The 226,511-nt window shown below is 47.7% G+C and overlaps 5 protein-coding genes, 1 non-coding gene and 1 pseudogene across 9 annotated transcripts; 5 read left to right on the top strand and 2 right to left on the bottom strand.

The window, feature by feature from the left end:
• Window positions 1–23,085: 23,085 nt before the first annotated feature.
• On the bottom strand, window positions 23,086–40,685 carry LOC149367176 (DNA excision repair protein ERCC-8-like). Its single transcript, XM_089554473.1, has 6 exons — window positions 40,071–40,685; window positions 37,617–37,718; window positions 33,075–33,268; window positions 27,967–28,115; window positions 24,374–24,567; window positions 23,086–23,378 (listed from the first exon to the last, which is right to left on the bottom strand). Exons 1-6 carry the CDS (start codon window positions 40,235–40,237, stop codon window positions 23,102–23,104), a joined length of 1,083 nt encoding a protein of 360 aa, XP_089410599.1. The 5' UTR covers window positions 40,238–40,685; the 3' UTR covers window positions 23,086–23,101.
• Window positions 40,686–40,766: 81 nt separating this feature from the next.
• On the top strand, window positions 40,767–120,097 carry LOC149367175 (ubiquitin-protein ligase E3C). Of its 3 annotated transcripts, none has more exons than XM_089554463.1 (21): window positions 40,767–41,336; window positions 46,256–46,309; window positions 49,591–49,665; window positions 52,650–52,763; window positions 56,430–56,536; window positions 58,283–58,529; window positions 59,499–59,642; window positions 65,039–65,227; window positions 68,560–68,906; window positions 76,629–76,780; window positions 77,717–77,880; window positions 83,677–83,784; window positions 88,390–88,462; window positions 90,780–90,839; window positions 91,530–91,624; window positions 94,047–94,254; window positions 103,926–104,110; window positions 106,540–106,725; window positions 107,348–107,506; window positions 115,670–115,927; window positions 119,603–120,097. In XM_089554463.1, exons 1-21 carry the CDS (start codon window positions 41,271–41,273, stop codon window positions 119,771–119,773), a joined length of 3,162 nt encoding a protein of 1,053 aa, XP_089410589.1. In that variant the 5' UTR covers window positions 40,767–41,270; the 3' UTR covers window positions 119,774–120,097. The 3 variants fall into 3 exon arrangements, with proteins under 3 accessions (XP_089410589.1, XP_089410582.1, XP_089410593.1); XM_089554456.1 differs by having other exon boundaries at window positions 77,714–77,880; XM_089554467.1 differs by lacking the exon at window positions 90,780–90,839 and having other exon boundaries at window positions 77,714–77,880.
• A 5,740-nt stretch (window positions 120,098–125,837) lies between these two features.
• On the bottom strand, window positions 125,838–136,593 carry LOC149367174 (pre-piRNA 3'-exonuclease trimmer-like). 2 transcript variants are annotated; one of them, XM_089554444.1, is made up of 3 exons: window positions 135,204–136,591; window positions 130,833–131,027; window positions 125,838–126,348 (listed from the first exon to the last, which is right to left on the bottom strand). In XM_089554444.1, exons 1-3 carry the CDS (start codon window positions 136,125–136,127, stop codon window positions 125,893–125,895), a joined length of 1,575 nt encoding a protein of 524 aa, XP_089410570.1. In that variant the 5' UTR covers window positions 136,128–136,591; the 3' UTR covers window positions 125,838–125,892. The 2 variants fall into 2 exon arrangements, with proteins under 2 accessions (XP_089410570.1, XP_089410575.1); XM_089554449.1 differs by lacking the exon at window positions 130,833–131,027 and having other exon boundaries at window positions 135,204–136,593.
• A 460-nt stretch (window positions 136,594–137,053) lies between these two features.
• LOC149367173 (PP2C-like domain-containing protein CG9801) lies at window positions 137,054–169,843 on the top strand. Its single transcript, XM_089554434.1, has 8 exons — window positions 137,054–137,558; window positions 151,685–151,912; window positions 153,744–153,832; window positions 155,307–155,444; window positions 158,346–158,527; window positions 161,455–161,656; window positions 164,821–165,125; window positions 166,754–169,843. Exons 1-8 carry the CDS (start codon window positions 137,419–137,421, stop codon window positions 167,177–167,179), a joined length of 1,710 nt encoding a protein of 569 aa, XP_089410560.1. The 5' UTR covers window positions 137,054–137,418; the 3' UTR covers window positions 167,180–169,843.
• An 11,288-nt stretch (window positions 169,844–181,131) lies between these two features.
• Window positions 181,132–195,514, top strand: LOC149367172 (uncharacterized; annotated as a pseudogene).
• A 7,898-nt stretch (window positions 195,515–203,412) lies between these two features.
• On the top strand, window positions 203,413–205,560 carry LOC149367171 (uncharacterized; the record flags this gene model as incomplete). The annotated part of the gene is made up of 1 exon (XM_089572968.1): window positions 203,413–205,560. A coding segment is annotated over one exon (2,148 nt), but the record flags the coding sequence as incomplete, so codon positions are not given.
• A 14,563-nt stretch (window positions 205,561–220,123) lies between these two features.
• Window positions 220,124–220,195, top strand: TRNAH-GUG (transfer RNA histidin (anticodon GUG)). Its single transcript has one exon. It is a non-coding gene; the product is annotated as a tRNA-His (tRNA).
• The last annotated feature ends 6,316 nt before the right edge of the window (window positions 220,196–226,511 follow it).

Below are 226,511 nucleotides of genomic sequence, written 5' to 3'. Positions count from 1 at the left end.
TACACTGCAGCAGAGAATACAGCATTGTGAATAACGCAAGCGCTACAGACACAAAGGGGGAACACAGCGCTCACTCGCAATTGAAGGGTTTATTAAGAAGCTTCAGTATATTCACACACACACTCCTAACCCGGAGCACAGACGTGTCACGCAATGCGCAGTGAACTGTTACCATGCATACGTTATCCGTGATTCTAAAACATCTCTCTTCCGGAAAGGCTGACTAATGGATCGCTAACACTAGAAGCCCCGTAGCTTGGTAAGGAAAACGCTTAAACTATCTCCCGTGGAGATAGTGGGAACGACAAAAGTGAGACGACATAACAGGCTTACCACTCCAGAGTCCAGACTATACTCGGCCGCCATTGCGCCGCCAGTGCCAATCAGCTTTCGTTGACTTAATGCACTGAGCCGGAAAATTTAGGTAGAGAATATGTAGGTCAAGTTGCTTTAAGCCTCGGTCATCCGCCTTACAGGTTGGACATGGCATTAGTGTACAAGAAAACAATGTTTAGAGGAGTATTATTCAATAGCCTGCAAATATGAAGCGACATCTACTTTCAAGGTACATTAGTCTACGTTTTGGCCAGACTGAACCGGAAGATTACTGAACCGCATTGACCTGAGATATATGGATACAGCTCATTCGCGCGATTTACTTCCAGTGCATGCGGCACAGCCCTAGCAGTGGTCTTGCATGCACATCTGCTCACTTCTGAGCCCGTTCGGATGCCGTTGCAAAGGCGAGCTGAAGGAATGGGGTGGACAGCACACGGGAGGACACTGGGTAGTCCTCCCAACCCTGGCTCGACAACCACCTCGGCTCGGCTTCGCAAAGTGGTGGGTTCGACAACTGCTGCCGGCCTCTTCCACACCGGTCTTGTCAAATGGGTACAATCCGTACAAGCCATAGACCGGCCTTATGCTCGGCTTCCCACAGCTGGAGAATGCGCTTTCAAATCCCGTCACTGTGGGCTTGAACAGGCACTCCGAAAAAGGACCACAACGGGCTTTACCGCAAAAACAGGATATCGGAACCTCGATCGCGGTTAGTTTTTCAACCGAGTGTGTGTGATGTGAACAAAGGCCCTTCTCCTAGCATTTCACCCCAGAGGAGCCGAGCATCAGGACGAGGGCAATCTTGTGCCCATTGAAATTCGATGGGTACCCACAGCCGCTGGGCGTCCAACGAAGTACAGTCTTCGTCAAAAGTAACCAGGCTGCATGGTTTGCTTCTAGCTTGTATAGTGGAGCCCTTGTAACTTTCCTAAAGATCAAAAGTTGTTTTAAGGTAAGAAGACCCCCAGTCCTTACCTTTGACTACCATTTCAACTTCAGTAAAGCTGTAAGGGCTCCACTGTATAAGCTAGAAGCAAACCATGCACCCTGGTTACTTTTGACGAAGACTGACCCTCCTGAACACGAGGGGGATGCTCTTCCACAAGGCCATTGCTTCGGTGGTCTTGTGGTAGAGCACGGGTAGAGCAACAATGGGCTTTACCGCACCCCAATGCGCGCCCCATTCTTTCAGCTTATAGTTCCAACTCATTGCTGACGTTAATTAGTCAAGGCAAGGTTTCCGTAGCGCAAATCTTGGAACCTCCAGCGCCTCCACTTACCTGCATGGCGTACATGAATCCGAGGCCCCCGTAGGCCATGGCGTCCGTGCCTTCGTCGGCGTAGTACGGCGCGGCGAGCGCTGCCACCGCGACGGAAATCACGTTCGTCACGGGGCTGTACGTAGACAGGTGGGCGGACTGCACGCGAAACAACCGCAGGCTCGCCTGGTACTCTTCACTGCCGAGTGACTTCTGCAGCTGCTCGCGACTCATGCGCCAATGGCCGAAGAAGCTCTGCTCCATTTCGTAGTCGCGTCCGTACAGGATTTCCAGGCTCCGGCTTGTCATGTACTCTTCCGGAGGCCATATCACCGTGCTGGTGTTCTGGAGCTGCTTGGCAACAGCACGGACCGCTTTGGTGCCCAGTGTGGACCAGGAGCCGACCTCTGTTAGCGCCGTCTTGTACAAAGTGCTCAAGAGGGCCAAAACGGCGAGCCTCTGCACGTGGGGGATTAGGCTGTCGTCGGCGCCTGAGAAAAGAACCGTGTACACGGGGGCAGCGTTTATACTGCAAGCGATCGGGTAGAAGAACTCGGCCTGCGCGTGTTTCATGAAAAGGTCTCGCACTGAGCTGCTAGTGATAGGGGCGAGAAGCTGGATGAACCACCACGCCGTATGGAAGGTCACCTCCTGGGCCGAGTAAGAAGCGAAGAGGACACGCATGGCATCCAGCAGGTTGCCTTTGGTGGCGTAAAATGTGTCCTCTTCATTCAGAGGTGGTTTGGCGTTGAAGGCGGATTGCAGTGCATCGACCCAGTCCCGAGCTCGGAGTTGTGGTACCAGAGGTGCTAACTGACGAATCAGCAGAAAACGAGGCCTCGGGTGTGTGGCGTTGAAAAAGAGCGAGAGGTTTCCGACGATGGAGCGCTGGATGTCAATGCTAGCCTTTGCGAATTCAACAAATGCCGGCAACGCGGCTCTTTCTCCAAAGATTCCGGATAAGACCCATTCGACGACTGAGGTATAGAAGCCTTTATACTTATTAATTGCGCGATGAATTATGTCCGTAATCAATGGCATGCCCGATGGGCTTACGGATACTGATCGCCGGTGGGCGGTGCCATGCCATGGCTCAATGAAGTCAACATTGAACCACAATGGCGTGGCCCACAGGACGGACAGGTTCACCAGAGTCCGCAACGGTACAGAGTAATCGTCTGTCTCTCCAAGCCGAGCATCGTTGGGGTCAAGCAGCCAGGGGAACAGCTCCTTCCTCATGAATTCGACGAGGCTTTTCGAGTCGTCCATGTCTGCAGCGGGGCCTTCCCGGCGAAGGCAGGCGTCCATCATCACCCTCACTCTTTTCGTTAGGGGCCGATGAGGGTCCTCGCGAAGCTGTGATCGTTCCAGCAGCCAGTACGCCAAGCGAAAAAGTGGCGCGGACACACTAGGCCGGGGGTCGTCGTGCAGCCATCCGGAGCACACAAACTGGCCGAAATCTTCGCAGGCTTCTGGTGTCTTCTCTCGTTTCAGGCCCAGCGCCTGTGCGTGATCCAAGCAAGCCCTTGTGGTGCAAACCGTGGGTACAACGCGGCGACTGGGCGTTGTCGACGCAAGGTAGAAGACCACCGCGACAAAGATGGTGACGGCGAAGAGCAGAAATGCGATAGCTGCCGTCTTCTTCACGGGGTCAAGTTTTCGTTCAGTTAATCGGCGCGGCGATGGTGAAAACGGAGACCCGACGCTCATCTGCGAAAGAACAACATTCTGTAAATGAACTTCGTCCAGCTAGTAGTGGAGACATCTCAAGATCCCATGACCTTCCTAACAACGGATGACATCAGTCTACAATTTTTATGAACTGGGAAAAGACAAATCTAAGTGGGTTGAGTAATCACTGGAAGTTGATCTCGACAGCCGTCAAAATTTGTTCATTTGGCTTTGGTATGAGTGATCATGGTGTTGATTACAACAGCAGCAATGACAGGTCGGCGTAAAACAGAGCATGCTATCATAATGCGGCTAATTTCTGATTGTAAAGCCTATACGAAGAAGGCTCATGTGTTATCGAGAAAAAATTAACTTTTACGCAAATCAAAGCAAGAAGCAAGAAGCAAAAGAAGTTTGCGTAAACAGGCGTCATGTTTAGCCAGTTTTTCATTCTAGCGGTAACTTTCTTAGTTGGCTACGGAAATTTAAAAAGTTACTTTCATATTCATCTTCGGAATTCAAAGTTTCCGTTAAGCATGCCACTTTCCGGTATTGTAGCATAGCTGCTAGCTGCATCGCTCTTCTGTTACAGTGGTTTTCGAACCGTTGTAGAATATTGCTGGCAGTTTTCAGTTGCTACCTACTACAGCATCAATGCTGTTGAGATCAACGCATTGAGCCTAGGGGTTAACCCAGGAGCATTTTAATCACGAATCCAAGCAGAGCTGCTAACATTTCAAAATGTGATTTTAGCATCTCTCCGGATCAACAGTACCACTGAACCTGCCCAAACGGTACCACACAACGCAAAACAGAGCATGCGGTCATAATGCGGCAAATTTCTGATTGTAAAGCCTATAAGAATAAGACTCGTGTCTTATCGGGAAAAATTAACCTTACCCGAAAGAAAGCAAGGAATCAGAGAAACTAACCTTAAGCTTACAACACTCCCTCGATAGAGCTCACAACTAGCAGTGAGTTTACTGCTTTCCTTGACAGTTGTTCTTGACCTCGACAAGGGTGCAGACAGGATATAGTTTACACAAAATATCGACATCACAATTAAGTTACGTCACGATGACAAAACCTTGTCACGCACTTAAATCGGCCACATGACATGTTTGAATCGGTTAAGCAGGCTCATGCAAGCCATTAATTGTCGAAGAACTATGTGATCCAATAAGTTACTTAGTGTGACAATTCTGCCCTTAGCCATGCAGAATCCCAGTTACAGCATCCCCAGCAGCACAGCCAATAGGCCCAATATTGAAAATGTATTGGCAAAAGCGGCTCCTACAAAGGACCAAAGTGAAACCACCTATTTTCAATATTGGGCCAATTACCTATGCTGCTTTTGATTACGCAACAAGACCCCTTCACGCATATCATTATGGGCCCCATGACTCCGCCACTCCTGACCCTTTACAGAGATTACGCAAAATCGCACGTCATTACGTGAACGATCCTTGTCTGGATTGCCTGAGCAGTGCAGTTCCTTGCACGGTTCGCAAGACAGAGTTACTGGGGGCTCTGTGTTCTGTCGAACTGCACCCCGACAAAGCTGAGCGTCTAACAACAATCTGACACTGTACAGCGAGCATTTTCCTGAAGGCATACCCGCCGCGGTGGCTCAGTGGTAAGGCGCTCGTCTCCCGAGCCGGAGTACCCGGGTTCGAACCCGACCGCGGCGGCCGCGTTTCGATGGAGGCAAAACGCAAGAGGCGCCAGTGTGCTGTGCGACGTCAGTGCACGTTAAAGATCCCCAGGTGGTCGAAATTTCCGGAGCCCTCCACTACAGCACCTCTTTCTCTCTTTCTTCTTTCACTCCTACCTTCCTCCCTTCCCTTACGGCGCGGTTCAGTTGTCCGCCGAGATATGAGAGACAGATACTGCGCCATTTCCTTTCTTCAAAAACCAATTTACCAATTTTACCAAGACACCACATACCATTTCCTCGAGTCCTTTGAGGGCTTCCACCTCTTCAGCAGACCTCCGCCTGGTCAGCGACTTGGGGGATCCTATTTGAAAGAGAAGACGACGGAACACGTAAACTCCTTAAACAAATTTTACATTCTTCCTCGCTCGAGGGCAGCTGTCATTATCCACTACAATCGCTTGCAGGACACCTAAGTTACTCTTGTGCGAACCCTTTGGTGTCTCTGAGTGACAAGCGCCACCGGAGCACCACGGTTAATTTTTATTAATCCTGCACCACCTACGCATCTTGAACAGGACTAGGCCTAGTGAGCCTGCGTTGGCTGCGCTTCTGGACGTCGATCTTCCGCCTCGCCGTAGCGCTGTTCCGCGTCCCACCGACTACGCGCGCACCGGTCAACGCCTTGATAGGTTTCATCCCGCTATATTTAAGGCCGCTCCAAGTCACTTCGAACGCTTTTGCCCCAGTTTCTTCAAATCAGCGAACACAGATGCCAACGATAGAAGTGGAGAAAACGCGGTGTCGGACGCCAAAAAAAAATTACCGAAGAGACTTTGGAAATTCTAAAGTGTGCTTGGCGAAAGCCTTGTGGTCAACCCACTGCCGCTTCCCCGAACCGCTTGGCGCGGAATTACTGGGCCGCTTCGGAGCCGTGCCTCTCTCACTCGACTGCAACGAGACGTCTGGCGAAGGAGCGGCGGTGCCGCTGCTACCGCCGACGCGCGCGCGCTTGTTCTACCACTACTGTGTGACGTCACGGTTGCTATGCACAGCTACGCCTCCCACCGGCGGGCTGGTTGCTAAGAAGGGGAGGAGGTTGCGCCGCTGCGCGGATTAGAGGCCACAGTTGGCACGATTCCAGAAGCGTGACACCTCTGCTGACAACCGTCTGTCGACAACGATGAAGCATTGAAGCCTTTCGCCTTAAAATAAAAAAAAGCCAACAAGGCTTCCCTCACCCAATAGTGAGTAGACCTCGCCTTACACTGCTCCTTAGATCCCTGCAAAAGTTCACGGCTACACATTCGCCAGAGGTTGCTGTGTCCATAAGCAGCACGGCTCCGAAGCCAGAATTAGCAAGCCAACGTGCTACTATAGAACAACGTCATCCCGATAACAATGTATGATGTGGAACACCACTTTAGTCTCATTCGCAAAATCCAGTCACTTTGTTAGAGACAGCAGACGAGTTTTCTCTTTAGCAGCATAGACAGAATCGTAACGTCAACATCCCACGCGCGGTTGTTCGCGTGGAAACAGAAAACAGAGACGAGACAGTCATAAATAATATCGGAGAGTGGTGCGCAGCAGTTAAGAAGGATGCCAGAAAGGTAACCAAAGTGCTAGACGGGGAAAAAGCCCCCGAGATAGCGGACAGCCGACTCCTACACATGTGGGAAGCCAAACAAGGCATGGAGCGCCGACTAAAGAAACAGGGCAGGAACAACCGCAATCTCAAAAGAAGATTGGCGCGGCATAATAAAGAAATAGAGGATTACGCGTTTAAACTGTGCCAACAAAATTGGAATAGCAAATGCAACGAAATGGAGAGGAGCATGAATCTCCCCCAGACGTGGAACATTCTTAGGCATCTCATAGACCCCAAAAAATCCAAGACCCAAGCAAAAGTTACAATGACCAAAGTTAGACACGCGTGTGGGGAATACGATGACGAAGGCTTCATGCGTAAACTAGCTGGAACCTACATAGGAGATACAAATAAAAGCCGGCTTCCCGATTATGAAGGAGCCCCGAACGAGGCCCTGGACGCGCCCATTACGGTAGCCGAGGTAAGGGCTGAAGTAGTCAGACTCAAAACCAGATCGGCTCCTGGACCAGACGGGATTACGAACACAATGTTAAGGAACCTCGACGACAACTCCATAAAGGCCCTCACAGGTTACATGCAGGAGTGCTGGGAGAAGGGCGAGATTCCCCCGCAATGGAAAACGGCCACCGTGGTCCTAATACCTAAGCCTGGGAAGCAGCCGCAGATAGGGAACCTCCGACCTATATCTCTCACATCGTGCGTAGGAAAACTAATGGAGCATGTCGTCCAAACCAGAATATCGAATTACATGGAAAAGAATAGGAAGTGGCCAGATGAGATGTATGGATTCCGACCACATCTCAGCACACAAGATGTCATGCTGCGATTAAAACATGATATCATTGACTCCAGAACCAAGGATGCAAAGGTTATCCTAGGTCTCGATCTCAAAAAGGCATTTGATAACGTCAAACATGAGGCAATATTGAAAGGACTCAGCCACGCCGGAGCAGGCCACAAAACCTATCGCTATATAAGTGACTTCCTCACAGATAGAACTGCGAGCATAAGCTTCCAGGAGATTAAATCCGGGGAAATAAAGCTGGGAAGCAAGGGAACCCCTCAAGGGTCGGTGCTATCACCCATTCTCTTTAACATGGCCATGAGAGAACTCCCGGGCGAACTTGAGAAAATTGGCAACCCAAACTTAGAATATAGCCTGTATGCGGACGACATTAATCTATGGATCAACCGAGGAACCCTACAGGCAGCTGCCAATATAATTTCGATGTATGCAGAAGAAAGGGGCTTAGAATGCTCGCCCGAAAAATCTGAAATATTCATATATAACGATAAGCCTCTGAGGAACAAACCACCCTCGGAAATTCAGATTTCTGTAGGAGGAAAGGAGGTGCCCAAAGTGGACACAATCAGAATCCTAGGCCTTTATATGCAATCAAATGGAAAAAACATGACAACCATCAAAAAGCTTGAGAGCCACGTGATGCAGACCCTCAATCTCATCAAACGTGTCTCGAGCAAAAGAGGCGGTCTTAAAGAAAAAACCTACTTAGGCTCATACAAGCTTTCATAATAAGTAGAGTCAGCTACGCTACGCCGTACCTAAATCTCAAAGCAGCAGAGAGGAACAAGATCGACGCTCTCATAAGGAAGTGCGTCAAGAAAGCTCTAGGCCTGCCCATGTGCACATCCTCGGAAAAACTCCTATCACTGGGCATACTTAACACGCTTACAGAGCTCGCAGAAGCAGTCCATACATCACAGCTAGAGAGACTCAGCATAACACATGCCGGAAGAGCCACACTAGCCAAAGTCGGACTCAAAACAGATAGGGGAGCTAGACAGAGGGAGGATATCGACATGGAGATTAGGAGCAATCTCAGGATTCCCCCCTTACCCAAGAACATGCACCCAGAAATAAACAAGGAAAGAAGACAAAAACGGGCACAGGTGTTAGACCGCATCTACGGTGACAAGCCTGATGAGGAGGTCGCCTACGTAGACGCAGCGGGTGATATAACATAGTCAGTACACGACCGTCGCAGTAGTGAACGGAGCGGGTAGCCTCATTACAGCCGCAACCGTCTTAGGGACAAACACTGAGACGGCGGAGGAGGTCGCAATAGCACTAGCTTGTGTCGGTTCCAAAGCTAAATACGTCATAAGCGACAGCAAAGCTGCAGTCCAAAATTTTAGTAGAGGGAGAGTCTCTCCCCTCGCTGCCAAAATTTTAAGACAAGCGACATTGAATAGAACAATCAATATAATCTGGACCCCCGCGCACGAATCTGTCCGTGGCAACGAGGCGGCCCACGAGGTGGCTCGAGATCTCTACCACCGAGCTGCACACGACGGTCCACCGCTCGTAGATCACGGGAGAGAAGGGCGACTAATTTCCTGTCAGGAAGTTACAGAATATTATAGACAACATCGCAGGTACTTTCCCCCGCCTAGCATAACACTCAACAATCAACAGGCGGTGGCGTGGAGGCGTCTACAAACAGATGTCTACCCACACCCAATTCTATGCAAACATATAATTCCTGAAATAGAAGACGATAAGTGCAAGAAGTGCGGAGCGAGAGGGTCCCTCGACCACATAATATGGGAGTGTAGCCAATCCCCAGGCAGGGCAAAGAACATTAATAGTAGAGACGCCTGGGAGACCTTGCTCCGGAGCTCGGACCCTGAGCTCCAGCTCACCGCCGTCCGACTGGCTGAAGAGGCCGCCGGGATACAAGAGATCCTGGCCAGCATCTGACGCGACTACCCCATGCGGCCGGATCTCTCCTGATCCTCCTCCCTCAACTGAGGGTATGGGACAGGGGAGGTCTGGGTGAGGTAGTCTCATTCTGTTGGACAATAAATGTTTTTTCACTCACTCACTCACTCGCGTGCACGCACGTGACGACTCCGATACCATTATAAGCTGGCTCCGATGTGAGCAGGCTAAAACAGTGCGCGTCCAGAAACCGGCAAAACCCGCCGAGCACTGCTCATTTTCATTACTACCACACTTCCGCGTGTGGTAAAGTACTATGCGGAAATGGTGGAAGTGGCCCCGCATAAACCCGCCACGGTGGCTCAGTGGTTAGAGCGCTCGGCTCCTTATCCAGAGTTCCCGGGTTCGAACCAGGCCGCGGCAGCCAGTCTTCGATGCAGGCGAAATACAACGGCGCTCGTGCGCTGTGCGATGTCCGAAGCATTCCGGACATTATTCCGGAAGCCTCCACTACAGAAAATTTTTCCCTCTATCTTCATTTACTCTCACCTTCCTGCCTTGCTTAACGGCGCATTTGAGGTGTAGACCGAGAATTGAAATACTTGCTGCGTTGTTTCCTATCCTCGGAAACTTTTCTAACCGTAATAGTGAAAAAGTTCAATATTCAATATTAGCTAACCAGCCTTCTAGCGAGCACGTCTTAGCTGTATTCTGAAACATTATACTGTTCACAATGCTATGTTTAGAAAAGCGTCTTCAACTCAGAAAGCCTATCTTTAAAACAATATAACAATTTTACGTAAAACATCCTGTATGGTGGTTGCACAGCGACCATTGTTTTGCACAGCAAAATGACAAAATACTAATCAGGTAGGGTGTCAGGCAGGGTGCAAAGATCTTTCCAGTATGCGTGTTTACAGGAGATATTCACATAACCGGATTGGGAAGAGCTGTGGATATAAGTTAATCGAGAATATCTTAGTAATCCCTAAGAAAACCAACGCCATCAAAGGTGAATTTCACAAAGCATTGTTCAGTTGCATCGGACGACGCAGAGCAGCATGCAGGAGAAGGCAGCGGACATCTGAATTTTCGGCGATAATGACGTCGCAACGAGTTTCCTCGCACTTCACACAACGCAGTGAGAAGAAGCCTGAACATCTTCGCGGATTTAATCGACGATTACGCCAAAATTTCAAATGCTAGTACAAAAACACTCTGTATGCTTACCTAGGAGCTCCGTAGATGCAAATTCTTAAATAACCACGAATTCTCAGAAAACCATTTCAGCTTTAAGGGGAAGCGCATCAGGGTAAAGTGAGTCATGTGGGCGGATGAGATTAGGATGCTGCGGACCTGAGGTGGCCATAGCTGGCAGAAGACAAGGTTAACTGGGGGGATATGGGAGAGGCATTTGTCCTGCAGCGGACATAGGCTGATGATGATGGTGATGATATATCGTGCCACACCATACACAACAGACAGCACTCACTGAAGCGGCCTTGACTCGTTGGCGACCGTGCGCTGGACATCGAAAGATCCCGGAAAGATGCGGCGTTCTGGTCCGGCACCGGCGACGCGCAGACCACGGCCTCTGGCGACGACACAGCCGCAGGGGAGGCGGCCATATTGGAAATGATCTGAGACGGGACGTCGGTGTGGTCCTCCTTGTTCGGACTCGCGCATGGCGACGTGGACGCTACGTCACTGGTGGGTGGCCTGTGGAGGATGAAGGAAAGAGCAGGGGTCATCCGATCGAACACTAATCTGCTCCTGAATTTTGCGAGATTTCCTCTGCTTCCTTCGGCAGTTTTCTGCAGGGCTATCTGTTGGTACGCTGACGGGATGATTTATAAATCATCAACTACTAACCAAGAACTCCTTGGTACCAGCCATAGTTACCGTTCTCGATGAAGAATTTGCCCTGTAGCACGAATGGAAAAGATCAAAACAGATATGGCCAGAAATTCCGAAGGAACCGAAGCGCGAGGACCTTGTGGCTCTTTAACGACACACTTACGTGATCTCTAATATTTCTCTCACGTTACCTTGAGTCTCACTCCAGGCACTTTGTGCTCACTATGACGAGCAATGTACAACGTCTTTAAGTGACTATTACCACTCGTTTGGCGTCTCGTTTGGAGACTCGTTTGGCGTCTGCAATAAACCATATGGAGCTTTTGGGAGCTAAAACCTAACATGCCTGATCATACAATAGGATGTCACACAACTGCATAAGTGGTGGGATGCGATAGCGTAGAGGTTTAATTCCCATATATGCAGAAGGTCACCCTCTACGCAGTGCTGCAGCGGTTAAGCGATGCGCCACTGCATGGCGATGGCAGGTGTTCCCAGCGGTGCGCCTTGTAGGGCGCAGGTTACTCTTCCCAAGCTAGCAATCATTAATTTAACTGCGATTTCAACGGTGGGCAATTTGCTCAGTATTCGGTGGAGAGGTCGTGGTGACGTCGGAAAGTCACGTTACCTACAAAGCCAACCTGCCTCCTAGGTTGCTCTCTGGGGAACGCCTGCCAGAGCCATGCCCGTGATTTTTCACCCACAATTTCGACGCCGACAACGTCGACACCGGATTTTCTGGATAACGGGGCCTTTAATGCTATCGCATTATTCATGGGCAGCCCTTAAACATGCTACGTACTTTATCGGGGTTGGTGTGAAGGTAAAGGGGTTTCTAATAGGAATTCTTTATTGGTCAGATAAGCAATGTGGTGTTCGGGCCGGGCGACATGGACATTTAATTAATTCACCCGGCACACTGTAAGGGCACGCTCACGCGCCGCCGTCCGATCGAATGTCGAGCCATGGGATCAGTCATTAAAGAGTACCTGCGCGATGAGCAAAGCATTCACACCTGTGCGGACACCGAATATCGCGAAACCGATCCAACCTCCCTTAACCTGATGACGGACAAATGTTAACGCGTCAGCGTGAAACGTCCCGTTCTCCAGAAAACGCGGTGTCGGCGTTGTCGTCATCGTGAGCGAAAAATTATGGTCATGGCTCTGGTATGTGGTCCAAACGGTTTGCCTACGTGATGGCCTGGAGGCGTCATCACAAACTCTCCACCGAATAGTGAGCAAATTTCTCACCGTGGAAGTGACAGTTAAATTAATGATTGGTCGCTCGGAAAGAGCAACCTCGGCCACAAAAGACCCGCCGCTGGCAGCACCTGCCATCGCAGGGCAGTTTCGCATCGCTTAACCGCTTGACCACTGCGCCAGGAGTGGTCTGTGGACTTCCAGAGATCTAGGAATGTTAAGCAAAGAATAAACTCTGCATATATCTGCATATAACCTATTACGCTATCGCGTCATACCATTCAGGAGGAGCTTAAGTGTCCGCTCCAATTTTTTTTTTTGTCTTAAAATGGCACCAAAATGGTCATTTAGTACTCGGGCAGCCATCTCTTGAGAAGCCAAGGAATGCTTTGGAATAGGAGCCTTACTGCCTCCTTCCAGGTTAATGCGCTGCCAGAAAACATGCCGTCAGCTTATGACGAGCCCGGCTCGTCCAAGCTGCCGCCAGGGGCTAAGCAGGTGTAAACACTGGGAGGTTCGCCGCTCTGAGGATCAGAAGGCGCGTTCCTGCGCCGAATTCGCTACACCTATTCGCAGCTTTGCAGATGGTGTAGGATGACATTTTTAGGGTTGCTTAGGGTTAACTCGAGAGCGGGTACTCTCAAGGCAAAGAGGAACAGCAGCCGCCGTCATAGTCACTGCCCCCCCTCTTCCCCCGACTGAGGACCCCTGTGGGAGTTTGTTCTCTCTCGGGGCATATGGAAGCAGGGAGCCCCTTCGCCTACGAAACGATAGGATCCCTTCCCCGAAATGTGTCATATTTACCCTCGAAGCGTGGCTGGTGATGTCGCGACAGGACTGGACAACGTCGTGCTTTGGCCTTGGTCCGGTGGCCGGTCCGTGGCCTTCGACGACTTGCGGCCAACGCGAAGGGAACGGCTTCGGGTGCCGATCGAAGACATGGCGCCTGAGGGAGCTCGTTCGATGGCGTGCGGCCGGCTCTCAGGGAGACCTTCTTCTGCCTTTTCTATCGCGCGCAGTCCAATCCACGCGCAGGAATGACCACCTTCTTCCTTTTTTCTTAACAGCTCCATCTGCACGGGGGACTTCCGAAGTAGGCTGCGTGAGCGCTGGCATCCCAGTTTGTCGCTGCTGTGAAAATTCCTGCTTCAGAAATTCAACCTCTCGGGAGATGGTTGAAGCATGTTATAGAATACTTTTTGAGTACGGTTAGTTCATGGTGGGCGTTAATAAGCAGCAAAATAAAAAGAAAAAATGGCGGTCGCCATTCATCGGATCCACGGATGGAGGTTGTTCGGATAGCTATAAAGAGTTATCGCCCATATATGGGGACTTGGTCATTCTCTACTTTACGTTCATAGACTCCTAGGAGTCCTCATACTACTCCTGGCGCAGTAGTGCAGGGGTAAGCAATGCAGCTCTCCCATGCACCGGCAGGGGCTGCCATCGACGGGGCTCTTGAGACCCCGGTTGAGCTTCCCAAGCAAGTGTTCGCGACAAATCATCAACTGAACCGCCACCTGCAGCGGTGGGCAGTTTGCCCACAACCCGATGGGCAGTGGCAGGTGGGCAGCCTGCCACAAAGCAGGCTTCAGACAGAGAAACAAATAAACGAACACACAACGGCTGAATGGGGGGAATGGCCACTCAAGTGCAAGTGCAATACCACACGGAAGACGGCATAGGCATGAGCACGGTTCTCTATTACGGAGACCCAAGTTTCACCGCAATGCCCCCCCCCCCCCCCTCTTCCCCCGACTGAGGACCCCTGCGGTAAAGCGCAACGGAGGAGGAAAAACTTTATTAAGCATCGTGTGCTTGTCTTCCCGAGTGGAGCCTTCGGTCCAAGGCTCCATTTGCCGCGACGTCAGTAGTCATAAAACATTTATTTCAATATCCAAAATATTCTTTAGAAGTATTTTTTACTTTCACGTGTAACGTCGGCAGAAGAAGGCAGTAGATGAGCTGCTGAGGCATCAAAAAATGTAAAGGCGCGCTTTCGAAGGAATTCCCATTCGATCTAAACCACAGAAAATGTAGGACAAATTTAATTGTGTTATGTTAATAGCAAAAAAAAACCTGGAAAAAGTGCCTCCCCGGCAAGGAAACAATTCTTGGAACGCCAGGTCACGGGTCCTCCGCCGCCAGTACCATCAAAATCCTGCATGGCCATAACACTGCACTATAAACAATGACGGGACAGGTCCGACAGAGTAAAGGTATGGGGCAGACTTGGCGCCTCCCTTAGACAATTGGGCGAAGTTATTGGGGGGGGGGGGGGGGGCACCACAGCCGCCTTCCTAGAGGTCCATAACCTCGGACCTCTACGCGGAAGCGGCCCATTTTTTTTTTTCAAGTGCGGCCATCGACAGGCAACGTGTCCTGTACTTACGGGAACAAGTCCTCGCCCGATGCAGCGGAATCCCTCCCCAGGGCCCCAGTTGCAGAGCTGTCCTCCAGGAGCACCGAGGCCGAGGCTCAACTACACCTCCTGAGGGCTACGCCGGGCAATCCCAGGAGCTTCGCAGCCGCTTTGCGAGGAGCTCCCGGTGATCTCCCACCAGTTGGCGCGGCTCCCGGTGCCCAGGATTCCACCCCAGGCCCCCGTACCTCTCCTCTCCGCCGGCCGAACTACCCCATCAGATATATTTTAACGTCTGTTGGGGTGACCGATAACGTGAGCCGCGAGGTCGCGACAATGTTAAAGTCGGACATCGACCCCTTGTCCGAGGGCATCGGAGCCCTCACCCTCCGACTCAACCGTCGCGCTGTTGGTTGCCTTCATGGGCCCCGAAGGCCTCGACTGGCTCGGAGCTGCCATCGCCCGTATCAAGGCCACCCAGGCTTCTATTAATGTCCGGCCAGACACGACAAATGCACAACCCACTTTTCCGCCTGCCCGAGGTCGACCAGGTCATCCGTCCCGAGGACCTCGTGGCCGCTCTCAACAGCAGGAGTCCCGCACCGCAGCTTGGCACTGCAACATGCAAGTTCAGGCTGTCATTTAATCAGAGGTCGGGACGGCGAGTCCATGCACTGGAAGTCGATTTTTCTGCCTTCTCCCGACTTCGCGAAGCTCGCTGCGTTACCGCAGGCTGGGAGTCTGTTGAGGTCCACGAGGATATCCATGTTCCCCTCTGCGTCGCCTGTGAATTATATGGTCATTGCCTACCCACATGCCCACAAGAGAGAGAGAAAAACTTTATTTCAACAGGAATTTGGGGGACGCCCCAGGGTCCACGCACGACCCCACTGCACTCAAGTGTTTATGTTCCTAAGGTCCATAACACTGACAACACGGGCGGTGGCGATGGTCTGCACGGCCGGGTCCTCCGAGCGCAGCAGGGTCTCCCAGTCCTCCCAGGTCTTGAGGTTCTCTAGGTCCCGCGGGGGAGGGTCCGTCGGGCGGAGGGAAATGATGTGGAGGGAAGATGCAAAGGGTTCTGGGCATAGATATGCCCACAAGCGGCGGATCCCTCCAGAGCGTGCTGTACTCGTTGCGCGGGGCCACACCCTCTCGCGCAGAGCATCCGCCCTATTCAAGACCAGAAGCCTGCCAGTTGGTTCTCCGATGTTGCCGGCGCGAATCTTCGTTCGGTGATACATTAGAAATTGGCGTTACCTGTTTCCTTGACCGCCTCCAGGAAGAGTTCAGGCCACAAGCGCCATGTTGTGAACGCCTCGAAACCAAATCCTTGGTGGTCGCCTCATGAGCTTGCACTCGAGCGCTGCCGTGTCTACGCCTCTCGACGTCGTTTTCAACGTTGCCACTACCTTTACCACTACCCTGTCATGCGCCCCATCTACCGCACCTCTTATCAGGCGTCTCTCGCCAGTTACCGCCGCAGGGTCACTGCATGAGGCGAAGGACTGCGTATTACATCAGGTCTGACGAGACACGACCAGCAAAAATATTTTCGGCGCTCCGTTCCAGCGCACTTTCGGAAAGCTCCATCGAGAACTTTGTTCCTTCCATATCAAGTGGATGTCAAATTACAGACTACTTCCGTGCGCGAGTCTGCGGAACTCTTGCTGCGAACGCAGGTCGCAGACGCAGACGATGATTCCTCGACCGACACCTCGCCACCCGCTCCACGTGACGCATCTTAGTTGCCGCCCTTACATATTGAAGGCGATTTTTGCCCGCCAGAAAAGACGTAAATCTAAAGAACAACACAGGACAAGGGCTGGACAAACAACTAAAATTTTTATTCAGCACATAACACTCAATAACAGCCACGCATGCACCAATTGCCAGGACAGATAATCTAAAAGTCATTCAAAAAATCGAATTCCTTACATGTGAGCGCCTGAGAGAGAGAATAAACTTTTGTTGTTTAAATGGAGACCGGAGCGGATTGTCGGTGGGGTCCGCAGTCCAGGATTCCAGTATCTTCCTCCGACATACGCTTTGGCAATAGCGACCCTGATCTGGCGATAGCATCTAGCGCCGCGTTGGGCGTCTTTAGGTGGGTTTAGCTGTACATGTCCATGTAATGTGCGGGAATGTAAAAATATCACCACATCGGGGACATATATGTATCAGCGTATAATGTTGGGTAAATTTATGCGGTATAGATTGAGGTGATTGGGGAAATTGAGTCTTGGATGCGCCCTGGATGGTAGGACTATAGGAGTCCGGCGGGGAAAGTTGCTTATGTGGCGGGGGGTATACAGACGTAGACTTAGGCGGATGGTTTATAGACGGGTGGAAAAATGGGCTGAGGGGGTAGAGGGGATGGGGAACTGATCTACAAGCATCGCCATGTTTCGATATCTGGAAGGCCTCAAAGATTTCACGTGCCTTTCGTATTTTTCCGTGCAATGGAAACCTCTCTTGCACCAACATTTTTTCGGTGCTTGCGCAATTATTCAATCACACAGTCACCCTTCTGTCCTATGTAAAGTTTCCCACAGGTCAGCGGAATCTTGAATGGGACAGGCCCACCACTCAGCCTTGCTGCCCTTACATTTCTTCCACCCCTCGCGGTTCGCGCACTTCTATAGTTGCTGGCCTCTGGCGTGCTGTTACCCAGACAACACCAAACGTCCTGAGGACGTCCTCAAATGGTCAAAACGTCCTAATCCCGAACAGGACATTCTGAGTACTTTTTGAGTGCATCACGGCAAAATGTCCTCATGAGGATGTCCTCAGTTTGCAGTTCGCGGAACGACTCCAGGACGAAAATTTCTCAAATGTCCTACAAACGTCCTATCGCAGGACAATATTGTGGCATTGAACTGAGATGGAACCAGCTTTATCTCTCGCACTCGGCGTTCATTTCGTAAAAACTTCAGGTTTATTAAAAGATACTTGTGTACAATAGAGATGTAATGTAGGAAACCATTCTGACTGAAAATATTGTGTGCCTTCAGAAGATATCTTAAGTTATTTTGGTTTGCAAACCTGGTCACATGTACTGCATGCTCCTGATGGGGTTGGAGTGTGCAAATTTTTGGGCAATTTGTTGGATTGGCTATTCCACTGAGGCGACAGAGTTCAACTTCTGGGAGAGTTATATAGTCATTGCTGTAGGAAAATATTGCATGTATAATAACCTGTAACTGCCAACAAATATGGTGAACGAACCAGTTACTTCTTCAGTATGCAAAACTTTTGAAAAATTTGTTTGCTAAAATACAAGAAAAAAAAGCACAAAGAAAGCAGTTTCAAAACCCCTGTGCACACTGCCTACAATAATAAAGAAAACAATGACCCACATTTCCTGGGCTACATCATCGTCTGATGTCCTGAAAACAGACTGAGAAAGTCCTCCAGAGGAAATCTGAGAATGTCCTGAGGACATACTGAGGCCGGACAACAGGACTAAATGAGGACCTTTTGAGGATTAGAAGAGGACGTCCTCAGGACAACACAATGTCCTCAAAAATTAATCCTCAGGACGTCCTGAGGATGTACTTGTGTTGTCTGGGTACCCTCAGTTATTCCTTTTCCTCTCGTTCCTACTTATCGCCCCATTGTTGCGAACTCCGGCATTGGCAAAATATTAGAGCATATCCTCCACCGTCGCTTGTATTATACTTTCTGCACGCCGGGGTCGCCTCCATGCTAACCAGTTCGTATTTACACATGCCCGCAGTGTTGTGCAAGCGCTCGTCTCCCTCCGCGCGGCTTTGGAATATTTTCGAGCGACCCGCACACCGGCCTGTTGTCCTCATATCGTTAGATTTTCAGGGTGCCTTCGACAGCATCTGGCACCAGCTTTTCCTTCACTTGTTCCTTCGCCGTTAATTCACTCCCTGTTAACCTCCACTACCTGACGCGCCGCCGCGGTGGCTCAGTGGCTATGGTGCTCGGCTGCTGGCCCGAAAGACGCGGGTTCGATCCCGGCCGCGGCGGTCGCATTTCGAAGGAGGAGAAATTCTAGAGGCCCGTGTACTGAGCGATGTCAGTGCACGTTAAAGAACCCCAGGTGGCCGAAATTTCCGGAGCCCTCCACTACGGCGTCTCTCATAGCCTTAGTCGCTTTGGGACGTTAAACCCCATTAACTAACCAACCAACTACCTGACGCACCTAGCTTCCTTTCTGACCACTCGGTTATTTACCACCCGTTCGGGCGAGGCCGCCTCGGTGAATCCTGCATGCGGTAGCCCTCAGGGGTTCCCCGGGCATCTCACCCCTCGTGTGTATTATTGTCATTACAGGACTCGATTGCCCAATGCCACTGGCGCCGTTGTTCAAGCATACATAAACATCACCATAGGGCATTCAGCACGCATAAGGCGCGAACTTGCGCCACCGTGTGCCGAGGTCCTCGCGCGAGTGGGTTTCCGACTCGACTGTCAATATCTTCCGTGATCAAACGTTCTCTATGTTGTTTCGCACGGCGTGGGCGTCATAAGGAAGCGCAACCCCACCGTACGTTTCTTAGGCCGCTCTCTCGTTATTGTAATGGTTGTATTTGGCCGCCAGCTTTCGTTCATCGCCCATGCCTCCTTTTTTTTGTGATATAAAGTTGAGATTCTTACAACACATCTTTTCTCCCTCTGATGTCATTGTTCTGTGTCCTCTACTTCTCTCTACATGGTCTATTTTCAAGTTATCCAACCTTCCCTCACTTCCTCTGCACCTGCATGGTGGTCACCTAATGCTGACTCACAACTTCAGGAGGTAGTCACCGCGCAGCGCATACCTCTTCTCGCGTTGACCGGTGCAATTCCCCGCGTACAGCTGCCCACTTCTACTTCGGGCTCTCTGCGTGGTACCATCTACTTACCCAGTCAGAACCACGTTACTTCGGCGCTCACATGTATACCTTCCTTAATTTTGATATTTTACCTCACTTTGACCCACGATCACACCACCCATCTATGGCTTACGCCTTCTCCTTCCTCAGATTTCCCGATCGCAACTTCTCTCCTCGGTCTTCTCTCTTGGCCGGCGCCGCCTTTTCACTGAAAGGTAGTTAACGACGAGTCGATCGTTTTTGCCTGCCCGTGGCTTCCAGCGCATTTTACACCGAAATCACAACCTTCCATGAGGCAATTTTGTTTCGCCCAGTGTACCCCCCCATCTCCTCTTCCTCTGCATATTTATACCGACTTCACCCGTATCTTCCAAAATCATCGTAGGTTGTGTTATCACCTCCCCAAAATCACATCTGTACATTCTATCTCTCCTTCATTCTTTAGATCCTGCATTCACTCACGACATCTATTAGATGCTTCCTTGCCTCAATTTCCCTTCACCATCCCCTTTGCCTCTACCACATCAAAGCACATTGTGAAGAGAAGGGGATGGCAGAAAGTAAGTGGGCACACAATATTGGGTAGTTTGCAGGTATAAGGTGGCCACAGCTGGCATAGAACAGGGTTAACTGAAGAGATATGGGAGAGGCCTTTGCCTTGCAATGGGTGTAGTCTGGCTGAAAATGATGCTTACAGGTCAACAGCCCCATTTACGAACGGTCGTTAATGTAAGAAAAAAAGGTCGGCATACACACAGCATACGCACTTCATGTTTTTTTTTCTTCTTGAACACATATATTCTGATAGTGCTATTGGTTTTGCATGTTTACTCACCTCTCTTGTAATACGAAAAAGTGTCCACGGGTGGCTGTGCTAATATTTTGTTGGTGTTATTTATTTTTTGCGATCATGTAGTTTTCACCTTGAAGTTCTATTTCTTCTGTCGCATTTGCTTCTTTTGTAATAAGTGTTCACTTTGACCTTCAAATGCAGGGGGTCCAAGGCTCTGTCAAGCTGTCAATGAATAGCTTTTACTCCGGGCTCCCTGTCATCATGTACTGCATGATGGTCGAATAAAGATTATTATTCATATGCGGTATCCATTGTCATCCGCTAGAGAAAAAGTAGCCTAGCACAATGAATTTGAACCACAGTCTGAAGTTTTTTTATAGGCATGTTACAACATACCTACACCTGGTTTTTCAGACCTGCTTAATTATTCAGACTTTTTTGCGGCGCCACGACATGGCCCATAGAGCCAATATATAAGAGCACCTGAAATTTCGGATGCACTGCAACTGACTGCTTGATTTTCCGGACCTCGTTCGCACTAGCCGCCAATACCCAACTCGCCATATAATATGTACAGTGGAACCTCATTAAGTCAAACTGCTGGAGAGATCGAAAACTTGATCAAACAAAACGAAATTCAAGCTTAAAGGGAGCCCCTTAAATTGCGATGATGAAAATCTGCACAAGATGGTGCATTGCGCCCGTGTGGTTTCTAATTCGTACTGTTTTTGAACGTCTTCTGCTGCACGAACTTGAACAGTAGTCAGAGTTAACTGAACTCATCTATGCTGAGTCTTTCATCCTGAATACGGGAAGAGGCAGCAGCGAAGCACGTGGGAGGCGTACAACTTCACGGAGACAGTGAGCGCGGAAGGATATGGTGGTACATTTCAATAAGAGGCAGAGTACCTGTGGCAAAAAGCACTGTAACTCTGACTTTCTATCGTAAAACCGTAAACAACTGGTGTTTCGATGACAGGCAAGACGCCTCTCAGTATACGCAAGCCACCGCTGAGTGCATATCGCCGGATACGATGGCGATTTCGGCTCTAGTCGCTAGGCCTAATGACGAAGGCAATGCAACGCTGACGAAGCACTTGCTTCGGCTATTTCTCGGTTCTTATTGTTTCGCTATCTTCTAGTTCTCGTTCTGGGCCCATCGTATTGCAGGCGCAGCACAGTTCCCACAGTAACGTGTTCGCTTTCCCGTCCATGTTGTCCCAACCTGTGCGTTCATCGGCGACATGCCAAAGGCAGCACAGCCAGGCCGAGCTCGTGAAAGCGGTCGCCACCCGTCATCCATGCACGACACGCGGCAAAATTTATTCATGAGGAGCTTCAGAATGTGTGCAATAAAACTGACCCCTTCCTTCAGCACATTGGCAATAAGTATGTGATTTTTTCGGTGAAATCTGATTTTCTGGACTGCCCGATTTTTAGAAAATCGGTCTTCGACTTTTAAGATGAAACATATTCCACATTTGGTAGTGGTGAACTTTTATTTGTGACTCAGCTTTTTTGGTTGTGTCAGATGCTGGAAATGGTGATGATCAAGCGACACAATTTGAAATTCAAAATGTCTTGTCACTAAGCTCAAAGCCAGCAACTTTGAAGCTGTTCCTGTATTCAAGCTTGCTCAGGCAGCACTGCCATTACAAGCTTTTAAGACTGGGCAAGGTTGTGGTTCACTGAAACGGTCAGCATGGCCCAAGCAGGCAAGGAGAAAAGAAATACGCAATAATTGCACTTCCAACTCCATATCGTAGTCTGCTTTTGCTATGATTACCTGTTCCTGTCTCCACAATCAGTGTGACTGCATTCGCATGACATTTACCCCCTGTGCTGACATTCAAGATCCGTGTCTGACAAAGAATTGCAGCGATCAGAACCCCAATATTGCGATCCTGACACCTTGTCAGCCATGCAGCTGTCGGCAACTTGTTCAGGGTGCACGCACTATACAAGCATGCATCCCCTGAACTACCATATAACTGCAAATCCATAGTGCATTTGGTCATTTGTTTGGAAAAACCACAAATAATGAGCACACCTAATTCAATGCAAATGATACAACTGCAGCAATGGCGCACAGTAGATGTATAACTGTCCTGTACGATGGCAAAACTGACCTCAACCAGTTGCTAACTAGCACTGCTAGTGCCAGCTTGTTGACGAGATCTGCCACCTGACGACTTAGAAACAACTCACCTTTTTAGCAGTGCAGATAATCACAACACAGCACAGTTGAAGTTAGGATAAACTTCAACCACAGAGAGAAACAGAGGGGGTCTCTTAACACTGCGACTAGGGGGACACACATTAGCGAGAACTATTAAAGAATAACAGCATATAAAAATAAGAGGGAAGCAGAGACTGACACAACACCATGCTTAGGGTGTCTGCCTCTGCGTCTATCCAATTTCCGTACGGTGTTTTCCTTTAATGATTACCCACTACCAACTCACCCAACTAGCCACTCTCAATCAGTGAGAGGGCTAGTAAGTAGGTAGCACAGATGCCACTTTGCAGCAATGCATCCTTTTTGCAAAATATGTAGTAAAAGCCAGAATTGCTTGCTTCAAGGTATGTGAGGTAGTGCAAAATGGGACAAGGGACAGACGTACATAACACAGGCGCTGTACGTCTTTCTCTATCCCTTGTCCCATTTTGCGCTACCTCACATACCATGAATCACAGTTACCGACTCGCCCAAGTTTCTACCTTTGTGAGCTTGCTTTAAGCCTTCCGCAGCATCACACTCCATAAATATGTCTCACATTTAAAAAAAGAAAAAAACCCAAGTTCCTCCACTTTCAGAAATGCTAATCTTCGTCACTCCACGAGTCTGGCATGCCATCCTGATGGTCGTCCAAGGCGCGCTCCCGGTCCCCGCACGATGTCCACCACAAGATTGTGCGGTCGTTTGCACCACTGAACGCTTCCAGGGTTTCGCTGCAGATGAGCACACAGTTTGCCTGGCCAAAGTGGGCCCCGCTCAGTGCCCGCAGCGGCTGCTTCTTGGTCAGGTCCATGACGAGCAGACAGTGGCCCGAAGGCAGCAGCGCCACCTCCTGGGTGGCGGACATCTGCGTGGGTGACCTGAAAGCAGCAGTGAGGACCCTCTTCAGGTGCCTGCATACCGCTACGAGGTTTTGTTTCTGTTGTGCTTGCTTATTTCAATACATTTTGCTTCTTCATACCCATACTTGCTTCTCAGAGTGAGTTACCTAATCTTTTCCTCCCGTGATGTTATTAGTAGCTTGTTAAAAAATGAACACTACAATGGATATCCAATCTGGTCATGCTGAGGACTATGCTTGGCAATGTAAGGCGCGGACACAAGTAAACGGAGCACGCAACTGTCTTCGAATATTTTTCACGCATCACCTAATTGAAATTTCCAGCAGTGGTGCGCACATGCTGGCAGCAGAGGTTGGTGGGCTTTCTTGTAGACAAAGAACGCTTCTTCACTACCAATGGAGAAGGCATGATTGCACTTCGAACGCAATAGCGTGCTCCGTTTACTTATGGGCACGCCTGTACATGGGTTTTGAAGGTTGGCTTAGCATGAGACAAACAAGGACAAGAGAGGAACACAGGACGAGCGCTCGTCCTGTGTTCCTCTCTTGTCCTTGTATGATGTCGCAAAAATTGAAATGAAGGCTGGGATCTACAGAAAGGCACATGAAATTGAAAGTAAATTTCGGAGAAAAATTTTACATTTTAAGCCTTCTTCGCATAAAGCCTATATATCGGGTCAGGGTGACCCACTGAATGGGTGGGTCTGTTTACTGCATCATCATCATCAGCCTGACTACTCCCACTGCAGAGCAAAGGCCTCTCCCATGTCTCTCCAATTAACCCTGTCCTTCGCCAGTTGCGGCCACCGTATCTTCGCGAACTTCTTAATCTCATCCGCCCACCTAACTTTCGGCCGCCCCCTGCTACACTTGCCTTCTCTTGGTATCCACTCCGTTACCCTTAAGGACCAGCGGTTATCTTGCCTTTGCATTACGCGCCCCTGTTTACTGCATAGAAAGTGCAAAAGGTGCTTCAGGGCACAAAAAACCACATGAGCCCCCCCCCCAACTCACTTGCAACAGGCGAGTCCGTTGTGAGCTCTGCTCATGGTTCGACGTGCCACATCCCACAGTTTGGCTTGGCCGTCTTTGCCCATGGAGAGAAGCTGCATACCATCGGGCAAGAAAGTCAGGGCAGTGGCGCCACCTTTGTGCCCTTGGAGGGTGGCGAGGGCGCCACGTGCACACCGAACGTCCCACAGCTTCACCTGCACACTCGGCGAAAACCATCCACACGTGTCAATGAGTCCTTGTTGTGGCACCACTTTAAGGGGGGATGAGGGTCTTAAAAACTTGTGTTTTATTTGTCGTCATAACTTATTGAAGCTTGGCATGCAGGTGTATCATAGAATGTTGATTTCAAATATGCATTCAGATTTCAAATATCTCAGCTGGAAGAAAATTTATCGCAAAATAACATCCCAATTAGGCCATTTCTTGTGGGCCTTTATGGTAGTTTATCAGTTAAAGAAAGATTTTTTAAGAATATGCAGGCATTTCCAAAGGTCCACCGTACATCCTAAAGCTTTCTTTTTCCTTTAAACATGATATATTAGCAATTAGGCAAAGTGTGGGTTAATTACTACCGCATTGTTTTCTCTTTCCAACTTTGTTATTTAATTGTAATGAACAAAATGACTTTATAGACATTTTGTTAGCTTTAGGATGTGCTTTGGGCCTTTGTAAATGTCTGCTTACTCTTAAAAATGTTTCTTTAACTGATAAATTACTATAAAGGCCCGTAGGAAATGACCTGATTAGGATATTTTATTTGCCATATAGTATTTCTTTCCAGCTAAGATATTTGAAATCTAAATGCATATTCGAAATCAGCATTCAATGATATATGTAGGTACTAAGTTTCAGAAAGGTATGTTAACAAATTAAAAAAATGTTTTAAAGACCCTCATCCCACCTTAAGCCTAAAAGACTGCGATCGGGACAACATGAAAGGAATGTTCTGAGAAATTCTGGAGGCAGATAACTCCAGCTTCACGATCTCATGATACTTTCAAAGTAAATGGAATATGTGAGCGTGATGATGCTTTGGTGTCCACGGCTTTCAATGACTACTTCAAATCGGTGTTTACGCAGGATGACAGCTCTCTTCCCTGCTATTCCGTGAATTTGCCTTCAATTCCTGATGTTGTGATTTCCGTCGCAGGTGTTCTCAATTTATTATTGAAGCTTGATGTAAAAAAATCTCCCGGACCAGATGACATTCCCAACGCATTCCTGAAGCGTTATGCAGAATGGTGTGCCAAGTACTTATGCATCTTATTTAACAAATCACTAAATGAAGGATCATTACCGGATGACTGGAGAACGGCAAGAATCAAGCCAATTCACAAAACTGGAGACAAAGCATCTATTCAGAATTACCGTCCGATATCGTTAACATCTACAGCATGCAAGGTTTTGGAACACATCATTCATAAACATATAGCAGATTTTCTTGAACAAAACAATTTTCTAACTAATGCATAGCATGGCTTCAGACGAGGATTTTCCACTGCCACTCAGCTAGTACAAACTATACATGATTTTGCGCAGGCAATAAATGAAGGAAAGCAGACTGACGCTATATTTATGGACTTTAAAAAAGCATTTGATAAAGTTTCGCATAACAAGCTTCTTCACAAATTAGGTAATGTACTAAAAAATGACAAATTACTCGCATGGATTACAGCCTACTTAAGAAACCGTCGTCAGTTTGTAGTAGTAAATAAATCCCCTTCCCCTCCAGTTCCTGTTGATTCCGGCGTTCCCCAAGGATCTGTTCTTGGGCCACTCCTCTTCTTGATTTTTATTAATGACATTGTCGATAACATCTCAGTTTCTTTTAGATTGTATGCTGACGATTGTGTGTTATATGAAAAGATTACTACTACTGAAGACCAAGTATGGTTAAATAACGATTTCACTAAGATAATAACATGGTGTGACCAATGGCAAATGTGCGTTAATTATGATAAAACAGTGTTCATGCGTATAACCCAGAAAAAGAAGCCTCTTTTGTTTAACTATACTGCTAAAAACAAAGTTCTCTCTCAAGTGAATACTTACAAATACCTAGGTCTGCGGATCTGCAATAACCTCTCCTGGACAGAGCACGTTGAAAACGTTACAGCTAATGCCCTAAGCAAACTATTTTTCCTCCGACGTGCTCTGAAGCTCGGCCCCCCCAGTGTACGTTCACTTTCGTATAACACTATTATTCGCCCTATGTTAGAATATGCCGTCATAATCTGGGATCCTTTCACTAAATCTAACATTGCTAAATTAGACAGAGTCCGAAAGAAAGCAGCACGGTTTATTTACAATTCATATAACCACTCATCTATCACTGCACTTCTTAATCAAAGTGGTTTGCTTCCAGTCTCTCACAGAAATCGCATCTGTCGTCTAAAATTTTTATTTCAGTTAATCAAAGTTCAGTACAATATTGACACATCCAATATTATATCGTTCTCCTCAGGGTACAACACAAGGCAACGCCATGATTTTGCAGTAACACCATTAAACACACGAATTAACACCTTTAAGTACTCCTTTTTCCCCAGAACGATTACAGACTGGAATAATGTAACTAATGATGCAGTAACCCAAACTTCACTAAAAAGGTTTGAAAGCCACCTTTAACTTTTTTATAATGTCCTACCGCTACATTTCTTTGTTTCGTTTGTACTTTTTGAAATTGTGTTCTTGATCTTAAATTGTTGATCAATTGTTCTTGTATTGTTTGCTTGTTCCTGAGGTCGTTTTTGTTGTTTCCAGAATTTATGTATTGTGTGCCCACCCTGCGAAGGTCTTGTAAAAGATCGCAGTATCAATAAATAAAAAAAAAAATTACATTTGTGCAAATTAAAAACAGATCAACATGCACGTATTTCTTTATTTATTCAAATACTCATGGGCTTTTTGCACAGCAGAAAAAAAGTACTAAATCATGTGCCATACGATAACGATGCTAGACGTCCAGTGTACTGCTCCATAACCATCATCCCCATCATTAGCCTGACTATGCCCACTGCAGGGCAAAGGCCTCTCCCATGTCTCTCCTCTTAACCCTGTCATTTGCCAGTTGTGGCCACCGTATCCCCGCAAACTTCTTAATCTCGTCCGCCCACCTAACTTTCTGCCGTCCCCTGCTACGCTTGCCTTCTCTTGGAATTCACTATGTTACCCTTAAGGACCAGCGGTTATCCTGCCTTCGCATTACATGCCCTGCCCAAGCCCATTTCTTCCTCTTTACTTCAACTAGGATGTCATTAACCTGCGTTTGTTCCCTCACCCACTCTGTCCACTTCCCATCTCTTAACGTTACACCTATCATTTTCCTTTCCATAGCTCGCTGCGTTGTCTTTAACTTGAGCTGAACCCTCTTTGTTAGCCTCCACGTTTCTGCCCCATAGGTAAGTACTCGTAAGATACTGCAAGTGTGCTGCTCCACGTAAGCCTAAATGAGCAGAACGATGTACGAAGAAACAAGTAACACAAGAAAACAGTTTCCCTGTGCTGCGCATCCCGTTTTCTCACACCCTCCGGGCGCAGCAACAACCTGCGGCAAACCAACTGCCTCGGAGGAATTGTCGCATCGGACTCACCGTGCCGTCTCGGGATCCGGAGGCCAACAGCCCGGGCGTGTGGGGATTCCACCGCACTGTGAGGACGCTGCCCATGTGTCCCCTCAGCTGCTGGCACGCGCTGCCAGTGCGGATGTCGGACAGCACCACCCAGGGTTTGCGGGATGCCACTGCAGATCCAGGAGACAGACACGGTGCCTTCACAATGCAGGACACTCAAGCACTGAGGTGAAGTCTTGCCTGCGCTTCAAGCTTAACCACGTGGCCACGGGAGACGCACATGTATACCCTCGACAGGCACTCCTCCTGTGTACAGTTGTCAGCAAAAGTTTACGGGATGCGGGTGTGTGCGGGGAAAAAATAAAATTTCTGGTTCTGAGGAAAGGAAAATTAGCTGAGGTTTAGCTATGGTTAAACCGGGCAAGTTGCGTAAACAAGCAGCAACTGTTTTGCCCGAGGCGAACGCATGTTTATTCCCCGTTTCCCTCCCGCTTCCTCTCTCCCCATTCCGACACATGCATCGAGAGCGCGCTACTAGGCGCGCGGCAGTGACGGTCCTGCCGCCTGGTGGAGCGCGGCTGAAACGGTTGCTATGGCAACGGCGCTCCATCTGTTTGACCTCGGCCACCGCTGGGAGCTACGCGATGACTCGAAACCTGGCGCAGTGTTGCTTACACAATAAAAATTAAAGTCATGCAAGCCAACTCCCTTGTATACTTGCAAGTATAAGGGGTCTAGCATACTCTGCCTGTTGGTATCTACAGTGCTAGAATAAATTTTTGTTGCGAAAGCAACACTACGCCCGCCGTTTCGCCTCTTCTGCGCGGCCACACTTTCGCCGCGGCGGCAACTCCACAGATGACCTTGAGCCATCGCCTAGCAACCGCAGCAGCTGCCGCCGCCAAGCTTCACCAGATGGCGCCGCCGTCGCCCGCATCACCAGCCTAAACACGCCAGCCACAAGCGAATGCTAAGCGTAGCCAGGCAGCCGTTGCTTTCGCAACACAACCAGGATTAACCAGAGCTAAACTACTGCCATTTTTGTTCCCTGAGAGCACGCATCCTGTAAACTCTTGCTGCTGTACAGAGTGCCTCACTGCGAGGTGTACATGAGCACAGCGTTAAATCAAGTGCACAGCCTCAGCATTATACCAGCAGTAAGGGGAACCTGAACTTCTACCAGTGCAGAAATGAATGGATTATATTGCCCAGTTGCAAAAAACAAAGACAATAAATAGAAAAAGGACGACCAAGAGCAAAGTGGATGCAATTTGTCTCCTCACTGCAGCCTTGGCTGGACTGTGTACAGTGTGCCCTGTGATCACCGCTATGACATTACAGGCCAAAAAAAAAGAAAAGAAAAGTCCACTGCTCTACAGGGAATTCCCCCAACTGCATCATTTGTGAGCCACAGCGGTAACACTGAAGGCTAGATGAAGTCGTGGTAATACACTCTCGCTAAGAGCCTGAATGTTTCACGCATTGCAGAGCAGACAACAGCGCCCCATCCAAAAAGTCTTCAGGCCATGTAGTGAAACACAAAAACACTCCTCTGCTTTTAAGAACTTTCAGTCTTTAAGGATGCTGCTCTACTATGTATGGCTAAAAAGGCAACCGTGCAGCCTAAACACTTTGGACAAGAGTGTATACCCCAGTGGACATTAAACTCCCATGGACGTACTGCGGACGTTCGGGACATCCGCAGGACATCCGAAGGAGTTCCAGAGCTCATTACAGTCAAGTGAGCTCACCCCCCCAGCAAATTGAAGACAGGTAACCCTTTCATTCCTAACAATTTTCTATCATAACCAAGATGATGCACATCAGACATGTTTGTAACTTGTAAAGTGTCAGTCCCTGTGGTTCTATAGTGCTACAGTGCCAAACGGGCTATGCGCTCATTCCAGCAACAGTGGCGGAGTCCCGCAGGCTGCTTCTGAACTAGCAAGCTGATCAGTTTCTGTGGCACAGGCAACTACTGTCGACTCGAGCGTGAAGGTACTATCCCGCTCAACAGGACTTGCAACACATTCGAAGTGAGCCAAAGCAGCCAATTTGCATAACTAATCAGTGCACTTTGCTCCTTACATAGAGAGCTAAATGCATCAATTTTTAGCACCATGCTTCGTGACCTGAGCTCCTGCCACACCTCACGAGTTCCGCTTCACATTCAGTGCAATAGTACACATGAGAAATCAGAATACTTTTTCTATTCCATGATTCCATGCGAATCAACGAACTTTCAAAAACGCAAACACGTTATCCTTTCCACTAAGAAAAAAGTGCAAAAAGCAGAGGCCAAGTAGGCCAAAGCAGTTGATGGAGCAGCCCCATGACCCAAGTGTTTCTTCGCATTTGCAGAGAAGCTCAGAAGCTGCAAGTGACCTATGAAGGGTGCCATAATGGGGGCTCCGAAACAGTTGCAACCACTTGGGGTTATTTAATATGCATTGTGAAATCGTTAAATTCAGTTGTTAAATTTAGTCTTCACGGTCAGCGCTGCTAGAATGCAGGCAACACAAGCCCTCCGACACTCCCTCAATGGTAATAAGATTATCAGCCATTAATCCTGCAACCAAAGAACACAGCATAAAAGAGTGATCGACCGTACACTTCTCTTCACAATGACTAGGTTCTACAGAATCAGACTGAGCATGTAAGCATGGCCCCGCCACGGTGGCTCAGTGGTTACGGCGCTCGGCTGCTGACCCAAAAGATGTGGGTTCGATCCCGGCCGCGGCGGCCGAATTTCAATGAAGGCGAAGTTCTACAGGCCCGTGTACTGTGCGATATCAGTGAATGTTAAAGAACCCCAGGTGGTCAAAATTTCCAGAGCCCTTCACTACAGCGTCTCTCATAGCCTGAGTTGCTTTGGGACGTTAAACCCGAATAAAGCAATAAATCAATGTAAGCATCAAGTACACCTACTGACCCATTGTGACAGGGAGCCTTCTTGGATAAAGCGCAATATGTTTCAATTACAACCTATGGGCTATGAGGGAGCCACACTAAAACGGTGGCCACTACTTTCGTTGCTTGCCTGCAGCAAGCTTCTTTTATGTCTTCTGTTGCTGCCAAAGAAAGCTTGCCAACCTCTAGTTTTGGCACGGACTGTGCCATCTTTGTTGAGGTTCCTCCCCTTCTGCTTTTCGTGTGATACATATTACTCAACGACTTTGCTCTCAAGACAGCCCATCTTGCAACACATTTTCTGGACATCCCACTAGTCCCCTTCTTACACTGCAGTTTCAAAGCTTTGCCACAGGAGGCAGATTCATCACCACCATCATCATCAGCCTGACTAAGACCACTGCACGGCAAAGGCCTCTCCCATGTCTCTCCTATTGACCCTGTCCTTTGCCAGTTGCGACCACCGTATACCCGCAAACTTCTTAATCTCATCCGCCCACCGAACTTTCTACTGCCCCCTGCTATGCTTGCCTTCCCGTGAAATCCACTCCGTTACCCTCAAGGGCTATTCGTTATCTTGCCTTCGCATTACATGCCCTGCCCGAGCCCACTCCTTCCTCTTGATTTCGACTAGGATGTCATTAGCCCGCGTTCCCTCGCCCACTCCACCCGCTTCCGGTCTCTTAACGTTACCCCTATCATTTTCCTTTCCATAGCTCGCTGCGTTGTCCTTAAAACTTAAGCTGAACCCTCTTTGTTAGCCTCCACGTTTCTGCCCTCTAGGTGACTGCCTGTAAGATGCAGCTGTTGTATACTTTTCTCTTGAGGGATATTGGTGGCAGATTAGAACAAGCTGAATGGTGGAACCACTGTCGGTCAGTAGCAGAAGCACTGCAAACATTGTGATTGGGCCAAGCGGTGCCTAAGACTGAGACGGATCCTAGGTCACCAGTGAAGAGCCCTCTCAAAGCTCAGTTTCAAAGGAAACGAAAATTCCACGGAGTTTTGGTCGCTGCTTCAGGTATGCGCAGAGAGGCTTGGGAATGCTTGAAAAGCAATGTACCTGGGATGAACCTGACGCAACCCTTCTGCGCACTCCTGCCATGGGTGAGACCCTAGATGGTCTCAATCAATCCAGAGCTGCCCCCTATGGCGTCACTCATACCCCACCCACATGCAGCCTAGGGATGCACGCACACTGTCATCTTCTGGGGTTTACCTTAACACGAGTGGATTTCGTGCCCATCTGAGGAACTCTTCAAGCGGCCAACAGTTGACAACCGATGGGGTGTTTGGTTTTGACATAAGACACCCCAGAGGAGCCGAGCGCCGGCAGGTCAGGGGAAAGCTTGAGCAAAATGGTGGTTTGAGCTAGTTGGTACACCTTCAAAATTTCACCAGCGCTGCGACTAGGAACAAGAACAGAGAAGGAATACAAGGACAAGCGCTACTAACAACTAACTACTACTAACAGTGGGAAAGCTACTAACAGCTACTAACAGCGCTACTAACAGTGGGAAAGCTTATGCTACCCACTGGAAAATCTGCAGCTACCCAGGGGATCGAACCCCGCAACTCATGTATGTGAGGAGGTTGCCCAAACCGCTACTCTCCCACTGCAGTAGGAGGCACATTTCGCTCACGTCTGATGTTTTCAGGGGCAGCGGGTCCAGCTGCTGGGCACTGACAAACATGTCAGCCACATGGTGCGTACGAATTACAAATGTGTGCGGTTGCAAATGAGACGGCTCACACTTGGGCACGGGGCAGAAACGTGGAGGCTAACAAAGAGGGTTCAGCTTAAGTTAAGGACAACGCAGCGAGCTATGGAAAGAAAAATGGTAGGTGTAACGCTAAGAGATCAGAAGCGGGCGGAGTGGGTGAGGGAACAAACGCGGGTTAATTACATCCTAGTTGAAATCAAGAGGAAGAAACGGGCTTGGGCAGTGCATGTAATGCGAAGGCAAGATAACCGCTGGTCCTGAAGGGTAACGGAGTGGCTTCCAAGAGAAAGCAAGAGTAGCAGGGGGCGGCGGAAAGTTAGGTGGGCAGATAAGATTAAGAAGTTTGCAGGAATACGGTGGCCGCAACTGGCGAAGGACAGGGTTAATTGGAGAGACATGGGAGAGGCCTTTGCCCTGCAGTGGGTGTAGTCAGGCTGATGATGATGATGATGACACTTGGGTTCATGCTCAGCAAGGACTACGAGTTGGGCTCACCAGCGAGCAGGTCGGGTTGCGCTGCTTCTACATGGTGACAGAAGATAAGCTCGCCGACGGACACCGAGTCGGCCTGCCGCAATGCATTGGTGTCCCAAATCATCAGCTTCCCGTCCATGCCCGAAGATGTGAAGAGCCCCGTGTCACAGGGGTACCAATGGACTGATGAGACCGAGAAGACGTGGGCCTCGTTCCTGCAAGGGTCAGTTTAATATGTGAACATGGTAAGTACCCCAGCTGCACAGCTAATCGGCCCAATATTTGGAAATGTATTGGCAATGGCCCGTTCTATAAAGGACCAGAGTAAAGCCATCCACTTTCAATACTGGGCCAATTATCTGTGCTGTTTGGGTAGGGATGCACCGAGAATTAGTGCAGCAGTGTAGGGTTGAAAATAGCCACATCAGAGCATGCACAGTACACACACAGTCATCAATACATCAAAAAAAGGTAGGAAAAAGGTATCACAGTCAAGATATCTATATAGCCTGACTTTTCAGCTCTAATACTAGACCACGAAAAGCGTAGCCAGTTTTCCCAAACTAACTACTGCGACATCAATGTTTACTTTTGTTTTTGCTCCAAATCCTTGAAGGGTCCCCGCAACAGTTTTCGCTGAGGCTAAGAAAACCCAAAATACTGATTGATACTGAATAGCCCATCATCCGCTCGCAAAATTTTTCAGTCTAGTTTACATAGCACCAGAGATATTTTCGATTAAAAACAGCCCTCCACACCGTCCTGCTCAGTTCATACATCAGAGGAAGCCAGAAAAAGAACAGAATACTAGCCGGGACCCCACTTTATACATGAAAGCCACACCCTGAAAACTCAGCTTGGTTGTTTACTCTTTTTTTTTTGTAATGAGAAAGCATCAGGAGGTCCAAGAAGGTGAAAAATATCCAGCAGCGGCATCACTGTCATTGCGAAGCCTCCATCCGCTGGGTGGTGTTTAAGAGAATTTCCCTCCCTCCACCTGCCACCTATAAACCATCGCCCTCTCCCCCTGCCCCGCTAGCCCTCTCTAATTGTAGGGGAGAGGAGGGTGATGAGGATCGAAGAATGACTCAGCAAAAACAAAAAAAGATTAAAAAGGCTTACACAGCAGCAGGCCTATGTGCCAAACATACAGGCTCCTGAAGAACTATCAGTGCAAAAATTAGGCTTGTGGGAGCTATTCCCTCTCGCATTGCTCAGGAAGAGCCACTTGGGCCTCACAAGCCCCAGTGATGGTTGTGTACGAAACAGCCACCTACTACTGCAATGGCACATTGCTTAAATCGCTGTGCCACTTCACCTGCAGTGTTATGAGGTTTGCAGTGATCTAACAATTGAATCAGACCCAGAATAGATCGACGAGTGAAAAAAGAATGCTATTGCATTTCCTCTGCATCACTCCAATCGATCGCCCCTTATTTATTTTTTATTTTTGTTCACCGAAAGCTCCACTTCTTGTGTAAAAACCTTGGAGGTCATGTTAAGGTGCAGATATGACCTTGAAGTGGCCTCAATTAATAAAAAAAACAGAAGAAAATTGCGGTGTAGATGGGAATAGAACCCGGGCCTCCGGCATGCGAGACGGGGACACTCCCACTCCGCCACAACTGTTCGACTCTTGGAAATGAATGAAGGCGTGTCTAGTGAATGCACAGATGTCTAAGAAACGTATCTTTGGGATGTGTACTGAGGCATGCATGAATAATTTAATTATGAGCAAGTAAATTACAAATTTCTCAATTAAACGAGTAGAGAAGTACATTTCCGGCGAACTGGTATCAGCAAAGAGGGCTGATACCAGTCATGATGGGCCTTTCGCCAACAGCTAGTCTGCATTACTGGTACGTCACCAGTCTCTAAAATTGGCTCAGTTTTCCAGGCCACCCAGCAGCATCTCAGCACTCCTTCATTACATTACAAAACTGAACATTATGTTATGATCGTTTCATTATAACCATCTACCACTGAAATGAAACATGTATGCACAAATGATCAATCCAGTAACAAGCAAATGAGACAGCGTTCCTGATGGCTCGTTCAATAGTGAAACGTCAATACAAGAACCACATAACGAAAAAACTTGGCATTAGCATTCACTAAAAGAAACAAGGACACAAAATTTTGGTTGTGGGCGCGTGCATGCACACATTTTTTTAAATGTCCACGAGACACTAGTAAACACAAACCACTACATGGAATTCTCTGCATCATAACTGAATAACCGAATTCCTTCCCTCCTGCTCTTTCAGTTGGATTCCAAAAGCCAACATAGTGGCTATGACATCTTATATCATTCAGTGCAGGTAACGTGAGACATAAAAAAATTTGCAACAAATCATTGAATTGAACCTCAATGTCTAACCACAGTTTGGCTGTTGAAACCAAAACAAGAGAAGTGAATTAACACAATTACAAATTATTTACCTAAAGTAAGAGAATTCGAAATGCCTGTCTATGTACAGTCAGGGACAAAAGTCTCCGGACCACGTGTTCCTCTAACGAAGCCGATAGCTCTGCTATTAGTCGGCGGCTGGAGACCACACTTGTGGAGGTAAAAGTTAAATTTTTGTTCTTTCATCTCCACAAGTGTGGTCTCCAGCCGCTGTCTGATAGTAGAGCTATAAGCTTCGTTTGAGGAACATGTGGTCCGGAGACTTTTGTCCCCAACTGTACACTAATGTCACATGCACCCCAAAAAATAAGAAAACAAAAATTTAGTGTCAATGCTCTTTTAAAGCGCTGGATGCAGCAAATATTTCCTGTGCGTTCTTTCACTGGAATAATGTGCTCGACATTGCAAAACACAGATCGTGATGAGGAATTTGACTACGCCTAGGAAAAATTACACAGGGCACTTAAGACTACTTACGTGCTCTGAATGCAAAAGCACTCTGAAGGCCTTTCACTTAAAGGCCTTCACCCTAAAGGCCTCTGCCTTCCCTTAAAAGCCTCACCCTAGTGGTCACTAAAAAAAGGCCTTCACCCTAAAGGCCTCTGCCTTCCCTTAAAAGCCTTTACCCTAATAGCAATTAAACTAAAGGCCTTTGTCATTAATGACCCTCACAATCATTTAGAAACGAGCTTATCATTCCATTAATGCACTATCTAATGAGTACTAGCAACATCACCAGGTTACCGGACGCCACTTTTACTAAACAATGCCAGTTTTCATGCCCGATGAGCCATACAATCCTTTCATGTTAACAACTGATAACTGAATTTCTTCTCCTGTGCAGTCTCAGTATCGCTTTCAGCAGTCAAGCAGTGGTTGCAATAATACAAGTAGGTGTGAGATCATGTGACCCATGCAAAAACAGCAATGTATGTATCGCTGCTTTGCCGTTTCAAACTGCTCACACTCTGATTCTAGCCTGTAGCAGGAGCCACAATGACAGCGAAAGAGCAAAAAGCGACTATGTTGATGATTTTGTACACCACACACAATCTCAAGCCTACTTGTGACTTCGCAGCCCCCATATCACTGCTCAAGCCAAAACCGAAACTGCAAGGCAGAAGAAATTCAATATAACTTACCGTATTTTCAGGTATATAAGAAGGGCTTTTTTTTTAAATCTTGCTGGTGCGTGCTGTACAAGGGTGCGTCTTACACAGGACTTTTTCTGTTTTTTTTTTTTTTGCGAGTTCAGAAATTACTGAGGTTCATGGTCATCCTTTTTTTTTTACCGAAAAAATACCACTACTAATAACGTGGTTGTAACACAGTTAATACTTCAATACGGGGACCACCGTGAGCAACTTTTTTAGGTGAACTTTATCATGAAACAGCGGGGATGAGGAATTCTGGGATCATAAACACGCGGCCGTTTCAGAGGCCCCAAGCAAAAGTGATGTGAAATGCCAAAAGATGGTGACAATCGCGTTTCTCGCCATTGCCAAGACAAGCTGGCGTTTTTTTTAGTCACCCTTTGCAACTTTGTTGGCTCCGTGTACGTAGCGCAAACAGAATGTTTCAGACGCATTGCCTCCAGAAATGGGCGAGCTTTTTGATAGCGCATCCGAAGATGAAGACTTCGAAAGTTTTAAGTTAATATAAAATGTTGTTATGGACATATGGGAGAGTTCTTTCGTGTTTTTTTTTCTTTTCTTTTTTTTTTGCTAAAACATGGGTGGGCATGGCGTGAGTGTTGCCTTTTTCGATCACTTAGCGGTGCTTAAGAACTCACAGGTACGGTGCATTTTGCAATGGTCGCACAAGCATGTTTAATTAAGCCTCACTAGCCTAACTGGGTAAATTGGGGTGCGTCTTATATACCAACTTTTTCAATGACAGCCTGCATATATGGCGGGTGCGTCTTATACAAGGGTGCGTCTTATACACCGGAAAATACGGTACTCATCGGGTAAGGCTAATTCCACGTACTGTTCAGTGATGTCTCGCGCACCATTCAAGATAAAAAGAACACACGATGGAAAAATTACGCATGTCTACACCATTAAGATGAATGCAGCAGATAAAATGTCTGCCCTGCTGAACAACGGACAAGAGGTATGCCACGCTGCCAATGAAGTGTGAGAGGTGCTCACTTGGTGAGCTTGCAGACGGCCTTGCACTTGCGCTTCACCTTGCCGAAGTCAGAGTGCAGGTCATGGATGCAGAGGCCACCATCGGCACCCCCTGAAAGCAGGCTGTGCACGAGAGCACAGAAAGAGAGGTGGGCAACTTCAAGGATGCTCAGCACAGCACCTCATGTCAGCAACACATGGAAAAATTACGGAGGGAACTTAGGACTACTTTCCTTCAAGAGAAAAGTATAAAACAGTTGTATCTTACCGATACTCACCTATGGGGAAGAAACGTGGAGGCTAACAAAGAGGGTTCAGCTTAAGTTAAGAACAACGCAGCGAGCTATGGAAAGGAAAATGATAGGTGTAACCTTAAGAGATCGGAAGCAGGCGGAGTGGGTGAGGGAACAAATGCGGGTTAATGACATCCTTGTTGAAATCAAGAGGAAGAAGTGGGCTTGGGCAGGGCATGTAATACGTGGATTCCAAGAGAAAGCAAGCGTAGCAGGGGGCGGCAGAAAGTTAGTTGGGCAGATGAGATTAAGAAGTTTGCGGGGATACGGTGGCCGCGACTGGCAAAGGACAGGGTTAATTGGAGAGACATGGGAGAGACCTTTGCCCTGCAGTGGGTGCAGCCAGGCTGATGATGATGACATGCTGTGAATGCAAAAGCATGCATGTGGGATGTTCGGCTTCGGTGATGGCGTACTACTCTATTGCACTGGCCAGCGAAGCTAACCTGTTCGGGCCACCCAAATGGAAGTTGACAAAGACGATGATACCCAAACCCAGCGCAACAGACTGCCAGTTTAGCGCGTGGGGAGTTGTGCTACGGTGACGGTGTAGCTCTCAAATCAAGTGGGCAGCGAAGCTGGTCTGTTCACGCTGGCCTGGGTTCAAAACCCACTTTGGAATAAATTTTATTGTTGCGAAAGTAACACTACTGGAGCCCAGCTCGACTCGCCGCGTATGCTCGTGGCGGTGCGGCTACCAAACGACCCTGGGTCGCCGTTGCCTAGCAACCACTTCAGCTGCGCTCCAACAGATGGCGCCACGTCACTGCCGCCTGTCGCCTACACACCCAGAGGGCACCACCCGCGCACAGGCGCTGGGTTTCACAGCTCATGACGGCGTCGTGCTGGCCAGGGAGCCGGCACGAGCTAAACCAAATGCTTAACCACAGGCTAACATCACAAGCGTATTGGCAAAAACGGCCCGTACGATCTTGTGCCGTTGCCTAGCAACCCGAGTTACTACCCGAGCTTACAAGAGTTGCTCGGGTAAGCTCAGGTAGTAACTCGGGTAACTTCAGACGAGCGTCGTGCCATCTGCACGAGAGGCTGCTCGGGAAGAGCAGCATGGGTCGCAAAATCCCGACAGGTGGGTGGGATAGAAACAGCCACCTGCCAGTGCGGTTGCGCATCGCTTAACCGCTGCACCCCTGCGTTGGTAGTGGTATATGAGGACTCGCCGCCATCTATGAATCCTAAGTAGGAATTACCAATTCAGCATACATGGGCATTAACCAAATAAAGATACCATGCCACACCCCTAAGGCGGAGTTTAATTGCCCCCTCCAATTGAAGAATGAACACCTGCTTTCGCAGGTCTGCTCGGTTTAACTACGTTAAGCCCCCTATCAATTTTTTCAGTCACTGTCAACGACACTAACGCTGGATTTTCTGCAACACCTGCTACTTTACCCTACTGCGTTAAAATGTAACATAAACATAAGAACTCAAAACAGAAGTTTCTGAAGAAGAAATCCAGTCAGGGTCCAATATGCACTTTTATACAGCAGCCTTCCGGCCAGTGAAGTATACTCAAGGGTGCTAATTCTCGGTCTCCTTTAAAGAAAAACTTTTCCACTTCAACTGTCTTTCGCATTTCCTTTGACGCAGACAGCACACAAAAAACTTGGCGACAAAAAACATAGACATGAATGGCTAAGTCAAGCGACAGGCCTGGGCAAGTAAGTATATCTTAGAATAAGGAATCACAGTGCAACACGTAGGATGGGATGGGAAGTATTGCACTGTGATTTCTACTTCTGTAAATGGCTGCAAGGGTGAAAGCACTACCGTTCTTGATGTGAAGGAGCTATACATAGCTTGCACTGCTGGTTCATGCCAACAATTATTGCGGTTTGCTGCTTGAAAATTCTTCACGTGGTTGAGATTTTGGCGGCCATTGATGTCAACAGCATGTGCCAAGCTGTACTTGAATTGATGCTGCATGCTCGCGGCACCTCCGTGGAACTTGACAGAACTAGTGCAACCAAATCGAAGAGACCAAACAGCACACAGCGCTCAGGTCCTAGTCTATCCGCGCTCCTTCGTCAATATGTGCGACCAACTAGCCCAAGAACCAGCTTTGTTGAACCCTGATGCGAGCTTAATAACTAAGGGCTGGTTTCAGGTGTTTCAAGCAGCGATGCAACTGTCACAGCATCAAGAAAAGTAGAAAAATGCATACTATCGCCCATCGACGGGATCCAGCGAAAGGCAGTTCACACCGGAGCCGTGGAAAGGCTCAAGGTCCTGGTGACGACTCAGCTGAATATTCTGAAGTCGCCGAAGCCTTTCAGACGCCGTAAAGGCGGTCCGCGACACGAACCCACACTCGACGCGATGGTCAAACATCGTGGCAACAGCCGCGGAGTCCCACGAAACAACAGATGATCAGTCGGCTTCTCTAGAGGGTTCCAAGCGACTTGGCACAATTTGGCGCCATTTGTCCACAGGAATCCATTGCAGGCATCTGCGTTCACGATAACTCAAACAAAAGATCACGTCGACACCCAGCACAGTATTAGTTGTTCGTCGGCAGACTTTCGTCGAAACGAAACCATGCGTCCACCGGCGTCGAAGTTGAAGCCATTCTACACTGCCTTCATGAGTGATCACAACGACAGGGATTTTTGGGCAATCGTCGTACACGCAGAGTACTCCGCTACGGCACTTCAAATCTTGTGGCGTTGGTAGAAAACACGGGAGACATCTGAAACAAGCGCCTTTACAGATACATGCAACTGCACAACAACGGCATAATGCTCCGAGATGATGCGTACTTGGCGTGTGCCTGTTGCGACTTGTCCTGACTTCAACCATTAGGCGTGCTTGACTTGGCTTGGCTGAAAGGTTGTCTTGGCAGTTTAGTGACTTGCAGGCTTGCGGGCATGCTTGTTTGCGGCAAACCGTTCAGCCCGCCGTTTGCTTTTTTCGATTGAGCGCTCGCGAGCTCGAGCTTGAGCTCGTGTACGGCGTAGTGTTTCATCCTAATCGCGTTCCAAGCGGCAGCATTTTGGCTGGGGAGTTTTTGCTAGAGGGTCGGGCACACCGCTTAGAAGAGAAACTCGGGAACAGCGCCAGTCACTGTGTTGTAGCGAACGCCGACGTCGGAGTGATCATCGACCAAACCTTGGAGGTGCACAGCGCGACACTTTTGCTTTGCCACAATGTCATAGCTAACAAGCTTGCGTGCGCTTTCGAGTCTTAAGCGGCTTTCACCCACGAGTCTGTTTTTAAGCTCAGTGTGAATGCGCCGTCAACAACAAGAGCCGTCACAATGAGAGGTCGCTAATGCGCTAGCTGCGTGCTGGTCGATTGCCCGCTTCGTGTGATGACAACCCACATCTGACGCGCCCCGTTCTCCGCCTGATCTGAGCGGCTCAAGATGTACAGCTTCGAGGGAGAATACAAGAAAAGGCCGCAGCAGTCCTTCGGAGGTGCGAGCAAGAAGGTGAGTAAAACCGCGCGCTCGAGACGGAGACCACTATCGGAGTACGAGTTTACAGCCATCCTAATGCAAGCTTACGACTCGTCGCATGTGTGTAGTGCTTTCGAGACGCGGCTGTTCTAGACAGCCAGTTTTATCTCTGCCTATAGGTTTTTCGCGCGACAGACTGTTCATTGGCGAACTGTTGATCGGTTGCAACACGCGCGCCAACATAGACACTGAGCGCCTAACCAGAGCTTACTGTTTCATTTGAAATCTCGCGACCTTTCCGGTGTGGACACTTTACTACATTACCTTGTGCGGGGAGAAGGAATTTCCGTAATGTTTTTTTACTGCGAGTCTTTCTTTAATGATGCCCCTATCACTGCTTAGCTGGTTGCTTTCGACTACCTACAAGTTGAGAGCAGCCTTCAGGGAAGACCTGTAAAGGTACCGCATACGCATTCACCGAATCGGCATGTGCCGATTTGGTGAATGCGTTCAGTTTTGCGCCGTCTACATAGAGCTTAGCTTTGTACGAATACGAATAGGCGATGCCAATATCTTCGTGGACGTAGATATCGAATTAGCAAGAGCGGATGTATTCTGTTTTAGGAGTGGTTTTAATGGACCGTTGAGCTTTCTTGAACTGTGGGCTGTAATGCTGAAGGCATGCTTGTCAGCAGTAAGATGAAGGGTTGCTATGTCACAGCCTTGTTTATGAGAATAAAATGGCTATCTTGATATAGCCACAGAGCTGCCGATGTAGTGCAGAAAAAAAAAAAACATTCTAGATTTCAGCACCATAACTGCGCTTGCAATAATAACATGCCCTAAGGAATAAATGCATACGAAGCATGCTCGAAAAATTCTATAGTAGGATACAACTTAAAAAAACAGCAGTTGCTAACACTGGGCCGCGGTTCGCGGCGTCTTGTATTACTTCGCTGCCCAATCGCAACTGTAAACAAAATCAGCTTTTTAATGTTTGACTATATCAGACAGTCCATGTATAAGAATTCTAGAGCTCATAATTTTTTTGTTGTGATAAAACTTCTTGTTTACGTAACAAAAAACGTTTAAGCAGCGGACTATGTTTTTGTCGTGGAGGAATACTGTGCGCGGAGGCTGAATGTGGGCGGAGCTTCACTGCAGACTTAAGTTGTATCCGACTATAGCTTTTCAATGTTGCCAAGTCGGAGCTCTTTGTTTGTGGGGAACTGTCAAGTTCGTGTACCAGTGAGAACGCTCCCTACCTGTTTGATATGTTTGAAGTAAAGCTCAGTTTTCAAATATATGTGCGAAGGTAATGTTAGTTGAAACCTCCCCGTCCATAGCAGAGATTTTGTGCCAGTGATCGCATGCTTTGTCAAACATACCAACAATGCTAACAGCACATTGGCCTACAGCTTTGCGACGAAAGTCCAGTGTGAATGGCATCATAAGTCTGGAGCAAGAAAATGACAGGTAGAGCTTACTTAACTTTCCGTAGCATGCTTACTTAACTTTGCTTTAGCTCTAGTGTCCTTTCCTTTTTTTTGTTTTTGTCAGAGGAGCTGCGCAAAATGCACTGCATGTTGTGCATTGGAGCAGTGCACCTCATGCATTGTGCAATGAATGCCGGTGTCCTTGGCAAAGTAGTCTGAGAAAGCGTTGTGGTCATCATGTCTCCACTCTTGTGACAGTTTATTTATTTATTTATTTATTTATTTATTTATTTATTTATACAGATACCTCACAGGTTCCACACTTGGAACATTGTGTGAGGGGAGGGGTTACAATATTAGCAGACAAAAGATGGTACAAAGTGGAAAGAACAAAAGTAAACAATATTAAATACATTGGACTGCAAACAATTATTACACCATACTTGAAGAAAACCGTTATATATTGACACAGAGGAAAAAAACAGCAAACAAATAGCGGCACTGCATGGATTTGACTACACATACGAACACAATTTATGTACAATATCATGGATGCATGAAGGTGGTCAATTCGTTTTTGAACATTAATGGGTCACGTATGGTAGCAATGCAATCCGGAAGGCCATTCCAACACTTGATAGCACGTGGCAAAGCAGAAGAATTAAACGCGAGTGTTCGGCCGAATAGACGTTGGAAGCTAAGATTATTATGTAGGCGACGTGAAGTGCGCATTGGGCGTGTCAGTGGCAGTGTGGACGCGTGACGACTGTATATCAGTTTCTGTAGTAAGCAAAGAAGTGCGATATCCCTACGTGTCTGTAAACTTGTTAGCGATAAAGATAACTTGATGCTTGTTACGCTGGAATGACGGCTGTAGTCGTGAAAAATAAAACGCGCTGCACGGTTCTGAATTGCTTCGAGGGAATGAATTAAATAAGCCTGATGTGGTGACCAGATAGCTGATGCATATTCTAGTTGGGGACGGACAAATGTTAAGTATGCTAGCTTGCGGGTAGAAACAGGTGCGCTATGAAGATTTCTCTTCAGGTAGCCGAGCGTGCGCGATGCTTTGGCAGTTATGTATTGAATATGCTCCGCCCAAGAAAGATTAGAAGTCAGATGAACGCCAAGGTATTTATAGGAAGACGTGCGGGATAGCGTGACACTGTTAAGGGTTCACCACAGTAGTCCCTGTCCTCCATAACACAGGGGGCAAAGTACTACAAAACTGAATGCGTCTCGACTAGTCTCAACAAAACGCAATTAACTGCCATCACACTGCCAACAGGACAGTGCATGATGCCATCATTGCTGTGCAGCTGTTGTAGAGCTTTGCCAAGCCTTGTACACTGATAAGAAAGTGAATTCTTGTGAGGGCTCTTCTGGATATTAAATTGGTCTTAAATATTTGGGCTTTTTCTAATATTTTAAATGCATAGGAGCCTGAGCTTCTGAACGAAATACAAATACTGAATTGTAGTCCATTGCTGGGTGAGTTGGTCATTCATCGTGAAGAAAGAAATTGCTCAAAAAGACACGGAGGAGGCAGTTTGCATGTCCTGCTCATTGTGATGTCTGTATTTTTTCGCTTAGTTTATTTCTTACTGGAATGCAATATTCGATTCAAAATCCATATTCAAAATTTAGGATATTCTCAGACTTCTTTTTTCCGGTTCATTAACTGCACAACCATACCTGGCTTTTATGTTTGACCGAGTAGAAGTGTGCAACTTTTTTTACATTTGAGACTCTTTTTGACAGCAAAACAGGACCAAGTTGTCACTGCACAGAACTTTTATGCTGCTCTCTGTCCCATTTGCGTCTTGTTGTTTTGAGCATGCATACATGCAAAGATTATGATGATCGAAACTGTGATCCCTTACTGATGCTTCGTGCAGCGTAGTGTTGAAAAACCTGTGCGACAGGTTCGCAAGTAAGGACCGTATGTCTTCCAGGTTCACATGCTTTTCAGAGCTGGCGAATCTGTGTCGTCTGGTTTTGTTTTCTCTAATGGGGTAGAGTGCACAATTTGGAAATCAGTGCATTGTTTGTTGCATTGAATGGCACAGCATCCCAAGTCCCAGGTGACACTGATATGTTGGTATTGATTCGTTTTGACCAAATAGTAATATTGTTCCTAATGACCTTTTTCTAACAGTTTTGAAATGTTTCAAACAAATGTTAATGTGTCGCTAACTTTTGTTGAAAGAGTAAAGTAGCTCTGCAGCACTCGCTCAGCCAAATCCGTGAGACCTCACTTTTAGTGAAGAATCTGCAAGAAGCAGTGAAGGCAACAACAGAGCACTATTATAAAGGACAAGCAATGCATGCAACTCATGTGCTCACTTTTGAAATGATGCTGTAGGTCCAAGTTTCTATTACCAGCCATGGAAGGTGCCCCATCAGTGCTAGTGGTGAATAGGTAATATGTAAAGTTTTCTTCACAGCCAAAAAGGTTTAACTGCAAATTTCTCTTAGTTGAGCGTCATTACTGTCGAAAAACAATGTAAACAGCTCTTGAACTTCTAATATCTTTAGTTGGTCTGTTATTGTGCATTAACTTTTAGAATACACCTTTAACATTATATGGTTAGTTTGAGCGTGAAACTAATGTTTAGCACATAATAAGCATCATGTTTCAAATATAACATTACCAGAATTGATACAATGTTTGCGTAACATATTTCTAATTTTCTGTGTTGCCTGGATTACTTGAACACAGGCATCCGATCTCCAGTCCCTTCTATACATGCTTATTCCTTTTAGAATGCACCCTTAACATTTTAGAATGCATCTTTAGCATTATATGGTTAGTTTGAGCATGAAACTAATGTTTAGCATATAATAAGCATCATGTTTCAAATATAACATTACCAGAATTGATACAATGTTTGCGTAACATATTTCTAATTTTCTGTGTTGCCTGGGTTACTTGAACACAGGCATCCGATCTCCAGTCCCTTCTATACATGCTTATTCCTTTTAGAATGCACCCTTAACATTTTAGAATGCATCTTTAGCATTATATGGTTAGTTTGAGCATGAAACTAATGTTTAGCATATAATAAGCATCATGTTTCAAATATAACATTACCAGAATTGATACAATGTTTGCGTAACATATTTCTAATTTTCTGTGTTGCCTGGGTTACTTGAACACAGGCATCCGATCTCCAGTCCCTTCTATACATGCTTATTCCTTTTAGAATGCACCCTTAACATTTTAGAATGCATCTTTAGCATTATATGGTTAGTTTGAGCATGAAACTAATGTTTAGCATATAATAAGCATCATGTTTCAAATATAACATTACCAGAATTGATACAATGTTTGCGTAACATATTTCTAATTTTCTGTGTTGCCTGGGTTACTTGAACACAGGCATCCAATCTCCAGTCCTTTCTGGACATGCTCATTCCTCAAACTTATCGTCATAAGAATGTAATATATCCGCTTTATGCCTCGAGGGAGTAATGAGTGCTTTAAAAAATGCTGCCTTGTTTGTATGCTTACAGATTGGCCGAGATGACTTGCTGCGGAAAAGTGCCCTTCGCAGGCAGAATCGCGAGGTAAGGATGGCTCCTAGGCACTATTCCTGCCGCCTTTGATTATTGCACTCCACCGCGGATAACTCAAACTGGTCGCGAATAGTTCAATGTACCAATAATTTGCATGGCTAAGCTAGCAGGTGTCCGCAAGGCTTTGCACCCAGAACGTGCTCTTCTGCAAGGGTGCGCACCGTGCAAGGCTGGCGAAAGGCAATCGCGGGAACGCTGCTAGGAGAAGCGACACTCACAGGGACACCATTCTGCTGAATGGGAGTTCGATGAACGCGTACACACTTTTGCATGGTATTTGCCAGAGGTTGTGCAGGCTCTTCGATAGAGACAATTATTCGATGCATGCGAGTTCGATATATCCGGACTGATGGTATAAGATTCACCCATCTTTGATGTGTGTTCTGGGAGTGGCTCGAATTGTAGCCATCACCTTTTACATCGAACCTTGGTCATTGTGGGGCTTATGTTTTCAATATGCAGGTACAGTAGAATCTCGATGATACAATCACGGTTGATACGAATTTCAGCATGGTATGAGTTTTTTTGAGGTACCCTGGCCAGAGTGCATTGTGTGCAATGGGCAGAAATTTGGATGCTGCAAACAATCCTGCGACCCACTGCGGATGATACGAACGCGCGAGCCGTGACCGCATCCATGAGCACCAAGTACTTGCTGCCCATTGAGCGGCGACACTGGGCCCGAGCATCACCGCGATCGCCAGTTGCACGATGCGCATCGCGAGTTGTACATGGCTGACGCCGCGAGCAGTGAATGGCGACGCAGAACCAGCACACGCTGACGTCGCGAGTTTGTGGTGGCGCACAGCCGTAAGCAAACCTTGCAAGCTGTAAGCGGGTGTGCGTAAATTATGCATTCGAAATTTGTTCCTTTTGGATAGGAGTGACCCAGTGAGATTCGTATGATCAAAATTATGCTGTAGTGCATTAAAGTAGTAGTGCTTTTTTTTCTGTTTTAGTTGGCAAGCATGTCTGAAACCTGACACTTTGTCCCTTTTTTTAGTTCTGCTTTGACTTCATTCTTCTCATTTTTTTTTTTTACTCTCCACTTCTCATACTACCATGGATGCATGCAGTGTGCTTCTCCCGGCCTACCAACTTTCTATTTGCTGTGCTTTGTTTGAGTTTCCAAAGACCCATTTTCCTGGCCTTACTGTATTGAAGGCAAAACGAAATCAGTGAACTATTACAGGCTATCAAAGTTTCCCTGGCTGTGCATTTCCTATGAAACACAAAACAGGTGCAGAGCAGTAACTGAGCTGCTAGGAACAAAAACTAGTTGCTTTTCTAATCCGAAAATGTTGGAGATCACTGCGGCACCCGCATTGCAGAAATGCGTAAGCATTACGTCAAACTTCATGAAGACACACCGTATGACGTAACGCCTTATGACGTCACACCAAGACATCGATGTAACACTTCCACACTTTTCATGTGAACTGAGACTCGTGACCGGAAGCCGAGACTCTAAAACTGGAAGTCGATCACTTATCGATACCACAATTAGTTGTTTTAATTGATCAGTTGCCCATCTGAGTTTTCAAACTTCGTGCCACGCTTCGTTTTCAAATTTGGTTCCATGCATTGGCTCCGCCCACACTTCCGGTCACGTGGTGCCACACTTCCGGCGTTTTTAAATTTGATGCCACTTTTTCTCCGGCCTTGCCCACTTTTTGGACATTTTAGGCTCTAATTAATGAACTAATTAACCTATCTTAACCCCCCCGATTTCCCGTAAGATTTTTTGATGCTCTATCCGATGGTACCATTCTTCTTCGCATAAACCCATTCGTTCTGACGTAATCGTGCGGACAAGCTTGTGATGACACGAAACCACAAACGTAGCCATACAATGCTGACGCATTAATAAGACATTCAGATCAAATCAAATGAAATTTATTTCAACATTACAAAGTACATTGCAATGTTGCGGGTGCAGGCAAAAAGCCCTCGGGAGGCTTGACAAGACCTACACCCTACTAACAAACACTTGCGTACAAAAGCCATGGTGGGTGCAGCTGTTGCGATGAGCTCTAGCCTGCGACTTTGTGGTAGTCCCGACTGACACCACTCGGTGTGCTAGTTATGGCTTTTAAGGCTGCAGGAGCTTATGGCTATTTGCAGCTGTTGATTGCAGTGGTAGTTCTGCATATTAATGATTTTAACCCTCCAACGAACACTTTCTTTTTTTCGAAAATTTTCCAGTAGGTCCTCTAGTACCCATGCTGCCACCTGTCGGCAAATGAAAAAGATGCTTTGAACTTGCCTGAAACCGGGCATAGAGTGTCAGAAAACACGTGACAAGCTAGACTCGTCAAGAGCCAGAAATGACACTCGGCATATGATGAGCCTGTCTCGTCTCAGTCCACTATACTCGCGGCCAACTTTTTTTTTTGGCAATGCAGTAGAGACTAGGCAGGAAAAGGAAAGAGATAGCTTTTTGTAGCCGTGCTGTGGTGTTGGTCTGTTCATTGCTCGACTAAAAAGGCAGAGGGGTGGAGGGGGAATCTATGCACCTGAAAAATGAACAATACCCCAGGGGTGCACAAACCTTCTCCTTCCCTTTCCTGCCTAGCATCTACTGCATTGCCAAAAAAAGTTGTCCACGAGTATAGGGAATTAGGGGCGTATGTTTTTTTCAAGGCCAGCAGATTCTTTTTAAAGTTCTAAAACAGAGGCATACACGTTTAGATTTTAGTTGTCGAAATGCGATGTTGATGTGAAGTGGGCAGTTAAAGAGTGTCTAATCAAGAGACCAGCTATGGCATGCAAACTGCTTAGCAAAAGTGCTTGATATTGCCCTTTCTTAAAAGTGATTCAGATGAACAGGAAGTTCTCTTTCCATTAGTTCTGGAGTTAATCTCCTTGTTGGTGCAAACTTTTTGGCTCAGATTGCAGCTACTCTGTGTCACGGGGTTGCTGCCGTTTTGTTCTTGGCATTCCCACAGTTTTCATTCTTTCGGTCTTACACGAGCATTTGCAATGTTACTTCTTAACGGGCATATTTGAGTGTTTATTGCCCCTTACGTTAGCTGCAGTAGGCACAGTATAAAAAAATAAAAGGCCACATCTTGTACTAACCATGATTTGCAAGTGTAGGTTAGGACATCTGAACATCTATTCTGGATGTCTCTGCTTTGTTCATGCTACCCACTTCTTTTTGAAAGGCTTGCAATGCTTAGATTGTTAAAGACAGTAATTGGGAAAGTGGCGATTACGGGTGGATGGAGAGTCGATGCTGAGAGTGATACCGTGATTCTGCCTCATTGCAGGAGTGCCGGCGTCAAGAGGAGGCTGGCCTCAAGATCAAGGCCTGTGCTCGAGGCTTCCTCAGTCGCAAGCGTCTGGTACGGTTGAGAAATTCGTTTTGCATTTGCTGTCAAAGTGTCATCAGCAGTGCTTTAATCATTGGCCATGCACTTCTACCTTGTGCTTGGTATCTAACTGGATTGTAAAACAGTGCACTCAAATCTGAACTAATCCCTGGCTTCAGCTTCTCTGAGGGTCTGATTCTCGTGTTGTTTTGTGCTGCACCCTGTGAGATTGACACGTAATGCTGTAAAACAGTTCTTAAGTGTACTCATCCAGGCATTGCTGAAAATGCTTGTATGGGCAGAGCCAAAATGCCTCCAATGCAATTACTGTTGCGCTCATTATGAGCTGCAACATGGGAACTGTGGCCGGAGGTCAGTTCTTGAAGCATTTCCAGCCTTTTGTGCACTTAGCTGTTGAGTTAAATAACATAGTACACTCAACGCTTGTGCATCTTCGGTCCTCTGTTTAAGGATATATTATTTTACTGTAATGCGGCACCTTGAGCAGGTTCACTTCGGACGGGTTGCAAGTCATATTGAGCGTGACAGTAAACATCACACTATGTGCAAGGATTTACATCAGATCATGGTTGCACGTCCTCTTTGCTGTCATACGTGCTCGTCGACAGCTTTTCTTGGCTACAGGGGTGGACTATCTGTAATTGTGTCATTCCGCCAAATAGTTCGCCAAATAGCCTCCTAGCGCATTGCTCTCTGCACGGCAGTTCACTCTGCCGCTGGTCTAGCTGATGCCCTCTATGGAAGGTTCTTGTAACTAGATGTACCTAGCAAATTCGTCGCAATGAATAAAACTGCTTTTTCCTCAACTTTCTAATGTTTAAAGTAGGGAGTTGTGTTACAAATATGCCTAAAATAATTATTATTTACAATATACTTTTTTTTTTTACCAAAAACTAATAACTGCAAGTGAAGGCTATATTCCGCTGTGTGGGACGATAGGGCATGTTTCTACTTTGTTGTGTCCGCTACATTGCCAGAAATGTTTTCATAGGCTGTAGTTAGCATACCAGGAAAGAGGATAGCTACGGTTTATTCATTAAGAGTAGAGAGATTTAAATGACTAACAGTTTGACATGAAAGGAAAATTGGTTTTGAGCAAAGGAAATGGCGCAGTTACTGTCTCACATACGGTATCTCGGTGGGCACCCGAACCAGGCCGTAAGGGAACAGATAAAGGTGGGAGTGAAAGAAGAAAGAGAGGAAGAGGTGCAGTAGTGGAGATCTCCGGAATAATTTCGACCACCTGGGGATCTTTAACGTGCACTGTTATCGCACAGCACATGGAAGGCTTTTTGGATTTCGCCTCCATGTGTTCTAGTAATTTGCTACCTGCACCACACAATGCAAGCAGAGGAACTTTCTAGGAGCTTTCTCCCCAGTAATTCTTTGGGAAGTCATGAAAGCAGGAGTAGCCCCAGTAAACATATTCCTATCCATGCCCCACCACATTGTACACTGGATAAAACGGCTCAAAACTTTACTTGTCTGATCTTTGATTGCAACTTGCTATGGCAGTGCGTGTCCCACGTGCAGAAATCATTAGGTACTGCTAGCAAGATCGGCAATGTAAAATGCAGGACTTTTGTTGCCTGGTAATGCTTCCTGTTGCACCTGCTAGCTAGCTTGCCAGGTGCATTCATCAGTGAGACAAAAAAACAGTCATCCTTGATTTCTAAAGAAAACTTACCATGCCACCAGTTGTAAAATTCATGCCATGAAGGCTGTCACATCACATAACTTTTCTGCCCTAGAACAAGTGATTTTCAAACAGCATGTGCAGCTTGGCACTTGCTCTTGAATGAAGAGGCCAGTTGGAAACGCCCACTTTAGTTGCGCATGGCAATGTAGGCTTGCACCAAGTGCCTTCATCGCTACCTTTTGTTCTTTTTAGCTGCCTCATGATGGCTTCAGAAGTGCTTTCGCATATACTGTTGTGAGACATTCCAGCGGCTAAAAAGACAGGGACGAAGGTAGAGGAGACAGGAGGAACGCCTCGTCTACCTTCGTCCCTGTCTTTTTAGCCGCTGGAATGTCTCACAACAGTACTACCAACCAACTAGCCCCGCTTTCTATGCTTAACCCTTTGAAGGTTTTTGCCGTATATGTACGGCGGCGGTTTTCTGTCCCGCATGGTCTTTGCCGTATGGGTACGGTTTCGATCTTCCGTTTGAAATTTTGCGCCAAAAGAACAACGCGTGCTCACTGGGGGGTGCTGCCACCTCTTAGGACTTACAAGAAGTGTTTGAATTTTGTGCTGCCTTCTTACGGAGATAAGCAGAACTTATGTCTAGCTTTAGCGCGGCAGCACCGACTGCGGCAACACCCCTTCTGTAGTTTTGGTTTCGCCGCGTGATCGCAACGGAGTCGCGCGAAATTTGAGTTTTCTTTTTGTCAGCACTATCTTGCAGGGGCTGCCGAAGTTGATTTCTATCTTTATTGGCGCTGCTCTTAGCTTGCTTATCACCGTTGCTCGCGAGGAATTCTCGCCCTCTGTGGCAACGCGCCTACGCGGTTTCGATTCCGCCGCGGGATCGCAACGGAGTCGCGCGGAACGTGTTTTCTCTTTGTGGGCACTGTTTTGCAGAGGCGGCGAAAGTTGATTTCTATCTTTATTGGTGCTGCTCTTAGCTTGCTTATCACCGTTGCTATTCTATTCTATTGAACATTTTCCAGTTCTGAGTGATGCTGTCACCAAAGTACTGTTCCTAATTTTTTTTTACTATTTATTCTCGATTATATACATTTTGTAGATTCAAGATCCGCAATAGAGTAATTTGACCACCTGGGAAAGTTTTCTTCAAAATAATTCGACCCTCAAAGGGTTAATGACATACTTTCACATGTGCATTTCACTGTGAGTGGCTCTCATTGTGACCATGCCTTGATAAGACTGTGGAAGCCGTTGTGACATTGACCTAGTATGTCTGCACCAATGACTTAGGCTTTTGTAGCAAAGGGAGAAGTGGGCATTGACTCACAGCATTTCCTCTTGGCAGGCCCGTGAACTGCGACAGGAGTTCGACATTGTCTCGAGGGTGTCTGGCAACCTGGGTCCACTCCTGCGCTCCCTACCCCTCTTCTACGATGCCAATCAAGATATGGAGCGCCTGGTGAGTGACTGAAGCTGTGTTTAGAGCCGCCGCGATGGCTCTGTGGTTACGGCGCTCGGCTGCTGACCCGAAAGACGCGGGCTCGATCCCGGCCACGGTGGCTGAATTTCGATGGAGGCGAAACTCTAGAGGCACGTGTACTGTGCGATGTCAGTGCACGTTAAAGAACCCCAGGTGGTCGAAATTTCCGGAGCCCTCCACTACGGCGCACCTCATAGCCTGAGTCGCTTTGGGACGTTAAACGCCCATAAACCAAACGAACCAAATCAATCAACCAAGTCAGTCAGTCAAACACTCTAGCCGCCGCGGTGGCTCAGTGGTTACGGCGCTCGGCTGCTGACCCAAAGGACGCGGGTCCTATCCCGACCGCGGCGGTCGAATTTCGATGCAGGCGAAATTCTAGAGGCCCGTGTGCTGTGCGATGTCAGTGCACGTTAAAGAGCCCCAGGTAGTCGAAATTTCCGGAGGCCTCCACTACGGCGCACCTCATAGCCTGAGTCGCTTTGGGACGTTAAACGCCCATAAACCAAACGAACCAAATCAATCAACCAAGTCAGCCAGTCAGTCAGTCAAACAATCGAGCCGCCACGGTGGCTCAGTGGTTACGGCGCTCGGCTGCTGACCCGTAAGACGCGGGTTCGATCTCGGCCGTGGCGGTCAAATTTCGATGGAGGCGAAACTCTAGAGGCCCGTGTACTGTGCGATGTCAGTGCAGGTTAAAGAACCCCAGGTGGTCGAAATTTCCGGGGCCCTCCACTACGGCGTCTCTCATAGCCTGAGTCGCTTTGGGAGGTTAAACCAATCTAAACCAAATACAGTAGACTCCCCTTAAGACGAACTCGCTTAAGATGAACTCTTGGTTAAGATGAACAGTGGTGGTCATTTGTTTGGTTTCCCATAGAGTCAATGCAAAAAAAATCTGCTTAAGATGTACACTGCACACGTGCTAATTGGTTGAGATGAACTTTCACGACCAGCCGTGCCCAAGCCATACAGCTTTACTCGACCATTCGAGCAGTATTTCAGCGGAAGGAAAGAAAAAAAAGCTAAAAAATTGAAAGCTTTTTTGCACCGCCGACGATCCATGCGACGCGGGGAGGCACAGAGACCTAACCACGTCTCCGTTGAAAGGGGGATTCTGTGAAAGCAGAACTGTCACTGCTCCTCCCCTGTGAGGGCACTGAAGGATATCTTGGAAGGTTAAGTGATATGTCTACGCTTGTAGCAAGCAGACGATTTTCTCGACAGTTAAGGCCTGTTGGTTTGTCATGATGGAAGCATACAGGGCACTAAGGGATGAGGAAGCAGGAAGGGAAGACACATGGGACACACACCGATTTCATGAACAGTTCAGAAATTGCCACCATGAGAAAAAAAGACAAACTAAACAGCGAATTGAACATTTCTAGCTTCAGGGCACAAGGCATAGCACGTTCAGGAATAGCACAGAAACGTTTGAAGTTTACGTTCAGATCTGTCATTAGTGAGCTAACGATGGTCAATGGGCACCATAGGAAAAAGAGTTAACGACCCATGTTGTGTAATCCCTATGGTATGGTATGAGAGTGTAGTCCACGGTAGCCAAAGAAGAGGTGGATTAATGAGTTTAAAAATTATGCGGCTGCAGTTAAAGGGGCTCTGAAAGGGGGCTCTAAATAAGTTGCGGTATGCCTGTGATGTTAAAGGATGCTGCTTCACGAGTGTCCTCCAGTAAGAATTTTTTTAACGCATTGTGTAGAAGCTGAGTTTTTCGTAGTCAAAACTTGAATTTCAGCGTCTTTGCGTCTTCTCCTCTCTTTTCGTCCCTTCTGGCACGCTGAAAAGTCAGCGTTCCTCCACTGGCCCCACCCCCGGGGGCGGAGCTTCCTGACAGTTTAGAGCTAGGTGGCTTATTGGCCGCGGCCATGGTAGCTGCCTGACGTCAGAAAGAATCTAACCAATAGCCAGCTCTGAACTGGTATACACAGGAGCGGTGTGGCGTAGGAGGGTGCGAGCATGAAAAAGTTGCCGAAAAGGGCTCGCCAACTTTGACGAGTGATTGTGGGTTCTCTGCTGCATGTAGAAGTGCATTATTCGGCTCGGGTGTTCATGTCAACACAGTGCAGAGAAGAGGGCTTAGTCGGGCTGGTTGGGTCATGTTGATGGAAACGACTGAACAGCACTAATTGACAAGACGGAAGAGTGGACGATGGACACATGTGTCAGGCACGTGGTTTTCTCTTCCGTCCTGTCGGTTAGCGCTGTGCAGTTGTTTCCATCAACGCTGTAGATATTGACTGAGTTGATGTGCTCCCCTCAAGAGGTGTTTCGGAGCCCCTTTAAAGTGCATGACAGCCGAGGTGATGATACACATTAGTGGCGGACTTCCCTTCTCTGTCTTCATGCAAAAAACAAAAGCAGTATTGATGCTCATGCAGAACTGCGATAGAGACTCCTCAGCATATCCCAGCATACAAGATCCTGGCGCGTGCATGTTCACTGTAACCAAATTTTCAGCCCACGGTGTCAATCTCTCTAAGATTTGATGTGGTAGCCCTAATGTACAGCTTCCGTCAAAATTATGCGACCTTAGTGGTTTCCTTCTAAGATGTTTATTGGGGCTCTCTAGCACATCTAGCAGTCCAAAGGTGGGGAGAATTGAGGAATCGAAGCCTTTCCTCTTTCGAGAGGTTGCGGTCGCTGAGGATGCATAACGAGGTATGCAGCAGGCCTCCCAAGCAAACCCTTTGGGCCGAATACTTTTGATGGGGGGGGGTATACTGTCAGCAGCAAAAGTTTGCGGGATCTCCAGCGCGTGGCGGAGCAATGCAAAACTGCATTCCAGTGCCATTTGCCGCCTCCAAGCATGTTGTCGAGGCTCACTGAAATTGCATTTTAAGCACGCTTTGCGCATGCCTATCCTTTCTTAACTTTCAAGCATGCCTTGGCGCTTTCTTCCCCGTGACGCACTTATCAGACTGACAGAAGCCATTGAGGCGCTGTCTGACATTTGCAGCCAGTCCTACTGAGGCTCGCACGAGGGATCGGAGCACTGTTCACCATCGCAGCAGCCGAAACAGACGCGCAACTATGGTGACACGGCGATTCATTGCCTGCAGCGAGTGGCAGAAGCGGATCCCAACAAAGAACGCGATGAGACATGCCTGATAACAAAGAAAGGACAGGCATGCACAAATAATGGTTAACGAGGCAGTGCTGTAAGCCTCAACATTGAGCGCAATCACGGCAGATGGTGCTGGAATGCAGTTCTGCGTTTCTCCGCCACAGGCCACGGGAGATTCCGCAAACTTTTGCTGCTGAGAGTACATTGCGATGGTCGCGCAGTCTTTGTTTGCCTCAGCAGCACAGGTAATTGGCCCAATATTGGAAATGCATTGGGAAAGGGCGGCCTACAAAGTACTAGAGTGGAACCATCCACTTGCAATACTGGGCCCATTACCTGAATCAGCCCAGTGTTGCAAATGGATGGTTCCACTCTGGTCCCTTGTAGGAGCGGCCTTTGCCAATACGTTTCCAATATTGGGCCAATTACCTGTGCTGCTCGGGATTAAGTGTGTGTTTGTTATAAATAAGGCCATTAAAAGTGGGCTCGACTGTATACGTGCAGCTGCAATGGGATTTGAAAGACTAATCTTGGTACTCTTTTTTTTTTTTTTCCTCTTTTAGGTCTGGCTGAGCCGCCAGGTTTTGCTGCGCAAGGACGAAGTGGCGAGCCAGGCGGATGATGCCGTGTGGCGGCTGCGCATACGCCGACTCCTGTCGCTCGACGTCAGGTGAGTCTCAATTGCTCATTCAACAGCTGCGTCGCACCTGATCCTGTTTCTGGAGTGGCAACTTGAAGGATTTTTAACTCTGTTTCTATGATAGGCAGGACGTTGATTTTGCCCTTACTGCATTTCAGGATGACAGGAAAAAGTAATGCCGTGCAATTAAGCAGGTTCCTTGCAGTGAAATTTTTTTAAAGCTCCTGAGATTCTTAAAGAACTCGGGGTTGTATTCCCATCTATAATCTTTAAGTTTTTAGTGCACGCCCTCTGTCCCCTTGACATAGTGGTCGATGGACACTTGAAAAACTCATTTCATTGCCGCTCTTTTTCCTTTTTTCCCCTTTGTTCCTCTCCACAAGTGTAGGGTAGCCTACTGGGCATCACCTGGTTAACCTCCCTGCCTTTCCGTCCATTTCTCTCTCTCTCTCTCTCTTGAAAGCTGTCTCCAAAAAATTTTATAACATACTGCTCAAGTGCATAAAGACTTGTTTTACATAAAATTAAATGACGTGTTTAAAATCGGCACACAAAAATACATGTTCCCTGAAGATTGTGCAGTTGTGCAGTGAAGATTGTGAAAGCAGGGTCCTGCTTAAGGTATTTTTATTTTGCAATATTTTGAGGTAAAGAATATGAGAGCACCTTCATATCTCTATAGCTCTAGAGCGCTCTTTTCAGATTTCCCCACATACTCACTTTTTCACTTGCCCTCTTCTCTCCATTCTACCACTTAAGCGCGCGGCTTCCTCCTGCTTTCACAGCACTCACCCCCCTGCTTACGCATTCCTATGCTCTCGCCATACCATCCTACTCCTGCGGTAACCGTCCTCAACCTCCTTCCAGTGTAACTACTGTAACTACTGTTCGTTTAGTTCTTGTGGCAACTGCCCTCCACCTGTGCCTTGCGCTGATGCTCTCTACCTTCCGCCTTCCACAGTAGCCACCCTCTGGCTAAGCTTTCCTATGCCCTTGGCATACCCTACTCCTTATGCGGTAGTCATCCTCCGGGGAAAGAGGAGGATGTGGCAAGGGTGGAGGAATCACTTGCGGTAGTCATCCTCCGGTTGACTACCGCAAGCGATTCCTCCACCCTTGCCACATCCTCCTCTTTCCCCGGTAACCACCTTCCGAACGGTTCCCGTGGTAACCACTCTGGTGGTAACCACCCACCAGTTGTGCATTGCTCACATCATACCCTTCTCCTTCGACCATCCACAGTAACCACCCTTTGAATGGCTCTCATGGCAATGCAACCGTCGGTTACGTCGACAACTACAAATTACTACTACTACTACTACTACTACTACTACTACTACTAGTACTACTACGACGACACAAAACCCACGAATAGGCACTTAACAACTACCACTGTAACGGCCGTGCGCTTTCTCATTGTGATTTCGATGGAGGCGGAATTCTAAAGGCCCGTGTACTGTGCGATGTCAGTCCAGGTTAAAGGACCCCAGGTGGTCGAAATTTCCGGAGCCCTTCACTACGGCATCCCTCATAGCCTGAGTTGCTTTGGGATGTTAAACCCCAATAAACCAGTACTAGTAGTAGTAGTAGTAGTAGTAGTGCTAACCATGGTGCCTTCGATGAAGGTGAAATTCCAGAGGCCCGTGTGCTGTGCAACCCCAGGTGGTCGAAGTTATCCGTAGCCCTTCACTAAGGCGTCCCCCATAGCCTGAGTTGCTTGAGGACGTTAAACCCCAATAAACCAAACCAAACCATCCTCAAAAACACAAACTGCAGTTCACTCCTGCGGCCGGGCTTCTCTGCGGGTCCTGCCCTACGTCTCCTGGAGGTGCTGGGGTCGGCCGAGGTGTACCGCAGCTGCCCCTGGGGCTCTGAGGGGGAGGAGCGCACGTTCCTGGTCCGGTCATGGCTGCAGCAGCTGTGGCTGCACCTGGCTCGCCACTGCGACCTGTTTGCGCAGCTGCGCAGGCTGATGGGGCCACGCGTCCCCGACCCGGGGCCCAGGGACGACGACATACCACAGGCGAGTGGCGGCGCACTTTACATATTCACTCCTGACAATTTATGCCACGCAGCTGTCATCTACTGGAATATATAAATTACATGTGAACAAACGTAGGTTAATTATGTCCTAGTTGAAATCAAGAGGAAGAAGTGGGCTTGGGCAGGGCATGTGTAATGCGAAGGCAATGATGACCGCTGGTCCTCAAGGGTAACGCAGTGGATTCCAAGAGACGGCAAGCGTAGCAGGGGGCGGCAGAAAGTTTGGTGGGCGGACGAGATTTAAGAAGTTTCCGGGACACGATTGGCGCAGCTGGCAAAGGGCAGGGTTAATAATTGAAGAGACATGGGAGAGGCCTTTACCCTTGCAGTGGGCGTAGTCAGGCTGATGATGATGATGATGATGATGAAGAAGCTGCAGAGGACAAGAAAATATAGCGGAGGGACGAAGGCTAAAGCTGCGGAGCTACCCGTTCAAATGCATAGCATGTGGTACTGCTTGCCCACTGTTTGCAGCATGGTTTTGTTTTTGTGCCTTTGGTCGTTCTTACTCACGTTGCAGCGGCGGTGGAACTGCACCAACATCTGCAACGAAATTCACGCTGCAGTGATCATGTGTGGTTTTGGCCGGGGTAGTGCGTTTGATGCGACCGAATGCTGTGGTTGCCGTCAAGCATCGATGGAGTCTAGAGAGTCCCTGTTTGACCAGCAGCTGTCGTCGTGCCATTTGTGCTGTAAGATGCAGTAGCATAAACGTTTGTGATTTGTGCCGTTTGCACCAGATGGCGCCACCCATCCACATGCTATGTCAACTTCCTGTCATCGAATATGCAGTTCTCCTTGTCTAGCGTAGAGACGCTGCAGAGCGTTGTGGGAAGGCTTTCTCCTCATCGCACTTTTGGTCACCAAAGTGCCCCCCTCGAAGTTTTGATTCAGGAGGTGCTTGTGAGCAGGTCTTGTGTGGGGGCCACGACCGGTCTCTCTCGCGCAGGTGGTGACTCCTCAGGCACAGGCCATGGTCGACCTGCTCCTGCAGGCGCTAAGCAAGGACGTGGCGGATGGCACAGAGTGCGGAGACTATCAGTGCGAGATCATCTCCTGCCTCCTGAAAGGACTGCTTGGCGACTATCCCCAGGTAGGAGCTGTACTGCGGTCATTCTTGATCCAGTGTGTAGGGGAGTTTCTTAACATTACGCCGTAGGTCTGTTCGATTTGGCTGCACTCACTGGAGCGTTTCCGTAAAGTTCTGCGCTGGTTCCGCGAACGTGCAGCGTCAGTTTAGGCAGTTCAAGTGTACTGGCTGCTTGCAAAACGAATGACAGGATTGGTTGTCTGGTAGCCTTGACGTCTCCACTGAATTGCAGCCAGCGGTGTGCCACCCACATCGGCGATTGCCATCATTTCGAATTGCATGGAGAATTTTTAAACAGCAAATTGTGATCAGGTGTTGCCATAAATCAGCCCCAGGAAGTGGTCTTCCTGAAAGAAGTAATTGCATGTATTGCGCGCATGATTTGGGAATGTGCGCTGAAGTGCTGCTCGCGGGGCTCGACTTGGTTACTGTGACTCCATGGACAGCTATGAACCACCTCCCTTCTCGAAAAGAACTGCGGTCGCTTCATAAGATTGCGGCCATATCATCCCCAACCTACTCGTGGATGCCATCATCTTACTGCACTTCACATGAAAGAGTGCAAGCCAGCCGACAACTTGTGCTGCACAAGGAGGGCACTTTTGCAAAACAAATGCTGAAGTGCTGCAGTCCTTGCAACTGGTGCAGCGGGTGCAGCTGAATTGAACAAATCTTGTATTGTCACACGGCACTAACGGCAGTCCGACAGCTGCGAGGCGCTGAGAGCGTTGATAAATTGATAAACACCATAAAATAATTGATAAACAATTGATAAACACCATAAAATAAATTAATTAAATATCCCTTGTCCCCCTTGGTTTCTGTTGCTGTTGGCTTCTCTCATATTTATAACGAGCCCCTCATTCCCCTTTCCTTGTTTGCTTAGTTGCTTAGCGAGGGCCTCGGTTCTGGCAGCCTTGACGCCTTACGAAGCATAACAGGGTTCTCACACAGCTTCCACCCTCGCCGTTCGATGACGTTCTACGTCACACCTGCGGTAACTCAGGACGTGCTACGTCCGCCGCTTATGAACGTGGGTGGCGCTGATGAACACTCTCAAGGTTGGGTGATTTGTAAACATAAATACCCCCGAAAGCAGAAGGTTTGACAGCCGTTGCCGTAGCTCAGCGGTAGAGCACCGGACGCGTAATTCGGAGGTCGTGGGTTCGGATCCCACCGGCGGCATGTGGTTGTTTTTTCTTCTGCTTTTCTAATCAATTAGCTTTAAGCGATACCATATTCAGTAATATTAGAAATTGATAAACACCATCAAATAAATTAATTAAATATCCCTTGTGCCCCTTGGTTTCTGTTGCTGTTGGCTTCTCTCACTTTATTGAGCTGACTTGCGTCCACTAAGAAGAACTCTGCAGCGGCAACAGCAACAGGTGGGCTCAGTGGTGCTCTCAGCTGTGCTCAATGTAAAGCTGACTAAAATGTTTAGACGTTAGGCACATAAAGCACCTGCTTATATAATCTCAAGCAACATAGAGCCAGTTGCATGTGGCATCTGTGATGTACGGGCAACAAGTACAGAGTCGATCACACTTGTCTAGACTGCCGCCGCGGTGGCTCAGTGGTTATGGTGCTCAACTGCTGACCCAAAAGACGCGGGTTCGATCCCGGCTCCGGTGGCTGAATTTCTTTGGAGGAGAAATTGTAGAGGCCCGTGTACTGTGCGATGTCAGTGCACGTTAAAGAACCCCAGGTGGTCGAAATTTCCGGAGCCCTCCACTACGGCGTCTCTCATAGCCTGAGTCGCTTTGGGACGTTAAACCCCAATAAATGAAACCAAACCAAACACTTGTCTAGAGCGCCCGAGCGTTGTGCCGGGGAGCAAATGAACTGAAATCTTATCGCAGCTGCTTTGCTGGGGGTAAGGCGCTGGTGCCTGTGTGGTGCACATGTCTATTAGGCTTCTCCCCGGCGCAGGTATTATCCGTGAAAGTCAACGCCTTCTTTAGAATTTCGCATCATTTCCACCGAACGGCACCGCTCGAGCGCTGTAGACAAGTGTGATCGACTGTACTTGGCGCCTTAGTGTGCGGTCACGGCTTGGACGTTCATGTCATCCGCAGTGAGACAGGGGGTTCGTAAAATCTGAATTTCTGCCTACTGCACGCGGCGCAATCTGGCCAGGACATTTTACGAATCCGTATCATCCTGAGATTCGTATAAACCGGTATCTTGTCATTTAAATTATATTGGATGAACATTTTTTGTGGCCCCATAATGGTGGTGACAATATGTGGGGTCCTTTGTTTTTGGGTAGAACCCGATTTTACCATATTCTTGCACTCCACAAACATTATTTAATTGGGTTAAACCCGATTTCTATCCGAAAGTGTGCCTTGCAGAAAACATGCTTGACAGGCCTTCATTGCAGACAGGCCTGGTTCCCAGGCAGAACTTCCACTTTTCATGGAAATGAACACAGGCTGCCTCCCTCTTAATCTGCACGAAATCCGGAATGTCGAAACAGTACAGTGTTTTTCATCTACCCATTATGGGTCACCACACACATTGATTGCTCTGAAAGTCAGATGCAAAGCGCAATCATCTACGGCCGATTCCCACGGGTCGTTCCTGCTATCCAGAAGGGCTATTTGTTGTTGATGCCGAATGCATGCCCATATTTGGACATAGCATATGCAAACACAGCCCTTTTGATTAAAAAAATATATGAATACAGTCGCCGACCTATTTTTCGTACTCGGCGGGACCCGAAAATTGGTCCGAATAATCGAGCAGTCTGAAAAATCCCTGAACTTAAAAAAAATTAACTTTTCTGTGAAAAACTGGCTTTCAGAATCGCGAAAATCGCCACTCCCCATGTTCAGCCTACAGGCGATAATATTAGCCTCTATCTGAGTCACAGCCGTGCTTTCGTCATGTCCGCACCCTATCACATCATGATGCCAGATAGTGCAACGCGGCCGCGGTCAGGCCACGAATGAATGCACTCGCTGTGCGAAGCAAGAACAGTCAGTTTGCATGGGGCAGTGATGCTCGCTAAGACCGAGAGGTAACCCATGGGTAACCCAGGGAAGACACGAGCGGAAGCGAGCGCCTCCAAATGCAGTCCCCTCCCCTTCCCCCCGTCTACCGTGTTTGCTGCCCCGCACCGTGGGGGGCGTCGTCCAAGCCATGGCAGACGCTGCAGCTGTCCCACTGTCCCGTTTCTATGCAATCGCGTACTCTTTGTAGACCATCTCGATGGCAACGGACAGCATCCCAGTATCTTGAATGACAACAATGGAGAACAAATAGCCAAGCCTATCCAAGCCAGTCAGATTCGTTTTAAATCCAAGATGGCGCCTTTTACAGTGGCGGGGAACGGGTTGGTTACGACAGCGATGCTTGCTCGCGTCTATATCAGGCCGAAAAAGCAAACTTCTGGTTGAAAAACGATCTCTACAATATTGTTGGCATCTGTTTTAGTCCGAAATATCGGTTGTGAAAATGTACACGTTCCTATGAGGTGCACAATGGTTCCTCAGCGAACTCCGAAATATTGCTCAAGTCCGAATTATTGGAGTCCGAAAAATCGGTCGGCTATTGTAAATGTGAGTGCAGCAGCAACATTTGCCGATCGCGATTTCTGTGAGTGGGCAGCATTCGATTTTCAAGGTGGGCCTTTTTCTCTGCTTTTTATTGCGTTCCTTTTTTTTTTTTCGTGGATATCACCCCGCAAAAAAACTGAATTTTGGGGTAATTTGTGAAAGAGCCTGATTTCTTCTCGAACATAAACTCTGAATATGAAACCCAATTTTTCCCCTCTGATTTTCACAAAAATAAAATACAAAAAACAAAGAGTTCTAAATATATGCAGCAGCCCACCAAAACAGGGAGGAAGAGGCGGTAGGGTTGCTCGATTGCGTTTTTATTGCGAAAGAAAGGCAGACTTTGTGAGAGCCATGAGATTGTGGCAAGTTTTTGATGTAAAAATTGCGCAAAAGGAACACGAGGGACGGAAAGGGAACGATTGCAGACAAGCGCTTGTGTCTGTGTCATTTCCTTTTCGTCCCTCGTGTTCCTTTGTTACACATCATGAGCGTTATCCAACTTGCCCAACTTTCAGCTTTGGTTATGTCAGGTGCCCTCCATGGTGGTGTGGCATCTTTCTTGTTCTTGAAGTAAACAGCGCAGCAACAGGGACAAGAGAGAAGCAGATGACAGGACAGGCGCTGTTACTAGCAACTGAAGGTTTATTGCAAGGAACACAAAAAACATACTCTCCTAACAACCAGGAGAACGCATGATCTACCCCAACAACACGGATAAGATGTCAAAATCAGTCATGATGGTCAAGATACGACATTTCACAGTCATGAACGAGGACGGGTGGGGTGCTTAAGCACGTGTCGTGGTTTTTGTGAATATGAAATGCTTTGCTGATTTCCCTAGTTAATCTATCCTTGTGACTGTACAAGACCTTAGTGTCGTTAAAAAGTGGAATGCCGTAAAAATCCGCGTATAATATGAACCCGAATATACTAATATGAGGTGAAGTTTTAGAGAGGTGAAATGGGAAAAAAAAATTTTACCCGCCTCTAATATGAGTGACGAAAGATTAGAGAAGACATTTATTCAGATCGCAACTCTGAGATGGCCGTCCATGATCCATTTACACGGCGTGGCTGGCGAAGCCCGCTTCAGCCACCCGGTTGGCGTCGCTGCAGGCTCACCTGAGCGCATCTACTCTGCGTAGCACCACTTGACAGTGTCCTTGAATCCTTGAACGGTTTGTTTACACAAACATCAAGGGGCCGCGAAAGCTTCGTTGTGTTCTGCTGCACGCGAAAAGGGCTTTTTTCTGTCATTGCCATCCACGAATGCTTCCTTTGACGACACCAAACTGCCTCCCGGCTGCACTTTCGCCAATGTTCTCCGCAGCTAAAGTCACTTTTCGCTTGAAAGCAGCCGAGTACTGTTTTCGACACCCTGACATCGTGCTCCCCAAAAAAAATATCTACTTTACGAAGCGTGCCTTACATGCGAGCATGTGCCTGGCACACCGCGACCCCCCGGTGCACCCAACGGATTAACAAAGAAGCAACGTCGTGACGTCGTGACGTCGTTTGTCGAGAGTAACGAAGCCAAGCCGTAGCCACGCCCGCAATAACGAAACCAAAACTTCGAGCAACTTCGAGCAACTTCGAAAATTTTTGTTCGGATCCGCAAATAGTGCGTGGTGGAAATTTAGGACGCTAATTATGGAAAAAAAAATCTCGTATTATACGCGGGTTTTTACGGTACATGGTCCGGCAGCAGGCGCGGAGGTGTTATGACGACATTCTTCTTCTCTCTTGTCCCTGTTGCTGCACTGTTTTCTTCAAGAATGTGCCAACTCGCTCAACTCGCCGTTTTACTGATCTTCCTTGTGGTGGTGCGTCCAGGTGGTGCGGGTTGTGTTGCCGGCGCTGGCCAGCCGGTGGCCATTCCCGGGCGAACCCCTGCTCAGGGCAGTGCTCCAGCTGGAGCCCTCGCCCTGGCTCTTCCAGGCCCTGGTGCGGCTCTCGTCACCCGGCGAGCAGCTCTTCACCACTGCCGTGGCGCACCTCTCTTCCTGCCTGGTGCCCAAAGCAGTGAGCCTCCTTCCTCTTCTTGTCGTCACTCCTTGCTTCATCATCATCATCATTAGCCTGACTAGGCCCACTGCCTTTCCATGTCTCTCCAATTAACCCTGTCCTTTGCCAGTTGCGGCCCACATCCCTGCAAACTTCTTGATCCCATTAGCTCACCTAATTTTCTGCCGCCCCCTGCTACGTTTGCCTTCTCTTGGAATCCACTCCGTTACCCTTAAGGACCAGCGGTTATCTTGCCTTCGCATTGCATGCCCTGCCCAAGCCCACTTCTTCCTCTTGATTTCAACTAGGATGTCATTAACCGGCGTTTGTTCCCTCACCCACTCTATCCTTTTCCTGTCTCTTGATGTTGCACCTATCATTTTTCTTTCCATAGCTCGCTGCGTTGTCCTTAACTTAAGCTGAACCCTCTTTGTTAGATCCACGTTTCTGCCCCACAGGTGAGTACCGGTAAGATACAGCTGTTGTATACTTTTCTCTTGAGGGATATTGGTAAACTGCCATTCATGATCTGAGAGAACCTGCCATATGTGCTCCACCCCATTCTTATTGTAGTTATTTCCCTCTCGTGATCCGGATTGTGCCAGAGTAGATGTTTATTCAGTGTATCGCAGCACTGTGTGTCTGATGTTTTCACTGAACAGTTTATTGCATGTGTCCTGCTAACCAGAGTGACAAGTGAGTCATCATCATCATCAGCCTGACTACGCCCACTGCAGGGCACAGGCCTCTCCTATGTCTCTCCCATTAACCCTGTCCTTTGCCAGTTGCGGCCACCACATCCCTGCAAACTTCTTGATCCCATTAGCCCACCTAACTTTCTGCTGCCCCTGCTATACTTGCCTTCTCTTGAAATCCACTCTGTTGCCCTTAAGGCCCGACTCCAATCCCACTTCCAAGGCATCGCGCCACGCGCTGAGCACTGCGCCGCGTCAAGCGTCGAGAGAGGTACACATCTCCATTCTCCGGGAACTGGCTCGCGTCGCTCGCGTCTGAGTTGATGTTGCTAGAAGCAGTTCGACTGCCAAGAGTGGTGAGAGGTAGTAATTTGCGTAATTAAATGATTTTAAAACGTGTGGAATGTATTTGGTACACAAATAAATTAAGCACGCCTTTTCACTGTGATGCTGTATCTCAGAACTAGCAAAACCCGCAGCGCCATCGACACTCGTTCACTCTGTGCTTGCGTGCGGCACGCGCGCACCAAATGTCTGGCAGGAACGGAGCGGAGCGGCGATGCTCGCGCTGCTCACGTGTGGCGCCGCGCAGATGCGCAGACTGGTTCTGGCTGATGTGCAGGACGCCTGGCGCGTGTTGATGCGCAGCGCAAGTGTGTTTGGAGTTCAGGCTTTAAAGGGGCCCAGAAACACAATCTTTGTTGACTGTTTTGCCTGTTGATCGCATACAGTGAGTAACAATGGTGCTATTAGCGTCGGTAATACCGCATATATTCCGTTTTTTAATATTTTAATGTCCTTCCAAAAACAACTTCATGGCTCTGATGGTGTCTCCACACAGTGGCGCGTTTTTAACAGCGGATATGACATCACCTGGCGCGAGCTTGATGATCGGACAAACAGTAAATACAGTCGAACCCGGATATATCGAATTCGAAGGGGATCGGAAAATAGTTCGATATAGCGAAAATTCGATATACAGATATAGGCTAAAACTGCACTCCCGATCATAACAAATTGTGGCTTACCGTTTGGAACAGCCGCGAATCACATAGTATGGGCACGCAATGTGAAAGCGCTTTATTTCGCGGAAAAAAAATCACTAATTTTGGGCTGCTTTTTCCCCTGGGAAACGAAGTTCAAAACACTGGCCTCGATCTTCTCGAGACTGTCCAGGTGCGAGAGCACAGTGCCTTCCATTTCGCCGCGACAGCGCCGAATCAGGCTAACGCTGACGGCAGTTCAGTGGCTGCGCACGGACGCGTTTCTCCGACAACACAGTTGCCCTCGTCGTCGCTGGAGTCGGCGTCTTGAACGCCAGTTACCGCTTGAAGTTCGCTGTCAGCGTTAAAGTCCCACTTCGGACGGAACGGCGTCGAGAAAATTGGACAAGTCGCGAAACGTGTCGTCCAAGCACTCATCGTCATCTAAATCTTCCGGACATTCATCTCCGGCCACTTCAAGGCCTGCTTCACGTCGCGCGTTGAAACACAGGCACACACACACAAAAAAAAAAAAACACGCGAGGCGCAGATGGAGCGATAAGAGCGAAGCCTATGCGAGCGGCAGTCAACGAGGCTGCGAAGGAACGACGGAGGGAAAAGAAAGAGCAGGGAGAAAGATCGGCGCTCTGGGCTTCGTTTTTTTTTTTTTTTTTTTTTTTTCTGAGCTCTCTCTTTTCCCCAGACCCACGAAGTGCCCACGAGCGACCGTTTTCTCTCTCTCTCTTTCCCCAAGAAGCGTGGCTTAGAACCGTCGGCGTGCGTCTCCATGCCGCGCTCTCTCTTCGCTGAGCTCCAATGACCTTGACGGAGCACATGCCGGCGGTACAGGAGGAGCGGGAAAGCTCGCGCCGGTGGGGCTCAAAAACGGGGAACAAAAAAAAAAAAAAAGGGCCCTGCGCCTGCTGACTGACTGCGGAAATGTTCTCCGCTGAGGCGGCTGAGGACCGGACAGGAATGTCTTTGGGGAAAGCGCGCCTTCCAGGGGCGCGGCGCGGCGTTCGATATATCCAATGTCCGGCGAAAATGGAATTCGATATACAACGCAACTGTCCTATACTTTTACATAGTATTTTCAAGGGGGTAATCTGTGTGTTCGATATAGCCAATAATTCGAAATATGCGGGTTCGATATATCCGGGTTCGACTGTATACTGCAAATTGTGTGAATAAATAGAGACACATTTTGTCACCTGTCTGCGATTTATATTAGATCAACAAAAACAACTTGTTTGTCTAAGATAAAAGCCCTGCAAAGCAAGTAAAATAAAAATACACCACCAGGGGCGCTCTGGCATGGAAGCAACGCTGCCAGTCTCGTCAAGAACGAGTTACAGAGAGCAGGCAATCATGGAGTACAAACTTCCGCGACGTGCTCTGGCTGGCTGTTTTGATTGGTTGCGCCAGGTGCCGTCATTGGGAGAGCGAAATAGGAGTGGGAAGCCCCGCCAAAATCGAGTTGAGGGCAGCGATTTGTTTGCTTGTATTTTGAAATTTCTTCACTGAATAACTCCCGTTCCTGTGCATCGATTCCTGTAATTCTTTTTAAGTCAGCATCTGTGTGACATAAAGAACCCACCTGAAGTATAGCCGGTATCCCCCCAAGCAGTGTTTCGCAGCCCCTTTAATCCCCATCTCTTTATTCCGAAACCAGGAAAGCTCAAGCCAGGAGAGGCTGGATGCGGATGAGCCCAGCTCGGCGGATGGTGAGACGTGGAGCGATGGTGGTGGCTCTCCGTCGACGTCGCTGGCCGACGAGGCGCTCGAAGATGCGCTGGAGCAGCTCAATTCGACCGACAGTGTCAACGCCCTCCTCGACGCGGCCACGGCCGACAGCGAGAGGAACCTCCCCGCGCTGTGTCAGCTGGGCTGGGCCCTTGTGCGGCGGCGACCCCTGGCCCTGCACCACTTTCCGATCCTGTACAAGCTGGCGTTCCGACCGCGGTTTCTGCGCCAGCTCTGGGAGAGGCTCAGCAGCCTCCGTGCAGCGTCGCTGTTTATGTGAGTGGTGCTAGTGCTGCAGTGTGACGCACTGTGAAGAAAATGTGCGATATTTAAATATTTAGATGCCACAAATTTTTTTTATTGCTAGTTAATAGAGATTAAAAGTCGCCACTCGCATTGTCATTTAATCACTGTTATTCATTAATTGAGTCATCATTTTCTTGTTCCATGCCAACAAAGGCACCCCCCCCCACAATTACAGTAATTACAGTAATTACAGTGACACCAAGGAATACAATAAGGGTGAAATTGTCTTCCTGCCTATCATAGAACTTAAGTTATAGAGTTTTGAAGTTGTCGCTTCAGAAATGAGAAGGAAAGTGTGTACTCCCGTGTGTGAAGTTGCAGCTTCAGTACCCTATTACTCAAGTTCTATGAGAGCCAGGATGGTAATTTTACTCTTATTGTATTCCTTGGTGTCAAGAGAACCCAATGGCATACATTTCAGAGATTTTCCTGCAGCAAATTTTCTTCAAAACTCTCCGCAAAATACTTGCATAAAAAGTGCATAAGTGCTCAAGGAATTGTTTTACATGAAATTAAATGACATATCTAGAATCAGCGCAAAAAAATACATGTGCCCTGAAAATTTCATAACTGTGACTAAATTAATAAAATTCTTTTCAAGACCAGTGTCCCCCCTTAAGCCTTGATATACTAGCGAAAAGCTGCAGTTGTGCTTTGTTTGACGTCATGGCTGTCACAGTTTGCGCACAATGCACTGGGAGCACCAGGATAACGGCGGAGGCAAGCGCGTTATATAGCCCTCCTTCCGCATGCGTAGTAACTGTGGTAAACGCGCGGCTGCAACTAAAGGGCAGACAGTGGCGAGGAGGCGAGCGCGCAGTTGTAGCGGCGGTGTGGAGGCGGCGCACATGCGCAGTAGCACGCGGCCGCGCCGAAAGGTCAGGCAGCGGTTGCGGCAGCGGCCGCTCCGACCACCTGCGCCTCTTCTGTGATGTCACTTGGTTCACCACACGCACAGCTGCGGCTAATTCTGATCACTGAGCATACGCCAGACCCGGTGTTGACTATCCTAGTGAAGCTTTTCGCTTCATAACTTGAGAGACTGCTGCTGTCACATGCAGAAGCAGGCTTTCTCTATTTTATGCTACGGCCTCCCATGTGTCACACTTCGTGGAGGGCTAACACTTGGTTGGTATGTGGTTGCCTTTTCGTTAGCTCTGTTCATGACTATCTGGTGCTCTCTTGTAAGTCTTATACCCCTGTCAAGCGGGCAAGTTAAGTGCACTTACGGGGAGTGCGCTTTGGCATCCCGAGTGACACTTTGGCAGTGATGGGAATGCTGCGCCAATTGCGCCAATCTGCGCCATTTCGATAAAGCTGCTACATGCTGCTCCAAAAAGGGGCCTTTTTGCAAAATTGCGCCAAAGCTGCGCCAAAACGAGCCGTCGCCAACGTCAGGTACTGCCCTGTGAGGGAACTATGCTTGCGACTGTTGTCCGCCATTGAAGTCTGAGAGTAGCCGGTAAAATCCAATACGATCCAGTTCTCAGTCTTCGTCTAGAGTGCTCCGCATGGTGCTCCGTCTGGGAGAGTGTGACTGAGTGAGGGTGTCGTGAACGCGTCACGCTTTCCACCGCGTCCGAGCTCCGAGCGTTTCCGGTGGGCCGGCACCGGAGGCGAGTAGTTGGTGGAGTGGGCCGTGGCTAGGCCTTGGCGCGTCGGTGCGCGCTCTTGCACTTTCCCGCCGCTCGTTCGCCTCGACTGCGTGGTTTCAGCGGTTTCAGCGGCGTTGTGGCGGCGTCACGATGGCGCTCTCGAAACTGAAAGGTAAGCTTTTTCTCGTTTTTTGCGCCTTTTAGTTTATTCAAATGAGTCTTTCTGGACATAAGAGCTGATGAGTCAGTGTGGCGGGGTTCAAATTTAGAAACTGAACATGACTTAACAGTAGCAAATTGAGCGAATGGCGGTGGATGCATGTTTCAGGACCGTGGTAGTTTGAGCCTGCAAGAGAGGGTGCTGTTAATTCCCGGTTTGTTTACTTTTTATGAAAGAGTACTTGTAGTTTTGTGGCGTTCGTCTTACGCTAGTATCAGCTTCGAAAGCCCTGGAGCACGTGGCGTGCTGGGCAGCCGTGTAACGTCGCTCAGTAATTTCATATTGCCATCCGCAGTTCTACGAATTCCGTGGTTGAAATAAAGCTACAGTGACGTCCGGGCTGCCCATAACAACCTTGCGGCACGAAATGCATAAAACTCGCCGGCGACCGGGCCATTCACGCGCTCCTTTATTCACTCGGCATGCGAGGTCGCTTGGTAGTTTCGGATTGTCCGGCTGCGGAGCCTACGGAATGCGTTTTCCTGACATCACTTGGCTGATTGAAAGACGTCCTTAAAGCGGTGCCTTTGCAGCTTGAGCTGAAAGTGTTATATGGATATGAGCACTGAACTCATGCTAAGGAGTTTTATGTAGCGGCTTCTGAAATAAAGTGTATACCGCGGACGTATATGACGCCGTACATTTCTCACGGAGTTGGTGGGCCTTCTGGCCTTCGTGCTCGTGTTGCTGCCGTAATTAAAAAAACTTCCGAGGCGAAAATGAAAGAAAGTTCCACGGAATGCGGTATTTTGCGGCCTTCCGGCTATACGATGAAGCAACAAGCGTCTTCTGGCGCGCCCGCTACGTTCGTACGATTTTGGCGCTGCGCTGACGGCCCTGTCTGTTGTCGAAGCTTGGCAGGCTTCGCGAATTTACGGCGGAAGCTTTCAAAAAGTAAGGGGAAACAAGGTCGTTTTTCAGGGCAGCAATTAACGGGCGGGTAAGGGATACGTGGGAGAAAGCCTCCACCCTTCCTCGGCGGTCGAGGACTGCATGATAGCGCGATCGCGCGCTCAAAGCAGGTGCGCTCTTTGTCGGCGAAAGTGGTACTGCTTTTATAATTACACGTGTCCGGTTTTTAGAATGGAGCTTGCTCTGCCAAACATCTAGACAGAAGCCTTCAATACTTTGCAATTAGTGAGCTGCAAATTTTTGGCACTTTGCTTATTCTGGATTTATCACAAACTGCTCTTTTGTTTTTACGTGTTCAAATTAACGTTTATCCAAATTAACGTTTATTCATCAAATTAGTGCAGGAAAGATTGCCGGTATGTGCAGCTCAGGTGCTCTGAAAGCCCTGAAAAAGCTACTTTTGCAGCTATTAGTGCAACAGCTACAACCTAAGGACGCTGCAGTGAAGGGCTCTGGAAATTTCGACCACCTAGGTATCTTTAACGTGCACTGACATCGCACGGCCCTCTGGAATTTTGCCTCCATTGAAATTTTGTTAAAGTTAATTTTTAATATTCAGTTCTGTATCGAGGAACGTGTTTCTATAACTTGTACTGCCACGTTTGAATGAAGTGTATAATTGTTAACCATGACTGTTGTGGGAAAAGAACCGTAGTGTTTCCTGGGTCTTTATTTTTTTTTTAGAATATGTTTAAGCACTCTACAATTATTCTCTAATTTACAGGATCATATTGCTTGCATAACAGCTTTTTATTTCATCAAACTAACATTATTATTTATCGTTTGCAGGACGCAACAGCAAATTTAACTCTGGCATATTGAAAGATGTCGACTGCAATGGAGATTGCTTCGAGGTGTGGTGCAGACCAGGAAAAAGGGAAGAAAATGCTTATTGCATTATTTGTAACCAGACAATCAACTGCTCACAGCATGGTGTCACAGCAGTGAAACGGCATTCACAGAGTAAAAAGCACTTGGAGCTGACCAGCAAGCTTCGGGGCCCTGACGGGAGGCTGAAGAGGCCAGCTGCTGTTCAAGCATCGTTGGATTTTTCATCGACAGGCACGATGACCCATGCAGACCGTGTCACAGCTAGCGAAGCACTTTTTGTTTTGGCATTGACGATAAAAGGTCTCCCATACTCATGGGCGGATACGGCTACACCCCTTCATCGCTTGATGTTTCCCGACTCAAAGGTGGCTAAAGACTTCTCCTGTAGTAGGAAAAAAGTGTCTTACGTTGTGTCAGATGGGCTTGGGCCTTATTTCAAGGGACTTGTGCATGAGGAACTGAATCGTCCTGGTGTGTTTTACAGTATCAGTGTAGATGAAACACCACTGCCAGAACAGCGGTGCCAGCAGTTTGATGTTCTCGTGCGCTACTTTTCTGGTGCTGAAAAAGGAGTAGTGGTCGAGCACCTGCAGTCGTTTCGTTTGGGGAGGGCAACGGCTGATATCCTTTTGAAATGTGTAAATGAAGCCACTGAAAATATTCCTCGAGCAGGGTTTTTTTCATTTTTCAGTGATGGTCCAAATGTAATGAAGTGTTTAAAGAAAAAATTGACCCAGGAAAACGGCCCCTTAATGGAAATCGGAGAGTGCTCGCTGCACAAGGTGCACAACGCGTTTTCATGTGCTCTTGATTCATTTGGTAGTGAAGTTGAAACTGTAGTCAGTGACGTGTATTACTTTTTCAAGACATCTTCGGTGCAAAGTGCCCAGCTCCAAGAAAAACAAGAGGCTCTTGGATTGCCTGAAACTGTGTTTTTGCGTCATGTCAACTGTCGCTGGTTGTCTCTTGTACCAGCCGTGGAAAGACTAGTCGAGCAGTTTTCTGCCCTAAAGAGCATCCTAGACTCCCAGAAACCAGTGCGTGCTGCAGGCAGCATGAGGGCGAGACTAAACAGAAACCTGAATGACAAAAGTTTCTACGCAAAGGCTCTGTTTGTGAAGAATGCAGGTGACCTAGTTGTGGGATTTCTGACGCTGTTTCAAAAGAGTGAACCTTTGCTGCATGTTCTTTATGATGAAATGGTGATGATGTTGAAGAAAATTTTGGGCAGATTTCTGAGGCCTCAGGTGTTCATGTTGAAACAGGGACATGAGCTCGCTTCCATTGATGTCGAAAGTTCGCAGAATTGGAAGGAAAGCATAGTAGTTGGGGCAGATACTGAGGAAGCTATGAAATCTTGGTCTGCTTCAGAGAAAGCTGAATTTCGACTAGGAGCTAGGTCATTTTACATAGCGTGCTCAAAGTACCTTCTGACAAGGCTTCCTCTTCAGAATTTGACACTTCAGCACCTCAGGTGCTTGCACCCAAACACCCACTCCCAGGAGTCTTCAGCAGAATCGTTCAGATATCTTGCAAAATGTGCGCCTCAAGTGATACAACCTAGCCAAGTTTCATCTCTCCTTGATGAGGTGACACTCTTAAGCTCTGAAGCGCTGAATGTGGGCACTGATGGGCCACTTGACAAATACTGGCATAATATATTTATCATCAAGGGCGCTCAAGGTGAGAGAAAATATCCGCTTTTGACTAAGCTTGTCAAGGCCCTTCTTTCGCTTCCGCATGGGAACGCTGATGTTGAGCGAGGCTTCAGCCAGAATACAAGGGTTTTGAATGAGAGGTCGAACCTTTGTCTGGCAAGCATGAATGGTATTCGCCAGATTATGTCATTTGCCAGAAGGTACAACAGTGACCCATGCCAGCTTTCAATTTGTCCAAATGTCATTAGGGCCGTTCGAGGCGCATCGAAACGGTATGCAGAGCGCATTGCCTGCGAACAAGAGAAGTCGAAAAGGCCACGTGCAGGTGCGGATCCAGTGCTAGCAAGTGCCAGCTTGTCTAAAGCACAAGCGAAACAGAAGGTAGATGAAGCGCAGCACATGTTCAGAAATGCTGAATTGCTGATTCAGCGGGGCATGAAGCTGAAGAACTTCAGTGACATTGCGAGTGGCCAGGCAATATTGAGCCAAGCTAGGGAAAAAATGAATGATAGTGTCTCTCATCTGGCTGCCTTTAATAAGGGCTCAAAGAAAGGAACATAGGCCTGTCCATCTGATATCAGTATTTTTAAAGCACATGCCTAATTCCCTTTCATTTCTCTTGATTCTTGTGCGAAGGGTTGTCATACATGCTTACTGCAATCCAAGATGGTCAGTTCCTTTTTTTCTCGAAAGCAGGTTTAGTTCAGTGGCTGCTCCTGTTTACACTCATAATTTATTTTAATATTTTGAGTACTTCGGTCTCAGTTCTTTGTTGCTGGTGAAGACAATGTTTCTTTGTCTTGCGGTACAATTACCATGGTAATGATTACCAGTGCTAGTCAATATACACTTTGTGTGTTTCTGTATTGCATTGCATTGATGTATGCTGTTACAAATAAACTATAAATTTGTCTTCTAAGCTTTTTTTTTCGGAAATGCCGGCTCTTGCTACAAAACAAGTGACGCTTGCTACAAAGCGAATATTTTCCTGCTACAAGGCCTGCTACAAAATGGTTTTGGCCATTCCCATCACTGCTTTGGGCTACGCGGTGCTAAACGGGAAAGCAAAGTGCACTGATAGTAAAAAAATAATTGCTACAGAAAATGAGCGGAATTTCTGAACAGGCCGATGGAAAAGAAAAAAGACTAATAATATTTGATTGCTTAACGTGATAGTGCAAATAAAGCGAGGCTCAACAGTTTTTAACGATGAAAAAAAAATGAATATAGCTGAAAAGCCAAGACCAGCCAAGACTATCCAGAATTTCGACAAGAAACAAGATGGCGGCGGGCAGCGATGTTGCATCTGATCACGTTTACTTGTTTTGTTGCTTCGCTTGTAGCTATAACCAACGAACTTTTTTTCTGAAAAGAGTTTTATAGCACGTAAAATAAAGTTGTAAGTACTTTTTATGCATTATAAATTTTGTACCATTGGAACCGCTGGCGTCGAGGCTACGCACTCGGCCAGCAAAGTGTGGTCTGTGAACGCACTCCTGGCGGAGTGCACTTTCCCGCGAGTGACACTCCACTTGCGTCGTTTAGATGCGGCAAAGTGTACTTACAGCAAAGTACACTCTCCGTAAGTGCACTTAACTTGCCCGCTTGACAGGGGTATTAGTTCAAGCTGGTGCACTTTGTAGGGGAGGGCTCTGCGTTACTTTGAAACTGTCTGGGCTTCCTATTGTGCAGCAGACTCATGGAGCATAAGTTTTTGCACTTTTTCTCCATTGATGCATGGCAATTGCAGCCAGGTCAAACAAACCTACAGTGTAGTGTAAGGCAGCGGAACAGGGGTAACCACTCAACTACCCTCGTGAGTACTTCAGAGATCTCAGTGTGAAACTTCCCCTTTAGCATTCATTCCCTAATCTGCGCGCATTCCAACTGCCAGGCACCATGGTCATCACACAAAACAGGGCACATGCACTGTGGGCTTGGTTGGTAGCGGTTAGCAGCTTTGTGATGCTATTTTAACTGAGAAACAAGTCACGAAAACTTCTCTGACTCGGTCATGCCAGCTGCTGTGCAATGCATTGATTGCATCTGCAGGGTCTGGTCGTAAGCGTCATCATTGTCAACTTTACACCATCTTGCAAATGTAAATGTGGTATTTATGTACTCTTCTTCCAGGCCCATAGGTGAAATGGCATCCAGACATTGGTCCTTTCAGACAGAGGGAGAAAGTGTCATTGGCTTGAGGCATAGTGGGCAATATGTGGTGGCATTACTTTGTTTCATGCCCACGTGATTGACCTACGATGGGCGTTGCCGTGAGCTTTGCTGTTTCAAGTATTTGTCTGGCGTGCCGCTGGCAAAGCACTCAACTTGCAGCATTCGCAGCTCAGACTCATTCCGTAGCGAATCCTTCAGAGCAACAAGCGCTGACTGTGTGCGTCAGGCTTTAAGCTGACAGTTTTTGAAGCATACTCAGAATGGCTGCCTGGCATTTATAAGATGCCCCTCTTTCTTGCAGCCCCAGCGGGACGCCAGTACTGCAGCTCCTGTCGTCTGGGATCTGTCCTCCGGACGGCCGGGCCGAGCTCTTCTCGAGCGAGGTGAACCTCTTCTGCAGCCTGATGACCCACCTGCTGCTCACGCTGCATGACGTGGAGTTCTACGAGTCACGTGAGTCCTCACTTGCAACGTTGAGGAAGGGAAGTCTTTGTTGCGCGGAAAAGGGCAGAAGGGTCAGCAGGAGTATCAATGCCTGGCCTGCTGCTTGCTCCTCACTTGGAGAAAGAGGTTTTTCACACTTCGGCAGTGATCCAGCAACTAAAGCACCAACATGCATGGCTCCGTCACTGACTACCTTTGTTCACCTGTTCCACCTGTCCGTTTCCCACTCAATCCTACAACTAGCGCCCTCCTGTGTCTGTTCTCATAACTACAAGATACGCTATACCGCGTTTCCTACATCAGGTACAACACTGAAAAGTACTGAGGAAGTCCGCATGAAAAAGTAGAGAGAGGTGTGTTACTCCATGCTTGTTTGGCGGCTGATTCACTGACTACCCTTGTTTGGCGGCTGATTCACTGACTACCCTTGTTCACCTGTTCCACCTGTCCTTCTCCCACTCAATCCTACAGCTAGCGCCCTCCTGTGTCTGTTCTCGTAACTACAAGATGCACTATACTCCGTTTCCTACATCTAGTGCAACACAGAAAGTTACGGAGGAAATCTGCATGAAAAAGTAGATAGAGGAGCGTTACTCCTTGCTTGTTTTGTAGCCGAGTGGTCTAAAGGCACGAGAAAGCGACAGCGTGTCTTGTCAGCAGTAAGAGCACATTTAATCAAGCTCACGACAAATCTGTCATGTAATGAGCCTGCAGGCAAAGCATTCACTACTTTCCGCTCACAACGAACGCACTACTTTTTGATCGTGGGTGTAGGCAGCACGAACAAGAGAGCTAGCTTTGACAGCGTTGCATCTGATGGAGCATAGTGCCCTCCTGTGGCACTGCCTACTAACAACCAGGGTTTCTTTTAGACACCTTCGCGTTTCGACGTGTTGAAGGTTGCACAGCACGAGGACACCTTTTGCTTCTCGACGCTTGCAGCAGCAGGGGAGCCGATGCCCTTCTCGCTGAGCGAGATGGTGTCGATGATCGGCCAGTTGCGTGAGCTCTGCCTGGGGCTCCTGGAGCTCTGCTTTCCTGACACCCGGACGGGACTCAACCAGCAGCAGCTGCAGTACATCAAGAAGCTCTGGAGGCCCATGTTCGAGGTGGGTGAGGAGCTTGGGTGTTTGTTTCTCGACTCGTGTTACCACTAGAGGTCATCACTAAGCGAATATTACATGGGTTGGCGGATATCTTCTGATTAAAGGTATCCTGTGTCCTGTGTCTTTCTTACTCTGGTTCCTCGTCTTTTGCACTAGCCGCCACGGTGGCTCAGTGGTTATGGTGCTCGACTGCTGACCCGAAAGACGCGGGTTCGATCCCGGCCGCGGTGGCCGAATTTCGATGGAGGTGAAATTCTAGAGGCCCGTGTACTGTGCGATGTCAGTGCACGTTGAAGAACCCCAGGTGGTCAAAACTTCCGGAGCCCTTCACTACGGCGTCTCTTATAGCCTCACTCGCTTTGGAACGTTAAACCCCATAAACCAAACCAATCGTCTTTTGCACTGTGAGTCAGCATGAAAGGTATCCACCCACCCATGTAATACTCCCATAGCGATGACCTCTAGGGGTGGGTGGGTACCCTCTGATTAAAGCCACCGCGGTGGCTCTGTAGTTGTGGTGCTTAGCTGCTGACCAGAAAGACGCGGGTTCGATCCCAGCCGCGGCGGTCGCATTTCGATGTAGGCTCAATCCTGGAGGCCCGTGTACTGTGCGATGTCAGTGCACGTTAAAGGGCAACTGAAGCGGTTTTAGAATTCCATGAGTTTAAGGTTGCTGAATGTGCGAAATGAGCAGGTAAAGCCTGCGAAATTGTTTTGCTCTAGCATTGGAAATGGTGGCGTAATCGCCGAATAAAGTCGTCGTCGGCGTTCAGGCTTCTCTGAAGTGCAGCAGAGGCCCCGATAATGACGTCACGTATGACGGTACTACGTTTCCAGCGAAGAAAGGGTTATTTCATGGAAGAAAACCGACGCCATCGAAGGTGAAGCTTACAATGCATTGTTTGGCGCCTTCTGACGACGCACAGCAGCACGCACGCGTAAGCAGCGGGCATCTGAAGTTTCGGCGATAATGACGTCACTGCCGAGTTTCCTCGCACTCCTCCAGCGTAGTGAGGAGAAGCCTGAACATCGTCGCGGTTTTAATCGACGATTATGCCACCATTTTAAATGCTAGTGCAAAAATACTTTGCATGGTTTATCTAGAAGCTTGATAGATTCGAATTCTTGAATAATTTTGAATTCTCAAAAAACTGTTTCAGCTGCCCTTTAAAGAACCCCAGGTGGTCGAAATTTCCGGAGCCCCCCACTACGGCGTCCCTCATAGCCTGAGTCGCTTTGGGACGTTAGACACCCGTAAACCAACCCGCTGATTGAAAAGACATCGAACGTGTCGGACATTTCAGTTGTTGACCAATTTTTTGGACTTGGGGACCACGGAAACATCTGAAAAATCAGGCAGTCTGAAAAAATCAAAGTTCAGTGAAAAAAAAAAACTTTTACTTCACCTTCTGGTTGCCTGTATGCTGCAGGAAGAGGGTCAGTAGTGGTGTGCTGATTCTGAAGCTTCTTCGCAAGTGTAGATCTCACGCAGGGTCTTGTACGCAGATGACTGGTGGCGACCACTTTCATGAGCTTGGCATTCGTTGCCCGTACTGCCGTTGGCACGTCGCTGATGAACACATGAGCGAAGATTAAATCCAGATGTGAATGCAAACCCACTGCTGTGGGAACTACGGTGTGGCCGCCATGCTGAGAGTGTGAACCGAAATGGCTAAGCTGGCAGTTAACATCACAAAGAACTGGAAAACAACTGAAGCTAACGCTTCATCGGCGTTGACCTTCACAGTTACTATTAGGCCTAACGGCTACAGTCAAAAATCTTGGCACATTGGAACTAGCATTACGTTATTGTATTCACCCTGTGGTGGCGTGCATATACAGTCGCCGACCGATTTTTCGGACTCGGCGGGACCCGAAAAATGGTCCAAATGATCGAACAGTCCGAAAAATCCGTGAACTTAGAAAAACAAACTTTTCTGCGAAAAACCGGCTTTCAAAATCGCGAAAATCGCCACTCCCCATGTTCCACCGACAAGTGATAATATTAGCCTCTATCTGAGTCGTAGCCATGCTTTCGTCATGTCCGCACCCTATCGCATCATGATATCAGACAGTGCGACGCGTCGGCCGCAGTCATGCCGTGAATTTGCACTCGCTGCATGAAGCAAGAACAGTCAGTTTCCGTGGGGAATGACGCTTGCATAGACCGAGAGGTAACCCATGGGTAACCCACAGGAAGACGCGAGTGGAATAGAGCACCTCCAAATGCAGTCCCCTCTACCCCCCTCTACCACGTTTGCTACCCCGCATCGCGGGGTGCGTCGTCCAAGCCGCGGCGGACGCTGCAGCTGTCCCTCTGTACCATTTTCAACGTGATCGCGCGCTCTTTGTAGGCCATCTCGATGGCAATGGAGAGCATCTCATTATCTCAAATAGCAACGACAGAGAACAAATAGCCAACTTCATGATGTAAAAAATAGCGCCCAGATAACACAAGGGACGGAAAGTAAACGACGCAGACAAGCGCTAACTCGCAACTGAGGTTTATTGCTGACGCGCGCAATATAAGGTAGTCACTTTAAAAAAACCCATAAAACAAAAACAACCACACACAGTCCCTCCTCGAAAGACCAAGTCAGAGGAAAAAATTGAAATTTGAAGCATCAGGCGCCACTCATCGCTGTGGAAGATCAGTTAAAAAACCGTTATCAAAAAAGGAATTCAATGCAACGCTGAGGCCAAAAAATCGATTTCACAGTCTGCCAAGTTAACAGAGGGCTCACTGATACACGGATTCTGACATTTCCTAATATGGTATGCCTCCATTATCTTGGTCTTTCGAGGAAGGACTGTGTGTGGTTGTTTTTGTTTTATGGGTTTTTTTTTAAGTGACTACCTTATATTGCGCGCGTCAGCAATAAACCTCAGTTGCGAGTTAGCGCTTGTCTGCGTCGTTTACTTTCCGTCCCTTGTGTTCCCTGGGCGCTATTTTTTACATCATGAACGTTATCCAACTTGCCCAACTTTCCGCTTTGCTTAACAAATAGCCAAGCCTATCCATGCCAGTCCGATTGCACCCGCCGATTCCATTTAAAATCCAAGATGGTGCCTTTCACTGTGGCGGGGAACGGTTTGGTAGTGACAGCAATGCCCGCTCGTGCATACATTATTCTGAAAGAATGAACTTTCAGTTGAAAAACGATCTCCACAGTATTGTTCGCGTCTATTTTAGTCCGAAAATTCGAACTTTTAGACTCCACAAAGTCCGAAATATTGGTCACGAAAATGTACAAATTAATACGAGGTGCATGACAGAAGTCTGAAATATCGCGCAAGTCCGAATTATTGGAGTCCGAAAAATCGGTCAGCTACCTACACACGACAATGGTATGATTGCAATCATGTGTGCATGATGTGCCAACCTGCAAAGAATATTTGCCCCACCATTAAAAAGGCTCCTTCCTAGCTTTAATTCAGCTTTCCAGCTTTTATTCCACCAGGTTTTCGATGCTCCCTAAAGATTGAATTTATGGGACTCCACTGTACACATTTATGGTAATTTAGCAATTAGCGGCAGTGCTATATTGCAGTATATTGCAATCAATTGCGGTGCGTTCAAGATTTCAGTCGCTATTACACATGGCTATATGGGCCTTTGTGGTGCTGCAAAAAAGTCAGAATAGTCAAGCATGTCCAAAAAATTGTGCAGCCAAGCGCTACATAGTCGCTCAGCACAACACACACAAGCAGCATCAGCTCAGCTCAACAGCGTCACAAGGTCAAACGGAACTTAACTGCGTGGTGGTATGGCCCAAGCTATGGTAGTACTATGACCACGTGATCATATGAATATGACCACTTGGTATGTGACATTTCATTTGAGACAGTGGGCACCACATCAACAATGACCTTCAATGCGTCAGAAGGTCAAACCGAACTTAGCTGCGTGGTGGCATGGCCCAAGCTATGGTAGTACAGTCGAACCCGGATATATCGAATTTGAAGGGGATCGGAAAATAGTTCGATATAGCGAAAATTCGATATACAGATATAGGCTAAAACTGCACTCCCGATCATAACAAATTGTGGCGTACCATTTGGAACAGCCGCGAATCACATAGTATGGGCCCGCGATGTGAAAGCGCTTTATTATTTCGCGGAAAAAAAAATCACTAATTTTGGGCTGCTTTTTCCTCTGGGAAACGAAGTTCAAAACACTGGTCTCGATCTTCTCGAGACTGTCCAGGTGCGAGAGCCCAGTGCCTTCCATTTCGCCGCAACAGTGCCGAATCAGGCTGAACGCTGACGCCAGTTCAGTGGCTGTGCACGGACGTGTTTCTTCGACAACACAGTTGACCTCGTCGTCACTGGAATCGGCATCCTGAACTCCAGCTATTCAGGCCACAATGTCCTCATCAGTGAGGTCGGCTACCGCTTGAACTTCGCTGTCAGTCACTTTGGACGGAACGGCGCCGGGAAAATTGGACAAGTCACGAAACGCGTCGTCCAAGCACTCATCGTCATCTAAATCTTCCGGACATTCATCTCCGGCCACTTCAAGGCCTGCCTTGCCAAAACAGTTGGCTACTGTGGCCTACTTCACGTCGCGCGTTGAAACACAGACACACACAAGAAAAACACGCGAGGCGCAGATGGAGCGGTCCGAGCGAAGCCTATGCGAGCGGCAGTCAGTGCGGCTGCGAAGGAACGACAGAGGGAAAAGAAAGACCAGGGAGAAAGATCAGCGCTCTGGGCTTCGCTTTTTTTTTTCTGAGCTCTCTCTTCTCCCCAGACCCACGAGCGACCGTTTTCTCTCTCTTCCTTTCTCCACGTCGCCGCGCGTCTCCATGCTGCGCACTCCCTTCGCTGAGCTCCAATGACCTTGACGAAGCACACGCCAGCGGTACAGGAGGAGCGGGAAAGCTCGCGCCTGTGGGGTGCAAAAACGGGGAGCTAAAAAAAGAAAAGGCCCTGCACCTGCTGACTGACTGCGGAAATGTTCTCCGCTGAGGCGGCTGAGGACCGGACAGGAAGTCTTTGGGAAAAGCGCACCTTCCAGGGGCGCAGCGCGGCGTTCGATATATCCAATGTCCGGCGAAAATGGAATTCGATATACAACGCAACTGTCCTATACTTTTACATAGTATTTTCAAGGGGGTAATCTGTGTGTTCGATATAGCCAATAATTCGAAATATGCGGGTTCGATATATCCGGGTTCGACTGTATAACCACTTGATCATATGACTATGACCATTGGGTACCTGACTTTGACGTTGACATTTGATTTGAGAGAGTGGCCACCACATCGACAATGACCTACAATGTCTCACAAGGTCAAACCGAACTTAACTACATGGTGGTATGGCCCAAGCTATGGTAGTATGACCACATGATCATACGACCATGACCACTGGGTACCTGACCTTGACGTTGACATTTGATTCGAGACAGTGGGCACCACATCGACCATGACCTGCAATGCCTCACAAGGTCAAACCGAACTTAACTGCACGATATGACAGTATGACCATGTGATCATATAACTATGAATGTTGGGTGCCTGACCTTGACCTTGACCTTTGATTTGAGACAGTGGAGACCATACTTAACAGAGCTCTCACTCGTGTAACTAGGTTCAAGCCCCATTGAACCCCAACCATTTTTTTTTTCAGTTAAATTTACACAGAGTAGAAGCAAGGACAACACACATTTGGCTGCTGGTAGGATTCGAACTCCTGACCTCTGCATGTAAGAGAGAAATGGCGTAGTTTTCTTTTTGTGTGCGCGTGTGCTTTTCTCATTGCATTTTTTTTTTTCGTTTCCCTCCATGACTGCAGTGCGTGGTGTCCCTGCTGCGGCACCTCTATTCCCGAGACTCGAGGCGTCCGTTCTGCCCCGAGGGCCACTGGGTCTCTCCCCGCACTGCCCACATCAGTCCAGACAGGGTGAGAGTGTTGTGCACTGCTCTGTTAGAATAACACCCTTGCTGTGCCTTTTTCTGCTACATGTGCACCTATTAGTCCAGACTGGGTGAAAGTACCGTATTTACTCGCATAATAGGCGCACTTTTTTTCCAGAAAATCCGGCTCAAAGTTCGGGGTGCGCCTATTACGCGGGGTAAAATTTCCGGAAATTTTCCGACTCTCAAAATTGAACACACCGCGTAAACGCACTCGTGTACGGGCCGCACCCCATTTTCCTGAAGAAATATTAAAAAGAAAGATCCGTGTAAGGGCCGCACCGAAACTTTCCACGACCCACGCGGGAATAGCCTTTGGAATGCACGCGCCGAGGCCTCTGCGATCGGCTCCGTCTGCGCGCAATGGGCGCTTGATCATGGAGGCCACACACGCGCACAGGAGCTTCCAGACGCCACCCACGGAGGGCGCCCGAGGTAGAGCTTATCATCATCATCAACGTTTTCCTCCGCTGCGAGCTTTCGCTATCCATATCGCCATCAGCATCTCCTGCTCGTTTTTTTTTTGTTTTTTTGTTGCTGTCAAGTGCCGGGATGTGTGGTAGCGCGATAGTTCATCGTGGTTTAGGGCTTTGCCGCGGAGCGTTGCTGTTTTAGCTCGACGGCCAAGCATCTTAATAGCTACACGGCTGGGAGTTTGCTCTCGAACACGGCTAGCTTGCGGCAGGTCGGAAAATACGACGTGGCCGAGAAGTGGGGCAGTTGCGACTGCGGCGTCCCTAAATTTTCGTACGCATCTCCAAGCGCCGAGGTTTTCGCAGGCCTAAGTCGGGAACGTTTCCGGCTGGAGATGAAGCTTTCCAAACAGATGTTTAAAGTGAGCATCCCTGAAAACTGCGTGCGGCTGTTCTACGCGGTGTCGTTGTACGTGCTGTGGGTCCGCAGCAGCACTAGTGAGGACTTTTGTTAAAATAAAGATTGGGGAGCGGGGGGTGGCGAGGTGTCGGCTTGCAATCGTGTAAATACAGTATTGATCACAGTGCCAAGTTCGGGGTGCGCCTTTTATGCGCGGAAATAAAAAAAAATCTGATTTTTCGCGCCCAAACTAGGGGTGCGCCTATTATGCGAGTACGCCTATTATACGAGTAAATACGGTATTGTGAAATTTTTAGCGCGAAAAGCATGGACAGAAAGAGTAGACGACACTAGCGCCGTTTAACAACTGGAAGTTCATTCGAAAACACGTAGAATTATAAAGGAAGAAGGTGCGATAAAATCGTTGGTCAAAAACCAAAAGAAGAAAACTAAGCACGACAATCACCGCCAGCCCCTGCTATGAGGGCGCAAAGCACTTGTCCAGATATGCTACCTCTTTCTCCCGTATAGCAACAGACGGTTTGGCCACGCATGTGTTTTGAGCCTTGGCATACAGTATCGCCAAGGCTCAAAACATGTGCGTGGCCAAACCGTCTGTTGCTATACGAGAGAAAGAGGTAGCATATCTGGATACAGCGCTCGTGTCGTCTACTCTTTCTGTCTGTGTTTTTCGCGCTAAAAATTTTCCAAGATGTATGTCAACCAACTCGCCCAGTTTGCAGTACTGTTGAAAGTATTGTGTGCTGCTCTGTTTAAATAACACCCTTGCCGTGCCTTTTCCTGCTATGTTGCACCCTTGCCCCTGTGAAGCACTGTTTCTGCAGGGAATCAGTCGCTGCTTTACAGCTGGGCTTCAACAATTTAAACTGGAGGGGTTACCACATATTCGACATATGTGGTCTTGGAATTAAGGGGGGGGGGCCAGTGGTCTTAAAATCATTTTTCTTGTTTATGGACTATTAGTTAAGGGGGGAAGCTTGTCTTAAAAGAAAAGTTATTGTTAATGAAATCACAATAATCGAACCTTCAAGCAACGTATTTTTGCGTGCCGATTCCAAATGTGTAATTTAACGTTATGTAAAACAAGTCCTTGTGGACTTATATAACATGGTATGTAACTTTTTGCCAAGAGTTTTCAATAAATTTTGCTGCAGGAAACTTGCTAGGACGCATGCCATTGCTTGTCTTGACATCAAACTATCCAATAAGGGCAAAACTATTATCCTACCTATCGTAGAAGTTGAGTTACAGGGTTTTGAATTTGCCGTTTCACAAACGGGAAGAAACTGATGATTTCAGAATACTATAACTCACCTTCTATAACAGGCAGGATGATAATTTTACCCTTAGTGCATAGCTTGATGTCAAGAGAAACCAATGGCATGCAATCTAGCAAGTTCCCTGCAGTAGCATTCCTTTCAAACTCTCGGCAAAAGTTACTTAACATACTGCATAAGTGCACAAGGACTTGTTGTACATAAAATTCAATTACATATTTGAAATCAGCATGCAAAAATGCATGTTCCCTGATGATCTCGTAGTTGTGACTTCTTTAATCAAAATTTATTTCTAAGACCCTCTTCCTCCCTTAAAATCCACTTGTATGTAGTTTTTCAAACTGATTTCAAATATATACCATATTATACTTGGGTAATGAACCCACTCGCATAATGAATGCACCCACCCCGCACTTTTGTCGGTGAAAATGAACTTTTTTTTTAAGTGTTATTAGCTTTCGGTACCGTGTACCTCAGTTTTTGCTCCATCCGCAGCGCAGACCTTGGCAGCGCACCAAGATGTGTACACCAATAACTTCATGTCATGTTTATGTTATCTTTTTATCTGATCTTTTGCAGAGCCAGCTATCACAAAATCGTTGCCATCTATGTCTGGCAGTACTTTGACGAAAGAATTGTTTCTTTGCACAAAACCGTTTTATTTTGAATGTTAACGAAAGCAGTTAGTTGAAAATGCAGCGGATGAATGTGTGCATTACTGTGTAATGTTATTGTGTGCAGTGTTACCATGTATAGTATTACTATGTGTATTATCTAGGGGTGTGCGAATAGTGGTTTTTTGATTCGAAGCGAATTCGAAGTGAATAGCGATTTTCTTCTAATAATTTCGAAGCGAATAGTTCGAATAGTACTTCTGGCACTAAAAAAAAGGCTGAGTGACAGTAGGCATTTCCAAAACCATTTATTTTCCCAACACACGATGCCATTACACACTGTGCTGAGGCTTTATTTAAAACCACACTTCAAAATTTTAACACCTAGAGTGAAGAACAATTTTTACTGGCAATTTATACTGGAAGAACAATTTTTACATTCCCAGACTTGCATTCCCTCGAGCAAGAATGGAAACGGCTGTACAAAACTCGCGCCGCAAGCGAAACGTCATTCGCACCGCTCGCGCGTCCTGGCAAAATTGTCCCCGGTACTAGTACCTCCCCACCGAGCAGCACTCAGCATCGCGCTTCCATCAAGAATGCTCTCAGCCTCCAACGTATCGGAGTGCCCGAGTTGCGGCGACGGAGTTCGGCACACCACCGAAGATGGCTCAATGCCCTGATTACGGCGGCGTTCCGTTCCCATCAACGCGCAAGCAGTCAATAGCAAGAAAAGACGCCAGTCGTAGATGCCGAGCGTTAACGGCAGTAATCCTCCACGGGTGCACAATAAGCTTAGCGTTATCACACGCTAAAGGCGCCCTTCCCATTGACCTAAGTATACACTTCGGCGACATCCGAGTCCCCGCGCTGCCGCTGAATTTTTCGCGCCTCCGCCGGTAATATGATGGCTTGCTTGAAAGCTGCCGAGAACGGTCGCTCATGTTCCGTACGCATGATTCGTCACCTGACTGGGTGAAGCGATAGCGCGGTAGGGCTGCGTGTTTATCTTCGCATCCGTCCTATCTGGTAATCTTTTCCGCAACTCTAACGGAAAAAAAAATCGAGAGGCGGTGGAGCGAGCGCGGCTTCGGTGCTTATCTAGAGAGGCGGTGGAGCGGGCGCGGCTTCGGTGCTTATCTGATTTTTCAGCCAGCGTCCGCCGCGGCGGACGCGGTTGTTGCGTTGTGTGACGCGCGTCTTTTTTCGTTTTTCTTTCTTTCCTCTTATCTTTTAACTCTCCTCTATCTGCACGTGGCAGCGGTGGTGGCTCGTCTTGAGCCAGTTGGCAGGCCCGTGCACTTTCCTTTTCATCCTTCGCTCAGTCGCAACAACGACAACAACAGTAAACTGAGGTTTCTTGTTTTGAAGCTTAGACGACTGATGGCTGTGCTCTTCCTTCTTTGCGTCTGCCTCGACACAGTGGCAGCGACGCGGCTTATGGCAGCCTTAGGCGGAGGCTCGGAGACGGCCAGAACGCAGGATCTTCTGCAAGAGCGTGTTGCCCTCACCTTTATTTCGTTTGTAGCTGGGTTGCACCTCGACCTGGTTGTGATTCGTGTATTGACTGACCCCCGGGCGTTGAAAGCGCGATAAAAAAAAAGCCATCTATGCGGCAATACTCGGAACTTAAACCACATAAAGCAAGCGGGCAAGCGCCCCAGAAACACTATTCACGCGAGGCGAATACTTCGAAATTTCGAATACCGAGAATTCGGTTCGAAGCGAATATCGAATACCGTGCTATTCGATCGAATATTCGAAATTATTGAATATTCGCACACCCCTAGACTATTATCACTTTGTGTAGCATTACAGCCCAGCCTAGCTGCCCTGTCGTAACACTGTGCAATTATTCTTGCACAGGTGGTGAACTGGAACCTGGAGGTTCCTCGGCTCCCAACCTGTGGCGCTGCTGCACTGACTAGGAAACAGCTTGGTAGGTCACTTGGTGTTGATTCTATTTCAACGGAGCAAAACGAAGGCAAGGTGTACTGTATTTACTCGCATTATGAACGCACTTTTCATCCCTAAAACTCTTAAAATTTTGCAGGTGCATTCCATACACAAGGTGAAATATTGGCAAAAAATTTGAAGCACTAAAAACAGGACAAAACTAGGCTGGTCGAATAAATTCTTCATCCGGTACGACACGACGAAAAAGCAACAGCAGTCAGCTGCCTAGGGCAGCTTCTCCACTATGCAGTTACGCGTTGGGGCGAAGCATCCTATACGGCAACGATGCATGAATCTGGGAGCGGGCCGGGCTTGAGGACATGCGACACAAAGAGCCGGTGCGCAGCTGTAACTAGCTACCAGTGTGTGCCTTCTCCGCAGTAGTGTGTAAGTGGGATGAGGCAAATCATCCACAAGCGATGGCAATCCACTAATGAGTGAGCTCAGCCTGAAGGGCAAGTGTGCATTTAGATGCCAGAGTGGCTTTCCCGCAATGCATAATTGCTATGAGGCGAAGCATTCGCAAAAAAAAAAAAAACTGCGACAGTGTATAACAACAAAGATGACCTGCCTGCTTTCTTCCTTCCCAACACTGGACCAAATAGGTTGTGAGGTTTCTTTCGTGCTGAGGACAACGCAGATGTGGGTAGAAGCTTGCAGCTACTTGTAGAGCTCTTCACTCATTGAGATTCTACTGAACATCATGTTTGCCTATGTGTTTGCCTTACTTCAGGAACCAGAAATAAAAATATGGATGGGATGTCATGTTGGTCAGCCTACATGATCTCCAAGCTGCCAACATATCAACATGAGATTATGATCAGTGGAACACCATATCACATATCAGAGTTGGAATGGCGCTTTGAGAAACCTGTTACTGTAGACAGCTTAGCTGCATGCTAAGGGTGACAGTGCTTCATTTCTTGGAGCTTGCAAGAGAAGACATGGGACGTGTAAGTGTCTTCGTTTTGTCGTATGAAAAAGTCTGGCTGGCGTCGTTCTATCGTACTTTGGCGACAGGTAAGATGACAACTGACTGAAATGCTGCCAAGAATGGTAGCGGCCATTCGGGAGGCATGGCTCACTTCATGGCTGAGCCGTGTAGTGACTGGAAAGAGTTTTGTTTCAGGCAAGGTTGCTCGATCTCAATTTGGGCGTAGTCAGGGTACGTGGTAGAGGGCGATGTCAGCACCGATCTTAAGGGGGAAGAGAGTCTTGGAAATAAATTTTTATTAATGAAGTCACAACAATGAAATCTTCAGGGAATATGCATTGTTGTGTGCTGATTCCAAATATGTGATTTAATTTTATGTACAACAAGTCCTTGTGCAGTCATGCTATATGCTAGGTAACTTTTGTCGAGAGTTTGAAAGAAATTCTACTGCAGGGAACTTGTTAGACTGCATGCCATTGGTTTCTCTTGACATCAAGCTATGCAGTAAGGGTAAAATTATCATCCCGCCTGTTATAGAAGGTGCGTTATAGGATTTTGAAATCATCAGTTTCTTCCAATTTGTGAAGTGGCAAATTCAAAACCCAGTAACTTAACTTGTGTGATAGGCAGGATAATAATTTTGCCCTTATTGCATAGTTCAATGTCAAGACAAGCCAATGGCATGTGTCCTATCAAGTTTCCTATCCCGGCCGCAGCGGCCGAATTTCGATAAAGGCGAAATTCTAGAGGCCGTGTGCTGTGCGATGTCAGTGCACGTTAAAGAACCCCAGGTGGTCGAAATTTCCGGAGCCCTCCACTACGGCGTCTCTCTTAGCCTTATTCGCTTTGGGATGTCAAAACCCCAATAAACCAAACAGCAAAATTTATTGAAAGCTGTCGGCAAAAAGTTGCATAACGTATCATATAAGTGTACAAGGACTTCTTTCACATAAAATTAAATCACATTTTTGCGATCAGCATGCAAAAATACATGTTTCCTGAAGATTCCATAATTATGACTTTATGAACAAAAATTTTTTTTCTAAGACCAGCTTCCCCCCTTAATGTGTGTGTCGTCAGCTCAGTGCCGGGCTGTATGCCTGTCGCCGTGTATTCCTTATGTCAGAACCCTTTCACCGCACTCTCTTGGAGAAAGGGGCCACGTGACGCCTTCTGTTTAATGGCAGTGGTGTACTCTGTGTTTAATTCTTGTTACGATTCCGCGCTGTTGTGAACGTTGTAGCTTCCACAAATGTCTTGCTGCCTTTTTACACGGGAAACGAATAGGCACCGTTTGCGAATAACAGTTGGCTGTTAATTTAAGCGTTAATCACGAGACGTGTGGTTTTGTATGACCCTGCTGCAGATCCCATGGCAAGGTCTACCACCAACAACTGTCGCAGTAGAATGTTTTTTACATTTCCAGGTATGACTCACACGAGGGTTTCACTTCTAGAGCGCGAAATAAAAGTTGCTACAGGCAGTTTCCATTACCAATTTAGTTCCTAGTGTTAGTTTAGTTCGGCTGGGGCCGCTGGTGAAGTTAGCGGACTGACAAAATGGCGTCTTAGTTTCCATTACCAATTTAGTTCCCAGTGCTCGTTTAGTTCGGCTGGGACTGCTAGTGAAGCTAGCAGACACAAAATGGCGCAGAAAATGAAAGACTAAGTGTCTTTCTTCTGCTGCTCAGCTACAGTTTTGTGTTCCAGCCAGCCACTCTGCATTTTGTGTGTTTTAAGCTGTACAAGATATTGATGAGGTCCCTGTGATGATGTCTAGCACTGTTGTCAAACGTTGATCGATCTCAATGTCGGTACCGGTGCTCCCATTTGTTGGTAAATGTGCAGTGTGGAAAAGTTGCCAACTTGACGAAGACTTCTGAAAAGTCTGTTACGCTCTGAACACTAGTACGCCTATATGGGAGTAAAAGAGTGTAAGCTGCCCTCTAGAGCACCCTTTTTATAAAAAGGAGTTCGTTAGAGGACAGATTACACCCTTTTAACTCCCTTCTGTTCAGAGTGTAGGTTCTGCATAAATGCAGTTCACATGAAGAGCACTTGAAACTGTCTGTGTAACCAGGGGCATTATATGCTCTGGCGGTGGCTTTTTCTTTCAGAGGAAAATGGGCCTCCGTTGTCGACCATTGAGCTTCGCAGCGCAGCCATCCTCCAGGAGATGCCCTTCACGGTGCCCTTTCCGACACGCGTTAGGGTGAGTGGTGAAGCGCTTTCTCTCTTCCTTGCGATGCGTCTGGGAAACACAGCGTTGTTTTGACCACACTGATGCTCGGATTTTCTTTCCTGCCTAAAGTTGTAAAAAAAAAAATAGGCAAAGAGCAAAGGAAAAGCTGAAGGCCTGAAGCCTGATGGAGAGCTTGCCCTCCGTGCAGCGTATCAGCAAGCATGATCATGCATAGTCATTGATACATGCAAGGTGTTCTCGGGGGAAGACCTTAAGTACGGTATGTACCCGCGTAATGAACACACTTTTCTTTTTCCAAAAAAGTTTACATCACTTTGGTGGAAGGGTTCAATGTGTGGGGAAAAAAAAGTTTCATCGCATTTTTTGGGGGGAGAGTTGAAATTTCATGCCATACGGCCGCCCACCCGCCTGTCCGTCAGTCCATCATCAACAAAAGCACGCAGTCAGACGCGTTCGTGTCGCCGACATTTAGCATCGTTCACTTCAAGGTGAACGATGCTTGCTGGTGCTTGCTGTATTACGACGTGATCTGACAATTTTGTGATAGCCAGAGGCACCAGCCAATTGCGGTGAGATGAAGCGAACATGCTGTACACTGGCCGTGAAGGTCAGATGCGCATTTTTTTATGCAGGTTAAAAAAATTTGGGTCAGTTATGTCTAATTCGAATGTTGAAGCCTTAGCTATGATGACAGGTTAGCCATTTTTGCTCCAGATCTCAGGCTGGCCAAGTCACTTGCGGGTCTGAAGGTCCTGCTTCCTTCATAGCGTATCAATGTTGAGGATGGTTTATAGCGTTCTGGTTTAAACCGCTGCGCTCCTCTGCGATGCTCAAGCACTCGCCGGCTTTCTAAGCGTACAGTGGTAGAAAAAAGCTCTCATCTCAAAAGCTCTCTCAAAAAGCCACTCAGAAAAAAGCTCTCATCAAACGATAACCACGCTGTGATGTTGTCGGCACGCAGCATCTTGGTAAAATGCTAATTATTAAAAAAAAAAAGTAAAAAAAAGTGCTGAATCTCGTGCAGGCACAAGTAAAACACACATTGGTCTGTGCACGATCCATTTGTTGTAGAAGTGTGAGTGCAACCTTAGTTAAATACACAAGCATGCAAATATAGAAATGTATACCAATCACTTGAAAGACTGTGATGTCACCCTTTATTACTCGGATGAAGTAAAAGTAAGAGAAGGTCTTTGGTACTGAATATTGTTCTTCATAAATAGGGACTTAAAAAATGAGTTGTTGATGAATAGAGATGGCCTGCAAAGGGTTGTTGATGAATAGATGGCCAGATATGGCCTCGGATTGCTACATTTGTTTAGACGACAACATTGTAGAGCTATGTTTCGATGAAGCCATTGTACGCAAATTACAGGCTCTCCCTTCCCGCTAGAAATCTCCCGCTGGCCATCGTGAAAGCCGCCACGTTGTCTCAGTGGTTATGGTGCTTGGCTACTGACCCCGAAAGACGCGGGTTCGATCCCGGCTGCGGCAGACGAATTTTGGAGGCGAAATTCGAGGCCCGTGTACTGTGCGATGTCAGTGCACGTCAAAGAACCCCAGGTGGTGGGAAATTTCCGGAGCCCTTCACTGCGGCGTCCCTCATAGCCTGAGTCGCTTTGGGACGTTAAACCGTAAACCAAGCCATAAACCAAAACCAGCCACCGTGCATGATTCAACCGTGATTAGTTTTATTCTGTCCCTAAAGCAGATTGTTGGTAGCAAGGGTCTCGGCATGGAGAACATGACTGCTCTGAAGAGCCTGGAAAGCGCAATGGTAGGGTCCGCTTTAAAGAAATAGACATGCATGACACAGTTTTTGACAAGCAGATTTTGAGGAAGACACTCCGCTTTTGGCAGACTTAGTATTTTTGGCTTTCGTGCAGGGAGGCCACTTACTACGAACATCAGACAAAGTGAACACAATCCACGTGACTGTCAGGTTTACATGCTCGACTGATTAGGGAAAGTTATTTTTCACTCTAAGGGTCACTGGTGGGTGTGGTGTTATGAGTCTGGAAGTGGGTTGTGTGGATTGCTGAACAACCATCATTATCATGAGTCATTATCATTATATCATCACTGTATTAACCATCATGAGTGTGTTTTAGCTGACGTTAAGGAGAGGAAGTGAAAAGAAGTGAAGGTGTCATTATTATTATATCATTATATTAACCATCATGAGTGTGTTTTAGCTAACACTAAGGAGAGGAAGTGAAATTGGGCAGAGCGTGCAACGTACAGAAGTGACTTTTCATGGCCGACTAGAGTAATGACAGGTGCTGCCCAGGGGTGGAGATCAACGTTCAGGGATGGTGTAGAACCTCGCACTGTGGTGAGCTAAGTGAATTCGTTTGTCCTTCGTTCTCCAGTGGCCGTGACTGATGAGTTGTCGATGGTGCTGACGAGTTGTCCTTCCTCCCTCTCCCAGGTGCTGCAGAGCCTGATTGCGCGGGACAAGTCGGAGAACAACCGGGAGCAGTCGCACTTCATGCTGGGGCCCCAGATCGAGCTGGTGGCGAGGCGGGACTACATCTACGAGGATGCCTTTGAGAAGCTGTCGGGGGAGCCCAACCTGAAGCTGCGGCTGCGGGTGCAGCTCGTCAATGTGGCCGGCCTGGAGGAGGCCGGTGTCGATGGTGAGGGGGATGCGGTGGCTTTGGAAGAGAGAAGAGGGTGTGCGAATTGTGGTTTCTTGGTTCAGAGTGAATTCGAAGCGAATAGTGATTTTCTTCGAATAATTTTGAAGGGAATCTGAACTCGTCTTTTTTTTACTGCAGGAACTTGATCTGCACGTTCCAGGCATTCTTAGAAACATCGATTTATTGCTCTGTGTGGCCGATTTCCCTAATTAAATCGAATTAACGTTCGGCTCCCGCCTTTATTTTTTGAATTCTCCCCGTACGGCGGGCAGAGTCGACCAACGCGTGGAGTGCCTTTCACCCAGTCCTGTGGCGGCTTGCCGCTCTGCCATCGGCAGAGTAATACGTAGCAATCCGTAGAAGCAAATAGTCATAGTGCGTATTTTTATTTCGGCGGGCTTATTTTGCAGCTATATTATCTGCGAATGAAACTATTTATTCACAGAAACCTAAAAAACAAAATGAAGCGAAAGCAAAGCCTCCATGGAGCTTGCTGAAAGGCACTCCACAGGTTGGTCGACTCCGCCCACCGTACGGGGAGAATTAAAAAAAAAAGGCGGGAGCCGGACGTTAATTTGATTTAATTAGGAAAATCGGCCACACAGGGCAATAAATTGGAGTTTCTAAGAATCCTGGGAACGTGTAGATCGAGTTCCCGCGGCAAAAAGACGAGTTCAGATTCCTATTCAGTGCACCTTTAATACTTTTGGAGTGAGCACACAATCAACAATGCTAATCACATGCTAGGTTACTTACGTCGCAGTCTTTTCAACGTTCCTTCTTCTGTGAATTTTTTGCTATATAAAACACTAATTCGTTCCAAACTGGAGTATGCATCATCAGTCTGGGACCCTCCTTATGACAGTCATATTACTGCTCTTGAGATGGTTCAGAATAACTCTGCGCGTTTCATCCTCACTAATTACAACCGCACTGCAAGCATAACTACTATGAAGTCTAGTCTTTTTCTTCCATCGCTGTCTCGTATTGCGTTATTTCACAAGTTGTACCATCATCCTGTACTGTGCGATTGCCTTATCCCACAGCCATTTTATGTATCCCATCGTACTGACCATAATCATAAAGTCGGTTTAGTTTCTTCTAACACCAAATATTTTTCCCAGTCATTTTTGCTGCTCCCCGCAGGGAGGCGTCTGCAGCATGCAGACGTTGGTGAGTGGCGACACCACGGGGTTAACCCGAGCATCCGCAGGGACATCCCCGCAGGGGGATGATGGTGAACAATGCGTCACCACGGACCCAAGCATCCGCGCTTAGCCGTGCGTGGCATCGCCGTGTCCGGGGAAAAGGGGATCCTGGTGGTTGAGCCGATGCCGAGCGTTTGGACCCTTAAGGCCCCTCGGCGGAGGCAACACACCACTTTGGCCCCAGCTTCCTGTAGACGGCACCTCCGGCCTGACCCGACCGGGGGAAATCGGCAGTCGCCTTTTCCTATCCTCCCCTCTATCTTTCACTTTCCTATCCCTTTCTTACAACTCTCCTGTCTCCTCCTCTCTTCTTCGTTTTTTCCTCTTTTTCCTGGCGGCGAGGGTTAACCGTGTGTGACCAACTACCCTGAGTTGAGTCATATTAGGTTATAGTTAAGGTGTACAGCTGGCGTGGGCAGGACTTGCTTTCAAGTTCCTGTCGCGTCCCCCTGTTGGGCTCCATGGTGGGTGGCTGGCACCATGACCGAAAAACCTCAATTTTTTATGGCTCCCCCCCTTTCAGAACTTGATCGCTCTCTCAAGAGAGGGCGGACCGAAGCAGACGACTTTTTTCAAAAAAGAAAAGTATCATTTCCAAAATTTCACGTCATCCATAGCAAAGCAGAAGAAACGCAAGCAAGGATAATATCCCCATTCCAAGTCTCAAAACGCTTGACAGATGCCTTAGGCCTTGGCTACAAGGTGTCAAAAATGACCAGTGGCGACTTACTTCTTGAACTGCGCGACAGCACACAACACTCAAAAGTTGCAACAATTGTATCCATTGGGGACATCCCTGTCTCTGTGACCCCACATCGGTCTCTGAATACTGTACGAGGCGTCATCTCTGAAATAGATTTTGTCCACCTTTCTGAAAAGGAAATGCTCGAAGGACTTACTGACCAAGAAGTTACAGATGTCCACCGGATCAAGATCCGGAAGGATGGCAAAGAAGTGGACACCAAACACCTGATCCTGACATTCAACATGAGCACATTACCCGAATCCATTGAAGTAGGCTACCTGAAAATAAATGTAAGACCGTATATTCCCAACCCACGCAGATGTTTCAACTGCCAGAGATTTGGCCACGGCTCACAGAGTTGTCGCGGCCGCAAAACTTGCGCAAAATGCTCTTCGAAGGACCACCAATCCGAAGAATGTGTTGCTAACCCACGGTGTGCAAACTGTGAAGGCGACCATGCTGCCTACTCCAGGGCTTGTCCGTCCTGGAAGAAAGAGAAAGAAATCATTACTCTCAAGACTACGCAAAACATTTCTTTCAAAGAAGCAAGAAGGCAATACTCTCAAACAAACAAATTCTCCTTCACTGCAAAAACAAACTTCGCCGATGTGGTGCGTGGGCGCGGCGCACCACACCAGGCTTCGGCACCTGTCCAGATCACACGTAGCGAGCCTGGGGCGGGGCCATCCGCGCCGTCTGGTGGAGTAGCTCACGCTACTCCGCCTACCCCAAAGGAGGGGACGCAGACCCCCGGGTCGGCGGGCCCAAAGACCTCTTCCCACAGGTCGAGGTCTAACTCAAAAATCAATGTGCCTCCTGCACGGTCGTCCAGTGCCTCTACAGAGGCGATGGACACGACCCCGGGCAGCCCCTCGCCGTCCACGTCGGATGGTCGGCGGAGCTCCCTGGATCGGTCAAAAAAAGACAGGCCCCGAGTCACAGGGCCATAAACAACTTGATCTAGCTTTTCAATCAGTACAAACACAAAACTAAGATGGCTTTCATAATACAATGGAACTGTAGAGGAATGTTGAGGAACTACAGTGATATAACTCATATTCTAGGGTCAGTGATGCCTCTAGCCCTATGTCTCCAGGAGACCAATCTTGGTCCACAACATTCAAATATCTTAAAACATTATACAACTTTTAGGCGTGATCGCGAACATGCAAATAGACTCTCGGGAGGCGTCGCAATCATCATCCAAAGCGGCGTCCCGGCTCAAGAAATCAAACTGAAAACAAAACTTGAGGCGGTTGCGGTTAGCGTCATCAGCTACAAAACCATTACAATATGTTCTGTATATCTTCCCCCACACATCACATTAACATGCCAAGATCTAGAAAGCCTGATCGATGAACTGCCGGAGCCATTTCTGGTAGTTGGCGATTTTAACGCTCACTCTCCGTTTTGGGGAAGCGAACGCTGTGACTCTAGAGGCCAAACAATCGAAGATTTTATACTTTCGAATATGTCTGTCTTTTAAATACGGGAAAAGCCACATATTGCTGTCCAAGCTCAGCAAAAATGAGCTCTCTCGATTTAGCTTTCGCATCACCATTACTTTTTAACGATTTTAAATGGGATGTTTTAAATGACTCCATGGGCAGCGATCACTTACCTACCGTCATCAGGCTCTCATCGTCCACTCCAATCATCCCCACAAGGCCACGGCGCTGGAAAATTCAGCTCGCCGACTGGTCACTTTTTACAAAAAGTGCCACTCTGGAAAAGGAATTTTGTGACGACCTTAGCACAGATGAAATTAATGAGAAGTTTACTGAATGCATAATATCGGCTGCAACACTCGCTATACCACAAACAACAGGACTTGCACAAAAGAAACATAAAGCGTGGTGGACAAAAGAATGCACATTAGCAAAAAAACAACAAAACAAAGCCTGGAGCGCTCTGCGTCGATATCCCACTGCAGAGAACTTACTTACCTTTAAGAAGGCAAAAGCCAGAGCTCGGTATGTGCGAAGAAGTGCAGAGAAAACCTCTTGGCAGAAATATGTCTCCTCAATAAATAGTTCAATAACATCAAAGAAAATGTGGGAAAAAGTTCGTAAATTTACTGGTGGCCATACCCCTTTCACACTTCCTCTCTTGACAGCACCCGGGACACAAACATCTTTAGAAGAACAGGCCAACATACTGGGCGAGCATTTTGCTGAGATCTCAAGCTCATCCAACTACACAAACACATTTCAGAAACACAAATCAATAGCTGAAAAACAAAAATTTCCATCTGGAGCAGGTGTACATGAGGATTATAACCAGCCTCTCACACTACAAGAATTAAATAAAGTATTATCTTCTGGAAAAAAGACAGCACCAGGACCAGACAACGTGCATTACGCTATGCTTGCACATCTCTCCGAGGCTGCTGTAGAGGCACTGTTAAAATTCTTTAATAAAATCTGGATAACTGGAAATATACCTGACGAGTGGAAAAAAGCAGTCATAATACCTTTTCTCAAACCCGGAAAACCACCAACAAGTCCTAGCAGTTACAGACCAATAGCCCTCACCAGCTGCATTGCTAAATCTTTCGAAAGTGTAATAAACATTAGACTAACCTTCGTACTTGAATCTCGGCAACTACTAGATAAACACCAATGTGGGTTTAAGAAAACATGCTCCACCACAGATCATCTTGTCCGCCTAGAAAACACCATCCGGGAGGCGTTCATCCACAAGCAGCACTGTATTGGGGTCTTCTTCGACTTGGAGAAGGCCTACGATACTACGTGGAAGTTCGGCATCCTCCGTGACCTAGCAGAGCTAGGTATCCGCGGCAGGATGTTGAACTGCTTGAACGACTTCCTGGCTAACCGCACATTCCGAGTCCGCCTAGGAGCAACTCTCTCCATGACTTTCACCCAAGAGAACGGCGTACCCCAGGGGTGCATTCTAAGCACGACACTCTTCATAGTAAAAATGAATTCCTTAGCTAAAGTAATACCCAAGTCCATAATGTATTCAGTTTACGTAGATGACCTACAAATAGCATGCACGTCCTCTAGCATATCAACCTGTGAGAGACAAATACAAATCACACTAAATAAACTAGGTGCTTGGGCAGACAGAAATGGGTTTAAATTTTCTCCTCAAAAAACAGTAGCTGTTCTTTTTTCATTGCGACGAGGCCTACAGGTCGATCATAATCTATACCTGAATCACACTCTGCTACCAATTAAACAAGAACACAAATTTTTAGGCCTAACTTTCGACAAGAAACTCACATTTCTACCACACATTAACAACCTTAAAAAGAAAGCTTCTCAAGCCCTCAATATCTTAAAAGTTCTCTCACGGAAGCGGTGGGGGTCCGATAGAGCAAGCCTTTTACAAATATATCGCTCTCTGGTTCGCTCCAAGCTGGACTACGGGTGCATAGTATATGGTTCGGCAAGAGCATCCTACTTAAAAAGATTAGACCCCATTCATAACCTTGGTCTGCGCCTATCATCTGGAGCATACAGAACATCACCAGTAGTTAGCCTTTACGTTGAAACTAATGAAGCCGCTCTTGAGGATCGAAGAATTGCCCTTACATGCTCATATGTCTTAAAAATCCGTTCTCTTCCGAAACCTCTCTGCCATCCAATTGTCACTAAGTGCCCATCTAAAAGATTATTCATCAACAAACCACACTCTATCAGACCATTACTACTGCGCTTTGAAGATAAATGCGAAGAGCTAACAGTGCTAGATGCCCTACCAAATATTGCACAAAGGAATGAATGTTTGCCACCATGGTACAGCCTGCCTTCAGTATGTGACTTCACAATGACACATTTAGATAAAAAGCAAACGCCACATGAGTACATATTACAGGAATTCTTTGCACTACAAGAAAAGTATGACACCTACATTGAATTTTATACCGATGGCTCAAAAACAGAAAGTCACGTTGGAAGTGCAGTAATCCAGGGAAAAAATAAACAGATAATACGACTACCAGAATGCGCATCGGTTTTTACTGCTGAGTGTTATGCCATCTTTGTAGCTGTGGAAAAAATAGTAAGAGAGAATATCAAAAATAGCATCATTTACACCGATTCCCTGAGTATGCTTAAAGCACTGCACTCCAGAAATGCAGCTGAACCTATAATAGGAAACATCATACATAGCATAGTTAAAATCACAAAACAAAAGCATAACATTAAATTCTGCTGGGTTCCTAGCCATGTTGGAATTTTAGGTAATGAGAAAGCAGATGTATGCGCTGCACAAGCCCGGAATAGCCAAATAAAGCAAGTGAACATACCGCACAGGGATTGTTTAAAATTTATATACAGTAAACTCAAAAAAAAGTGGCAGGCAGCATGGGAAGAGCACGCAAACAACAAATTACATTCTGTTAAGCCCATTTTAGGGGAATGGCAATCATGTAGGCATCAAGAACGTTTTACCGAAGTTATTTTATGTCGGCTCCGCATTGGACACACCCACCTCACGCACAACTTTCTGCTAACCAAACAAAACACACCTCTCTGTGAAATGTGTGGTGCTGAACTCACAGTGAACCACATTTTAATTTCATGTGTCAAACTAGAAGAACTAAGAAAGAAATATTTTACAACATTTTATAGGGAAAGACTTCCATTACACCCCATGCTACTTTTAGGCGATCGTGCACTGGTTGACATCTCATGTATTTTTAGGTTTCTCGAGGAAGCCAGCGTTTTAAACAAACTCTAAGTATAAAAAGCTTCACCTTTAACAAAACCTCCAACCTTGTGTTTGGCGCATCATAGCCTCAGTTGCTTTTGCGCCATTAAAATCAATATAACTAACTAACATTTTTGCTGCGTACCTCTCGTGACTGAAATCACCTTCCCGTAGATAATGCCGACATCAGTAATTACGAGATGTTCCGCGAAGCTATAGCTAGCATTGTATACTCAGGTGTTATTTAAATTTGTCTCTCTGCTGTATTTTTCTAATCTTATTCTTGTGTTTTTTGCCACACCCCTCTGTAATGTCTCTGGCCCTAAATAGTACTTCTGGCACTAAAAAGAGACTGAATGACAGTAGGCATTTCCAAAACCATTTATTTTTCCAACACACGAAGCTGTTACATATCGCACTGAGGATTTATTTAAAACCGCACTTCAAAATTTTAAGAGAGCACCTAAAGTGAGTGAGGAACGATTTCTACCTGCTTGGTAATAAAAAATTTAACACATAAAATTACCACCTGCTTTCTAATAAGAAATTAGATAAAATACGAAAAATTAGAGTATAACAGAACGGTGCCATTAGCATCCTAATGGCGACATGAAAGTTGCTTGGTAACTTCACGTGAAGCAACGAAATCACTCCTAGGTGTGGCATGCGTGGGAAAAAGGCTGTGAGTTGTACTCAGTTCTGCTCAAAGTGCCTTAATTAAAGAGTTAACTACAAAATAGTTTTCAAACTGTGTGTATTGGCGTAAAGTTGAGAACAATTAGGTCAGGCTTTCCGTGTGCTGTTTACTCCTAGGAATTAACCAGGCCGTCTGCTTTCAGTTTCTTTGTAAGCGGTGGATGGAAGGCATTGAACGAATATTAGGCCTTCATAGAACGATTCTTTTCTTCCGGCTGATTGATTCCAGTCACAGCCATAGCATGGGGCAGTAACGAAGTGCACAAACAATCGGAATGAAAGGCAAATTAAAGTAAATTATTGTAATGTGGGGTGAACTCAGCGTTATTTGCAACATTTGGTGCCTCTTATTTAAATAGGCCATTCTAGTCCAGGCAGACCATCTTCTTTGTCAGTATAACCTTGGTACCTGCGGGAAAGCTTTTTGTTTCCATGTGTACCGTATTTACTCGCATAATAGGCGCACTTTTTTTCCAGAAAATCTGGCTCAAAGTTCGGGGTGCGCCTATTACGCGGGGTAAAATTTCCGGAAATTTTTCGACTCGCAAAATTGCGCACACCGCGTAAACGCACTCGTGCACGCGCCGCACCCCGTTTTCACGAAGAAAATGTAAAAAAAAAAAAAGGTCCATGTAAGGGCCGCACCGAAACTTTCGGAATGCACGCGCCGAGGCCTCCGCGATCGGCTCCGGCTGCGCGCAACGGGCGCTTGATCGCGGAGGCCACACACGCGCACAGGAGCTTCCAGACGCCGCCCAAGGCCAAGCTCATCATCATCATCATCGTTTTCCTCCGCCGCGAGCTTTCGCTATCTATATCGCCATCAGCATCTCCAGCTCGTTTTTTTTTTTTTTTTGCTGTCAAGTGCCGGGATTTGCGGTAGCGCGATAGTTATCGTGGGTTATGGCTTTGCCGCGGAGCGTTGATGTTTTAGCTCGACGGGCAAGCACCTTAACAGCTACACGGCTGGGAGTTTGCTCTCGAACGCGGCAAGCGTGCGACAGGTCGGAAAATACGACGTGGCCGAGAAGTGCGGCAGTTGCGACTGCGGCGTCCTAAATTTTCGTACGCGACTCCAAGCGCCGAGGTTTTCGCGGGCCTAAGTCGGGAACGTTTCCGGCTGGAGATGAAGCTTTCCAAACAGACGTTTAAAGTGAGCATCCCTGAAAACTGTGTGCGGCTGTTCTACGCGATGTCGTTGTACGCGCTGTGGGTCCGCAGCAGCTGCAACGGCAGCAGCACTAGTAGGGACTAGTAGTCAGTGCAGCAAAAACTTCGTTAAAATAAAGATTGGGAAACGGGGGGTGGCGAGGCGTCGGCTTGCAATCGTGTAAATACAGTATTGATCACAGTGCCAAGTTCGGGGTGCGCCTATTATGCGCGGAAATAAAAAAATCTGATTTTTCGCGCCCTAACTAGGGGTGCGCCTATTATGCGAGTGCGCCTATTACGCGAGTAAATACGGTATTGTGGGCTTCAAGAAAATCACGCAGTGAGACTTAGTGCCTCTTCTATTTTGTGAACATGCAAATATATCCACGAAACAGCGCTCCTAAGGAATATTGTGCAGTGAAACTACAACATCTGATTGTGCCGGCAAAGCAATCGCAGTGAAGAAAACGACATGGTTCGGTGCACATCGATCCTTTCTGGACTAATGTGTCATGCCGCAGCAGTAGTGTGTTGTTGATTTCGTGAAAATCGCTAGTGAATGATATGAATGTGGCAGCCACGATCGCACCTGCAATCGTTAAGCACTGCAATCACTCACTGGTGTTGCGAAGCCATTAAATAATTCTGTCAGCCGTGAATAGATTTCTGTGAATGCTTTTGCGTTGCTCCAGCGTGCAGATTTGGTTCCTTTTTGATGATGTTAATAACGGGTGACTCAAATATTTTCTGCAACCCTGTGAGATTTGTATCAAGATTCTACTCTAACTGAGACCTTGTAAGCTGTGTCGAGTAATGCAGTGGACATACAAAAAGCCAACAGAAGCTGCATAGTTATAGGTAATTGTAAGAGAAAGTTGGGATCTTTTATTTATTTATAGATACTGCGATCTTGTACAGATCATAGCAGGGTGGGACAAAACAAAATACAAGCATATAAACACACAATTTTTCTTTGGAATCAGTATTCTGTTCACAAAAGTCCAAAAAATTGAAAAATGTTGTTCCCCCCCTCCCTCATCCTCCTACAGAATAATAATTAGCGCCAGAATGGGTTATTCTGCAATGGTGTGGAGCTATGCTGTGCCTGAGCTACACTAGTTGGAAGCGTGTTATTTTTCCAAAAACCTAGGAACTGGATTCAGCAAGTCTGTCCGCTTTCTCTGCAGGAGGCGGCTTGCTGCGCGAGTTTCTCTCGGAGTTCATGAAGACGGCCTTCGACCCGAACCGAGGCCTGTTCCGGTGCACCCACGACCGGCGCCTCTACCCGAACCCGGCTGCAAGCCAGCTGCCGGACTATGCTGATGGACGGGCGGTGCGCCACTACGCGTTTGTTGGTCGTCTGCTTGCCAAGGTTGGTGCCACAAATGCCGCCATCTTCTCGCTCAAAGGCCAAGAAGCACCGGTAATTGGCCCGATATTGGAAATGGATGGCTTCACTGGTCTATTGTATGGCCAGTCTTTCCCAATATATATCCAATATTGGTCCTTTGTGGGACCAGTCTTTGCCAATATATATTCAATACTGGTCCTTTGTGGGACCAGTCTTTGCCAATATATATCCAGTACTGGTCCTTTGTGGGACCAGTCTTTGCCAATATATATTCAATACTGGTCCTTTGTGGGACCAGTCATTGCCAATATATATCCAGTACTGGTTCTTTGTGGGACCAGTCTTTGCCAATATATATTCAATACTTGTCTTTTGTGGGACCAGTCTTTGCCAATATATATCCAGTACTGGTCCTTTGTGGGACCAGTCTTTGCCAATATATATCCAGTACTGGTCCTTTGTGGGACCAGTCTTTGCCAATATATATTCAATACTTGTCCTTTGTGGGACCAGTCTTTGCCAATATATATCCAGTACTGGTCCTTTGTGGGACCAGTCTTTGCCAATATATATTCAATACTTGTCCTTTGTGGGACCAGTCATTGCCAATATATATCCAGTACTGGTCCTTTGTGGGACCAACAGTCTTTGCCAATATATATCCAATACTGGTCCTTTGTGGGACCAGTCTTTGCCAATATATATCCAGTACTGGTTCTTTGTGGGATATTTGCCAATACATATCCAATATTGGGCCGATTACCTGTGCTGCTTAGGCCGGGGGGGGGGGTCTGAAAATGAGTCAGTGCTTTGTAATCATCACTTTGCTTCTCTAAGGCCTTTCCAACAAAGAATCTCGTTTCACGGAAGGAGCTCAAAGGGCTGAAAAGTCTTCGAATTTTTAGCATAGCTGACGTTGCGTCAGATGTCGGTAGTAGGGAGTTTCTAAGTGCAGGCAATTTTTACACCGCTCGCTGTTAACGTGAAGCTTCCTAGCCAAGACGTGTTGGTTGTCGTTACCAAAAAGTGACTGGACATAGCGCAGGTGAAGAAAAGATGAAAGCGCAGAGGGAAAAAATCTCAGCTGGTGTATCGCAGCTTCTTGCCAAAGACATTGGGCAGATAAAGAAAGAAATAAAGATTATGTTGCCCAGCCCGCACCGCCTCTAGCCAACCCAGCAGCAGAAGTCACCGGCCCAATATTGGAAATACTCCGGCCCTATATAGGACTGGCCTTTTCCAATGTGTTTCCAGTATTGGGCCAATTAGCTGTGCTGCTGGGGGCAAAGACAGCGGGAGAGTGGAAGTGACTGAGTAACAGCCTTTCTTTGTTTTCTGGTTTCATGCTTTATTTTGCAAAGGCACCTCTTCGACACACTTTCCTATTTGTCATATTGCATAAAACGGCTCCAAAGGAAAGTGCAGCGTATGCTCTGCTGAAAGCCACATTTAGTTTAAAGCTGCTATGGTGGCTCAGTGGTTATGGCGCTCGGCTGCTGATCCGAAAGACGTGGGTTCGATCCCGGCCGCTGCTATCGCACTTCGATGGAGACGAAATTCTAGAGGCCCGTGTGCTGTGCGATGTCAGTGCACATTAAAGAACCCCAGGTGGTCGAAATTATCGAAAGCCCTTCACTGTGGCATCCCTCATAGCCTCAGTTGCTTCGGAACATTTAAAAAAAAAGCCATGTTTCACTGCTGTCAGCCAGGTGGGTACAAATATGTACCGGTGTTTTGTGGGTAGTTTAGGAGAGATGTCATCATGCCATGTATCTCGCACGGCTAGGAGCTTCAAACTTCACTGCATGCTTGAAGATAATGGTAGCCATGATAAGGCACTTGGAGCTCCCAAAATGCCTTGTGATTTTCATTCCAGAGCACACAGCTGCGCACTAAAGCGGACCTCTGTCTCTAAGTCTTGCATCACCATATTTCTTGGTGGGTTTTTCTTCATGGTTTGTCACTTTAGATGTCTTGCTTTATGAACAGTTTATGGCTTACAGTGCAAGCAGTGCCCACCAATTGCAAATTGTTTTCGGTGTCCCATTGAGCTTTGGTCACAAGAGGTGGATAGATTTGGTTTATTGGTTTATTGGGGTTTAACGTCCCAAAGCGACACAGGCTATGAGAGACGCCGTAGTGAAGGGCTCCGGAAATTTCGACCACCTGGGGTTCCTTAACATGCACTGACATCGCACAGTACACGGGCCTCTAGAATTCCGCCTCCAGCGAAATGCGACTGTCGCGGCCGGGATCAAACCCGCGTCTTTCGGGTCAGCAGCCGAGCACCATAACCACTGAGCCACCGCGGCGGGGTACAGGAGGTGGATAGACGACGGCTTTCACTTTTTTCTAATGCAAGTTGTGGCATGACAGCTGCCTTCTCACGGTACTTGTCCACCTGTGGCAAACTGTCTTTATTTTAAGCTAATTTCATTTCTGGCTTGCAGGCTCTCTACGAGGGGATGCTGGTGGAGTTGCCAATGGCGCACTTCTTCCTGGCCAAGTGGGTGGCGCCCGGGCGTGGTGACCTCGACCTGCACCACCTGGCGTCGCTCGAGCCGCTCGTCTACCAGAACCTCTTCTTCCTCAAGAACTACCAGGGGGACGTGGCCGACCTGGGACTGGACTTCACCGTAAGCAGGGCTGCTGCGTGAATCGCTTGGAACGGAGAACGGATGCAGTTAGACCCAGATGTAATGAACCTACATCGTTGCCTTCAGCCAATGCATGTTGGTAGCGGGACACTTAAGCGGTATTTACATGGGGGACATCAACACGGATGGATGTGGATAGATAGGTGGGCGACATCACCGACCCACCAAAGTCTGCCCCTAATCCTGGATTCACTATTCACAAGGGCAGTAGAGTTGCCTTGCCGCAGTGCAATCAGGTGTAACGTTCAGAGATCGGAAGTGGGCGGAGTGGTCGAGGGAACAAACGCGTGTTAATGCCGTCCTAGTCAAAATGAAGAGGAAGAAATGGGCTTGGGCAGGGCATGTGATGCAACCGCTGGTCCTTAAGGGTAACGGAGTGGATTCCTAGAGAAGATAAGCGTAGCAGGGAGCGGCAGGAAGTTAGGTGGGCGGATGAGATTAAGTTTGCGGGAATACGGTGGCCGCAGCTGGCGAAGGACGGGGTTAATTAGAGAGACATTGGGAGAGGCCTTTGCCCTTGCATTGGGAGTAGTCACACTGATGATGATGATGGCATCCGGCAGCTACTCGGGCGTTGAAACCCGGGATGCCCTTGTTGCAGGTGGTGACCAGCCAGCTGGGCAACAGCACCGTGGAGGAGCTGAAGCCCAACGGGGCCTCCATCTCGGTGACGGTTGAGAACCGCATTGAGTACACGCACTTGCTGGCCGACCACCTGCTCAACGCCCAGCTGCGGCAACAATGCCTCGCCTTCCGACAGGTGAGCAAAGGGTCTCCACCTTACCGAGTGCACAGCATGTTACTGTGTTTACTTTTTTCTCGAGGGAAGCATTAACCCTTTGAAGGTTTTTGCCGTACATGTACGGCGGCGGTTTTCTGTCCCGCAAGGTCTTTGCCGTACGGGTACGGTTTCGATCTTCCGTTTGAAATTTTGCGCCAAAATAACAATGCGTGCTCACTGAGGCGTGCTGCCACCTCTTAGGACTTACAAGAAGTGTTTGAATTTTGTGCTGCCTTCTTACGGAGATAAGCAGAACTTATGTCTAGCTTTAGCGCGGCAGCACAGACTGCAGCAACACCCCTTTTGTAGTTTTGGTTTCGCCACGTGATCGCAACGGAGTCGCGCGAAATTTGAGTTTTCTTTTTGTCAGCACTATCTTGCAGGGGCTGCCGAAGTTGATTTCTATATTTATTGGCGCTGCTCTTAGCTTGCTTATCACCGTTGCTCGCGAGGTATTCTCGCTCTCTGCGGCAAAGCGCCTACGCGGTTTTGATTCCGCCGCGGGATCGCAACGAAGTCGCGCGAAACGTGTTTTCTCTTTTTGGGCACTCTCTTGCAGAGGCGGCGGAAGTTGATTTCTATCTTTATTGGTGCTGCTCTTAGCCTGTTTATCACAATCGCTCGTGAAATTCTATTGAATATTTTCCAGTTGTGAGTGATGCTGTCACCAAAGTACTGTTCCTAATTTTTTTTTACTATTTATTCTCGATTATATACATTTTGTAGATTCAAGATCCGCAATAAAGTAATTTGACCTCCTGGGAAAGTTTTCTTCAAAATAATTCGACCCTCAAAGGGTTAAAGGTGCAGTGAAGAGGAATCTGAACTTGTCTTTTTACTGCGGTAACTCGATCTACACGTTCTGAGCATTCTTAGAACCTTAGAATTATTGCCCTGTGTGGCCGATTTTCGTAATTTAAATCGGATGAAACGTCCCGGCTCCCGCCTTTTTGTTTTAACTCACCGCAGACGGTAAGAGGGGTCAACTATCTCGTGGAGTGCCTTTCAGGCAGTCGCGTGGCGGCTTTGCTTTCGCTTTTATTTTGCTTTTTAGGTTTCCGTGAATAAGTAGATCTAGTCAGAGACCACACAGCTGCAAATTAGGCTCACGGAAATAAAAATACGTGCACACTCTTTGCTTTCGCCAATCACTGCGTATCACTCCGCTGATGGCAGAGTGGCAAGCCGCCACGGGACTGGCTGAAATTTTGGTTGACTCATCCTACAGTCTGCGGTGAGTTCAAACAAAGGCAGGAGCCTGGATGTTTAATCCGGTATAATATAGGGAAATCGGCACACAGGGCAATAATTTGAACTTTCTAAGAACGCTCAGAACGTGTGGATCGAGTTCCAGTGGTAAAAAAACGAGTTCAGATGCCTCTTCACTGCACCTTTAATGGCAACAAGAAGCTATGCAAGAGCAAGGGTTATCCTTCAGGAACATTCCCAGCGTCTTTTTTCTTTTTTTTCTATGTGCAAGAAGGTGACAGCATTGTTGAGAAAATCGCAAGCAGAGTTCCCCGCTTCCTCCTTCGTGCAGTGCGAGTGGTGTGGTGCTGTTTGTGTGATGCGTAAACCTCCGTGCTGGTGGCAAGTCGTAAAAAATTAACGAAAATGAAACTGCTTGCCCTGGAAGCGAGACAGATGGCGCCACTATACTGCTTATCATTCATGTCTTGACACTGGTGGGTGGCCTCACTGGAAACAGTGTGACTTGCCGTTGTGAAGTCATGCAAGCCAACTGTGTTTCCTGGTACCACTTGCTGCTTTCTTGGTGCCATTTCATCGGTGTACTTGCCTGGCAGAGAAATCACTAGACAGTTATAGCTGTGCATCCGCAAGGGCTTAGCGTACGCAAGGAGCTAGCGGGGACCGTAGTCCGCATGCGCAGAACGCAAGCGCGAGCCCTGCGTCTTGCATACGTACGCAAGCCAGCGGACTTTGCGTTGCGTGGTTAGTGTTGGCAACATGGCGGCGCCCTGCACGCCCGCTTCAGACCAGATACTGCATCACCGCTGCATTTTTCGACACGCTAGCTCGCTCTACACGGTTGTATTCACTTTTATTTTGCTCATTCTCACCCCTCCGTAATGATATAGGTGACAAATAGTCATTGCTCTTTAGATACATTCAAGAATTTCTTGATGTTAAGCCTAACTATCTATAGCGTACACTATTGTCATAGCAACGACCCCCGGTAAAGTTCTTCTCCAACTTCGCACTAGAATTTATGTTTTCATTAATTCAATTGCTTTACATTTAAAAAAAAGAAAGCCTTCGAATGCAAACACCATTGCCATTAATACAAGAGGAAAAAGTTTCTTCAGCACACAGTTCAGGAGCTGTGACTTGCTGTCGCTGGATGGCGCCACAGTATGTTATGCTTCCAGGGCGCTACGCTAGCCACTCCCAACCAAAACTGTCGTCGCCAGGACAGGTGGCAGTGCGCGTAAGGTGTGCCCGTAGCGTACGCACAACTTTTGTGGACGCACAGCTAAAACTGTCTCTGTGAATCGGGTACATTTACCTCAGTTATTGAAGGACGCTACTGCTTATTGGAAATATTTGCAGTGCAAAATAAATGGGTACGCAGGGAGGACACAAACGCTGCTCGTCCTGTTTTGTTGGTGCCCTCTGTACGTCCCCGTTTATTTTGCACTGCAAATATTTCCAACATGGGTCAGCACCAACTCTCCCTAACATCTGTGCCTTTGTTTGGTACTGCTGCAGTCGTGCACTTTCATGTACTGATTTTGTATAGCTTATTCAAGCTGTGTTTTCAATAAAAATGATGTGTTTTCAATCTGGGGGTGTTAATGTATTGTAGTCTATGTAGTCTAACTAACTTCCTGCGTTATAATAGCGACTGGCTTCACAGTGAAACGGTGCGCTACAAGCAGCTACAGTGTGGTCAGTCCTGCAATATGAAGGTGGATAAAAGGAAAGATGAGAGAGATTGTAATGAATACAGGAGAGGTGTGCCTAGTAGTTAACCTGGCATGCTACTCCAGGAAAAGATGACAGTAGAGACATGCATGTATCCAGGTGCTCAGGAAAACCAAAAGTAACCCAGGGGTTACTTTCTGTACTATACTATCTATACTACACTATACTATCTATACTGTCTATACCATTCTATCTATACTATACTGTACTGTCTATACTAGACTATCTATTTCATACTGTCTGTACCATACTATCTGTACTATACTGTCTATACTATACTATACTCTCTATACTACACTATACTGTCTATACTATACTATACTCTCTATACTATACTGTACTGTCTCTACTAGACTATCCCATACTATCTAATATATTATACTGTACTATCTATTCCATACTATCTATTCTATATTATGTATACTATACTATACTGTCTATACCATACTATCTATAATATATACTATCTGTACTATACTGTCTGTACCATACTATCTATACAATACTTTCTATACTACACTATACTGTCTATACTATACTATACTCTCTATACTATACTGTACTGTCTCTACTAGACTATCCCATACTATCTAATATACTGTACTGTACTATCTATTCCATACTATCAATTCTATATTATGTATACTATACTATACTGTCTATACCATACTATCTATAATATATACTATCTGTACTATACTGTCTGTACCATACTATCTATTCTACAGTGGACTCTCGTTAAACGGAACCTCAAGGGACCGGGAAAATATGTTCCGTTTATCAGGAGTTTCGTTTAGAGAGAGAATAGGTTCAGCATTGCGCAATCCGCTTCCGCGTGATCCCTACGCGGCTGGCGCGCGCGCGCGCAGTTGGCAGTCTCAGCGGATCTCAATTTGCGAAATCTAGGTAATAAGGAGAACGGTACACTATGAGAACAAACTTTATTAGAGAAAAATAAGCAGTGAATTTTTTTTCCAGTAGTACTAGTACTGAAATTTAAAAAAAAAATGTCAAAAGAGTGGGAATTGCCACTTATTGGCTAGTGAAAAAGGATTTTATATTTGCTTGTTTGAGCTCTCGCAGCCGTTTTTTGTTAATGGCATCACCCATACTTGACAGGCTGTGCAGAAACACTTCCGAACCTTCTTCTCGTTGGAAGAAACTCTTCAGCATTTGGACTGCCGATTCCGCCTGCGCAGGTGTCACCACAGGATCAGAGTCAGCGGTCTCGTTTTCAAGCTCTTCCTCCTCGTCTTCACTTTCATCAGGGGGGCAGACATCAGCTATAATGCTGTGCACGGTATTTTCTGGGCACGTTGCCACATCGCTGTCGATCTGGACATATTCATCAAGTTGAATGCCCATCGCAGCACAATTCTCTAGTAGCAAATCTTCCTCGGCTGCGTCGTGAACATCATCAGGCTCACTCTGTGTGCTGGGTTTTTCTGTGGTTGCGGCAAACCCCGCATGCCTGAAGCAGCTGGCAATGGTGGTTGCACTAACCTGCCGCCAAGCATCATCCAGGAGGTAAACGGCACGCAGTACATCTACCTTGTACTCTTTCCCCTGGTCCATGCATAAGAGCATCCTCCTAAGATTTTTGCGGAAGCGTGACTTGAGCACTTGAATCACACCCTGATCCATAGGCTGCAGCAGTGCTGTGGTGTTCGCTGGCAGGAATTCCAGCTGTATGGACTTCAAACCTGGCACAGTTCCGTGTCCAGGGCAGTTATCCACCAGGAACAAAACTTTCCGCTTGTTGCGAGAGAAGCGCGCATCCTCGCGATAAATCCACTCACTAAAAATGGCTTGCGTCATCCACGCCTTGCCATTGGCCTGGTATGAAACGGGCAAGGTTGCGACGTTTTTGAAGCAATGAGGATGCTTCGATTTGCCGATCACTAGCGGCTTCAACTTATCGCTGCCCGTCATGTTGGCACCGATAAGGACGGTCAGCCTGTCCTTGCTCAGTTTCCCTCCGGTGCATTTCTCTCCTCTAAATGATAGCGATTTTGAGGGGAGCAGCTTGTAAAAGAGTGCAGTCTCATCTACATTGTAGATGTTCTCTGGATCGTATTCCTCCAGAATCTCGGGCAGCCGTCTTTCTCGCCAGTCTCCGCATGCCGTCGCGTCAGCAGCGGCAGCTTCCCCTGAAACAGCACGAAACACCAGTCCATTGCGCTCTTTAAACCGGGTCAGCCACCCCTCGCTGCACGAGAAACCCTCGATGCCGAGGTGAAGAACAAATTCTTCCGCTTTTGCACGAATTAGTGGCCCGCTGATTGGGATGTTTTCACTGCGGGCTCTGCGCAGCCAAAGCACCAGGCATTTCTCCAAGTCTTCGTGGTCAGCCGCTCGCAGTCGTTTTCTTTGAGGACCAAAGCGTGACGTCTCGAACGCCTCCCGCAGCTTGTCCTTGTCCTGAAGAATTCTTGTTAGGCTGCTTTTGGGGACGGCGTACTTCGTCGCTAGCGCCGTTTTCGTGAAGCGACCACTCTCGAAGTCGTTGATGATCTCCATCTTCCTTTCCAACGCAAGTGCATTGTGCGGTCGTTTTTGCGCTGCCATCGGACCGAACAAAAGCTCTAGGGCTTAGGCCTAACTGAACACAACCGCCGTGAACGCGAGCGAGCGATGCGGAGGGCAGTGTACATGGAGGTAAAAAAACTAGGAGGGAGTGCGCTCAGCCTCTGCAAGCCATCCTCCTCTGACGCCGCTGCCGAGGGCCCTTTTGCGCACTGACTCATGGGAAATAGGCCCTCCTCCACAGTTACCAGACTGCCAGCCAGCGGTGCTTTTTAGTGAACGTCCGTGCTCCGAAGTAGCCACCATAGCGCAGCGCTTTGGCGGAATTCGTACCGAGCTCGAGGTTGTCTGCAGGCTCCGCGTCTCTGTTGATTACACTCTTGAGTTTTTGGGTGCACTGTAGAAAACTGCGGGTAAACTTTTCATCAAAGGGTGCGGCCGCGACCTCGTCACTGTTCAACTGTGGTTCATAAAGAGAATGGAGAGGAATTCCTTTCGTCGTTATACACGCATACGGAGCGTTTATTTCAGCGCATGCTATGAGCGGAGAACTCGAGAGTAGGCGAAGAAACGAGCCTTTAAAAAAGGGCGTAGCGGCTTCCAGAGCGCTCACGGCGGACGGACGTGTTGAACGAGCGCTCCGGCGCGCTGCGCAAGATTCTATTTCTCGGGCAGGCGGACTTCGGCCCGCCCATGGGCCCTCCGTTCTCCGCTATTCTCAAGGCACAAGTCGTGCCGAATACGCGCGCGCACATAGGCGGTTCCGACGTGAAATTCAGCAGTGAAGTATTTCTCTCTCTCTCGCTGTCGAGAGAGAGTGCCGGCGGCTTTACGTCTGCCCCTGCGCGGGGTCTCCCGGCCACTGCGCACAATCACTTACAAAAAGAAGTAAACTGTATGTATACATAGCCGCGCGCTCGTAGCGTCCTGTCTCGGACTAATCGCGCGCGCGGCATACTGCACTAGCGGCCGGGGTGGGGCGCCCGGCCGCGTATACCATCGGAGGTAGCACCCACGGAGCGTTCGTGTCACGCGTGCACTACCTGGCGAAGAGCGAGCGGGAAGTCAAGCCCGCCTGTTCGATGAACGCACAGAGGCTCACCACTGTTCTGTCACGGGTATAGAGGCTAGAATATCACGGGTGCGCGCAGTGCCGCGCGGCCACAGGAGCGCTTCGAGACTGTCTGGGATGATTCCCAGCGCCCTGCAGGCCGCGAGAATCTCGCGACGAGGCACTGCAGAAGCGGCACAGCGAAGGAGCATGTGCTCCAAGTGTCTCCACTGCGCCGCAGTCAGCGCACGCGTCGCTCGGGGATGGTGGCCGCTGCGGCGAGCGAGCAGTTTGCGCTCACCACGGAGCCGTCAGTGAACGCAAGCAGATGGTCGCCTAGTTGCTCGTACAGCGAGAGAGCGAAACCGAAACCGAAATCCAGCTAAGAGCTACCACTGCCTTGTCACGTGAGGGCCTATTTCCCATGATGCTTTCCATTATATTTTTTATGACTAGGCTTCAAGATTGTGACGTCATGGTCCCTCCTAGTTTTTCTTCCTCCATGGCAGTGTACGAGCAAACCGGAAACCGCCGGAGACGGAAACCGGAGAGGTGACGCGGGGAGGAGGAGGAGGAGGGGAACATTGATGCGTACCGCGATGGCACTGCGCTTGTCCAACTAGTTGCGGTTTCGAGTTTTTCGGTTCCGTTAACGCGGTGGTCGCAAAATTTGAGTTCCGATTAACGAGATTTTTTTTACATTGGCTTAATACAAAACCAACCAATCGCGAGGCGTTTGTTCCGTTTAAGCGGTAGTTTCGTTTAACCGATTTCCGTTTATCGAGATTCTACTGTATATTATGTGTACTATACTATACTGTCTATACCATACTATCTATAATATATACTATCTGTACTATACTGTCTGTACCATACTATCTATACAGTACTTTCTATACTACACTATACTGTCTATACTATACTATACTCTCTATACTATACTGTACTGTCTCTACTAGACTATCCCATACTATCTAATATACTGTACTGTACTATCTATTCCATACTATCAATTCTATATTATGTATACTATACTATACAGTCTATACCATACTATCTATAATATATACTATCTGTACTATACTGTCTGTACCATACTATCTATACAATACTTTCTATACTACACTATACTGTCTATACTATACTATACTGTCTCTACTAGACTATCCCATACTATCTAATATACTATACTGTACTATCTATTCCATACTATCTATTCTATATTATGTATACTATACTATACTGTCTATACCATACTATCTATAATATATACTATCTGTACTATACTGTCTGTACCATACTATCTATACAATACTTTCTATACTACACTATACTGTCTATACTATACTATACTCTCTATACTATACTGTACTATCTATTCCATACTATCTATACTATACTATACTGTCTATACCATAATATCTATACTATACTTTTTACACTACACTATACTATACTATCTATACTAGACTATCTATCCCATACTGTCTATACTATACTATGTATACTATACCATACTATCTATACTATACTATCTATACTGTACTGTCTATACCATACTGTCTATACCATACTATCTATGCTACACTATACTGTACCATGTGCGAACCCCCACCCAGGGCCTGGAGGAGCTCCTGCCGTCCCACTGGCTGCGGCTGTTTGCGCCCCACGAGCTGCAGGTGCTGGTGTCGGGGGCCCAGAGCCCCGTCGACCTGGAGGACCTGCGCGAGCACACCCACTACGAGGGGGGCTACACCCCCGCCCACCCCGTGGTGCAGGCCTTCTGGCGTGTGCTGGCCGGCTTCGACGAGCGCCAGCGGCGGCTGCTGCTCAAGTTCGTCACCAGCTGCTCCCGGCCGCCCCTCCTGGGATTCAAGGTATGATTACTATCACTGTTTAATTAACCAGCAGACATTACTTCTGCGGGGCCCCGAGGCACAAAATGTCTGGCATGTGATTTTGAAATGAAATGGGGGGTGGATATTTGTGGGCGGCTACAGCTGGGAGGGGAGATGAGGCAAAAAATTTTATGTTGGAAAAAATTATGTCCGCACTCATTCATGGTTAAACCAAACCATTCATGGTTATATATACAATACAGGGGCCGGCCGATGTTTCGGACTTCAGTAATTCACACTTGCACAATATTTCGGACTTGCCTGAGGAACCGTTGCGCACCTCATAGGAACGTGTACATTTTCACAGCCGGTATTTTGGACTTTGCGGAGTCTAAAAGTTCGATTTCTCGGACTAAAATAGACGTCAACAATTCGGTGGAGATCGTTTTAGAACTGAAAGTTTGTTAATTCGGCCTAATATAAACGCGAGCTGGCATCGCTGTCACAACCAACCCTTACTCCGCCACCATGAAAGGTGCCACCTTGGATTTAAATGGATTTGGCAGGTGGTAAGAAAGCGAATCGGACTGCCCTGGATAGGCTTGGCTATTTGTTTTCCATCGTTGACTTTCAAGATAATGGGATGCTCTCTGTTGCCATCAAGATGGTCTACAAAGAGTGTGCGATCGCATTGAAAACGGCACAGTGGAACAGCTGCAGCGTCTGCCACGGCTTGGACGACGCACCCCGTGGTGCGGGGCAGCAAACACGGTAGACAAGGGGAGGGGGAACTGCATTCAGAGGCGCTCACGGGGGTTACCGCTCAGTCTTCGCGAGCGTCATTTGACGTTCTTGTTTCGCACAGCGAGTGCATTCATTCGTGGCATGAGTTGTGGCCGCGACTGTCTGGTATCGTGATATGATAGGGTGCGGACATGATGAAAGCATGGCTATGCCTCTGATAGAGGCTAATATTGTCGTTTGCAGTCGGAACATTGGGAGTGGCGATTTTCGCAATTTTGAAAGCCGCTTTTACGCAGAAAAGGCATTTTGTTTAAAGGGTCAGTCTACTGAATTTTATCGACCATATTTTCTTTGCAGCAACCGATAGCTCTTTACTCAAATTACCGTTTAGCCAGCTGTGGTGCCAAGGAGTGCGGTAGAACGTTTTAAAATAGAATTTATTGATGTGGGAACACATCTGTATGAAATGGTAGTCTCATCTGGCAACCATCTGGATTTCCGCCGCGCGGCGACAAACATGGCGGCGCCCGTCGAAGCCGGACCCGTCGCTTCGGACTGAATTCTCGTTGTTGCTGCCTTTTTCAGTGCGTTCACTGGCCGTAAATGGGGCGCCTGTCTTTCGCTTCGTCTCATCTCGCCTATAAGAAAACATATAAGAGATAAATTTGCTTTGTTTTAATAATTATAGTGACGATTCTGCCACTCCTAGGCTTAAGTGGAGAGTCGGTTTGTTTACAGCAATGGTTCCCGTCCTGACGACCAGATGGCGCCACTATAGGCCGAGTTTATTTTTGCGTCTCTGTTAGCATACGCTGAACTAAAAGTGGGAATGTGCCTGTGTTTTGCGTACGTGTAACTATAAATATTCATGAGATTTACAGAAAAAGTGAGCGGTACGCCTTCTACAGTTTACTAGAACAAAATGTGCGTTTCTCTGGCATTGAGGCATACAAATGGTACGTAGTATATTCACTTATGCTTCTACAAAAAAATACTACCACTTTCTTGAACAAAATGAACGTTTGGGGTCGCCACCATGCTTTTTTACGAGACTTTTAACGCCGAAATAAAATATAAATTCCTGCCTAAACCGGGCGCAGACCCCTCGTTATTGATGTTATAGGGTGCGAACTACCAGAATATGCCATTATTTATACACTCATCTTGGTGACTAGACTGACCCTTTAAGTTCACGGATTTGTCGGAGTGTTCAATTATTCAGATCATTTTTCGGGTCCCACAGAGTTCGTAAAATCGGTTGGTGACTGTATTTGACTCTTGCAGTTACAGTGATGCCGACTATTTTGTGACCTGCATTCAACAACTGTAGATGCTATTATAGCGGTGACCAATTTTTTGGGCTCGGCAGGACCCACACAATTGTCCTAACAGCAAAAACTCATGAGCGCATATTTGTGATCAGATACATGCGACGTCATTTTTTCAGGAAAGCAAAGATTTCTGGGGCTGGTTTGTGGCACTTTGCTGATAAAATTCTGGCTGGAAAAATCGCGAATCTCGTCATTTTCCATGCTCCGCTTGCAGGTGATGGTGTAAGCTTGTATTTGGGCCAGCCTAATGCTTTCATCATGTCTGTACTGCACTTAGTCGCACCACAGATCGTGCCACCTATGCTAGAATGTGCGACGCAGCCTCGGATCTCGATGCAAACCATTTCTGCGCGAGAATCATTGCGCTAAGCAACGCTGGTCATTCAACCCTTATCCCCCCCCCCCCCCCAGCCCCGCTCCACCCTTCACGCGGGCAGTGGCTCAGACAGCAGTGCCCCTAAGCCAGTCACTGTTTGAGCCACTACCACTGTCCCGTTATCAAGGGGATCCCCCTCCTACTCAGGTTCACGTGTATCTGGCTTGTTTCTTCTCTGCAGGCCACCTTTGACGGGAACGAAGTGTGTGCCTTTAACCTGAGCAGCAAGGGATGTGTTCAATTTGGCTGCGCTTGCTGCAGTGCCTTTGCGTTCGTTTTGCTAGTGCAGCGTGCACCCACTGCACTTTGGCATTGTTTTGCAAACGGGCCCACCTAGGCCACCACGAGTTTTTGGCTGGCTTGCACTCTCTTAAATGGAAGTGCAGCAAGATGGCGGCGCCCATGCGTAAATAGGAGAAAATATGACTGCAGTCTCGATGAAATGGTGACAGTTCTATCTTGAAAAGAGAAGGTGGGCATCTGTCTGTGGCGTCAGGATTGTAAACCTTCAGGCCTGCAGGCAGAGTTTCAGTGCATATTCATGATCAAATATGTGCAATGTGCCCTCATCATCATGATCAAATATGTGCCCTCATGTATGGGCAGGGTCTCGGGTCGGTCGGGTCATTATGGTCGTGGCAACGTCGTCAGTTCGTCGTGTCTTGTGGTCCGGGTGGGGGACGGTTCGGTTCAGGTCGGGCGGGCTGGGGCATGGCCGGGCGGGGCGGACCAGGCACTCGCGGCCGACGTCCACGGCAGGCGCAGGACGCCAACGCTCCGGGACCAGGATGGCGATGAAGGGACCCCAGCACCTCACACCAAATGTTGCGTGGCAGCCAGCCGAAGAATGAGGCGTGATGAACGATGGATAAGAGATGATTTAATGGCCGCTGGCCTAGCACGAGCACTCCGCCCCGCGCCACTACCAGCTTCGTCTTCTTTTTTTCAATATTTTTTTCAGGAAAGGGAAAGATTTCCAGTTCTGGTTTGTGGCAGCACTTCAGCACAGTTTGTTGTTTGAAACTTCTTCTACGGTACTGGATGTTAGTGGTTGTTGAAGTTTTGCACTCCATAGAGTCTTACTGCCATCTGTTTTAGTCCGAAAATTCTGACCGCTGTACTGTCTTTCTCACAAATGTGTAGTTTTGAACTAAAGTACCACACCCTGTCAACCGGAAAGATAGCTGGTGTTGACTTTTTTATCTTTCATGTTTGTAGCTTCTTCAGAACTAGTCCTGACCAGCACGTTCCCTCTTGGTGCAGGACTTGGTGCCTCAGTTCTGCATCCACTCTGCTGGCCCCGAGAAAGAGCGCCTTCCCACGGCATCAACCTGCATGAACCTGCTCAAGCTGCCCGAAATCACGGACGAGGTTCAGTTGCGCGAGAAGCTGCTGTACGCCATCGAATCTGGCGCCGGGTTCGAGCTCAGCTAACAGCGTCTGCCATCACAGACTCTAGTTTGGCGAGAGGCAGAGGGAGGAGAGACGCAAGTTGCCAAAGTTAAATGGAGGAGCACAGTGGCACGTCCCCCCATCAGTAGGCGGACGCCAGCGTTCTTGGACGCTGGCGTCCCGACACGAATCCCGCCTCCAGGGAGTTGCGACGCAGCCATGTTGCTCTTGCTGGCGGCTAGCTCTCCCCACTTGTGATATGTCAAGGTCGGTGGCACTGCACACCGCGCCATGACCACCGACAGACCAACTGACCACCAGCCAATGAAATGTATAGAATGATAAAATAAAGCTTTATGGAATGCATGGGCTGTTGTCTCTTGGAGGGCGGTTATTAGCATTTGTCCTATCTACCTTTTTGTAATCCACCTTTGACTGTGATCCGTCTAGCCCCTAAGCAAACGCTGCGATTATTTTAGCTGGTAATATACCATGAAGACTAAGTGACCTATCCTCTGAAAGCAGGTGGAGGCATGGAACACTGTTTGGATCCTCGCAAAGGAGCCTCGATAAAGTTCTGAACATCACTGCTGTAAACCTGGTGCAGTCTCCCAATGGTTGCTCTGTTACAGCCTGCCGTCGTGCGCGAAAGAGTACAAGGAGGGTAATGGAGAGAAGAGACTGCCGAGGGGATCAAAGGAACAAAAGTGGTGAGGGCTGAAGTAAGCGTCGGGAGTTGAAAGAGTGAGGGGAGGGTAAGCGCGTCGAGGGGAGAGATAGTGGCGAATGATGAAGCATGATAACGGCTGAACTGGACGAGCGCGTGTGCAGCCGTGTCGACCGGCTATGGCGTGATGGATGGCTCAAGGAGCAAGCAGCTGTGGTGTGCACCATGTCGCGTGATGCATTGATCCAAGCAGTTCAGTCGCAGGCACATCATTCGATGTAATGTGCTAGCACAACTTCACAGGGCAGTTACCAACTCTGTCGCGCGAATTTCGATCAGAAGTCGGCCAGATATCAGTGATGGTGTGGTGGTGGTGTAAGCACCCGAGTGGCCTGGCATTGAGTTCTAGAAGTGTGTGATGAGAGGCTAGTTGGTAAGGCATTCTGAAGACATAAAACTACGCAGGAGACAGGACACAGAAAAGATGCAGACAGGACGAGCGTAGTCCTACGCTCGTCCTGTCTGCATCTTTTCTGTGTCCTACGCTCGTCCTGTCTGCATCTTTTCTGTGTCCTGTCTCCTGCGTAGTTGTACGTCTTCAGACTGGCATTGAGTGCTGTCAATTCTGGGACCTAGCCCAACAAGCACAAAAAAGCACTAGGTGAAGAAAAATAACTTGTACTCCTCAGAGAACCACTGCAAGGTATCGAGTGGCACTGGGGATCGAGCCTTGCGCATCCTGCTTACGAGACGGATGCCCTGCTCGTACAGGGTTAGGTGGCCTAAAACATTCAGAGTCTTATCAGATAAAATGGGCCGCCGCGTTGGCTCAGTGGTTATGGTGCTCGGCTGCTGACCCGAAAGACGCGGGTTCGACCCCGGCTGAATTTCGATGGAGGCGAAATCTAGAGGTCCGTGTACTGTGCGATATCAGTGCACGTTAAGGAACCCCAGGTGGTCGAAATTATTCTAAGCCTTTCACTACAGTGCCCCTCATAGCCAGAGTTGCGTTGGGACGTTGAACCCCATAAACCAGATAAAATGGACAAAAGTTTTCACTGACTCCATAGAGACCGCGAAGACGACCGAAAAATCGGGCAGTCCGGAAAATCAAATTTCAGCGAAAAAATTACGAACTTATTACCAATATACCGGAGGAAGCGGCCAGTTGTATTGCGCACATTCTAAAGCTCCTCATGACTATATTTCGCCGCGCGACATGTGCGCGGGCGACGGGCGGCGCCTGCTTTCACGAGCTAGGCCTGGCTGTGCTACCCACGGCATGTCGCCGATGAACGCACGGGTTGGGACAAAGTCTAAACAGGAAAGCGAACACGCCGCTACGGGAACTGGGCTGCGCCCGCCGTACGATGGGCCCAGAACGAGAAGGTGGCGAAACAATAAACACCGAGAAACAGCCGAACATGGAGCTGAAGGAGCACTGAAGGAGGCGCTCCTTCAGCGTTGGCCTTCCCCATTAGGCCTAGCGACTAGAACCAAAATCGGCATCGTATCCGGCGATATGCACTCTGCGGCGGCTTGCGTATAATGAGGCGTCTTGCCTGTCATCGAAACGCCAGTTGTTTACGGTTTTGCAACAGAAGAGTCGGGTTGCGGTGCATTTTGCCACGGGTACGCTGACCTTGCTCTGAAACGCACCACCGTTACCTCCCGTGCTCGCCGTCTACACTAGGCCGTACGCCTCCCACACGCTTCGCTGCTACCTCTTTCCGTATTCGGGACGAAAGACTCGGCACAGATGAGTTCCGCGAACTAAGACTACGGTTCAAGTTCGTGCGGCGAAATACATTCGAGCACAGTACGAATTCGAAACCACGCGGGCACAATGTGCCGACTCGCGCAGAATTTCAGCATCGCAAGTTCAGAGGCTCCATTTAACCTTGAATTTCGTTTTGTTTGATCAAGTTTTCGATCTCTCCAGCAGTTTGAATTAATGAGGTTCCACCGTATACATTATATGGCGGCTTGGGTATTGACGGCGAGTGCGAACGAGGCCCGAAAAATCGAGTGGTCAGTTGCGGTGCGTCCGAAATTTCAGGCGCTCTTATACATTGGCTCTATGGGCCATGTCGCGGTGCCGCGAAAAAGTCTGAATAATCAAGCATGTCCGAAAAATCAGGCGTCCGAATTTTCGGTCGTCGACATAGTCAATTTGCATAGTTCGGCCAAATTCAGATTTGGTTGGTTGGTTTATGGGGTTTAATGTCCCAAAGCGACTAAGGCTGTGAGAGACGCCGTAGTGGAGGGCTCCGGAAATTTCGACCACCTGGGGTTCTTTCACGTGCACTGACATCGCACAGTACACGGGCCTCCAGAATTGCTCCTCCAAAGAAATCCAACCGCCGCGGCCGGGATCGAACCCGCGTCTTTCGGGTCAGCAAAATTCAGATTTAGTTGGTTCGCTAGAATTGTGACCATTATTTTGCATTGTTTATCGAGGTTATGCTTTGTCATGCATGCTGTTGCTACGTAATCAAAGTGGTATATGAAGTGTATCCTGCGTACGTGGCGTGGATAGCACAGTAGATACATGACACTGCGCTCTGTCGTCATGAGCTTTTAGCGAAATAATTTATTTCTACATGCAGCAGAGGACCTACAATCAAGTGCTGTAGAAATGCGCTGTAAGGGAAGGGATAAAGGAGGGAGTGAAAAAAGAAAGGAAAAGAGGCACCTTAGCGGAGGCTCCGGAATGATTTCGACCACCTTGGGATCTTAACGCAGGCTGAAGGGGTGGCACACGGCCGCCTTTGCGTTTCACCTCCATCGAAACGCAGCTGCCGCTGGAGGAGATGACAGGCAGTTGTGCGCTAGCTGAAGGATACTTACAAAGACGGTGACTCAACTGGACTGGTTCCCGTTATTGATGTCTTCTCTTTCCTTGCCACCGTTTTAGTTGTGTTAAGAAGTGTGTTAGTTGTGTTTCCATTCAACTTGCTCTGCTACTGGCTGATTACTTTGTAGACAATGTATATAGCTCTTTCCTGCATATAAACGCGTGTAATAAATACCATGCTGAAAAAAAATTTACCGACGATTACGTTACTTCCTAATGCGAAATTTGAGCGCAGCAAAGAAGCTGTTTCACCTTTTCGATAGATTGAGGCAAAGAAATCGAGCAACACATGTATGCGCTATCACAGAATTTTTTTTTTATTTTTCACACGTATTCCTTTAACAAAGACTCCACTAACAGTTCTTGACAGTCATGAAGGAAGCTTTGTGGTCGGAGAAATAGACTGATATATGTTCGACTTGGTACACCAATGCTTGATTCTCAAAGACGAGATCTATACAAGTGCCTCGCGAGGTTGTCACAGCCGTGGGACGCGTTACGAGCGAGAGGAACGGGATGTTCTCCCGCATAAGTGTTAGGAAATTGCTGTTTGTCTTTATGTCAACATTAAAGTCCCCCACTACTAACATCGGTGTGGATCGATGGACGGTTAATGCGAGTTGCAGGAAGTGCACGACGTCTTTCGTGAGTGCGGTAGGGGCGAAGTAGGCAGCTACTACCCAGCAAGCCGTTAGGCAACTTTGCGGCGCACAGTTCGCCAACTTCATATGACGTGCCAAACACGACTGGTATTGCAGAGAGACCTGTGCGCAAGTAGATAGCGACTCCCGCCGCTCTGTTGTGGTCTCTGCGAGCACCACAGCAGTATAGGAAATCTATGATTTCGAGAGGCTCTTCGGGATCCATCCAGGTTTCAGCAAAGCAAAGTACAGAGGAATGGCGCAGAATGTGATCGTGGTGTACGTCCTTGGCATGTGCGGCAAGGGAGCGTACGTTAAGAATGTGGTTGTGAATGATGAATCAAGTGCTGCCAGCGAATGACGCGTCCATTGGCTGTCTGCGTGTGTTACTGATGTGTGGTTAACATGTTAAGCTTCGCCTGTAAGAGTGGAACGCGACAGCGTCTTGCAACGCTGCCAGGGAGTCCACAGAACGCCATCGCCAATTCGGCTGTATGCCTTGCTGGACGGTAAATTTTTTTTTGAGGAAAGGAAATGTATCTCTCTCGCATATCTGGGTGGACACTGCACCTCGCCGTAAGGGATAGGGGGAAGATGGGAGTGAACGAAGACGCCGTATTAGCTAGACGCGTCTTTGTTCATTCCAAACCATTCAGCTGGCATTACGGACTGGCTAGCGTGCTCGTATCGCACTCCGGAGACCCTGGTTCGATTCCCCAACTCGACCAATTTCGTTCTCGGTTTTATTGATTTATGCGGTCTAACTAGAAAGGTTAATTAGGCTATTTCATATTTATATTATTGTATTTCTATCCATCGATGGATAGAAATACAACAATTGACAGGTTAATGACAGAACACGATCGTGTTCTGTCATTAACCTGTAAATTGTTGGAACTGTCTAGGATGTTCGACACAACGTATATGAAACGAGCAACGTCTTACTGAGTGGGGAAGTGCGTGGTGGTGGAGGGAACACGGCTTCGTACTTATCTGTTTTTTTAGCAGCGTCTCCTTCCGCGGACGCTGTTGTCGCTGCGGCGCGCGTCTTTCTTTTCTTTTCTTCTGACCTCTTCATTCTCCTCTATATTAATTAGGCTAATTGATTAATTAAGCAATTAACTAAACTCAGTCCAACTTAGTTGCAGCATCACTATACGATCCCTTTGATTGGTTGCATGGTTACTAGCCAAAGTACAATTGGCCCCATTTGAAATTCGCGCACTGTGACGTCACGAGCATTTCGACCAATTGAAAAGCGTGACATTGGGGGCGGAGCTGGTTACGAGGCCGACGCCGACAACGACGCGAAACCCAGGAACGGACGCCAAAGAGCTGCGCTCTAAAAAAAAAACGCGGCCCCTGCGGCCGGGTTCGAACCCAGGAATGTCGGCTCAGTATTGCCACCCTGTGACCTGCCTTCATGCTACCGCTTTCCTCCTCGTGCTTTCTTCTCTACCGCTGCCTTCCATCCTCCTCTGCATTCGCTTGGTTACGTTGAGGCACGCCTCTCAACGCAAAAACGGGAGCCTAAGAGTTGCGCTCTATAACAGTAACGGAACAGTGCTGCTTCCAGTCACGTCAAACTAATATGCCCAAGCTTCCATTTCTTCAAAAACAGAATAAGGAACAGACAGAGATGACAAAACGAAGTGCCAACTCCCAAGACGTCTCAGTTCCAATGAGAATGTACTTGTGTATGTCATTAGGCCATTTGCTGATACGTTTGATCCCGGCCGCGGTGATCACATTTCGATAGAGGCGAAATGCCGGAGGCCCATGTGCAGAGCGATGTCAGTGCACGTTAAAGAACCCCAGATGGTCGAAATTTCCGGAGCCCTTCACTACGGCGTCCGTCATAGCCCAAGTTGCTTTGGGACGTTAAAAACCCGATAAACCAAAGCAAACATACAAAAGCCAGCCGGACCATGGCCACACAAAACACGTTCGACAAGACAATTTATTCAAAGCAATCCAAATAACCATCTCCTAAGAACTATCTCGAAACAGGCAAGTGATACGACGCCAGTTTTAGAGCACACCCCGCACTCAGCGCAAGCCCACAGAGGGCAGCTGTCCACATCCAAGCCCGCGTGACGGCGTCGTGCTTGTAAGGGCTGTACTTGATGACCTTGACCGAGGGGTCGTCTCGGAAGGCCTCCACAATGTCACGAGCACACGCAAAGTTCCCCACCGCAACCAGCAGGCAGTGGCGAGAGAGGCAGCGCACGTCGACCGTCCCGCAGCGTGCCAGCACAGACTGTAGCTCCACCTGGCTACGTTGGGCCGAACGGACGCACAGTAACGGCGGCCTTGTCTCGACAGTCTGGTCCAATCCACCCGTGAGGTCGATGTGGTGGTACTGGGCGCGGATCAGATTCACCCGATTGACGTAGGCCTGCACGGCGTTCTCGTGGTGCCGCCAAGACAGGGGGCAAGTCGGCTGCAGCGCCTGGAAGACAAAGGATCGCCAAGGTCAACTCCATCCAGTCTTTTTCTCTATATAAAAAATTATTGCTTGGTTCTTTCTGGCTAAATTGAGGCTTCTCTGGTAGCGAAAGATGCATTAACTACCGAGAAAATTGGATTTAAAATGGAACACTTTTTTCCCTACCTCTTAGTTCAAACTCATGACGTCAATAACAAAATGCACTCAATATTGAGGTCACCATTTGGTTTGGTTTATGGGGGTTTAACTTCCCAAAGCGACTCAGGCTATGAGGGGCGCCACAGTGAAGGGCTGCAGATAATTTTGACCACCTGAGGTTCGTTAATGTGCACTGACATCGCACAGTACACAGGCTCACAAATTTTCGCCTTTGTCGAAATTCGACTGCCGCGGCCAGGATAGAACCCGCGTCTTTCGGGCCAGCAGCCGAGCGCCATAACCGCTGAGTCACCGTGGCGGCCCCCAACGTCTCAGATTTGAGATCAAACCTGACTGACTCAACTGCACCCAACTGAAAGCCTCACTTGCCATGTGTGCTGACTTATGGTAAAAGCCGTGATGATCCCACACTACATATGCAACAAGGCACTGGCATGCACAACTGTCCAATCCGAACGTTAGGGCGCCCCTGGCAGGTGCCTTTTACCCACAGTCAGTCAGTGTGAATACTGCCCTGCGTTCCTACAACTGACTCTGTTTCATACCAGTCACAGCTGAGCCACCTAGGTGAAATTTTTGGATCTTGTACACTTGCTCACATTTCACAGTTGACCAAACCAAGAAAGTGGAGCTGTCATTTGGAGTGTTGTGAAGGCTGTGGGGATGGACGTAAACAGGAAGTACAAAAAAATTGGAGTGGACACTTAAAGGGATACTGCATTAAATTTTAAGCGGTCTAATTTTGTACTGGAATGAGAGCGGGTGTTCCTAAGTCTACAGAAACCACATTGTTTTTTGCACGAAGCCAGCGGAAAGCACTTTTCCCCCTCATTTTTTTCCTGGAACTGGTGCACCTGGTGGCAGTGCCCCGAACTACTGCTCCCTGGAAGATGTGACGTCATGCGTCGCCCTTGCTCCGTGCCCGGCTGGCCTGGCCGCTTCGGTGTACTCGTTGCAGCTGCGTGGACGCTACGCGCCACGCAGGGGATGCGCTGCGAGTGCCGCCGCTTTTGTCCGAGTCGTTTGAGCTCGAACTTGATCCTCGCAGCTGCCGGACCAGCGAAGGGTGGGGGTGCCAGAGTATTAATCCGCTAAAGGTTGTAACAGTAGTGCGGTGGGCGAAGGGAATCGCCATGTTATGCCTTCCCAAAAGAGGCTAAGCTCTGAAGAGTGGATCCCTATGGCACAGCTAGCATTCGCGACAAACCTTCTAGGTCCAAATTTTTATTGCAGCAATTTAATTGACAACGACTGCGACAAAAATCTTTCTCTGTTGCGAATCCTCATCATGCCACTGAAATGACAGTGCCTCAAACCTCACCATTCTGGGTTTTTGAGCAAAATACACGACACAAAAGAAACGAGGTAGACAGGACTAAAGCGCTTGTCCTGTCTACCTCGTTTCTTTTGTGTCATGTCTTTTGCGCAAAAAACCCAGAATGCTTAGGCACCAACTAGCCTGCAAAAACATACTCGCAAGTCAAACCTCACGCTTTGCCGTACATAATGTCACATATTCTTGCGAGCGAGACGTTCCTGAAAACCTGCAGCCAGGCAGGAAGAAACGGTTGTTGCTGTTCCGGATATAGCGGTAATGGCGGCCGATAAGCTATATACCGCAAGCGCTACATCGTCGTCTTCCAGATCAGCTGTACACCACCTCGCAATACTAGGTGGCAAGATTCTCTAGAAAGTGCAATACCAAAAGCAAGACAGCCGCGATTTAGCGAAAAGGGGACCTAAACTACATGAAAATTGCAGCTAACTTATAAAGAGCGCAGTTTACATAAAAAAAATAATGCGTGCTCTGTAGCACATATTAGTGCACATAATTACAGAGAATATGAAGGCTTTGTTACAAACGTGGCAGCATTTACTACGGGTGTATTCTCCTTGTCAACAGACAGTTCAGAAATATTTTCACTGGTTTCAGTTTTTTCGCTGCTTCAAACAACCTTCGACAGAAAATCAACTCGGATGTGACGCAGAACAGAAATACACATTATAGACTCTCATCTCACTTATTCCCAATATGCAGTACATTCACCAAACAAACCACCGGCACACAATATATATGTACGCTTGAACGGGCAGAAAAATAAATATATCGTGCGATAGTGTTTTCATGCAAGCAAGCACAAATATAAGAAAAACTGAGCGGAGAAGTTCTTTGTGTGGCAGATCCCGTTCGTGGGGGTTACGCACGCAAGTCTGGCAGCCTAATAACAATGCTCCAGTCACAAAAACTGCGTGCTGCACTTTCTATGCCAATGCAATGAAGTTGGTTGCTTTTATATGTCGAGCACTCACTCTGCTGTTCGCGCTGCTTACGTGGTATGCAAGTCCTATTTCAAATCTCCCCGCTCTACCTCCCTGTCCCATCCCAGCGCTGTGGCTGCTCTTTTGCGTGGCAATGAATGAAGGTGATGCCTTAACTTACCTTCGTCAGCAAAGGAAATCTATTAGTACCTAATTCAGGACCACTTGTAACTGGATTATAATATGGATTAGAAAATTGGGGTCTAGGTGGGAATTGAACCCATGCCACTGGCGTGTGAGACGGGGATGCAGCCACTCTGCCACGACACTTCAACATTTGAAGCTGAATAAAGGAGCATCTAGTGCATGCAAAGTTCTTAAAAACATATCTTCCGAGATATGTATTAAGGTCTACGTGAGTAATTATGAGCATGTTAATTACAGATGTCACAATCAAGCGAGTACAAATTTCCTCCGTGCTTGGTGTGTACTAGAAGCACCATCATGCGGCACTCCATGAAAACCCCTCTCGCTAGTACGGCACCTGCCCCGCAGATGGCGTACGTGGCGGACCGCGCACAGCTTCTGCGCCGCGTGAAAACAAGGCGAGAAAGGCTAAGCAGGCGGCTGAGACGCCGGAAGAATGAGTGGAACATCTCGCAAAGAGACGCTGCCAAGCTGCTGAACGACAGTGACGGCGTGTCGCTACTGAAATGTCAGTAGAAGAAACTGCTTTCACTACGCATATCCTGGCCTAGCTGACCTAAGCCGCTGCCCATTTTTTCCAACATGGGGATACTAACGTTCTCGTGATAAAAACAGGAGTGCCACAGGCATGCCCCATGCATTAAGTGCATTTTCTGTGGCTCTGTGTCTGTGAGTTCCCTTCAACAAAATGCATTCTGCACCAGACAGGTTAAGCAGGAGTACATCAGGGTGCAACTTTTAAGGCGAAAGCCTTTAATGCCTCATTGTTGTAAGCAGGAGCTGTCGACAGAAATGTCACGCTTTTCAATTGGTCGAAACGGATGTGACGTCACAGTGCGCGAATTTCAAACGATGCCAATTGTACTTTTGCTACTAAACATGCAACCACTTAAAGGGATCGTATAGTGATGCTCTAAGTAAGTTTGACTGAGTTTAGTTAATTGTTTACTTAACCAATTAGTCTAATTAACCGTTCTAGTCAGACCAGATAAATGAATAAAACCGAGTAAGAAATTGGCCGAGCTTGGGAATCGAACCCCGGTCTCCGGAGTGCGAGTCGAGCATGCTACCGCTCCGCCATGCCAGCTAGACGGTTTGGAATGAACAAAGGTGCGTCTAGTGAATACGGTGTCTTTGTTCACTCCCATCTTCCTCCCTTCCTGTTACAGTGAGGTTTAGGTGTCCACCGAGATATAAGAGACAGATGCATTTCCTTCAGACTGGTCCAAATTGTGGTGACCTCACCAAATTTTGACGGGTGTCCACCGAAATATGTGAGACAGTTACTGCACAACTTCCTTTCCTCAAATACAATTTTCGACTAGTGTCTACTGAGATATCTGAGACAGTTAATGGGCAATTTCCTTTCCTCAAATACGGTCCCTCTTTCTTCTTTCACTCACACTTCCTCCCTTCCTGTCAGAGACGACAGAGAATTACAGCCCCATTTCCTTTCCTGAAAAAGCATTGTGTTCAAAGGGCAATGCATTGCGCTGTTCCATGGACTCTCTGGCAGCGCTACAACACGCTGTCGTGTTCCACTCCTAAAGGCGAAGCTTAAGCGTCATTAATTGGCAGTTAATTAATGCACCAACAGAAGAATGTGCAGTGAACAGTCGCGTAGCAGAATGCAGCACTCAGGCTTTCGCCTTTCACCGCTTTAGCCGCTAAAGTTCCTCGTAATTTTTCAGCTCCAGCGCCACACTAACGCCACTGCCCTACAGAAAGTGGGCCGCTGCAGTGACTTCGAATACGGGCACTACTGTCAGTCCAATCCTAGACCCATTCCTTTTCAATGAAGCATCCTTCTTGAATTGAAGGAGAGGAAAGAGAGAAGGTCGTAAGGATCCGATCCAACATACCAGATGAGCAAGTATGTGAGCCAGCTTGATGAAGACGAAGCCTGCTGCGTACGCATCACTGCCAGCCTCGTGTGCTCGGAGGCCGGAAGGAGCTCCTTTCACGACCGGCGCGTATGGTACCAACACCTCGGTGAGGGCTTTGTGCAGGGAGAACAGGTTGGCACCCGACAACACTTCCTTCATCCACTTGGAGCTCTGCATCGAGTGAGTGCACAACAAATATCAGGGGAACACCGGAGCTGATATAGCATAACGATTCTGAAATCAATTCCATTCCACGTTATTACTTCCTGCTCTCTACTACTATACTCCGTTTCATATATAGCAGGCAACGCTGCGGAGGTTGCTGAAGTAGTGCGTCCGCGAAACCATATTACTCCGCCACGTATCATTCGTTCTTCACGGAACTCCGGTCATTGTTTGGTTGGTTTATTGGGGTTTAATGCCCCGAAGCAACTCAGGCTATGAGGGACGCTGTAGTGAAGGGCTCCGGAAATTTCGACCACCTGGGGTTCTTTAACGTGCACTGACATCGCACAGCACACGGGCCTCTAGAATTTCGCCTTCATCAAAATTCAGCCGCCGCGGCCGGGATCGAACCCGCGTCTTTCGTGTCAGCAGCCGAGCGCCGTAACCACTGAGCCACAGCGGCGGGGTCATTGTTTGGACGAATACAAAGGGCGGTATAAAACTATGTAGTAGCACTGAAAATCACGGTCGAAGCTGTGAGGCGCTTAGTGTTCGGGCTCTCTGGCCATAATTTTCATGGAAAGTGAATTACTTTTTGGGCGCGGATTTAGTAGAAGCGATTCACACTACCAATAGCGTATCATACCGCCACGTGTACTTTTTGCTTCTCGAAATCTTGACGAGTCGCAGGAAGAAAACGTGGCAAGAGGTAAAACGAAGCCCAGGAGGTGCCAGTCACGGCACTTATGATTTGTCGCTACGAAATATGCTTGAGTTCGCTTTTTTTGTATGGCGACCTACTTTTTGCGTGTGGACTTAGCTTGCGCGAACAGGCGCACTAGCTTTGGCAGCATTGCCTGCTATGTATGAAACAGAGTATAGGTCTCCTTGATTTGGCTGCACCCTCTGCACTAGTTCACAAAAGTGCCGTACCAGTGCAGTGCCAGTTCTTGCGGTGCGAGGGTAGCCTGACACTAATGACTTCGATGCAGCGGCCAAATCAAGTGCAGAAGTCCAGGAACGCTCATCTGCTGCGGCCGTGTGTTGGTGTTTGTCGCGTGGTTTGACATATGCGCGGGATTGTCCTAGCTGTATTCAACGCTGTGCATTTGTTTGAAGTGGCACATCTCGTGGAGCGGCTATAAAATTTGTTACTTCCAAAAGCGGTGAAGAATTTGACACCGTCCTTCCCGACGCATTGTGCAAAGTGGTGCAGGCCGGTCGACCATCATTAATTCAACAGATACTTTGAACACGAAACAAACTTTGAATTCGAGAAGTTATTCACACTTCCGCTATAGACGACCTTTGAGAGTTCATACGCGTGATTCAGGCTGTTGCCGTTCTATCAAAAGTGACTGTGGTTGTCCACAAATTACAGAAGAAAAGAGTAGCCTGACAATTTAACAATACGTTTTGATGGGCAAGTTGGAAGCAATTCATATTGTGGATCAGCGCAAAACGGACAAGGGACCAAGGAAAGAGAAGACTACACAGCGCCCGTGTCGTCTTCTCTTTCCTTCGTCCCTTGCCCGTTTTGCGCTGGTCCAAAATATGAGGTAGCCTGATAACTTGGACTGTATTTGAACTTGACAACTCGCGTTCACTTTCGGCGGACGGTGACAGTGTCAGAGGCTAACTGGTAGGCAAAGGTGAGGACTGACAGCAACCTCAAGGCCAGTTGCTGCTGTAAGCAGAGGTACTGACGTCGCAGCAAGTCATCACAAACATTGCGATCACCCACGTATTTTAAGCACCTCACCATATTCCTCTTACGGAAACGCTCCATCGTCTGCGTGTAATAATAATATTCGTACACAAAAGAGAAATGGTGTAAAGCAACTTGTGAGGCTGGACAGGAAGATGAGAATCCATTCGTAGTGCACCATGCCAGCCAGTCACTTACGCATGTACAGGGTCAATCACACTTTGAGGGAACATGGCTCCGCATGACCACGTGCCTGTGGAGCACCATTGCATCTAACCCGTTCATGTATCAATGCAGAGTGGCACACGAGAAGAGGGACCTCGAAGTGGTGCTTCGTGTCATCTGTCCCTTTGCACGGGTTTGCTACCGGCTTGGTCGCAGTGGTGCTCCGCATGTGCGCAGCCACGTGGAGCCGTGTTCCCCCTAAGTGTGGTTGACCCTGTACACACACACACGCACACACACACACATATGCACGCTGTCATTTCAGCAGTTTGGCGAGGGCACGGCTCAGATGTCGCGTCTAGCACGGGTATGCAGCTGTCACAACCATGGCCTCAACGCCGCTCACTAAAACAAGCATGGTCGCGGAGCCGTCTGCTATGGAGCGCGCCAAGCACCTTGCACTACTAGCATGAGAAAACTCACCAGGAGGCTAGTGCAGAAGAACTCGTGCAGCACGAAGTCAAATCGAGTGCCGAAGTGTAGGTGGCGCTAGCTGCATTGTCAAATCGAGTGTGAGAGCTTGCACCCCCTGAACTGGTGCAAAAAGTGCAGCCAAATCAAGGAGACCTATTATTGGCTCTAGTGGCACCATGCCTCCACTGTTGCTGCACTTGAGCCGATTGCAAGTGAATGTGAAGTGCTAAGCCATACCAGCCAATGACAATGGGTGGGAAATATAAACACGGAATGGAGTTGGTTTCGGAAACACTATATTAATTCGCCCAAGGGAGCGGGGTCGAATGCAGGCCATGGCAGCCGTATGTCATCATTATCATCAGCCTGCCTACACCCACTGCAGCGCAAAGAGCTCTCCCATGTCTCTCCAATTAACCCTGTCCTGTGCCAGTTGCAGCCACCCTATCCCCACAAACTTGTTAGTCTCATCCACCCATCTAACTTTCTACAGCCCTCTGCTACGCTTGCGTTCACTTGGAATCCACTCCGTTACCCTTAAGGACCAGCGGTTATCTTCCCTTCACATTACATGCCCTGCCCAAGTCCGTTTCTTCCTCTTGATTTTGGATAGGATGTCACTAACCCAAATTTTTTCCCATATCAGCCAATGGCAAAGGGTGGGAAATACAAACATGGAGTAGAATTGGTTTTGGAAGCACTATATTAATTCAGCCCGCTATGCTGCTAGTTACAGAAAAGAATTGAGGCGGTGAAACACAACACAAATCAATCCAAACTCGGTTCACTGTTCATGCGATAGGCCAGCCAACCATGCAATCATTCCTTTTTGCATAAGTAAAACTGATAAATTTCTGTGTGTCATACAAAGTGTGTAAAGCCAGCTATGGACAGGAAGCTTTTAATTACAAACAATACATTTTGTAGCCTCGGCAAAGGTGCAGCAATTATTGATTAACTATGCCAATGAATTGGTTCATGACGATCAAGTGGCAATGGCTTGCATATTGCCCAAAGCCAAAACTAGTCTGCGCGTGATGAGCTAGATATGACTCGCTGTACCTGTGGTGTGATGAAACTAAGCACAGTCTTCCGAGTCATGCCAAGAGTTACGCAAAAAGGGTGCAAGATAGGCTGGAGGCACGTTAGTTGTTATTCATTCCCAGGTGTGTCAGCAAGTGCATTTAAGTTGCTAACTGTTCCTATAGTCAGATACAACTTAAGTCTGCTTGAAGCTCCACCCACATTTAGGACTGCCGCACAGGATTCCTCCACGACAAAAAAGTAGTCCGTTGTTAAGACTTTTTTGGTAACCCAAACAAGAAGCTTAGCCCAACAAAAAAAAAAAAAGCTCTAGAGTCGATAAGTTGATACGTCACTTGTTTAATATAGTCAAATATTAAAAAGCTGATCTCATTTACTGTTATGATTAGCCAGCGGAGTAATACAGGACACTGTGGACCGGCCCAGTGTTAGCAACTGCTGCTTTTTTTAAAGCTGTACTCTACTATAGTCCCAATAACCCATTGCAAGCACATAGATTTTGTGAATGCATACGGACACCAGTCAGCGAATTTATCAGCCTTGGCAACAGTAAATTGAGCTTTTTACAGCTCTTGGTTTTAAAGGATACCCAATCAGCTACCTGAAACACTGGTGAAGGGCATCAGTCTACATGCAAAAGAAAGCACTGATGCCACAGAGTTAGAATTAAGTTCAGGCCGTTTCTATTTTTTTACCCAAGCTCATAGACTGTCCTGTAAAACCACAAGCTGCCCCAAGCCTGCTTTCAATTTCAACATGCCATCTTCGTAAGCAGGGAAGCAGTAACGCACCTGCCGTATTTTCAGCGACATGTGCTTCGTGTCGTACACCAAAGGGAACACTGCATTCAGCGCCGCCTTGAACTTCGCGAAAGACGGTGGCAAAGGCTCGCAGAACTGGTTGTACAGCATAAGCAAGTCCAGCAGCATGTTGTGGCCTACTATCGGCTTGCCACTCGACACCAACGCCTCGAAGCAGCGGCTGAAACCCAGCACGGCATCGCTCAACTCAGCTTCCGTCGGCGCTCGACCCTGGGCGGCAACATTAGTCGGCGCACCATCGAGGGGCACCGTCACCTTCAACCCTTCGGGCCTGACGTCTAATTCGAGGCCGGGAAAACGCGTCCTCAGATCTACTATGAGAAGTGGAACGCTCAAGCCATCGGGTGGCGTAAGAATCAGCGAGTCGTCACCGTTCCCTTTCGAGCGGTTGTTGTTGTTCAACCAGTGATGAACCGAGTCGTACAGCTTGCTGAGGCCCGGTTTATCTAAATACTGTTCTTTCAGCAGGTAAGCGTCGAGCGATCGCCGGAAGGCCCTGTTCGCGTACGGGACACCGCTGTAGAAACACTTGTTGAAGTCGAACCGATTCTGGCACAGAAATTCCACCGAAGACGCCTGGACGCTAAACTCGGGGTCGACAGTCCCGAACGAACGCGGGCACAGATAGACGGTGAACGCCTTCGCCGTGTACACGTTTTCGCCGGGCACCTGAGTGAAGGTGCACAGTCCCAACTGACACACGTAGTAGCTCGTGACGGTGTGACGCAACTTGGCGTAACGCTCCTCGATGCTGTCGAACAGACTTGGTGTGGCGTCCGGTCCACGTACAAGGCCCGTGAACTCCGTGTCGATGGCCACGAATGCAGCACCAGCGATCGCAGCCTCGATTTCGGGGGCGAGAGAGTCGAAGTTGCACGCCGTCACCTCTGTCATGTCGGTTAGGTCTCTTGCCGGCGCCGCAACTCAGGTCTCTGATGTAGCGCGCTTTCGCTGCGCTCCTCTGTGCACGTAGAAGGACTGACGCTTGACTAGAAGCACTTGAAGCATCCGCCGACAGATACTACGCTACGCCGACTACGCGGCTACGCTACAACGCTTTGAAAATCGCACGTGCCCAGTATCGCACGCACGTGACCTTACGCACGGACGCCGTCACGTTTGTTTTCAGCAGCCGTGACGTCATCCGGAAAAAGACTAAACACAATTAGTGAAACGGCCGTGAAGCGACGAATAAAAGCGGAACTCAGGGAAATGTAGGCCACAGTCCAAGATGCGAGAAAGCGGCGAGGGCTAGCGGAGGTAATGAATGCAAAAACCTTGAACGCGAGTGAGTCACGTAATAGACAAAGGTTTCCGGAGAACTCCTCGAATCGAGGGACTCAAGGGTTGTTGCGACGGTAGGTAGAGGTAGAAGTAGTGGGAGCGCACACCTTCCAAGCCAATCGATTGTCTGCGGTCGGACAACAACATTATCTACTAACTCTTTTTTTGACATATAGTTCGCAGTTTTGCCGCTTCTACAGTCGTATACATTGTAGCACGGCGCTAGTGGTAAACCAAAAATGTATATTTCTTTATTGGTTGTTTTACAGCGCTAAAAAGATGTAGTTACAATTGCGTTATGACTAGACGTAGTGGCAGGCACAACAACTGCGTGAAAGTTAAAACATAGCGCGCTGCAAAAACGTCCTATGGTAAGTGTGTTTGTAAGAGAACGAGAACAGACACACTTGCCTCTCGCACTTGCGTGCGACGGAGGCGGTGGTTGTGAGGTGGTGGAGAGAGAACCCGACAGAGGAGGGAGGCTTTGTGGAAAGCATAGCTAGCCAATGCCCGTCGGCAAGTGGCCGTGGCAGTGATGAGGAGGAGAGCAGGTATCGTCGTCTTTCTCGAGTGCGCATTGTATGCTTGTTTTCTCTTTGCTTTCTTGCGTGCGTCCTCGGTCGGCGTTGTGGTCGGTGCGGCTGCTGTAGCGCGTAGCGCTCGCTGCTGGGCCAGCCACCGTTTCACCAGCGCGGCGCCGACTTCGTCGTCGTGAGTGGTCGGCCGCGCGTCCAGCGTGTTGTGAGCGTAGGAGCTGCTCGCTTGACTCACGACGAATATGCGTAGCGCCGCTGGCTGAAGCAGCGCTCGCGGCCTTCGACGTCGAAGCCTGGGCAGCCGTCGTCGTGGTCCACACTTCGGGAAGGGCTGTGCTACCGGATTGAGCGTGCACGCAGGCAACATGCCGACCTTACGGGACAAACTCGCCGACTTCCTTCGCCAGTTGTCGACGGGCGCGGAGCGCGCGGGCGCCGATCCCAAGCCCGAGTGCCCGTCGCCCACATCGGCGACGGCCACATTCATGCAGCGCTATCTCAACGGGTGAGTGTGAATGGACTGCGTGTACGCGTAAACAAAACGGTGTTCCGTTGTTGTTGGAAACCAGTCCGACCGTGCCAGCGCTGACCGCTTTTGTGGTGCTTGCGGCGGGGCGACCGCAATAATACGCGATATCGCGGGCGCGCGTTGATTTGTTGTGGGGCGGGCGGCGGGGCTTAAAAGGCGCTGATGGTGCGACGTCAGTGCGCGGCACGAAGGCATCTCGTTGCGCCGGGGTCGAGAACCTCGCCCGCGCACTGATGGTCGTTCCCGTTAACCGACATATATAACGGCGCCTCGGAAATAGCCGCTTTATGCGGACACTCGAGGGCGGTACACCGCGCCGCGAGGAATAGCCACAAAGCCGCCGTTTCTTTTTCTCTCACGTGCTCGCTTTTCTTTCCGCTTTATCGCAACCGATTCTTCGGGGCGAAGTGCGAGGGCAGTGCGAATTCCTAAGAGCCGTTTCTCAAGAAATCGCGATCGGTATTCGTGCCGCGCGCGCTTGAGAACGCCGACACCGTTAGCAGGCGCGGCCCGACGTTTCGGTTGCTGCTGCAAGCGCTGGCGGAAAAAAAGACGTGACGCAACTGCCAAGGTGAACGAATGAATGGGCTCGTTGTATTAGCGAGGACGCGCGCTGCATTTTAGAAGAGCGCGGGTAGAACGCTTCATTCTCTTCGTTTCTAATGGACTTATCGCTACTGGAAGTTCCCGTCAAGCCATGGTTGTGAAATAATACCTGGCCCTTGTCGGAAGCACGTGGTATTTTTCAAATGCCATTTTTCCCGTCTATCGAATACTCAGAGCCTGGGTTTGAGGAGAATACGGTTCTTGCTCAGCAGTGCCCGAACTTCCTAGGTTTACGTCCTTGGTTTAGTTTCATCTGTTTGTATAATTGCTGCTAATTATGCTTCATCAGAATGATTGTGTGTTAAGCAGAGACTGTGCAGCATTTATATGGCTGCAAGGGTGGCGTGTTACACGTGAACTACGGCGAAACAATATATTGATTTGGTGGTGATGGCATTTTGTGTATACGGCCATACTTCACTCGTTTGAGGATTGACTGCTAATTATGCTTCATCAGAATGATTGTGTGTTAAGCAGCGACTGTGCAGCATTTATATGGCTGCAAGGGTGGCGTGTTACACGTGAACTACGGCTAAACAATATATTGATTTGGTGGTGATGGCATTTTGTATATACGGCCGTACTTAACTCGTTTGAGGATTGACTTCGCTGTTGTATTTTTTGATGACTTCAGCTACTCTGTTCATTGCAGCCTCAAAGCAAACTGCTGATTGAACTGTTTTTCAAAATACCCACTAGAAATATTAAAAAAGAGCAAAAACGAGGAAGCCAAAACAGAAACTAGGTTTCGACCAAACTGTGACATCACGACAGACGGTCCGATGATGTCACGGGTACTGTCACAAAACTTACTGTGTGCGCATTGATTGCCCATACTGGTGACGGGTAGTGAAAGGTTCAGTCATTGTTTGTCTGAAGTGATCAAAATTCAGCTTGAAATATTGTCCTCCAGCAAATGCAGAGTGCACGTTGATGGCCATGTTGCGTCCATTGATGTCACACAGGTGAGGTCGCCTGTAGAAATTTTCCCGATTAAGAATACGAAATGCGAAATTATAAAATTCATTTGCGCAGCAACAACAAAACACTGCCCCACTGTGAAATTTAGCACAGAGGACCAGAAAACTGCGGAAAGCTTACTATGAAAGTTTCAGTAAAATCAGAGAAGGTAGAAAAAACACCGGAGTTGGTCTTTAAGAGTTGTTGTGATTTAAAACTACATATCAGCGTTTGGCAGGTTTTTTTTGTGCCTCACGTGACTTAAAGGCCAAAGTCACGTCACAGTCATCGTTTAGTTGATGAAATCGGAAGGGCATGAGAGAAGAAATTCTATTATAAATTATTTAGTGGTTGTAGACAGATACCACGCATCATTTGCAAGAAGAAAACACGCAACTAAAATTACTTGTCTCTAGTCTTTTAACTACATCTTTTCGAGGTTACCGTTTTACTTGTTTATCAGCGAACTGTCTCTTCTTTGGTTCTGATCACCCACATTTACCCATTTTCTTCTGCTAGAATTCAGGACCGCACTGATAATTTGCCGTTAACTTTGCAGTTCCCTGTCACGTTTGGTAGTTGTGCGGTTCTCCACTTGTACGATAAGCTTGCTGTGTCGTACTGATAGTGCCCTTGTAACGGCTGGCATTTCTTTCTTGGCTGAGTGTCATGCTTATCACCACTGTGTGTACGAAGCTTTTTGGGTCACGATTGCTCTTTCTCAAAACAGTGCTTGAGGCCAGGGAAGTTGCGTGTTAGAAAACGCTTGTACTTTTGTGTTCAGAGCATACCAACACTCACAAGTTGTGGGTTGAAAAGTGCAGAAAAAGTAAAATTTTCTCTAACCACGCTTTGGGGCTCATTTGAGAAGCTATCACGGAAACCATACAGTAAGCCAGGTGGTAAAAAAAATCAACCAGAAAACACTATACAGGATGTTACATTTCGAGCACTTGACCAAGCTTCCAAGCTACTGGCTTATGATTTTCTGATGTTATAGGCGGGTAACCCCATCTGAAGTAATTACCTAAGACAGATTTTCCAATCCACCTTTCGATTTTTTTGGAAGGTTTTATTTTGGGATAACATTAATGTGCAAGTGTTTCCATTTTAAATGCACTGCTGAGATCACTTGAGTTTGTAGATGCTCATTGCGAACTGCAGCAGCCTTCTTTTTGTATTGTTTTAGCGCTGCTTTTTGGCAGTTCATTCGTTATTCTTTGTTGTTTCTCGGTACTGTAAATATGATAGAGAAATATACTGTAGTGATACAGTAGCTATGGCAAGGTCTGAATGGTGGAGTCTTTTCAAAGCTATCAGAGAAACGTAACTTCAGTGGGGCTGTTCTCTGAGTAACTGCTTTTACTAGATTATTAAATTAAACTAGTATCAATGCTTCGGACTTCTTTAGTTAAATAATTTCTAATAAATTTTGTGGGACCCCAGCGTCTTGCTCCCAAGATTCAGCTATTTATGCAGCTAACTGTGCAAGCAAGACTCTGTTGTATTGTCAGGCTGCTCTATTGTCTAGCTGTTACCTCAACCATGTAATTCATTTGTACCAATTAGTTTGTTTGATCATGTGTTTAATAGTTAAAGTTTTACTGGTAAGGACAGACAAGTTTCTTATTTATTTTTTTACACAGGTGTAAGAACTTGAGGGAAATGGGCTGACTCGAGTGTTTTTAGTAAACTGGGTTTCACGCCCGGTGTTGCCACACTTTGACATAAGTGGTTGGACTTATATGATAAGCTCTCCTTGCCTCTTGGCTGGAGTGTTCTATGCACTGCACTGCTAAGCCATGCTCTTATTGAGGCAACAAGTTGGAGGAATACCTAGAATTTATTTACAAACAGGGTGTTGATCATCATCATTATCAGGATTACTATGCCCACTGCAGGGCAAAGGCCTCTCCCATGTCTCTCCAATTAACCCTGCCCTTTGCAAGCTGCAGCCACCGTAACCCCGGAAACTTTTTAATCTCATCCGCCCACTGCCGTCCCCTGCTACGCTTGCCTTCTCTGGGAATCCACTCCGTCACCCTTAAGGACCAGCAGTTATCTTGCCTTTGCATTACATGCCCGCCCAAGCTCATTTCTTCCTCTTGATTTTGACCACGATTTCATTAACCCGTGTTCGTTCTCTCACCCACTCGGCCCTCTTCCGATATCTTAACGATTCACCTATCATTTCTCTTTCCATAGCTGGCATAATGGGGGGTTACAAGGAGCTAACAGGGGTCTTGTATCCAGCCTTATGTCGTGATGTAATTGAATCCACTATGCTGCGCCTGACTTGATGGGGCAATTTTCTAAAGCAAGATGCCCGTTTAGAAATGCCGGAAATGTGTGCATGATATGTAAAGAAAAGAAAAAAAAATTAAAAGTAAGTAATTCGAGCATCTGTCCACATGCTTTAGCTCATGCTCAGGGAGCGGGGCAGAGGTTTCGATGAAGCAAGTGCGGCAACTGTCGTGAATGCCAGCTTGTCAGGTCGCAGATGTGAGCGATTGTTGGATATGCAGCCTTCGTCTGTCACGCGACCTTTAAGTCTACGGTTTAATAGCTGGTCCGTCTGTCACTGCACAATTTGCAGGAATCTCTTTGCGAAACTATGATATCGTGTGTTGTTCCTTTGTAATGGATTGTGTGTGCACATGCGTGCGTGCACAAGCCTTGCCTCAAAAATTTGTAGCCTCTGGTACCGGTTTCTTTAGACCACAGAATTTTATAGTTGGTTCCAAAAAGTTGCTGTTACCGTATCAATGGCTATTGTGATAGGATGTGAGGATGAACTGATAAGCTGTTTGTTTCAAAATGTACAGAGTGTAATTAGAAGCTATGCAAGTAAAAATTGCGAGTACAAACTAATTAAAATTAGCTTGAGCATGTGTGTGTGCCAACACACCAGTACACACATCTTTATGATACTGGCTGTTTTACTGATCCGTGTTTGGTGCTTAACAAACAAAACAACCGCGCACATTGGCGCGCGTGCACACACACACACACACACGCACGCGCGCGCACACACACACACATACACGCGCGCACACACACACACACACACACACATACACGCGCACACACACACACACATACACGCGCACACACACACACACACAGAGAGAGAGAGAAAGAGAGAGAGAGGGGGTAGAGGAAGAGGCATCATGAAACAGAATGTCTCTACTCAGATTAACCTAAATGTGTGCATTTAGGCATTCTTAAAAAACACACTGCCGAAACTCTGCAAAGAGCTAATGAATACGTTTACTCTGGTGTACACTTCTGTGACGTGTAAAAAAGTTTTCTTGTTTCACCATTTAGAGGAAAATGCTTCAAGGGATTAAATAATTGTGGGAGTGTGCAGAAGCCCGAGAAAAGTGGGTGAACTTAACCCACCTACGTAGTGAAGTTTAATGTTAGCTTAACACCTCTTCCTGACTGAAGCACTTGCAGGACGAACGGCGTCAATGTCCCAGTATGCCCTAAGCAAAAAACATTCGTGTTGTGAGGCTGCGTTGCGTATATTTCTTGCTCCCTCTTTGGAGAAACTGTACAGTGAAGGACAGTCGTATATGGTGAACTAGGGTGAGTCATGGAAAGGGCAGGGTAGTGTGTGGTGGAAAGGGGGGTGCAGGGAACAGCTTGGCATTATCTCAAAGTGGTGTCATGTCATTTGATTGATTATGCCTTTGTGTTTGAACCCTGGTGAGAGCGTCAAATTGATGCCTTCCGCAAGCTGCTGACAAGTGCCTGGCTACACGGTATCGTGAAGGGGCAGCGTTTCTGTTGTTGCTAGCTTAGTTAAAGGTGAACTAAAGAGCGTTCTGGAAAAATTCCTTTTCGCTTTTCTTTTTTTTGGTTTCTATGAGTGAATAGTTTCAGTCGCAGACAACACTGCCGTAAACTAGCCCCACAGAAATAAAAATATGCGTGGACTATTCGCTGTCGCAAGACTCGGCCTCATCACACTGTGATGGCCATTGAAAATGCTATAATCCGTTGAGACATCCGTAGTAACTTTTATTGCTCTTTTTGGACATGATGTAAGGAATAGTTTGATTAAACCGTTGCATATTTGTGGATCAGAAAATATATCACTGAAATAACATGCCCAAAGCAAGCGGACTATGTTTTCTCCTCGCTTGCTGCTGCAGGTGTGATGCACCTGGCCGTCTGCTCCGGTTAGGCGCATCACTCCGTGTATTCCCAGTGGGGCATTGAAGCTCCCTTGGATGTCCCTTGGACGTCCCATGGACGTCCTAAATGTCTACACGACGTCCACGGCAGTTTCAGTGCTCGTTGGGTTACTCTGCTGATGGCAGAGCGGCAAGCCGCCACGTGATTGGCTGAAAGGCGCTCCGCGCGTTCTGTTCGCCATGGAAACCTTGTTGGTTGACTTCTCTTACTGTCCATGGTGAGTTAAAAAAAAAAGGCTGGATCTGGGACGTTATATCTGATTTAATAGGGAAATCAGCCGTACAGGATAATAATTCAAAGTTTCTAAGAATGCTCAGAGCATGTAGATCGAGCTCCTGCAATAAAAAGGTGAACTTAGAATTCACTTTAGGGCACATTTAAACTTGGAGGACCTCCAGGTTTCCTGGACTTGTCAGAAGTGCAAGCTTGATGTGCTCGGTAATAAGTGATTGAGCTAAGTCAGTGTAGACTCGCTTATGTATTTCTTGTGCTTCTCTTTCAGGATAACACACCAGTGGGAAAGGGCAGTTTCAAAAGCCTTAGAGTAGGTAGTGCTGTTAATAAATTTGAAAGAAGGAATAAGGATAGAAAGGGCAAGTTTAAATATACACATTGGTGCGGTCACCTAACCAAAAGCACACTTCCAGATGCATTCCTCCTAGCATATTGTACTGGTCTCTCAGAGATAGCACTACTGTTATGATAATAATAATAATAATAATAATAATAATAATAATAATAATAATAATAATTTTTTATTTCCATGCATGATGGAGGAGACTGCAGGTAAATGTCACTTCAGAAAGGGAGCGACTTGACTGAAGCCCGCGGCCTCCTTTACAAGGCACTCATCGATGCAAATGAAAATAGACATAAATAACAGTTGACTTCATATGAAATATGTGCACAACATAAGGGAAAAAAGACACACAAATCAAAATGAAAAAGGCTGAAAGTGAAAATGAGATAGATGTTCAAAAAGTTCCGAACAGATTGAGCCCTACATGACAAGAATGATGGCAGCTGTCCTGCTAGTAAGGTGTTCCTTCAACGCTGCATTGCCACATTTACCTGGTGGTAGTATTACTTGCACAAGGTCACATTAGGATTTGCAAGAACAATGGTTTGGTTTGGTTTGGTTTATGGGGTTTAACGTCCCAAAGCGACTAAGGCTATGAGAGACGCCGTAGTGGAGGGCTCCGGAAATTTCGACCACCTGGGGTTCTTTCACGTGCACTGACATTTGAATCCTCATGTGAGGCTTCCTCTTTAGGGTGCAATCTGATATGCAAACCAGGGGCTAGAAGCAAGAGATGATCTGCTGCTCCTGCCTTTTGCCGGCTGGCTGTTTTTGTCCTGATCTTGTTCCGAAGCTGTTCAGAAAGTTAGTGCCAGCACTCTGGCGTTCTGGTGGTGATTTGAGCTTAAGAGGGACTTATAATGGATTTTAAGGCGAAAGCCTTTAATGCCTCATTGTTGTCGACAGAAGGTTGTCAGCAGAGGTGTCACACTTTTCGGTTGGTCGAAATATATATGATATCAGAGGGCGCTGATTCGAAGTAATGAGGTCACGCATGGATGCCTGACGCCCCCTTTTGGAGCAGACGACAACTAATAAAAAAAATAGTTGTCCTCTCCCACACGGGGCGTAAGGCGTCCGGAGGTGACCACATTACATACCTTGTTACTGCGAACAGAGCCATGGATACAACCGAACTCATCGAAGCAGTCAAAGTGTGTAGTTGTAATGTGTAATCAAAGTATGTAGTCAAATAAAGCACTGGTACAGCACAAACAGTCTCGCAGCCAATGCCAAACAGTGCGCCAGGAAAGGCTTTCGCCTTGCAGCACTTTAGAGAGCCAAAGTTCCCCCTGAATTTTTTTTTAGCTTCACACCTAAGCATAAGGACAGGTAGATGAAAATTCTCCTGAAATGAAAAACATATGCAAAGGTGGAGGTTTCTGTCCACACTGCTCTCAGCACTTGGCAACTTCGAAAAAGTTTTCATTCACCTTCTTTTTTTATTTTCCTTTCTTTATCTTTTTCCCAGCACTGTAAAGTCTTCTGAGTTGTATTTCTGCAGCAGAATATTTTTATGTCATTTGTTTAGCTTAGCAAAAAGCACTATGTGTATAGCTGAGAGGTTTCTCCAAGCAAAAGCCTTGTGATGAAAGAACTGGCACGTATACAGAGGAGAGGCTTCGTAGTGTTTACTCTTGTTATACTCATGGTTCAGTTGCTGTGCGGCCTTGGTTTATTCTTCAAGCCGGCTGGACTTTAAGGAGCTGTGAAAAGGAAGCACTTGAACGGTAGTGTGGCCTTATGCTTGGTAGCCCCATTTAGACAGTGATTTATCGTTTTGATCTTTTTATCAATGTTGTCACAAGCCCCCCCCCCCCCCCCTTGCAGTTGTGAAAGGAGGTCAAAGGATGCCAAAATAAAGGAGAAGTTCTGCATGCAAACGTCTCAGCAGTATGCAAGGATTGTATACAGTATTGTGCGTTTTTATCGTGAAGACTTTAAAAAATTTTCTCGCCTCAACAGCTCGCTCGTTTGTGATGAAACTGCACACAGAGCTTGCATAGTATGGTAACTTTTGTATCGTAGCAAGTTTTACAACGGTACTTACTTAGTTCACCGTTCATGATGCGAAAACGCAGTCGTCTGCGTAGAGATCGGCGAACCAAAACCCAGAAATGCCGTTTTTTCGTTGAAGGGCGGCAGTGGCGCCATCTGTTTTCTGTGGTGGAAAGTGTCACGACAAGGCGCCGAGGCGAGCGTTGCAAAAGCGCAAGCCCGTTGAATGTGCCGTTCTGGCATTTGCGTCTGTTTCAACTGAAGCGCTTCCAACATTTTCGGGTAACCGAGTGGAAACAAATATTAGAACAACTGATTTAACGAGGCTTTACCTTTCAAAGGATATTGTTTGCAATGCTCGCCTCGGCGCCTTGTCGTGACGCTTTCCACTGCAGAAAACAGATGGCGCCACTGTCGCCCTTCAGCGAAAAAACAACGTGTGCGGGTTTTGATGAGCTGATTTCTACGTAGACGACTGCGTTTTCGCATCATGCACGGTGAACTAAGTAAGTACCGTTGTAAAACTTGCTACGATACAAAAGTTACCATACTATGCAAGCTCTGTGTGCAGTTCCACCGCAAACGAGCTAGCAGTTGAGGCGGGAAAATTTTTGAAAGTCTTCACGATAAAAACGCACTATACTGTACATTCTTTGAATGTGATAAGATATTAAAGGAGTATAGACTCCTAACTTTTGAGTGCTTGTTTTCTTCTTTGTAATGATGCTCAAGCCGTTATGGATTACCACGTGGTATTCTCCTGCGACCGCTAAATAATTTATAATCGAATTTATTTCTCGTGCTGTTTCGGTTTCGGTTTCACCAACTCAACGATGACTTTGGCGTGAGAGAGTGGTTATAGGTCACGTGAGGCATGAAAAAACTGCACTATAATCGGTGCTTCTACATTCGTTGTTATTACGGCTCTTGAGGAAGGCTGGCAGCAGCTTTGTAGTGAATTAAAACGATGAAGCAGTGATTATATCACAGTTTTTTCATGCCTCACGTGACATATAACCCCGCTTTGACGCCACAGCCATCATTCAGCTGTTGAAACAGAAACAGCATAACAGAAAAATCTGATTACAAATTATTTCGTAGTCGTAGGCGAATACCAATTGATGATTCATGCATAGTAGTGTCTTCCGCATCATTGTAGAGAAGAAAACATGCCACTAAAATTAGGTGTCTGTACTTCTTTAAACTACTTGGAATTTGTGTATGTGTTCAAGCTTACTGCCTTTAACTGTTCTGCAGCTTAGTATTTAGATTATCAGAGCGTAAACAATCGCATGATGAAGCGAATGCTAACATAATTTTGAGATACTGTCTGTCGTTTGGTGTCACTGGATTTTGCTTATTACCACGGCAGCAGTGAAATTCCTTAATTAGTGGTACACACCACTGTGGCATGAGCAAGAAGAGGTGTGCGCGCTTTAGAGTAGCATGCCATAGATTGCTGGGACTCATTATCGGGGTGTTTGTGGCATAGGCAGTATTCATCATCATCATCATCAGCCTGACTATGCCTACTGCAGGGCAAAGGCCTCTCCCATGTCTCTCGAACTGACCCTGTCCGTCGCCAGTTGCGGCCACCGTATTCCCGCAAATTTCTTAATCTCATCCGCCCACCTAATTTTCTGCCGCCCCCTGCTACGCTTGCCGTCTCTTGGAATCCACTCCGCTACCCTTAAGGACCAGCTGTTATCTTGCCTTCGCATTACATGCCCTGCGCAAGCCCACTTCTTCCTCTTGATTTCAACTAGGATGTCATTAACCCGCTTTTGTTCCCTCACCCACTCTGCCCGCTTCATATCTCTTAACGTTACACCTATAATTTTTCTTTCCATAGCTCGCTGCGTTGTCCTTAACTTAAGCTGAACCCTCTTTGTTAGCCTTCACGTTTCTGCCCCATAGGTTAGTACCGGTAAGGTACAGCTGTTGTACTCTTTTTTTCTTGAGGGATATTGGTAAACTGCCATTCATGATTTGAGGCAGTATAGGCAGCATTAGGAAGGTTTACTGTGACCACCAGGTGCAATATGTCCGTGTGCATTGCGTCATTTCTGAGGCATCAGTGGCCCAGTGTTTGCACCATGTGGAAATACAGTAGAATTATACCCCTGTCACACGGGCACTTTCAATCCTCATTGAGTCAATGCTCATTGAACTCAATGCAGATCGACAGTTGTCACACGGCCACTTTCAAGCACAATCGAGCTCGATCCTGCTTGACTCGATGCCGACTCCTCAAGAGTGCTCGAGGTTCCAAGCACAATCGAAAGCACTCTAGCTCTCACGAAGCTATAAAAATGAACACTAGTTAACAAAACAAAACTACAACTGTTGTTGTTGTAATTGATTAAAATGCAAGACAGAACATTTTCAGGCACTATGTCGGCTTATATGCAAACATATTTATATATAATCTCGGCACCACGCTCCAAGCTACGCCGTCAGTGTAAACAACAAAGATGGCGTCCTCCTGCTCGTCGACGCGCAAACTGTGGGGGCGAGCGCGAGACAGCCGCTCTCATCGACTGCTGGCTAGACCGCCTAGATAATTTGGGGCGCCAGAAGTGAAACGCCGTAGTCTACGCAGAAATCGCGGAGGCGTTGCGGACCCTCGGGTTCCATCGCACAAAAGCAGAGGCACAGAGGTGCGTCGCACGTCTGGCTACGGATTTGGCTGCCGCTGCCCCCGTCTGCACAGTGTTGCCGGACATCACCTTGTTATGGCTGTTGGAGAAACATTTGGCGCCACCTAACACACATGAGGGAAACTTCTCAAGGAGTATTGAAAATGCCCGTGTAGCACCGGATGTTTCAAGCGTGCTCGAAAATCTCGATGCAGATCGAGTTCAATGAGCATCAAAAGTGCCCGTGTGACAGGGGTATTAGTCACTGACTTACTGGCTTGACTGATGGATTGACAATGCCTGTCTGGATGAGCAGATTTAATGCTGAATTGATTGCGTTCAGTATCGTCATCAAGCGGGGCGATACAACTCTAAACCACTTTCAAGACGATAGCGTTAGCCCAGTGACTTTATGTGTTGCTGTTGACATACACTTTAGATACATTTACATCAAGATAAGCCTGTTGTTTGATGTCTTATGTTGATTGTGTATTTGTCCAGCAGGCTAGAATTATTTGGACACTGAATACAATGTTTCTGATGCTCACTTGTGTGCAACAAGGACTGTTAATGAAAAAGTGTAGCTTACTGTAGCTGGCTTTGAAGTTTTGTCAAATTTCTGTTTCCTGTGCGCTTGAAAATACGGCTTATTTGTGACTACCATGTGCAATACTTACCATGCACCAACTGGCCCAACAAGCTACGCTTCTTCAATACGGCTTATTTATTATCCTTTCTCTATAAGTCTATTAGTCGGAAACCATTATCACTTGTTAAAGTTGGTTATAAACGCGGTGATCTTATTTGGAATTTCTTGTCTTCCGGAAAACCACATCATCTGGAAAACCACGTCATGCCTGCTGTGAGCAGTAGCTTGAAAACCAAGTTTCAATGGTTTCAACAGGGGCGTTTTCATACGTCTGCTGTGTAGTGTTCTGCTAGATCAGGCCTTATTATAACAAACATGTTCTGTTCATAGTTTTTTCGTGCTAAATCTTTGAATATACTGTTTCGTTGGGTGTTACTGAGCGGACACGTCTAATGCACTGGTATTTAAAATTTGTCGCTCTTGGTGTAACTGAAATGAAGATGTAGAGCATGTGTGAATTCTGCCCATTCAGAAATATTTTCTCTGATGTGCTGCAGATGAGTTCATTATGAAAGCAAAAGAGAGAATGCGAACGTATGCAGATAACGATATAATTTTAGCACCACATCAAGTTTTAGCTGCATATTATCCCATTGTGAGTCATTGTAGTGGTGCTTGAAGCAGTTGAGGGAAAGCACAAGGAAAATATGAGGTCTTCCTTGCGGCAGGAAATGGATTTTTTTCATTTGCTGCTTTGCGTTGCAGATAAGTTGAGAGGAAACATAAGAATGAGCAACATGTGTCCAATGGAACGTTGTCATTTTGTCCAACTTCTTTTTTTACTCACAGCCTAAAAAATTTTAGTGCGGTCACTTCCCGACTACAGTTAGAAATGCACAGCTCTACTGTCCTTGCTTTGCCTTTAGTGACAGCTGGGTGAAGTTGTGTCTTAATTGAATCCCTTATTTTCGTTAATGCTTGCCACTTCAAGTGGGTAGTCAGAGTTAGCTGGTTAGAGTGCATTTCCTTTTTCCATAACATCAACCAACCGAAGCCTTTTACCTACATTAAAGTTTAGGTAGAGCGTTGCATTTGGTTTTTCTATGAAACTTGATGGTGTAGAGACCCTAGCGCAGGATTTTGACTTTAGTATTGATCGGGTTTTTCTACATAATGTGCGAGAGAAAAAAAATGTGCATGCGATCAACAAACTGATTTCGCAAATCTGTGCTAGTAGTATTGATTGTAATTTTGGTTTTTACGTTTATTGCCTTCTCATTGCATTTTTGAATTTTATTTCGGTGTCACTTTATCGTTCCGCTGCTGCGTGGGTGTTTCATGGGTGGAGGCTGCTGGAGGGTGGATGTGAAGGTGGTTGTATGGAGACTTGTAGCCGAGAGGTGCATTTTGACTGGTGAGTGCCCAGATGTGCACCTATCACAGGGGGGGGGGTGTTCACATGCATACACGCACGCACAGATTTTTGGGGAAAAAGGAATATGTTGCTAACGCAGTAAAAGAAAGCGTTGCCTTTGATGATGTATAAGTACAAGGACTTATGTGGTCAGCACTCATTGCCAACTTTGCAAATGAACCTTGCATTTCTTAGCTTTGAATCATTTCATCATCATCATCAGCCTGACTATGCCCACTGCAGGGCCAAGCCCTCACCCATATCTCTCCAGTTAACCCCGTCCTGAGCCAGCTGCAGCCACTTCTTAATCTCATCCGCCCACCGAACTTCCTGCCACCCCATGCTGCACTTGCCTTCTCTTGGAATCCACTCCGTTGCCCTTAAGCACCAGAGGTTATCCTGCCTTTGCATTACATGCCCTGCCCAAGCCCATTTCTTTCTCTTGATTTCAACTAGGATGTCATTAACCCGCGTTTGTTCCCTCACCCGCTCCGCCCTCTTCCGATCTCTTGACGTTACACCTATCATTTTCCTTTCCATAGCTCTCTGCATTGTCCTTAACTTAAGCTGAACCCTCTTTGTTAGCCTCCACGTTTCTGCCCCATAGGTGAGTACCGGTAAGATACAGCTGTTGTATACTTTTCTCTTGAGGCATATTGGTAGACTGCCATTCCTGATCTGAGAGAGAACCTGCCATATGCGCTCCACCCATTGTTATTCTTCTAGTTATTTCCCTCTCATGATCAGGATCTGCGGTCACTACCTGCCCTGAGTAGATGTTTTCCCTTACCAGTTTCAGTGCTTCACTACCAGTTGTACACTGTTGTTGCCTTGTGAGACTGTTGAACATTACTTTGGTTTTCTTGATAAATAACCATAGCTGCAGTGTACCAGATGTCATTCCTGTGCACATTCCAGCTGCAGCTCTCTCTGCGACATTTTCTAGTGGCGTTAGGCACCTTGTACTTCCTTCTCTGCTGGCTGAGTTATGTGACTCCACAGCTCAGAACTTTGGGTAAAGTTTTCTTTTGTTCTAATGAATTTACCCTCTGAACTAACCTCTGTGCTTGGAAAGAGAAGATGGGAATGCATTTTTGCCTCTTCTTTCTCCAGGGAGGGACTACCCAAGCAGCCTGAAATCGTGCACTCCAAGTCGTGCTACGATTTGCCCAACCGGGATGTGGCGCCGCTGTCCAAGCGCATCCTGGCGGCCTACACGGGACCATCGGGGGGCCTCACACGGGTCAACCGGGGGCCGCACCGAGCGCTCACAGTCACCGACCAGGTGGACTTCATCGACGATGACTCCCTCTGTGGCAGCAATGAGAATCTCGCCCCCAGGTGACGTGTGACTGCTGTGCTTGGTGCATTGGAACAGCGTGCAGACCGGGGCATCCATTAGGTGGCCTTCGTGCTGCTTATACAAACAGTTCATAGCACAGTCATGATTCGGGTATAAGGTTCAGTATGGAAAATGATAGGTGTAACGTTAAGAGATCGGAGTGGGTGAGGGAACAAACGCAGGTTAATGACATCCTAGTTGAAATCAGGGGGAAGAAATGGGCTTGGGTAGGGCATGTAATGCGAAGGCAAGATAACCACTGGTCCGTAAGGGTAACACAGTGGATTCCAAGAGAAGGCAGACGTAGCAGGGGGCGGCAGAAAGTTAGGTGGGCGGATGAGATTAATAAGTTTGCGGGGATACGGAGGCCACAACTAGCACAGGACAGGGTTAATGGGAGAGACATGGGAGAGGCCTTTGCCCTGCAGTGGGCGTAGTTAGGCTGACGATGATGATGATGGTGTCTGCGCTGGTACAGCAGACACAAAAGAATGAAGTGGGGTGCACAGCAGGTCACAGGTATTCCTGAAAAGGAAAGTTTCCATTGGGTGTGTTACAGCTGTATGAAGAATGCATCTTTCCAGCACTCACTTATAAGGCTGAAACCTCAGTCGTAATTTCAGGAGATGGAAAGAAAGCTAAGTGTTGAGAGAGCACATGCGAGTGGAAGTTAGTTTGGCTGAGATTAATATAACGAAATGTGCACTTTGTTACCCTGGTGGCATGCACTGTGTGGATAAAGTGAAACCTGACTGGTGTGACATGACAAATGGCAGACTAGGTGAGCTAACAGTTAAACATGAATTAGTGAAAATTAGTGAGTAGATTATCCGTAAAATGACTACTGTGATGTGACAAATGGCAGACTAGATGAGCTCGCAGTTAAACATGAATGTATTCAAATTAGTGTGTAGATTAAGCATAAATGTGTGGAATGTTGTAGACCACGACCACATGCTGGATACTTAAACCTGAGCATTGCTGTGTGTTGCTGCCTTAGTAACGACATTTGGGTTTATGGTGCTTTCACGTCTGAAAGCGACTCGGGCTATGGGGGACGCCGTAGTGGAGGGCTCCGGAAATTTCGACCACCTGGGGTTCTTTAACATGCACTGACAACGCACAGTACACGGGCCTCTAGAATTTCGCCTCCACTGGAATTCAGCCGCCATGGTCAGGATTGAACTTGCGTCTTTTAGGTCAAGCAGCTAAGTGCCATAACCACTGAGCCGCCACGGTGGCAGACAGTTGGCATCTAAATAGTGAGGTTCAAATGATTGCATTTGCATATCATTCTGTTTGTTCATGCTGCTGCTTATTAAGGCGAAAGCATTTAATGCCTCATCGTTGTCGACAGACGGTTGTCAGCAGAGGTGTCACGCTTTTTCTAGTCAGACCAGAAAAGAAATCTTTGCGCACGATGGGATTTGAACCACCATCCTTCCGTTCCACAGCCGAGCGTGCTAATGGCTACTCTACTTCCTGCCAACGCGTACGTAGTTCTCCTTGTCTAGGACGCTGGAGAGTGTTTGCAGAAAGGCGTCGAATCAGAGGGATGCCTCCCAAACACCCTCCAGTGTCTCCAGCATTTAAGATTCACAAACAACTGTGTACTTAACTAACATCTTAACCACACGTCAGTGACACAAGCAGCAACACCGCGCTAAAGGCTTTCGCCTCACCGCACTTTAGGTCAACCACCCCCCCCTGTGAATTTTTTTGTACATACTGTGCCCAGTGTAAACCTGTGAAGGCATTGGCACCCTGTTTGCCATGCCATTTTTCAGCAGGTCCCCCTGTCTGACTGGAGAGATCTGCTTCTCTATGCAGGTACCTGGATAAGAGTGGTGGCACACCCAAGGCCAAGGTACCCACCAGTCTCTCGTCAAACACCGAAGGACCACGGGTTGCAGACACAGGTAAGGTAGCAGCACGTCAGCCTGCAGAGTCTAGCTCTTTCTGTACTGCTCATACGTTCAGCTCTTCAGGTTTATAAGCTCTTCAATCCCGACATTTTGTTTTAGTTCAATAGCCCTTATAATGGGCATTCCCCGCATTTAGCCATTGTAGTTTTGTCTGTCTATTTGCACGTCTGAAGCCCGCATTGTGGCTAGCTGCCCACGCGCCCACTGGATTGTGGTTAGCCTACCGGGTGTATGATGTAGGTAGTGTGTGTGTGTGTGTGTGTGTGCGTGTGCGTGTGTGTGTGTGTGTGTGTGCGTAGGCTGAAGAGAAAAGTATACAACAGCTGTATCCTACCAGTACCCACCTATGGGGCAGAAACGTGGAGGCTAACAAAGAGGGTTCAGCTTAAGTTAAGGACAACGCAGCGAGCCACGGAAAGAAAAATGATAGGTGTAACGTTGAGAGATCGGAAGAGGGCGGAGTGGGTGAGGGAACAAACGCGGGTTAATGACATCTTAGTTAAAATCAAGAGGAAGAAATGGATTTGGGCAGGGCATGTAATGCGAAGGCAGGATAACCGCTTGTCCTTAAGGGTAACGGAGTGGATTCCAAGAGAAGGCAAACGTAGCAGGGGGTGGCAGAAAGTTAGGTGGGTGGATGAGATTAAGAAGTTTGCGGGGATACAGTGGCGGCAACTGACAAAGGACAGGGCTAACAGGGGAGACATGGGAGAGGCCTTTGCCCTGCAGTGGGTGTAGTCAGGCTGATGATGAATGATCATGATGATGAATGTATGTATGTGTGTGCGTGTGTGCGCGAAATTCGAAACGCTTCATTTAGGGTAAGCATTTATTGGGAGTCGACGTTTCGGACAGAGCCTGTCCTTTTTCAAGACTGAAGTTACACAATTCTTGCTTCTCTTCGTAAGGGGTTGGCATCTGTACAGGTGTCCGACACATGAACCAAAGCAACAAGCAAATGACGTGGGAGAGAAGAACACCTTAAAAGAAAAATAAATAAATACAAAAACGGAACAGGAAGGGGGGAGGAGAATAAGTGTCGTTGCCCGACACCACACACCCAGGTCTGCGATTGCGGGGAGAAAAGAAAGACGGCGAAAAGGGGGGAGGGGGGGGGGGGGGAGAGAGAGAGAGAGAGAGAAGGCGGGAGGGAAGAATGGACAGCGGCTGAAGCACAAAATAGATTTGAGAGGCACTCACATGTTGTGCACATAACTCGTTTACGTCCACAACATGTGAGTGTGGTGTCAATTTGGTGTGTGCAAACTGATATGCAAATAAATGAAGTACCACCTAACTGCCAAACTTTGTAGAAATCACAGGACAGAGCAAAGGCTTAATGTATGTGTAAGCCTTGTTACACGCTAAAAAAACGTCGCTTAGAGCCCTGTCTTTTGTTTTTTCAAATCAGATGCTATGGTGTCGTGAGGAATTTGGAAAATTGAGGTGTTTTCTTTTTTTTCCCCAGCTTGTGTAACTGGTGAGGAAGCTGAGACGGCCTCTGAAGAGATTGCTGGCATCGGTAACTGGAACCAGCCAGCAGAGTTCGCCTATGGAATTGCTACAACGCTGTACGAGTGTCATCCTGTCACCAAAGAAAATGCCGGTAAGGTTTTGTTTTTCCAGGTGCCTTTATGATACACCGTCTTGGTCACATTGGGGTTACTGGATGCGTCTTTTTTTTTTCTCAATTTTTTCTCGGTTTTATTTTTTTTAGCTGCGGCAGGCACATCCTGCAGCATGCACCTCTGGCAACTGCGTCATAGGGGCACACCTAAAAAGCACCTTTCTTTTTTTTTTTTGTCCATAAAACATGCATTGATTCGTCCTATTGCTGCCACCTGTCAGATCTTGGTGCTCTTACTGTCCGTTTCTTTCTGTCCTTTCCTGCGTGTGTGCCTTTTTGCACCGTTAAAATTTTGTAGCATGAACCAACAAGCCCTGCATCAAGTACTTTTGCATCTTAAAGGGTCAGTCTACTTACCGAGATGAGTGTATAAATAATGGCATATTCTGGTAGTTGGCACCCTATAACATCAATAACGAGGGAACTGCTCCCGGTTTAGGCAGGAATTTATATTTTATTTCGGCGTTAAAAGTCACGCAAAAATGCATGGTGGCGGCCCCAAACGTTCATTTTGTTCAAGAAGGTGGTAGTCTTTTTTTGTAGAAGCCTAAGTGAATACACTACGTACCATTTGTATACCCAATGTCAGAGAAACCACGTTTTGTTCTAGTAAACTGTAGAAGGTGTACCGCTCGCTTTTTTGTAAATCACATGAATACTTATAGTTACACGTACACAAAACGCAGGCACATTCCCACTTTTAGTTCAGCGTATGCTAGCAGAGACGCAAAAATAAACTCGGCCTATAGTGGCGCCATCTGGTTATTAGGACGGGAACCATTGCTGTAAACAAACCGACTCTCCACTTAAGCCTAGGAGCGGCCGAATCGTCACTCTAATTATTAAAATAAAGCAAATTTATCCCATATACGTTTTCTTATAGGTGAGATGAGACGAAGCGAAAGACCGGCGCCCCATTTATGGCCAGTGAACGCACTGAAAAAGGCAGCAACAACGAGAATTCAGTCCGAAGCGAGAGGTCCGGCTTCGACGGGCGCCGCCATGTTTGTCGCCGCGCGGCGGAAATCCAGATGGTTGCCAGATGAGACTACCATCTCATACAGATGTGTTCCCACATCAATAAATTCTATTTTAAAATGTTCTACCGCACTTCTTGGCACCACAGCTGGCTAAAGGGTAATTTGAGTAAAGAGCTATCGGTTGCCGCAAAGAAAATATGGTCGATAAAATTCAGTAGACTGACCCTTTAACAAGCCTAGGTCCGATTATTTGCGAGAGGTGGCGGGCAGATCGGTTCTTTCGGGTGCGGAGTGCCATAGTTGTTTCACGGATGCTCGAAAGCAGCAATAGTTTTTGATATGCACAAAAATGACAGCCTTGCTTTAGGAAAATTATGATGATTATGTCTGTCACATTCTGAGGCCCCCTGATATGACACTGGTATAGGCAGTGGAAATTTAATGATCCCAAATCAGCCCATGTTCATTCGGACACCACACCACGGTACAGAATCTACCATACTTACAAAAACATGTTCAGATTAAAAGATCTCAATTTCTTCGTGTGACAGTGAACATGTTGTGTATTATAAGTAGAGACCGGATTTTAGGCAAATGCCTATTTTTTTCAGCACTTCGTAGGCGCACCATTTTTACATATCAGCACGAATTAGGTGTTGACAATATGCTTAATACTCTTTTTATAGTGCCTATAAATGCCTATTTTGGGTGTCAGTGCCAATAAATGCCTATTTCCGACGTCGGTGCCTAAAAATGCCCTATTTTGCAGAAAAGGGGCCTGGAATACGCTGTGGTTTTGCTTTCAGGTTCTGTTTGCTTTCGATTCCATTTCGGTTTTGAGTAGAACACACACGTGGCAACATTAGATGACCGCGTCAGTTTGCTGTGGTGAACACTACTGCATTTACGCCGGCTGTGTACACAATACCAACCACGTCAGCCGAAAATATCGAAGCAACCTTTTTGCTATTTTCTGCCATTTTATCGTGGCAGCTTGTTGATGACCTTGGATGTTAAAGTGGTAGTTGACCAGATGGCACCACATTTGGGAAAGTATGCGGAGTAAGTTATAGGTTTGTCCAAATAATCCCCAGTTGGTTCCAATTGAAACCAACTGTAAAATGTTCCATAAACCTGCTGGAAACAGTTTAACTGATTAAAATTTCCACCTGGGTAACCTGCCTTATTTTCGTTCCTTGTGCCCCAGTCGCATGCCATCTTCATCAAATGGCATTTGGCGGTAATCTTGGTGGAGCAGGCCACACTAGACAGCTGGCAGTCGTGCGTGCATACGAAAACGCATTCGTGCACTCAAACCATAGAGTAAATGACTCAAACAAAAAAACGGCTTCTAATGTTCGCATCTTGCTTAAGGTCCCAAATAATTCCCGCTGTGTTTTTGTTTTATTTTATGGCAGATATTGCGCGCTGAAGTTCGGAACTGTGTGCACTTTTGATAAAGTTTATAGTGCCTATTTTTCTCCGTTAGGTGCCTAAAATGCAATTTTAACCGCCTATTTATGGCGCCTAAAACGTGTTTTTTAGTGCCTAAAAATCCAGCCTCTAATTATAAGGAAATAAGAAATTTCATTTCTGTAATAAACTGTCAAGTTTATTTTTGATGAAAAGCTCCCAAGGTGTAGTGGGCATTTAAAAAATAAACTCCCCAGTAATGGGGTTGAGTTCATTGTTTCGTGGACATTGTAATTTATCAAGGTTGCAGTAGTAATCTTCTCACTGGATATGGCATAAACTTTGTGTTGCTGCAGATTAGGCGTGCATCTGCTGATCGCTATTCATTTGATAGCGATCATGATACATGATAGCTCCCGTTACTTTTCTGTGCGCCCCTTGTTTGTTCACTTTTGTTGTTTGTTTTCTTTTGCGGTGCCTTCGGCAGGGGAGCCAATAGCGGATGCATTTGCGATATGCGTGCGAGAGAACAGTGCCGTGCTGGCCCTCGCTGACGGAGTCAACTGGGGCGACAAGTCCTGTCTGGCTGCCCGCTGTGCGGTCCACGGTTGCATGGACTACCTCAACCGGGCACTCTACCGGGAGGGCGGAACCATTGACACCACTCAGGTTGGTCTGTCCTTGGTGCCTAGCCTTGTGGTCTCCTTGTGTGTGCATTTTGAATGGTTGCCTGTTCGCTCTTTGTTGAATTGAAAACGGTCTTGGATGATCTTTTACCTAAAGGTCTTTGTGCTGGAGGTTCTGAGGCATTGTCTTAGGGATGCTGCAAGCGGTGACTTTCAAAGGTCCAAGTGCAACAAAGTTTTCCACCCCGTACAAAAGTTTTTCTAGTAGTGTTTTGAGAGAAAGTCCCCAAAACAAGAGGTGGCAATCAAGATTGAAGTGAGGGCGTGTAAGGAATCGCTTGCAGTAATCGTATTTTTCGCAGTAATCGCTCGCAGTAATCGTAAGGGCATCCAATACCAAGTGCCAGAATAGACGTCTAAACGGGAACCCATGGAACCACACAGCCTCATAGTTGTGGTTCCATGGGTTCCATGTCCGCTAACTGCTGTCTATAGAGACAGCAGTTAGCGGACATGTATAACAAGCGTGTAAAAAGTTAGGTGGGCAGATGAGATTGAGAAGTTTGCGGGGATACGGTGGCCGCAACTGGCAAAGGGCAGGGTTAACTGGAGAGACATGGGAGAGGCCTTTGCCCTGCAGTGGGTGTAGTCAGGCTGATGATGATGATGACTGTGAGCTACGCAAGCACCGATGGCATGAATTGACAGTACTGTGAGCAAACGCCCGCAAGCAGGGATCACTCTTGGTTGTGCAGGGACTACTTTTGTCTTTCTTTCATCAGCAAAAGGTGGAGCTGCTAGTACACCTTTTCCGAAAGCACATTTTTTTTTTCCTTCTGGAATTGCTAGGTATGATGTGGACTTACGGTTCATTCTGACCAGACCAGGCGAGGACTCTACGAGAGCATTACCTGACAGAAAACATCACCGTAATGCTTACTCTTTACGATAATTCGGAAATGCACACACGCATGCGTTTATGTTTGGCATGCGTGTTCGTTCCTCCTTTGGCTAAATGGCATTTCTGCATAGCAGTTGCCCCTATAATGTCCGAAAACCTTACTGCAGTACCAAACCTAGGACTACCAAACCGCATTTTAGGCTGTAGTCTTTCACTTCACGTTGTCCATAATCCATAGTCTTCATTACATGGAGTTCTCAAATACACACGCTTCAAAGGGGCTGGTGTTGGGGAATTGAGAAACTTTGTATTGTCGAGGAATTTGCTACATGGAGTTTCGTTACATCCGGATTCAGCTGCATTATAAATTATGGGACCGCAGAGATGCTATGAATTTACTGGGGTTTCGACATAACTGTTGACGAATGATCGAGGTTTTACTATACAGTAGCCGACGGATTTTTTTTTGGACTCCAATGATTCGGACTTGCGCGATATTTCGAACCTCATTGAGGGGAACTGTCACGCACCTCATAGGAATGTGTACATTTTGACGACCGATATTTTGGACCCTGTGCAGTCGAAAAGCTTCATTTTTCGGGCAAAAACAGATGCCAGCAGTGCTGTGGCAGTTGTTACCTCTCGTGGGTTACATCTCTTGGTCTTCGCGACGAGCACCGTTGCCCATGGAAACTGACTGTTCTTGCTTCGTGCAGAGTGTGCATTCGTTTGCAGCATGACCTGCGGCGATGTCACACTGTCTTGTATCGTGACATACAGTCACTCAATTGTGAGGCAAGGGGTGTTTATTGTACCCCCTTCAGGCAACCTATCACTGTCAAATCGTCGTACAGAAGGCACAATCTGTACAAATGCAGGCGCTACAAAAAAGGTCTAGATTGTTACTATTTCAGGCCAGGAATGCAAAAGTGCAAAAAATTGCTTTTTAATGCCAGCAGTGCATTTTAATATGAACAGCTGGTGTGTTTTACAGTAGCACTGGTATGGCTTGAGTCAGTGCATATTTTCTTACTTGTTTCACAAAGCTTTTTGTTTTAAATCACTTATATTGTATTCATTCAGTTCATGAATACAACATAAGGCTGTATTCATGCAGTTCTGATACTGCATTATTTACAAATGCAATCAAGGAACTTTACTAAAACTGTGCCATGTGGATATTGTAAAGTGTTTTTCTTTTCTCTTTTTTTTCTCCTTTTCCTTTTTTCCTGTTTGTGTGCGTGCGGCAGCTGGTTGAACATTTGAATACATGTCTTACAGTCTGTATATCATATCTTGTGTTGTATCCGTAGGACACTGTAGTGCATGTGCATATTTCTTTTTGTATCTGGCTGTATCTTGTATGAACGTATATGTAACATCCCTCCCTGTTATGACCCTCAACTGAGGGTTGACAGTATTTCTAAATAAAAAAATTATAGAATGAGGCAAAAACAGTGTAGGTAAGACCTTGAAACCAGTGTTGAGCCAACATGTGGTGACATCTGAAAGTATTTAACTAGGCGTGTGGGAGGATGGCAGTTTTTTCTGCAGAATCTTAGTATGCTCCTCAGTAAAACCTAACATTTAACTTGTTTCACCGACTGGGTAATAATTTGTGCCCGAAAGAGGTGTTTAAGTCAGCCACTGCAGCAGCTTCCCTACTTAGAGTTTACGAATAGTACCCATGCTTCTAATGTAGGGGAGGCATGGGGGAATAGAAAAGCTGCGACATTGAGGAATTTGCTACATGGAGGTTCGTTACATCCAGGTTTAACGGTAATATAATTATAGAAAACAAGACATGTGGATCCCTTGTGCATTCATTTACCAAATCCTGGTGCTTAGATGCTACAATTTCCGATCACTGTAGCACTTTGTAGGACATGTGATGCATGCCTGTAAAAGAATAACCACTGCAAACCTGAAAGATTCGCTTTCTTGGTGTAGGCCGGATGAAAGCAATTTGTGCAAGTTTTTCAGTGCGTTCTCCCAGAGTGTTGTTACCGTATTCAAAGCCATCTTTTTAATGTAGCTGTCCCGTCTCGTTTCCTTTGTGGTCTTCCCAGGAGGTGTTTGTCTGTCTCCTGCGTTCGTTCCAAGCCGCCCACAGCCTGATCCTGCAGGAGCAGGGCATGTTGACCACACTGTGTGCAGCCGTGGTCGTGCAGCTGCGTGGCACGGACCAGTACGTTGTGTGCACGTGCAACGTTGGCGACAGCCTCGCCTACGTCTACAACCAGCAGCATGGTGTTCGTGAAATCACCTTGGGTAAGTGGAGGGTCTTGTGTGGCTGCGATTGGACGGGTTAGGGGAAGGGTTCCCGAACTGGGTTCTGCAGAACACTTGGGTTCCTTAGAATTCATAACGAATCCCTAAACACCTGTCTCAATGCGGGCCTTAAAGGGCAGCTGCACCACTTCTTGGTAATTTCGCAATATTCAAGGATCCAAATCTATATAGGCTGCAGGTAAAGCATGCCAAGTTTTTTTGCACTAGTCACGTAATCGACGATTGAATGTTGCGCTTCTCCTCAAAGCAATGGAGGAATGCGGAGAAGTTTAGTGTGACGTCACGGAGGGTGCAATTTGAAATTACCGCTGCCATCAGCCACACCCTGCATTGCCTTGCTGGATGCTGCCAAACAACGTTTGGCAGGCTTTGCCTTCGGTGGCGTTGATTTCTTTTTCCTTCAAAGCAGGCGTTTTTGCGTTTAAAACGTACCGATACCTTCGATGACGTCATCAGGCATCCCCCCACTTGCCGTTGTGATTACGTCACCATTTCAAGTGCTAGCCCTAAAGGACTGCGCCTGGTTTACCTGGAAGTTTCACACATTCGACCCTTTTAAGCTCATCGTTTTCTAAAACCTATGCACTTGCCCTTTAACGTGTACCTTTTTTTTGCAGAGGTTTTTTTTTTTGAGGGGGGGGGGTCAACTCATTGTACTGTAATCGCTCATAGCAGCCTGTTGAAGTATAGAGCCGTTCGTTATTGATTCACTGTTAGTATAGTTTGTGTGGCCGTTTGTCTGTATGCTGTTCTTTGTGTCTATGTTAGGTTGGAAGGTGATGAAGCTAATACAAGCAGGGTTTTTCGCACCTTTTGAAATCCTTCGAAATTCCTCAGGGATTTTAAAAATTGCGAGAACACCTGAGCTAGAACTGCGGGTGTATCAGAATTGAGCTGGGTTGACAGGCATGGCAGATGCTGAAGGCTTTTAGCCATCTTTGTTGCTAGATGGGGGACATTCAGTGCCAAGCATCTGTTGCTGGGACCCATGCTTGTGCAGTGTTAGCTGTGGGAAATATGCCTAGAAAGCAGCAAAACATGCCTTGGAGAGGGCTGCAGGGTGAATGGGGTGTGGAAAATACTGTTGTTGTGCCCCCCCTTTTGCTGCGAAAGCAATACTCCGACAGCTAACGAGACCTCGAGTGGCTGCCGTAGCTATGCTTACCTTGTTTCAATTGGTCGAAATGGTCGTGACATCACTGCACGCGAATTTCAAACGGTCAGTTGTACTTGGCTAGTGACCATGCAACCAATTAAAGGGATGGTGCAGTGATGCTCCAAGTGAGTGGCAAGTTAATTGCTTAATTAACCAATTAGCCTAATTAACTTTCCTAGTCAGACCAGATAAATAAATAAAACCGAGTAGGAAATTGGCCGGGCTGGGGAATCGAACCAGGGTATCCGGAGTGGGAGACGAGCACACTAACCACTCCGCCATGCCAGCTCGATGGTTTGGAATGAACAAAGTCTAGTGAATACGGCGTCTTTGTTCACTCCCATCTTCCTCCCTTCCCGTTGACAGAGACAGATACATTTCCTTTCCTCAAAGTTCATGGGCGTCCGGAAGGGAGGGCTAGGGGGGGCAGTCCCCCCCCCCCCCCCCCAGAATTGCGGATATTATTTGTGCACTAGTTCCTTTTTGGTGCTAACCTACCGCCGCTCCCATCCCCGGACATCGTGTGCCCCCCCCCTTGGAAAAAGTTCTGTCCTTGTTACGCCCTTGTCAAAGACCGATTTACCACCGAGCAAGGCGCACAGCCGAACGGGCGATGGCATTCTGTGGACTAGTCCACAGAATGCCTGTGGACTAGTCCCTGACAGCGTTGCCTGTCGCGTTCCACTCTTAGGGGCGAAGCTTAACATCTTAACCACACATCAGTGACACAAGCAGCAACACCCCGCTGAAGGCTTTCGCCTTACCGCACTTTAGGTCAACAAAGTGTCCCCCTGAATTTTTTCAAATGGTTCAGATATCGTCACTTACTCATTGCAAGGAAAAGCCTGTCAGTTTGTTGTTCCTGCCTCTCAGCTTTTGGATTGGGTGCTGTGGACACTTTCTAACCACTGACATTTGGCTGAGCATGTCAAGTGGCGCGCGAGAAATGCTGCTATACTGGGAGATAAAAAAAAACAACAAAACTGAACATTGGGGAGTTTAGTTCAAACTGAAAGGTGCTGAATTTAATTCTGAGTATAAGCTGGCTCCAGTCCAAATGCCCAGTCATCAAACTAGTGGAACTAATCTGAAAAGAAAAGGTGTCTGAACATTTCTGGGCCTAGTGAGAACTGTGCACACATTTTTAAACTTTGAAATGAAAGCAAAGAGGGAACAGCGGTTTTTCTCTTTTCCTGAAGTGCTGCCGCATTCTGTGGCTGTTTCCACACTGGTGGCATGTAGGAGCTGAAGCCACATGGTGCCATTTGTGAAAAGAAATCTCTTTGATTGTGATCGGCTCTCCTGTATTTATTTATTTCATTAATTTATTTAGACTGCTAGCCTCTTTCGAGGCTGCTGCAGGAATGGGTACATGTTGGTTTTCTTTTTTGGCTACATCATAAAAAAATTCCCAAAGAAGGCTCACACAACAGAAATAACATTGTAAAAGGGATAATCATGAGCGAAAGTTTCAAAATACATGACGCAATATTAAACAACACGAAATAAAGCACTGTGTGGAAAAAGATTTCTTCAAAAAAGTATGTGCAATGCTTGACAATAAACAATTATGACAGGTTACAAAGAAAACTGCTCAGAGATTCAGAGTTAACTACATTTGCAGGTAACATGTTCTGTTCCCTAATCGCTTGCAGAAAAAATGAATAACGAAAGGTGTCAGTATTAAATTTATGCTCTGTTAAATGCTGTGAGAATTTTTCGATAAAAAAACGCTCATAGATCATGCATATCCTTCTGCCACACGCTTATGTTCATTGACAGCTGGTTTTTGGCGTTTCCCAGGTGCTGAGTCACTTTATGCCACACCTGACGAGAAAGCCTTCCACATCAACTTGAATGTGATGAATGTGTGGAGAGCTAAGAACTACCCATGACATTAAAACTGAGTATCTCGTGGTGGGGATGATGCTAAGCACAATGGGATGTAATTAAACAAGCCTTTGTTTATTATGTCTCACTTTTGCAGGTTCTCATGACATCCACTCCATGCGGGACATGCGTGATGCCCTGGGTGCGTTGGGGCCGGTCGACGGACAGAACCCCGAACTCAACAATCTCACCGTCTCCATGACTGTGGCCCAGCCAGGTGACATCATCTTTCTCACCTCGGATGGCATCTCGGACAACTTTGACCCAGTCGTTGGCAAGTTTGCGATCGCCAAGAGGGGCCGCAAAGACGGCACAAACAACGCGCAGCAACAACAGCCGCCTCCGCCGCTGCCGGAAGTTGAGGCGCACCAGAGGCATGCTTTGACACTACTGCGGATGCAGGTATGACTCAAAACTTGGTGGGCTTGGTGTGCTCATATTTGGTGTGCTCATACTTGGGTGTGCTCATGCTTGGTGTGCTCATACTTGGTGTGCTCATACTGGTGTGCTCATGCTTGGAGTGCTCATACTGGTGTGCTCATACTTGGTGTGCTCATACTTGGTGTGCTCATGCTTGGTGTGCTCATGCTTGGTGTGCTCATGCTTGGTGTGCTCATACTTGGTGTGCTCATACTTGGTGTGCTCATGCTTGGTGTGCTCATGCTTGGTGTGTTCATGCTTGGTGTGATCATACTTGTTGTGCTCATATCTGGTGTGCTCATGCTTGGTGTGCTCATACTGGTGTGCTCATACTGGTGTGCTCATACTTGATGTGCTCATACTGGTGTGCTCATACTAAACTCGTATGAATTGAGACCACAAATTTTGTAAAAGCTTTACTGCGTCAGCAGTGGTAGTAAAGCACCACATATAACTGCTGTTTATGCTACTCTGTGATGAGTACTCTCATTCAGTGAGCCCATTTATTGTTCGATGTTGAGGACTGCTATAGGGGTGCCATGTTAAGTGTTCTTGCAATGGATTTTTTTTTTAACACAGAAAGGATAGATAGTGGTGTGGTATCGTTTTTACACTTCCACTTCAAGAATTACGGCGGTACAAAATGCACGAGACGAGACAGCACGACGATACAGGTGCCAACTTCTGTTTTTTCAGAGAATGAGGTGCATGCATTTGTACTACGCAGAACCACCCACATTCATTTCTTTCGGTGCTTAGCAGAAGCCGCCACTTATCAAACTAGTCTAGCGCGTTGGCACAGAAAATCAGATTCCGCCATATACAGGATAGTTGACAGATCGCTCACGCACATATCAGCCTTTTTTTTTGATGTGAAACGCCTCAAGCAAAACCCTCGCCTTTTCGTTCTTGCTCCTGCCCAGTTCTCTGCCTTTTTTCTGAGCGGCCCGGAGCACCTTATCTCTACTTGCCGTTCGCTTTTTCTACCTCTCGTGCCGAGCGCTCGACCCCGATGGCACTATGTCACCGAGAAGTTGGCTTCTTCTCGCAGCTCTTAAACTTGGTGGTTGAGTTCACTATATGCATGTTGACGAGTAGCAAAGATAAATAAAAAGATAAAGATGCTTGCTATACATTAGTACTTTAGTTCCGAATACAGCACAAGGTGCATTGTAAAGCAGATGCTTGGAGGAAAAGAAGTCTCATTATATTCGCGCAGGTATGGTAAATACAATCTTACTCAGCGCATCGCTACACTCTTTGGGTGTGTCCGCCACGGTGGCTCAGTGGTTACGGGGCTCGGCTGTTGACCCGAAGGACGCAGATTTAGTCGCGGCCGTGGCGGTCGAATTTCGATGGAGGCGAAATTCTAGAGGCCCGTGTACTGTGCGATGTCAGTGCACGTTGAAGAACCCCAGGTGGTGGAAATTTCCGGAGCCCTTCACTACAGCGTCTCTCATAGCCCGAGTCGCTTTGGGACGTTAAACCCCATAAATCAAACCAAATTCTTTTTGGTGTACTGAGTGAGTTAAGGGAAGCGTTTCATGTGAAGGGATGTGAACTTTGTGGCAATGTTCTCGTTTCTCTTATTTTTTTTCTGGAATGAGCAGGACTTGCTGCAGCAAGGCCTGTACCAGGGCGATGGCGCGTGCGCCACTGCCGAGGACCTCTGCGAACGGATGGTGGACTTTGCCACCAAGCTGACGGCGGCCAAGCGCCGAATTCTCGAGGATCCTGAACTGTACGCAGCCGACGCGGCGCCCGGCGAGGAAGCCCGCAGGCGGCGCCACCGTGCCGGTCCTCGGCTCGCCATGGTGCCCGGCAAGCTCGATCATGCATCACTCGTCGCCTACCAAATCGGCGGAAAACCGCGCAGCAGCTCCAATGCTCAATGGCGGCAGCAGCGAACCGCGACCAGCAGCAGCGGCACAGACGTGTACGATGGTCGAGAGGACCGCGCAAACCGGAATGTACCACCTGCTTTGGGAGAGTCGGACGACTATCCAGACAACCTTCCGTACGAGACGACGATCTGAGCTGTTGTGCTACGCTGCCCGTGGTGTACCTCAAGGGGGGAGCCTAGTCTTGAAAAAAAAAAATTTAATTAATGAAGTCACAGTCAAGAAATCATCAGGGAATATGTATTTTTGCGTGCTGATTCTAAATATGTCATTTAATTTCATGTAAAACCATTCCTTGAGCAGTTGCGTAATTTTTACGCATGTATTTTGTGAAGAACTTTGAAAAAAAATTTATAGCGGGAAACTTGCTGAAATGCATGCCACTGGGGTCTCTTGACACCAAAGAATGCAATAAGGGTAAAACTGTCTTCCTGGCTATCAGAACTTGAGTAATAGGGTACTGAAGCTGCCACCTCAGAAATGAGAAGAAAAGTGTGTATTCGTGTTTATGAAGTGCCAGCTTCAGTATAACTCAAGTTCTATGATAGCCGGTATGATGATTTTACCCTTATTGCATTCCTTGGTATCAGGAGAACCCTATGGGATACATTTCAGCGAGTTTCGCGCAGCAAATTTTCTTCCAAATTCTTCGCAGAATACTTCATAAATTCGCATAAGTGCTCAAAGAATTGGTTTACATGAAATTAAATGACATCTAGAATCAGTGCACAAAAATACATGTGCCCTGAATGTTTCATATTATGACTGGATTAATAAAATTTTATTTTCAAGACCAGGCTCCCCCGCCCGGAGATGGGGTGACAAGACCGCCAAGTGGTGGAACAGACTTTACGGACTGGACTGACTGCCTCCTGTGCTCCTCTCCACAACTGCACAGTCCTGAACACGCTTGGCTCACTCATTGTAGTGCCAGGCATGGCGTATACGTCATCGGTTTTTGCGAATACAGTTGTGATCACACCTAGAGGGAACACACAACTGATGCATTATCCAAGTGAAACTGGCAGTCATATTTTCAAGTTTTTGATTTTAAGAATTTGGCTCGCGTGGCATGTTCAGTGCCACATATAAATGCAGACTTTTAATTTCTGGTCCTTGACGTTTGATCTTGCACTGAAGTCAGCACTTGAGTCCCAGTTTGTTGTTTGCACTACATGTGATCACTACTGAATCACCGTGTTTAACAGGAGTGAAAACCTAGTTTACCTATGTTAAAAAAGATGACCAGTCGTTGGCTGATTTTAACACTGAGTTGGTGAACACAGGAGGTGGTGTGCCATTCCCTTCGAATGGGCACTAATATTTATGGCATTAATCTTTCCCCAGTCCATCACTGACAGCAACTGTACACTACTGCAGGAAGAATCAAAGCACCCGCCCTCGAGACAATCTAGGTATAGTACTGTACTCCTGACTCTTCACAGCAGCAGTGATGTGTACCTATCAGACCCAGGTGTTTGGAGATAAGGCAGCATCCAGTATTTTTGTCTGTGGTGTTGTGGGCGTGGCTATTTTCCCCAGTTGGACTCATATTCTGAAACCTTGGTGCTTGAGATTCGCTTGGAATGTGAATTACTTCCTTGATCTTAAAACCGCCTAACATTTAGAACATACTTGGCTTCCTGGTTGTTTGCAAGGAAGTAGTAACTGAATTATGATCAGGTTTAGTGGTGTCGAGGTTCAACCATACAAATGCTGACTGAGGTGAGCTAGATTGGCACCACCCTCCTGATAGGTAATCCATTTGGTTGTGTGGCGTCATTTGCTATCTGTAGTCACTCAAGCTGCATTAATACCGTAAAAACCGGAATATAGGTCGACCCCCCAACTGACCAAATTCTAAAAATGAAAAGAAATCTTTTTCAATGGCAAAAGTATCGAAAGACACCCTTACCGTGGAACAAATGCGACTCAACCGGCTGCACAATGGTGACAGTATTTATTTTCATTTAGATGCTGTTCGTATGTACACCCGGCTCATTCTTTAACACTATTGCGCGACCATCGACCCGCGTGCTTGTCAATGCCTTATAAACGGTGCTGAGTGGCGAAACAAGCGAGATACGCGCATGTGTACACATGCGCTTGCTCTCGCTTCTTTTGCCACTCCGTGATAAGGTGCTGACAGACACGTGAGGCAACTGTCGCGCGATACTGTTAAAGAATTGGCTGGGTGTACAGTACAGAGAAGGGCACGAAGGGCACAAGCGTTACTCCGAGTCATCAGAGTCGTCCGAACTCGAGTCGTATGACAATTGCTTCTCGCTGCCCACGTTCCATAGAGCATCATCCTTTGTGGCGTCTAGCGTGTTGCTTATGCTGCATTTTCTAAAAGACTTGTACACCATCTCTGCGGGGAGAGAGATTTCCACGCCGACAACACCCAGCTACAAACCAAAATAACTTTGGGACAACGGAATCGCAAATTGGTGGTGCCACAACGTTGCCACACCGCGCTGCTGCTGATGGCGATGGTGATGGAGGCTGTTGACTTCAGCCGCCCATTGTTACAAGATTTCCGTAGTTTTTTCACCAATGACTGGCATAAAAGATGGGGGTCGACTTTTTTCTATGGTGTTTTGAAAAAAGTTTGACCTATATTCCGGTTTTTACGGTATTTATTTTGTTTTAAGGGGGACACTGGTCTTGAAAAAAATATTTTTATTAATGAAGTCACAGTTACGAAATCTTCAGGGAATATGTATTTTTGTGTGCCGATTCTAAATATGTCATTTAATTTCATGTAAAACAATTCCTTGAGCACTTATGCACTTTTTATGCTATTATTTTGCGGAGAGTTTTGGAGAAAATTTGCTGCTGGAAACTGGCTGAAATGCATGCCATTTGGTTCTCTTGGCACCAAGGAATACAATAAGGGTGAAATTGTCTTCCTGCCTATTATAGAACTTAAGTTATGGGGTTTTGAAGTTGTCGCTTGAGAAATGAGAAGTAAAGTGTGTGTTCCTGTTTATGAAGTGGCAGCTTCAGTACCCTATTACTCAAGTTCTATGAGAGCCAGGATGGTAATTTTACCCTTATTGTATTCCTTGGTGTCAAGAGAACCCAATGGCATACATTTCAGCAAGTTTCCTGCAGCAAATTTTCTTCAAAACTCTCCGCAAAATACTTTCATAAAAAGTGCATAAGTGCTCATGGAATTGTTTTACATGAAATTAAATTACATATCTAGAATCGGCGCACAAAAATACATGTGCCCTGAAAATTTCATAACTATGACTAAAGTAATAAAATTTTCTTTTCAAGACCAGTGTCCCCCCTTAATGGGGTCTATCGTCTGTTTCATAAATCTTGCTGATTTGCACCATTGCATGTATTTGAAAGAGTGACACTTGCAGCAATTCATTGAAGTTGCAGACATCTTGCCTGTTCGAGACAGTGTGAGCACCATGCTCTCCGAGTGCTAGTTGATTGTATCCCTAGTGACTTGAGAATATGTTCCATGTGATAATCACTGACAGCCAGGACGTGTCCTTTGCACTGGAGACAAGAGGCATCTGTCTTACTATGCCTGCTATGTAAGGATTTTGCTTTGGATACTGGTAAAAGATACTGGATACTGGTTTGGATACTGGATACTGGTTCGGATACTGGAAAAGATACTGGATACTGGTTTGGATACTGGAAAATATACTTTGGATACTGGGGCTTCTCGGCTGCTGAACAGGTGTCACATCATCTGCTTAGCCTGCCAGATAGACAATAACCAGTTGGTTGGCAGATGTTCGCCTCTAATGAGACATCATATCATAGAATGGAAGCACACTCAAAAGGTTCAAAGTGATGTTGATGTGCAACCATTCCCCATCACGCTGAAAGTCTGTCATGTTTCGATGCCATCACTCCTTGGCTTGTGGTTGAATCGGTGTGCTGCTGCTGCGGAAGAAATGTGCCAATCACAACGCGGTTGTAAAATAGCTACGGCTGGTGCCACGTACACCTCCCCAGTTCGTCAGTGTCCCCGACGAACTTTTCGTCACCTGCCGCCTTTTTGATTGCATTGTCACCTTGTGTTCGTTCATGTGATTCACCACTGTGCAATCCACTTGTTGGTTAGGAGTGCTTTTGTGTGTGAATACTAGTATATTAGTGGCTTGTCGGTTCTCATAACAGACAAGACGGTGTGAGCTCAACTCAGAGGCTAGCAGAAATGTTTAGATGTCATGTAAATGGATAAGATGCCCTTTTCTCTCTTGCATCGCTGTTGTAAATGATTCACCTGTCTATGCTTATCCGGGCACTTTTAAAATCTTGACACTTCATCGAGGTGCCAACAGTAATGGAAGGGAGAGTGCAGGTTGGGCTGTTTTACACACATGGTCCGATTGCATGGTACCCTTTACAAGTCTTAGCACAGACTTGGCTTGAAAGACCGGCACTGCTACTGAAACCATATCCCAAAAGGATCCCGTTCAAACTTCATCACTTCGTTGTGGCAGTTATTCTTCACACACGCGTTATCCGTCCATGACTCGCAAAATTCATGCTGCTGCCACGTCTGATTCGACAAAATTGAGTGCCACATCACCGGGATGATAGACCACCTTTGTGCATTTGTATATTTTTTTTCTTGCAAACTGCAAGGACTACTCAATATTGGCGATGCATCAGATGCTGACTTCAAAGATTTATGATTTTTTTGCTATTTTTAAACTTTTTATTACTGCCAGCCTTGTTTAAGTTGCTTTAACCATCAATGATTGATGCCCAGTAAACTAGGTAGGCTTCAGTATTTCTATATTTCTTGATTTTTATCAGTTTTCTTTTTTTATATATATATATATAAGAAGACAGCTGCTGGCCCTTGCAGTTGAGTTTGATACTCTGTTTTGCATTTCATAGAAAATTTATTTCAACCATAGCAGTTGCATAAGGGAATGGAACTTCACGAGGATGATAAATACGAGCACTAAATCTCTCTGCTTTGTGCCGAGTCACATAGTTGTGCTGAATCGCACAGTACAGTGTGTCGAATCAGGCATCTCTGAAGCTCTTGCTAGCCTAGGACGTTAACTGAGTTTACGGAGCGCTTTGCATGTCCGACAGGCTTAACTGTAGAGTCATGCTTTCTGCCAGTGTCGCGATTTTTCCTGGCAAGATATATCTAGATAGAGATCTCATCAGAGCAGAAGGCTCATCTCCCACAACTTTTAGGGTTAGGATCCCTTTCTGATCAACCCATTCTCTGCCATCACGTTGGCATTTCTCTCTTCAATATCTTTACGCTGTAGCCAATTTATCGAGGTGATTAGTAAGGAAGCAGGTACTGTATTAATAGATCGCAAACTCCTGCTGCAGTGTTTCGAAGCTGTTAGTCACTAGTTATTAACTTCAAGCAAAAGTTGAGGTTTAGTGGGCTCACAGTCAAGCAGAACTGAATATAGGCGTTCGAAGCATGGAAATGTGTTGTGACATGCAATTTGCTTCAGGTAGTTCTTTTAGCCTGGGATCTCGCAAGTCACCACTTCATATTAGGTGCCAACTAGTATGCTAGCCAAATGGGACTTTCTCACAACCAAGTGACACGGTATTCATGACGACTTGTTTTGCAGCTGTGTGGTAGCATTAAGTTATATATTGACCGTAGGTGGGTACATTGCTTGAAATTTCACTAACTTTCATTTAGTACGCCAAAAAAACTTCATATTCCTAATTTTTTTTTCACTTCTTATTCCAATGAATTATACTTCGTTTCAAACATAGCAGGCAACGCTGCCAAAGCTAGCGCGCCTGTTCGCGCAGGCCAAGTCCGCACGTAAAAGGTAGTTCGGCATACAACCAAAGCGAACACAAACATATTTCGTAGCGACAAATCTTAAGTGCCGTGACTGGCACCTCCTGGACTTCGTTTTACCTCCTGCCACATTTTCATCCTGCGGGTTGTCGAGATTTTGAGAAGCAAAAAGTACGCGTGGCGGTATGATACGCGGTTCGTAGGGCGAATCGCTTCTACTAAATCTGCACCCAAAAAGTAGTGAACTCTCCATGAAAATTGTGGCCAGAAAGCCCGAACACTGAGCGCCTCACAGCTTCGACCGTGAATTTCAATGCTACCACATCTTTTTATACTGCTCTTTGTATTTGTCCAAACAATGATCGGAGTTTCGAGTAGAACGAATAAAAAGTGGCGGAGTAATATGGTTTTGCAGACGCACTACTTCAGCAACCTCCGCAGCTTTGCCTGCTATGTATGAAATGGAGTGTAGTGGCCTTCAGTCAGTCAAATCCAGTGGTTATGTCTGGCACAGTCTTATAATGCCACTGATCGTCAATCATTTTACTCCAAATAAGGTTTGTTTACTTAGAATACTATGTCCATAGCATTGTGAAGGTTTTTTCCATCCGACCTTCATATGCATATTCATATTGTGGTGCTCAGTGATGACCTGCACTAATTTGTACAGCCCCATCAGACACCACATTGTGGATGCTGCAGTTTTAAGTTCTTTTATAATTGCGAAGCGATTATCTTGTGGCGCCGAGAGGTTATGAAGGAAGACCTAGAGCTTGTTTGTGAGAAAGCGCGGCTGCCCGGTTTGAGCTGAATCGTTGACCAAAGCTGGGCATCTTCACTTGCTTCTTTACTGATAAAATACTCCAATTTGCCGTTGTGCAAAGCCTGGCCAACAATATAAGACACTGCCCGAGAATTCAACATCCGTGCATTTTGTGGTCGAGGCTTTTTGTGCTGAAGCGGTGACACTCTCCCGCCGTGTATGTAAGGAAGGCCCAGAAAAACCACCTAACTTCACACACACCACAGCCAAAGTACAGAGGCGAATGCCAAAGATAGTGACGTATGCGAGGAGGATCATTTTACGAGGAGGAGGATCCCATGATGCATTTCTGCTGTTGATGCCGGAGCTTTTGTGGTTGTGTGTCTGAGGATCTTATCGAATTTCGGCGACTTGCCAAGTGGAGTGATTGCTATCTGTCCTTACTGTAGGCTGTTGTTGCTAGCACATACGAGAGTACCTTTCTTAGAGCCCTCACTTTTGGTGCCTTGTCGATCACTGTGCAGAGTTATGCAAGACACATTTGCTTTCGAGTGAACCTTCCTACTCATTTACTTGTAGTGCCGGATACATGCCTATTTTGGAAGCATTTGCAAAGTTTTCGTTTTTTTTTTTGCAATGAAAAGATTTATATATGTATGTGTGGTTTCACTGTTTTTAGTTGTCGCATTTGAATGCAGAGTGCGCTGTTCAAGGTGTGTTGAATATTTTCGTTTCGTTTTTGTTTGCAGATAAGAGTGGTGTTAGAAAACGAGGACGTGCGTCTTTGTGAAACACAGCATTGTGACTTTGCTGCTTCCAGGTTCTTGTTTTTCGTCTATGCTTTTAATAACGCTGCCCTGTTTTTGTTGGTAACTCAACTTTTACGTGCACATTCCACACCACTGACATGTACAACCGTCTGTGCTTAATTGTGATGGTTTTGCTAGTTTACTGACGTCAGTGAGAAGGTGAGCTTAGAGCTCTTTAATCATACGAGTTCTGAAACATTCCATTGACCCCATTTTCAAAACCAAGCTTGTGGCTTAGTTGCAACTCAGGCTATGAGAGACACCGTAGTGAAGGGCTCCGGAAATTTCGACCACCTGGGGTTCTGATGTCAGTGCACGTTAAAGAACCCCAGGTGGTCGAAATTTCCGGAGCCCTTCACTACGGTGTCTCTCATAGCCTGAGTTGCTTTGGGACGTTAAACCCCGATAAACCTAAACCAAAACCTGAAACCCTTAAAAAAAATTAAAGGGGGGGGGGGGTTGGATTTCATCACCACCTGTGGAAATTAACTTCTCAGAGCTCCTCAGACGTTGCAAGGCACTTTTTATAGAGGCTGAGTTGTGTGCTCACTGTTGAAAATTGGCCACTGAAGGCGCCTTTATTTTAAGCTGTAGTTTCACGCCCAGTATGATTAAAGAGCTTTGAGATGTAGTAGAGTAATAGAGAGAGGCAACTATTAACCATGAAGCTATCTGGACAGATGGCCTGTGCTATGCTGTAGTGCGCATTTTTGAAAGTGCTTAGAGCTGTGATGTGTATACCGGTCTTTGAGCGGAAAGGAAACGAGAGAGGAGGATTTGTGCGCCAGAAAATGGCGCCTGTATAGTTTGTTGTGGCTGTTTCCCACCCCTTTGTGTGATAAAACCGCTTGCCACTTTGTTTGCAGGTGGTGGCACAGTGGTGCGGATTCCCTACTGTGTGTTGATTTCCAAAGCCGAAATAAAAGAGCAAGCATGGCTGTGCTTGTTTTGAGCATTCTTCATGTGCTTGCATGCGATGACGCTGGTAGAAGAAAAAATAAAGATTCGATTAAATGGCTGCATACAAAATAATCTAAACAATGACTGAAGCTTAGTTTTGTCTTGTTTTACTGTCGGAGAAGTTCATGCATTGCAGGTAGGATTCATTGATCAAGTAGGTAGGTGCTATAAGAACAAACTGGGATTGTTTAAGGGTGGATGCGGCCTTCAACACAAGGGATTTTGATAAAAATCGTTTTTCATGCTAGTAGTGCTCCTAAAGTAAGTGTACAAGATTTCAGCATTATACCTCGATGACTTTCAGGAAATTTTTTCTATTCCTTGTCGAACGCCTGCAGACTGGACTACGTGGTAGAAGACTGCTTCAGCCTTCAGTGAATTTTTGAAATATGCTACGGTTGACAACAACCCTATATTTTCCCAAGATAAAATTTTTGCTAGTGATTCTTTGCAATGTAATTGCCATAGACCTGTAGACTGTGAACACAATATCGTATCAAGAAAACACAATTCATCAAACTCAAAAATTAAGATTGTCACTGTACTTGAGGGGATACTGGGAGGTTAACAAAACAAACGTGATTAAAATGGACAAATTATCTTGAGAAAATCTGCTACAAAAGGTGAGGAACAGCCAAGAAATGCAGTGTTGAGGATAATGCACTGAAATTCGAGCACTATACGATTACTTCCCCAGAGGGCACTAGCTATAGGGTTGTAGCACTTGGGGACTTTTTAAACGCAGCAAATTGCTTGGCTATCTTGGCTTTCGCCTGGTCGCCAAAGGCCAGATAGCCTTTTCATACTCCTATCGTTACATGCGTACTTTTCGGCTGCTTGTAGTAAAGATTATTGTGCGGTAGCATTGGCGACCGAAGAACTCGTGTGCGCTTCAATGTCATCCTCCGCACTGTTTGAATCGTCGATCATTCTACATTCCGCAGACCCATTACTAGAGGAGCCTGAATTAAGCGTCCGGATCATGTCCATTACATCCTCCTCGGACAATTCACTCGCATCAGCTCAAGTCGTGTTTTAGAAAGTGTGCCGTCCTCGGCGCGGAGGAAAAGGGAAGAGGTGATCGCCGGAGCGATGAAAATGGCTGTGGCTGAACTCGGCTGAGGCAGGTTATACACAGGGCCGGATTAAGAAAAATGGGGGCACTGGGCTAATGCGCATGTAGGCCCCCTTTCCCTCTACTGACACCCCTTCCCCTTGCTTCACTACTGGAATAATTCACATGTTTCACTGTAATTCCACCAAATTAAATAAAAAGAACGAAGTGTGATCAATGGGATTCATGCAACAGTAACGCATTAGCATCAGTTTTACAGCGCACAAAACACAACAAGGCTCTTGGGACGCGCTACACATGTCCGTCTGTCGCCGAGCACCTAACGCCATGGAAGAGCCACGTGGGCCGACCGAAAGCTTGCGGGGCATGCAGCGCGCGCCACCTCTACACGAGCCGACAGACGGGTTTTCGTTCGCACCACTGTTCTAATGCTAACGCATTGAAGAAAAGCAGACTGAGCTGGCTTCCTACAGTTGAGGTTGGTACTCCGGCAGCGACTAGGAAATAGAAACACTCATTAATTGGTGCGCCGAGCGGGTATTATTAAAATTTATTGAAATTAATTTCATTACACGATGAACATTTACTACTGCCTTCGTGGGCACATCTGATAGCAGAATTTAAATCCTGGTTCAGTGGTTATCATGCTCGGCGCTGAGCCGAGTACTTGGCTTCAAACCCAGCCACACGGCGGCCGCGTTTTGATGGAGGCGAAATGCAAAAAGGTGCCCGTGTGCTGTGCGATTTCAGAGCACGTTAAAGATCCGCAGGTGGTCGAAATTATTCCTGAGCCCTCCACAACAGCTGCTCCATCTTTCATTCACACCGAACTTTGAGCGACCTTATAACTTAAGTTATAAGGTCGCTCAAAGTTCCATTACGCGCGGTTCCATATACTAAGCAAGTTAGAATAAATGGGCCCCTTCTCCTGCTGTCGGAGGTGAGGCCCTGGGCTGCAGCCCCGGACCCCCCCTTAATCCAGCGCTGGTTATACAGAGCGAAAAGCAACCGAACCAGTAGCCAATGTCGACGCGGAGACGTTGGCAGCATCCGCTGCACTTTTCCGCTTGCGATACTGTTGTTGCCTGTGCCGCTGCTTCTCCATATCCCAATAGGCACTGAAACTGCTTTGGACGCCCTGTGGACGTTTAGGTCATCCATGGGACGCCCAAGGAAGTTTCAACCTGTTCTGCATCGGTTCATCAACCGGACGAGCCCGTTTTCGCGACTTATCTCAAGCGACCGCAGGTTCGTAACGTTCTATGTCGTAGGAATCGCTAGAAGCTGCCCGACGCCTCCAATGCTCACTCGAAGAACTCGTCCCGGAAGTGGCGTCACGAGAGAGGTGCGGGCCGCACTGGGTGCTGCTGCGCGCAGGGGGTAGCAGCTGGGCAGTGAGAAAGGGGGGTGCGAATGCAAAGAATTATTCTGCGAAAACGCGAAATGCCTGTTGCTGAGACGCAGAGTGGCGCCTGATCTCTACGTGGAACGAATTATTCTGTGGTAAGGAATTCTGTACATCACATATGGCTTAGCTTATGCCAGAGACTACGCCATTGTCTTAATGTCGGCCCGGGCATGCATACGTGCGTGTACAGAGGGAAGGCGAGCATAACTCAGCACTCATGTGAGGCCTCTGCGCGTGAGTGTGTTAGGCCTAGATACACCAGCCGGCAGCTGCGCCACCACATCACCTCTCTTTATGGGTATGTAAACTTCACTCATAGAGGCCCGCTAGCGATTTCACTGCCCCAGTGCTTGGAGTGTTCTGCCAAAGCCACCTAGAGATAGTGAGTTAGTCTAGGTTGCTTTGGTTCTGCCCTCTGGATGCATACACCATGCGTCAATAAAAGAATTAATGTATCGCTTGTGCTTTTCTCGATCACTCCTAGCTTGGCGCTGCCCTATATCCGCCTCACACTTTGGAAACGTGAAAAGGCGCGGAATGCCTGTAGCTCAGAGGAAGAGCGGCAGTTAAGTCTTTGATCATCACGTGCTGATTACAAAAACAAAATAAAAACAAAAAATAAATGAGTAGGAATGTGCCCTTAGCTAGCAAGGTCGATTGCTCTGCAACAGGGAGTTGAGAACATACACAAGGGGATTCACAATATGCTGCATTATGTGGTTTTTACCTTTTTCTCACTGAACAAGATAAAGTGGTTGTTAAAATGAGAAGTGCACTGAATACTTTAAAAAAAACAACCTGGCGATTCCCACCATCCCCCAGCTCCAAAAGGCCTTTTCACGCTGAATATTTTCTGTTGGTACGGCATCAGTGCGCGTTGGTTGCGCACAATATTTCGTGCTTAGCAATGCTAAACCGCCAGCCATTTTTCTACAGCAGCTTCACACCAAGCGTTACGCGGGTGCATCTGCAAACTTTATGTTCATCCTGGCCCTTTCTGGAGAGATTTCTCCAATTAAGCATGCAAGAAACCTCCACACATGTACTCAGTCGGAGCTCCTTCGCTGCGCTTCTTTCAAGGCCCAGAAGCGAGTGCAAGATCCGCCTCCTGGAAACACCGGCTCCTCTAATACCAACACAGTCCTTTTTTCATTGCTGGCTGTTTCTCGGTCATGCCCTTTTACATGGGTGAAGTCTTTAGACCGGGGCACCCCTGGACAAGGTCGCTACTCGCGCCCGTTGGACTAGAGCCCTTTGAGACTACAGCCCTGAGCAGTTGAACAAGGCTGCCTCCCCTGCCTCTCGGAAAGGGGTATGGAAGAACACTCCCCCACAGTGAGGGCAGCGCCCATGTTGGGATTTCGCTATTGCAGAATACAACAAAGTGTTGGACTGCAGGCGCCTCAGAGTTTGCTCATCGGCTTTACTCAGGCCCTGCCTTAGCAGGGACTGGGAAACACCGATGCCGTTAACAGCACCCTCGGCCTGCGTTGATTTGGAGCTCGATATGAGAGGCCGTTAACGTGTTGGTCCTGGTGAACTATGGCGGCCGTATAGAATCCGATGGGCGACGTCCCTGTCATGTCAGCGTAGTATACATATACCCCGTTTGGGTCCGTGTTGGTGTTTGAGAGCCCAAGCGCGTGCCTCTCCCCAGTCAAAAAAAACCATTGGAACCAATTGGACATTTCAAATGGAACCAAGTGGACATTCCCATTGGTTCCAATTGGATATTCCAATTGGAACCAATTGGTTCCAGTGGTGTTTTTGGACTCCCGACCAATTGGACTAGCCAATTGGACCCATTAGGCCAGGCAGTTATTTCACCCAGAAAATATTCACAAATTATGTTATGTTCATTGAGAGAGGTAGCTAAATGTTTGTGAATGATATGCTCTAGAATCTTGGACAAATATTTCTACAACTGAACATATTATAATATGCAAAGGGAAAACTCATTTATGAGGACTGCAGGGAGATGTCGTGCCTAGTGCCAATCAACATTGTTCTGTGGAATTGAGATTAACATGTTTTTATGGAAATCAAAGTCAACAGCCACAAATGCATCACACGCAAGCAACATTCAGGGACTAGTAGCATATATTAGCTCAATATGTACATCCAGATAACATATACTTCTGCTCCAACTTATATACCCCAGTTGTGAGGCTCTCATGCTGGGGCCAGTGGCGCTCGCACACTGAGCGCAGTTATTTAATTTAATTTCAGCTGCAGTGGTGGTGCAGATGATGAGTACAATTTAGTAGGTTAAGGTGCTGATAGCTCTTATTATAGGAACCATATTGGTTCTACCTTGTTTGTCAAAAATGCAAACATTCATTGGAAATATTGGGTGCAGTTGGGCGGTCCAATTGGATGTAATGGGTAAGACCAATTGGGCCCACCAATAGGAAACTCAAATGGTCCATTTGGATTGTCCAATTAAACCATGGTCCAATTGGACAGTCCAATTGGACCATCCAATTGGAACACCATTCCAATTGGAACCAGTTGGAAACTCAACTAGTCCAATTGGTACCATTTGGAACCAGTTGGAAATCCAATGGGTTCCAATGGTTTTTTTTGACTGGGTCGTCTGCCTTCGTATGTCTGCTTGTCCATGTTGTGCGAGAGTGGAAGGACCCAGAGCTTGTGACGTCATATCAGAATCCAATACGCATCCTCTGGAGTGCACTGGTGTTGGATGTGCAGGCGGTCTAGCATGCAGTGCCCATCTGTGAGAGTTGCGTACACTGGTTCACGAGGTGGGACTCCCGTAACACCTGGTAGGAGCTGACGTCGCCAACTTAGCGTTGGACGTGACCACTGGGATTGATTGAGTGATTGAAAACTTAATTTAAAGAATGGCAGCTACCAGAGCCTTGGGTGGTCCGCCTATTCCGGCAGCCCATTGGCCTGCGCCGCAGCGGGGGCCCTGCGAACCAGACCGCGTTGCTGGTCGAGGTCCTTGCTGTGCAGAATGGTCTCCCACTGCTCCAATCTGGGATTTGGGAAGTCCAGTGCTCGCTTTGAAGCCTTTCTAATGATGGCGCCAATTCGTGTCTCGTGTTGCTTCATAGTGCGAAGCTGTAGGGAACGGAAGGATCCTGCTGGTGACGGCATGGGCGAGCCGAAGCGCATCCCTGCCCCGCAACCCGCAGCGTTTGTTTGAAACGCGATGGATCATGCGTCCGACCTGTTCACCTGCGGGCTTGAGTTTGGCATTAGTGGATTCCGGGCTGAGCCTGTTATGGATGAACGGACCATCATCTCCATAAGCTTGCCCACACACGAGACAGATGGGCCTCAGGTTGTCGGTATTCACCGTCTTTCCTGGCTTGGGAATGAAAGTGACCAAGGAGGTCTTCAAGTCAGGAGTGAGTGGACGCCAGTCCCAAATCTAGTTGATTTACTCTAGCAGGTGGGTAGGCCGAGTTAAGGAGATTCGCCAATAGTTTGACTGTTATGCGATCGCGGAGCCGTGCATCGCCGCACTTTAGCACTTAAGGTCGTGCTTTAGTGTCTTTATTCGGCTTGCCCGAGTACTCGTACTCGGGCCCAACCGGGTCCTCTGTGCGGCAGAGATACGTGCTGCACAGGGTGTCCGCGAGCTGAGCTCTCGTACCTTGGTAGAATCGGCGAGCTGGGCAGCATACGCCGCAGCCTTCTCCGTGATGTGGACAATGCGAGCTTTAAGCTTGCGATTGAGGTTTTGCTTCTTTCACCATTTGGTAAGGCTCCGGCGCGCCTCCCACAAGTACAGGAGGTGACTGCCATGCTATATTCCGGTTCAGTCTCCAGTTCGAGGCCGACTGTAACTGCGCTGTAGGCCTTGTTCATCAGGATGCACGTAGTAGGACCCCCATTAAGCGAGCTATACCCTGTGAATTTGGTGTCCGCGCCGGGTTCCTGAAAGGCCAGGACCGCCGGCACAGTACTGAGGGACTGCAGGTCCCAAGCAACCACAGATATCCGTCGGACGTACGAGTATATCCAAACGTCCTTTGCCGAGATCGGACGTCCATCGGACGTACGAACACAATCCGATTTCGGATATTCGTATTCGTACATCCGCCGGACGTACGGACAGTGTCCACTTTTGTATATCCGCATGAGAGACGAGGTGTACGTCCGAAAGATGTAAGGCCGAGTATTTTCCCAGGCCATGAGTATGGACGTTTTTTTTTTCACAGAAAATTCGCGCCTTTCGTGTATGTATAACAAGTGAAGCCGGGCTAGTTGGTGATTGACAATGGAATGCATATTGCAACCGCGCAAAAACGACGCAGGACAAGAAAGGAAAGCACAGGACGAGACGCGTCTTGTCCTGTGCTTTCCTTTCTTGTCCTGCGTCTTTTTTGCGCGGTTGCAATATGTATTCCTTCGTGTATGTATACTGTTTTATTTGCATCAGTTGGAGGGTTTGACGCGAAGATGTTTGTAAATTGGTGCGATTCCACTCCTACCTGCAGTGCAAGAGCCGCCAACGAGCTAAATTTATCTAAGAGGAGAAGCAGGTGAGAGGAGTCATTGAGAGGAGAACTTAATGACTTCAAGCGCCAAGAAGCCCTTCAAGCGGTGCATCCAATTGCTGGAAACCACCGGACCAACACCACTGGCACAACTTTACTAGTATTGATAAGCTGCGCTCCACCATTGGGAACCTTTCGACCACTGTGCTGGCTGACTGCTGCGACACGCTAGTCAGCCCGGATGCGACCGAGGCAGTCTCGTCCCGGTCCTCCAGCTCGGCTTCATTTATGGGTTCGAAAGGCGCAGCTTGCGGTAATTCTTTACGCCCCACTAATTTAATTAGCCTCGAGCTCTCGAATTTTGAGCGCTAAGAATTCTGTTTTACGCCTAAGTTCAACATTTGGCCGCTGTAGGGCGGATTCCGTTGGCGAGTGGAGGGGGAAGAGAGGCCCGGAGGAAGCCCAATCACCCGGGTGGTCGCCAGGGGGCGGCAAATCCCCGGCGCTGAAGCTCGGCGACCTCGCCTGGGTCCCGGATTTCACCTGCGTTATAACATGCTCGGGTTTGCCCGGCGCAGAACTAGAATTCGTGTCCTTGGCCTTGATGCGCGGAACGTGCTTTTGAGCCGACTTCCGCTTGGCTTGAGGTGCTCCAGGCTTGATCGGTTTCCGGTACTTGCCGACGCAGCCGGCAGCACCGGTGAGGTGGGCACCCACGCACAGCAGACACCGGGGGGTGCACTCGTGTTGTGCTTGAGCCCTCAGTCGTAGTGGCCATCTGAGAGCCGCATAGGGCGAAGCGTCCACACTGAGTACGCGGACAGTTGTCAGCCCGGTGCCCCATCGTGCCGTATAGACGGCAGGCGGGGATAGTTTTCTTGTACAGCCTCACAGGGGTGCACTGGTCGCTGTACAAGATTTGTCGCGGTACCTTCTTCGCTTCAAAGTTGACCACTGCGATGTCGGTGTCGCCCAGTGTGCGCACAGAAAGGATTTCTCCGTATCTCCACTGCAGCTTCTGCTTGAGGGTAGGTGACGTTTGGCTGCGGCGAACGTTGATTGCATTGCAAACCTCGCAAGAAGCCTTGGCATGCCCGCGGAACAGAAGCTGGCGGTCGCCGACCGTCAGCGTCACTTAACCAAGGAGCTTCTCGGCGGCTGCCGCAGCTCAGTCAACACACTACCACAGTTTGGTCCCACACGGGCCATACAGAAAGTTGCACCCCTCCGCAGTCACGTATGATGTTGCGCACGCAAGCTCCGGCTTGACCTGGAGCGAAGGTAGCCTTCAGATCCAGCGTCTTGCGTGGCTTGAGCATCACAATGAGTTCATGGCGCCCAACTCGCGGCGTCTGCTGCGGCCGCCACTGCGGCTTGCATACTCCGCACTTCAAGGCCTCGCCAGCTACGCCCGCTTGCGGAGCATAAGCGGTGCGAGCCGCCACTTGCTGAGCGGCGGCACCAGTGACCATTGGAAGCCTTCGCCTTCTGCTGGCGTCTCCACAGTTTGACCATATCGTCCGAATATTTATCTTCCGATGTTGGAAGGTCCTCGGGTTCAGCTGTATCCACGCGTATAGCTAGCATAGATATCGGGTCATAGCCCGGTAACCGTCTTGGTAGCCGCCATCACCGGGGAATCCCCGGCCGGGGCTGGCGGAAGCCTCGCCGCCGTTAGGCGTAGCGCCGCGGCGGTCGGCGAAATCTTCAGTCTCAGAAATTCGTGGAAAATGGGCCCACCTTGATAAAAGTGGCCTATACTTGTGCCGCTGATCTTCATGGAGAAGTTTGTACCAAAATTCTTGGGGTCCGAGTTGACAGACCCCAATGAGGAGCGATCGTAAGCGGAGCTGATGTGAGGCACGTATTTTCCCAACGCATTGATGGCGTTCCCCCCACGTCATTGTCAATTTACCCAACCTACGCCGGCAGGCTATGCTCCAGTGACGCGTTTCTGTAGCATTGTCCTCAACGCCAACGCGTATTGCTCTAATGTCGCGTTTCTGCCACAACGTTGACCACACCAACGCATGCAGTGCACATCTCTGTCACTATCGCCACATAGATCTAAGCGCGAATATTAGTTTTATTGTAGTATTAGTTGATGAAGTCGATGTATAACGCACAGCGCGAGAGTGTGTTGCATTTAAACACGAGGCGTGTTCGGCTGCGTTGTGCCATGGACGGTGAACTGCCGCCTGTGCAATGCGCCAGGGACCATTGACTATTGTTTTATTCTGTGTGTCATGATATCGTGGGCGGCTTGATGTTTGGTTGGCGCCGAGGTTATATATACTCGAGCCAACCTGCCCACCACTGCACTCTCCGTAAGTTCGGAGGGGGCGGAGCGACAAATTTCTCCACCCCGCGTGCCAAATATGAGGTTCGACTGCTGACCGGCGGTAGGGGCACGCCTGATTAGCCGTTGACCGGAGGCATGATGCGTAGGCAATTTTCTTTAGCAACCCTTTTACTTGGGCAAACGATAACAACCACAGAATGTACAAAACAAAGCCCAACGAAGAAGCGTCAACCCACAGGCGCGACGCGAACAACGAGCACAAAATCAGAACACAAACAACTATTAACAAGAGGAAACAGAAGGGCAAGAACTATACAACAGCGTTACAGCAACAAAACAATACTGTACAAAAGGTTACGACGAGAAAGAGTGACAGGACAAAGAAAAGAGTAAAGCGAGTGAGGAGAAACGGTGGCTTAGCTGCGGGGTGGCAAGGTCCGGTCGCAGGGAGCGTCGGGCTAGGGAGGCGCGCGGGGCTGATGGGGGGTTGCGGATACGGGCGAACTTGGGGCACCCGTCTTCCACGCGTCTTCGGGGCCGCCGTCGCCGCGCTCTACGCGTCAGGCACACGCCTAGGCTCGCTTGCCGACCACTTCTCTGGCTAACCTCACACACGTCCGCACGCACCGAAATCTCCAAGCCAACTGCCCGGCTCGCGGTTTTCCCGCCGCCGCGTTCTCGTGGCAAACCAACAAACAAAAACTCAAGGCACAGCGAGCCAACGATTTACAGATGTCGAAAAGGGGGGGGCCAAGCAATTGGACAGGTCAAGGCCTCTTCGAGGGCACGTCGAGGCCTAGCCAGGGACTCCAAGGTCACGTCAAGGTCATCAAAATTTGGTCACATAATCGACATTGGGCTCGCCAGGACCCTAAACGCGTCGTTTACGTGATAGGGCGTGTCGTCACGCCATCTGTAACCGAGTGCATTGCGGAAGGAGCTCCGGCGCGCCTAGGAATTAGTCGACGAGCGGTGTTCACGTGCTACGCCATGACGTCACGGCCTCCTAAACCGGGTACATAACGAAAGTAGCACCAGCGCGCCTGGCACGAAGTGCACATGAGGCGTTGACGTGCTAGGTCCAGCGCGCGGCAGCTCTTGCTCTCATCACTGGGCTGTCGTGGACTTCGTAGCTACGGCTTCACGGCAGCTTTCCCGCGCACTTCGGCGTGCCTATAAACCATTCCTATCGGAGCTGATGCAGCGGCGTCGCATCGCAAGTCTTTTGCTCTAGTTCATGGCCCCATGCAGATGCCGCTGTTCAAGGCGGTGTTAGCCAACGTTTTTAGATCCCTTTCAGTTTGAAAGCTGCGGCGCACGGATTGTCGCCTTTCCGTTTACTGCCGCGCGGTGGCGCTTGCCACGCTGTTTGCCCGACCAGCGTGGTCCTTCGCGTCTGCGCCATCGTCGTCGCCGCCGCCTGATTTGGAGCAGCCAGCAGATATCAGCATGGAAGATATCAGCTCTCCCGTGCCAGTTGTTGGCAGTGACGCTTATCTTACAGTATACAAAAGCTTCAAGCAAGGGTGCTTAAAGCATCCCACCAAAAAGATGCTAGAGTTTACCAACATTGTAAACTAAGCAATCTCGATTTCTTTGAAAGAAGGTCCCGTTTTTGGGGACATTTTTTGGGAGGTGCTAGACGAGCTGGAATTGCAAAACCTTGCTCGGCTTGGATGTGCAGAGCATATGGCCACTTTTTACATGCCAAGTTCTGCATTTTGTCATAGTGACACGCTTGCACTTCTATGCGAGAGACGTGAACCGCCGGCTGGAGAACGGAGAAAAGGTTGTCATCGCAAATAACAAAGCACGCCTTCTGTTGCCATTCCCCCCATGCTTCCGACTTAGTGTGTCTGCATTTAATGCTTGTCTGTGTTCAATTAAATTAACATCCTAAAAATGAAAGTGGAGGACGCTGCTCCCGTCTGTGCGATCATTGCAAATAAAAAGCTCTTCTATAGTTATTCCCTCCCTGCATCCAGCTAAGTGTGTCTGCATTTATACTTGTGTTCACTGAAATTGGCATTCTAAAAACCGTGCAAAACGCTGCTCGAATGGGCGGTGCTTCGTTGATAACATAGCGCGGAATTTCGTGACTGATCTAGAAGCGGAACATCGCTAGTTTTAACCTTTCATTAATGTTTCGAGCATTCTCCCGAAGAAATACTGATAGCTTTACTCCAACATACGCACATCATCAGCGCTAGGTCTTCCTCGTAATTTGCAGCGCTGAATTTGCCGCACACGGGTGTGTGAAAATTGATTTTATGGTTCAAGAAGGTTGGTGCGAGGCACAGGCTATGTTCACGGGCAGTCACATGATTCCCCCCCCCCCCTCACACACACACACATACACACGCACACTAAAACGTCCAGGATAAACGTTGCAAACGCGATGCGCTAAAGCGCAATGCATACCATTGGTTTTTTTGCGAACTGGCATCAGCCTGCTCTTTATCTCACCCTTGAAACAGTTCTTTAACCATGAGACTGAAGTTTCAACGTGACAGCTCCAAAAGTACCGCATATTTGAGTTCGACGTGTTCGCTCCCAATGTTATCGCGGATGAGAACAGGCTGTCACAGCAACTGCCAAGCGCGAGCGCTCCGGCGGCTGCGGGCCGACATAGGGTGCCTCGATGCCAGCGCTGGGCATCGAGGCACCCTAGGCCGACAGCGACAGCAGCGCCGCGTGGTGAGTGGAAGCGGACGGGGGCCGCTTTCTCGGGCGCGGCTCGGTTGGTTTGGTTTGGTTTATGGAGTTTAACGTCCCAAAGCGACTAAGGCTATGAGAGACGCCGTAGTGGAGGGCTCCGGAAATTTCGACCACCTGGGGTTCTTTAACGTGCACTGACATCGCACAGTACACGGGCCTCGAATTTCTCCTCCAAAGAAATTCAGCCGCCGCGGCCGGGATCGAACCCGCGTCTTTCGGGCCAGCAGCCGAGCACCATAGCTACTGAGCCACCGCGGCGGCGGGCGCGGCTCGGGGGAGCTTGCAAACTGAAAGGGTGGTGAGTCTCCGAAGTTCCCTCTAACCTACGACCACAGTGGACGGCCACGCTCCAGTCGTCGGAGGCGCTGAGAAATGCAGGGTGCGTGCTAGGAGTCACCCATTTCCACGACCTCCGCCGCCGCTAACACCAACGTTTTTAGATCCCTTTCAGGGCGCGGCTCGGGGGAGCTTGCAAACTGAAAGGGATCTAAAAACGTTGGTGTTAGCGGCGGCGGAGGTCGTGGAAATGGGTGACTCCTAGCACGCACCCTGCATTTCTCAGCGCCTCCGACGACTGGAGCGTGGCCGTCCACTGTGGTCGTAGGTTAGATGGAACTTCGGAGACTCACCACCCTCCTGCTGCGAGTCGCCATCGACTAGGCTACTCTACCTACTTCACCGTCGACCAGCCATCCTGTCGCAGCGGTATAGTCTGTGTTGTGTTCGCGTCGCTATTTACTTCTCCTCGCATCGCATTAATCGCGCCTTGATCTCGCCTCCCCCGGTGCACCGTGGGTGCCGCGGCTACTACGTGGTAAGAGAAAAGCTCTACTCCTACCACGCTGACAATGAAGGACAACCGGCTCTTAGATTTGACCTCTAACGGGAGGCGCGCCTCAGGTGCAAAGTCGCACCTGGCAGATGCCTGGACCTTCTTCGTCGACGCCATAGCTGCGCGCTTGGCAGTCACGTCCACAGCTGCTCACACTAACCACTCCGCCATGCCAGAACTCTTCTCTGTCCTGCCATAGCAAAACACTTCGATCCGAACACAGATGAGCGCTGCCCGCACTGTGGAGAGATCTGCGATATCTTTCACATGGTGTGGGCATGTACTCAGTATCCTCACCTTCCCCCTTCCCCCACCCCCACCCGAGAGGCATGGGAGACTGCCCTCCTCAACTGCTCCACACTGGAGTCTCAAAGGGCTCTAGTAAAGCGGGCGCGAGACGGGGCCTCGTCGTGCGGTGTCCCGGACTAAGGATACCGACCATGTAGCAGGGTTTTTTGACCCTCAAACTCTCTTTGCAAATTAAAGTTTTTCACCACCACCACCACCACAGCTGCGCCACTATGGACGCTAGCTCTTGCACCTCTGGTACATGATGCATCACGTGATTTGCTCTCGCTGAAGTCATGAAAAAAACGATGAACCAAACCTAAACCGTTTCTAAGCGTGCTTAATCGAGTTTTCGCTCTGTATATTGCGGCTTAGCTGAGTTGAGCCACAGCCAATTTTTTGACATATACTCCTAGCGCCTGCTGACCCCCTCGGGATGCAAAGCTCCTCACTGGTGGCGCTGAACGCCGCGCCGACGGTGGAGGCGCCTGGCGGGTGCAGAGTGCCTTGCGTGCGCTACTCAGACCCGTGATTTCTACGAGGAGCTTATGGAGTGCCAGAATTACTTGCGTTTCAACACCAACGAAAATCACCTCGAAATTCTGGACTACGATATGGCTATGATTGATAGGGAGCTATCATAATCATCATTAGCCTGACTACACTCACTGCAGGGAAAATGCCTCCTTCATGTCTCTGGAATGATGAATTAAGGGTAGTGAGCTATAGAAACCTCTAAGTACACCGAGAAGCCAAACTTTAATACAAGGTAAATATTAATGTCAGGTAACCAGCTTAAACGCTAACGCGCCTTAGCTGTTTGTCAGTATCCATCCCAGTCAACAATGCCAAAGAGCATTTTTCAGTATTATTGCTGCTGCAGCCCCCAAGACAAACAAGCGTGGCATCCGGGATCAGGAGTGCCAATAGATGGTGCCATTTGATAAGAAGAAGACGAAGCCGTAGCAAGTTGGCGCTGGATGCTCTCACGCACTTGATTTCTGTCTCACTTTCAGTCAATACAAAATTGAACCATTCCATATGATGCATTCAAATTTGCACATAAAGCCGTCGTCCCATCTTCGGTCTCCCAGCTAACAGGACCCCTTTCGTTGCGTCGTCCAATCTGTCAGCCTATACCCTATTAATACTCCTTTTCCTCTAAAGCTCCTAATCATTCCAACAGTTCACCGCCTGTGTCTTGGCCACTCCCCCGTAGTGGGTATGTGCCATTCTACTTGAGGCCAACCAACCAACCAACCAACTTGATTGCAGATTTCTCCAAGCCTTTGGCCCTCCGAAGTACCTGCGTGAGCTTGACCTCACCAACATTTACATCAGCGACGCCCTCGCTCCCAAGGCGGCTGTTGTGCTCAGGGGAAACTGGCAGACTCTCTGCAGCGTCAAGCTGATAGGCAACGATCTGTCTCGGGAATCTGCAAGCACCCTGCTCCTTGCCATAGTCGCGTGTGAACGGCTAGAGGACTTGGCCTTCCAGGACAGCAGGCCTTCAGCCTGCGACGCCATAGCAGGGGCCTTCAGGACCAGCAGGCTTCTGCAGAAGCTCTCCTTGAAGGGTCTGTGCGAAGCAGATGTGGGCTGCGAGCACTTAAATGGAGGACCAGGGTGTCTTTACTGTTTGACAAGTCTCTTTGGTGCGTTAGAAGGCATTCTATCACTTCAGCACCTAACTCTGGAAAAGACATCAATTAGTGACACAGTGGGAGAGGCTTTGGCAACGTTCTTGATTGGCCATCAGTCACTTCAAACGCTAACGCTACTAAATTGCAGCTTTGATAGCAGAGGTGCTACATGTATTGCGGAGGCATTATCGGCGAACTGCACTTTGGAATACCTCAATTTGCACAACTGTTTTCTTGAAGAAAGAACTGTCAGCAAGTTGTGCGCGGCAGTTCCTTTCAACACTAACTTGAAGAGCCTCGTTCTACCGCAGATCAGCAGGACATCGCGAATTCTGAAGCAGAAAAAATGGCTGAGGCTTAGCTTAGGTTAAGCCTAGTCAGATGCGAAGCATATTGTGCAAAGCGGGGCCACTCTGTGGCTCCCAAACTCTTTTTCACAAAATAAAAGTTTTCACCACCACCACCGAGTTGCATATCGAGCACGCCGCTTGGCTAGACGTTCTTCACGCTCTTCGTCAGTCTCTGTAGCACGCCGCAACTTTTGCTTCTCATTTTAACGAGCAGCCCTGTCTCCAGGAGGCATCTCTATCCCGTGTACGCCTAGCAGAGTTGTTGTTGTTGTTGTGACTGAGAGAAGGATGAAGAGGAAATTGCACGGGCCTGCTACTGGCTCGAGCCAAGCCACCACCGCTGCCACGTGCAGATAGAGGAGAGTTAAAAGATCAGAGGAAAGAGAAAAATGAAAGAAAAGACGCGCGTCGCAGCAACAACTGCGTCCGCCGGAGCGGACGCTGCTCAAAAAGAAGCGGCCGAAGCCGCGCTCGCCGAAGCGAGAACAGATACTCCTCGCGGCCGAAGCCGCCTCTCTCGCCTAGCAGAGTTGTTGTTGTTGTTGTGACTGAGAGAAGGATGAAGAGGAAATTGCACGGGCCTGCTACTGGCTCGAGCCAAGCCACCACCGCTGCCACGTGCAGATAGAGGAGAGTTAAAAGATCAGAGGAAAGAGAAAAAGGAAAGAAAAGACGCGCGTCGCAGCAACAACTGCGTCCGCCGGAGCGGACGCTGCTCAAAAAGAAGCGGCCGAAGCCGCGCTCGCCGAAGCGAGAACAGATACTCCTCGCGGCCGAAGCCGCCTCCCCCTCGCCTAGCAGAGGCAGGCGCACCCCCTTATATACCGCCGCTCCAGCATCACGTGTTCACTACAGCGCACCTAGCGGCAGAAGCAGGAAACACATTGGTCGCGACGCCTCGCGCGACGGCGCGAGCTGGGGCCCCGTTTCTCCTATGTCGTTACGTCACGCATCACGTGGTCCTCCTTGGTCGCGACGCCTCGCGCGACGGCGCGAGCTGGGCCCCCGCTTCTCATCTGCTGTGACGTCACGCACCACGTGGTATGACATGAAGGTCACGAAAGGTCAATGGTAACGACACCGCCGCGCTCGAGGAGCTGGGTTGGGCTAAGGCGCACCCCCTTATATACCGCCGCTCCAGCATCACGTGTTCACTACAGCGCACCTAGCGGCAGAAGCAGGAAACACATTGGTCGCGACGCCTCGCGCGACGGCGCGAGCTGGGGCCCCGTTTCTCCTATGTCGTTACGTCACGCATCACGTGGTCCTCCTTGGTCGTGACGCCTCGCGCGACGGCGCGAGCTGGGCCCCCGCTTCTCATCTGCTGTGACGTCACGCACCACGTGGTATGACATGAAGGTCACGAAAGGTCAATGGTAACGACACCGCCGCGCTCGAGGAGCTGGGTTGGGCTATTTTAGTATGCTTCGCATAAAATTCCACTCTTCAGTTGTTGGTTGGTTGGTTGGTAAACATTCATTAAAACAGTCAAGGGGCCGAAGGCCCAGATCTAGGGGTCGGCCAAGACTCCTTGGAATCTGGCAGCCTCTAGAGCGAGACCGATGAGCGTTCGTTGGTCGTCTAGGGTAGAGCTGCGTAGACGAGCCTCCCAGGTATGTTGTGTGGGTGTTGGCATGTGTTGTCGTGGACAAGTCCAGACCATATGAAGGAGGTCTGCTGGGATATTGCAGTGTTTACACATCGGCATATACCGTTCAGGAAATATATTATGGAATCTTTTGGGATTGGGGAAAGTGTCCGTCTGGAGTTGGCGCCATGTGACGGCCTCTGTCTTTGTAAGTTCTTGGTGCGGACCTGGATAGAGTTGGCGAGAAAGACGATAGTGCTGGAGCAGATCGCGTGAAGTGATTATGGTGTCCTTCCTGACCAAGGCGGGCATGTTGGGGGCGGGGTGATAAGCTGCTCGGAAAGTGAGCCCTCGAGCTAGCTCATGTGCTCCCTCATTACCCTTCAGACCCATGTGGGCTGGAGCCCATATCAGTAGGGTCAGGTGTTTAGGAGGATTTGATACGAGTACGCGAAACGCTTCGACTGAAATACGGCCATGAGTAAAATTAAGAATGGCGCGCTGTGAGTCACTTATGACTACTCTAGCTTTAGAAGTGGACAGCGCGAGAGCAATAGCTACTTCCTCCGCTGTAGTGATATGTGAAGTGCGTACGGAGCAGGAGGCATGGAGAGTCATGTTCTCATCTGTGGCAACCGCTGTTGCAGCAGTCCGAGTAGGATGGTCTGCCGCGTCTGTGTAAAGCACGTCAAGTCGGCCAGCATATCGCTGCTGGAGTGACGCGGCCCGAGCTTCTCTGCGATCTTGATGATGAGTTGGATGCATGTTGCGGGGGAGAGGGAGAGTCTTGATGTTGGCCCTGATGGCAGGTGGGAGATTGACCACCGAGGATGGCAGACGGAAGGGAGCGATGCGAAGTCGTTCGAGGATAGAGCGGCCTGCGGAAGTTAGGGAGAGGCGTTGGCGCTGGGCCAGGAGGGCCGCCTCAATGAGCTCGTCAACCGTGTTGGAGACACCAAGGGCGAGGAGCTTGTCGTTGGGAGTAGAGAGAAGAAGACCAAGGGCTGTTTTGACGCCGCTGCGGATAAGGCAATCCAGGCGGTGCTTCTCCGTGAGCGTGAGACGTAAATATGGAGCAGTGTAAGCAATACGACTTACTACAAATGCTTGAAAGAGACGAAGGAGATTCGCCTCCTTCATGCCTGCCCGCTTGTTGGAAACGCGCCGTATGAGACGGGCTGTCTGCTGTGTGTATCGATGCAAGCGTTGTATTGTGTTGGTGTTGGCTCCGTTGGCTTGGAGGTGGAGGCCAAGAATTCGGATGGTGCCGACCGTAGGCACGAGAAGGTTGTTAACAGTGAGGCGGATATTTGGAGATGTGGGGGGTTTCCGGGTGCCGGGATAACGCACAAAGAAGAGCTCAGATTTTGCTGCTGAGCACTTAAGTCCTTTGTCCGATAAGTAGTCTTCAACTGTGTTGATCGCAGCCTGGAGAGTCTCTTCAATGTGTCCGTCACTGCCGCCAGTCATCCAAAGGGTGACGTCATCCGCGTAAATGCTGTGATGAAGGCCCTCGTGGCGGGCGAGTCGAGCCGGAAGGCCCATCATAGTGATGTTGAAAAGCAGCGGAGACAGGACGGAGCCCTGTGGCGTGCTCTTGTTGCCCAGGGAGATATCCTCGAGGGAGTGTGCACCGGCAACGCGCGTGGCAGTGCGATCCGTAAGGAAAGCACGGATATAGTTGTACAGAGTTTCTCCCACCTGCAGATTCTGGAGGTTGGACAGGATAGCAGTGTGTTGAACGTTGTCGAAAGCTTTAGCGACGTCGAGGCCCAGGATGACCTGAGTGTCTCGAGTCTTGTGGTCCAGAAGTTCATGCTTGAGCTGGAGCATAACATCACACGTGGATAGATGGGGCCGAAAGCCGACCATGCTTGGCGGGAAGAGATCACGATCCTCTATGTATGTCGAGAGCCGCGCCAATGTAACGTGCTCCATGGTCTTACCCACGCAGGACGTGAGTGAGATCGGACGGAGGTTGTTGCTACTTAGACTGGAGTGTCCTGGCCGCGTACAACTTAGCCTGTGTGTACACCATCCCTCGTTGGTGTCCGAAACCCTGGCACAAGCCCTCGGATGCGCTGCAAAGGTGAAGATCTGCCATCGAGGGTATGCCGTCAACGACCTGTGCTCCGCGTATGCCTCGTTGGCCTCGAATTATTCACTGCGTTCACTACACGTCCAATACGAAGGCGGATACACTGTCCATGATGGCTCAACACAAGGAGCTCTCACCGCTGCGCTCTGTGCGGTGGTACGTTTCGGGCGACTCGACGAACGACGAGCAAGCGGCGACACCGAACGTTGTCTGGAACGCCTTTATTCCAACTCGGCAGACGGGCAGGAAAGAGCGGCGTTGTTGTTGTTGTTGTGACTGAGAGAAGGATGGAAAGGAAAGTGCACGGGCCTGCCTACTGGCTCCAGCCAAGCCACCACCGCTGCCACTTGCAGATAGAGGAGAGTGAAAAGATCAGAGGAAGGAGAGAGAGGAAAGGAAAGACGCGCGTCGCAGCAACAACTGCGTCTGCCGGGGCGGACGCTGCTCAAAAAACCAGATAAGCGGCCGAAGCCGCGCTCGCCGAAGCGAGAACAGCGCTCTGCCGTGGCCTTTATATAGCATCCCCGAACGCCGGCGCGCGTCCCACTCGGCTCGCCTAGAACGCCGGCACGCGTCCCACTCGGCTGGTCCAGAACGCCGGCGCGCGTCTCACTCCGCTGGCCCAGAACGCCGGCGCGCGTCTCACTCGGCTCGCACAGAACGTAACAGCGGCACTGAAGGCATGTGGATGTCTACGGAGCTTTCACTTAGACGTGCATAGGGTTTACAATTAGAGTGAGATGACGGCCCCACCAATATCCAAGATCTTTCATGCCCTCACATGCAACGCACGTCTAAGGAAATTTACGTTGGTAACCTCGCGAATGACCTTGAAGACTGCTGAGTTGCTGTCGGTCCTGATTGGCCTACTCAAGGCAAGCTTGGTTGAACTGCGCATCGAGAGCGCCGGCAACATATCTGACGCGGTTCTTGTCGTGCTACATGAGATGATCACCTGGAATGTCTTCCTGTCGAGGGTCAGTGTAAGGTGCTCTGATTGGAATGACGTGGTGTGGGACTGTGCAGGCATCGACGATGCTAAAGAGCAGAACCGGTGCCTGCTCAACAAGGCAGCGAAGTTCGTGATGAGCTCTGACGCAAGGCCTGCACCTTCTGCCAAACATCCCCGGGCAACTGCCTTCGACAAACTGTGCGGCACCGCATCGCTGCAGGAACACCTGGTGTCCCTCTCTGGAAAATCCGAGCTCGAGGTGTCCATGGACTTGACGAAGGCAAGGTGTCATCTGCATGACAACTACATGATCTATGCCGGTGTTGTGCGCTCCACTGTTCTCTGCGAAGCTGGCGATGGCAGCATGCAATTTGATGAACTTAATGTTGACTGTTGGCGCTCCGTAGCGCAGTACCTGAAACTGAGTGATGTGGTTTGATGACCGATTGCAAGGACATTGGAGTACTACTATGGCCTTGTTCGTTGTGCGTGTGGATGTGCATTTTGTGCGCATGCGCGTTCTTGACATTAAATGCATTTATGCCCCAGTTTCGTTGGCTATTTTTCGTGCTGTCGACCAGGACGGCGATGGTCACCGTCAACTTCAAATGAAACCTCATCCTCCGAGGCTTGAGTGTCCAAGGGGGCCATAATGACTTGACTGGACTACGTGCTGGTGACAGCATTGTAGGTTTGTCGCTTCTCTGCGCTCTCCAACTGCTTACGAAGATGATCCAGCTGTCGCTTCGAAGGCGATCAGTTGTTTGCGGAGCCGTGCGAAATTGTTGGTTGGTTGGCCTCAAGTAGAATGGCACATACCCACTACGGGGGAGTGGCCAAGACACAGGCGGTGAACTGATGGAATGATTAGGAGTTTTAGAGGGAAAGGAGTATTCATAGGGTATAGGCTGACAGATTGGACGACGCAACGAAAGGGGTCCTGTTAGCTGGGAGATCGAAGATGGGACGACGGCTTCCCACTGACCTATTTACGAATATTCTCCTTCTTCTTCCTCTTCCTCAAATGACGTGGCCAACTTGTTTTTATCGTGGGCCATGTCGCGTGCATCCCGATTGTTTTTTTCCCTGTTTCTCTGTAACGCGCACTTTTTTCTTGACATGAGGAAAAAAAATGGCTGAGGCTTAGCTTAGGTTAAGCCTAGTCAGATGCGAAGCATATTGTCCCCGAGTTGCATATCGAGCACGCCGCTTGGCTAGACATTCTTCACGCTCTTCATCAGTCTCTGTAGCACGCCGCAACTTTTGCTTCTCATTCCAACGAGCAGCCCTGTCTCCAGGAGGCATCTCTATCCCGTGTACGCCTAGCAGAGGCAGGCGCACCCCCTTGTATACCGCCGCTCTAGCATCACGTGTTCACTACAGCGCACCTAGCGGCAGAAGCAGGAAACACATTGGTCGCGACGCCTCGCGCGACGGCGCGAGCTGGGGCCCCGTTTCTCCTATGTCGTTACGTCACGCATCACGTGGTCCTCCTTGGTCGCGACGCCTCGCGCGACGGCGCGAGCTGGGCCCCCGTTTCTCATCTGCTGTGACGTCACGCACCACGTGGTCATCCTTGGTCACGACGCCTCGCGCGACGGCGCGAGTTGGGCCCCCGTTTTTCATCTGCTGTGACGTCACGCATCAAGTGGTATGACATCGAGGTCACGAAAGGTCAATGGTAACGACACCGCCGCGCTCGAGGAGCTGGGTTGGGCTATTTTAGTATGCTTCGCATAAAAATCCGATTTTGCACGTGCACGACGTCCGCCCCGCCAGCTGGATGGGCCCAGCGGGGTTTCGGCTGCCCCGCTTAATAGAATTGCAACGCGGGTGTTGGGGCTGGATATTAGATATTAGGTTTAGATATCAGAGGATATTAGGTTAGATTAAGTTCAGTGCATGGTTAATTTTGAGCCAGGTGACTCTTTGGCCAACAGGTTCATGAGGTTAGTTTAAGTTACGTAAAACTGAACAGACACACGCTTCCTAGCCACTTTATTGTGTTTGACCAATGCAGACGCTTTGTTAAATTTGGTTAGGTTAGGTTATAGCCATAGATGGTTCTGAACCCCGTCACTGCGTGCGGCCTGCAAAGAGGAAGATGAGGAGGAGGAGAAGGAAAGGCAAGGAGGTTAACGAGAAGAATAAACCAGTTTGCTACAATGCACTGGAGAAAAGGGATGAGGCGACATAAAGATGAAGGAGAAAAGAGGGTAGCAGGAAAATAAAAGCAGACTGCAAAGTCAGCAAACGTTCGATAGGCTGTGTCTTTGCACAGCCTATCGTGCAGGCCAGAAGTTCTCAAGAAGCGCAGTGCCTGCGGGGCCTTCACCGCCGACGATCATGGCGGTGAAAGGCCGAGAATCTTCATTTCCGTGAGTGCGCGTGGATCTAGACGCTCCAGTGCATGGCAGAAAGACTGTCTTTCGGCAACGTCAGCAGGGCATTAACAAAGAATGGCGTTCAGAGTGGGGAAGTTAGGTTAAGTCTACTTAGCTTACGTTGAGAGAACGGACACTTTCGAGCCAGGTCCTTGCGTTCGGCTGAAGGAGTTGCATCCGATGTTGAGTTACGTGTAAGAATTCTTTAGGACCACATTAGTCGTGTTTGTCCTACAGAGGTACTAGGGCCACGTGGAAGGCAAAGACGCAAGTCTGATGCCATGGGAAGCACACTTAACATTAAGCCGATTAGAGCAGATGCCCTTTTTCTCCCTCGCTCTTCGCCGACGCCAGCTCCGCTCTGTCGCGTAAGCACCCGGAAACACGGTGCCCGTCGTCCAGCGCTGACCGCGCACTGCACGCTATACAGTTACACCAATAGTTTGTTTATGTTTATGTTATGCACACTTCCTTTCCTTAAAGTCATCGGGGTCTAAAACGTCAACGCCAACGCCAATGAACAAAACGAAAGCCCACGTACTATGGCTTCAGTTCCGCGTTCCTGCAGCAACGTTGTCAGTGCCAACATGCAGCGCACGTCTGTCAATACGGCCACACAGCTTAAAGCGAGACTATGCTGTTCACTGTCCCAGGGGGCTAGTTATGCACCTTTCCTTTCCTCGAATTGTGCTGGAGGCAAAATTGTAGAGGCACATGTACTGTACGATGTCAGTGCACGTTAATGAACCTCAGGTGGTCGTAATTTCCGGAGCCCTTCACTATGGCGTCCCTCTCTGTCTGTCTGAAAAACTTTATTATTGGTACATAGTGGAGATGAAGTTTGAGGCATCCCGGAAAGGGCCACCTCTCACAACCACTAGGTGCGCTCCTCAGTACAGGAGCCCATTGGTGACCGCCGCAGCTCGCTCGACCAGGGCCTTCTGGCTCACCAGGTCGGAGCAGCCGAGCAGGGCTGCCTCCCAGTCCTCCCGGGTGGGGTTGGGTTTTGGGGAGAGGTTCGGGGTTGACTGACATGTCCGTACCATGTGGAAGATGTCCGTAGATTGCTCCGCACAGTAGGGGCACTTTCCTGTACATGCAGGATCAAAGTGCTTTAATATTGGCGGGCACAGCAGTGTTTTTGTCTAAGGACGAGAAGTGTGCGTTCCTCCGTTTTCATAAGGCCGTTTCAGAGCTTAGGATAAATTGCGTGGCCGGATCGGTATAATTGAGTAATTTCCCGGTAAGTGAGGGCTGCATTGGGTTCAGGGCCCGTTTCGCAAGGGTATGAAGGCGTTGTCCGGAGAGTGAGCGCGCGGGCGGCGACATCTGCCGTTTCATTGCCTTTGAGGTCCATGTGAGCAGGAGTCCATACGATCGTGCGAGACGCGGGAGCCCCGAGGTAGTCGCTATTTGAAGGACGCGATACGCAAGGAAAGGAATGTATCCCTGTATAATATTTCTGAAGGCCCCTCTTGAGTCGGTGATGACGACTCGCGAGTCCTGGTCTGCGGCGGCTAGCGCAATGGCGACCTCCTCCGCATGTGTTATGTCTTTAGCTCGAAACGCCAGGACGTTCGCCGCGACGTTTTTGTGGACGACTGCGGCCGTGTACCATCCCCCATGGTGAGGGCCGGAGGCATCCTTGTAGAAGATTCCGCGTTTGTTCCCATAAGCCTCGTTTACATGAAACAGACAGCGGCGGGTCGAGTCAGGGGATCGAGTTGAGCAAGGTTATCCCAACTCGACCACTGCGTGTTGCCATGAACTCGGTTTTAGAGAGTAGAGGATGGATGGATGGATGGATAGGAGCGCCCCCTTTGAAACGGGGTGGTGGCAATTGCCACCATGCTCAGCTTTTCTTTCTTTATTATTTTTTTTGTTTACTGTGTTGGCAGTTCTGATTAATAATCGCCATCATCTTTACCTACAGTTTCCTACAATTCTAACCTTATGCCACATCTCTGCTTTTCAGCCACCAATCCTCCAATCGCTTTTTGCTAACTTCCACTGCAGATTTATTTACATGACCATTGTTATCTTTAAACCCTGGGGCCTCAGGAAGAGTGACTGCGCCTGCATCGACATTCGGATGGATACCACCACATTTGATTATGAGGTGTTCAATAGACGATATGCGAAATGCGCAGCGCCATCTCTCGGCGCTCCGAGAACTAAGTCCTCCATGTTGGCACGGTACAGAAAACGAAACCGCTGCCCAGCGTTGGGTTAAAACGGCTGCGCTTCGTTTGAAAAGTAAAATGCCGATGCAGTGTTGCGCTACCCTCTCCACTGTGAAAAGACACTACGATGCGTGCCAGAACTAGGTGCGTTCAAGCTTTTCACTTTTCCATTTTTTTACTCCGTCCCAACGTTTTAGTAACACAAAATGCCATGCGAGGTATCATGTGTCAGCACGCGGATCAGTGCGCAGCTTTCGCTTTCTGCGCTGATTTTTGACAAATCTCTCGAGGTGATTTGCGTTTAAATTAAGATAAGGACCACAGCCTTTGTTGTCTCTGATCAAAATTAGAAGCCGATTTCGTGCATATATCAACTCTCCGGTCGGGCGTGAATATATATAGAGACGCATACTTGAACAACGTAATAGAGAAGGTAATTTTTTTGAGCGGGCCAATCGCTTGTGCCGTGGCGAAATAAGTTCACTCGAAGAACCATATGCCGATTACTGCTTAGTTTGCTACGTGTTCAGTTAAGTTTTTCCCGTGTTCAATTAGTTTTAGAAGGGCGAGCAAACTCTGGACCATATACGCATATGTTATGCGCGTTAAGGAGTCTTTGTGAAGCAATACACCCTACGTATAAAAACTGAGGTGCGAATGGTTTATTTCTTGAGGATTCCTATACCTTCGATATCTGCGGCGACGAAAATCTAAAAAAAAAAAGAAGCGAATAATATAGCTACTTTATTATGAAGGAGGGACGCATGTCTAAGCTAGAAAGTACGTGCAACAGTGTTCTGAAAACGCTTCAGGCCATCAGATTTTATTATCGTTGTGGCAAACTCCAACATCTTGCTTCGCAACAAAGCCATTTGTCCAAGTTTGGGAGTAAGCTAATTAAGTTTCGGAAGCAACCGAACATGCTAATTTCGCCCCTGCACACACAGCTTGACCAGCGTATCGAGTCCGTGCATGCACCTACAGCTGTAACATCTTTCTCTAATCAAGCCGCCGCGGTGGCTCAGTGCTTGTCTGAAAAAAAAAAAGTTGCGTCTTTGCTTAAAATATTTTGAATTATATGTGCATGCCTAGTTTCCTCTTGTTAATGTCGACTGACTGCGTCTTAAGCAGGACGCGGTTTCAACGAATTGTGGCGAAAATCAACCGACGCCGGGCTCTGAAACGGTGACGTTGAAAACCGCGGATGCGCATTGCACATTACAGTAAAGGAATCGAATTACGCAGCTGGTCGAGGGTCTTGTGTGATTATACTGCAATGTACGAAGCTCCTGGCATCGGCGCGAACGAAAGTTCGCACTGTCACAGAAGTTTTTCAACACACGTGCGCACTCACCGCAAAATAACCGCTCGCTACCCTACCAGATGAATTCGCGTCCACCTGGGAATAAAATAGCCATGATAATGCGTGATACTTGAACTGGTTTAAAACGACAACAGCACACGGTCACGGTTCGACTTTCCAACCCACTTTCGAGTGCGGATTATTGCGATCATCAGCGCCAGACTTCAAGCGAAGCTGAGGATGCGGTAGGAGTAAGCTGGCGCTTATTGAAAGCACCTACATTTGGTCGAAGATCAGCTGTGAAAACAACGCAGCAGCTGAAGCTTGCCTGTTGAAATTCCACTCGCAAGAAGAAAGTACGCATAGCAAACGATGCACCAGCTCGACGAGCTCGACCGCGCCAAGATGGAAACCGGAAGTTGTGGGCGCGGTGTTGCCAGACCGCCAAGCAATTTCGCATATCGTCTATTGTTTCCACATCTACCACACATGGCACATGTGTCATCTTCTTCGTTAAATTTCTTTTTGTAACTGCGCGTTCTAAGACACCCTGACCTAGCTTCAAAAAGTAGGGCACTGCCTCTTGAGTTATCATAGAAAAATTCTTTCCTGATCTGCCTTTTCCAGTATCGATATAGTTCTACACTGTTTCTTTTCCATTGAATTCATCCAATTTTTAACTTCCGCTTTTTTTAATCTGTCGTTTAATGCTCTTTCTTTCTCCGTCCTCATGACCTGCATACTTGCTGGTTAGTTTTCTAGTTCTTTTCCGCCACTGCAGCGTACACAGACCGGTTCAACTGCAGCGACACGACCAAGCGTCGAGCAGCGCAGCGCTAGAGGGCAGTGGCAGCCTCAAAGATTGCGGCACGGCTCCGCTGTCTCGGAAGCGTGACGGCGTAAGCAAAAGACAGGTTTGCGTTTTTCATTTCCCCTCTCATTAACCCGACTCTGCAACTCGATTCGGTTTACATGCCATCTGCCGTTGGGGTCGAGCGAGTCAACCTACCCCCTGCAGCGGAGTTGACTGGACTCGCTCCCTCGACTCCCAGACTCGACTCTGCCGTGTTTACGTGAACCCAGTAACCGGTTTTCAACTCAACTCCTCAACTCAATCCCGTCGTGTAAACGCCGCTATAGTGGCTGGTCAGTGCCTCCGTCCGGGCAAGGCGCCTGCCACTGTGGTCGTCACGTGTTGTTCGTGTCAATGGATGACTCCTATCACGCACTATGCATTGCTCAGCGCCTACGACGACTGGGGGCGCTGAGGAATGGACCAGCACCACGACCCCTTCCGAACGCAAAACTCCCCACTGGTGGTGCTTAACGCAGCGCCGACGGTGGAGGCGCCTGGAAGACGCAGGGTGGCTTGCGCGCGCTACTGAAACCCGCGATTTTTATGTGGCGCTTGTGGAGTGCCAGGATTCCTTGCGTCTAACTCGCTGCGGTGGCTCAGTGGTTAGGGCGCTCGTCTACCGAGCCGGAGTACCCGGGTTCGAACCCGACCGCGGCGGCCGCGTTTCGATGGAGGCGAAACGCAAGAGACGCCCGTGTGCTGTGCGATGTCAGAGCACGTTAAAGAACCCCAGGTGGTGGAAATTATTGTACCGGAGTTCTCTACTACCGCACCTCGTTCTCCTTCTTTCAATGACACCTTCCTCCCTTCCCTTACGGCACGGTTCAGGTGTCAACCGAGATATGCGAGACATATACTGCTCCATTTCCTTTCCTCAAAAACCAATTTCCCTTCCCAGAGCCTTCGAGAATCACCTCCTCGAAAATGTAAACTACGATATCGCTATGAATAATAGTGAGCTATCATCATCATCACGATCAGCCTGACTACGCTCACTGCGGAAAAAAGAGCTCTACCATGTCTTTCCGATGTTTAATTAAGGATAGTAAGCTATAGAAACCTCTCACTACACTGAGGAGTCAAACTTTAATACTCAGGAGGTAACCATTAATGTGAGGCAACCAGCTTAAACGCTAGCAAGTCTTAGCTGTTTGTCGATAGCCCCCACAGGCAAAAATGCCGAAGAGCATTTTTCAATATTTTTGCTGCAGACTCCGTGACATCCAAACGTGGCATCCGGGATCAAGAGTGACAACATATGGCGCCATTGGCTAAGAAAAGACGAAGCAGTAGCGCGTGGGCGCTGGAGGCTCTCGTGCGCTCTTGTGTTCGAAGCCGTGCTAGGCTTCGTTTCCTCTGCTGAATTCCATATGTTGTGGCCTCGGACCACGCCCCCAGGATTGATCACATAGTGTGCTACCAGTGAAATCGCCTTGGCTACATCCGAAGTCCGGAGATCCTGGCAGAGAGCAAGAACTCGTGTTCCGACAAACCCCTCGCACGCTTTGCTCATGGGTGCGTGAGTACCAAAGCTTCGTCCAAGCACGGCTTAAGCCACTGTGGAAGAGATATACCTGCTTCATTTCGCATTACGCCACCGACTGAATTTTTTCGGACGGTGCAGGTAGCCACTACCCTTGGCGTTGGAAACTGGAGCACTTGCTACGCGGGCTTCGCAATGAACGCTCCTGCGCCGCGGATGGGCTCAAAGGATGTTGGCTCATTGAAGATAGAGCCTCGTGGAACAAGGCGTTGCGGGCGACGAGGCTTGCTTTGACAGAGTTTGAACCGGGCAAGCTCTGCCTGCGCTCTTACGACGACCGAACTGACCAGTGCGCGAGGCACCATGGCTCTGGCAATGAAGACGATGGCGCCTTCCTCATCGCCTGGCTTCCTAGACAACACCGCTGCATCCGCGAGGTCCGTGTGCACGACCAAGCACACATTTACCGGCTCTCCTTAATCTCATCTGTCATCGCTGGACCAGCGAATAACCTGCAGAGCGTTGTACTTCATGCCACCTTTGGCCTTCTGCCTGGTTGCAGATTTCTCCAAGCCTTTGGCCCTCCGAAGTGCCTGCGTGAGCTTGACCTCACGAACATTTCCGTCAGCGACGCCCTGGCGCCCGAGGTGGCTGATGTGCTCAGGGGAAACTGGCAGACTCTCTGCAGCGTCAAGCTGATCGGCAACCATCTGTCCCGGGAATCTGCAAGCACCCTGCTCCTTGCCCTAGTCGCGTGCGAACGGCTAGAGGACTTGGCCTTCCAGGACAGCGGAGAGTCTTCAGCCTGCGACGCCATTGCAGGGGCCTTCAGGAGCAGCAAGTTTCTGCAGAAGCTCTCCTTGGTCTGTCTATGCGAAGCAGGTATGAGCTGCGAGCACTTAAATGGAGGGCGAAGATGTCTTTATTGTTTGACAAGTCTGTTTGGTGCGTTAGAAGGCATTCTATCACTTCAGCACCTAACTCTGGAAAAGACATCAATTAGTGGCACAATGGGGGAGGCATTGGCAACGTTCTTGATTGGCCATCAATCACATCAAACGCTGTCGCTACTAAATTGCAGCTTTGATAGCAGAGGTGCTACCTGTATTGCGGAGGCATTATCGGCGAACTGCACTTTGGAGTACCTCAATTTGCACAATTGTTCCCTTGAAGAAAGAACTGTCAGCAAGTTGTGCGCGGCAGTTCCTTTCAACACTAACTTGAGAAGCCTCTTTCTGCCGTACATCAGCAGTACTTCGCGAATTTTGAAGAAAAATTCTACTCTTGAGCTACTCAAACTGGAGTGTCCTGGCCGCGTCCAACTTTGCCTGTCTTTACACGGGCCCTCGTCGTTGACCGAAACCCTGGCACAGGCCCTCGGATGCGCTGCAAAGGTGAAGATCTACCACCTGGGTTTTGTCGGCAACGTCCTGTGCTCCGTGTATGCCTCGTTGGCCTTGAATCACTCACTGCGTTCACTTCATGTCGAATACCATGGCGGCCCCACTGGCCATGATGGCACAACACAAGCAGCTCTCACCACTGCGCTCTGTGCGGTACTCAAGGGATGTGGAAGCCTACGGAGCTTTCACTTAGACGTGCATAGGTTTTACAATGAGAGTGAGATGACGGCCCCACTAATGACCAAGATCTTTGACGCCGTGACATACAACCGACGCCTAGGGAAATTTGCGTTTGTAACCTCTCGGTTAACCTTAAATACTGCTCAGTTGCTGTCGGTGCTGGTTGGCAAATTCAAGGGAAGCTTGGTTGAACTGCGCATCGAGAGTACCGGTAACATATCTGACGCGGTTCTTGTCGTGCTAGAAGACATGATCACCAGGAATGTCTTCCTGTCGAGGGTCACTGTAAGGTGCTCTGCCTGGAATCACGTGGTGTGGGATTCTGCTGGCATCGACGATGCTAAAGAGCACAACCGAGGCCTGCTCAACAAGGCAGCGACATTCGTGATGAGTTCTGACGCAAGGTCTGCACCTTCTGCCAAACATCCCTGGGCAACTGCCTTCGACGAACTGTGCGGCACCGCATCGCTGCAGGAACACCTGGTGTCCCTCTCTGGGAAATCCGAGCTCCAGGTGTCCATGGACTTGAAGAAGGCAAGGTGCCATCTGTATGACAACTACATGATCTATGCTGGTGTTGTGCGCGCGAGAGTTCTCTGCGAAGCTGGCGATGGCAGCACACAGTTCGATGCACTTACTGTTGACTGTTGGCGCTCCATAGCGCAGTACCTGAAATTGAGTGATGTGGTTTGATGACGGATTGCGAGGACAGTGGAGGACCACTGTGGTCTTGTTTGTTTTATGTGTGCACGTGTGTGCATGTGCGTTCTTGACATCAAACGCGTTTATGCACATGCTTCGATGGCTTTTTTCATTCCTTCGCCCAGGACAGCGACCAGTGGTCAACGTCTACTTCAAATGAAACCTCATTCTCCACGGCTTGAGTGTCCAAGAGCGTCATAATGGCTTGACTGGACTTCATGCCGGTGACAGCATTCTATAAGATGTTTGTCGCTTCTTTGCGCTCGCCAACTTCCTGCGTAGACGATCCAGCTACCGCTTCGAAAGTGATCAGCTGTTCGTAAAGCCGTGCGAGATTGTTGTTGTTTTTAACCTCGTAGAATGGCGCATGCCCACACAAGAGAGGTTTCGTGATGAATTTTTTTATGGACAAGAAACTGCCCCGCCTACATATTTTCGACTCTTGTGACCCCTTCTTCTTCCTCTTCAAGTGAGGTGGTCAACTTCTTTGGTCGTTGCTCGTGTCGCGTGCATCTTGATTATTTTTTTTGTCCCTTTACTGTTTCCCTGTAACGCGCATTCATTTTCTGTCTTGGGGGAGAATTCCGATTGGGCACGTGCACGACGTCCGCCCGGCCAGCTGGATGGGCCATGGGGGTTTCCGCCGCTTGGCTCTATAGAATTCCAACGTGGGTATGGCTGGGACCCGTATGAGAGGCTGTAGGATTTTCATGCAACTCGGAGGCCATTTTCGCTCATTAAATCTGATGCCTGGCGGAGGCCAGCCTCAGTTCATACTCAGGTTATATCTATGAAATCCGGATCTGAAAGCGGTGTACATATTTTTTTTTTTTGGGGGGGGGGGGGTAGGAGAGATTATGAGGAGGTTTTGTGTTGGGTTGATTCAAGTCGCCCCGTAGCCGTCCATAGACCACTGCACTTTAGCATTTGCAGACCTCAAGAAATCGGAGAGTTCCACCGGCAGCTTCATCTAAATCACGGACCTTGGCTTTGCTGCGGACTTTCTTGTACTTGCTGATTACACCTAGCTTTTGTTGTGCTTTCTATGTAGCGACATATGGGCGTGAAATGGTGATCGTGTATAGTCACAGGGCGTTCCGGTGGTCCACATCGCCTTTTTTAACGCCATTGACTCATTGCTCATGTAGGAACCACCATCATAGCGGAACTATGCTCCTCGAACTGAAGAACGCGAGCGTAGAGGAGCAGTCTCGTGGACGCATCGCTGTTCTTTTTGCCTGCCTCGCCGCACTGATGTCTACCATGAAGTCAAATTAATGTGGCCAGAGCCACAGCATGCATTGCGTTAATGACAAAAGATTAGGGGGCATGACAAATCACTCATCGATGGCTCTTGTACGATTAGATGGAAATCGTCTCTAGAGTGTCAATAAGAGTGTCATTAATGGCATTTTCTCTGTCTCCTCTCTCCCAAGCCTTTACAGAGTGTTGAAGTGTTCTTTATCACGCTGGCTCTGCATATGGGCAAATCTCATTGTCGTTTTAGAGAACCCGCACTTAAAGGTGTTTAGCCAGGGAACGTGCTCGTGACGACCGTTGGCCGTTCGCACGCGCGTCCGAGGTCACGTGATCACATGCATTGTGCGTCGTGAGGAGGATGGACCAGTGCGACGGGTTGGTCGACGAGGAGGCAGAAGGTGAGAGGGAATGTGGTATGTGCCACTTTCATATGGAGAAGAAGAAGAATGTGCATAGTAACAAGAAACAATGGGCTCTTCCGCGGTGGCTCAGTTTTTATGGTACTCGGCTGGAGATACAATGGGCTCTTCCGCGGTGGCTCAGTGGTTACGGCTCTCGGCTTTGGCCCAAAAGACGCGGGTTCCATCCCGGCCGCGGTGGCCGAATTGCGATGGAGGCGAGATTCTGGGAGCCCGTGTACTGTGCGATGTATGCTAGTGCACGTTAAAGAACCCCAGGTGGTCGACATTTGCGGAGCCCTTCACTACGGTGTCCCTCAAAGCCTGAGTCGCTGTGGGACGCGAAACCCCCCTAAACCAAACCAGTAGATATAATTTCAGATATCGACGGAATCCCAGATCCAGGGAGCGGATCCACACACTCGGGTAATTTTATGACATGAAGAAACTTCAGAAGGTACACAAAAACATATCACCTTATTTTACAACAAACACATTCGCTTCAACCGTAATTAGCTTTTAGGAGAAAACGCAGTATTGACTTGCTATGTAGCTTTATGTTCTTAAAGAAAATGTGTTTTAAACGAACTATAATTTTCAAAATGGTTTGCTAATTTAGACACATCACATTGACTTTTAACACAGTGCTTCACGCATGATAGTCTTAGTTGTTTAAGAGACAAAAAATCAAGCACAAATCACGAAGAACGTGGCAGACCAGTGGCAGCGAGAGTAGTTATTGAATAAGCTCAACGACGTTGTGAAGAAGCTTGTGTTCAGGGCGCAACGTACACTCGAAACGGAGAAGATCAGAAATAGGTAGGTCGAGCTTTTGCCGGCGACCATTCCGCAACTTGGCCACAGCGCCCTGTTCGTCGAGACCCCGAGTTGTGCCTCGAGATGCAGCGAAGAACCGCGGGGATTGCGAAGACCCTGGGCTCTGGGCTTCGGAAAACGGGGCTGCAAGACAGCAGGACCAGAACAGCGTAGTGCGGACGTTCGAAAGAAATTCGATAACAGCTCTTTTTTTGTTTTTGTAAATAGAAATCTATTGTTTAACGCCCAGAAGGGACAGATAGGCTAATAAGGACGCCGTTGTGAAGGACTCCGAGTTTAACCACCTGGGACTCATTAACGCGCACTGGCATCGCACAGCACACGGCCATTTTTATTTTGGCCTCCAATTTATACGGCCTCCGCGGACGGGATCGCACCTCTTGCTCTTGTGATCTATTTATTTACTTGTTTACTTCCAACACTGCTGTGGCCTTGGGGGCTTTTACAGAGGGAAAACAAAACACTTCACATACCTTTACACCAAAAGCATTTCAAGCCTCTGCTGAAACATTTCAGCTGAGTGGCACCCTGTGAAAACATTGGCATCGAGTGAGGCGGGTGATTTGTACTGGGTGAAACTCGTACTGGACGTCGTAGCTAATCTGATTTGAAGTACTTATTACAGAGCTCGTAGGGGCATTTCAGCCGCGCAGTGGTCAAGGAGCGCTGTCACCGATCACTTTAAGTCGTAGCCCCCCCCCCCCCCCCCCCAAAAAAAAAAAAAAGAACGTGGCTGCTAACCTCTCAGAACAGAATAGGCTTGGGTAGGTTGGTAATACATTGCAACAACGTAATCATAGCGCGAAAAACAACACAGGAAAAAAACGAGGCGGTACAAGCGCTAACTTTCAACACAGCGGATTTATTACAGATCAGGAGCATATATACTCTACTGATACAGCAGAAAGAAAAAAAGAAGAAACATGAAGGAACATAACAAAATGCCACATGCCGTCATGCCATGAACTCGAGCTCTTTATTCGATAACGCCACCGACGGTCTGCTGACGCATTGATCTCCTGCCCGTGCTATCTCACACGCTTAATTGATTTGTCTATAGTTAGTTCGCTATGGTGCCGATACAAAATGACTGTCTTGTCGAACAGGGGGTGGAAAGGTGGTACTGCGTCACATTTTTTGCAATGGGCCGCCAGATGGCCGTCTGTGGAGATGTTACCAACTTTATTGTTGTGCTCTAAGAGGCGCACATTCAAACACCTACCCGTTTGGTGTATATACAGCCGACCACATGAAAGGGGAATTCTGTATACGACCCCCCTTCCTGCAAGGCACGTAGGGATTCTGTGCTTAATTCTTCACTCACGTTTCTGCGTTCTGGTAAAGCAGCTATTTTTGCTCGCACTCAAAAGCTTTTTAGGTGCCGTGAATACTACTTTCACTCCAGAACGTTGCCCTACCTTCCATAGGCTGTGCGAGACCTTATGCAGGCAGGCAATCACGGCTACCTTTTCTTTCTTTCTTTCTTTTTTCCATTTTCCCTTTTTTTTGCTAACCTTACGACTGTTGCTATTTTCTTAATTTAGCTTGATAGTGAGGCTTCTAAACGATACCTGCGCGTTCTAGTGCTGGCCCTATTACAGTTTTATATGCGGCGAACTTGACACTAGGAGTGGAAAATAAGCTTGTTCGGCGGATCCACAAATGTTTTTAGTAAGTTTGTTGAACTCAAATTAGCGTTGATTCTGAACCAAGGTATCTGAGATGCATAGAACGCTTGATTCTCTTCGGATTAATGGTGTGTATTATGTAGTGCGGTTTTCTTATTTGTAATTGTCATGTTGGTAGTTTTCTAGATAATATTCATGTCCCATGTAGTGACGATAATTTTCAGACAAATTGAAATTTTTTTGGTCATTGGTGGTAGTGAAGGGAAACGGAACGCCGATGCCCGCTCTCATGGGAAGAGACTGGCTGGAAAAACTGCAGATAAACTGGAAAGCAGTATACAGCCTGTCCACGGATAAGTCATTGGAGCAGAGGGTAGTAGCCTTACGGCAAAAGCATCCCGAGGTTTTCAAGAGCACCCCGGGAGTCGTCAAAAACTTCGAAGCTCGCATCTTTTTAAAGGAAGGGGCTCAACCAGTGTTCTCAAAAGCATGGCCAATACCATTTGCCATCAAAGAAAGAAGAAGTAGCAAAGGAGCTGGGAAAGCTCGAGCAAGCCGGAATACTAAAGAGGGTCACGAAAAGTGACTGGGCAACGCCTCTGGTGGTGGTCGCGAAGAAAGGCGGCGCATGATTAAGGTTATGCGGCGACTACAAAGTCATGGTTAATCCTGTTCTAAAAACTGACCATTATACCCTTTGCCATTGCCGGAAGATTTGTATTCCATGCTCGCAGGAGGTAAAATCTTTTGCGTTCTGGATCTATCACAAGCCTATCAGCAAGTGCCGCTTGCTGAGGAAAGCAAAGCGCTGTTAACCGTAAACACTCATCTCGGATTATTCCAGTTTCAGCGCCTACCATTCGGCATCTCTAGCGCACCCGCTATCTTTCAGTCGTTACTGGACGAAGCCTTAAAAGGGACTCCAAAAGTGGGTTGCTATATCGACGACGTCATCGTCGTAGGCGACAATATAGACGACTGTCAAAAAACTGTGGAAAAGGTACTTCAACGACTGGCAAAGCACAATATCACTGTAAAAGAACAGAAATGTGAATTTTTCAAGCAGTCCGTCGTTTATCTTGGACACAAAGTGACAGCTGATGGCATTTTTCCAACTTCAGCAAAGATAAAAGCCATCACGGAAGCACCTCAGCCAAGCAACGTAACTGAGCTACGAGCCTTCTTGGGTCTGCTGAATTTCTACGCCAAATTCATCAAAGATTTAGCCACAGTAGCTGTACCAATGTACGATCTACTAAAAAAAGACACGAGTTGGGCGTGGACGGACGAATGTTCAATATCATTCGTGGAAGCCAAGCAGCGTCTTGTAGACAGTCAAGTTCTGACTTTTTACGACGTGAAAAAGCCAATCGGTTTAAGCTGCTACGCGTCGGCCTACGGTGTTGGGGCAGTAATTTTTCACGTCATGCCTGATGGTTCGGAAAGACCCATTTCATTTGCCTCCAGAACATTGAGTGCAGCGGAGCGCAACTATGCGCAAGGCGAGAAGGAAGCCCTAGCATTAATTTTTGGTCTGAGCAGGTTTCATAGATACCTGTACGGGCGCAAATTCATGCTGTATACAGACCACCAACCACTGTTGGGGATCTTGGCATCGATAAACCAATTCTTTCTTTGGCTGCAGCTAGGAGGAGGAGGATATAGAAGAGGAAAGGCAGGGAGGTTAACCGAAAGAATAATCGGTTTGCTACCCTACACGGGGGGAAGGGGGTGAGGGGATAAAAAAAAGAAAGAGAAAGGAGAGTAACCGAAAATTGAAGTCATTATAAAACGTCACTGTTCGTTCAAGTCACAGCTGCAGCTAGGATTCAGCGTTGGGCTATCACCTTAGCAGCTTATCAGTACACACTGCGCTACAGGAACGGCAAAAACACGGAAGTTGCCGACGCTCTTTCAAGGCTTCCACTTCTGGTCAAGCATAAAGAGGACACTGAAGAATGTCTTGCAGTGTTTGAGTCAACGCCTCTCACTGCGAGCCAGGTTGCTGCTGCGACTAAAAGGGATCGCCATCTTTTCAAAGTCGTGCAGTTCACCTTATCTGGCTGGCCCGCGCACCACGATGATAAATTTCAGCCCTTTTACGTTCGTCGAAACGAACTATCGTATGAGCAAGGCTGCATCACGTGGGGCCAGCGAGTGATCATTCCGGACGAACTTCGAGAAGCAGTATTAACATTGCTACATGAAGAACACCCTGGAATGCAAAGAATGAAAATGCTTGCTAGGTCGTTTGTTTGGTGGCCGTTGATTGAAAGACCATTGAAGACACTGTCCGTCAATGTACAGTGTGCCAAACGACCATGCCTGCGAAGGCACCAGGGCCATTGCATCCATGGACTTATCCAACTCGTGTTTGGCAGAGAGTCCATGTCGATTTCGCCATAAAGGATGGCTCGAACTTGTTCCTTCTAGTAGACTCTTACTCAAAGTGAATAGAAGTAAAATGCCTCCGCACTACGACGACGTCGAAAACAATCGACTGTCTCATGGAGATATTTGCAGCGTATGGCTACCCGGAGGAACTGATCAGTGATAATGGACCTCAGTTTACTGCGCAGGAGTTCTCCAATTTCACCTCTTCTCACGGGATTCGCCACACGCGTACGCCACTCTACCGCGCTTCATCGAACGGGGCAGCAGAAAGGCTAGTTCAGACGACAAAGGCCACTCTACTCAAGCAAGTGCTTCACGATAACCTAACAGGGCAGAACAGAAATCTGCACCAACGACTTAACGATTCTTGCTTGCTTACAGGAATACCCCGAACTCCGTAACAGGATGAACACCGGCTGAGCTGTTCCTGAAACGACAACACCGAGTGAAGCCTTCGCTCCTGAAGCCAAGTTTTGTGCAGGACATGCGCAGCCGCCAAGCCAGAGACGCCACTCATCGCAACGAGGGCCGAGGAAGGGATCCGCAGATGGAAGCCGGTGATGCAGTTCTCGTCAAGACTACGAGAGGGGAAACCCTGTCATGGGAGGAAGCGGTCGTAATGCAACGCGTAAGCGACTCTACGTTTGTAGTCAAAGTCGGTGACCAGTTTCGTTTTGTGCATATCGACCACTTGAGACCCAGCTGGATATCGGGTGCAAAGTCATCACTCCATCCCGACGTCGCAAAAGAAGCGCATCCTGAGTCCACTCCAAGTGCCGCTGTTCAGAGAGACTTGCCATCAGCTCCCTCGAAAAAAGATTCCCCTGCTGGCTCCGTGATTAGCGGTCCCACTGCAGACAAGCTTGAGGAGGTTCGCTTGGATGACGCCACTTCAAATGAGGAACCGGCATCGCAGCCTGAGGCAAGACACATGGCAGCGCAGCCTTCAAGTTCCACCGCATCAACCATGGCTACACCCGAAGAGGCCCATTTGCGAAGAAGTAATCGAACAAGACGTCCTCCTGATCGCTATGAAGCCTCCAGTTATGAACGCGGAAAGAAACGCGTGTAGCTTTGATTAATAATAATAATAATAATAATAATAATAATAATAATAATAATAATAATAATAATAATAATAATAATAATAATAATAATAATAATAGTAATAATAATAATAATAATAATAATAATAATAATAATAATAATACTTTATTGCGCCAAATATCTAAAAAAATGTACAGAAATCCGGCCTGCCAAAGCCTCATAGGGCTTGAGTGGCAGAGCCCGACAGGCAGCGGAACCGCGCAGACATACACACAGGCAAAAAAAACACATTCAAAATAACGGACATCAAATTAGTATGGTGGTGAGAACAAAATAGACACAAGACTCATGTTACATGTAGGAGAAAAAAAAATGCTCATCAGATTAAATTGCGAGGAAGAAAAACCAAAGTGGCATGACAGTACCTCAGATCAATGCAATAAATACAGCAGTAACCAATGAAATCACGGGATTTACTTGACAGGTGGTAAAGCACATGCGTATGATGTCGTAAACCCTCTAATTAATGTATCGCAGCATCTTTTTTATTTTGTATTGAGTTTTTGCCCGCCGAACACTTGGAGGTAACCTGTTAAAGTGAAAGGGAACGTAATAATCTCTTACACGCCTTCCATATCTTGTGCACCGTCGGGGAATACAAAATGGTTCCTTCGGTCGAAGAGACCGTGTGGGAACATACGGAATCTTATAGTCATTAAGCCAAAAATGTTTCAGGACGATCGTTTCCATCAAAAGGCGATCAAAATCAGGTAGAGAAAATACCTTAAAGAGATCAGAATTGGAGGGAAGGCCTAAATCATAGCCGATATTTTTTAACAAAGATGGCAGGAGAGAATTAATCCTGCACTTCCAGCGAACTGCACAGTGACCATAGATCGTTATGCCATAGCGCAGTATGCTATAACCAAGGGCGTTTACGATAACTTTGCGTATTGAAAGCGGCATGTAGTACCTGATGTTGTAAAGCACACAGGAGACGGTTCGGAGCTTTTTACAAACGTGGGACAAGTGATCATTCTATGAAAGAGCACTGTCAAAGTATAATCCTAGGTATTTCACTGTATTTGTATAGCTCAAGGGTACACATTGACATTGGGAACAATCAGATCCGTGCAAGAACAGGTGATGGTTTAAATCTGCCTTCTTCATCGGGCTGTGAAAGCATATGAGCTGAGTCTTAGAGCTGTTAACTTTAATTAGGTTGTTTGAGAACCAGTCCATAGAAATTGTTGCTGCAGCTTGAAGAGAAGAAATTGAGTCAGAGTAGTTCGGTGACTGGGTTACGAGTACAGTATCGTCAGCGTACTGGTACAGGCCAACAGGAACAAAGTTTGAAAGGTCATTCACGTAGACGTTAAATAACAGGGGACTAATTATCGAACCTTGCTGAACGCCAGCTTTAATTAACAAAGAAGCGCTCTTTGCCCGCCCAATGGAGACATATTGCGTTCTCTGCAGTAAAAAATTTTCCAAAAGCGAAAGAAACACTCTACGGAAGCCTAACCTGGACAGTTTACACAATAACACACTGTGACACACGCTGTCAAAAGCCTTGCTGACATCCAGAAACAGTGCACACACCACCTGGTTACGTTCAAGAGATTGATTTAACATGTCAGAAAAATCCTCCAAAAGCATATCCGTCCCTTTACCTTGTACAAAACCATATTGACACGGTGACAGGATTTTGTGCTTACCTAAAAAACTTGTCATTGTAAACAGCAGATGTTTTTCTAATATTTGAGTCAAACAGGGCAAGACTGAAATAGGACGTGCACCACCTTTGTGAATTGGGGTAACTATAGCCGCTCTCATGTTCACCGGGATCATGCCACTTGAGATAATGCTGTTGAACAGCGACAGCAACACGCCTTTAAGTATGTCGAACAAGGTTCGCAGATCATCAACTGAAATGCCATCTATTCCCACAGATCTATTGCGTTTAAGACCAAAAATAATTGAACAGAGGTCATCCTAACTTAGCAAAGGTAGGTGTGCAGATTCAACTGTACTGTTCTTCAGAGTACAAAATAAGGTATTCTGTTGCGCACTGCCCGAAACTTGCGAGAAGAACCTGTTGAATTCATTAGCTATTATTTCTTCATCAGTGCCGAAGTACGACACAAAATCTTTACCATCATTACCACGCCTTTTGACACCTCGTAGATTGTTAATCAAAGATCATGTTTTTCTAGTATCAGAGCCTGCATTCTTGAACTTGTTACGAAAATGTACTCTTTTAGCCTGACGAATCATTGCGTTTACTTTATTTCTTGCAACCTTAAACTTGGACCGTAACAGGATAGATGCAGGTGCCCTTTTCGACTGGGCCCAGAGCAAATCTTTTTCTTTTATAGCTGATAGTATATTTAAGGTCATCCATGAGTTTTCTTTATTGCGCTGCCTGATTTCAACCACATGAGTAGCCGCTTTCTTAAACTCTTGTAATAGCTCAACAAGCTTATCATAAATGTCTTTCGGGGGCACGTTTTCCAAGAACACTTCCCAATCGTATTCCGATGCCAGTCGGTAAAAGATTTTGGGATCGCAGATCGAAATTACTTTTTTACCGCTATCTGCTGTTGGAGGGTTCGATTTCCGGGCTAAAGAACAACAGACAAAGTAGTGGTCTGACAGCTTTGCTTCGACGATAGCAGATTGTAGGGCAGAATTCGGAGCTCTTATATTAATGTGGTCGATGCAAGAGACGACAAGTTGCCCCGACAGAAATTCTTCTCGCGTAGCTTTCTGGATAGTTGGTTGCAGTTCCCTTTTGATAACAGGTCAAGATAATCTGAGACCAGAGCCCTAGAAGAGCGAAATGTATCTATGTTAACATCGCCTATAACACAGATATAATCTTCATGCGAGTGGGCTGAGAGGGCGTTCTCAAGTTCGGCCAAAAAGAGCCTGTCGTTGAAGCAGGGGGGTCGGTATACTGAAAAGTGTATCAGAGAAAGAGCAGGCGTGCTCATACGCAATGCTACTACTTCTGCTTGCTGGAAGTCAAAATTTAGCTCTGTGACAGTCCAACTGTCTCTCACAAAAACTGCGACGCCACCCCCTTTTCTAGCAGGTCGGGTACAGGAAATTGCTTGGTAACCTGGTATTGCATAATGATTGAAAATATCCGCTGGAATACTGATTTCCGTCAGTACAAATACGTCAAATGTAGAACGAAAAGGTGAAGTTAGTGCCATGAATTCATCCCAGTGCTTTCGGATACTGCGGATATTAACGTGCGTCGTGCGAAAAGCAGGTTGTGCGTCACTTGTGAAAAATTTTGTTACTTCGGAAAATGTTGTACATGCGAGGAATTCGAGATCGCCCATGTTCAGCAGATCTTATCCAGGTCAGACATCTTCTCAATGCGGATAACAGTCTTCACTTCTTCTGATTTCTTGGCCAGTACTTTGCCGTTACGTGTCCAAACAAATTTGTATTGCTTTTCTTTTCCCTTAGACCTGGCCAATCGGAAAAGCTCCTTGTTGGTCCGTGTCAAATTTTCGTTGAAATACAGCCGAAGGTGAGACTCATCCGTAGGCAAATCGCGAAGCTTTTTCCGTAGAGCAAGCCATACTTCTTTAGACGCCACGTCACGCATCTGCACAAGGATAGGGGGAGACGAACTGTCCTTTTTCAGTAGTCTGTGTATTGAAGCTACTGTATTCGCTTCAAATTCTGGAAACTCTAGTGTCTGAGCTAGATCGCCCATGAAAGAAACCAAATTCTCATTAGGGTTGTTTGGGAGGCCATGTATTTCAAAGTTGCATCGCCTGCTGTACTGTTCAAGATCGTTAACTGCGCACCTTGATTGATCCAGCAGCTCAGCTCGAGCGACAACAGTCTCAGAAAGTGATTCCACTCGGGCATGTAGCTGAGTTAACTCAGCTTGGTTCGCTTCTAGGGTAGACATAACAGAGTCATATTTATTAGAAAGGAACTCAATTGACGTTTGGATTTCAGTGACGGTTTCAGCCATCTTTTCACCTGTTGCCTTAAATTGGAGCAGTTCCTCCACTTTAGTTGTGAGAGCTTCAACCGTAACTCTCGGTTGGTCAGGTTTGCTGTTAACTTCAGAAAATTCATGACCAAAAGAAACGTCACTATCATCTGAGTCTGAGTGATTGCTTGCACTGGATTCGCATGATGGGCATGTCCAGTTTTCACGCTTAGAAGTCGACATTTTTGAAAAAAGCATTTTTCGTGATAGCAGAACAGCTCTTTCCAAAGTGGTAGCTACTTTTGCAACGAGAACAAGTCAAACACTTTCCGTCCACGGGTTTGGAACAAGCAGAGCATGTAACAGGCATTTTGCAGTCAGCGGCAAGAAAAAAAAAACAATATATCCAGTTACAGAAATTGGCAAATCAAACTCACCTGCCAAGAGCGAGAAGCAGGTTTAGACAAAGAAGCGGATTGCCGCTGACTGCGATGATGCCTGGGTGTTGACGGTTTATATAGCTGTTGCTATAAAGAGGAAGGAATGTTCTGTATCAGCCAGTCGGTCTGATAACATTGTAACAGAAATGACGTGTGCCTGACCGGCATGCAGCGTTACCTATAAAAGGACGCTGCTGCCTCGAATAAAGAGCTTTTTGCGTTGCTGCCACTGAAGCGTCTGTCTGCTGCTTAGAACAGAACAAAATAGCTTGTTACTTGTTTGCCTTTAGACGAACGCTAAAGCCACTGACCTTAACGATAGGGTGGCAGTAAACACTCTTCCCAGCGTTCTTGTGTGCGACATCAAAGATGGGACGAACCTATTTTAGAGAAGCAAATACAAGAGCGAAAAGAACCGCTACAAAAACAACCCCTCTGAATTGCGATGCCGCGGCCGCCGTTAGCATGTCGCCGCCACGAGTATAGACCTCTTGCATTGCCCAGGGGGCGCTGCGAAAATGGTGCTAAAGAGCGCCCTCTGCCCTCGGCTGGGTAGTACCGGGCTCTGGCGTCTGCTTCGGAAAGCACGTTGGCAGTATGGACCCGCGACTTTCGCTTGTGCTGTGCCATGGCCTACAACGAATATCGGGCGCCGAAGATTTTTTCAGGGCTGGCACGCAGTGTAAAGGGAAGAAATTATGCAACGCCAAGCACGTGCACTCTGTTCAAGAAATAAGCGGCGAAGTTTCAACGCGGTGTCATTCGCAAGTGAAGAGAGTCGCGTACGAAGTTGAACTTCAGATAAGGTCTGCACGCTTCGAGATTCAAGCGGACCAACGCGATGAAATACTTGCAATATATGAATTCGCAGCAGTTCTAAACAGATATGTATACGGGACTGCTCGAGCGCACGACGGTACACGCCGCGCCAGCAGCGGTCTTTCAGCATGCCACGAAACGGTGGGCCTCCTGCAGTCTTTCTTTTCTTGACTGCATCTCGCTAAACAAGTAGTCATGCCTGCCTTGTAGTAGCCGCCATCTGTTCCTTCAGGAAATGCTAACATGATGCAATGCATATATGAGCTCGCAGCCGAATAACGCTGCAGTGCGAGCTCGTGCGCTGCGCGCTTGATGTCGTTTTCTTGATGTAGCTTTTCATCCTTAAAACGACATCGCTAGAACACGTTCGCTGTTATCAGTGATGCCGCGCTGCCACATACGTGCTGGTTTGAGGTCGACAATGTGCACATTTCACTCTCGACGCTGGGCTGCTCGTAGTGCGTAGCGAATTCGGACCTAATCAACCCGCCCATTTGTGGTCATTTGCACGCACCTGGCCACCTCACCACGTTGCACCAGTAGAATTGTCTCAATTGTCGCAGTGGCCGGGTCTTTAGTCGTGAATCACCAGCCATGCCTGCTGATTTGTCGATTTGCCTTAATAGTGATTATCTGAAGTGAGATGTTGACATGGCATATGAATTATACCATGTATTTTTTTTTTGCGCTCTTTGCTGTGTTGTGCATTCCCTTGATATGATCTCTAAATTATGCTGTTCGTTTCTCACTTTTTGCTGCTTGCTCTGTTGTGCATTCCCTACTGTTTGGTGATTGTCATCGTACACTTTTTGCTGCTTTGCTGCTTGCTTGGTCCAACTGCCTATGCAGGGATCTACTAGACAAGTTGTGTTGTAGAATGCATAAATTCTCATTCTACGCCTGCATATGCGGCTGCTCGCTGTATACATATACATTTTTTGAGAGAGGTAAGCGCCAAAAGAAGACGAACACAAGGAGGATGAGGCCGGCTGTAGACTGCGGGGAAGATTGTAGGTACATATGCCGGATGACTGGCCGAATTGTTTTTCTCGTTACCCACAAAGTGGCGACTGCATATCCTGATGTTCGGCACTGCATCCCACGGTTTGCCGTCAGGACTGCATGTGCAAAAAGAACGAATTTCAGCAACGCGGATAACCAAACAAACATCAAGGCAGGCGAAGCAGCCAGCACACAACGCGAAGGTTCGCTTACTCAGTGCGTCGAACTGCAGCTATCCAGCGCGTCCGGCGCTCCGCTTCGTGAGACCTTGAAGAAAAACGGTGGAATTTGATACTGGGATTAAGACCTTCTTGCTCGTGGCAGCCCACGACGCAGCAGTAACGACGGTGACGCTTTTTCGAGACTGAACGAGGTCTCTCGGGCGGATCGGCGTCGCCGATTCCTTCTGCTGCCTGCGTTTCGTGCTGAGGCACACGGAGCGTCGGTTTTCTAAATACTAAGCCACGGCCAGGCCGCGGGGTGGTTGGTCACAAGTGACGATCCTTATCGCACTCACAACAGTGCAGAAAAACGTGCGAATCGACGCAAAACGCAGGCTAGAAAGGTGCGCCGCCACAGCCAGGGCTCACTACTGACCCAACCTGGTACTACCCAGCCAACTTCTCCTTGCCGCCACCAGGCGCCGCCACGTTACCTGAAACTCCAGCGCAAGAGGCCTATTGACCCAGTTAGAGCGGAGAAACAGGTTTCCTGCGCTGAAATGCGTTGCACGCCAACGGCTCCCTTCCCATTCCCTGTGGGATGGCCGTGATCGTATAGTGGTTAGTACCTTGCGTTGTGGCCGCAATAACCCAGGTTCGAATCCTGGTCACGGCATTGTTTTTTTACTACTATTCTTACTTCGTTGATAGTTAAAGCGACGCAACAACAGCGCTGCTCGTCTTCCGCAAACTAGAGTTTCGCGTGTATGCATTGCAATATTCTAGTGCAGCCGTGACTACGTTGTTTTTTGTTTTTCTGTCAGAGTGGATCCCTTTTTTTTTCTCCAGCAAAACCATCACCGCCATCAAGCACGATACCATCGCCGACACCGACATTGAGCACGCGCTTGTTGAACTCATTCCGAAAAAGCGAAAGGGAAGGAGCACGTTCTTACTGAACGTGTACAGCCCGCCGAGACGAAGAAAAGCCAAACTCTTCGAACTGTTTTATGGAGCGCACAAGCTGGCCAAAGAAAATGCACTCATCATCCTAGGAGATTTCAACGCCATGGACAGGAGTTGGGGATACCAGAAACAAGACATCAAGGGAAGAACATTAGTGGAAGAAGCGGAATACTTTGGCTGCAGTCTAATCACAAATCCTGCGACCCCCACGAGAATCGGGAATAGCGTGGGCACGGACACATGCCCGGACCTCACCTTCGTAAGGAACAGCAGGGAGTCACAGTGGGAAAACATCATGGAAAATCTAGGCAGCAATCACTTTATTCTTTTTTTTTGCAACAAATCTGAAGGCGGTGTCCAATCACTGGAGGAATGGAGCGGCATGCTGAGAGAAACGCGACAACGATGCACAAAAAGTCTAAGGAGAACGACAGCAACGCCCGAAGTAGACGCCCACCTCCTCAGACTATGGGAAGCGAGACGCAGTCTCACCAAAAGATGGCGGAAGCAAAAACACAACCGGAAACTAAAACTAAAGATAGCAGAAATTAAGGCAAATTTAAGCCGGAACACTAGTAGCACAAAATGTATCCTCAACGTTGCTACAATACTGCCAATGTTTTATAATGTTGTGCAACATACTACAACGTTGTAGCAATGTGTCCATAAGTTGGTTAAAATAACACACTATCTGCCAATGTTGCAGTCACATTATCAGAAGTTGGTTAGCATAACATACCATCTGTCATCGTTCGAAAAACATCGCAGAGCAACGTTGCGCCATTACACACGTAAACAACATTATAATCCATGCCTGCACTCCGTGATTGTGCGTGTGTGTATATATATATATACTGTGCCGTCAAGTTGCATGCACACTGCGAAAGACACTTTTCTTCACACCCTGCTTTCTTGCACTGAGAACGGAGGTTTGTTTGGTAAACTCGTCAAGAAATTCGCGGAAGCCATATCAATCCCTCGAAACCGAAACCTGTTCTTTTTTTTTCTAAAAGTTAATTGACTTAACAAAAAGATTTTGTCACTTCGATGCATTTCTAAGCACCTAGACTTAATTGTGCCATATTTTTTTAAGATATACTTTCTACGTTTGCATAAAAAAACCACTGGAAAAAAGCACTGAGTGGAGATCAGTGAAAAAAAACGACTAGCTAGTCAGTCTAATCACCAGCGACATCATCAATAGTGATTTCCCGCCATGTTTCCCGCCAAAATAGCTCTATGCCGCCAAACGACATCATGTCTGTCCGCGGTGGAAGTGTGCCGGCGAATAACTGTAACGGTGAGTGCCTTTGCTGATATTTATTCACCTTCATTGTACCAGTGGTGGGAACTTTCATTGCTTCAGTGTAGCAAAGCGGAGGCACATTTTTCTGTGCTAACGTGTTACGGTACGTCGGTGTTTTGGTGTCGCGAAATCGCGTGCACTCATTTTTCTGTACTAACGCGTTATGGTCAGGAATATTGTTCACTGGCAAAATGAAGAGAGTCAAGAGCTCATTCAGCGATGTCAGCAACCGACAGAGGCGACGGAGAGTAGCTAGTGCCGTCGAGAAAGAGCTGGAAAATGCCGACGAGAGCGATCAGGGTGAAGTTACTGATAGCAGTGGGTCAGTTAGCGACATTACGGAAGGTTTTGTAGACTCTGAAGTACAGGCAAAACCTGGAGGTTCAAGTGGAAGTTCTCTGCAGAATTCAGCACCTTCAGCTGACCAATTCGCTGCATGCAGCGACTTTGGCGCGAGCACGGTCGGCGGCCGCTATGACTCCTCGGACATGAGCTTTGCTTTCACCTTATAGTGTTCCAAAATAGGCGCGTTATTGATGAAAAATTTTCATGAAAAAAAATTGCACACAGTATGTTTTGCTGCCATTGAGCAGTATAGGCATATTGTGGACAGAAAACACCATTCTGAGCACTCAGTAAGTAGCTTTGATATTAGAGTAAAATAAATTGTTTGTTTCTGACTGTTTCTTAACGCTTAACATTTCTGAATAGTATGTTTTCTTTTGAAAGTAGCCAAAATTAGACCATTGTAATACTCAACTGTGCAAGTATTTGTAATGGAGTGCAAGTACTCCAGAGGTCTCTGGAAGCAATTAAATTGTGCTATTTCTTGCAGAGACACTTCGAAGCTCATTTTCGAAAGCAACGGACTGCCAGATTCAGATGTGCATAGCAGACTGGCTGCGGTATGCTCCTTCTAGATGCAAAAAGCGGTATGAAATTTTTTTCAGTTTTTTTTTCTTTTTCATAGCTCCTTACAGCAAATTAAGATAAATGCTGGCGTTTGCACATTTCTTTAGTGTTCTACCACACTGTATGGTTTCACAAATTCTGCCTCTCTGTCGTTGCTTTTTCTTAAGAATAGTTCTAGGGCTTATTGCCTTCACCTTATAATCATTTGTATGCAGTAAAGTTTAATAATTTAAACTTCAGAGGCTGGAAAAAATATCTGAATTATTTGAAGTTTGAATTATCCAATAAGCTAAAAAAAATTTACAAGAACTGCTTGCATCAAAATATATTTATTTGGTAAAAGACTTGGAAATGGTCACCTGCTGGAGAACAGCATGACAATATCAATTTTTTGCATTTGCATTTATGCTGTGTCGTGCACACACTATGGAGAGCATGAGTGCAAAACTACTCTAAAATGGTGCAAGTATCCTTGGCATTGTTCCTATAGTGCAAGACGGTAGCGGTGGTTCCCTCTCACAAGGAGCTTCTCCTAGTTTGAGGAGGCTTGACTGCACAGTGTCGGTGTAATGAAAGAACCATGCGGGTGGAAGCAAGGGAAATAATGCCACCAACATGGCATGCAGCTAGGCTTGGTTGGCTTGCTGATGCGCAGCCAGCAGCCGAAGCTCTTAAAAGTGAAGCCGAAATTAAGTGTTTGGCATACTTTGGGTCAGAATTAAGGCCATCCATTTGTCACTCTTGCTGTTGTGCATATGTCAGAGATGCATAGTCATCTCTGCAGAATGCAGTTTATGATTGAAAAAAGCCATTTTCACCATCAGTTCTGTGTGAATAATACCTAAATGCGACCTGCTTTTGGGATCCCATTGGGATTAATCATTGCGAGACCTGTAATGCCTGAATTGGCAAGCATTCGAGACATAGTAGATGGGTGTTGGCTGTGGGGCAGTGCTGACAATTTGAATTACTCGGATATTTGAATTAATGGGGGTTGAAATAATGAGCTTTTACTGTAGTTGCATGTCTTGAAGGTCATGCGGAGCAGAGAGGAGGCAGCCGCTGCATTGCTTGTCACGGCACTGGCTAATTAATGAGCTTCCACTATATGCTGCTTACCCACTTGCCACACAGCATGAAGAAGTAATTGCTTGTGAATGGTCTGCATAAGTAATAGAGAAGTCGAGAAGTCATGCTGTTTTATATTAAGACAAACTTTTCGCGAAGCAGACGTTTCATGACAGGCTGTTTAAAAGAATGACAGAGTTTATGTTGTTCTCGTTCAAACAACAAATAGAGGCTATTCGTGTTTTCTTTTCTCTTGCTGTCACCTCTTTGCGGCATTCATGTTGGACCAAAAGAACCCAAGCTGCAAGCTCATTTAAGCCATTCACCAGACTGAAGGGTGTGTGCATACTTCCTAAAGGCCGCAAATACACTGAGCATTTCTTGTATTTCTTTCTGTGGCATTACCAACAGTACATTCTGTCAATGGTATTTAACAGGGCATATTTAGTTGTAAAGAAAATGTAAACATGCTCTTGCTGTTTACACTTGAGTCCACGTTTTGCAGCATGGTCCGAAAAGTAAATTTATGGTGACTTTCAAAGGCTACGATATATATTGTGGTATATGTTGCACCTCAAGTGCTTAATGATAAAGCTAGTTTTCTCTGGTTACCTTTCAGAGCTTAAAATGAGGTATACGTGTTAATTCTTGGTGTCACAGAAAGCATCATTTCTTTCAAGAAGCAGCTTGTTTCCTTTATGTTTCAGGGAGATCGCCAGATTGGTAAGGGCTGAAGCTGACATGGAACCAGTGGAATGAAGAGCAGTACATCAATGTTAAGGTTTATGCAGGCAATGTTGCTACCTCTATTCCTTAGCAGCACTATATAACTGGTGTGGTGAAACTGTTATTGCCGATAAGATTTGTCATTACTGTTCATGTACCGTTTATTGTTTCTGCTTCACTGTGCTTTCTGGAAGCAGGCTTGCATCTTTTTATTCATGAAACATTGATCACAAGTTTTCTAAGTGTGCTCACTGCCTCGAGTCCCTGGCAGCAATATTTACCTGGTGTGGTCAACTGGTATCATTACAGCATTTATTTGTTATTACCACTTCATGCTGTGCTGTCTGTATGCTGTTCATTGTTTAAGCCAGCTTTGTTTAGATTTTTTATCAATGTGCCTACTTGCTATCACTACCTTTAGTTCCTGCCAGCAATATTTCATTGTTGTGGTGAATCAGTGTTGTTGCAGCAAATGTTTACTGTTTTTATTTCACGCTGCACTATTCGCATACTAATCCGTTGTTTCTGTCTGCTCTGCCATGTGCAGGCAAGGTTGTATTTTTTCATAAAAGAAGAATCTTAATTGTTCTCTGTGTATGTGCTGCTAGTTGCTGCCTCTAGTCTTTAGAAGCAATATTTAACCGGTGTAGTGAACTGGTATCATTGCAATATTTATTTATTATTACCCCTTTGTACTATGCTGTTTGTGTGCTTTTTATTGCTTTTCTTTTAAACCAAGCTTGTATCTTTCTTTTTTTTTTCACTTTTTTAGGAACCTGGGCAGTTAAAATAGTAATATTTTGTCTGATGACTTTGCACGTTGAACATTTTAACATACTGTCAAGAACAAAAGTGGTGTATGCCACTCAGTGGCCGATAGAGCCTTACAAAGCTGCATTGCCAAGCCATTTGCCAGTAGCATCTGGAATGAGATAACTGTTGGGGAGCTCTTTGTGTAGGAAAGTGACATGCTGGCTGGCAGGTAAAAAAAGGGTCCTCATCATTTTTATTGGTCCGAAACACCGCCCGAGGACGGTGCGGTGATGTAGTTGTCTGGCTCTACTGGCCCCGTCCCCTGCACTCGTGCTTCCTACACTACATCACCATCAAACTCACTGTAGTAAAGCAGTCAGAATTTCATGCTTCAGCAATTTCATTGCTTTCTGTTTGAATTGATCATTGCTTATACTGTTCTTGTTATCAGTATTTTGAAATGCCAGTAGCTTCTGGGACTCACACTTGGTGTTGAGAAATTTTGCCATGCTTTGTTTCCTAGTGAATGTAGCATTGTGATTGGAGCTGTATTAGGCATATGTCTACAACATGGCAAATTGCTACCAAGCTTTATTTTGCCAGCTTCAATGCATGGTTTGTTTACCGTAACCTGTATTTGTAATGGTTCTGTCAGCCAGTGTCACCTTGAATTTTGTATTTCATTACTTGGTGTATGCATTGTTTTACCAGCACTTCTCATGCAACTAAATGAGAGCTTTAGTTTTACTGTGACGTCATCTTTTTCCTTGTGTTCTTCACCAGCTTTTAACTTTCAATGACACAGTTTGTTGGTATTGTTCTGATCTTTGTATTTGTTAAGTGCCGAACATTTTTTTTTAGTAATAAATATTTTTGTTTGTATGTCAGTCTTTCTCTGCTACAGCCCCGCCGGGGTGGTGCAGTGGTTAGGCGCTCGACTACTGTGCCCAAGGATGCGGGATCGAATCCTGGCTGCGGCGGCCACTTTTCGATGGAGGCGAAATTCCAGAAGCCTGTGTGCTGTGCGGTGTCAGTGCGCGTTAAAGAACCCCAGGTGGTTGAAATTTCTGAAGCCCTTCATGCGGCCTCTCTCATAGCTCGAGATGCTTTGGGATGTTAAACCCCCACAAACCAAACCTTTCTCTGCTACAATTACACCTTGCTTGTCCCACTTTGTATGAAAGTGTGGTTGAGATCAGAAAAGCATTATTCATGCGTTTTATATTTCATAACTGACAGGAAAAACTTGTTCATGATAAAT

Source organism: Amblyomma mixtum, chromosome 1, assembly GCF_055824585.1.
Source record: "Amblyomma mixtum isolate Tamu chromosome 1, ASM5582458v1, whole genome shotgun sequence".
In the NCBI taxonomy this organism is placed as follows: Eukaryota; Metazoa; Arthropoda; class Arachnida; order Ixodida; family Ixodidae; genus Amblyomma; species Amblyomma mixtum.
Note: the sequence above shows the minus strand (reverse complement) of the source record. Positions and strands in the feature narration are given on the sequence as shown.

Excerpts from the sequence above, each read along its gene's own strand:
- LOC149367176 (XM_089554473.1), bottom strand. The coding sequence starts at position 40,237 with ATGTTTGACCATCGCGTCGAGTGTGGGTTCGTGTCGCGGACCGCCTTT. Across the intron at positions 28,116-33,074 it reads GCAACCCGACCTGCTCGCTG|TGGCATCCCGCAAACCCTGG; the intron begins GTGAGCCCAACT and ends CTGGATCTGCAG. Across the intron at positions 23,379-24,373 it reads AACGGACTCGCCTGTTGCAA|GTCACCCACGCAGATGTCCG; the intron begins GTGAGTTGGGGG and ends TGCTGCTTTCAG.
- LOC149367175 (XM_089554456.1), top strand. The coding sequence starts at position 41,271 with ATGTACAGCTTCGAGGGAGAATACAAGAAAAGGCCGCAGCAGTCCTTC. Across the intron at positions 56,537-58,282 it reads CTCCTGTCGCTCGACGTCAG|TTCACTCCTGCGGCCGGGCT; the intron begins GTGAGTCTCAAT and ends CACAAACTGCAG. Across the intron at positions 115,928-119,602 it reads CGCCCCTCCTGGGATTCAAG|GACTTGGTGCCTCAGTTCTG; the intron begins GTATGATTACTA and ends CTCTTGGTGCAG.
- LOC149367174 (XM_089554444.1), bottom strand. The coding sequence starts at position 136,127 with ATGACAGAGGTGACGGCGTGCAACTTCGACTCTCTCGCCCCCGAAATC. Across the intron at positions 131,028-135,203 it reads TGTCGCTGAAAATACGGCAG|AGCTCCAAGTGGATGAAGGA; the intron begins GTGCGTTACTGC and ends CACTCGATGCAG. Across the intron at positions 126,349-130,832 it reads CTCACATACTTGCTCATCTG|GCGCTGCAGCCGACTTGCCC; the intron begins GTATGTTGGATC and ends TTTGTCTTCCAG.
- LOC149367173 (XM_089554434.1), top strand. The coding sequence starts at position 137,419 with ATGCCGACCTTACGGGACAAACTCGCCGACTTCCTTCGCCAGTTGTCG. Across the intron at positions 137,559-151,684 it reads ATGCAGCGCTATCTCAACGG|GGAGGGACTACCCAAGCAGC; the intron begins GTGAGTGTGAAT and ends TTCTTTCTCCAG. Across the intron at positions 158,528-161,454 it reads GAACCATTGACACCACTCAG|GAGGTGTTTGTCTGTCTCCT; the intron begins GTTGGTCTGTCC and ends TGGTCTTCCCAG.